Source organism: Mus musculus, chromosome 9 (assembly GCF_000001635.26).
Source record: "Mus musculus strain C57BL/6J chromosome 9, GRCm38.p6 C57BL/6J".
NCBI lineage: Eukaryota > Metazoa > Chordata > Mammalia > Rodentia > Muridae > Mus > Mus musculus.
In genome coordinates this window covers 111,560,878-111,849,235 of record NC_000075.6, presented here as the reverse complement: position 1 = coordinate 111,849,235, position 288,358 = coordinate 111,560,878, and the positions used below count along the sequence as shown (strand labels likewise).

The window sequence follows — 288,358 nt, the reverse complement described above, 5'->3', positions numbered from 1 at the left end:
TCTTGGGTGAATTTGCTTCCTTTTGTTCTAGAGCTTTTAGGTGTGTTGTCAAGCTGCTAATGTGTTCTCTCTCTAGTTTCTATTTGGAGGCACTCAGAGCTATGAGTTTTCCTCTTAGGAATGCTTTTGTTGTGTCCCATAAGTTTGGGTATGTTGTGGCTTCGTTTTCATTAAACTCCAAAAAGTCCTTAATTTCTTTCTTTATTCCTTCCTTGACCAAGTTATCATTGAGAAGAGTGTTGTTCAGTTTCCACGTGAATGTTGGCTTTCTATTAATTATTTTGTTATTGAAGATCAGCCTTAGTGCATGGTGATCTGATAGGATGCATGGGACAATTTCAATATTTTTGTATATGTTGAGGCTTGTTTTGTGACCAATTATGTGGTCGATTTTGGAGAAGGTACCATGGGGTGCTGAGAAAAAGGTATATCCTTTTGTTTTAGGATAAAATGTTCTGTAGATATCTGTTAAGTCCATTTGTTTCATCACTTCTGTTAGTTTCACTGTGTCCCTGTTTAGTTTCTGTTTCCATGATCTGTCCATTGGTGAAAGTGGTGTGTTGAAGTCTCCCACTATTATTGTGTGAGGTGCAATGTGTGCGTTGAACTTTACTAAAGTTTCTTTAATGAATGTGGCTGCTCTTTTATTTGGAGCATAGATATTCAGAAATGAGAGTTCCTCTTGGAGGATTTTACCTTTGATGAGTATGAAGTGCCCTTCCTTGTCTTTTTTGATTATTTTGGGTTGGAAGTCGATTTTGTTAGATATTAGAATGGCTACTCCAGCTTGTTTCTTCATACCATTTGCTTGGAAAATTGTTTTCCAGCCTTTCATTCTGAGGTAGTGTCTATCTTTTTCTCTGAGATGAGTTTCCTGTAAGCAGCAAAATGTTGCGTCTTGTTTGTGTAGCCAGTTTATTAGTCTATGTCTTTTTATTGGGGAGTTGAGCCCATTGATATTAAGAGATATTAAGGAAAAGTAATTGTTGCTTCCTATTATTTTTGTTGTTAAAGTTGGCATTCTGTTCTTGTGGCTGTCTTCTTTTAGGTTTGTTGAGGGATTACCTTCTTGTTTTTTCTAGGGCGTTGTTCCCGTCCTTGTATTGGTTTTTTTCTGTTATTATCCTTTGAAGGGCTGGATTCGTGGAGAGATAATGGGTGAATTTGGTTTTGTTGTGGAATACTTTGGTTTCTCCATCTATGGTAATTGAGAGTTTGGCTGGGTATAGTAGCCTGGGCTGGAATTTGTGTTCTCTTAGTGTCTGTATAACATCTGTCCAGGCTCTTCTGGCTTTCATAGTCTCTGGTGAAAAATCTGGTGTAATTCTGATAGGCTTGCCTTTATATGTTACTTGACCTTTTTCCCTTACTGCTTTTAGTATTCTATCTTTATTTAGTGCATTTGATGTTCTGATTATTATGTGTCGGGAGGAATTTCTTTTCTGTTCCAGTCTATTTGGAGTTCTGTAGCCTTCTTGTATGTTCATGGGCATCTCTTTCTTTAGATTTGGGAAGTTTTCTTCAATAATTTTGTTGAAGATGTTTGCTGGTCCTTTGAGTTGAAAATCTTTATTCTCATCCACTCCTATTATCCGTAGGTTTGGTCTTCTCATTGTGTCCTGGATTTCCTGAATGTTTTGAGTTAGGATCTTTTTGCATTTTCCATTTTCTTTGATTGTTGTGCCGATGTTCTCTATGGAATCTTTTGCACCTGAGATTCTCTCTTCCATCTCTTGTATTCTGTTGCTGATGCTGGCATCTATGGTTCCAGATTTCTTTCCTAGGGTTTCTATCTCCAGCGTTGCCTCACTTTGGGTTTTCTTTATTTTGTCTACTTCCCTTTTTAGGTCTTGGATGGTTTTGTTCAATTCCATCACCTGCTTGGTTGTGTTTTCCTGCAATTCTTTAAGGGATTTTTGTGTTTCCTCTTTAATGTCTTCTACCTGTTTAGTTATGTTTTCCTGCAATTCTTTAAGGGATTTTTGTGTTTCCTCTTTAATGTCTTCTACTTGTTTAGCAGTGTTCTCCTGTATTTCTTTAAGTGAGTTATTTAAGTCCTTCTTGATGTTCTCTACCATCATCATGAGATATGCTTTTAAATCCAGGTCTAGCTTTTCAGGTGTGTTGGGGTGCCCTGGACTGGGCGAAGTGGGAGTGCTGGTTTCTGATGATGGTGAGTGGTCCTGGTTTCTGTTAGTAAGATTCTTACGTTTACCTTTCGCCATCTGGTAATCTCTGGAGTTAGTTGTTATAGTTGTCTCTGTTTAGAGATTGTTCTTCTGGTGATTTTGTTACCCTCTATCAGCAGACCTGGGAGACTAGCTCTCTTCCCTGAGTTTCAGTGGTCAGAGCAGTCTCTGCAGGCAAGGTCTCCTCTTTCAGGGAGGTGCACAGTTATCTGGTGTTTGGAACTCCTCCTAGCCGAAGATAAAGGCCCAAAACAGGATCTTTCCCAGAAGCTGTTGCTTTGGCCTGTCACAGAAGCCGTTGTTTCAGTAGTCCACACTCTCACCTGTGTAGACTACTTTCTGTGGAGTCCCAGAACCAAGGTGGCTCTCGCGGAACGTGAGGCAGAAGCCTCTCGGGCCAGGCAGACACCTGTGCTCTGACCCGGAAGGTGGCCGGTTGTCTGGAGCCGGAAATGGTGCCGCCTCCCCATCTGATATTACATAACTGTGAAAGTGAGGCCAAATGGCCAGGTAGGCAGTGGTTCTCAGACATATGGGATCGGCATGTTTTTACACTGAGTTCACTGAAGCATCTTGTGCATGCTGTGAGCTCACTGGCCCACCTCCTGCATGCAGGGAAGCCACTAGGGCACTTCATACATGTAGGGAGGTCACTGGGGCACCTCCTGCATGCAGGGCAGTCACTAGGGAACGTCCTGCATGAAATGAGCCCTTGCTCATTCATATTCTTTTTCTAAAAGGCAGATACCTAGGTGTTCCAGTAAGACAAAGTGATCCTGGTCTCAAGTTGAGCATCAATTTGTTTCTGCTAATCCTGCTAGAGTTCTATCTCTAATTTCCCTCTTCTTAGCAGACATGTTTTCCATATGACAGAAAGCAAGGAGACAGTGTTTAATCCTCACTTTAGCAAGCCTTTGCCCAGGGATCTGAGCCACTTCACTTCAAACACTGAGGTCACAGTGTTTGTCTGAGAATGAGGGCAGAGTGGGTTGGTCAGGCCTAGAAATGACAGTGTTGCTCCGGTCACAGAAATGCTTCCATCTTGGCCTCCCCCTTAGCTCTGTCACTTTTCTAGTTCAGAAGGAAGTGAATTGATCATGAGGCCAGTGACCTAAATATTAGTTGCACATCTGTGCCTTTTCTCAAGCAATAAATTTTTTCCTGTATTATACTTATAGCACATCATCAGGTAGATTCGACCTATGGCCACAGGCCACACACAGCCACATTCAGCCAAGGACAGTGGTGAATCCAGCCCCACACAAAACCATGAAGTGAGTTAAAACACCGAGACCTTGTTTTTGTAATTTTTATAATTCAGTTTAGCAGTTTTTAAACACAAGCCATGTAAATGGCAATGTCCTGTTGCTATGTCAAAAGGCTAGACACACATGACTCCAAATGATTTGCTTTTAATTCTTTTGGTTAGAATAGGTGGCTCATAAAAACAAGAATTTTGCACATGTTACTTTTAAACAACCCCTCCACCGCTTGCTACTCTCTAAAAGAGTACTTGGACCAGTGTGGATGTCAAGTAGATACTTATTGGATGGATGGATGAAGTAATGAATGGATGGAGAGATGAGTTATTAGCTATTGGCCATGACAGAATTGCCTATGAATTGAGAAGTGCAGAGATTCAATGTACTTGCAAGGAACTAAATTTTGTCCCTAAAATGTTCTAGGAAAATTTATTTTTTATCATTTTTAAAGTCAAGGACCTTTCTCAGAATAAAATATGGGACGTGCAACTCAGCTCTGGTTAGGGACATGATAGGAAATCCTGGTGCTCTACTCAAGCAATCCCAAGACAGCTGCACCCTTGACTGCATACACAATGAGATACTGGGGGACCCCTTGACTCTATATGTAGTGAAAGAATTTTATGAAGAAGTGTAATGGTCTGAGCATGTGCCTGCCTATTCCTGAACAAACAAACTAACCTGGGTGAGTTTCAACTCTATTTATGGTCTTGGCATACAAAACACTTTTTTAGCAAGGCTAACTCACGGGATACAGATCTGTCCATTGCTACCAAAGCTAAATGTTATTAGGTCACAGTTGCTGTGAACACCACCTCTGACTTCTGAACTTGCCCATCCACTGAGCCTCTGTCCACCATCATCATGCAAGATCTAACGCTCTTGACACAAGCATAGCTCATGGAGTCATCTCCACCAGGCCAGAGTCTACCTCCTTGGGTTGTGTTCATCCTGCCCTCCTACATCTCAGGACGAATTCAGGAAGTGCGTGTGAAGTCTTTATAAATCCAGTGTTCTCTAGCTCCTTTTGCTGAATCCTGCTGGGTCATAGTTATTTTCTCCTGGACTCCCAAACCTTTAAAATCAAAAGTTTCCATTTCTTGTTCAGATCCACTTTAGCAATAAACTAAAGGGTAATTTGCCCCGAGAACACCCAGACCTAAGCACAGTTCTCCTGATGAGAGCTGTCACAGAGTGCACACATGACAAGCATCATTCTTTTCCTAGTTAAAAAAAAATGAGTTCTTTTAACACTGTGCCAGTCAGCTTTTCATCACTGTGAAAAAATGCTCAACACAAATTAAAGAGAAGAAACCCTCATTTGGCATTAAAATTTCAGATGTGTGCGTAGACTCGGGTTTTCTGGAGATCCAGCTTTCAGATGAATGTACATGTAGGGGGAACATAAATAGGTTCACACCTCACTATACCTTGAAAATCAGCTATGGACCCTGCCAACTAACAGCATCCTCAGTGCCACCGTTTTCTTCTTTGTACAAGAAAAGTACCGCATGATGCAGATTTCGTAGAGAATGCCTTTCATAATGATTTAGCGCGTGCATGTTTCTGTGTGTATGTGTGTGCCTTTATTGTTGTATCTTTTCCTGGTGATGACCTACATCACCAGAAAATTATAACAGTGCAATTCAGGGATGAACAGTTTTCCATGGGCTTGTACTAAATGTTAGCAGAGATGTGGATAGTAGTAACATAAAACTTAAGATGGGACAGAAAGTCTTGCTGTATTCTCCTTATATTAATGGGAAACGTCTTTACTAGCTATCTCAGGTAGGCTTATACACATGTGCACTTACTTCATCCTGGCATTGCTCTGCTCAGTTCTTATAGCTCCATTCCTGCCAAGACAACAACAAATTGTTTCAGACGTTAGATTGAAGGCTTGCATGTATTTTCTTGTGTATGTGTGTGTGTGCGTGCATATGTGAAAGTCTATGTGTGTGTGTGTGTGTGTGTGTGTGTGTGTGTGTGTGTGTGTGTGTGTGTGTGTGTTTGTGTGTGTGTGTGTGTGTGTGCTCACTCTGCAGGTTGATACAAGGATAGGAACAGTAGACTGAAACCGTGCTCAGAACCTGTGTACCATTGACATTATTTAAATAACTGTAACCCAGGAACAAACCCCTTCACTTCTTGGTCTTCCTATGAATGTGTAGGAATTGAGCTAATATTAGGTAGTGGAGGAAATGTTCAAAGTGGGAAGCTAGGAAATCAGGTTCGGTGTGTGTCTGGAAAGAGATTAAGATGCACAAGAGGAAAGAAAAGGAGTTACCAGTCAACCAAGGAAGGCAGAGCTTTAAAACCTTTTGTTGGGTCAGGAAAGCCAAACCTCATGTCACAAATTTGATCCCCTCCATGGTAAGGAAGTGTACCAACTCCTACAAATTGTTCTTTCACCTCTACATGCACTCATGTGTGTGCAAACACACATACACATACACACACTCTTAAAGATAGTAAATAAAGATTACTGTTTTGTTGAGATTTTACCTTTCAGAAAAGGCAACATGAATTTATGTTAATTACAGAAAGCTGACTTCATCCCATACTTTAACTCCCTGTTGTTCTTGGGACTATTGACCCATATTGACATAGACTCAATTGTCACATTATCACAGTGATTAATAGGTGTTCTTACAAAAGTCACATGTTGAAACCTAATGCCAAACATATGTGGTACAAGGGTCGTGGTAGATGCTTAATCCTTGAGAGTGGAGCCCTCAGGAATGGAATTTATGCTATTTTAAAAGATACCTCAAGATTCTTGTTCACTCTGCCAGTGAAAGTTAGCAATGTGTGCCTTCTGTGGAGCACAGAGCAAGCCCTTACCTCATCAATGAGCTAGTGCCTTATGCTTGAACCTCCAGAAGCTTCAGGATGTCTGCTGTTTAGAGATTGCCAGTCTAAAAGTATTCTGTCATAGCGGCAGAAATGGACTAAGAAACACTTTCTGTCAATCCATGACAGCAGCATGTGTTGCACTCTGAGATGCCAGATATCCAGTTCGAACCTCTCCCGTGTCCATTCTGCTCTGCTTGAAATCTTAGCTCCATCCTTTGACTCATTGGCTGTGGAAACTTCAGAAGTAAAATTCACATCCCATTATGCTTTAGTCCCTCTGTTAACAAACTGGGGAGTCACATCATGTGCCCCAAGACGCCAGGTTTAGGCACCCATCCTTTTAAAGCCAGTTCAAAGAGCCAATTTAATAGTGAAATGGCAGGGAAAAAATTATTCAATGTGGGCACATTTGGAAGAGGAACAGTGAGCTACAGGGACCTCCCAAGCTCATCTTTAAGATTCTGAAGTGAGGTTAAAAGACAGAGAGAAAGCCTGGATCATTTTATCTAAGCAGTCCTGGCCTAGATGTGATCTTGCCTGTTGCCCAGCCCTCTTTTGTCTCTCTAAGGGTGTGAATCTCCTTTCTGAAGAGAATAATTTCCATGCCTTTCCTCTCTAAGCAGCAAGTTACAAGGGAAATAAAAATCTGTTGGAATCCATTGTTTTGGTAGTCTGAGAGTTACAGTGTCTTTTTAGAATATATCCATTTCTTTTAGGGTGACTACAGGAGCCCTGGTAGTCACTCACACACACACACACACACACACACACACACACACACACACACACACACACGCACGCATGCATGCGCACATATATCACAAGCATAGTTAAAATGTTTCTCTCTGGATTTCTTAACATCTCAGTTCATCCTCCATTGATCTCTAACTGTTTTTCCTAGTGGTGTTCAAGACAAGTAGCAATTTTTATCAAGATCTTCTTTTGCTCCTTTTATTAACTATATTGCTAGAAAGTTCCATATTTCTTATGAAGTGCTGTCATCTACCTACTCATTGGGAGGATATTACTATTTCCAGGACTCCAATTTTCAGGTATGCCTAATGTCATCTAAACCCATTTTCTAGAAATATGAAGCAATTTCCCAGTGAAGCCTCTTCCATCATGTCCTTTTTCTCAAATTCTCGTAAATGTTTCTTTACATGCAGTAGTCTTACTTTATCTTTCCACTCCCACCCCTTTAGTCACCAAGAGGAGACTCCCAAGCATGCTTTTCTTGCCCCCGATTGATTGAGCTCTGGTTCTAGTTGCTTTCTGCTTCACAGAAACTTTACATTCCTCTCTACACAAACTCCATTCAGATCGGAGTAGAACACTTTCTCTATGCCTGCTAATCATTCAAGACAGAGAATCTGTGTGAATGAATCAGCAGATTCTGCTTGGCTTTTGATAGAAATCTAAACTAAAGGCTCCCCTCCTCGCTCTGAGTCTTACTTTCCAGTGTGATGGTTGGTAATTTGGAGCTAGCCTACTTACACCCAGCCTGAATCAGGGCCATTCATCCTTTTACATAATTTTGACTTGTCTGTAATTAATCACCATCATAAAGTTGTTAAATTCCATTTATTTCTAATACCATTAATCTTTGATGTGGAATAATTTGTGGTCTGCCATGATTAGCAACACGCCATAATTAGCACATTCTAGAGATCTGGAGCATAACCTTGGCGAGAACTCGGTTAGCCTTTCTCTCATTATCGGTAATTCCAGCTGGAGAATAACAGGGCTGGCTTGGCCCCGTTCTTTCTTTGTGGATCTTTTCCTGAGCAACACATTATGATTAGAAATATCTCTTAACACACTTTCCACTTTTCCCTTAGTTTTAAAATGCTTTACTAGAGGGTGTAAATCAATTTAAGTAAAACAATAGTTGAAATTACTCAAGTGTGTAAAAGATTCTGCTAAATATTTGGTATGTGCTTGTTATAACATTGTTTTCTTTGATTGAATATGCATATATGTATGAGTATGGTCTGCGTGTGTTCCCACTTGTACAAGAATGCCCAGAGAGTTCAGAAGTATCCATCAGATCCCCTGGAACTAGTTATAAGCAGTTGTGGCCCACCCAGTGTTGGTGCCAGAATTAAACTCTGCTCCAAGACAAATGTGGACAGGAAAATGAGGTCAAAGCATAAGACCTACTAGCATGAGGTTGAAGTCAAGATTCAACAGTGAGAGTTGCTGAAACAAGAGGTCTTAGAGGTGAGCAGGTAAGGACCAGTGAGATGACTCAGTGGGTAGAGGTGCTTGTACCTGAGCCTCATGACCTGATTAGACCTACATGGTAGGAGAGAACCAACTCTCACAAGTTGTCCTTGAATAAACCATGGCACACATACATAATAAGTAAATAAAGAAACATGTAATAATTAATTTTTAAGGGAGCATGGCAGCTAAAAGACTTACTTTTATATAACCTAATGGTTTAAAAGTCTGATGAGTCACTGAAGACAACCATCAGGAAAATAAAAATTGCCATTATGATAGGTGACTATGTGATATGACAGGTTTCTTGAAACTGTATGATACTATTGTCAACACTGCCTGTGGTATCTAAGTTCCACTATTAATAAATCCATATATGTGTATATATATATATATATGGTTTTTCGAGACTGGGTTTCTCTGTATAATCCTGGCTGTCCTGGAACTCACTTTATAGACTAGGCTGGCCTCGAACTCAGACATCTGCCTGCCTCTGCCTCCTGAGTGCTGGGATTAAAGGCGTGCACCACCATGCCCAGCTTAAATCGATATGTTTTTAACTTAGTATTTCATTGCTTGATAGCGATGCTTCTCATTGTCCATCAAGAACTTAAATAGAAGAGGATCACTTTCCAAACTTAAGTACATCATTTTATACACCTAAGTAGTGTTTTTATTTCACTATGTGAAGATGGACAAGGGCACGTGTGCCCAGTTACATGTGGGTATGCACCCAGCACCCGTGGAAGGCAGATCGTGATGTATGTATAGAGACTCCAGGTCCATCCACAAGTCATTATCAACCACTTGTTTTTCCCACTTTATTCATCAAAACAGGCTCTCTCAATCAAACCCAGAGCTCATCTACAAGGCTAATCTCACTAGACAGCTCACTCTGGGAATCCTCTATCTCAGTCTCTGTGGCTGTGACTACAAATGAATAACCAGCACCCCCACCTGGATTTACATAGATTCTGGGGATCTCTGGTTCTGGAGCTTTGGGGACAAACATTTTAATCAGTGAGCTATTTCCCCCAGTTCCCAACTGTACTCAGTATAAAGATTCCATGTATAAATATAGTTAAACTCCAAATCAATTTTCTGTCTAAAACCACTGGTATTCTCTGATGCTATTTTGGAGGATATTTTCATTGGTTCCCCAAAACATCATGCATAGTAGTTGGCGGTGTTATGAAAACTCTCCAGAAAGAGTGAATTACTACTTGCTGAAGTCCTCAGAGTTAGGAAGGAGGAGGATAATAATTCTTACAATACAATTGGTTAATCCTATCCAAGATTTGTTGGCTTATTGCTTTTATTGCTAGTAGGCAACTACCTACCTCTCCATCTTGTATTTTAAATCAATGATCATTAGTTTACCCCAATATGGAAATATAGCTATTTGAGCTGCACTAATCTAGGCAATCCCCCTGCTTCTGCTGCACCAGTCAGCTCTAGTGACTGTAACAATCTGGTATTTCAGCCTGATCAGGTGTGATCTCAACTCACCCGCTATGGGCATCTTTCTGCACATGGTTTTTTTTTTTTTTTTTTTTTTTTTTTTTTTTTTTTTTTTTTTTGGTTGGTTGGTTGGTTGGTTGGTTAGTTGGTTGGGTTGGGTTGGGTTGGGTTGGGTTGGGTTTTTTGTTTCTTTGGGCTTTTTTGGTGTTTTTTGTTTTGATCCTCAAAGAGATCAACCAGAGCTGCACACAACACCTGGGCTCTCCAAAGTAAAGACCATATGTTCCAAGGCTTTGGGGGCTCATCTCTCTAAGCCCCTGATATTGTATTACCTGTTTCACTGGCCAAAATAAATGACAAGAGCAACCTAGATTCCACAAAATAGGAAGTGCACTCAAGTTCTTGGTTTCCCAGTAGCCCTGCCTTTATGCTCAATTTGTACTTTATTACAATTGGCAAACACATTAGTAAAAATAGAGTGATTCCAAGTAGTTCTCCCAGGGCCACGACTTTGAGCCTCTTGGCTGCTTCTATGTTGATGCTTTTATGGTGCTGTGTGCACAGCTGAGAGGCAGAGAATCTGTTAAATTTCACATGCTATTTGCTCCCTTGGCTGGAAGCTGTTCAGGACTGTGGGAACTGCACAAGTGTATTTGATAGTCCTAACTCCATTTGATTCTGCTTTTGTTCACTGGCTTGGAAAATGTCTCCAATATTTTACTTCAAAGTAAGTAATTTGCGAAAATTATATTGGAAATATTTGGCTGAGGCTGGCATACGGGTATCCTACACATTGTTAGCTCCCTTTTCTAAATTTAAGTTCCCTTCAGTGAAAATGTATTCAGTAAGCCCACAGCAGGTAGGTTCTGTCTGCTCATCTGCACACAGTCAACACTGATCCTGATTCAACCAGGCTTTAATTTAGCAATCTGTCCAGAAGCCTGCTGCCGTCCCACTCTTACTCCACAGCAGAGCCAAAAAAGCTCTACTGAGTGTAATTTAGACACTGAAAATGACTGCACAGCAAGCATTTGCAAAGCTGCAGTGTCACCGTTTACAGAGGGGCAGAGTACTCCACGTTAAGACCAGCACTGTGTTTATAACGATCTCAGAGTCTGTGCCCATAAAATGCCAAGACAAACAGCTGCTCTCAAATCTCATTCCCACTTTCCAAAAGGACACACACCAAGGTCACCACAGGCAAGTTAGCTTCCTTCTCTATTCTGTGCATGGATAGGAAGCACACAGTGCCTGAGGTCCAAACCTTGCCTCTCCCTCCTTTCTCTGTCTCCAGCTGTGAGCTGCTGCATCCCCAGAAATAGGTCATAGGTGTGCACAGGTGCAGATCTCATCTGGCTTTGAGCTACTGGGCAAGCTCCAGGATGACAAGTGCCCATGGCCAGCAGAGCTCATTCACAGCCATGATGGTGTGCTTAAATACTTCTTGTGTGGATTCACAGAAGGTGAAAACAGTATTGTTGATCTAGGATTTGCTTATTGACATAAAAGCGTAGCTTTCTGGATGCAGCCAGAGCAGAATTTCTATTTTAAGCAGCAAAAGCTGCTTTATGGCCAACCTTGGGGAAAAAGAATCCAAACACTCTGAAAGGTGCTGAAGCTGATATTTTTCACTCCACATTCAGAATCTAACCTTCCCAATCCCCCAATGCCATGAGCAGGTCCGTGTGTAACGGTGCACGTAGTGTGTCCACGTGTGTATATGTTTGTATTCATATAACTTATAGGGAAATGTTTACTACACGAAGCATGCTCACTTTGGCCTTGTCCTTTAAGATGCCCCGTGTGGCCACCATCAGCCTGTGTGAGATGTTAGACTTCGGTAGATTGCATGACTCATGAGGAAGGAACAGAAATGTGTTCCTTGTAATTCTGGAAGCTAGACAGTGCAAAATCAGGGTACCAGCAGATTTGGCTCCTGACAAAGGCTGTTTGTTACAGATGAACATCCAATCACAAATGTGGGGAAAGAGATAAGCAAGCTGTGTGTGGTCTCTTCTATAACGGACTCTAATTTCATTCTTACAAGTTCTACTCTCATGGTCTCAGAGCCTCCCACAGGCCCTGCCCTTTGCTTTAATCTTGACAGTGGGGATTTTGGCTTTGACTCTTTGTGGGGAGGAATAGGAAATTCTCCAGCATGGCAGACACCTTCTGTATCATCGCATGTAAATATCCCCATTCCTTCTAGCTATGAGAGTGACTCATTGTTTACATGTCTGTTTCAAAAATTAGTTTCTAAGGGTGAGCACTTTCATTGTCTCCAGTTAATGACACTATTAGGAGCCTAAGCAGACTAAGGAAGCCTCATGTCCTAGATTTTCAGGCAGCCTCACTTTCATTCTGTCTTTGCTAGTGACCCAGGGCAAGGTTCCCCACGTCTGCTGTCTCAGGATTCTCCAGAAGTTGTAAAAGCAACCAACCTATCTCCTTCAGTGTTAGTTGTATCCATTTAGTGATCACAGGGAAGACTGGAATATCTGCGGTTAACGTTTTCTATATCTTGTTCCAAAATATCTACAGGATAAGGTAATTCTTCCTTTAAAATCCTCATGTCGAGTTCTGAAGGCTGTATCAAGTTATCACAAGAAATATTAATCTCATCTTTCTCCCCACATTGATTTCAATTTATTCAAGTATTTGTGTTTTGAGGAATCAAAATGACTTTCAAAGATTAATTCTTGTTAATTTTTATACCCTTGCAACTTTAGGTACACATGCAAGAAAATTCTCCTAGACTTTTGTTGAGGAGCAAAAGCCTTATGAAAATCTGCTGAGTAATCTGATGTAAGTGAACATCATTAACGGACATAAAATGTATAATCTTTCTTTGTGGAAAGAGTACGGATACCCCGTAACACCACAAAATGACCTGGAATGCAGCTGTGTGTCATTTGTATGAGATGTGATCATATGTGTACATGTGTATAAGAATGGACTACGTATATGTCTGCTCTAACCAGTCCCAGGAAAATTTACACTGGGTCTTACTGATATGACCGGTAGGTTCTGAATCCTATCTGCCAGAGATCCCACTTGCAGGATATAGTTTATCAAATCAGAATCCTAGAATAACCTGTGTGGTGCTTAGTTTGGTTGTCTACTTGACACAACCCTGGGAAGACAGTCTCAGTGAGGAGCTTTCTAGATCAGGTTGACCAGTGGGCATGTCTGGGGGAATGTCTTGACTGTCTTGATTAATGAGGGAAGAAACAGTGCCACCATCCCCTGATATAGGGCACTACACTATCAGAGTAGAGAAATCAGGCTCACACTTCCAACTTCCTGTGTGGTTTGGAACCCTGACTAGGGGTGTCAAGGAAAAAAGGACAGACACACAAACACACAGAAGTGCTTGGATTGTGTGTGGTGTGTGCACTCTGCTGAACTAGAACCTCTTACTGCTACAACCTGAAGCCTCAGCATGTCTATTGTATACAGTGCAGGGGAAGGGATGTTCTAGTCTCTGTCAGAGTTGTCTGTAGTCAGCAGTCTCAGGCTATAAACATCCTAGAAGAAGCTGAAGTTGCTAATGTCCCATGGGTTAGAAGCCTTGGCCTTTGCCATGGCTGTGCCCATATCAACAATTCACAGTTCCCCCTGGACTTCACTCTTTCAGGGCTTTCTCTGCTTCCTAAAATACTAAGTATTCATCATTTCCCCTTTGATGGTGACTATGGATGCGAAGTTTCTAGTTGTTTAAGGTTTCTGTGACCTTAACTTCCCTCCAGGGACATACTGTAATCTGGCACTGTGAGCTGAAATAAACCCTTTCTGCCCTAAGTGGCTCTTTTGTCAGAGTATTTTATCACAGCAACAGGAATGAAGCTAGAGCAAGCTGGTTCTGTATATGGCAGTATATACCAGCCATGCTTAATCCCCTAACTCAAGTATTTACCATTAGGTACTTTGAACTTTAAAACAGCATTGTCTCCAAAAATAATTTCTAAATATAGGCCAGTGGTTGTAGGCTTAGACTTTTTAAAAACCTACTTTTAATAAGAGTTCTTAAATGCTTTAACCCACCTTCTAGCGCACCACCCACCAGAGGTAGTAGGAAGGAAAGGTCATTAGGGTATAGGGGAAGTGGACCTGTTAGAAATAGTTCTTTGGAGCAAATCCAATCTGTGTTATCAGTTGGCAGTTCAGTTCAATAGTGTCAGGATACAAAACACAAATCAGGAGCAGTGGCAGTGGCATGACCCAGCAGAAACAGCCAGGCTTTGGCATAAGTCAGCAGGAATGACCAGGACCAGCCAGGACACCAGGAGAAATTCTCTGCTGTGCCTCTCTCAACGAAGTAAAGATCAGCTAAGAGAATGCTCGAGACCAAGGAAGAATTGCAAAGCTACCTATGCATGTCCACCATTCCTGTCTTAGCAAAATTCCATATGAGTCTGTATCAGCTGACATCACTGTCAACCAGCCCAAGTCCACAGAAGTGGCAAGAAACAACCAAAATACTATCAGAAGTTTTATAGTGTGTTTCTTTCTATGAAGCCACAACAAACCATGACCATCACGTAATGACAAGATGTACCAATACCATCCAGCATCATCCACTGTCTGTTGGGTCCTTCTTAACACTGTGCATCCTTTCACATGGTCGGCTTCAGAGAAATGTTTGACATAATTGACTTTCCAAAGGAACCAGAAGTTTCCACTATAAGTGATGGTGTGGGGAACCCAGCCCTCAACACACCAAGAGTGGGGCATGCACAGCTTTGAAGGGAGTCCTCCCAGGAACTGTAGCTGGAGCTAGAACAGCTCCCAGAACCCAATGGTAAGCTGTTCCTTTTAGTAAATACCTTTGAGCAGTGCTGTTAGAGCTCTGTCCAGAAGACTCTTAGAGCTTGGACAGATAGATAGACAAGGAATTGGGAAATAGCAAGGAACAAGCCCACAAGTTGAGTCCAAGAAAGACTTAGGGAGGAGGAGATCTGCTCAAGGCCACATAAAGGCTGCTCATTTACTGTTTCTTATCATCTTGGCTTGTCTATGTGAGGTGTAGTTCTGACAGGTTATAAGGATAGAGCTGCATAGCAGGTGTCCTACATGTGGGATATGGACAGCTTGGTGTCTCACATCATCTGCTTCTATGGAAACACCATATTCATGTATTATTTGCTTTCAACTCTACTGGAAGCAGTCCTTCCCATCCCTGCCCATCTCAGCCTGGGTAATCCTGGTGCCTGGTCTCCTCAACCTCTGGGTGAGGATGGAACTTGTAGCCCTGTCCATAGTAATGTAAGTCACTGTCTAGATCTCCTACCCGGAATGGAAGGCTGCGACTCTCTGAAGCTTGCTCCCTTGCAGATGCTAGGAAAGGTTACTACTGTAGGCACAAAGGAGACCTTCCTAGAGGAAAGAAGAGAGAAGGAAGGGTAAAAGAATGACAATAACGTTCCATCCCAGATCCAGGCATCTCTGGAGGCTCTGGGACCCTGCAACACTAGCTGTACAGAGTGACAATTTTACTGTTAGTCCTGTCTCTTTGCTTACGTTTTCCTGGAAGCAGAGGCTGGGGCAAGGACCAATAGACATAGGTGTCCACTGCAGGAGAGAAATGATACTGAGGGCTCTCAGATACCCCATAGGCATCACCCTGAGCACAACGCAGGAAGCATTTGTCTTCTAATTCCTACTACACAGGTCAAAGGGTGATTCAGCTCAGCAATAGCTCTCCTCACATACATATGTATATGTGTATGTATGTGTTGTGTATGTGTATGTATATGGTGACTTGTACAAGAGAGCAGGGGTGGGCGTCTTCACCTCAGGACAAGTAGACTTCCAGGTGGGAGTTGGTGCGCAGGACACTGAGCCACCTGCCACGGTGCTCCTGGGTGAAGCCATGCAAATGGAACTGGCTGGAGTAAGACATAGGGATGAAGGCTTTTGAACTTTGGCTCCTAGCCAGCATAGGGTATGGGCTTTTGGTTATTTATTTTTTTAAAGTCAAAAGTAGTAGAATGAATTCTGTTGTCAAAGGTGGAGCTCTGGAGAGCTCTTCCCTGGCCTGGTTTGTTGCTGTGTGTTAACTGCTATAAAATATGTCTCTTTTGTCTGCTGTTCCTCAGAGAAAACAGCACTCTATGCTTCTCTTGCAGGAGGGAAAAATGCTCTATCATCTGGTGTTTGGTTATGGTCTCTGCACAGTAAGAATGACTTGGAAGAAAGAAAGAAATTACAAAGAAACAAGGAGCCCAGGGTCTGTGGTTTGCCTAAAACATTTCTGCATCTATTATCATTTTTTTTCTAATTGGGAAATTCAAAGCTAGGAAATTCAAAGAATTTGTCATTCTTTTAATACAAATTAGACTACTTTATCAGCATGGAAATGTTTAAACACAATGGTGATCTAGTACTTGTGCTTGCTGCTAACTTACATTAAATTGGTTTAATAGCCATGCCTATAAACCAGCCACAATCTATCCACTTATTTAGAGCCCAGTGATAGATATCTTTGCAAACATATTTACACATATAGGCAGATATTTATGTACAGCAGATGATATATGTAGGTTTGTCTCTGATGTGTGTCAAATTCATATTAAAAATCAGTAACTGGAGAGATGGCTCACTGGGCGAGAGAGCACTTGTTTTGAAGGCATAAGGGCCTGAGTTCAAATCAGCAGAACCCATGTAAAACACTGAATGTGGCTACATGTTCCTGTAAACCCAGCATTAGGCCATAGAAAACTGTTTCTGCCCCTAATATTAAGTGCTCACTGGCCAGATTATCCAAAATGGTGAACCTTTGGTTCCGTGAGAGTCCCTGTCTCGAGCAACAAGATGGAGAGCAATCTGGGAAGCAGCAGAGGACCAGAAGGCAGCCATGCCCTGATAGAGAGCAGAGACGAAGCTGCTTTTACAAGTCCTTCTTAATGGTGGTGGCTTGAATCTGTGCACAGCCCAAACAACTCCCAGGAGGACTTGCTCTGCTAGTACACCAAGAACTGAGATGCAGAACTTAACAGCTCTGAAGTCTGACTTTCATTTCTTAACTCACACAGTCACCAAATCCATACTGTAGTCCCTACTCACAAGCTCTGAACCAGCAGGCCCTTTTCACTCAGAAGCAAGGTCACATGCAGTCGCACCTCTCTAAATGTCCATCTTCTCCTGGCCATCAGGCTGGGACTTCTCTTGGTTTTTTGGTGCTTTCTTACAAGAATTTCTCTTAAGGGCTGAAGATGTAGCTAAGCAGTGGGGCCCTTGCCTGGCATGTGTCAGGCTCCAAGTTCGATCTCCAGCATAAGAGATAAAGGAAGAAAAGAAAGAAAGAATGAAAGAAAGAACAAAAGGAAGGAAGGAAGGAAGAGAGAGAGAGAAAGGAAGGAAGGAAGGAAGGGAGAGAGAGAGAGAGAGAGAAAGAAAGAGAGAGAGAGAGAGGAGAGAGAAGGAGAGAGAAGGAGAGAGAAGGAGGAAGGGAAGAGAGGAAGGAATGAAAAAAGGAAGGAAGGAAGGAAGGAAGGAAGGAAGGAAGGAAGGAAGGAAGGAAGGAAGGAAGAAAGGAACAAAATGTTGTTTATGAGGTCCAGCAAGATGACTAAGTGGCACAAGGTGTCTATTGACAAGCCTGATGACCTGAGTTTAATCCCTAAAACCCATGTGATGGAAAGAAAGGATCACCCCCCACATTTACACTTTGACCCTTATATATGTGCCCTGGCTTGCATACTATATACCTCCCCACCCCCAACACAAACACACACAAAAATTGTTAAAGATAAAACGAAAGTGTCTTTAATATTTTTCTCAATGCATAGCTAAATTAACTTGTCCACCATTTCCATATCTCTACTCATTTCATTTTTAAAAAATCAAACAAAACTGTATTTTCTAGAGTCTGTCTTCCAATATTGAAAGAAACAAAACTGAGGTTGGCACTGATGGTCACATTAGAGAGAAAGTTTTATACTAATTAGTGAGTAAAGCTTACCAGTGTGTGCTTATAGGCCATTTAATTTTTAAAATTTTTATACATGTACTAAATTACTTTCAATATGCATTTTCAATTTGATTCTGCTCTTTAGGAAGATCGTCACACTTTAATTGAAATATGTATGTAAGTTTTAAATTCCATTTTCATTTGTCTTACTAGTAATTTGTCATCTGCCTTACCAATACACTATCTACTGGAGCTGGAGTACTGGCGAGAGAATTAACTTCTACCCACCACACCTTTTCTCCTCCCTCTGTCTACTGAGCAGCAGTCACATGGCACTCTGCTTCCTATCCTGAAGATGGCCAGATTCTGGTCATTGCCTTATCATTTGCCATTCTTTTTATTTTTGTTTTGTTTTGTTTTGGTTTTGGTTTTGTTTTTGGTTTTGTTTTTGTTTTTGTTTTTGTTTTTGTTTTTGTTTTTGTTTTTTGAGACAGGGTTTCTCTGTGTAGCCCTGGCTATCCTGGCACTCATTTTGTAGACCAGGCTGGCCTCGAACTCAGAAATCTGCCTGCCTCTGCCTCCCAAGTGCTGGGATTAAAGGTGTGCGCCACCACTGCCCAGCCTTGCCACTCTTTTTAAAGATTTTTTTCTCATCACTGTGCATCCCACAAGAGACTTGGTAGTATAATAAACAGCCACTGTTGAGAGTTTTATGTGACTGTATTTGACAGTTGCCTCAAAAGTACCCTTATAAAACTACTGAAAGGAATACCAGGAGAACCCAAGTCATGCAAAATCTACAGACAGCATTGAAATTGCAAGAAGATCACCCTTTCTGAGTATGAAGGATCTGCCTAGCTGCTTCACAGCTATAATTATCTAAGAGAGAAAGAAATCCAATCCTATATAACTTCCTTAGAGAAATAAAGGCTAAGGGGACATTTCCCAACTTGTTTTATTAGGACTGTACAGCCTTGACATTGAAATTCAAGAAAAATGTTGCAAAACAACAAACAAACAAACAAATAAAAACCAAAAAGGAAAAGGAAAAAATCCAAAATTGTCTTCAATATAGGCACACAATTCTTGGGTATATATTATTTATTTAGCGATATCTTGTATGCATAATGGGTCTGAATAAAAGGGGGCATTAAAAATAATCTAGAAGGGGAAAAGAGAAGAAAGATCACACAGACATGTGTCAAATATTACCAGTGATGTCAGTTATGGATATGAAGTTACTCCAGATTATTTAGCATGGTGCTTAGAAAGTGATTTCTTTTTTTAATATTTTTTATTATTATATATTTTCCTCAATTACATTTAGAATGCTATCCCAAAAGTCCCCCATACCCTCCCCCCCCACTCCCCTACCCACCCATTCCCATTTTTTGGCCCTGGCATTCCCCTGTACTGGGGGCATATAAAGTTTGCGTGTCCAATGGGCCTCTCTTTCCAGTGATGGCCGACTAGGCCATCTTTTGATACATATGCAGCTAGAGACAAGAGCTCCGGGGTACTGGTTAGTTCATATTGTTGTTCCACCTATAGGGTTGCAGATCTCTTTAGCTCCTTGGATACTTTCTCTAGCTCCTCCATTGGGGACCCTGTGCTCCATCCAATAGCTGACTGTGAGCATCCACTTAAGTGTTTGGTAGGCCCCGGCCTAGTCTCACAAGAGACAGCTATATCAGGGTCCTTTCAGCCAACGCTTGCTAGTGTATGCAATGGTGTCATCGTTTGGAGGCTAATTATGGGATGGATCCCTGGATATGGCAGTCTCTAGATGGTCCATCCTTTTGTCTCAGCTCCAAACTTTGTCTCTGTAACTCCTTCCATGGGTGATTGTTTCCAATTCTAAGAAGGGGTAAAGTGTCCACACTTTGGTCTTCCTTCTTCTTCAGTTTCATGTGTTTTGCAAATTGTGTTTTATATCTCGGGTATACTAAGTTTCTGGGCTAATATCCACTTATCAGTGAGTACATATCATTTGAGTTCTTTTGTGATTGGGTTACCTCACTCAGGATGATGCCCTCCAGGTCCATCCATTTGCCTAGGAATTTCATAAATTCATTCTTTTTAATAGCTGAGTAGTACTCCATTGTGTAAATGTACCACATTTTCTGTATCCATTCCTCTGTTGAAACACAGAGAGCGTGAAGCTAACATTGAAACACTGAGAAATACAACTCACTCCCGTCTGTACAACACGGAGAAAGTAAGCACAGCTCAATAGACTCCTCTGAGTCCAGCATCAAGATGCCGCTGCACACTCTGGGATCTGGAGGGACTGGGCCAATCTAGAGCAGCAGCAAGGACAGATCCAGAAGTTGTGGGATCATGGGATATATACATGGTCACTTTACAGACACACGGAGGCCGCTGTGGGGACTTTGGGGTCTGCAATCCTTCATGTTCTTTTCACAGCACCAGGCATGGGTGCACAGGCTTTACCTGCAGAAATCATGTCATATCCTCACACGGAGGAACTGAGAAATGGTTCTTATACCCTAGCAAGAGGAGGGAACAACTGTCTTGGTCAAACATGCCCAGAAGATTCTTCATGAGAAAGAAGTGTTGGTTTTTTTGTTGTTGTTTTTTTTTTTTTAATATCTCCCCTAAAGAATTAAAGAAACAGTTTAAAATGTTTTTCAGTATGAACTAAAATTATACTATCTTTTTATTACATATTTTATTTATTTACATTTCAAATGTTATCCCCTTTCCTGGTTTGTTTCCCCTCTGGAAACCCCTAGTCCATCCTCCTTCTCCCTATCCCACCCACCCACTCCCACCTCCCCACCCTGTCATTTCCCTACACTGGGGCATCAAGCCTTCAAAGGACCAAGAGCCTCTCCTCCCACTGATGTCAGACAAGGCAATCCTCTGCTACATATACAGCTAGAGCCATGGGTCTCTCCATGTGTACTCTTTGGTTGGTGGTTTAGTCCCTGGGAGCTCTGCGGAAGGGGAGGGGGTCTGATTGGTTGATCTTGTTGTTCTTCCTATGGGTTGGAAACCCCTTCAGCTCCTTCAGTCCTTTCTCTAACTCCTCCATTGAGGAGGATCCTGTGCTCAGTCCAATGGTTGGCTTTGAGCATCTGCCTCTGTATTTGTTAGGCTCGGGCAGAGCCTCTCAAGACAGCTATATCAGACCCCTGACAGCAAGCACTTCTTAGCACCTGCAGTAGTGTCTGGGTTTTGTATCTGTATGTAGGATGGATACCCAGGTGGGGCAGACTCTGGATGGCCTCTCCTTCAGTCTCTGTTCCACACATTGTCTCCATATTTCCTCTCTTGAGTATTTTGTTCCTCTTTCTACGAAGGACTGAAGCATCCACACTTTGGTCTTCCTTCTCCTTGAACTTCATGAGGTCTGTGAAATTTATCTTGGGTATTGTGAGATTTTGGACTAATATCCATTTATCAGCGAGTACATACCATGTGTGTTCTTTTGTGACTGGGTTACCTCACTCAGAATATTTTCTAATTCCATCTATTTGCCTAAGGATTTCATGAAGTCATTGTTTTAAATAGCTAAGTAGTACTCCATTGCGTAAATGTACCACATTTTCTGTATCCATTCCTCTGTTGAAGGACATCTGGGTTCTTTCCATCTCTGGCTATTATAAATAAGGCTGTTATGTACATAGTGGAGCATGTGTCCTTGTTATATTTTGGAACATTTTTTGGGTATATACCCAGGAGTGGTATAGCTAGGTCCTCAGGTAGTGCCATGTCCAATTTTCTGAAGAACCTCCAAACAGATTTCCAGAGTGTTTGTACCAGCTTGCAATCCCACCAGCAATGGAGGAGTGTTCCTCTTTATCCACATCCTCACCAGCATCTGCTGTCACTTGAGTTTTTTATCTTAGCCATTCTGACTGTGTGAGGTAGAATCTCAGGGTTGTTTTGATTTGCATTTCCCTGATGACTAAGGATGTTGAATATTTCTTTAGATGCTTCTCAGCCATTCAGTACTCCTTGGTTGAGAATTCTTTACTTAACTCTGTATCCCATTTTTTTTTATAAGGTTATTTGGTTCTCTGGAGTCTAACTTCTTGAGTTAGTTCTCAACAACACTGGAGAAGCTAGAATGATATTGTGGTAACTTTGAATAAGAATGGCTTCACAGCTCATCTCTTTGAATGCTTAGTCCCTCATTGGTGGAACTATTTAGGAAGAATTGGAGGTGTTACCTTGTAGGAGATGTGTTGCTAGGGGTGGAATTGAGGTTTCAAAAACCCATGTCATTCTTGGTTCTCCCTCTGCCTCATGCTTGTGGGTCAGGATGTAGCTCTAAGCTACTGCTCCAGAACCATGCCTGCCTGTCTGCTACCATGCTCTCTGCCATGATGGTCAGGGACTCTAACCCTCTGGAACACTGAGCCAATATTATAAGTTGTCTTGGTCATGGTATCTCTTCACATCAACACAAAAGTACCTAAGTCAATATGTAGGTTTATAGATTGAAATTGTACACTCTAGTACAAACTAAAGCTTGGCTATATACCAGTGCAGATAGTCATGTATACTTACAGATACCAGCACTCTGTGATTTCTTATGTACACATGGGTGTTTCCACACTCTGGCTGCTCAAATAACCTAGGAATAGCACCAAGCTGGGAACCAGAAGCACTCATGTACCTGAAATCCCAGTGACAAGGAGACGTGCCAGTGCTGGGAGAAACACCCACTTCTTAAATTGGAGCAGAAAATACACAGAGGAGACCAGGACATATTATAGTATCTTAGAGAATTAAGTTCTTTTAAAATAACTGCTGTTCTCTTTAAAAAACAAAAAGCAGGCATGGATGCTCAAATTCAATAGTTGTAAACAAGGCAAGAACCTATCTCAAAAATGTGTAAGTTAACTTTTAAAATCTTGTATACACAACACATTGGAAACTCATATCCCACAAGCATTAGTCAAAAGCAAAAGGTGTTTGTGACTATATTAACCCAGTCATGTGGTATATAAAGGGTCCCGGTCACTAAGGGGCCACATACAAAACTGGGGCACCCAGTGGCACTGTAACTGCCTTTGCTGATATAAGCTCACTTTATCATGTTGCAAAAATGAGATCACATAAGGATGTGCTTTTCAGAACACGTACCCATGATGCTAAGCAACATAGACCTTAAGGAACAGTACCAGCAGTCAAGAGGAGCATGTCATACAGGATGGAAAGAAGAAGCCATACTAACATAATGTTCATCTAATGATGGGTCTCAGCATAAGAAATGGGGACAAAAGACATCTGAAGACACCAAGAACAATGAACTCACTATCACAGTCACATTAAGGGGTAAGGAAACTTCTCTTTGCAACAGAGGAGAAACCACTACAGAAACCACAACCAATAAACAAGTTGCAAAGTTGCAGAGCCCAGTCTTAATGAATACACCCACAAAAACACTCATCACACCTATAACTTAGGGAGTCTGCAGAAGGAGTGAAAAGATTGTAAAGACTAGAAGATCAGAGACTTTGCAATAAGAATGTGTCTCTTAGTAGCATCAGAAGCTACACCCATAAAATATCACCAAATCACTGCCCAACCATGAGCTGAACAAGGAAGACACCAGTGGGCGTGCCAAACTAGGAGGTGAATATCCAGTGAGTCCTCAACACTGTACAAAGAACTGTAGGCAACTGAGGAAAGCTGGCGTGGCAGAGGTGGCCCTCCCAAGGGAAGAGCACACCAATTGGTTTTCTAGTGACAAATGATCAGTACTGAAGACATACATACATGCATACATACATATATACATGCATGCATACATACATAGACACATACAAATAACATTATGTAGATTGAACAGATTATATGTATACAACATACACATATATTCATGCAATATCAGTTAGTGTAAAATGAAGCCATGGGCTTTAAGAGGTGTAGGAAGGGGTATATAAGAGGGTTTGTAGGGGAAAAGAAAGAAGGGAGAAATGTAATTATATTATAATATCAAAAAATATAAATTTAAAAAGAAAAAAAGAGAGGTTAAATACTCCCTTTAACTAAGAAAAGTCAAGTAAACCAGCAAGGCTGTTTCACCATCCTGGTATACGACCCCTGGGAGAGCCACAGAACACTGCAGAAACTCAGTATCTTTGCCTCCACAAACTAAATGCCAGCCACAGGGCTCCCCATCTCTGTCCACACTTCTCAGAACTAGGGATGAGGGGCTCAGCTGAGACTCCCCTCCCCAAGTCCATAAGTACTGTCTGAGCCCATGAGTCATCAGACCTGCTCCTAATATAAAATCAGAGCTTGTCTGTCTTCATAATCCATTCAGTCTGCTCTAACAAAAACACCTTAGACTGGAAGCCTTATAACACACACACATACACACACACACACACACACACACACACACACACACACACACACACACACGAGTTTGTTTTTCAGAACTGAGTGCCAGAGTCTCCAAACTGGAGACAAATTCATGTCCCATAATAATAACTTCTCACTGGGCTCTTTAGCATAAAGCAAGCAAGATCCCAGAGCCTCCTTCAGATGACTGCTAAGTCCTTTCACAAAGACTTTGTCCACATGATCCTGTCACTTATCCCCAACCCCAGCCTGCAACTCATCACCTTGGGGATTAGGATTTAAGATGGGGATTTGGGGTGGACACATTTACTCAGATCATAGCATCAAGAAGCTATTTCCACCCCCAACACTTTCTAGTGCATTTTCACCTGTATAGGATGTGTCTGCCTCCAGTGTAGGAATAGAAATGTCTTATACATGATAGACCAAGTAGCATCCCAAAATAAAAAATGATTTTTACATTGTTGCAACAGAATAAATAACATGTTTTAAGCCCTTAGTCAGTTAGCACTTTGCTTAAATTTTCTCATCTGTAAAATAGAGTTAATAATAGTTATTTTATTCTCTTACTTCAATGACATTTATGAAGCCATTCACAGGGTGCCTAAAATTACAAGGATTTGATCAACTACTATGATAACCACATTACTCACTACATGAGCTAGCTCCCTGTGGTGGAGGGAACCTGATGATGTAGATTCTAATAGTAGCATCAGTTCTAGGATCATCAAGCTTGGTTCTGGAGACTCAGATAGGACATGTGCTCTTCTCCAAAATATCCTGCCATTGTCAGGGTCAGGAGAAGCAGCATTGTGGCTGGGACATCCTCATGCTGGTACATAGATAGTGCAGCTCATTCCAGTGAGAAGATTGGGTGAGAAGATCCAAGAATAGTTATGAAGCTGGAAGAGTGGACACAGGACAGGGTTTGCTGTGTAGTTCTTCTGCACAGCAGCTGTGATGAAGAGGAGAGAGATTCCCAGTCTTGCAGGCCTTTGGAAGAACCCATCCCCAATCAGGGGCAGCACAAAGGAATGCAGCCTCTCTCCTTTCTGCCAGAGGCTGACTGAGAGCTTCTGCCAGATGCCACTTGGCTGAGCTTCCTAGTGGAGATGTCAGGCTGGGATGGCACGTAGGGGAAAGAACATAGCAGTAGAATGTTGGGTGAAAAAATGCTCAGCTCTTTGACAAGTAAACAAGGGGGCCAGCCTATACTTCTTCAGGCATCAAGAGTGCTGGCTTGCTCTGTGGCCGGACCCCTTAAGTAAGTACCTTTTTCTTTTCTCAAAAGGCTAGCTATTTAGTATTGGCACTAAGTGGTATTTCTTCAGTCCTAGGTGTTACTTGTAGGTCTCTATCAAAGCTTCCCATGAAGCATTGTCAGCAAGGCTAGCTTTGTTTTTTTCCCCCTCTGTCCACACTCTATCCAACATATGTAGATATTAGTATGCTTGCATATGTGCATATCTGTGTGTATGTGTATGTGTTATAAACATCACCAGACAGTAAAAAAAAAGAAAATGAATAATACATATTGTCCAATAGCAGCCTCAACTTTCCATTTAGTTAATACTGCTAAAGTAGCGAAGGATGGGAATGGAGGACATGTAGATCTCTTTGAAAATCACTGTTCCCTTGGGAAAAGTGGTTATCATTAGGGTGGTGTGGGATTTGCACAGAACTCACAGGAGAGTCAAGAGTCCACACTGAAAATGTTAGTGATCTACTGACTAGTTCCTAGTGTCTCATCAGCTCTGTGGCTCCTTTCCCAGGATCATGCCCTACTGCTCCCTACACTTCTTGCATCCTTCACACCACACCAGGTAGATGAAGCTGGACCCTGTGAGCAGCCCATAGTCTGCATCTTTTGATATAGTGTGGAGGAATGTTCTAAAATAGCTATGCCTTCCTACAGATAATACCAGCTCTGTGACTTATCCGCTGGATGACATTGGAGAAGGACAATTTCCAAACTTCTCTGAGCTCTCTGATTCATTGATTGTATCCACGAAACTACTGGACAAAAGTAAGTGCCTGCCAGGCATGATGAATATGCATAACTATAATCTGAACTACCTCTGAGGCAGGGGGACCACAAGCTTAGGTCAGACTTTAAAAGGGGGTTGGGAATATGGTTCAGCAATACAGTTTTTGCCCAGCAAATGCAAGGCCCCAGGTTCAAATCAATACTGAAAACAATAGCCTTCTTACATCTAGCTGTTTTGGTGGTGTGATTGGTTAATATGTATAGAAGTTCAAAATAGTACCAGCCATAAGTGGCATATATGCCTTTACTCCATTATTGTTGTCCTGTTTTGTGACAACTTCTCTAGGTTTTACATATTCAAATCTTATCTTTCTTTGCATATGTAAAGATCCTGTCCAGTCAGTCTGCCCTGAGGGCCTTTGCAAGACTGGATATTACCTTTTACACCTTAAGACTTCCATAATATTTAGACTTCCATTTAGGACATATATGTGTATACATATACATTATCAGAGGCAAATGCACAGAACTCTTGAAATTGTTTGGAAAGTAATTTCATCTGTCACACATATTGGAAACACCCTGTGGATGAGTGTTCCATGGTAGTGGTGAGATCATGGAAAACTTCTCTGGTATGGGAACTGTGCATGGGCCAGAGCTTTGTCATCCCCTGGGACCTAGCTAGCAGATCTTTCCTCTCCTCTGAAAACCTGCTCCATCAGGATCTGCATTAACAAGGTCCCTAGGGCACCTCACACTGAAGCTCTTGGTGGGAAGTGGGGAAGCCGGCCAAGACAAGCTAGGCTCAGCTATGAGGTATGTGGAAGCAAGGTTGAGCCAGAAACTCCAAAGTAAAACAAACTTCTGATTTTAGCATCCAACAAGCTGAAACTGGGCCTGATCTCTGGAGTCAACATTTTAGTTATTCATCTATGCACTTGAGTGGCTACAGTTGCATTGCTCACCAACTCTAACCTTCTCTAGTTGTTGTAAGGTTCATTTCGGGATGATAGCGATCTGCCTTCGCTACTCTTCTGTTGTTGTGATAAGAGACCATGACCACTGCAACTTATGTAAGAGAGTAATTTGGAACTCATGGTTCCAGAGGGTTAGTGTCCATGACCATAGCAGTGGGGAGCATGGCAGCAGGCGGCAGGCATGGTACTAGGGCAGCAGCTGAGAACTCACATCTTGAGACAACTATGAAGCAGAGAGCACTAACTAAGAATGCCATGGACTTTTGAAACCATAAAGCCACTCCTAATGACACATGACCTCCAATAAGACCACACCCACCAATCATTTTTCAAACAATTCCATCAACTGGGGACCAAGCATTCAAGCACATGAGCCTATCAACAGCATTCTAGTTAAAACTACCACAAAGTCCTAACTTGATCACACCTGCAGCAAAGTGAGCCCAGGTTTCAGAATTGATGAGTGCTGAATTCTTTGAGAATGGTTGTTTAGACAGATGCATGAATATATGAATGACTGTTTTGTCTCTGGCATAAATGAAGGCAAACAATGGAGTACAAGCTGGGTAAACTGAGGAAAAAATCTCTCCCTGATGCGTCCCTCTACTCTTCCAAAGCAGAAATCCTCTTGCTTTGAAATTTCAGGAAACTTTATTTTGAGGTGCATAAAAAAGCGAAAAATTTCCTTCAGCATGTTTATGAAAACTAGCTTTAAATTTGGTGTCTGAGACTTTGCTCCAATTTTTAAAATGTTTCTAAGCTCCACTGATTCAATTAATGGTTGTAGGGTTTTTTTGTTGTTGTTGTTTTTTTTGTTTTTGTTTTTGTTTTTTTTGTTTTGTTTTGTTTTTTTGGTGAAATAATGACATTATTTGCATCCACTGATCCAAATAATGTTTGTTTATATATTTTTAGAAAGTCATGTATTAATGATCTTGCTATTGTTTCTGGTGATTTGTTTGTCTGATTAAAATGACAGAGACATGCTTGAATGAGGATGAGAAGGAAGAAGAGGAGAGGGAAGGGAGAAGGGGGAATGGGGAGAAAATGATTAATAAGAATAGAAAGCATTCAGGTGTCAGAACACAGGAACCTGAATAAACTTTAAGCTGATAGAACCCTGAGCTGATATGGAAGATGGGAAAGAAGAACACATTCTCAGATGAACACATTATTTTTTCAATAAGACACTTCTGAAGTGAGAGGCAAGATGGAACTGAAGAACAAAGAATGGAATAAACGCTTAAAAGACCTGTGTCCTCTTATCCCACCCGGAGACCCTGGAGATGTCTGTCTCATCCTGGAAGAAGCCTAGATGCTCACTTTCTCAAATCTTTTCCCCAAAGCAGTATGGACAAAACCTGAGATGGAGTCAGCCTGTAGAAGAGCAGCTCCCTAGCCATCCTGATACTAGACCCGAAGCCACACATTTTTATACAGGAGATGGGAAGGCTCCCTATGTACACAACGCTTGTAGTAGCCACTCCCCAAATAAGGGACCAGGTCTCTGATCAGTTTACAGTAGCGTGCACTGAATAACAAGAACTAGTCTCCAACAGTCGCTACCATCCAATCCCACCTCAGTCCATCTCAAAGAGCAACTCCGAGGACCAGCTTAGCATATGCTTCCAAGAATGGAGAGTTGTGAGCCATATGCAAAAGCATATGGAACAGAGACAAAATTCAAAGGAAAAGAGAAAGATGTTTCCTCTATACTACAAGTGGCTTCAATGAAAGGAAGAGTAAGCCTAAAAAGGAGTATTAGAAGCTTTAAAAGATAATAGCATAGAGAAAGGCAGACGACATATTTAAATGTGTTAAGGAATCAAACTTAAGAGATTGGCACTGGGGGAAAACATTCACAAGGGGTCTGCTGAGGATAGAGGTGAGAGCACACAGGCATGCGCTCTTAAGGAAACAGTCAGAATAAGGGCCTTAATAGGTAAATGAATAGCTTACCCACTAATTATGCTAATGACTACATTTATATATTAAAATCTTAGAATTCTTCACTATTTAAGTGTTACTTTGTTGCAGTGTCTTCTCCAAGAGGATGACTGGTGTGTCATGTGCACAAGAGAACTTAACTTTCCCTAAATACTATTTTCCATAGTGTCATGCTGATGGTGAGTAAATTATGTTAATCAGATTGAAATTCTGCCTGTTTTTTCTCACTTTGTTGTGTAAGCACATCTACTCAAGGTAAAGAGCTCTACTTAATCAACTAATGCATAGCTATGTTCTACGTGATCTGAGCTACATAAATTATAATAAATATATGTTAAATATTTTTTCATGAATAAAAGAATATGCTATTTAAAAAAATATTTTTTCATGCCAGAATTCACTATATTGTGGCTGATCATCTTTGTTTAAGATTATTGTATTTTAATTTGGGGGTATGTGGCATCTATTTTCAGGTACCAAAGGTGTTGGGTGCCTTGGAAGAAGAGGAGAAGGTATTGGGTGCCTTGGACCTACAGATATAGGTAGTAGTGAGACACCCAATATAAGTGCTGCTAACCAGACTCAGAGCCTCTGTAAGAACAGCAAGTGCTCTTACCCATTGAACCACTTCTCTATACTTCTGTTTATCTTATTTTAGAGATGAATTTTTACCTAAAAATCTCAATGATCTAATTGCTGTATATATTTTATATCACTGTTCTCTGTTTAACAGTTAGTGGCATTTTAAAAACTGTTGCAGGCAGGTTGTGGTCTCACTGCAAGTAGGAGTAATAGTCTTCCCCAGGGAGGAACATACCAAGTGAGTACACAATACAAAATGACCAGCCCTGAAACCATATGCATACAAGTAACATTGTACACTCTGAGTAGGTTTTATTTATGTATTTAGAATCAGATATATGTATGTAATCATATAATAGCAATTTAACAAAAAGAGGCTGTGAATTTGAAAGGGAACAAGGGAAAGTACCTCAGGAGGGCTTGAAGGGACAAAAGAGGAGGGATAATTGATGTAATTATATTATCATCTCAAAAACTATTTTGAAAACAATTAAACATGTAGGCAAGGGCTAGAAAGACCTGAGTTCAAATCCCAGAACCCAAGCCCCAGTTAATTCTAACTCCAGCTCCTGGAGAATCTGATGCCTCTAGTCTCCCAGAACACCTGTATTCACATGTGTGTGCATGTGCACACGTACGTGCACACACACAATTTAAATTCTTAGATAAACACTTGTTAGAGTTGTAGGCATCACCCTTATTTAATGGAAGAATTAGCAGAACTAGGGAGCACAGCCTGAAAGCTGTCCCTGCATCAGTGAGGTGGGTGTGCTGACCCTCCTTAAGGAAGTGTGTAAGCCAAGAAGTTTGAAAGCTACTGCTGATCTTCTCAAATCACTAAATTTGCATTTGAAGTAAACATCATACGTATAGATCTGTAGCATGACCTGATGGAGATTCAAGGAGCCATGGGAATGGCCGCCAGTCCATACATTACTTTCCACCTGTTTCGCTCACTCCTCCTATGGCAGTAATAGAAAGAGCTTAATTGGCCCCAGGGTTCCTTTAAATAATTATTGTGCTTGTTTGCTGTATTTCCCCCCACTGACAAAGGGAAAGCTGGGAATAATTCATCCTGAAGTTGAGTAATAGCCATGGCTGTGGGTTACAGGAACAGAACAAAGCTTGCCTGACAATTATTTAAAATGTTATTTCAATTAAATTCAAAAGATAAATGGGGAATTTTCATCAGCGTGGAGCAAGCACATTCCACCCTGAGTTTTCTCATACAGTGTCCTTGAATTTATTGTCTTCTAAGAGTCCTATTGATTACAACAGTCCTCTGATGATTAAAAACTCAAGAGTCTTTCTTGATCCAGTCTCTTCCAACAATCAAATTCACATCACAGGCAATACAGACAGTGAGCAATGGCTTAGTCTTTTCAATTTAACTCATTAAACCTCTACAATGGCTCCACACTAAAGACACACAGCCATGATGCAAATGGCTCCCGTGCCCTCTAGGACACATGAGTGTAGACACCTCAAAGAATGTTCAAGCTCCATCCACACATTCCAAAAAGGATCTTTGAGCAGAAGGTCGTACACAGGAGGATGCCCTTGGGTACCCAGTAGCCAACTCAGCATCACAGAAGAATTCCTAGATAAACACAGCACTATAGGAAAGGAGCCAAATGAAGTTTCTATGCTAAGAATGGATTCTCCCTTGGAAGGCAGAGGCAGGCAGATTACTGAGTTCGAGACCAGCCTGGTCTACAGAGTGAGCTCCAGGTCAGCCAAGGCTACACAGAGAAACCCTGTCTCGGGAAACAAAACAAAACAAACAAGCAAACAAAAAGAATGGATTCTCCCTTCCCTACCACCAGGAGGCAGCCTTCTGGGTCTCCTGTAACTCAGGTGCTGAGGAGCCTTAAAGGGGCAGCATCTGACAGATAAATTGACCTTGAGAGAAGTCTCGACCTCAGGGGGAATACCTCGCCATATTGGGTTTTGTCAGGGAAAAATAAAGTTGATCTAGGAGGTTTCTATTTCTGAAATTTTATCTATCTATCTATCTATCTATCTATCTATCTATCTATCTATCTATCTACTTATTTGTCTTAACTGTGATTTCAGTTTCTTCCAATAGAATTGAGTTCTTTATTAGTTTATTTTGGAGTTTGTGTAGCACATTAGTCGCTTTCTTTGTTGCTATAACAATAACCTGACCCCCCCCCCCAAAATCACCTTAAGGGACTGTTTTGTTGTTGTTTGTTTGTTTGTTTGTTTGTTTTTCTGGTTTTGGCTCACAGCTTGAGGGTACTGCTCATCACAGAAGGGAAGGAAGACATGGTGGCAGGAAGGTTAGGTGCTGGCCACAGTGTATGCGAAGTCCACAGGAGACAGAAATGCATACTGGTGATAAGCTTCCTTTCTTGTTTGGATTCTGCTCCACTCCTAGCCCAGGAGATGATGTCACCCACATGAAAGGTGAATCTTCCCATCTCAAGTACTCCAATCTGGGACAACTCTCGCAGGCCTCCACCGAGATTTGTCTGCAAGCTGAATCTAGACCCTGTCAAGTTAGTTGAAAATCATATAAACATCACAACTTTTGAGAAATGAAAGAACTTTGTCTGAACTGTCTGATTTAAAGTGTGCATTTGTTGGAGATCGTTCATTAGCCTTTTACAGTGTGAGCGGTCTCTATTGCTATTGATTCTTATCTGTGGCAATGGTTATTCATATGCTTTGTTTCTTTGTTTGTTTGTCCTACATAAAATGGTGAATCAATTACACTGACCTTTCAGAAAGTAAAAATTTGGTTTCATAAACATTCCTCACTGTTAGAGATTTTAATCTGACTTCTTCCATGATCTTTGCTTTGCGTCATCTCCCTTTGGAATTTCTTAAGGTAGAAACTTAGGTTGTTGACTTGAGATTCCCGTTCTGGTATAAGATTTCCTGACTTGAGCTGTGTCCACCACTTTTCTGTACATTGAGCTTCTAACCTGAAAAGTCTTGAAATGTGGGTTTGTTTGGGGTAAGACATGAATTAGTTAAGTAATGGGAGGTAATCAATTCCTAATCCAATATGGTGCTTGTTACACTTCCCCTAATAAAATGGAAAACACAGAACCCCTAGAGATCCATGCAGACATAAACACAGTTAGCTCTAGCCAAGGAGAGGGTTCTGGAAGAGACTCCTCAGAACTGTCAGAAAGTACTAACCTGGTCTGTACTCAGATCCCGCAGGCCTGGGCTTCAGATCTGTGAGACACTACATTTGCTAATTAACCATTTTAGTTTGTGCTATATTGTTCTTATAGACTGGGCAAATCAAATCACACATTCATTTTGATTTTTGCTTCACGTACAACTAAAGATGAAACCTAGGGACTTTCAGATGTTAAACATAAATGTGTCACTAGTTATACCCATGGTACCCAAATGAAAGTTGTATGTTGTAATTCCCCTTAGTCAAAGCACTGCTTCAGCCGTAGGCCATAAATTTTGCTGGTTTAGTTTTTCAATTTTGTTATGTGAAACATGTTATGCTTGTCCTTAATACTTCCTTTATGACCCTTGGGTCATTAACAATTAGCACAGAGTAGAGAACTTATTCCAACTATTTTGGGATCTTCCAGCTAATTTTCTGTTACTTATTTTTTGTTTTATTCTATTAAATAACAAAAAATTTGTAAGATTTCAACTCTTTGCAAATGTCTAAAATTTGTATTATGGTTCCAGATATGGTAACATTTGACCAAGTATTCCATCTAAATGTAAGAAGAAAGAGTATTATGCTACTGTTGGGTGAGATGCTCTGTAATTCTTGATTTGACCCATGTTGGCTAATGATGTTCTAGTTACTTCCTGACTGATGTTTTTATTGCTTTTATTTTATTTAGACAACAGAGTGAAGTCTAAAGGGTGTTTGTGAATCCCATCTGTCCATAGTCCATTTCAGTCCCATGAGCCTTTAGTTTTTAAAGCTGGTGTTAATGGAGTAATGGTGACATATCACACACATTAAGAAATGTTATGTGCTTAGTGAACTGACCCTTTTTGCTATAATGTGGCATAGTCCTACTCCCATTCATCTTCCATGCTTCAAAGCATAAATTGTCTGATATGATTACAGATTTTACAGCTTTCTATGAGTAATAGGGTCATGAAATTTTTCCTCTTCTTTTACTTTTATTATATCAACTCCATTATATTGGGTTTGTAATTAGCCACACTAATGTAATTATTAGGTTCTTAAACTCTGTATCAAATACAGTTTGGATGCCAGATGTATAGTATGGAGGTCACACATTTTATGGAGTCTAAAAGGAAAAGCCTAAGTGTTAGTTTGTCAAGAAGAATTTATATCCTATACTCAACTCTAAGCATAGAATTTAAATAAACCCATGCTGCATCCGGATGTCCTGGAAAGGAAACTATCACCCTCCACTAGATGCTTTCACTGAAAGGTGTGGCCAAAGCGGGAACCAGAAGACAAAAGCTAGCACTGGGGAAACTAGTATTTTCTAACTACAACTGCCAGCCATGGGATTTTCTATGAAGCCCAAATCCCAACCAAGACTCTTCTTCCCACCAGATCTGCTTTGTTCTCACCCCCTTCTCCTCCCAGTTTCCAGAGTTGTAACCAATAGCCTGCAACACCTTGAATGTATCAATTTCCAAGGTTATAGCTTTATCTGTGATGATTGTAGCATACAAGGGTATTTCCTCTCGATTTAATATCGCTGGTCTACAAATCACCCTATAGCAGAGTCTATTCCTTTTAAGATCTTGCTGATGAAAGAAATCTTAAGTGGGCATTTCCTGATGTTCAACTAGTAGCATTTCTTCAGCAATCCCCAAACCAGGGTGTCTTGTGGAAATGATGACATCAACATCACTCCATTTACACCCAACTTCAGAAATGAACGTGGTTCACAGAGGTCGATAAAGCTGAACTACAGAAGCTGATCCCAGAGGTAGGTGACCACAATGTGACCTGGAAAGAACTGCTTAAAAAGGACTGGGTAGTCACCAAGGATGATGAAGTATGATGGAAAAACTGTGCCTTGAACAAATGCAAAATTCTACAATCAGGTGCATATGCTCAAGGACATATCAGAGTCTCCATCTTTGTGAATAGCTAAAAAAAAAAATATGGATTCCCAACTTTTCAAGGAGCCCCTAAGGCCAAGTCAAGGATCTAGGCAAAGACAAAGACCAGAAAGATCCAGTGACTGCCCATGAGGCAGGTTATGAGCACTAGAAAGGATACTCTGAGATGAAGATGAATACATGGGAACATAGCTATGAATATTCTTAAGACAACAGTGAAGCCAAATCAAGCAAAAGAAGAACCTGGATTCCTATATTCTTTCAATGAAGTTCTCAGCCTGTGCTCCAATGAGTCCTGAACTACACAAGCTGTGTTCGGCATTCCAATTCTGAACCTTGATTATCCCACGTCAATCAGTCACCAGTGTGACTGAACAATGACTCACAACCTTGGGAAAGCTGTCTCTCTCCAGCTGAAGCATTTCCCACAGAAAGTGAACAGCTAACGACAGGCTACTTAGCACTCTTAGTCTTTGGTTGCTCAGCCTACTTTCTTCTATACCCTAAAGTATAGAAGAAGCACTTCCCACATCGGCTGGGCCTTCCCACATCAAAACATCAAGCATTAATAACAATTCATAATAATTAATAAATGCCCCCCACACTTAACTACAGACCAATCAGACTATTCCAATTAAGATTCCTTCTTCTCAGATGACTCTAGCTTGTTGACAAAAAATATAGCCAGTAACTGGCTTATTTCTTACTTTTCTATATTCACAATCTGTGCTACAATTAATGTTCTTGTACATGTCTTCTGGGGTGGACGTCTTTTTGTGCTTATGTGTAAAGAACCTGCAGAAACACTATTATTTAGCTGAAATGTGCTCTTCAACTTTACTAACTATGCCCAATTACACTTGAAAGTGGCGGTGCTAATTTATACCTCAAGGTAAAAGTGTTATTATTTCCTCAACTTATGTCACAATAGGCTAAATAATCAACCTCCAGACCTTTCTGAAAGCAGGAACCTGCGCTAATGGTGTGACAGCCAGCCATCTTTTCAGGGTAATTGAGGTTTCTGATTTAACAAACACTAATGCTGACCATACTCAGACAGTGCGTGAGCTCTTCAGTGTTCCCTTATCTAATCTTCCCAAATATTCCTCTGCTAGAGATGGCTGAATGTCAGAAATAAATTCCAAAGTCAACTCCAGAGCCGAAGTCAATCCTGCTCATTGCAAGTTTGAGGCCATGACGGTAACAACTGCAGCAGCATGAATTTAATGAGCACAAAACAGCAGCTTATATTTTGTACCCATTTAACTAGGTGATACATTATTCACTTCCTCCTTTGCAAAATGTTCTCATGGCCTAGCGCTCTTTTGAGCTCACCCTGTTGTGAGTCAATGCCGAATGATGTTTCATCTAGACGGGAGAGGTAAAGAACCGTGCCTGAGGTCCCACACTGCCATGTGATAGGGCTCCAGCTGAATGCTTGTCAATATAGGAACTAGCAGAAGGGACAGTTCAGTGCTTCAGGGTCCTTGCTGCTCTTCCAGGTGAGCCAACCAGCTGTCTGAACCCAAGATCCAGGAGATCCAATGTCTTCTTCTGACCTATATGGGTACTCAAACATGCATAGCGTACACACACACACACACACACACACACACACACACACACACAAAGACATACACATATGCACACACAAGTCAAAATTAAACAAATCTTAAAAAAATAAGTAAATACTAATGTATTGACTCCATGGAGTATCAACACTGATATTTCTATTTGTGAATTATATTAGGTTTATGCTAGATCATAAACTCAATTTTTATTGGATTTAAATTACTTCCTAAAAATTTGACTTAATAACACAGAAAAATGTCTCAATGTCATTAAGTATACCTATCATATATTATTATGCTAAATATTGCCATGTGCTCCCCCTCCAATTAAACCATATCATTATAATATTTCAGGTATATGAATGGGGGAGTGAATGTCACATGCAGGAATGTGGAATATTTCTAGGTAGAAAACATATATCAAGGTTTTTGGTTGTTATATCATGCTTACATACAGAAATATGAATAAGAGTCGAGTAAGGTGTTTTCTAGATCTCAAAGTTTCTAATAGAATAGTAGATTCATACTAGATATTTTAAGGCTATCCCTGGAAACACTGGTGGGAGATCTTCCAAGTTGGCTATGTAACATTGAGTACCTTTTGTCTAATAGTGCTACTGCTTAAAGACAAAAGGGAAAAGCCATTAGCAGAGATTCCTATAAAATATTTAGTCTCTCCAACAAGGCTATGATCTTGTCTAAGGACTGAAGGAGGTAGTTATAATCAACACTTAACAAAAAGAGGTAAAGGGTCTGATGGAGTCTCGTGTAACTGCTATGCTGCAGGAGACAGTGTGGTACACTGAAGGGAAGGCATGTGGGACTGGGCAGATGCAAGTTTGTGCTCAGAGGTATCATTAAATCCATTTTGAGGCATACCTGGTGTCTTACTGAAATGAAAATCATCAACTCGCTCTTGTAAGACTGATACTATGCTAAAGACAATGGATTCTAAAAGCTGTGTCCCACCTTTCTTTTTTTTTTTTTTTCCATTTTTTATTAGGTATTTAACTCATTTACATTTCCAATGCTATACCAAAAGTCCCCCATATCCACCCACCCCCACTCCCCTGCCCACCCACTCCCCCTTTTTGGCCCTGGTATTCCCCTGTACTGGGGCATATAAAGTTTGCAAGTCCAATGGGCCTCTCTTTCCAGTGATGGCCGACTAGGCCATCTTTTGATATATATGCAGCTAGAGTCAAGAGCTCCGGGGTACTGGTTAGCTCATAATGTTGTTCCACCTATAGGGTTGCAGATCCCTTTAGCTCCTTGGCTACTTTCTCTAGCTCCTCCATTGGGAGCCCTATGATCCATCCATTAGCTGACTGTGAGCATCCACTTCTGTGTTTGCTGGGCCCCGGCATAGTCTCACAAGAGACAGCTACATCTGCGTCCTTTCAATAAAATCTTGCTAGTGTATGCAATGGTGTCAGCGTTTGGATGCTGATTATGGGGTGGATCCCTGGCTATGGCAGTCTCTACATGGTCCATCCTTTCATCTCAGCTCCAAACTCCGTCTCTGTAACTCCTTCCATGGGTGTTTTGTTCCCAAATCTAAGGAGGGGCATAGTGTCCACACTTCAGTCTTCATTTTCCTTGAGTTTCATGTGTTTAGCAAATTATATCTTATATCTTGGGTATCCTAGGTTTGGGGCTAATATCCACTTATCAGTGAATACATATTGTGCGAGTTTCTTTGTGAATGTGTTACCTCACTCAGGATGATGCCCTCCAGGTCCATCCATTTGGCTAGGAATTTCATAAATTCATTCTTTTTAATAGCTGAGTAGTACTCCATTGTGTAGATGTACCACGTTTTCTGTATCCATTCCTCTGTTGAGGGGCATCTAGGTTCTTTCCAGCTTCTGGCTATTATAAATAAGGCTGCTATGAACATAGTGGAGCATGTGTCCTTCTTACCTGTTGGGGCATCTTCTGGATATATGCCCAGGAGAGTTATTGCTGGATCCTCCGGTAGTACTATGTCCAGTTTTCTGAGGAACCGCCAGACTGATTTCCAGAGTGGTTGTACAAGCCTGCACTCCCACCAACAATGGAGGAGTGTTCCTCTTTCTCCACATCCTCGCCAGCATCTGCTGTCACCTGAATTTTTGATCTTAGCCATTCTGACTGGTGTGAGGTGGAATCTCAGGGTTGTTTTGATTTGCATTTCCCTGATGATTAAGGATGTTGAACATTTTTTCAAGTGCTTCTCTGCCATTCGGTATTCCTCAGGTGAGAATTCTTTGTTCAGTTCTGAGCCCCATTTTTTAATGGGGTTATTTGATTTTCTGAAGTCCACCTTCTTGAGTTCTTTATATATGTTGGATATTAGTCCCCTATCTGATTTAGGATAGGTAAAGATCCTTTCCCAATCTGTTGGTGGTCTTTTTGTCTTATTGACGGTGTCTTTTGCCTTGCAGAAACTTTGGAGTTTCATTAGGTCCCATTTGTCGATTCTCGATCTTACAGCACAAGCCATTGCTGTTCTGTTCAGGAATTTTTCCCCTGTGCCCATATCTTCAAGGCTTTTCCCCACTTTCTCCTCTATAAGTTTCAGTGTCTCTGGTTTTATGTGAAGTTCCTTGATCCACTTAGATTTGACCTTAGTACAAGGAGATAAGTATGGATCGATTCGCATTCTTCTACACGATAACAACCAGTTGTGCCAGCACCAATTGTTGAAAATGCTGTCTTTCTTCCACTGGATGGTTTTAGCTCCCTTGTCGAAGATCAAGTGACCATGGGTGTGTGGGTTCATTTCTGGATCTTCAATTCTATTCCATTGGTCTACTTGTCTGTCTCTATACCAGTACCATGCAGTTTTTATCACAATTGCTCTGTAGTAAAGCTTTAGGTCTGGCATGGTGATTCCGCCAGAAGTTCTTTTATCCTTGAGAAGACTTTTTGCTATCCTAGGTTTTTTGTTATTCCAGACAAATTTGCAAATTGCTCCTTCCAATTCGTTGAAGAATTGAGTTGGAATTTTGATGGGGATTGCATTGAATCTGTAGATTGCTTTTGGCAAGATAGCCATTTTTACAATGTTGATCCTGCCAATCCATGAGCATGGGAGATCTTTCCATCTTCTGAGATCTTCTTTAATTTCTTTCTTCAGAGATTTGAAGTTTTTATCATACAGATCTTTCACCTCCTTAGTTAGAGTCACGCCAAGATATTTTATATTATTTGTGACTATTGAGAAGGGTGTTGTTTCCCTAATTTCTTTCTCAGCCTGTTTATTCTTTGTATAGAGAAAGGCCATTGACTTGTTTGAGTTTATTTTATATCCAGCTACTTCACCGAAGCTGTTTATCAGGTTTAGGAGTTCTCTGGTAGAATTTTTAGGGTCACTTATATATACTATCATATCATCTGCAAAAAGTGATATTTTGACTTCCTCTTTTCCAATTTGTATCCCCTTGATCTCCTTTTGTTGTCGAATTGCTCTGGCTAATACTTCAAGTACTATGTTGAAAAGGTAGGGAGAAAGTGGGCAGCCTTGTCTAGTCCCTGATTTTAGTGGGATTGCTTCCAGCTTCTCTCCATTTACTTTGATGTTGGCTACTGGTTTGCTGTAGATTGCTTTTATCATGTTTAGGTATGGGCCTTGAATTCCTGATCTTTCCAAAACTTTTATCATGAATGGGTGTTGGATCTTGTCAAATGCTTTTTCTGCATCTAACGAGATGATCATGTGGTTTTTGTCTTTGAGTTTGTTTATATAATGGATTACATTGATGGATTTTCGTATATTAAACCATCCCTGCATCCCTGGAATAAAACCTACTTGGTCAGGATGGATGATTGCTTTAATGTGTTCTTGGATTCGGTTAGCGAGAATTTTATTGAGGATTTTTGCATCGATATTCATAAGAGAAATTGGTCTGAAGTTCTCTATCTTTGTTGGATCTTTCTGTGGTTTAGGTATCAGAGTAATAGTGGCTTCATAAAATGAGTTGGGTAGAGTACCTTCTACTTCTATTTTGTGAAATAGTTTGTGCAGAATTGGAATTAGATCTTCTTTGAAGGTCTGATAGAACTCTGCACTAAACCCATCTGGTCCTGGGCTTTTTTTGGTTGGGAGACTATTAATAACTGCTTCTATTTCTTTAGGTGATATGGGACTGTTTAGATGGTCAACTTGATCCTGATTCAACTTTGGTACCTGGTATCTGTCCAGAAATTTGTCCATTTCGTCCAGGTTTTCCAGTTTTGTTGAGTATAGCCTTTTGTAGAAGGATCTGATGGTGTTTTGGATTTCTTCAGGATCTGTTATTATGTCTCCCTTTTCATTTCTGATTTTGTTAATTAGGATTTTGTCCCTGTGCCCTTTAGTGAGTCTAGCTAAGGGTTTATCTATCTTGTTGATTTTCTCAAAGAACCAACTCCTCGTTTGGTTAATTCTTTGAATAGTTCTTCTTGTTTCCACTTGGTTGATTTCACCCCTGAGTTTGATTATTTCCTGCCGTCTACTCCTCTTGGGTGAATTTGCTTCCTTTTTTTCTAGGGCTTTTAGATGTGTTGTCAAGCTGCTAGTATGTGCTGTCTCCCGTTTCTTCTTGGAGGCACTCAGCGCTATGAGTTTCCCTCTTAGAAATGCTTTCATTGTGTCCCATAGGTTTGGGTACGTTGTGGCTTCATTTTCATTAAACTCTAAAAAGTCTTTAATTTCTTTCTTTATTCCTTCCTTGACCAAGGTATCATTGAGAAGAGTGTTATTCAGTTTCCACGTGAATGTTGGCTTTCCATTATTTATGTTGTTATTGAAGATCAGTCTTAGGCCATGGTGGTCTGATAGGATACATGGGGCAATTTCAATATTTTTGTATCTATTGAGGCCTGTTTTGTGACCAATTATATGGTCAATTTTGGAGAAGGTCCCGTGAGGTGCTGAGAAGAAGGTATATCCTTTTGTTTTAGGATAAAATGTTCTGTAGATATCTGTCAGGTCCATTTGTTTCATAACTTCTGTTAGTTTCACTGTGTCCCTGTTTAGTTTCTGTTTCCACGATCTGTCCTTTGAAGAAAGTGGTGTGTTGAAGTCTCCCACTATTATTGTGTGAGGTGCAATGTATGCTTTGAGCTTTACTAAAGTGTCTCTAATGAATGTGGCTGCCCTTGCATTTGGAGCGTAGATATTCAGAATTGAGAGTTCCTCTTGGAGGATTTTACCTTTGATGAGTATGAAGTGTCCCTCCTTGTCTTTTTTGATAACTTTGGGTTGGAAGTCGATTTTATCCGATATTAAAATGGCTACTCCAGCTTGTTTCTTCAGTCCATTTGCTTGGAAAATTGTTTTCCAGCCTTTCACTCTGAGGTAGTGTCTGTCTTTTTCCCTGAGATGGGTTTCCTGTAAGCAGCAGAATGTTGGGTCCTGTTTGTGTAGCCAGTCTGTTAGTCTATGTCTTTTTATTGGGGAACTGAGTCCATTGATATTAAGAGATATTAAGGAAAAGTAATTGTTGCTCCCTTTTATTTTTGTTGTTAGAGTTGGCATTCTGTTCTTGTGGCTGTCTTCTTTTTGGTTTGTTGAATGATTACTTTCTTGGTTGTTCTAGGGCGTGATTTCCGTCCTTGTATTGCTTCTTTTCTGTTATTATCCTTTGAAGGGCTGGATTCGTGGAAAGATATTGTGTGAACTTGGTTTTGTCGTGGAATACTTTGGTTTCTCCATCTATGGTAATTGAGAGTTTGGCCGGGTATAGTAGCCTGGGCTGGCATTTGTGTTCTCTTAGTGTCTGTATAACATCTGTCCAGGCTCTTCTGGCTTTCATAGTCTCTGGTGAAAAGTCTGGTGTAATTCTGATAGGCCTTCCTTTATATGTTACTTGACCTTTCTCCCTTACTGCTTTTAATATTCTATCTTTATTTAGTGCATTTGTTGTTCTGATTATTATGTGTCGGGAGGAATTTCTTTTCTGGTCCAGTCTATTTGGAGTTCTGTATGCTTCTTGTATGATCATGGGCATCTCTTTTTTTATGTTTGGGAAGTTTTCTTCTATTATTTTGTTGAAGATATTAGCTGGCCCTTTAAGTTGAAAATCTTCATTCTCATCAATTCCTATTATCCGTAGGTTTGGTCTTCTCATTGTGTCCTGGATTACCTGGATGTTTTGAGTTAGGATCCTTTTGCATTTTGTATTTTCTTTGACTGTTGTGTCGATGTTCTCTATGGAATCTTCTGCACCTGAGATTCTCTCTTCCATTTCTTGTATTCTGTTGCTGATGCTCGCATCTATGGTTCCAGATCTCTTTCCTAGGGTTTCTATCTCCAGCGTTGCCTCGCTTTGGGTTTTCTTTATTGTGTCTACTTCCCCTTTTAGTTCTAGTATGGTTTTGTTCATTTCCATCACCTGTTTGGCTGTGTTTTCCTGCTTTTCTTTAAGAGCCTGTAACTCTTTAGCAGTGCTCTCCTGTAAATCTTTAAGTGACTTATGAAAGTCCTTCTTGATGTCCTCTATCATCATCATGAGAAATGTTTTTAAATCTGGGTCTAGATTTTCGGTTGTGTTGGGGTGCCCAGGACTAGGTGGGGTGGGAGTGCTGCGTTCTGATGATGGTGAGTGGTCTTGATTTCTGTTAGTAGGATTCTTACGTTTGCCTTTCGCCATCTGGTAATCTCTGAAGCTAGCTGTTTTAGTTGTCACTGTTAAGAGCTTGTTCTTCAGGTGACTCTGTTAGCCTCTATGAGCAGACCTGGAGGGTAGCACTCTCCTTAGTTTCAGTGGGCAGAGTATTCTCTGCAGGCAAGCTCTCTTCTTGCAAGGCAGGTACCCAGATATCTGGTGTTCGAACCAGACTCCTGGCAGAAGTTGTGTTCCACTCACTAGAGGTCTTAGGATCACGTGTGGAATCCTGTGTGGGCCCTTGCGGGTGTCAGGCGACTCAGCTGGCAAGGTAGCCGGGGCTCGAGTGGAGTGGAAGGGGTTTGTGCCCCAGATCAAGCCCGGGTAGCCTGCTTCCCTATGTACCGCAGTCTCAAGTTCCACGCGATTGGATTGGGGTAGGCGCTGTGTTCCACTCACCAGAGGTCTTAGGGTCCCGTGGGGAGTCCCGTGTGGGCCCTTGCGGGTGTTGGGCAAGACTCTGCTGTCAAGGTAGCCCGGGGCTCGAGTCTCGAGTCGAGCGGAAGGGACTTGTGCCCCAGATCAGGCCCGGGTAGCCTGCTTCCCTATGTACCGCAGTCTCAAGTTCCGCGCGATTGGATTGGGGCAGGCACTGTGATCCACTCACCAGAGGTCTTAGGGTCCCGTGGGGAGTCCCGTGTGGACCCTTGCGGGTGTTGGGCAAGACTCTGCTGGCAAGGTAGCCCGGGGCTCGAGTCTCGAGTCGAGTGGAAGGGACTTGTGCCCCAGATCAGGCCCGGGTAGCCTGCTTCCCTATGTACCGCAGTCTCAAGTTCCGCGCGATTGGATTGGGGCAGGCACTGTGGTCCACTCACCAGAGGTCTTAGGGTCCCGTGGGGAGTCCCGTGTGGGCCCCTGCGGGTGTTGGGCAAGACTCTGCTGGCAAGGTAGCCCGGGGCTCGAGTCGTGTCCCACCTTTCTAAAAGCTTTGTCTCACATAAGAAGTGTGACTGAGAGGTGCTTTTCCGGGTTCAGGACCTCTGCCTCGAGACTCAAGGCTATTATTTAAATGGCTGGAAAGCGCCACTTCTGCAATAGTTCCCACTCAGCAGGTGGCAGGTTGTGCTGAGAGCTGCCAACTTCCACTCAACAGGCTTCAGGCCAAAAATAGACATAACCTGCCCAGCCGGTGCTCTAGCTGCAACCTGCTGCTGTTCACTGGCCCTGGTTCTGCTGCACCTGCTCAGTGCTTTGCTTAGCAGTCAGGACAAGAACAGCTTTTGTGTCTAAGGAGTTTGTCTCTTCCTACCAGCACCCTCCCTCCAAGCTCCAGACAGGTTCATCTCATACCCTGTAGTCTGAGATACATTTGGCATACACCAGTGGGGAAGGGGAAGTGGAGTGTGTGTGTGTGTGTGTGTGTGTGTGTGTGTGTGTGTGTGTTCACTTGCACGCACATGGAGGGAAGCCAGTAGACAAGTTCAAGACATCTTTAGGAGCTACTTCTCATGCACAGTCTACCTTAAAGAAAAAGAACAGACTAGGCCTTTCATTGGTCAGGAACTAACTAATAAGGGCAGGCTGGCTGCTGGCCCACGGACCCACTTGTCTCCACTTCCCTGGGGATAAGTCACAGACACATGCCATCATGCCCAGCTGTTTTATCTGTTTAATACGGGTTGAGTTCTTATGCTCTCAATGCAAGCACTTGATGACCCGAGCCATCTCTTCAGCCCTAGAACATGCTCCAGCTTGTTGGCTAGTGACTTACTACTTACTTCCTTTTGTCTGTGAAAAATCTCTGAGAGGAGCGATTTTTGAAGAGCAGGAAGGTTTCATTTGAACTGCAGTTTGAAGGAATCCAGCCCATCTCTGTGAGAGTGTGGTGACGGTGGAGGAGCTCAGGAGGTGTCTACTTACGCCTTTTCAGTAGTCAGGAAGCAGAGACTTTTGGCTTGAAAAGGGCCAGCTATCAGCCCTAAATCCTGCCCCCACAGCAACTGGCTTATACCAACTAGGCCCCACTTCCTGAAGGTTCCATAACCACTCTAAACAATACCACAGATGAGGACTGACTTTTCAAATTGTACTGTCAGGGGTGTTTCACACTAAAACCCTAACAGTCGAAACATCAACTTTGACAACGGATCACCAAGATCCAGATCTCAAAGGAACAGGCTGGAGGCCTTTGCTAAATATCAAGCCTATTCTGAAGGTGTGGACACAAAACATTCGTGGAAAGATGCCCAGGGGTGTAAGGTAAGACTTGGTGGGTACTCTGTAAATCTGCACTGAAGTCGGTGAGAGGCAGCAAACTCTCAGCTAATGACCACCACTTCATAACCTATCCTATAGGAATTATAGCTTATACCTGGTTTCCTAGGCAATGAGACAAGAGGGACCAAAATCAGCCCTGTACTTAGCACTATCCAGGGTACTTAAACTCTGGGTAAATCTACCCCAAGGAAAGAGAGCTATATTCTCACTCCACTGATGAGACACAGTAAGAACTCAGGAACCCGTTTCCTTGATTCTCTCTGTGACTCATTAGTACCTATTGCTCTTCATGCATCGTCCGGAACTAGACCCTGGTGACAGAACATGAGAAACAAAAATTGCCTGTCCTGGTGAGTTAATGGGCCATGATCAGGAAGCGCAATAAGATGCACTAGGCCTCCTCTGAAAAATGCCTTTCCTGGTAAGTCTTATTCACCATCCCTCTCCCCCAGAGACTCCTTTTACTCCTCTATCACTAAGCAACAAAAAATAGAGATGCCGCCTACAAGCAACACCCTTTGTGGGACACAGGACAGTTCTCAACCATCCCACTTCCGATCATCACAACAATTATTATCTGTGGGATGGGTCCCGGCGCCCCATCAGTTGGTAGCAGAGGCTCTGGGGATCACCGTCAGCTCTGGATACAGAAAGGCTCATGGATGTGCTTCAGATTACACGGGAAACTAGAACAACTCTGTGTTGTGATGCTGTTCTTCTGACCCATTGTTACCTGATTGTGCTTTGTCAACTTTCTAACCCCGCTGACGGTATCAGGTAACATTCTGCCCTGTTACCATTTTTTCCAGAAATGAAAGAGTTCATCTCTATAGGGATTCAGTGTTCATACCAGCTCTCTGAAACCTCAAAGAGAAGCATCACACCAACTCTGGAACCTGTTTAACCAGCCACAGTCCTCCCCCTCCCCCTCCCCCTCCCCTCCCCTTCCCCCTCCCCCTCCCCTCCTTCCCCCACTCCTCCTCCTCCTCCTCCTTCTTCTCTCTCTCTCTCTCTCTCTCTCTCTCTCTCTCTCTCTCTCTCTCTCTCTCTCTCCAACTCTCTCTCTCTTGAGCGATAAAGAGAGTGATAGAATATAAAGTTGGATGGGTAGGGAGAAGAGGAAGAGGGTCCAGGGGAGATATGAAAGAGAAAGAATGCCAAGTTGACAACCAGGATTAGTCATCACAGTTGCTAATGATTGGTCATCTTGAACATGAATATAAATGAAAAATGTCCTCTATGAGCTCATCCACTCTTTACTGTCCTAGGACTCCTGCTCTTGCTAACTATCAGATTCATCTTCTTGAGACAGATTGAATAAGGTTTGTTTGGATTTTGCCTATACATAGATCTATGCACCAATTGCATGCCTAGTGCCCATAGAGTCCAGAAGAGAATTTCATATCCTCTGAGACTGGAGTCACAGATGGTTGTGAACTGCTACTGTGGGTCTTGGGAATGAAGAATTAAACCTGGGTCCTCAGGAAGAGATGCCTTCACCACTCATAACCACTGAGCATATCCTCAGCCCCTTACATAAGTTTTACATTCACTCTCACACTCAATACTTGAACAAGCGTCACTCACTGTCCATTGACAGAACCTGTACTAGTTTCTTTTCTGTTGTTGTTATAGAATACCCTGACAGAACAGCTTGGGAGAGAAATGGTTTATTTCAGCTTACAGTTCCTGTAAGATAGAGTTCACAGTGGGAGAGAAGATGTGGCAACAGGTGGAGCAGGGGATGTCTGATTACAATCCATCACCTTCAGGAAGCAGAGGTAGAACATCTGTACAACAGCCCCATACTTCCTCCAGTGAGGCTCCACCTCTTAACCTTACCCCAAAGCACCAACAGCTGCTGGACAGTTCTGTCTCAAAGCAAGAGAGCAAATTCTTTCCTTAGGATGCAGAGTACCTACTGTGTGGATCCAACCTCTTTTCAATCCGGGCATCTCAGTCTTTTCACAGAACTATAATCACACTGTCTGCCCCTCTGCACAAATAGATGCCTCTAAAAATAGGAACATTCACACCTTAGCTACTGCCTTGCTCTTATCTCACAATTTTCACAAAGTGCTGTTCCTAGATGTCATCTCCACAGAGGCTATTCCACTCTGTTTGGGAGTAATCATCTACACTGTTGAAAATGGTCTATATATATTGGTATGTATGTGTCTATTTCTCTCTCTCTCTCTCTCTCTCTCTCTCTCTGTGTGTGTGTGTGTGTGTGTGTGTGTGTGTGTGTGCGTGCGTGTGTGTGAAGGCCAGAGAACAACCATGGGTGTCATTTCAGGAATGCCATCCATCTTCTTTGATGCAGAGTCTCACTTGGCCTGGAGCTCACCAATCAGATTACGTAAGCAGGACAGCAAGTCCAAATGGTCCTTGTGCCTCTCCCTCCCCAGCTCTCTGATTAAAGTACACACTGCCCTGTCCAGTGTTTATTTGTGTTCTGGGCATCAAACTCAGGTCCTCATTCTTGCAAGGCAAGAGATTTCCCAACCGAGCTATCTCCACAGCCCTGGAGTGTTGATTTTAATGTGTTCTAAAAATCATCTTAGGGCCTTGTTAATTTCTGTTTTGCGTGACAGACTTCAGAACAGATCCCAGAGAGCAGACAGTTTGTCACTTCCCTCCATCTTCCCTCAAAGCCACCACGGAGAAGTCACTGGTTTCCACAGTGAGTCAAGAAATACAGTCACAGTCATTCCTCTCTGCCTCACTCCTCCCAGGAATAAAGTTCTTGCTCTCTAGGGTCCCAGAGGAAGTAGAATCTAGGCACTGCTCTGTTATTGCTGATTCTACTTTCCAGTGAAAAACCATTCAAGTCAATGGTTTCTGGGAATGCACGCAGGAGGCCCATCAACGGCTCCCAGCAATGCCTGGGAGGGCTGGCAAAAGTTAGTCTCCTTGGCAACTGGAGCAGAGGCACATGTTGACTGGGCTGGGAATGTACAGTCTTGCTAAGAGACTAACACACACGCATACTCCAGTACAGTTGATGCACGTGCTTGGTGGAAACAATGGCACTTCATTTGAACTTCCAGATTCATTCGGAACTCTACTTGTACATTACAATATATGAAATAAGTGTGTTGATTTGAGTTGCTTATTGTGAGCAAGTATATGAGGCACAAAGGAGTTGGGCTCATGAAAAAGGCATAGGGACCTGTGAGCATGCTTCAGTGGAGGACTACCTTCTGGTTCCTCCTCCAAACAGGAAAGATAGGTAATCATTATCAAAGACCAATGAGAAGCGTGAGAACCAGAAGTTTGCTGTTGAGGCCCCGATGCAGAGTTCCAAATAAGTCTCTGGAGTTATGACTGATTTTACTTTTGAATGGATTTGATGTTTACTGCCTTCTTTTCAACACTGAGACTCAAGGCAGTCAGCCTACTTGAGGCTGGAAAGATGGCTTAGCAGGTAAGAGAGCTGACTGTTCTTCCAGAGGACCAGGATGTGAGTCCTAGCATCCACATGGTGGCTCAAATCCACCTTTAACTCGGTTCCAGGAGAGCCAATGGCCTCTTCTGGTCTCCACAGGCACCAGACACAAAAGTTATGCATACATGTACATGGAAGTCAAACACCCATATGCAGAATAAAAACTGAAATAAAACTTTTTTTTAAAAAAAAAAAAAAAAGGTACCATATAAAGGTAAAACATTTATCCAACCCCAAAACATGGGTGAGATGCTAGAAAAATCGCTTGCAAAAATAGTTTTTAAATTATGGGTGAGTTCTCAAAATAATGACTCGCTAAAAGAAGTGGGAGAGATAATCCAAGATTGGAATAAGAGAGCCTCAAAAATAACGGAACTCTTAGAAATGGAAGTTTCAATAAGCCAAATTAAAAAATAACGATGGAAAACATAGCCATAGATGGTACCAAGCAGAAGGTAAACTTTCATGGCTTGAAGAGAAGCCTGGGTGGCAGAGTCGGGAGGACCTGGCTTATTAAGCCAGTCACTCTAGCAAAATCTAAAACCTTCAGCCTGTGTCAAAACATCACAACCAATCAACATACAGACCTGTGGAGCCCAGTCCCAGTAGGTACATCTACAATATAACTCCTACTCCCAAGGTGCATTGATCACGGTGAAAGAGGAGGCAGAAAGATTCGAAGAGCTAGAGGAACTTGGAGTTTGCTATGAGACTGTCTGCTCAAAAGGTCAAAAGCCACACCCATAGCGTCTCACCAACATGAAAGCCTAACCATGAGCTGAGCAAGGACAGCAGCAATAGACATGTAAAATGGGCAGAGGAGAGACCAGGCCTTATGTAGGCCTCAACCCTACACAAAGAGCGGCAGGCAACTAAGGGAAGCCGAGAGTGGGAGAGATAGTCTTCCCCAGGGAAGAGCACACCAACTGGTTATCCAGTACCAAATGGATGGCTCTGAAACACACATACACACACACACACACACACACACACACACACACACACACAGAACATCGTAGCAGGTTGTATTTAGGAACATATATGTATATACATATGTTCATGTAACAACAATGGAAAAAGAGGTCATGAATTTGAAAGAAAGTGTGGGAGGGTTAGGAGGGGAAAAAGACAAGAGGGAAATTATCTGATTGTATTATAATCTCAAAAATAAAAGGAATAATTAAAAAAGAAATTTTAAACTAAACATTTTACTGGGAAAGCAGACATGGGGTTACTTTTCTCTGAACAATCTGCCATCAAGCAGTCTCATTGGAAAATAGATTCTATTACCCCATTGTGTAGATATACACTATCTCAAAGAGCCGAATTTCTGTCTGGGGATTCCCAGGGCAGAGGCAGGAAAAATTCCCAAGCTAAGCTTATTCAGTTCTCTGCTGGCCTCTCCACTCCCTGATGAGCCTTCATGTTCCTGTAGGTGAATGATCGCTGGCATGAAGTTCTTAGGATTATTTGGTACAATTGCTAGGCTTTGGAAAGGAAAATACAGGCTTAAAAAATATGTTTTTAGTAGAACTATGCCTCAAGCAATATTTGTGTCCTGTATTTTATCGAGCTATTTAAAGAGGGCCCTTATTAAATTATCTTATGCAGTCTATTCCCAGGGGAATCCCTATTTCTAGAGTTCAGATAGAGCTACAAAGCTGTTCCTCACTACGTGTGCCTTAAGGAGAGTGACAAGAACAGAAACTTTGTGAATCTTTTAGTGCTTAGTACAAAATATTTTATACAGAGGAACATTCAATAAACATGTCTGAAGTATCTCTTCTTAATCTTCACTTACATGTTGTGGCGAAACTGCTCATCAGGATCTTTAGACCACCAAACAAAAATGTTGTAAGTGGACAGGAATGGAGTAGAAATGAAAGGAAAAGATCATAGTGAAAGTGAAATTGAGTCAAAGGATACAAACCCCTGAGCTCTGAAGGGGTCTCATACACATCAGAAACAGAAGGAAGTCATCATTTCTAGCCATGTGCTGTAAATGTCTTACCTAGTTCCTAAGTTAGGATCACTGCCAGGTATGAGTGGCAAGTCCCCCACCATCATCTTATTCCCTGCCCCCACCACACCCCCACCACACACTACAGTGACATGCTTAGGCTTGACCAAAGACAATTCTGAGTTAGGAGACATCACAAAAGGCTGGTTCCATTTTCTTAGGATGCAGGTTCACCCCTGGCATCCCCGGTCTGGAGCTGGAGTGTATATCTCAGCTGTGACATTATAGTAGGGGATCACCATCTCCCAAGAGAGGCACTTTGACTCTTTCTCTTGCTAAAGACTTGCTCTTGTCATGGGGCCTGGTGAGCCACGCTCGGCTCCCTTTCTACCTCAATAGCCAACATGAATGACATCACGTTGCTGTCTCTTTGCCTGCCTCCTCACTCTGGTTCTTAATGTTTGTCCCCACCACCTTAGGTGACACATTCTTAATAAAGAGTACATTTGCTCCACCAAGAGACACCTGGGCCTCTTTTCACCTATACACACATGCATGCTTACCGTCTAGCACACTTTTGCTCTGAATAGCAAATATGTGTTTACAACACCATGAATCTTCCTCATTCCCATCTCCCTACACCCCAAGAAGTCAGCATCCCAAGAGGCTTACACTCCCATCTCCTGGGGAGACGCCAAGTAGTGTAAGTGTAGTGTAAGTGAAGTCTCTTGTTCCCTGGATTTCCACGTGCCATCACTGCCTCAGAGCATAGCTGGCTTCCATAGTTCTTGGTGGGTTAAGGCTGAGTTGGTATCTGTGCACCTTTGCTGCCTTCTTTCCCTTCTGGGCTTTCCCAGCTTCCTTTCAGGGTCCCTCTAGAAGCACAACCTTAATGCATCACTTGTGTCCAAATCCTTCTCCGGGTTCTACTTCAAGGGATGCCACCAAGGTACCTATTCTTCTCTACTTACATTGTTGCCTGCTGTCTTCTTGGTATGGAGTTGGAGAAGTTCCCAGTCCCCTGGGGGGTGATCAGTACTAGTAAGCAATTTGATTGCATGTCAAGGCTATCTCTACTCAAAAGAGAAAAAGAATGAAAAGGCAAAAAAAAAACAAAAACAAAAAACAAAACAAAAAAACAAAAAACAAGATTAGCTTCTGAGCCACAGATTAAACCATTCTCTTCCTCTAGGAAGTGCAGAAGATTTTGAGATGCCACACCATTCTTTATGCAGGCAGGTAGCGCTTCCATGTTTAGAATTTTAAGTGTTTCCCCAAAGATTGTGAATACTAGAATTTAGTATCATCACTCTGCTATTTAACATTTATTCTCAGAAAAATTGCTTCTTGCCTGCCATTTTGCTCTTATGTATTTATAATGAGACACCTGAATGATATTAGTCCTTCCCATTGAAAGCCCTTGATATGCTGAGAAAAAAAAAATATCAGAAATAAAAAACAGGAAACAGTTCATTGTCCTGCCAGGGAACTGGCTTTCAAGGAATTCGTTGTAAAGTTTATGGTTTCCCACAGTTGTTTTCTGTGGCATCGAGCTCATGAGATAGAAGGCTAGTTAAGTATTAATCATCACTCATTAGAAACTGCAGAAAGAAATTGCAAGGCAAGACTCCATCAAAATCACCCAGGCAGACTGTAGGGAGACAGAGAGGAAAAGCCACTCAACTCAGTGAGCTCTCTCTACCTTGGCCTTCTCTTTGCTGAAACCTCCTCTCCCTGCTGGATCCCACAAGCTCTTTCAGGAACCCTTAGGAGGAGTACCTGTTTTTAAAACAGTACTGGAGCCAGGAAGATGATGGGATGCAGGAGGAGGTCTGTCGTGACCTGCCATCAACACTCATCCTACATTTATTTACATTAAAAGAAAACTAGCTTTCCCACCAAGAAGTTGTTCTCACATAGAGTTGGCATGTATCAGACAAACAGCCATTTTAGGATGTCTTTGAGAGGAAATAAGTGAGCTGGACCTGGGAGAGGAGAGTCAGGAAGGGCAAGGATGTGAACTCTCAAAGCAAGCTGCTAAGCATAGCTCCAGGAGAAAGGAAGCAGGTGCAACCGGCAGAACAAAGCATCAAATGTGTCCACCCAAGGAGCCCACGGAATTAAAGCTAAACAGAAGCAGTAACACAAAAGAGTGTACGGTGTGATTCTTTTTCTTCTGAAAAGTGCAAACAAACAGGCAAAGCCAACGTCTTCTATTCAAAGCCAATGAGTTGACTTCTTATGAAAGACGTGAGGCCTCTGTGCTACGATGCCTTGTCACGATTCGGGTCCTGGTGGTGTCAACGTGTCCTGCCAGGGAAATCTGAGCATGCTCTGCTCCTCCTTTTTTGTTTAAATATAATATTGTCATTAACTCTGAGAAGTTCCTGCAATGCGCTTTGGTAACAGTCACCTGCAGTCCTCTCTCTAACATACGTCGGAGATGTCAGCTCTACCTCTACCTTCTGCGCTCTCCCAACGTTCTGCCAGTTTAAAAGAATGACCCATTAAGTCCAATTTGTAATATGTACATATATACACACATTATATATGAATGACACATTACTAGGGTCATCCACTAGAGCATAGGCCATACCCTAAAGAAAACTGACTCTTCCCCGACGCTGAATCTATCCTGAACCCCTTCTCACTCCATGCTAACATGTTGACTGGCTGGATCCCGTGCAGGTCTTGGACATGCAGCCACACTGCTGTAAGTCCCTGGGAGCAGCTGTCCTGCTACGTACACAGGCTCTGTTTAGCCACAGTGCTTCACCCCTCCTCCATGGCGGTTCCTGAGTCTGAAGGATGGGTATAGGTGACTCCTTTGCCATGACACTAGTTCTCTGCCCTTGCTTGGATCAGTGGTGAGTATCTGGGTTAAACAGCATGTGCTGCACAGTGAGACATCTCCAATGAGCTCCGATAACTGTTCTAGTGTATGAACTCTGAGACAGGAATCCAGAGGGCGGTTTGATACTGTGTCCATTCGGCAGAATAAAAATAGCAGGTTCACACACAGTCTCTGAGCTCCCCAAACATGGGTTCTTGGCCAGGTTATCCCTATGCCACTGTGAAGAGAGCCTTAAAGCAGTGTATACCATTCATCCTCAAAGTTAAAAAAAAAAAAAATAGAAGATTGCGTGTTAACTATTGTCTAAGGTAAGTGAATTCTGTTCATCAATCGCAAAGATAAGACGTAGAGTAAATTAGTTACTTTGTATTTTTTCTTTTTCTTTTTTTACATTTGTATTTGAATTCTCTGTATCCCTTTCTCCTGAATCTAATTGCCTTTCTTCTGAAAAGCCAGTCTATCTATGGCTTGCTTCTGTCCCCTGGAAAGGTAGGTCCCACTAGTTTATGCAACTTTCCCTCATTATAGCCTGCCAGTATTGAGAACCCCACCCTTGTACCTATATCTTGAAATGCCTTTGAAGACTTCTTGATAAGCCCTGAATAATTTAATCAAAATACGGCTGTATTGTTGGTTCAGCCTGCAATAATAAGCAATACCAACTGGGTGATTAGACATGAGACATTTATTTTTCCACAATTCTAGGAGCTGAAAGTCCAAGATCACAGTGTCACTAGGGTGAGGCTATGACAGCTCTTTCCCTGGATCACAGACAGTTGCCTTCCATGTTTCCTTGTGGCTTTTCCTTCTGTGTACTGGAGGGACCTCTAGTATTCTTTAGATAAGTACACCAGTCTTCTCTGATAGAAGACTAACCTTAAAACCTTGTATAGCCCATTGTGCCCTCCCTCCAGACACAATGTCCTTGAAGTCGGCCTTCAGCGAATGCATTTGTAGAGAATGGCAGTCAGTCCTCAACAGTCCCCTCACATCCATTTAACGTTTTCTTTAGCAGCTTTTGGAGTCGCAGAGCTCATTAAGCACTGTTTCTCTCTGCTTGTGAGAAACACATTTTGGAAGCCAGTCATGTAATCTTTGTGTTAGATTATGCTCATCATAATCTTGAGGTGTATTTATAATTCTGAGTGTAACTACAATATTGTCATCAATCTCAAAGTAATTGCAGGCCAATGATTCCCCCATGAGCTGCCAAACTTCACACGAATTCTGTGTTCTGCAATGTCATTTCCACATCTGTGTGTTCCAGCTTATGGCATCTGATAGAGCTCGACTTGCTCGTTGTTCACCTTTCAATTCGGCAGAATGGGAGACTGCAGCAGGGAGATGCCTGGGACTGCCCTGACTGACCCTGGGAAGGCTTGTGCATGCTTGATAGCCAGCTTGATGTGTGCAGCTAACTGTGTGCTTCCATACCTGGGACCTCAGAAAAGCACCAAGGATCCTCATTACACAGACATATGATCCAGATTGGAGTAGACTTCAGCTCTGTGAATGATGGGAGAACACAAAATCTTTGTCATATGTCTAACAATGGCACAAAGCAGGTGCCCCAGGAATCAATTCTTTCCTTCTGCCACATAGGATTCGGGGATCAAACTCATGTCATTAGGCTTGGCAGCAAACACCTATAGTGGTTGAATAACTATCACCCCCACTGGCTCATATGCTTGCATGCTTGGCTTCCAGTTGGTGAGCTAACTTGGAAGAATTAGGAGGTATGGCCTTGTTAGAGTGTGTGTGGCCTTGCTTGTTGGAGTTAGGTGTGTCACTGGGAGTAGAACTTGTGGTTTTAAAAACCCACACCAGGTCTTTTGGGATCAGGATGTAGCTCTCAGCTGCTTCTTCAAAACCATGTCTGCCTGCCTGCCACCATGTGGCCTGCCGTGATTCTAATGAACTAACCCTGTGAAACTGTAAGCAAGCCCAGACTTAAACGCTTTCTTTCTATCAGGGTTGACTTGGTCCTGGTGTAAAGACAGCACTGGATCAGTAAGTCACAGCAACAGAACAGTGATTGACACAGCATGTTTACCCTCTGAGCCATCTCACTGACCCAGCTCTGTCTGCCTTTGGCTTGTGCAGATGTCCACGTCTGGAATCAGTATTCCCTGAGGAAGTCCAAGTCTGCTTTTATGCCTTTAGAATATATAGAATTCTAGAACATAGAAAGCTGTACAGACCCCAATAGTGGGACGGTCTATGACCACTTGGCTATGTCTTGTTTTCCTTGCCTGTAAAACACTGTCTCCTATGAGAGGAGCTGGGTCAAAGCATTTCAATGGGGTTTCTCATCATATTGTTTTTGTTTCCATCATTGTTCGTATTTTTCATAATTAATCCACAAACACTTCTTAAGTTGTTCTACACACAAAGTACATCTTACATACAACAAAACCCTTTAATTCATGTCCTGGCTCCAAATTATCAGTGTGTTTATCTGGCCTCTGTTGTAAAGATTAAGAAGATAAGATTCAGGGGAAGGAAAGAATTTGCTTAAGGTTGCAAGGCCATTATTTCTCCAAGTCTACAAATGTCTCTGTAAAAGAGCCTGGGGCTGGGAGATGGCTCAGTGGGTAAAGCTCTTGATGCACCATTGTGCAGACAGCTTGGAGCCAGGATCCATGTAAAGGCTATGTGGATGCAGCAGTCTGCTGGGCAGTAGGTTACTTCAGGTTCCTAGGGCAAACTATCAGCTAGGTAGGCTAGCTGAATGGGCATGATCTGGGCTTACCAAGAGACCTTGCTTCGGTCAATAAAGCAGAGATCATGGAAGATCATGGTAGATCATGGAAGATCATGGAAGACACCTGATGTGAACCTGTAGCCCCCATGCATACAGGCAAGTGTAGCCTCACACGTGTGAGCACATGCACATGCAAGCATGGACACACACGCATGCTCACACACACACACACACACACACACACACACACACACACACACACACAGATTGCTGATGTGAACCTGTAGCCTCCATGCATACAGGCAAGTGTAGCCTCACACGTGTGAACTCATGCACATGCAAGCATGGACACACACATGCATGCTCAAACACACACACACACAGAGAGAGAGAGAGAGAGAGAGAGAGAGAGAGAGAGAGAGAGAGAGAGAGATTGAAGCTTAAGGAGCTTTATTTTAACTGCACCACTGATCTTCAAAAAAACAAGCAAACAAACAAACAAAACTTTTCTGAAATAACTAGGTGAATGGAGAGATCAGACAGGGAGTGTTAGGATGTTTTCTGTTACCCGGTCTAACAGTGTTTGCTTCTTCAATGCAGAGGCTTCCTGCCACCGCGTCTATTTAAGATGGAACATTGGGGATCAACCCGATGAAGTATATTGTCCTCTCACACAGTCTTCCAGCCCATCAGTGAGTCTGACACGGACATTCTAGTCACCCCAAGGCACTTTTCATTTTCCCAGTCAAGGAAAGTAAAGGCCACTCTTTCTCTTCTAGCAAGGACAGTAACAGCAGGCTACTTCATCGCCTAAGGAAAAGAAGTGTGGCCACCCACCACTTTAAGAAATGAATCAATTACTTCAGAATTTGGGACAAAATAATATCAGTAACCAAAGATAAGAATCCCAGATAGCCCTGATGCATGCCTACCACTCCTGGCTTAGCATAGAGGATGCTGGACAGCTCAAATGAGGACATAACAGGAGGGGGTCTTGTCATCCAGGCAGGTGCCTGCCCAGCGCATTCTGGTTTGTAAATTAGTCCAAAGTGATTTATGCGTCATCTAGACTGAGGAAGATCTTTGTCCTTAAATTCCCCAAGATCAAAGCAGAAGAGGGTCAAAGGCAGAAGCAGGAGAATATTAAATCAGCTCCACTGAGAATTCATAAACACAAAAGAGAAAAACACGGTCATCTTTCAAAAGAAAGCTATTAATGACGGCTTCCCTGTCCTGATGAACTAGGGAGCGGGCATTAGCTAGGGGTGAGGCTGGGTCCCAGCCTTGGATAATCAGCATGTAGAAGACCTGATAATTAATTAATTAGCAACCTAACAATGAGAGGCTGCTAAGATGAAGCTACATGGTCGCAAATAAATCATATGGTACATGTTTGTACAGCTGATTCTAATGCTTCACTAACACTGGTGCCTTCAGGATGCTAATGAAAGCTCTGGGTCTTCTTCCCAGGTGTATCTGTACATTAGCACACATACATTGAGATCCAGGACCACACTAGAGTCCGGATGAAGAATGCATGTCCCATCAGGGATGGTGGATTGCACATGCCTGTGATCCCAGAACTCAGGAGGCTGAGCCAAAAGGATTGAATGTTGAGGCCACCTGGAGCTACATAAAAAAATTCTATCTCACAAGAACAACAACAACAATGAATACATGTGCATTTTGTGCTGGCAAGTTTTGTCAATAAAATTGACTATCTGAGAGAAAGGAATCTTAATTGAGAAAATGCCTCTATGAGACTGGGTTGTAGGCAAGCCTGGAGGTATTTTCTTAGTTAGTAATCGATGGGGAAGGGTTCCACTCATTGTGAATGATGCCCTCCTTGGTTGGTGATCCTGGCTTCCATAAGAAAGCAGGCTGAAGAAGCCCTGATAAACAATTGAATAAGAAGCACCCCTCCATAGCCTCTGCATCAGCTCCTGCCTCCAGGTTCCTGCCCAGCTTGAGTTCCTGATCTAACTGCTTTCAGTGTTCAATTATTGTATGGAAGAGTGAATGAAATAAGCCCTTTCCTCCCCAGGTTGCTTTCATCATGATGTTTCATCCCAGCAATAGTAGCCTTAACCAAGACATATTTAGACTCAAAAGTTGCAAGTGCTTTCCACTTATATAGTTATAGTCAAAGTAATTTGTCAAGAAAATTTTACCTGAATGATCTTATCAGGGACCTAGAGGGAGGAGCTAGGTAAGAGCTCAATTGACAAAGGGAAGAAAAATGATTTGAAATATATACTAAGCTGATGAAATATATTGAATTGCATTAATGAAAATGGTTAGTCATGAACACATTTAAAATTTGTAAAAATATGTAACTACAGAGGGAAAGAAATGAAAAGAATCAATGTACATGCATACATACATACATACTTATGTCCTGGAATGGTAGTATATACATGTAATCCCAGCACTTGGTAGGCTGAGGCAAGAGGATCATAAATTTGAGGCTAGCATGGGCAATATTATCAATATACCATCTCAAAAACTATAAGGAAAGAAGAAAGTGAAGCACATGCAGTTTACTAGTATAACACATGTATAAATCTGTGATGGATTTGTTTAAGAAATTTATCCATGAATGCACAAGAAAAATGCATCACAGGGAGATAAGGAAACACTTAACCTTACCACATTTTAAAAAATCTGAGTATAGGTCAAGGGTGTACAGTAACCGAGACAAGAAAGTACAGAAACACGAGGGTTACTCCCAACATGGAATCCAAACTTCTTGTTCCTATTCATCAGTGATAACACTTCCTCATGATAAGGACCACCTCATCACCAGGGTACCTCAGAAGCAGAGCCAGTGGTCTACCAGCAGGGAAGTGTTGGGAGGTGAAAGAAGAAAGAGACACAGCAGGGAATGGGAAGGAGAAATCAAGATGGTTTCAGACAACGTCCTGGGCTCAACCTGATGGATGTAGAAGCAAAAGAGCTTGGTTCTTCTGTTCCCACATCAACCACTCAGTCTAGTCAGGTCTTCTATTGTCTGGGTAAAGGGGACACAGGATTCTTAGCTATTCCCACTTCTCTGGGCAAAAAATGTGGCTCCTGAATCCAAGGCAATCCTCTGTAGCCAGCCAGGATTAACTCTCAGCCAGGAAACACACAGAAGCCGAGTCTGCTTGCAAAGGATAAAATAAGTCTGCAGGGACTCAAACAGGGCGCTGATCACAGTAAACAAGTAAGTTTCCTGCTCTCAACAGAGAAGTGGTGAAAGTCTGGAATCATGCTCCCCAACATGGAAGCCACCAGCCAAATGTGGCTACTGATCACAAGCAAAACGGATAAGCCATGAAGAGCTGTGCTTTCAGTGTAAAATAAATGTGCGTTCTGAAGACTACTAAGGCAACAGGAATATAAATTATTTTACCAGTAGCCTTTTATATCAAATAATCTTGAAATGAAACTTGATACATCTTATAGATTGATAAAATATTCATCAAAATTTTATTTCTTTGGACTTCAATTGTGTCTCCTAGAAATTAAATTTATATATGTGCTTCACTTTACATTTCTATCAAACATTTTTGACATAAAATATGCATGACTGGGCTAGACAGTAGTGATACTGGAGTATCCGTAGAGAAACACATCTCCTGTCCTTGTGAGGGACACAGTCAGAGGTTACAATGGATAAGCACCATGTTATCATGTATTGAGACCCTGATGGGAGAAATAATAAGTCATAATGGGTAACCTGGCACAGAGATCAATGGGCCTATGATCATCACAAGAGGAGGATGTGCATCATAGGACTCTTTGGGGAGATGAGTTTGAAGCCTCGTTTGAGTGTGGAGGCTGGGTAGTTGTGAATGTGCCCGTGGGAAGACTGGACAAGCAGGACTGTGTTTAGCATATTCCTACCCAGAGGCCATTGGACAGTACAAAGGAACATCCACGGTTTACAGGAAATTAGCCGGAGTAATGGAAAAGAACATGGAACTCCAGGCATCAAACTCGACACATGCAATTGATGTCTAGGAAACTAATCACATTTGAAAGTTGAGTAAGGACGTCTTTCTTTTTCTTTCCCTGAATAAATTCAGACTCATTCCAGACAGTTATATCTAAAGTAGTTGGAAAACCAAAGTCTGGGGGAAGGAGACAGAATTTTCGCAATTATTTTAAAATGAAAACCACTGGATGGAGTTCAGCCTGAACAAAACCACATCAGCCCAATTCTTTTTCATTTGGGGAGATTAAAGTGATGTTAATGTCTCATTCAAAACATGCAAGAATTTTAGATAAGTTTTTAGGGGAAAAAAATCACAGTAACTTTCTTAAAGGAGATAAGTAACATTTTTTTTTTACAATTTTAACTAACATTGAATAATTAGGATAAAATTTCTTAGTAGAGAAAAAGTTTCCCTGATAAATATAATTTTACCATAGCCCATTCAGATTTTAATATTAATTGATACATAATTTAACATCCTTCAACTTAATTCTTCTTAAATTGAAAACTTTTGCTTCTTTACGTTAGTTTATACTTAATATGATCCTAAATTCTGTTTTTAAAAGAATTGGTCTTATTTCTTATTTGAGGTGAAATTCAAGGAAAGAAAAAAAAAAAAAAGATTGGGTGTGGTCTAACCTGTAAGTCCAGTACTTAAGAGGCTGAGGCAGTGGGTCATGAATCTCAGGCTAGCCTAAACTTACACATGAGACCTTGTTTGTTAAAATGAGCAAGAATCAGGGAGGGGAGCAAGGCAATTTGGTTTACAAGATTTTATTTTAGCAGCTGAAAATTATCATAACCTCTAACTCTAAAGGACTGGCATGAGGTGGGGGTGAGACAAGCCCTCACTCTGTGGACTAGGTTGTACTAGGAACCCATTCTGTAGCCCAGACTAATTTCAAATTCATGGCAATGTGTGGAGAGCTGTGTCGCGAGCAATCGTGTGTGTGCCATGAGCAATAGCCATATCCAAGGAGCTAAAGAGATCTGCAACCCTGTAGGTGCAACATTATGAACTAACCAGTACCCCGGAGCTCTTGACTCTAGCTGCATATGTATCAAAAGATGGCCTAGTCGGCCATCACTGGAAAGAGAGGCCCACTGGACAGGCAAACTTTATATGCCCCAGTACAGGGGAACGCCAGGGCCAAAAAATGGGAATGGGTGGGTAGGGGATTTGGGGAGGTGAGTGTGGGAGGCTTTTGGGATAGCATTGGAAATGTAATTGAGGAAAATACGTAATAAAAAAATAAGAGAAAAAAAAATAAGATGGCGCTGGCTTCCACTGCGCCTAACCAGTAAACAAGCCTTATGCGCAAGTGCAAGAGTGAACTCACGCCTAGTCACTGCCCATCTCGCAGCGTAGTAATGGGGTGATGGGCGAGCAACGAATCAGGAGCTGTCATGCCACATCAGGTGCTGAAACGTCACGCTGTGGGCTATATAAACAGCGCCATTTTCCCGGTTCGGGGGTCTTCCCTCCTGATAAGTAAGCAATAAAAGCTTTGCTGCAGAAGATTCCAGTTGTCCTGAGTGTGTTCTTGCCAGCGGGGACAAAAGCTCGGGCAATAGCAATGCCTTTGCCCCACTCCCCAGAACTGGAATTACAAGCATGAACTATCCACTTACACCTGACTTTGAATTAATACGTTGTGGCAAATGTAAAATCAAACCCCTAAGAATAAGAAAATCCTTCAAGATTTATAATTTTTCTGAGATGAGAGAATTAAGCAGAGTTATTTTAAAGGATTTATTCTTCCTTTTATTTATATGTGTGCATGTCTTTGTGACTGTGTGTATGTACCATGTGCGTGAGGGAGTCCAGAAGAGTACAACAGGTACCTTGGATCTGGAGTTACAGGAAGTTGTAAGTCCCCAAAGATTGGTGCTGGCACCTGAACTCGAATCCCCTGGAAGAGCTCTCTTAATTCCTGAGTCATCTCTCCAGCCCCCAGAATTATTTTTACAGGAAATCACAGACTTGATGCATTTTTCAACATGGTTTTGATGATTGTGTTTGCTCATTACCGTGCAGCCTGTTTTATTCAACATGGAATAAGCTATGGCACCTGTACACACAAGACTTCCTTCCTGGCTTGCTTACTGTTCTATTACTTTGAGGGAAAAACCGTGACGGAGGCAAGTGTGATAAAAGAAAGCACTTACCTGGGGCTTGCTTACAGCTTCAGAGGATTAGTCCATCATCATGGCTGAGAGCATGGAGGTATGGGGGCAGTCATGGTGCTGGAGAGGTAGCCGAGAGCCATACCCTGATCCCAGGCAGCAGGCAGAGCGAGAACTGGACCTGGGGTAGACTTTTGAGACCTCAAAGCCCACACTGGCAGTAACTCTCCTTCAACAAGGCCACACCTCCTAATCTTCCCAAGCAGCTCACCCAGTGGAGACTAAGCATGCAAATATAAGAACCTCTGGGGCCCAGTCTCCTTCACACCTCTGCACTCCCCCTGACCTTCACTGAAGCTGCCAGGAGGAAGCCATGATCACCCTGGCAGGTGCTCACGCAGCTTTGGGGAATCCTCGGGAAGGAGAAGAGAGCTGGCACCAGAGAGCTGCTGAAAGGAAGAGAGTTTAGGTAAGCCACGAAGGAAGAAGGCTTTATGAATGCCATCTAAAGGGAGATGCCCTTGGAAAAGGGAATGTGAAAAAGGCAGGATAATGAAACAGTCTGGGACAGTCCCTCAGAGTGTGGCCTGCAGCGCTGCACAGCCCCAGCCTTAGACCGAGGAAGGGGACAGGTGACTTTGGAGGAAAACACTGCAAGAGGAGTTTGAAACGCACTCCTTGCTCCTTGAAGCGTACTATAGCATTTAAAGATGTTTACAGGTTTGAGTGTGCTTTCTTCACTTTTATTGGACAGAAAGGAGGAAGCGGCAGGGCAGCTCTCTCTGATGCAGCATTTCTGAGGAGACTCTCCTCTCCTCCTGGATTCTCCAAAGCTGCATGAGAATCCTGCATTCTCCAGGGAGGCTCATGGCTTCCTCCCTACAGCGTCTGTACCCCACTCTACATGTGTGTACGTGGGTGCATGCATGCATGTGTGTGCTTGGATGTAGGGGTGAGCATGTGCACATGTGCCTGCGGGTACACTTGCACATTTGTGCGTGCACACACTCATGTAGAAGTCAGATGTCAACACCACGCTATTTCAACCACTCTCTCCTTATTTTCTGAGGCCGAACCTGGAGCTTACGGATTCATCTCAACTGGGCAGCCAGTGAGCTCAGTGAGCTGCAGGGACCCTCCTGTCCCTGACTTCCCAGTGCTGGGATCACAGACACATGCTACCGTGCTGGGTTTTACCTGAACCCAGGTCCCCACACTTGTATATGAAGCACTTTACTGACTGAGCCATCTTTCCAGGCCCTTTCCTGACTTTTTTTTTTGTAAGCCCTCTGACTACCTGCTCTATCCCCAGCAATCAACACACTTCTTATTATATTATTATATTAGTTCCTCTGTTTTTCACTTATCATGGTGATTGATTTGTGAGCAAATTCAATGTGGACCTTTCAGACAATCTGAGTCATCCTGACAGCCGCCCTATAAACAGATTAATTTCTGCCTTTACAATTTGACGTCTCCTGTCCCAACAAACCAATGTTTTGCTAAACTAGGGGGAATTCTTCATGTTTGACAAAGTAGTACTAAATTAGTCTCTGAAGGCCTGAGAACATTATACCCACATGGAACAGAAGTAATCAAGCTTAATGTACTTCACTAAAAGTCATTTGTTCACTAAGGGAACTGTGTGCCCAGTAAACCATAGGATGGGATTATTCTGTAGCTCTTGTGTGCCTGTGCTAACTAAAGCCTGACATGTAACAAAAAACGAGAGTCCTGGCCACTAGCCCATGAGTCAGACACAACTTGAACATTTAGCAAGCTAGGTAATTCTTCACATATGTACAAAGTATTTGTTGATATTTGCTATTATTCAGACATGAACTCTCTCTCCCAGAAGCTTGGGAGTTTACCCTTTGGTCCCAACTTGTGTGCTACTTTGGAAGGTTATGCAGTTGTTAGGAGGCAGAACCTACCTGGAGGTCACGTGAGGCAAGTCTGTGGACGGATCTTATGATTGGCCCCTCCCTGTCTTTCTCTCCATGCTTCCTGTCTACCCTGAAGTGAGCATCTTCTTCTACACGTTTCCACCACCATGATCTTCTTCTCCACCATGGTCTCATAATCAAGGGAGTCAATGGTGGGTGGACATCTCTAAAGCTGTGAACCAATATAAACCCTACTTCATGTGTTCTAGCACAATGACAAGAAATGAACTCACATGGCTCTCTTTGGGAGAAGAGACCTCAGGATCCTCCTCTTCCTCCTCTCCTGTCTCCTAGATCCACACTGGTAACAATCATGCCTCTGAAATTGTTAACGTCCTGGGGGAAAGACTAAGGAACATGATTTCCAACAGAAGCCTGGACCACATTCCTTGCATCTTTATTCACTATTAAGACATTAGGCAAAAGATCATTTCTTTTGAAAGCATTCCTTTGTCTATGGTAGGACTACACACTTTACATCTAAGATGGTGAAGAGGGATGAGGTAATGGATGTCCCTGCTACTTGCAAGTCGTATAAATGTAGGTTATTACTACTTCTCATGAATCTTACCAACTAAAAGGGTCAAAGATAAGATAATTATGCTGATGTCACCAATTTGCCATGAATTAACATTGCCTGTTTGATCAAGGACTCTGTAGACCATTGCAGTTTTGAGAATGTCTCTGTGTAATACACAAGGGAAGAACCAGGGGGGTTTTCAAGGTCGAAGTATTCTCTCTTGTGTCCTAAGACCAATAGGAAATGGTTACCTACCTCATTGCTCATGGAAGAATTGAAAATTAGCTACTATTTTGGAATAGTGATGTAGCTCAGTTGGTAGAATGCTTGGCTGGCATGTGAGAGACCCTGGGTGCCTTCCCCAATACAGCATAAAACCAAGCACCTGGGAGGTAGAAACAGGAGGATCTCAACTCCAGTCAGCTTGGCTGCATAAAAAGTTCCAAGCCAGCCCAAAACAAAATCATTGTGACCTTGTTTTGATGTTATTGATTTGGAAATGGGGTCTTGTTATATGGTCCAGACTGGCCTGAAACTCATGGCAATCCTTCTGCCTCAGCCTTATAAGTGCTGGGCTTACAGGTATTTTCCATGACACACTATACTGTTTTAATGGATTTTGCCCTATAGAACTACTTTACTAGGATTCAGGATATGCAAAGGAGAGGGAAGTTCTATTTTGTTTTCCCATAGACAGTCCCATGATCAAATTTCTGAGAAGAGAGTCCTTGAGTTACCCAACAATGGCTACAGCTCAATGAACCAAATGTCTCTTGTGTGTTAGGTCTGTGTTAGGATGCTCAATCATTTCCAAATATGAGTAGTACTCTGAATCAGCCCTGTCCATCAGAAAGGAGGGTAAAAACTCTCAATGCATAGTGCCTGTTTGATAAAAACACATTGAATCCATTTGTTTGTACAATTAAATATGATAGTAATAATAAAAATATCAAAAATAAGATCCTCAAACCCACTTGACTTTTTTTTATATATTAATGAGTACTACATAGTTGGTTTCCTCCAAAACCTCAAATGTAAGCACTAGGCTGTGTGTGTGTGTGTGTGTGTGTGTGTGTGTGTGTGTGTGTGTGTGTGTGTGTATGTTTATTGGGAAGCAAAGTAGTAGTAGACACTGAGTCTATGGTGATTCCCGTACTGGCTGGTTTTGTGTCAACTTGACACAGGCTGGAGTTATCACAGAGAAAGGAGCTTCAGTTGGGGAAATGCCTCCACGAGTTCCCTTTTCTCAATTAGTGATCAATGGGGAAAGGCCGCTTCTGGGTGGGACCATCTCTGGGCTGGTAGTCTTGGGTTCTATAAGAAAGCAGGCTGAACAAGCCAGAGGAAGCAAGCCAGTAAAGAACATCCCTCCATGGTCTCTGCATCAACTCCTGCTTTCTGACCTGCTTGAATTCCAATCCTGACTTCCTTGGTGATGAACAGCAGTATGGGAGTGTAAGCTGAATAAACCCTTTCCTCCCCAACCTGCTTCTTGGTCATGATGTTTGTGCAGGAATAGAAACCCTGACTAAGACAATTCCATTGTGAGGTTTTTACTTTTACGACTTAGAAAGGCTCACACTATACACATGGCCAGTTTTTATCTCATAGAACCTAGACAAGTCATTGTAAATTACTTTTATTAAGTGCTAGCCCAGGACAGTCACTGTAGCTTACGACTGCTTGGATCCACAGATACCATCTGAGACAGGGCTCACAAGGCCACTCAGGTTTCAAGCAAACTCTTGTTGGGGCCACCTAAGCAACACTTACTAAATGGCACACAAACCAGGCCTGGGCTTTAATAGGCAGCTGTCTTCCAGAGTAATGTTGAAGCAGGATCACAGCTTCATATGAGGTTACTGGGCGGAGAAGGGGATTTTCTTATCTCAGCCTTTGGTAAGACTTTCTTTCAAATAGCTGAACAGTTTGGTTGTGAGCCATAGAAATTTGTGGCTAGCAATTATGTGCCATCTCTATGGAGCCCAAGAAACCACTTTGTATATAGTCAAGGTGACTAAGTAAGTTAGTAAATTTTCTTGTGGCTATGACAAAATATATCATGAGAAGCAATCTAAGGGAGGGGGAGGGGCTTATTTGGACTTCGAGCATTGTGGCAGGAAAGGCAAGAGGACAGGAACAGGAAGCAGCTGAACACGTTGTGTCTGTAGTTGGGAAGCAGACAAGTGGACAGGAAGTGAGTTATGCTCTGAAGCCTCAAGGCCCAGCTGTAGTAAGCCATTCCCTACATCAAGTTTCATCTGCTAACGACTTTGCAGTCTTCTATTGCAGATCCACCACCTAGAACCAAATGTTCAAACCCATGAGCTCTCAAACCACAACACGGGGTGGGGAGGGAGCTGTTTGTTTTCATTTTAATGATGTCTTGAGACTTCAGATGCTCAAATTCAGCCTTTTGTCAGTCAGGGGTAAGAAGAAGGTAGATTTTATTTGTAAAAAGTAAAAGGAGAAAATCATTCTCATTTTAATGATAACATGCCATTTTCTTGAGATATGAGAAAAATCTTAAAGAAAATTCTTGCAAAGAAAAAACTTCTGGATCTTTCAAAAGATGTATGATTGAAAGCTTAAGATCAATCCTAATATTATGTAGAAACACATGCTTTATGAAAAAGACACATCTTGTATCAGAGTAAGGGAAGGTAGGGTGATTATGCAGAGGGAAAGACCTAGTCATAAAAAGAAACTTTGAAATTTAATAATCAGTACAAATATGACAGGAGGATTAGATCTTAAAGACCAGCTAGAATGATGTAAGAGATAGACATAGCGAGGTTCACTGGTCTTAAAGAGGGCGTCAAAAGAGAAAAGAGCTGTTATAGAAACTGAGACATTTGAAAAGGAACCCAACGAAATGACTAGAAGATGGAAAAGGTTAGTTCATAATGTTGTTCCACCTATAGGATTGCAGATCCCTTTAGCACCTTGGGTACTTTCTCTAGCTCCTCCATTGGGGGCCTGTGATCCATCTAATAGCTGACTGTGAGCATCCACTTCTGTGTTTGCTAGGCCCCGGAGTAATCTCACAAGAGACAGCTATATCTGGGTCCTTTCAGCAAAATCTTGCTAGTGTATGCAATGGTGTCAGTGTTTGAAAGCTTATTATGGGATGAATCCCCAGATATGGCAGTCTCTAGATGGTCCATCCTTTCATCACAGCTCCAAACTTTGTCTCTGTAACTCCTTCCATGGGTGTTTTGTTCCCAATTCTAAGAAGGGGCAAAGTGTCTACACTTTGGTCTTCGTTCTTCTTGAGTTTCATGTGTTTCGTAAATTGTATCTTATATCTTGATATCTTGGGTATCCTAAGTTTCTGGGCTAATATCCACTTATCAGTGAGTACATATAGCTCTTGACTCTAGCTGCATATGTATCAAAAGATGGCCTAGTCGGCCATCACTGGAAAGAGAGGCCCCAGGGCCAAAAAGTGGGAGTCGGTGGGTAGGGGAGTGGGGGGGAGGGTATGGGGGACTTTTGGGATAGCATTGGAAATGTAAATGAGGAAAATACCTAATAAAAATATTTAAAAAAAAAAAGAAGATGGAAAAGGAATCACTATAAGAGACTGAAGTGTCTCTGCCAGACAGAACCAGGACACAGGTCCCAAGAAGAGATGGCGTCATAAAACTACATAGACTGACCTGAGTAAGAATGGCTGGAAAGCTTAGTGGTCTGCACAGTGGCCACAGAAAGTCTGTGATATAAATGAGTGGATCCAAAGGGCTGGTCCAAAATGAAGACCCATCATGAAATCTGCTTTAAAGTGGCATTGCCACAGGAAATAGATCAGAAGTACATCCTGTCTACAGTGCTTCCCACAGATGGACCAGGACAACAGTGAGCCCCTATTGTCACTTTCACCAAATGCAACTAAACCAGAAATAAAGCCATCTTTATTTCTAGATCCTGTTGAGTTTTGCTTTGATTTCCATGAAAACTTATTTTTTATCCTTAGAACCAATAAGAAAGGAGGTGGTGGTGTGCATACTTAATCCCAGGACTCGGGATGCAGAGGCAGAGGCGGGCAGATCTCTGAGTTCAAGGCCAGCCTGGTCTATGGAGTGAGTTCCAAGACAGCTGAGAATAGCAGAGAAACCCTATCTTGAAAAACTAAGCAGAGGAAGAGGAAGAAGAAGAAACGGAGGAAAAGGAGAAAGAGGAGGAACAGATAAAATACTTCATCATAACAAAAATAATGTTAAATTTTAGACAAATTTTTTAAGTTTACTTTTCTTTAAGAGGTAAGAAATATTAAGAGTTCTACAGCCCAAAGCCTGTAATCAGCCAGCAAATAACCCACTTATAAAGGAATCTGGATTGTGGAGAATTTATACAGATCTGCTCAGAAAAAGCAAGCTTGGCTTGATCTTTAGCAAACCAGCAAAATGAACCCATTTCTAGAAACAAAAGCACCATTACACTCAGCAAAGCTCCTCACAAGATGAAAGTCCTGAGAGGACAAGCTCAGACCTGTTTCCCTTTCAGTTGAAGTTCTTGAAGAATAGCCATCTTTGGGTGGAAGCAGAAGTTACCCAAATAATCCAGGTAAGCCGAACTCCACCCCCGTCTTCCCCTCCCTTCCTGTTGACACTTGTGCAAGGATCCGGATAAATGTCTACAGTCAATCTTATTCACAAATCAAACTTGTTCACTCGCTTAAAGGCCAGCCAGTAAGCAGTGGCTCAGTGGTTCCTGCCTCCGGGTCCTCACACTGTTGAGTATATTCAAGTTACTGCTTTCATCACTGAAATTAGGTTCTTCATTTCTTAGTCATCATTATAGATCCATATGTCTACATTTATTCATTTGTTTATTGTCCACTCTTCTCACCAAATTGTCAACTTCTTAAGTGTGAGAACTATGCATGTGTCATTCACCTGTTCACATGGACAAAATATTCTTGGCTAATATATATGATGTGTGTGTGTGTGTGTGTGTGTGTGTGTGTGTGTATCAACTGCTGAAAATGTAGAGGGCCCGATGTCCATCATTTGAATAACTAAATGAGGGGCTAACCATGACAAAGATGATGGTTTGGTTGGAAACAGCTTAAGGAGGGAGACGCTGCTTGCTGAGCTGCTTTCTCTGAGGTAAAGGCTCTAGAGGCAGCAGCACAGGAATGGATGAAAGCCCAGTACCGAATACCAGACACCCATTTGGCGAAGTTCATTGGCAGAGTTAGACCCATTGGAAATCTCCCAAAATTCCAAGAGAGACTGAGGCTTAAGCCCTGTGTCCTGCAGTCTGACCCATGTGGAACTTTAAGATTCCCCACTGGTTGATACCACAGGCCCAATCCCCGCCCCTGTCACTGTTCTCAGGCAGTATTTTGTCCTAAGTGGTGGGTGGCTGCATCAGTGAGACTGCATGCTTCTTGCTGCTTTGGCTGTTTATCAACCTCTGATGTCATAAAAATTCTCCAAGGTACAGTTACTGCCCTGATAACTCTAAGTATGAACACTCTGGGTCTTCACACTCGGACTCTGGTCCTGGCTCATGAACTGAACAGCAGGTAAGCAATTTTCTAAGCCGTGGTTTATACTTCTCCAAAATGAGATTGAAATCAGCTCAACTTCATGAGAATGCTGTAGAAATAACAGGACAATGTAGAATCCTTTACTATTTATTATCAATCTTTTATCCTTATGTTGAATGTTACAGCTTTCTTTAAAATTTTAACAGACGAGAATGAATCATCAAATGTGTATTGAGTGGCTACTGTGTGATAAACACAGACTAGACTATGGAAAAATATTAAACTATAAATTGACATTCAATATTAAAATTAAAATAATACAAATAAGTCCAATCCCTATTATTATGGCTAAATAAAACCAACAATGATATAGAATAGTGAAAACACTCAAAGTCATGTTACCCCGACTCGCACCAGAACTAGCCCATAGTAGGAATCTTGTTAGTAAGGACTTAACTATATCTTCACCTTGCTTCAATTTTACAAACCAAAAGCCACTTTCAAAACAGGAAATGTATTGACATTTCTCTGCTATACTAAAGTTTAAAGAAGTCCATAAGAATAGACTTCTTTGGTAAATTCTTATTATCTCCACGAGCAAACTTTTCTCTCTTGTATTATTTATGTGATGTTTTTAGACCGTAGACCGCCTTCTACGCTTCTCTTGCTGTTATTTAGACTTTTAAATTTGTATTCTACAGCGATCAGAATAGAGACTGAAAATACTCAAGGAACTAAAAGGAATTTTCAGCCTTCCAATACTCATTTTTGCAGCCACTTGGTTTATTGTTTTCTGCTTCCCAAAGCAGAGTATACCAGTGGACAGGAATAAAAACTGTTCGCTAGGCCATGCTTTACCCTTGAGCATGCGCAGTCTCCCCATCTTGCTGCGGTAAGTGTATCCTAGGGGGAATGACCCTTCTTGGTGCAGTCAGCATGAAAGAACAGCAAAAGAAAGGTTCTGCTCAAACCAGTGGGTGTTTACAGTCACTCCCTAGCAGCCCATTGAGAAGGTTCTGAAATCAGCAGTCCAGAGCTCCAATCCCACAATGAGTCCACGTCCACCGTCTATAACATGTACTGTGTATTCAATACTGCAAAAGCTCCGATTTCACCACTTTTAAAACAGACTTGTGCTCATTAGTTTTAACTGTCAACTTGATACAACCTTCAATCGATCACTTGGAGTCTTAATGAGGAATTATCTAGCTCAGGTTGGACTCTGGGATAACCCGTGGCGGATTATTTTGATAGGTAATTGAGGTGGGAGGACCCACGCTGACTGTGAGTGGCACCACCATTTCGTAAGCTTCTCCCTGAACTGTGTAAGAGTGACAGCAGCTGAAGGAGCAGGACCAGCAGCAAGCAAACAGCCTGCATTTGCTGCTCCCTGCCTTTGATGGTGAGTTAATGAGACAGTTCTCTCATGCTGCTCCTGAAGTGACTTCTCTGCTATGACAGACTATAATCTGGAACTCTAAACCAGATGAACCCTTTCTTCACCTCGGTTGCTTCTAGGGTACGGTGTTTTATCACAGCAACAGAAATGAACTCGAATGAGACCTGACATCTTGTTTGGAAATCTGTAAAGCTAAAATGGGGCACTACACTGTAACGTATTTATCTAACTGTGTGGATCGCATGGAGTCTCTTTTGTGCCCGGCATACCTTTAGAATAAAATTATATATATATATATATATATATATATATATATATATATATATATATATATATATATTTGGAGGGAATAATCCTTTATTGAGAAATTGGGGTTGTTTGTGGCATATAGTTTTTATGGTGTTCAGTCCTCCTGAGAGGATGGAATATATTGCTGTAGGTAAAAACCAAAAGCAGGGACCTAGAAATTATGACCAATATCTCAGCTAATGATTGTTGGTTAGCAACAAGACTTTATCAGTGCCATACATCTCTCTCTTCTTCTCCCTATCCTTTCCCCCTCTCCCCTCTCCCCCTCCCCTCCCCCCTCTCTCTGTAGTTATAGCTGCAGCAAGAGTTGAAGGTTGGTTGCAATCAAATCAAATTATTCACCATCTGCTCATGGTAAGATAAAATCCTTTCTTCTCCATAATAGATCAGCAAGGATTTAAGCACAGCAATTGTCTCAAATTTCAGCATCAAATGACTGTGTTTATACGACCAAAACTTGTGCACAGGGAACAAATAAAACAAGATTAGCCACGGAAACACAGCCATAGAAACCTTGAGAACCCTGTCTGCATCTCCTTGAAGCATTTAGTTTGCATTTTATGGAGGAGGAGAGAGAAGCAGAAATATACTTAATAAAGTAAGTTTTATTATTTTAACATTCTACCTTCAAAAGAATATTTTTAGTCCTTCTGATCTTTAACTCATTTCAGGACTTAATTACTTTCCCACTATACATACAGAGTGAAACTTCTGTATAATATTTAATCCATAATTTATATTTCAAATAAAATATACATTCCAACATCTGTTTAGAATCTCATTTCATGTATTCCTTTTACTTAGAACCAGAAAGTAATTGAAGGCAGAAGACAAAATCTGTTTTGTTTTGTTTTGTTTTGTTTTGTTTTGTTTTGTTTTGTTTTGTTTTGTTTTGTTTTTAAATCTATAGCCTATGGGAATTAAGGAGTAAATTTAACAAAAATAATTAGATATGAAATCAATGGACCAAATTTATTTCTAATGAAAAAGTACAAAATAGAATTTCATGGAAGAAATAATTGAATCTAATTCATAAAAAAATAAGAGGCATGTAATAATATAATGTTGGAAACTACAAAACATATCCAAGATCAATCACAGAACATCTCTACAGCTAGGGGTATAACAACCCATGAATATAAGTGATTTGCATCATAAAAATGTAAATTTTCCTCAAATTGTTCTAGAAATACTAAGAACTCCCAATCAAAATTCCCACTGAAGGAAGGAGTTTACAAGCCCCCACCCTCCCTGAGAATCTACTAACAGTTCACAGTTTTAAGAGGAAGGAGAGACGTTTTCTTCAGTGTTTTAGCCACTGCTAAATTCCCACAGTCCTGAGAGTAATCCCTCACCTATGCACCCTTAAGCAACCCCAGTGATATTCACTGAGTCACATACACATAAGTTACTTTTAATTAGTAAGTAGATCCTAATATTTATGTAAAAATGCAGGAGCTAAATACTTCAAGGACAGTTTGGCAGAAGAACTCCATATTAGACGACTCTCCCTGCCCTGTAGCCAGAGTTGTTAAATCTATAGTGTGGTGTCAGTGCAAAGACAGACAAAAGACAGAAAATGTTCTAAAAGTAGCAAAAAGAGGTGACTATTTATGTATTCATTTAAGAGCAATATATTTTAAAACAATGAGTAGAGGATGGAATTTAAAATTATGATGCTGCACCAGCAATATATCAATATAAAAATTATCTTGATGTCAAATCTAACTATACACACAAAAGTCAATGCCAGACGTTTCTCAACTGACTAAGACAAAATAGTAACAATTTTCAAATAAAGTAATAGCAATGTACTCATAACCTTGGGATAGACTCTTGAATAAGACAAAAAGCAACAGCTCAGTAGATGGATAACTATATCAAAACTAGGAGCTTTTGCTCACTGAACTTCTCCATTTGAAGGGTGTAATAAGGCTACCCAGTGGGCAGAGCTGTGGACATGATGTTGATCCCCAGGACCCACATGACAGAAGGAAAGAACTAAGTCCCACAAGTTCTCCTGCGGCCTTCACAAGTGCACCCTCATGCAGATGCTCACACATACACAGTGACAAAGAAATGGGAAGCTCAGGTCGTAAAGTCTAGGCTAAGATATAGTTCAATAGTGCAATGTTGGCCTAAGATGTCCCAGGCCTTGGAGTCTACCCCAGCACCACAGAAAAAGTGAACAAACAAAAGTCATGTAGAGCTAAAGGCAAAGATTAGCAAAGTCACTGGAAAATATAAGCCCCCAGAAAGTAATCATACCTATGCCTTAATTACACCAGTGGCACAAAGAAGTTTGCTCCAGTGACTCACACACCAACAGGAAGGATTAGGAAGTCACTGTGCTTGTTCATAATGAACCCTTCACAACCTCCGACCTGCTGAGTTTTCTCCTTAATAGTCTACAACATAAAGACTGACAACCCAAAATAGAAGAAGAAGAAAAAAAGACTTTGACTGACATTTCATAAATAGAATATCCCCCAAACCTACAGAAGTTGAGACACGAGTTCAGTTTCATTAGATAAACAAAAATGTAAATATAAAGAATAGTTTGATGCCCCTATGCTCTCAGTATATTTGCATTTAAAAAATTCCAGTTGCTGCTAATAGGACAGGGCAAAGCCAGGGAGGCTTGTGAATTGGTACAAGCACATTAGAAAATCATTTGTTGAAATGCTCGTGAAGACATGGGGGAAGAGGAGCCCTCATTCACTGATGTAGGAGCGTAAACTGGGGCAGTCAGTATGGAAATCAGTATAGAGGTTTCCCAAAGCACCCAAAATAGAACTGCCATATGGTTGGGCTCTACCACTCCTGAGCAGATACCCAAAAGACTGTACATCCTGCCAGACACTTAAGCATTCATCTTTCCTGCTGCTCTGTTGGCTGCAGTGAGGGAATAAAATCAGGCCGGATGCCCATCAACAGGTGAATGACACTGAAAACGTAGTGCACAACAGAATGTGAGGTGTGCAGAAGGGAAAATTAATGTGATGTAATTATAGAAAATAAACAATTAGTGGAGTTATTAGATTAAGAGCAGTAAACCAAACTTGGAGAACCAAATGCCATGTTCCTTCATATATGGATCCCAGCTCTTGACACACACACAGACACACACACACACACGTATATGTATATGTATATGTATATGTATATGTATATGTATGTGTATGTGTATGTGTATGTGTATGTGTATGTGTATGTGTATGTGTATGTGCATATGTATATGTATATACATATGTGTGCATGTGTGTGTGTATCAGAAGAGTGTGTATGTGTATTGGAGGATGGATAGACAGACAGATAATAGAAGAAAATTAGATAGGTAACAGGTTGTTGATAGGCATATAATAGAGATTGATGATATGTGACTGACAGATCAACAGACTTTTAACAAAGATAGATAGATAGATAGATAGATAGATAGATAGATAGATAGATAGATAGATAGATAGACAGGTAGATTTCATACCACCAGGAATACTCTCTTATATTCTAGATATGCCCATTTATGACTGAAATTTGAATGTTTTAAGCTTAAGAGAATATAAGAATATTTTGTCTTTGACAGTCCTGTGCTATTACAAAATAATCCATCCCTTCAACTTTCCGTCAGCCTTCCGACCAGTGACCTGAGGCCATCCATCCATGATGCTCTGCAGAGGAAAGGGAAAGGTCATTCCAGGCATCCCATTGCTTCTTAGCTCATTGCTTGGCTGCTGCAGAAGGGTGTTGATCTAAGGACTCACCCACTGAGCATAAGACCACGTCTGTGCAGTCCATGCCGAGTGATGGGAGATTCTCTTCTCTAGGTATTTGTAGGAAGAGCTTTGGAGGACAGGTCATGAAACAATGCCTAGAGTCTGCCACAAGTCCAGCTGTCAGTGTAGATCACCTACTCTGTAACAAGAGTAATGCATTCGCATCGACCCTTTGAAGAGAGTCTCTCCCTTACTCATCATCATCTTACTTGTTCATCAGCTACTCTTGGTGGACTCCCTTCGTGTCAGTGATCATCCCCATCTGAGAGCCCCCCTCAGCACCTGCCACAGGGCTGATCACCTGATTGCTTCTCCACAGATGAAAATCTCAGAACATCTTGAGAACCAGCAATAGAGAAAGTGCCTACTTTTGTCTATTCGAAAGTTTCTAAGGGATGAGATCTCTGTGCTCAGCCTTACCTGTACTCAGACACAACCCTACAACACACTGTAGCTTCTGTATTGCCTTATGGTGAGTCGTGGTGGATGCAAATACAGTAGCTGGGAGATGATGGCAGCATCCACGCCTGCATTGGGGCACATCTCTGCCCACATCCTTCTGTGTTTGATCCTTAGCTGCAATCACAGCTCGTCAAAATCTGTGAGCGAACTCATTTCCTTTCAAACCATAGCACTCATGACTCTTGCTGCACATTTTACACTGTCAGCTACACCCGTGTCTGTACCGCCACAAAATATCCAGTAGTGTTTTTGCTCCTTCTTATTGATTAAGACTCCTTGGTGGGTCAGGATTCACATGTTCTGTGCTCATGTGTGCAGGCATGTGGATGTTTGAGTGCATTCAGTCACCAAGCGAGAGCACAGTTGTAAAGAGAGGAAAAACTCCCAGAGCCTGGAAATAAGCAGCCAAGTAAAGTTCTTCCATGGAATGGATCAAAGGAAAAATTATGCAAAGCTACTTACAGAGACAAAAATGATCCCTCAGCTAAACAAAGATCAGAAAACAGTCTGAGTGAGGGGTGGGGCATATATCCCAGCCTGACTGATCACAGGAACAGCTCATGGCTAGGCTAAAATATTGGGGTGGGGTGAGAAAGTTAGGAAAACAAACATTGTCAGTATCTAGGGCAAAAGGATGCTCTAGAGACATGGTAATGCTGCAACCAGACAGCTCAGCACAAAACACCCCAGGCAGAGACTATAATATTCCCACAGTATACTAGCTAATCTTCCAACCGCGCTACTTTCTCTTAGATTCCCTTGGTTTTCTTTGATCCTTACCATCTCCCTCACTATCTGAATATTCCTTCCTCACCTCACCAGAAGAAAAGAAACACCGGAAGGAAGATAGTGTGCACAGATCTCTCTCTCTCTCTCTCTCTCTCTCTCTCTCTCTCTCTCTCTCTCTCTCTCTCTCTTTCTCTCTCTCTCTCTCTCACACACACACACACACACACACACACACACACACACATAGGCACATGCTAATTTACATGCACAGGTTCTGAGCATTCATATGTGAGCATGAGTTTGTTGATGTGTTCTTATTGGCATGCATTCACTCCCCCCCCAGTACCACCCCCCCCCAAAAAAAAAACTCAAATCAATTCTGAGGCAGAGAAAGTCTACTGAGTGAAAGAACTCTGAATGCCAAGGCAGTGACTTCTGGCCTGTAGGATGGTATCAAAGGCAGCAGAAGCTGCAGAGTGGAGAGAAATAAGAAGTGACAAGGAATTTGGGAAAGTCAAAGACAGTTCAGACAAGAGAGATCTGGTAACATGCTGACATGACAGGAAATGGTGATTAGAAGTTGAAACCTGAAAACTGATGGATAGCTCAAAGCTAGCAAGCTGGATATAGGTTATGGAGCTAAAAAGAGAAAAGTAGCAGAAGAGAAAAATCTGATTACAGGAAGATAGAGGGTAATAGAATACATTTGATATAAAAGTGGCAAAAACAGATTCACCTGGGGTTGAAGAGCATGAGGGGGAGGGAGGAGGGAGATGAGGGAGGGAGGAGGGAGATGAGGGAGGGAGGAGGGAGATGAGGGAGGGAAGAGGGCCAATCAAGACAAAGTGTGTATGAAAATGTCAGAGTGAAGCCTATTGCTCTGTAGGCTAATTAAAAAACGAAACTTTAAAATTTAAATTAAAACACACAGAAAATGTGTTGAAATCTACCAAATGCCAAAACATGACTGTTCTATGTCCTTCAGTTAAACTGATGATCATTTAGCCAACATTGTTCACCACAAACCTGGAAAGCATTCAGGGTTAGAGATGTGATTGTGAGAGACCGTTAGACACAAAGTCAAGCCCCGCCTGAGCCACTCATCCATGCATCCACTGCAGTGTTTGACTCCAAGGACAGTGACAGGAAGTGAGTCAGGAGGACTATAGATATGGCAACCAGTTCTTCAGAAATGGCCAATCACAGGCTTTAACCACTTTAACACACCCATCCTTTACTCACACTCTGCAAATCAAAGTGGATCTGAGGTCTGTGGTGGAAACCGCCCCCTACCCTTCCATGGGCCACGCTGCATTAAGAACACATAGCTTGACCCCAGAATATAATCACACCTTTACATGGAGTGTACATATGACTCAATGGTTAACTCTGTTCGTGTGTATTAAATTAATAAAGAAAACCCCACAATCCAGTGCAACATAATCTACACATTGTATTATATATTTCTCCCTGGTGACACTGAGAGAATCATGGGAAATGTAATTTAAAAAAGAAAGAGACTTTGTTATAAATGGGTCAACATGCCTATAGTTGAGAAGAACTGGGTCCAGTAGAGAAGGATGTTGGTGACGATGTCAGGGCAGGAATGTGATTCCTCTGGGCTGATTGGTAGGTAGATGAGGAACAAGAAAGATAAAGTCAGACAATTCTTGATCCTGAATGTGGAGAGGAAGGGTGGGGCAGTTATAAACTACAGACCATCTGTTGCTAATGGTAAGTACCCCTTTCCTTTTTTTTTATTTTTTATTTTATTTTATATTATTTTATTTTATTTTTGGCTTTTTCAAGACAAGGTTTCTCTGTATATCCCTGTGTCCTGGAACTCACTTTGTAGACCAGGCTAGCTCAAACTCAGAAATCCACCTGCCTCTACTTCCCAAGTACTGTGACACCCAAAATGATAACTCTGAAGGGACTTGCCTTCCTTATAAGTTTGCTTATAAGTAAAGAGTGGGTGTCAGCCCAGTTCAAAGGACCACCCTGCAGCTTGGGATTAAGAGTAGTAACTCCTACTCTTAAACACCAAGCAAGCTCAAGGAGAGGAAGGAAAGACAGATATGATGGAGATCTGCACACACAATGAGAGAGGTGAGCCATTGAAGACTTGAGACTCATTTCAGAGGAACACCATCCCAAACCAAAGGAAGGAACATCCAGAAAGAGAGGAAACAGAAATGTGCCAAGTAGAATCTCCCAGGGCTTTAACTTCTCCAGTAATAAATGGGAGTCCTCGGGTTTTGCTTTCAAAGAGTGATGAAGCATGTCCAAAGGCAGAGTACCTTTGGGATACCTGATAAAAGCTCAGGTTCTTCTGGCGAACAGACCGACGCTGACCTCCTGACTCACGTAACTCACTGGCTCAGTAGCTGCCGTGGGCTTCGTTTGCTGTAAGACTGCACAAAGGCCAGGCCAGGCAGTAACCACAACTGCTCCTAGGAGAGGATCCCTGATTGAAAGAGGGGAGCCCAAAGGTAACCCGGAGCCCTGCTTACTACAGCGTCTCTAAAAACGATTCCGTGCATCGTGGTGACTACAGAGCAGCTGTGTCCCAGGGTCCCTGGTGCTGGGTTCTGTGTACCTGCAGGATGCTCTGAAGGAACAGATTATGAAGGACAGAGATTAGGGCAGGCCTGCATCTGGAAACTAGAACAGGAAAGCAAGATCTGCCCGCCTCCCTCCAGAACGTTTGCTTTCTGACCGTCGGAATCCCTAAGTTCAACTCTTGCACCCCAAGTAAAGCCAGGACTTCCTGTGGAATCATATACAGGGGACACTGAAATATCACATGCTTGCACCTGAACCTTGAGCACCCTAACAACCCAGGATCAGCTCCCTGTTCTCAGTAAGACAACCAACAAGTATCAGCGAGAACAGAAATGGTGGTTTAGTCAATACGGTCACGTGAGGAAGAGGAAGCAGAAGGCCCTGTGCTGCTCAGCCCGTCCACTGAGCTCATCTTCCTATTGCAACAGAAAGCTTAGGTTTAACTAGAGGCCAGTGATAACTAGCAATCCTGGTCCCCGTCCTTAGCATCATGGTCTTAGATCCAGTCTCTCAGTCTCTCCTTCAAGGTAGGCTGATGAGTAATGAAGACTGTGCTTAAGTGTTGTCCAGGAGACAAGGTCTCTGCTGACTGGCCCCAGGCTAGCCTTTCCCTTCTGCCAAGGTGAGACTCCAGGAGGATTCTAATTTCTTGGAGTCCATTGATTCAATATCACAGCAGTCAAAGGGAAAGAAACAAGCATCTCTTTAGTGTATCTTTATTTCTGCAGGAAGGTTATAGGACTCAGGGTGAGTGGGATTCAAATACCCAGAGCCTATAGCTCCCTTCCCCCAGAGCCTATGTGCAGTTTTGTTCAATACCACCATTTCCTTTTCTAGAGGCATATTCTGGCTGCTTTTCCCCTGTGGTGTTTTAAATGAAAATGTCCCACCACCACCCGGGTAGGCTCATAGGGAGTGACACTATTAATAGGTGTGGCCTTGTTAGAGTAGGTGTGTTACTGGGGGTGGGCTTTGAAGTTTCAGAAGCTCAAGCCAGACCCAGTGTTATTCTCTCTTTCTGCTTTCTGCCTACCTCTCCAGCACCATGTCTGCCTGAATGCTGCCATGCTCTCCACCATGATGAAAATGGACTAACCTCTGAACTTTAAGTCAGTCCCAAAGAAATGTTTTCTTTATAAGAATTGCTGTGCTCATGGTGTCTCTGTACAGCAATAGAAACCCTAACTAAAGTATGCCCTTCACCCGCCCCCAAATAGGCACATGTTCACACAGTCCACACAGAAAATACAGAACAAGCTAAGCTGTGAATCCCGAGGACAGAATGACAAAAGGTTATTTTGGGTTTTGTTTTGTTTTTCCCTTTGAAGATGAAGGAGGTCATGGATTTATCTAAGCATCAACAAAACAACTTTTACTTATTTGAGCACCTGCCTCTTCATACAATGAGACAGGAAGTGACAGGTAGCATTCTGGTTGGCAGGCAGGGCTCAGGGACACCAGAAGGGAAGCTGGAAGCAGTGTGACCACTGTTCACCCTGATCAGCACCCTCAGTTCACACTGTAGACACAAAAGACAAGGCTGCTCAGCTCAACTTGCCTCCCAGGACTCTGCCAGAAAAGACTTCATAAGGGAACCTTGCAAATTGCTCTCTGGGGAACCAAGTTGTTTTTGTTTTTGTTGTTGGTCTTGATTTCTTTCTGGGAGTCATTGCTGAGAGGTTAATTTTTTTTATTGCTGCACATTTTCAGAAAACAAAAAAAGACACTTATTTTATGATATTATTTTCATGTTATAATTTTTGTTAAATGTCAACACCCATCCCAGAATTATTACAACCAGTGCATAATGGTTTCTGTGTTTGAGTAAATTTCTGTATTTGGTACCTGAAGCTTAATGTAATGACATTTTGTCTTAGTCCTCAAAGGATCCCTGATATTCTGTCCTTTGCTCAAATTATCTCTCAATTTGTGAGAAACTAGGAGAGACCGCCATTCTGACAGATGAACTGCATCTTTTAGAGGTAAATACACTTAGGACACACTAATTGCTAGTCACTGAAGAGCAGTTATCAAATGGTACACTAAGTGGCACAATTCCCAGATCAGTGCTATAAAACAAGTACATTTTTCAGATGAAAAACAGACTCGAGAATAAAAGAGATTGGAGTGCCTATATCTCAGCACCTAAGTACCAGAGGAAGAAAGACAGTAAGTTGTAAGCCAGCCTGGGCTAAGACTCTGTCTCAAAAACAAATTTGAAAAATGAGATTTTTTAAAAAAAGGAAGTTAAATGTCCTGTGAAGGTCACTGTCTTAGGGTTTCATTGCTGTGAAGGGACAACACGACCAAGGCAGTTCTTATAAAGGAAAACATTTAATTGGGGCTGGCTTACAGTTTCCGAGGTTTAGTCCATGACCATCATGGCAAAAGCATGGCAGTGTGCAGACAGACATGATGCTGGAGGAGCTGAGAGTCCTGCATCTTGATCAGCAGGCAGAAGAAGGAGACTGTCTTCTGCAGGCAGCCAGCAGGAGGCCCTGATTCCACACTTGAGGTTGAGGGGAGGAGCCTGAGCATAGGAGACCTCATAACCTGCCTACACAGTGATGTACTCCTTCCAACAAGGTCACACCTACTCCAATAAGGCCACACCTCTTAATAATGCCACTCCCTATAGCCAAGCATTAAAACACATGAATCTATGGGGCCAAATCTATTCAAACCACCACAGTCGCGTTGCTAAAAGGCACCTCAACCAGAATGGGGACAGAGCCGGCACCACAGAGGGTTCAACAATCTGTACTTGTAGAGTTTGGCTGGGTCACCATTGAAAACTGTCCCCTAGCACACCACCAGATACCCAAGGCTTATTGAATGAATGTATGGATGATATGCCTTATCAAGGTATAGACAGAAAAGATTTTACCTCCCACCAATAGCAGGCCTCAATAATGTCTAAGTTTTAGACACTAATTTAATTTAGTGTGTTGTGTTGTGTGTGTGTGTGTGTGTGTGTGTGTGTGTGTGTGTGTGTGTGTGTGTGTTACGTGAATCTCGTAACACACACACAGCACAGGGTGTGTGTGGAGGTCAGGGTACAACTTTTTAGAACTGGTTCTTGATTTTCATCTTCACTTGGTTCCTAGAGGAACCAAACTCAAGTTGTTAGCTTTGAGTAGCAAGTCCTTTTATCCGCTGATAACTCATCAGCTCTATGTCCTAGGAACTATTTATGAACAAAGCTGGACATAGTGGTTCATGACTGTAAATCCAGCACTTGGGAGGATAAGACAGGAGGATTCCATGATTTTAACTCTTGAGCAACATAGTGAGGTCCAGCCCAGATCAACCTGGAGTAAAACCCTGAATCAAAAACATGTTCCATTCATTTGCCTAAGAATTTCATAAATTCATTCTTTTTAATAGCTGAGTAGTACTCCATTGTATAAATGAATCTGTACACATTTTCTGTATCCATTCCTCTGTTAAGGGACATCTGGGTTCTTTCCAGTCTCTGGCTCTTATAAATAAGGCTGCTATGAACATAGTGGAGCCTGTGTCCTTATTCCAAGTTGGAGCATCTTCTAGGTATATTCCCAGGAGTGGTATTTCTGGATGTTCCGGTAGTACTATGTCCAATTTTCTGAGTAACTGCCAAACTGATTTCCAGAGTAGTTATACCAGCTTGCAATCCCACCAGCAATGGAGGAGTATTCCTCTTTCTCCACATCCTTGCCAGCATCTGCTGTTACCTGAGTTTTTGATCTTAGCCATTCTGACTGGTGCGAGGTGGAATCTCAGGGTTGTTTTGATTTGCATTTCTCTGATGACTAAGGATGTTGAACATTTCTTTAGGTGCTTCTCAGTCATTCGGTATTCCTCAGTTGAGAATTTTTTGTTTAGCTCTGTACCCAACTTTTTAATAGGGTTATTTGGTTCTCTGGAGTCTAACCTGTTGAGTTCTTTGTATATATTGGATATATATTGGATATTAGCCCTCTATCAGATGTAGGTAGAGATCTATTGATAAAGATCTTTTCCCAATCTGTTGGTTGCAGTTTTAACCTATTGACAGTGGCCTTGGCCTTACAGAAGCATTGCAAATTTATGAGGTCCCATTTGTCAATTATTGATCTTAGAACATAAGCTATTGATGTTCTGTTTAGGAAAATTTCCCCTATACCCATGTGCTCGAGGCTCTTCCCCACTTTCTTTTCTATTAGTTTCAGTGTATCTAGTTTCATGTGGAGGTCCACTTGAGCTTTGTACAAGAAGATAAGAATGGACTGATTTGCATTCTTCTACATGCTAAACACCAGTTGAACCAGCATCATTTGTTGAAAATGCTGTCTTTTTTCCACTGGGTGGTTTCAGCTCCTTTGTCAAAGATCAAGTGACCATAGGTGTGTCTAGAAAAAAAATCATCCTAGAGGTAGCCCAATCACAAAAGATCACACATGGTATGCACTCACTGATAAGTGGATACTAGCCCAGAAGCTCGGAATACCCAATATACAATTCACAGACCACATGAAGCTCAAGAAGAAGAAAGACCAAAGTGTGGATACTTCGGTCTTTCTTAGAAGGGGAATCAAAATACCCATGGGAGAAGATACAGAGACAAAGTGTGGAGCAGAGACTGAAGGAAAGACCATCCATAGACTGCCCACCTGGGAATCCATCTCATATACAGTTACTAAACCCAGACACTACTGTGTATGTCAACAAGTGCTTGCTGACAGGAGCCTGAACTAGCTGTCTCCTGAGAGGCTCTGCCAGTGCCTGACAAATACAGAAGTGGTTGCTCACATCCATCCATTGGACTGAGCACAGGGTCCCCAGTGGAGGAGCTAGAGAAAGGACCAAAGGAGCTGAAGGGGTTTGCTGTCCCATAGGGGGAACAACAATATGAACCAACCAGTACCCCCAGGAACTAAACCACCAACCAAAGAGTACACATGGAGGGACTCATGGCTCCAGCTGCATATGTAGCAGAGGATGGACTTGAGGGACATCAATAAGAGGAGAGACCCTTGGTCCTGTGAAGGCTCAATGGCCCAATATAGGGGAATGCCACAACAGGGAAGTGGGAGTGAGTGGGTTAGTGAACAGGGGGAAGGGCATGGGATGGGGGTGGGTTAAGAGAGGAAACAAGGAAAGGGGATAGCATTTGAAATGTAAATAAATAAAATATCTTTAAAAAAGAAATAATAAAAAACAAACAAAGCAAACCAAGCACACAAACAAAAACCCCATGGTACTAATGATTGCCACAATTTAAAAATATTCCAGCATAAGAGCTGTGGTGACAAAAAGCTTCCGAATGCATCTTTACAAATAGAAACACACCTTTAATACCTGCACTTGGGAGGCAGAGGCAGGAGGATCTCTATGAGTTCAAGGCCAGCCTGGTCTACAAAGCCAGTTCCGGGGCAGCTAGGGTTGTTATACAAGAAAACCTGTCTTGAAATGCAAAACAAAAATTTCCTGACAAAAAATCAGCTGGAGAGGAAAAGGGTTTCTTATCGCTCACAGTTCCAGGTTATAGTCCATTGCTATGGGAAAGTCAAAGCAAAAGGAACTTGAAGCAGGCAGGCACATCGCACCCATAGAGACTTCGAGGACTGAATGCACGCATGCGTAGTACTCAGCTCACCGCCACTGCTCTTCCGCAGTCTAGGACCCCAAACCACTTTCAGCCTAGGGCTTCCCACATTAACTAAGTTTGTCAAGACAACTTCCAACAGACCATCTCCCCGCACTGAGACTCTCCTCCTAGACGATCCCAGCTTGTGTCAAGTTGATAGTTAAAACCAGTCCTGGGCCAGAGAGCTCACTACTTGAGGATAACCGCAAGAGACTGGCTGTAGCTGGAAATCCCAGAACCAAACTAAACAGGTAACCAGAAATTCAAATGTGGGGACAGAGTTTGTTTCAAATATTTTCCATGCACAACCCACTCACTGGTCAGCTCTGTGGATATAAATTTTACATTTTGGGTGCTAACTTTCACATCAGCTCACCGGATATTTTAAAAATTCACGATTTTCCATTGCACCAGTTTCATACTGAACAGTTTAATAATATCCCCTGTCAATGTTCACTGAGCGTAAATCTCCCTTGTTTCTGCTCTGTTTTGCATCACAGGTTAAATAAATTACCAGAGGGGCGCAGACACAGAATCTAAATTACCAATCAGCATGAATTCCTCCGTGAGTCCATTTCCTCTTCACTCTCTCCCAGGTGTGGATACCTGCTACGGTATTTTGTTACCAGCCAAAAAAGGAGCGCTGCTCTCTCTCCTCCCCTCACTAGCCCCTGCTGCCTGGGGATTTCTTTTCAGAAGAATCTGCTGAGGATTCAGGACTTTGACAAAGAAACAAACTTCAGAGCCATTCAAATATGAAGCAGTTTATAAAAATAGAAGGAATGAAGCATTGGTGTGGGCGGGGCCAGAGTAAAGCATTCTGATAGGACAACCCGAGCTTCCATACCAGAGGTCACAAAAAGGGTTCTTCGAAGTCAGTGTATATGGGATCTTGGGGGCACTAAAGATCTCTAGCAAACTGTAATTCTTCTTTCTAGCATTGCCGAAGGCCTATAATTTGTGGCAGGATTAAAAGCTAAAGAAAGCTTCTCATTAAACACGGTTGTGAGTTGCATTACAAGGATGACATCATCGAGCCTTCTGAGTGAGGGAGCAGGAGGACAAAGTTATTCCAGCGCCTTAGCCTAAGAAAGCATTGCCTAATGAAGTCCCTAGTTGAGCTCTTTCTGGAAATGCGTCATCCAGCCCTAAGTGAGAGCAATTTATTTATTGCCTTTGACAAAAAGCCTTTTTAGAAAACACACATTCTCTCTGTTAGCCCTTAGGTCTTTATAGGTGGAGTCTGAAGTCTGCCTTTCCTAGCAGCGAACACAGGTCAGGCCCCAGAAGCAGAGGAGATCCTACCTCCCCTCAGCTCCCTAAGTCACAACTATCAGTCTCTCCTGCCTCAGTCTGATTTTATGAACATACAGACCCATGCGAACAAATAACAGGAATGCAAACATACCCACAGACATACCCAGACGCTGACATGTGATTGTACACAGGGGTCAGCTCCAAAGCTGTTGCTTTCATGTGTTTAGGATGGCACTAGCCAGTTTCCCTAAATCCTCCTGTAACAAGCATTGTTAGGCACATTGAGTTTTTAAGGCTAGATGGAACAAGTAGGTATGCAGATTGCCTTTGCTTTTCTTCTCTGCATGCTATTGCTTCTCACTTGGGGTTGTCCCCATGTTTGGGAAATAGGTGACCTTGAGGGCTATTTGGGAAATGAAATGTGAGGCTCCAGGTAAGCGGCAGTAAAGAGGCTGAGATTGGCAATTAAGGAACAAGGAGCTAAGCATTTGTGTTGCGGGACTTTAATGAGTTTTAAAACCGCAGATGCAGAGACCTGCTGTGGCCCTAATGGACGAAGCAACCCAGCCTCTCTCCTTGAAGACAGAGAAACACCAAAGCCTCAGGGCTATGACCAATGATGAGAGCACATGGCAGGAGCTCCCATCTCCGTGCAACATGCATGTAACTCACAGAGTATATCTCAACTTTTAAAACCACAGGAGAGATGGAGAGACCATTGATAAAGGGCTCTCTAAGCAAGCAAGGGGACTTGAGTTCATATCTCCATCTGAACCTTAATCTGAACATAGAAGCCCACATACAAAGTCAGGAGTAAAGCTTATATTTATAATCTCTGTATGGGGGCAAGGAGCAAAGACAGAGACAGACAGAGACAGAACCCAGAGCTCATTGACTAGTCAGCGAGCCTAACTGATGAGCTCTGTGCTCAATGAGAAACCCTGAATGTGTGTGTGTGTGTGTGTGTGTGTGTGTGTGTGTGTGTGTGTGTAAAATAATCAAGGCACTCGATGTCACTCTTTGACCTCCACATGTGTCCACACACATGTACACATACACAGTATGCACATATGAGCACATCCATAAGAATACCTATATATACCACACACATTTACATGGGGCCCCTTTATGACAATGAAGTTAACGATTACCTACATTTTACTGTCCTGATCCTTACAATTCACACTATGACTTTTCTCACTGTTGAGCTTGTGATATTGTACGTTAGCATTCTAATTTAGACAGGTATTCTTCAAGAAGGATATTCTTCCATGGAATTTGGAGTCCAAACTCAGTCCTTAAATATCCAAACACTGTTTAAAGTGGTGTGTTAAGAGCATGTTTGTATAGTGTAAGCATCTCATATTTGGACCATCTTTGGCCTATCTATTCCCACGACTTCTGTGTTTACCATTTGAGTGCTGCCTTCCAAGCTACCTATAAATAAAGAGTAAACGCGCACATTAGTGTTCAAAGGAGCTTGCAAGATGCATAGTGGCAGAGTCCAGGATGGTAAACAGAGTGGTGAAGGTTGTCTGGTGGTCAGAGCACAGACATGCAAACGCTGGGCCTGTGGTTGCTGGAGTCCTCGTTGAACCATGTCCAGAATGTCAGGGGCCATGGCTCTGTGGGGCAGTCTCTGTGGGGCAGCTGATGATTACTCTAAGCCAATGCCATTAAACTCTTAAACATTTTGGCTTCCTTCTATTCAATTCATGACTCTAGGTGTTTGCAGGTGGGTGTGTGCATATGAGCATGCAGGCATGGGTTCCCATAACCCCATTTGCATGGGGATACCTTAGACCAAAGTTGCATGTCTTCCTCTCTATTGCTCTGTATTCCCTTGGGACAGGGTCACTCAGTGAACCAGAAACTAACTCACTGACCTAGGCTGACTGGTCAGTGAGGTCCTAGAACTTGCTGTGTCCATGCCAAACACTGTGATTACAGCACACAGCCATACCTAGCTCTTCCCGTGGATTCCTAAAGATTCAAATCCAGACCCACATACTTGCCTAGCAAGCACTTTTAACCATTGGTCTATCTCCCCAGCCCTTCAAATTTAGTCTCTTACAGCAAAAGCCACAATCTTTCATTAATATAAAGCACTACACAGGAATGTCACTTATACTTATGCAGGCAATATTCAATATAGAACTCTTCTCTTAAATATTTGTGGTCCTTCCAATTGGTTTCTTCACAACATACAACCCCTCCTCCTTTAGATGTCAGGATACAAGAGATGGACTTGTCTCTATTTTGCTGTCCATTATGTCAAAAGAGGCGCTTGTTAAGTCAACAAAGAGTTAATAATAAATGCTAACATGCATTTTTGTGATCGGAATACTTCTTAGGACAGGAATATACACCCCTGTGGGATATTAACCCTCCCAAATTTCTCTACTGCGTCTTCTTTTCACAGCAATTGTCAAGGTGGTATAAAAACCCAAGAATAAATTACCTTACAAGTGTTTCAAAAGCTGTTAAAGGTGTCCACAACAGAGAAGTTGATAATTGAACGATAGAATTGGCCACATGTGTTGATTTCATAGAGCAAAACTCTGGCACTCAAAAAATTATATATATTTTTTCATGTGTACTTTTAAAACTACTTGTGTTATACTTGGTTTTACTCTCTTGACCCCGATTCCCAAAGGAGAACTATATTTTGAAGTAGCAAAATTTGATCCCAAAGCCCTGACACAAAACAAAATGTCCAGCTGAAGGACTGAAACCCATCAATTAAGCAGAGGCCCAGCACAAAAATAGCCTCTGAATCTCATGCGCTGTGTAGTAATGGAATATGCCTGAAAGACGGTTTTGCAAGGCGGTGAGGTGAAACACTAGAACAGGCATCTGGGGCAGCTACTGTCTGTGCAAGACAAAGACAACTTTACACAGAATCATAGAAGCTGGCTTGGACAGGGTGGGACTGGCTTGGACACCCAAGCAATTTACCTTGTTCCACCCTGAATATCAGTAACTGATTTTCACATGTATTTGATAAAAAAAAAAAAAAACTCACAATCCCACATCTCTTTGCCAAGTTAGCACTAGAGCAAACAGCTATTTCAGTTGTAGGGTTTGAGTTCAGAAATTTCAGGCCTACTGATCAAAAATTAAAGTTCTTATTTTGTCCTCCCCTTTCCCTGTCTCTCTGATGTAGACATTTGTGCATGGATGTACACATGTGTAAGGATGCATGGAGAGGCCACAGGACAAGCTCAGGTGTCATTCTTCAGGCGCCATCTACCTTTAGTTTGAGCCAGGGTCTCGTCCAGGCCCCGAACTCACTAAGTAGGCTCAGCTGACTGCCAGGAAGCTCCAGGAGTCAGCTGCCTCAGCTCAGGCATTGTGAGCATGCTCTGTCACACTCGTGTGTTTTATAGTTTTTGCTTCCTTGTTTATCATGGGTGCAGGAAATCCAAACTCTAGTTCTTGGGCTGCTAAGGCAAGGACTTTCACCAACCGGGCTGTTTCCCCAGCCCTGATCCTACGTTTTACTTCATTTGATTTTTACTATTTATGTTAGTAAAACCTTATAACAAATTTGCAACTTACTTCATATAATGTAACATATATACCCATCATAGACATTGAACAACGCAGGCGTGATATAAAAATCGTATCCCCCTTTTTGTCCCTTCTCTCAAATTCACTTTCAAAGTTCACTAGTATGGAGAGTTCCGTTTCATATTTGGAGGCAACTTACATATGTAAAACTTGCTTTTGTTAAAAATAAGGGTCATATTATTAAGGGAAGCACCTGAAATAATAATTCTAAATTTAAAAAGAAAGCAAGAAGAGATTTGATATTAGATATGAAGCCCTGGCATCATGGGTTCAAAGAACCGGAGTATCTCGAGCTGAACACTTATTTGCATATTAGCACATAGAGACATGCACATACATGTATGCACACACATGCAATGCATTGTTGACCAACATCCTTTCTTACCAGCCTTGCTGGTATACGCTGTTTTGGAGTGTGTGTATGCATGGTAGTCTGACAGGTCCATTTGGAAACTAACCCTGGTAGCAGTGGCTGCCTAGACAATCAGAGCTGCAGGAATTTCTTCCTTTACTTTTTAAACCATACATCCCACTGGGACTGACAACTACAGGCTGCAGAGAAAGGAAGTAGAATTATTTTTGGTGTCTCTCTGCTGAAGAATCAAACCTCTCCCATGGCCTTTTGGCTGGCGCCTGGAAATTTTCTCTTATAGTTGAGGCATGAGCTGAAGTTCCCCGAGGGCTGCAAGTGGAAGGCTTCTCGCTTTCAGCCCTCTGCAGCCTTTGCCATAACAGAGTCTCTCTTGCAGACTTGGTGAGGGGTGCTCTTGTAGGATGGAGAGAGTACACACTAGGAGTGGGTCACAGGAATCCAAAGGTCTGAGCAAGCAAACACTGTGGGAAGTTACCAACCTCATCCCCTTTCTGGCTGCCTCGGCTCTTCTTCCCTGGCTCAGAGCAAGGTTGTCTCAGGAACAGAGGAAGGCCCTCAGGGAAGACACAGTTCAATGCCAAGATCAAAGCAGGTCTCCTGACAAAGTATCTACTAAGGTGTGTTTTGTTTATTAGGAGAATATTGTGGGTGACAAAACATCAAAGGGAAACATTTAATGTGCCAACAGAGCTGCACCTGCCAGCTTCAAAGTGCAGACAGGCTTTTTAAAGTGCCCTCAGGGTTATTACATTACCATAAAGGCTATTGTGGTTAGCCCGACTCCTTCCTGCTTTGTTGGCTTAAATGTTCTAGCTTAGATATTTTTCCGTGATGCCCTATCATGATCTAAGCGGTAATTTAAATGTCAGCATAATGGTTTATCAAGAGACCCTTCCAGAGGTGATCTGCCTTTAGCCCTTGCTCGAAGAGATTCTGTTTTGTTTTACCCCTGTGCACTGTAGACAATGTCGTAAGGGATATGTTCATGTCAGGGAATAGCTTCCTACTCTTTAATTTCATGTAATATTTCCCCGGGTAAAAACCATGGGTTAGAGGAGGCTACATTTTTAGAACTGTTGAGATGAATTGTCTAAGTGATTTCTAACACTAACCACACTCTCAAATATTGCGAGGTTATTTTAGCCATCATCCAATGCCTTTTATAGCATGCACGGACATTAAGATGATCGATTTTTACGTGTATGGGTGTTTGGCTTGCATGCATGTCTATGTACCCCCATATGCAGTGCTTGCATGCATAATTCAGAAGACAGTGTCAGATCTCCCAGAACTGGAGATATAGACAGCTGTGAGCCACTATGTGGGCGATGGGAACTGAAAGTTTGGAAGAACAGTAAGAGCTCTTAACCACTGAGCCACTTCTTCGGCTGCAGCAAACGAACTTTTAAAGAGATGAAGCCTCTCTGACTTTAGCCTACAATGTTGCTTCTTGCTTGTTTGGATAACTATTATACATAATTTTTATACATTTTGAAATTCTAATATGTTAAATAGAGTCTACACTGGAAACGAAAGGTTGTTACAAACAGCGAGGGTGTTGCTCCTGTAGTTCTGCCCTCGAAGTAACAGTGTCTTTAAAAAGAGCACCAGACCTATGCTATCATGCAGAGAGGACAGGCTCAGCCACCCACAAGGAGCCATTCTCCGAAAGAATGACACCTGCTACCTCAGTCAGTATGATCTGGTTTTGTGTCCGTCCTGAGCTTTACCTCAGATGTTTCAATAATTAGAAATATTCGCCATGGAAAATAGGAAGAATCTGGAAAATTTGAACGAAACCAGTAATAGGCACTTACATGATTTAAATAGCAATGTCTTTTTTATCTGAACGGGATATTACCATATGAAGAGAACCATACACAAAGTTATCGAATGCCCAATCCAGCATCTCCTTGGGTATCTAACAAGTAAAAAGCCATGCTCCCCCTTATGATGGAGGTTTGCAGTGCTCAGACGTGTACACGCACACGTGGTCTCTTGGATATTCCTCCGATGTGCTTCCCAGACAAAGGGTTGACTCTCTTTGCCCAGTCATTGTCATACTTGCTCTGGACTGAAAGCGGCTGTGTAGTGTCTCCCTCTTCCCTCTTCCCTCTTCCCTCTTCCCTTGGGCTGGTTTATAGCTCAGCTCAATCACATGTCTTCTCAGCAGCCTTCTCTAAGCACCTGATCTGAGCCATTCACTGTGTCCTGCCTTCATCTAACTTGTCCCTGGGGTTTTAATACCACCATGCAAATATCCTCTCAAAAAATTACCTTAATCAGAGTGTGGTTGTCTTGGTTATGATCTGTCCTTCCTGGATCACATACAGGATCCAGAGAACAAGGGCTTTTTCTCTGAATAATTCCCAAAGCCTAGAACAAAAACTGGTACCTACCAAATACTGAGAAAGTGTCCATTAACACATAACTCAATTTTAAATCTTCCACCTTACTGCACTCAAGGAAAATAGATTTTTGTTATTTGAACTATTCAAAACTGAATACTGGCTATTATTGATCACCAACAGGTGACACGTGGTGATGCACAGGAGCGGTATGAGACACTGGTGAAACTTTGACTCTCAGAGCAAAGCGGCAATGTTCCAGCTCAGGACCATGGAGAGCTGACATCTGCAGAAAATCCTCATCAGAATGGGAAAGGACATCCCACTTGGCTTTCCTCTCTACCTAGTCTATGGGTTTCTAAATGAGCCATCCCTTGCTGTGGTAGATGAAGGAGGAACAATGGAGTTCATGAGATTTCTTTGTGGAACTTATAGGAAGATGAAGCCAAGATCCAAGGTTCATTTGATGTTGTGAACGCCTTCTCAGCTCCTTTGCTGCAAAATAGCCCCGTGCATTAATTATGCATTGACTCTTTAAAGACCTGGCTTTTTTCTTCTGCCCAACCTTTACCAGAGGAGAAACTCTCATTCAATACTTATTTTCTGCATTTGGTTCCCTTTATTTCTTAAATAGCCTACAGTTTTAGTGCTTGGAAAGTCAAGGTCAGAGATCATGAGTGCAAGGCCAGCAGGGGTTGTGTGATGAGAATCTGTATCAAAAATAAATCTCTTCAGTAAAAACAAAGAAAAATAAAACATTTGGATTGTTCTGATTATACTTACAAGATGGGGACATGTAAGATTCAAAGTTAGTGCTATTAGAAAGGTTGTTCTGGAGTTTTATAAAAATAGAATTAGTCCTGTCTCTGGAAGTGTATTATGTCCCTTTTGTCTAAATAATCCCAAGGCTAGAATCCACTGTGAATCCTGGAGAGTGAGCACTGCTCTTTTATTTTATGGTGTTTTGGTTTGAGGGGGTCTCACTAGATTGCCTTTCTCTCTGGAAATACCAGAGAGAACTTAGACCTAGCTAATCATTATTGAGAAAGCGCAGTGTGCTTCATATTAGACGCACGCATGTTAGCATCAAAGCTAATGGAGACCGAGAGAGGATGGATGAGATCACCCAGTGAGTCATCTGGCGAGCGTGAGCCTGCCCATCTAAGACTCACCGTTCTTTCTTGCCATAATGCCTACATACCACCACGCAGAGTGGCTGTGTCTCGGAATGCTCGAGCAGAGCACAGGGCCCTTCAGGGACAAATGTTACTACCTCCTCAGTCCTTTTGCTCTGTTTGCAAGGCTCTCTCTCTCTCTCTCTCTCTCTCTGTCTCTCTCTGTCTTTCTCTGTTTCTCTCTGCCTCTCTCTACCTCTCTGCCTCTGTTTCTCTCTCTGTCTCTCTGACTCTCTCTCTCTCTCTGTCTCTCTCTGTCTCTCTCTGTCTCTCTCTATCTCTCTCTGTCTCTCTCTACCTCTCTGCCTCTGTTTCTCTCTCTCTCTCTCTCTCTCTCTCTGTCTCTCTCTGTCTCTCTCTCTTATTTAGTTTTGAGATTATAAGTACATTATTTTGCCCTTTCAATTCTCCCTCTAAACCCTCCTCTATATCCCTCCTTTTTTCAAATTAAGAACCTCTTTTTCCATATTGGTTGTTACAAGCATATGAATGTACATGAATATATATACATATATTTGTAAATACATAAATGCAGCCTATCAGCCAGTATCATGTTTCTTGTATGAATTATTTTTGAGGCTTATCCTCTCACAGAATGACAAAACAGCAATGGAATCTTGTTACAGAATGGAAGATATTTGCTTGAGCACCCAGAGCTGGGGTTAATCTATGGCCTTTGATAGCCTATCTGGGATGGAGCCAGCCAGTGAGATGATTCCCAGCATGAGAAACTAGCACTAAGGTCCTGATGTTGGGCTCCTGAAAGAGACAGCTGCCATAGGGTACAGCACTGCTATTCCTGTTTTGGTAAATAAAAAGCATTCCTTTTCCCTTGAATGTTAGAAATCAATATACACGAGAATCTGAAAACAGGCAGAAAATCCCAAGACACACAGATGCTCTTCCTTCACCAATAGAAAATTTTCCTACAAAATTACAGTCATTCACTCTACAATGGCATGTTGGTTTGATTGTTCTGTAGTACTGAGACTTGAACCTAGGACCTCTTGCAGGCTAGGCAAGCGTCTTTACCCACTGAACTACCTCACTAGCCTCAGAGTCAACTTCACACAAAAAGACTTGCTCACCCAAATCCACAACCTTCTACAGTTATCAGCCTTGCTCTTCCCACCATTGTTGTGGCACTGCTGTTGTCATTGCTGTTGCTCCTGCTGCTGCTGGCGTATTGCAACAGAATCTCACACTATAGCACTGTCTAGCCTGAAACTCATTGTTGATCATTATTCTTTCCAAGATGGCATAGTAATTGTGGCAAGTCTCCTGTCTCAGTGTCCTTAATTCGAGTATTATAAATATGAGCCACCTTCTTTTATTTCGGAGGAGGAAAAAACTACACCATTTTCCAACTCTGTTCTAAAACTTTTAATGTCTTAAAGGATCTCATAACTACAGTGCTGTGATGGCTGACCTCCTTTGTAAATTTCACTGGATTTAGAGTCACCATGAAAACACCCATGGGTGTGTCTCTGAGAACGTTTCTAGAAAGGTTTAGCTGAGGATGGATGGGCCACCCCAAATATGGGGTAACCCTCACTTTAGCTGGGGCTCCAGCCTGAATTGAAAAGGAGAAAATGAGGGGAGCTCCAGCATTCACCTCTCTCTGCTGCCCTGCAGCAGGAGGAATGTGACCAGGCATCTCCTGTCCCTGCCCCTAGCATGGCAGTGGACTCTACCCACAAACACTGAGCAATGAGAAAGTTAACTAATGTGGGCATAAAATTACACCAAACCAAAATGCCCGATATGTCACCTCCTCCTGTAGAGCAGCTAGAGAGAGCAGGACCATGAAGAAAACTAGAGAGGAAGTGACAGGCACTCAGAGGCCTTAGTCCCAAGTGTCCTTAAGCACTTTATAAGATCTTTTTTTTTTTTGCCTAAAATCAACTATCATTTTCTATTTAATGCTTTTTAGTTTCTTTTGAATACAGATGTATGAAGATGACTCAAGAGGACTATTTGATGAGATTCTTTCTCCAAAATAATATGCAGGGATTAAAAAATCAAATATATTTTAAAATTCATAGCACATGCTCCAAATAAAGAAAGCACATTTTGCTAACAGAAGTCTAAGGGGAACTCTCAACTCTGGGTGAAGCTGGAATTGTTTGCCCTGGTGGTGCAACCAAGCCTGGTATTGTTTCTAAGAGGCTAGGTCTTCATTTTAAAAACAAAAACTATTACTACTAACAAAAACAGAGAACCTCACAGGGCTGGAAGGCTATGACCATCTGGAAGGCTATCTGACAGAGCTTTCTACACAAATCTGTGAGTCACTGCCACAGTGCCTGTCAGTAAAAGCTAACCGGATCAGTCCAAAGCCAGGGCCCTGGGCATGTGAGAGTCTTGGGGAAATGGACAGAAAGACAGACAACGACAAGGAATGGAAGCCTCTAGGCATGAGTGTGTGGACTATATTTGTGTGGTGTGAAAACATAAGAAATTGACAAAATGAAGCAGAACCTTGTAAGCCACAAAGGCTGGAAGAGGCACAGCTCAGAGACTACCGAGATATTGCCATGCAGTAAAATCCAGCTACGACAGGAAAGGGGTCCTGCTGAAAAGGAGATCATGGCTTCTTAATAGCGTTCTCACGCCCGGCCAGGAAGAACACAACAGACCAGAATCTTCTGCGGCAAAACTTTATTGCTTACATCTTCAGGAGCTAGGAGCGCAAACCCCCAGCCCCAAAAGCGAAAGCCACCCCTATCACGAAACCGAAACCCCTTCCCTATTTAGGAGAGTTATATTTCGCCTAGGACGCATCACTCCCTGATTGGCTGCAGCCCATGGCCGAGCTGACGTTCACGGGAAAGGCAGAGTACAAGTAGTCGTAAAATACCCTTGGCACATGCGCAGATTATTTGTTTACCACTTAGAACACAGGATGTCAGCGCCATCTTGTGACGGCGAATGTGGGGGCGGCTCCCAACAATGGCTGAAGGCAGAATGCAGGAACAAAAAAAGGGGAGGTGCCAATGTTAAAGCTGAGAAAAGGAAGGCTCATACACTGCCTGAGATGAGGGTGTATGGTGGAGAAGGCAGACGGTACAAAGGTTAGATAAAATGAGTCTGCGCACTTGTGCTTAGATATTGTGTTTGCCTACACAGACAAAGTGCAAGAGGCAGGACATGAGTTTCTAGCTGCATAATGAGTGAAGAAGGTGTATAGCATTTCTTTTGGCCAATAATAACCTGCTTTTCCTGTCCCGAGCTAGTCTCGCCGGCAAGAACACACTTGGACAACCGGATTCTTCTACAGCAAAGCTTTACTGCTTCATCAGAAGGAAGACCCCGAACCCGGAAAATGGCGCTGCTGCACGGTGTGTCAGCACCTGATTTGTTGCTCGCCCATCACCTCATTGCTATGCCCCGGGATGGGCAGTGACTTGGCACGAATTTACTCTTGCACCTGTGCACATTACTTGTTCACCAGTTAGGCACAGCGGAGGCCAGCACCATCTTGTAATGGCGATTGCTCACGGCTCTCCACATCTTCCTCCTCTTCCAGATGACCAGGGTTATGTTTCTAACACTCACTTCAGGAAGCTCAAAACCACCTATAACTCCAGCTCCAGGCAATCCACCACCCTCTTCTGGCCTCCACAGGTATTGCATTCAGTTGCACATCCCCCAGCCCCCATCCTGTCCCAGGCATACACATCTGCACAAATAACAATAATAAATAAAAGTCAATCAGTGAAGGAGGTATTATTAATTTATAAGATGTCAAAACAACTATATAATTTAAAGAGCAAGGCCGGTGAGTGATTTGTAAAAACTATGAAAATGCACACAGAAGCACAAATGTTCTACTTAGGATCAAGCAGGAGATGAATTTAAAATAAAGGCTTAGTGAGATTTTTAAAGCTTAAAATCAGTCAAACATAGTCAAGGCTTGCTTATTTTAGTATCAAATTATCTTAATGGCATGGAGAAGCAGAGGAATATCATGAGTGAAGGTCATATTCTCTACATCACATGTTTTTTTAATGCAGATATCGTAGTTTGAGCAAGAATGGCTCATATATTTGAATGCTTGGCCCCCAGTTAGTGGAACTGTTTGAGGAAGGATTAAGGGGCGTGGCCTTGTTGGAGGAAGTGTGTCATCAGGGGTGGGCTTTGAGGTTTCACAAGCCCACCACATCCCTGTGTCTCCCTGATCTGTCTTGTGCATATGGATCAAGATGGACGTTCTCAGCATCTGCTCCAGGGCCATGCCTGCATACCCACCCGCCTGCTGCCATGCTCCCTGCCATTCTCGTTACAGACTATAACCCTGTGAAACTGTAAGGCCCAAATAAACTGTTTCTCTTCTCTAAGTTGCCTTGGTCGCTTTGTCTTCACGGCAGTAGAAATGTAGCTAAGATGGCGTCCGATGGTCATCTCGACTCTCATCTTGACTGGATCTAGAGTCAACGGAGAGATGGGCTTCTGGAGTTTCCTGTGAGGCATTTCCTTGATGCAGTTATTTCAAATAAGAAGACCCACTTTAAAGGCAAATTGTCCCTCCCAGTAGCAGCCCGGATAAAAGGGAGTCTGAAAAAAAAGCTTTTGCCTTTTTGCCTCATTGATTTCTTATCTCCCTGGCAATTTTATTTATCCTGAATCTGAAGCTGATGCTGTCATGTTCCTTTGGATATCAGAACTCAGCCTGTTCCAGTAGGAACTGAAGATCAAAGACCAATTTCCAGCAGCCCTCTAAACTTTCAGGACCATGGTGAGACACAGAGGCATCCAGCATGGTAGACTGAGAAGCTAACTGGCTCTTAGCCTCTCCATCATGAAGACAGCCGTTGCTGGGCTATTCAATCAGTATTATGTAATTCAATCTAATTAAGCCCTTTTTAATACATATATACCCTATTGGTTCTTTTCATATAGATAGTTCTATTGCAGTGCTTGTATACATGTATTTGCATGCATGTGCATGCATACAAATGTATGTGTGTGTGTGTGTTTGTGTGTGTGTGTGTGTGTGTGCGCGCGCGCGCGTGAGCTCATGCGTGCATGTGAGCTCGTATATATGTCTTTTACCCAGGTGACCTCAGAAACATAGTTCTGGGACTTTAACAATAGCTATGGATTGGTTATTCCTAGAAAAGCATAGCCTGTGTTTTCAGCTGTTTTGGATCTTGAACTCCCTGCACTGCCATTTTCTTCTCAAACTTCTGCACACATGAACTTCTTAGAGTCATTTACTGGAAATTGCAAATGGAAAATCATTGCTCCTGTGGGGTAAAGGTAGAACCTAGCAGGGCTTCAGGCTAGGCATACCCCTGCCTCACTGCTCATGATCTTTAGCAAGATGGACTCAGAAATAGCTACAGGTAACACTGACTTCTTACGGAACATAAATGCAGAAAAGCAAATAGGTCAACCTAAGAACATACCTATTGCTGTGAATAATGATAAAATATTTCCACTCTGGCCTTGTCTTAGAGAAGCTTATAGTATAATGTGGGAGCACTAACCTGTTTGGCTGACACTGCGTGGTGGTAAGTGTGTCACTGTAAAATTAGCACACATGAGACCGGCCCACTCTGCCCAGGACAGACCTATAAGAATCATAGTGAAGACTGATTAATATGTTTGTTTATTTGTTTTACAATCCAACTAACATGTAGGTGTTGTTTGTTGGGGCTTGAGGGAGAATTTGGGTGGGAGTGGGGAGACATGGTTGCAGTTCTAAGATCTGTGGGAAGGTCTAAGATTTAGGTGAGTGAGTCTTGATAAATTTTCCTTGAACAAACATAACATGATTAAAGTAGTTTATTATTGTAGGAAGGGTGCTCCTGATACATGGTAAGACCCTGTCAGATTTAGAGAGCACCCCGCAGGAAGGCCATTCCTGCTGGTAATTCCTCAGGAAAGAATGCCTTTAAGTGACAGCCTCATTTATGCCGTGTTCTCTCCATCTGACAGAATGGAGCTGATGTACCTTATTGAGCATTTAGAAAGACATCACCGGTCCTTTCAAAGGGGCTGAAGGAAGCCAGACTTTCTTGGGTCTCATTTCTTACACAGTGACCTGTGCCCTGGCTGCCTAAATCAGTCTAGTGGCTATTGAACACACATCATTGAATGGGTTTTAGGCTCAACAGCAATAGTGATCAGAGGTGCTGTTTGCCTTCAAGGATCACAAATAGCTGGTGAGTCCCAGACATCAGGAACTCTCTAATCTGCAGCACATACATCTACTGAGATGACTACAGTCACAGATAGAGTGGTGTCTTCAGGTCCAGTTCTCTGCTGTTTCTGGATGCACTTGGAACAAGGTCATCTTTGTCAAGTTTGGAGTCACCTTCCCTCCAGGGGCGCTCAGACCTTCTCCTTACTTGCCTCAACTTCCAAACTCAGCTTTCCCCATGAACTTTCTCCCCTTCCTCTGAGAGTATCATAATCCAAGTCTGTTGTCATTCAATTCATGAAGGCTTGACAATGCCCTGCTATCCAAACTAAGCATCCTCCATTCCAGAAACTCAGACATGTAACTTGCCCTACTAGCTGCAGGCTGGAAACCTTACATATGACTGTTGTTCCATACTTTTCTGACTTCAGCATCTAAAGTACCAACACTTAGTTTTCATATGATCACCCAGAAGGAAAAAATGATGGTTTAACACGTATTCCCTACATTGCAAACACAACCCTGCACAGAGAAACATGATCTCTTTTTCCTTGACAGTAACCAAGAAGAGAAAGGCAACAACAAGAGTCTCACTAACTACTGAACCACACATGTTTAATTCAATACACAATGCACAACCAGCAGTGACCGCTCTTCTTATGTATCCAGCGCAGTCAAACCTATGTTACACAGATCTGGACCACAAAGACCCCTCAAGTCAATGAGAAAGATAGACAAGAGAGATGAGTATATATATTCTAACTCACAACTGACCCAAAGGCTGACTGGCAAGATGTGTATGAGATAGACAGGTCTCTTTGGTGTCAGGGAAATGTGTTTAAAGTGTGGAAGGAGAGCGCTTGCAGGAGTTGGAGAAGCAAGTGTGCCATGTGCTCATATCACTGCCTGTGTGTGACCAGGTTCTGTGGCTTCCCTCCAGTGTACTTCTGCCCTCTCTCCCTCCCTCCCTCCCTCCCTCTCTCCTACCCTCCCACCTTCCCTCCCTTCTTTCTCTCTTTCTTTGTTGCATATAAGTATTTTGCATTCATGTATACAATATACACCATATACATGCAGTGCTGAAGGGAGTCAGAAGAGGGCATTGGATTCTTTAAAACTGGAATTACAAATGGTTGTGAGCTACAGTATGGGTGCTGGAGACTGAACCCAGGCCAGGTCATCTGTAAGGGAAGTTACTGCTGATATCTCTCTCTCTCTCTCTCTCTCTCTCTCTCTCTCTCTCTCTCTCTCTCTCTCTCTCTCTCTCTCTCTCCCAACCCCCAGTCCCTGCTTCTGTTTATTATGGGTCTTGAATTTTCTCCTAAGGCTAAAATAACATTCTGATAGAACTCTGGAAATAAAACAGGAGGGTATGTCTCCAGACATCCACTTTTACTGCTCTTGGAGTGTGCTTTGGAGTTGTAACTGTTCATCGTCTGCAGCTAATGGGAGCAGGGTTTGGAAAGTGCTTTATTTCTGGTACTTTTCTAATTGGGTCAATAAACAAATACACTAGTCAGAAACTTGCTCTGCAAGCTTCTACCAAGCAATGCATCTGGAGACTGCCCTGGAGACCCTGGCTTTAATTAGTTTCAGTGGGGGGTCTAGCGGCTGCTCATGTCTTTAGAATTTACAGTGTCCCATGAATTTAGGAAATGGTGACTAACAAATGTCTCCAAAATGAAGCATCTAAAAGTATAGTCTGATTTTGTTGTTGTTCTCTGGACATTATTCCTCATCAGACAGTATCCTTCTCAGTGATCTACTTTACAAAAGAATTAATTTCTAAAATTGAGGAAATTTTGTTTTGGCTGTAGCATTATTGAGTAAAAGTAATAGCCCATGTGTGTCATGTTAGATGGGAAAATCAATAAATCATGGGCATACATAGATTCTATGCAGGGCCAATTTGACTTTTAGATAAACGTAGATATACTGTCATAAAAAGAATCCATATGTAGAGCAGTAGACTCATTACTGTCCTAGTTTTGAAGATATTCATATATGGAGGAAGGCTGAGGATGAGATTCAGTTGGTAAAGTGGAGTGATTGTCTAGTATGACTGAAGACCTGGGTTTTATCAGCAGCACCATGTAATCCCTGACATGGTGCCTCATACCTGTAAATACCACCACTCAAGAGTTGGAGACAGGAGGAGGGGGCTAGCTACATAGTGAGTACTTATAAGATATATAAGACTCCTCCCTTTCTCTCACACACACTGATAACACCGTTAATAACGTTTGTATTTCAAATACTGCAATATAAGTGAATTTTTATAAATCGGAACTCTCCTGTGTATACTAAAGGTGAATGTCTGGTATACGAGTAACTAGTGCAATTAAAGCTAAATGAAACTATGTAAATATGGGGGTAGCAATCACTTCTCGGTGTAACAGAGAGGCACGCTGACTTGGTAAGCAGGGAAACGAGACAGTGACATTCAAAAGGAGCTCCTGGGAGTGTTCCTCGTCCTACGCAAAGGGACCCTGGAGACTCTGTCCCTTCATGATGGTCAGAGAGCGAAGTTCCAGAATCCAAAGATGTTGCCACAAGTCTTCCCATCCATCAGTGCAGGAACCAGGTCCCTAATTCACCCACTTTATATGCATTAGTCCCACTGAGAACCGCTCCCAGGAGGACATCAGCCTCCTGCCTTGAACGTGACCAGGCACCCTGAAGAATATGAAATAATTTTGAAGTGCCTCGAAATTCACAAACAGAATGGCAGAAAATTTGGGGAATACATGGAGTGGCCCAGGCCTGATCCTTGGCTCACCCCTCTGGCCATGGCTCAAGACATTGATGATGATGCCGTGTTCTCTCTGCAATGCCAGCTCCATCAGATAACCTAGCCGATGTCAGCCAACTTGTGGACCTTGCAAGGTCCCTGGGGAGCGAGGCCTGGCCTGGCACAATGCCACTGTCTCCTCTTTCTATGAATCAAAAAGTCCATGCCCAGACAGATTCAAGGGATAAGCAGACACGGGCTTCCTCTCGGGTGGGAAAAGTTACATACTTGGTGAGCAGAGTTACCCATAATTGGATTTAAGAAAAAAAAGAAGAGCAATCTGTTCCTACAAACAATAATTTGGCATGGTTCTGTAATCCTCAGGGCACCCTCAAGTCTGAAGATAATCCTTACTTGTAAGGGTGGACAATTAAAAGCAGAGAAACACCTGCATCCCAGGACTGAGACTTGGATTCAGATTCAGGAAAGCCAGAATGAAGGCTCTTGGTGACGATTTCTCAGTACCCAATTCAAAGGCATCCCTTCCCCTTTGCCACTGCAATAAACAAACCAAGCATACCCAAGGGCCTTCCCAGGATCCTCTGGGCGATTAACAGCTCACCTGTGCTGGCCTTAGCCTTCCCATGTAAGGGCTTTCACTTTCTTACTCCGTGAGGATCTAACTTAAGTCTTTACACTTTCCCAGAAAGCACTTTAGAAATGGAAGTACTTCTGGTCATAAATTGCTTTTATCTGTAATGTTTACAAATTTTCAGTCATCCACTACTATTATTCTGATTCCTTTGTTTCACTTGTAGAGTTGTGTAAAAGGCTCCATTTGGAGTCTGGTCTCATGTGAAGGGGTTAACTTTCTCCCAGAGCAGCTAAAAGCAGAGGCTTTGTTGCCAAAGCCACTTAGCCAGCTCTCAGGGTTCTGGCAAATCAGGGTTTTTTTGTCTTGTAAGTGCTAATTTTTAGCTTTAATTTATTCCCATGTCAACCAGCATCAGTACCTGTGACCTGCTCACCTCGTGGGATTCTTTTTATAGCCGCTTCATTAACTGATTCCTATGTTATCCCTTGGGAGCAAGAGATGTTCCTGCTGCTGGCCATGCCCCAGTGCATGAAAGCTGCTGCCAGCAGGGGTTGCCAGCTCTCCCTCTGGGGTGGAGACAGTTCCAGAGAGTGATCTTGGAACTGACTGCTTGCCTTTCTCATCTCCTTATTCTACTGTCCTATTGAGATGTCTTTGCAAACTACATAAAACTTTCAAACATGCCTTAGTTTTGCTACAGAGGCCCGAGAGAATGGCTCACTGAATAAAGCTCTTGTTGCACAAGTAGGAAGACCTCAGCTCAATCCGTAATCCATGTGAAAAGCCAGGTGAAGTGGTGTCAGTTTGTAATCCAAGCATCGGGGAGATGGAGACACATGTGTGTAACACCTGAACATATACATGGCCTGATTTTCAATTTCTCATAGTCTTTGTGTTTAATACGCAAAGATGCAGATTTGAAAAATATTAACTTTATATACTTGTGATGGTTTGTATATGCTTGGCCCAGGGATTGGCACTATTAGAAGGTGTGACCTTATTAGAGTAGGTGTGTCACTATGGGTGTGAGCTTAAGACCCTCATCCTAGCTGCCTGGAAGTTAGTCTTCCACTAGCAACCTTCAGATGAAGATGTAGAACTCTCAGCTCTGCCTGCGCTATGCCTGCCTGGATGCTGCCATGCTCCTACCTTGACAATAATGAACTGAACCTCTGGACCTGTAAGTCAGCCCCAAATAAATGTTGTCCTTATAAGAGTCGCCTTGGTCATGGTATCTATTCACAGCAGTAAAAACCCTAACTAAGACAACACTTTTGGAACAAGATTTTATCAAAGATTACAAACAAGTGATATGTTCAGATTTGTAGTTTAGAATCAATAAAGGGGCACATTAAAATAAAGGCAGCATAAGGAGCCTTGTGAGTGTGTCAGTAACTAAGTCCACTGAGAGCAAGAAGGGTATATGTATTGAAGAGTCAAAATAAATCGAGGAACCGTTTAATGTATGACTGAAGAATAGGTATGGAAGAAGATATAGTCATTGTGATAGCTAGCTGCAATCGTCAACTTGACGTCACCTAGAACAGTGGTTCCCAACCTTCCTAAAGCTGTGACCCTTTAATACAACTCCTCATGCTGTGGTGACTCCCAGCCATTAAATTATTTCATTGTTACTTCACAAGTGTAGTTTTGCTGCTGTTATGAACTGATATTTGACAGGCAGGATATCTTATATTGCAACCTTTGTGAAAGGTTGGTTTGACCAAAGGGGTTGGAATCTACAGGTTGTGAACCACTGATCTTGAGTCACCTGGGAAGAGAGTCTCAATGTGTCCAATGTTTACATTGGGCTGGCCTGTGGGTGTGTCTATGAGGTGTTGGATTAATTAAGTTAAGTAATGTGAGAAGACTCAGCCCACTGTGAGTGGCACCATTCCCTTGGCGGGGGGGGGGGGGGGGTCTTCAAATGTATAAAATTCAAGAAATACAGCTGAGCACAACCCAGCAAGCCAGCACACAATGCATGTATGTCTTCCTTCAAGACCTTAACTGTGGGCATGATATAGATAACTGCTTCAAGCTTCTGCCACTGTGATTTCTCTGTAGTTATAGACTATAACCTGGAATTGTAAGCTAAGCTAAACCTTTTCTCTAGTAAATTGCTTTTTGTTAGAATGTTTTATCACAAGACCAGAAATAAAACTTGAACAGTCATACATCTAGAATAATACAAAAACTTGTGGGGTTTTTTTTGTATATAGTATAGATCCAAATGTGAAGCATATCTCAATATATACAGCCCTAGAAAATTCTTGTGTGTGTGCTAATAATGTTACCAGAGTCGTTAACTACATAAAACAATAGGAACAGCACCCCTGAAGAAATATGAGAGAAACCAGACACAAAAGGCACGTACAGTTTATAGAAAGGGCCAAGAGCCAGTACTAATGTGCACTGTTAAAAGTCAGGAGAGTGGTGGAGTGTGGAGGACGTGGGCTAGCATCTGGAACAGAGCCCAAAAAGGGGTTAGAGGCATAGTCTGCGCTTCTCCATCCAGGTGCTCATTGCATGGGCGTGTTCATATATTCTTTTGAAAATTTGACAACTTCTACACTTACACCACACACACTTTCCTTAAGCATATGTGTATGCATACGTGTGGGTGTGTGCAAGCCGCAGTGTGTGTATGGAGGTCAGACAAGAAGATGTGAGATCTGTTCTCTCCTTCCATTATGTGGGTTCCAGGGATCAAACTCAGATCATCAGGCTTGGTGGCAAGCGCCACCTTTACCTGCCGGGCTATCAGGCCAGCCAGCCTATAAGTATGTTGTGAATAACAGAACTGCAGGTCCTTTTACAGTTCCAGATTTCCCGTGTTAATTCATGGCTGTTATTTACCAAGTTATATAAAACCATAGACTGTCCTTCACAGCATCCTCTAGGCACAGAGAGTAGTGATTCGCTCTTGCAGAAGTAAAAACTTTCCATATAATCTTTGTAGCGAGGTGTCCTCTCATTGAATGATGGTTTTTGAGTCTTATGGATAAGATTCATTTTCTTGCATCAGCTCTGCCAGAGCATGCTGCCACACAGCTGTGGGAGATCAGAGAGAGCATGCCACTTCTGTTCTACCAACGCACATCAGTACATCACAGCTGCTGTCCAGCATGTCACCAGAGTGTGAGCTGGTGTCCAGTGTGTCACCCTGAGTGCAAGACACTATAAATGCAAAATTACATTTCCCCTGTTTTCAAATAAGGACATTAAAAAAAAGCACCTTGGAAGCTGAGGAGACGGCACAGTGGGTAAGATGGGTTGGATGGGGAGATGTTCAGTGGGTAAAAGGTTGGGGGTAGGGGATGGCTCAGATCTCTTGAAGATGAGATATTAAGTGAATGTATACACACACACACACACATACATACATACATATACATACAGCTCTTTAAAATGGGCATTTGGGGTTGAAAAAATGGCTCAATGAGTATAACGCTCGCCACGCAAGCATGACTCCAGTGCCCTAGAATCCACATAAAAGGCTGGTCATTGTATTATCCCCATGCTGGGGAGGCAGAAACAAGTGCATCCCTGGGGCTTGCTGTCCAGCCAGTCTTCCTGGATAAGATTGCTACAGATTCAGTGTGAGATTGTCACAAAAAAAATTAGGTGGAGAGTAACTAAGAAATACACATGGCATTGACTTCAGGCCGCCACACATATGTAGGTGCATGTACAACCACACAGAGACATGAGCACACACATGAACCTACACAAGAAAGAAAGACTGAAAACCACCTACATATCCCTCAAGAGCAAGAAGTATTGGCAAGTCAAGGTGTATGTGAAAAATAATGACCACATCAGCACAGATGAAATTATAGTAAGACAATTTCAGAATAATATATCCAATGTCATTCCAGGTATATAAAACAAAGACAGAAAAAAACCTGACCAATATTTAACCTAAATGTAGAAATGTATGTGTTAAAATCACAGTACAAAAGGGACAGAAATGAGATAAAATTGGGGAAAGATGGTTTCTAAATTCTAATGGTGCTCATTTAACTAACTCAGAGTTCTGAGTACCTAGATATATTCATTTTAATGGCATTACCTGTATTTTTTTTAGACAAGATGTTACATGTAGCTCTGGCTGGCCTAGAACTCTCTGTGTAGACCAGGGTGGCCTTGAACTCACAGAGATCCCCCTACCTCTGCTTCCTGGGTGCTGTGCACCAGCCTTAGAAATGTAACTGCGACAGATAGTGTAAATTAAAAGCCACTAACATTTTCAAGCTGTAAATAATTAGAAAATTAAGGAAGATAGCGAAACAAAAAAAAATTTCCAAAATACAAACAGCACCTGTCAGAAGCAGTACATGATGCATAATATAATATTATAAAATTATAAAAGCAAATTTCTGAATATTGGTGCAGAAGTGATCATGAAAATATTAACAAATATAATCTGACAGCAACTTCTTTTCATGAGAAATGAGTGACTATTTGGCAGTTAACAAAATGTGTTGTTAATTTAAAAAGTTATATACGAGTATAATTATACACGGAAGTGATGACAGATCGATCACCCAGTGGAATGAAGAATAAGGACTGAGACCTTTCAATCAAATCAATGATAAGCATTATTTCCTCAAAGAAGTAAGTGGGGGAGAGCAAACGCTGTCTGCTGACACCTGCAAGTTCATCACTACAAGTCACAGGCATGTCCCCATCAACCAGTTCTGCTCTCCCTTTTGCACTGTGGCATCCCTCCAAGCTTGCCACGAGTCTTCTCAGTTTTTGGACAGTTTGGGGGCTTTTGTTTAATTGTCAGGTGAGCTTTGCTTTAGAATAATTTAAGATCTATAGAAAAGTTGTCAAGTGTAGTCTTCATATGACCATGTCATCTGACACCCGCATGGCACGCGTATCTTGCGAAGAAGCCAGTATCAGAGGATCATTACTACTACCAGTCACATTTCAAGTTGCCCCGTGGTTGTTAGGGTCAGATTCTGGGCCCTGGCAGCTAACAAGCCAAGCTCAGCCGCCATCTTTAATAGACCAATTAAAGAGATAGAGTAACACAGAAATGCAAGAAAAGGAGATTTATTTAGTTAATGTGGCCACGTCAGAAAGAGAAACAAAGAGTTTCTGTGACCTGGCTGCCTCCAAGTCCATCTTCATGGTCCTGACATGTGCAGTCAGTCATCCAAGCTGCCACCTGTCACTGTGAGCATGAACATTTGTTAAGGGACAAATCTAAAATGAAATTCCAGCCTTCACTTGCAATTTCACTGTGATGCAAGAGGCAGCACCTGAATGAGAGACTCAACATGAACCAAGGCACCAGGCACCGGAAAGGACACTCAGCAGGAGTCACCATGGTGGCATGCTGTGCCCGTGTCTCTGAAGCTCATCACCACACCACCCTGCCCAGGCAGCCACACTGACTCTCAGCGCTCTTCTTCCAGAAGGTGCCTAAGGACTAAACCTGGCAATGGCCCTTCCTTGTAAACAGTTCTCATCTGGTCCTGTCAGTCCTGTTGAGTCAACAGTTCCTTGTCTGCAAGATAGAATGAAGAGCAACTCAGAAAAGAAAGGATTTATTTGGGGTTATAGCCCCAGAGGGGATGAATCTATGATGGTGGGAATGGCCAGCATCAGGAACCATGAAGCTGGCCCAGAAGTCAGGAAGCAGAGATGAACAGGATGTACAGTCAAGCTGTACAACCTCCCATCCCTGCCATAAATGGTGGATATCCTCCAGCAGGGTCCCACCTCCTAAGGGCTATATGGCCTGTCCAAAGATAATACCAGCTGGCTCCGGGTGTTTACCATATGTTCCTATGGGGCCATTTCATTTTCAAACCACAGTACATCTGCTAGGATGCGGGAAGCTAGGAGCTGCTGGGAAGCATCTGGTTTCTTTAATAGCTACCCACTATGTACCGTGTGCATGCAGACATCTTAGATTGAAAGCTGCTGGCTTGCTTCTCAACTGACCCCCATAACTACATAGCAGCTGTCCATAGCTATTGCTGTGCACTATCTGTCCCTTGTGCCAACCCTCTCTCCAGCTCCAGGCTCCTGCATAGGATAGGACACTCAGAGAATGTCTGACAGCATCCTGACACCACCACAGCAAGCGTCTAAAAGCTCCCATGCTAACAATCTTCAAGAATTGGAAGAAGCAAGAGAGGAAACACGGTCTTTTGAAAGCATGTTGCACTCCACTGCCGAGTGAGAAACACATTTAGTGAGAGCAAACTGCCATCACTCACAAAAAGCTACCAGGGTTCAGAGTCTAATTAGAGAAAAAGAAATCAATAGTGACTCACTTCCTTGTTAGAGGAATCGATTTTCCTGATAAGCTCGCAATATTCCTGGACTTTGTCTTCATCATTTTCTGGCAAAATGGCTCAGCTCCAGCTCTCCCCAAATCACACGGTTACATTGAGATGAGTGGTTTCCAGATGCTGGGAGTCACAAATCAATCTCCTTAAAGAAGCTGCAGCCTCCAGGCAGGCGAATAGGAACAGAAGCCAGCCTGCACTGACAGATAGCCAGAAGGTATTTTGAAAGTCAGAAATCCAGGTGTGGTTCGGGGGTCTTCTGCTTTTCATTCGAACTTTAATACTGACATGGACAGTGAACTTTGCCATTCTTTTTTCAGATAAATGAACCTACCCCCGTTGTACTTAGAAGACCTAACTATGTCTGTGTGGCTGGAGGGATGGCTCAGCTATTCAGAACACTTGCTGCTCTGGCAGAGGGCCAGGGTTGGGTTCTCAACCCCCATATGATGGCTCACAACTGTAACTCCAGTTCTAGGAGATCTGTCTTTCTCTAGCACTGCACACATGTGGTACATACACATATATGCTTGCAAATGTGCATACAGATAAAATGCATAATAAACCTTAAAAGGACTTCACATTGTATCTTACACTTTCACTGCTGAGTATCTGTTTCATGCATTTATCCACAGCCATGCACTTATCCACAGCTTCAGAGCAGCTATTCTAACTGTATAGAAGCTTGCTGAGATGTATAGATTTCCAGTCTGGTTAATTTTGATGCATAGATTTGTTGCCACTGTTGTTGTTTTTGCAAGTACTTTTATAATAAAAATTTCTAAAGATTTGTTTGATCTCTCTTAACTTTCCCTCCTCTCTCTCTCTCTCTCTCTCTCTCTCTCTCTCTCTCTCTCTCTCTCATCTCTTTCTCTATTCCTCTATATTTTGTGCCTGCATGGCCTGGAGAAAAATAATTTCACAGTTCTGAATTATTTATTCATATTTAAAAGGAGATTGGAGTGTGTTTGACATACATGCAGGCTCAGAACAATTCTATGAAATTCAGCAATTGTGTGCAGTAGATATGGGTCCAAATACAGCAATCCATTTAACCCTCACACGAGCCAGCAATGAAGATGCCAACGTTATTCTTATTTACAGACAAGTCCATGAGGACTTAGAAGGTCTTAAGTACTTTTATTTTTACCCAATCTTACTTCACACCCAGGGCTACATGAGACACAAGATCTTAATGACTACATTCTTGAACTTGTCACCTGACCTATCTTGTTCTAGTTTCTAGGACCAATCATGTCCATGCAGGTGCAGTTAAACTTGGTCAGTAATGAACAGTTGCTGAGTCAGTGAATGAGATGTTGGCAACTAAAACACCAGTCTCCCCTATTCTTCCTGCTGACATGCCTCTGCCTAACAAGAAGACCAGGACGGTAGATGTGTTCAATAAATTACAGGGTTTGGAGGTTTCTTTCCCTTAGGAAGGAATTAAGTCTGTCATGGTCACATAATAATAGTCATGATTAATATCAACAGAGAGATGGATTAGCATCATTAATGTCAGGCTGATGTGACAGCTGATATTCTCTGTCAATTTGGCTGGACTGAGAGATGCCCTGATGGCTGGGTAAAGTGTCACTTCTGCCTGTATCCTCCAGGATGTTTCAGAAGGGATCTGCATCAGTGGTTGCTAACAGGTGAAGAGATGGCCCTCACCAGTATGGAGGAGAGGTGTCTGGTCTGCTGAAACCTGGGTGGCGTAGGGAGGTGAATGAATGTTCATGTGCTCTTCTGATGCTGAAATGTCCATCTTATTCTTGCTTTAGCATCAAAGGCTCTGCTTCTCAGACGTTTGGGCTCTAGGACTTCTAACTGTTCCCAGTGCCACGAATTCTGCTTATCTGTGGATTTCTGACAGGACAGGCATGTGACACGGATGCTGCGGCCTACTGACCCATCCATCACCTGTGGCAGATCATAACACCCATCCTTTGATACAAAGACTTGATCATTCATGCTCTGGGAAGCCAGAATCTGCTTAGAATAGACACGAGAGACTATGGGTGTTGGCTTGTTTGTTTGTTTGTTTGTTTCTGGAAAGTTTAGTGGCATGGGTCATAGCAAAGTGGGGTTACCAGAAAGTCACAGGCAAGAAATATCTGGTAAACAATGTATGTGTGACCTAAGCCACCAACACTGACCTTCCCAGTACAATCTCTCTCATAACCAGCAAACAAGCATACAACAACCACAAATCTAAGCAGCAAAACAAGGGACCACTACTCTGGTCTTCTTTCTGTTTGTGTGAGTAAAAGCAGCTTAGAAGAGGAACAGCTTTACTCAGCTTACGCTTTCAGATCATAGTTCAGCTCTGAGGGAGTCAAGCAGGAACCCAATCAGGAAGCAGAAGCCATGAACAGAGTGAAAGAATTCAATGCTCAAAGTGCACCATCTGTCTGTCTGTCTGTCTATCCCTTCAAAGCTCAGATCTCTCCATTTTCTAATTTTCATGCAGCCCATGTAATTAGCAAAGTTTTTTAATATTTTTAAAATGGCTCTGGGAGAAGGGAAAAATATTTCCATGAAAATTACATGCAATTTCTATCGCTTAGTTTCTTGCAGGACAGCCACGTCTATTGATTGATACACTGTCTCTGGCCACACCTATTATTGATATGATGTCTCTGGTTGCTTTCTTTGATACAAAAGCATCACAGAATGCTTGAGTTGGAGTCTGGGAGTCTCCAGACTAAGACATCCCCTGTCTGACTCTTTAAAAGAATGTGTGGTGACCCTTTCCTCCATACGCTCATACTTGAATAAGACAATGTGTTTTAACTGATAAAAAACATAAATATTCAACAGAGCAGTCCCCCGGAGCAAACTTGCTTAGCCTTTCTGTTTCACTTTTATCAGTAGAAGGCAAATGGTTTAGTAAAACTCTGGGGGTTTTAGGCGGGAGATGCACCTAGGCTACCTTTATGAAATGAGCATCATTGGATAAAGTCACATGAGCCTCCTCGGTCTCTGTGTCCTTACCCAGTAACGCAGACCTGTGTGGATTTAGCTCTGCACCTTCCACGATGCTAGGAGGTGATAAGCGGCAATCCCCTGAACCCCAGCAAGCACCATGCATTGGAGGAGGCACTGCAAACAGGCTCAAGGTCAGCTTGCAGCCTCAGTTGCCCAGCAATGGAGAATAGGAACCAGACAAGTACACCATACACCAGCTTATAGCCCCAGTGCTTGGGGTGTTGAAGCAGGAAAGTTAGAAGGTTAAGGCTATCCTAGGGTAGAGAGTAAGTCTGAGCTGAGCATGGGAATGCATAAATATCTCAAAAATGAAAGGAAATGCAATGAAACAAGATAAAGTAAAATAAAATAATAAAGCAGGCAGCCCCAGCCTGAATCCTGCAGCTGACGTACTGGCTACCTGGGTCCGTTTGAAGGAAAGCCATGACAGGAGTCACAGCTCTGGCCAATAGAATGGCCTGTGGCAAGATGTGTGGCCAGGGTCCTCCTCTGTCTCTCATCTAGAGCTCACAAACCCAGTAACTAACTAAACAGCTGCATAAAGCTGCCTGACACATTGCTTCAGCACAGGACAGCACCCCACTGTGTCTTGTACTCTGCCTTCTCCTTCCCCATCCCCCAACTCACCAGTGACATCATGTAACTTGAAGAAGTTCAAGTAAGACTTTACAGAACAAGAGAGACTTTCTAAGACGTAAATATATTTTATCTTCTTCATAGATGTCGCTTATATTTGTTAAGCAGTATTTACTGTAGCACTTGAAATACCTACTAATTATTGTCTATAAACTATACAACCACCATCTACTAAAAACTGACAATGAATATATACTGATTGTATCAGAGTTAAGGGTATTTTTATTTGAGACTTCAATCAACTAATCAGCTATATTACACAGTAAGTCTTTCTCTTTGAAAGCAGCAAATTTGGGCCTTGGGACTACAAATTAATAATAATCACATTGGACATTAATTGGGTTTAAAAAATAACATTCAAAAATATCAGTGTTTATTTAGGTAATAATCCAATATTTCATTTTTTAGTAGCAAGCTACATTTTTCAGAGCCTTCTTTGTAAGCTATATGTTTGTGTTTCAGTGTCGTTATTAAAATTCCAGTTTTTCTTGTTTCCAGGATGGTTTACAGGCCTCATGAGTACTGAGCTACAATACGCACAATAAAATTAACTGCTATTTGTGTTGTGTTTTTAAAATGATGTATTCCTTGTATTTCAAGCATGTTTGTTTTTCACTTCTCTCTCTCTCTCTTCTCTCTCTCTCTCTCTCTCTCCCTCACTCCCTCTCTCTCTCTCTCTCTCTCTCTCTCTCTCTCTCTCTGCGCGTGTGTGTGTGTGTGTGTGTGTGTGTGTGTGTGTGCATGTCTATACACCTGAGTGTGCAGGTGCCATAGTGTGGGTAGAGGTGAAAGGACAACTTACAGGAGCCAATTCTCTCCTTCCACTATGTGGGTCCTATAAATGAAACTCAGGTCATCAGGCTCAGTGGCAGGAACATTTACCCACTGAGCCAACTTGTCAGCCCCATATTATAATCTATCACGTGGTCCAAGGGCAAGTGGTCTAGCCAATAGGAGTCTCTGCCTCCTCAGGTCATCTTGGAACTTTGGTAACTCCTAATTCTTCACTTTGTTGCCTCCTATATCAGAGAATGGATATCTGTCACATCTGTATTCTAGTCACCTGTGGTCAGGGGCAGACGTCTTCAATCCTGAGAATATGATTGAAAAGTTTGTACCTACTTATTCATCATAGCTTGTGGACAGGAATTGGTGGTGTGACCACAGCTGACAGCAGTGGTCTTTGAAGCAGAAACTTAAGGGTTCTTTGGAAAGTCAACACTATCCACTTGGATAGTGTTTTGCTGGGACGAACAGGTGACAACGTTTTGTTGAAGCAGACACAGGAGAAAGGATGTTCTGCTAAAGCAAGCACATGAAAAGCCTCGTGATGACGGATTCTTTGCTGTCCTTTGTACTGGGATGCACCATAGAGAGAAATGTATCAAAAAAAAAAAAAAAAAAAAAACTTGTGGTGGTATGCTTCACCTTCTTGCTGCTTCCTGGGACTTGGGCTGATTGGCAGAGTGACATCAGCTGTGACAGACTCACTTGCCGAGGAAAGACCCCTGGAGGGCACATGATGTTTGGAAGCAGTTTGAAAGGACAGTGACCAAGTCTGAGCTAGGCTTACTTATAGAGCTAGCTGTGCAATGCTTGTTGATCTCACATCTTCGATGATCTTTTGTTATGCTGAGAGAGACACAGCTGAGAACTTCTCCTGGCATCCCTCCTGGTCCCTCCTGCTGACTAGTGCCAGGGCTGAAGCAGGGCTGTCTCTGCTGGGTAGTGCCACTACTGCTGATCCGTGTTTGCTATCCCAACACTACTAAGCTGGACTGTTGGTGTATCCATGAAGTGTTTGCAAGTGGATTGAGCTGCCACTGATGACCTGTAGACTGAACGGCTGATTTCCTGACAACACAGATGGGAGTTGCTCCAAAGAATCATCTCTAAACAGGTCCACTTCCCCCATCTCCTTCCTTTTCCACTACATCTGGTGGGTAGTGAGCTAAAAGGGAGGTTAAAGCATTTAAGAACCATCACTAAAAGTAAGATTTGAAGAATGAACTTCCAGGTATTATTAGTAAAGGCAACCTGAGGGCAAGTTGGCACATGGCAGATAAGCATGGCCAGTTCTCTCACACAGAGAGAAAAAGAAGACCATAGATATCAGGATTGTAAAGACTGTCTTCAACAACCCATAGCAAGGCTCCTCTGATCTCTCTCCTCAAGAAGTATCCAATAAAAAAAAATAAAAATAAATAAAAATAAAAAAAAGAAGAAGAAGAAGCCTCAAGTTTGGCCTGTCACCAGAATAAAACACACACCTCATTCCAAACATCCCCGGGTGCTTCCCTGGGGAAAGTGTGACATGCCTGCTTGAGAGCCAGGGAAGCAGGATGACTTGTTGCTGGTTTCAGTCAGCAAGTTAGAACAGGTCATCTCCTGTCTCTGAAAAGAGAGGAGCTAAGGGCCGGGAGCAAGCCCACAGTGGGACACGGGCCAATACACTTCTCATGTATCTGAGTTTTCCATGGGCCTCTCTTCCTTACTCCTTTTTTTCCCCTCTTTCTCTCTTTTATGAAAAAAAGTGAACCCTGGCTATGGTCTGTATGATGGTTATGGTGTTCTTACTAAGACTCACATCAGAACATTATCTCCAAGGCAAAGGGCTAAGGGGGGGGGGTATCATCTCTGGGCATGGTGATTATTGTTTGAATACCAAATGTTCCCTATAGGTTCATGTGTTGGAAAACTTGTCCCCAGGTGGTGGCACTATTTTTGGTAGAATGGAGAACCTTAAGAATGTAGAGCCTAGGTGGAGAAGAGGGACAGTAGGATAGAGGTCCTTGACCTTTACTGTGTGGCCTCTTCCTGAGCCACCCAGATGTGAGCAGTCAGCCTCATGATCAATGTCAAGAGCCATCCCTGTAAAATGAGTTATTTTAACATAAATGTAGCCAGTGAACTAATCTGGCAGTTGTATATCTTTACCCTATCTGGTTCCCAAAAACGACACAGAGAGAGCAAGATTTATTTTAAAGTCCCACCTCAATATCTGGCCAGTCTACTGATTTATATTAATCTCTAAGCTATCCTGGCCACCTCCCAGCCAAATTTTCATGTTGCTTACTTATTATTGGTTTGGCTCTTTGAGCTTCAGGTGTGTTTCCATGGACTCTTTCCAGACCCTTTCCTGTGGCTTCAAACTCCATACTGCTCCTCTCTCTCCGTTCTTCCCCAGGCTGGCAGAAATCCCACCCGATTCTCTCTTCTGCCCAGCCATTGGATGATCAGCATTATTAACAAGGCAGAGAATAAGTGGTAAGGAATGTTCTCACAAACCTGAGACAGGAAATTCTCAACCTAAACATGACAATGCCATGTCCTGATTGAAATTAGACATGGGGGCAGAGAAACCAGCAGTTACATAACACAAGGATAGTCTTTACACACTGCACAAAAAACATTATGCCTGCGTAGTCCTCCTAACCACAATGGACATAATTGTCATCTCAAAGCTGTCAGCTAACGTAAACCCTTCCTCTCTTTTATCAGGCATATTGTCACCGATGGGAGGGTTAACTGAAGCACTGGTACAGTTGCAAGTCTTCTGCCCGCCCGTGATTCAGCTGCTCACTTTACAAAGAGGACTGTTGACTAAACAGCATTCCTGCTCACCTTCAGCTTCTTTTGTGTTCCGGTTTTTTTCTTTGATCAAGAGGAATGTTTGCCCAAATGTCCACAAGGCTTACTCCAGTGTCTCCTTCAAGTTCTAACCTGACACCTGACTTTAAATTCAAATTCCGTCCTTTAGCCTATTCTTCCTGCTTTCCTCCATCCAATGTTGGCACACATAAAAAAAAGTTTCTAGATGTTTCCTTAGGTCCTTCCTTCAGGGCACCACCTCTGGTACAGTTGGCTCTATAGACTTTGGTCTAAGTCAGGAAAGATAATGAGTCTTTGTGTCTGTACAGTTCTTCCAGGAATTCCCTACTGTCAGTATGATGAGCACAGAAGGATGTGTGTAAGAGAGATGAGTCACTGTCCTGATGACAAGCGTGACTGAGACCAGGTCAGAGGAGCAGGAACAGTCTGCGATTGAGTTGGTTTCTTTTCCACTTATTCTAAAGTTGCTAAAGTTGCTCCAGCCCAGGAAAGACAGAGAATGAAACAAGAACTCAATGGTGAATTATGCAACCTCTTCTAACCAGACTCCAGCTCCTTTGAGAAAAGTGACAGAGATATAAACTATAAGATCAAAGAGATCAAAGAGTCAGGGCAAAGCAAAATAAAGTCTGCTCCCAGGAAGTCTGAACAACAATTGTGGTCCTGAGATGTGAAGCTTTGCCTGAAGATGGATGGGAGGCAAATTTGACATGAGACTTCTTACCATTTCAGGAACAGGAGTATCAGCCACAGGCTATTGAGTCCAGAAAGTGTTTTCTAAAAAGAGAGAGAGAGAGAGAGAGAGAGAGAGAGAGAGAGAGAGAGAGAGAGAGAAGAGACTACCCAATGAAATGCAAGATTGACCAAGGAAGGCCTTCTTCATGTTTTGTTTTGTTTTGTTTTCAAAATTGAAACAGAATTGTGAAGATGCCTTTCTCAATAACACAATCTGCTAATCATTTCTTTTTCCATACCTCAGTTTGGAATAATCAGTTAAGATGGGTACACCAAATTGTATGCAACTAAATGAAAGACAAAACTGTCCTGGGTTCACAAATAAACTGAATAATTCATTGGCTAATGAAAGCAGCTACCAATGTTTCTCGAATTTCAATTTAATCTACATTATTATATTTAGTCATTTGAAAATGTTGGGATCATTCCATTCCACTTTTAGAAAAGGAAAACTAAGACTTACGGGGGTTGAGTACTTTACTCAAGATTCCATACCGAATATAAAGAAAGCTGGCTTGATTCTCGTTCTTTTGACCCCATGTTGATTTTGCTTTCAACTTTTTTATCCTTTTTGAGTTTTCGATTATTCTCCTTTATTAATAATATATATCATATGTACATGTGTATATAAATAATTTTAGTGAATGTTTGTTTAGTAGTATACACCCACAGTGTACCGGTTAGAAAAAATTCTGAAATATAAGAAAGAACGTGAAGCATCTCAAAGGATAGCCAAGAGGCTGTGTGTGGTGCCTAGAATCCTGGCACTTCAGAAGCAGAGGAGTTGGATACACACTTAAGGGTCACCCTGAGCTACACATGAGTTCCGGGCTGGCCAAGGATAAGCAGTGAGATGCTATCTCAAATAGCAAGAACAATGGCTAAAATAACAGTACTTTTGTTGTCTCAAAACAGGAGACCACAGGAGTAGGAGTCATTGCTTAGTGATGAATAACTGGTCTTCCCACCACCTAGGAAACCAATGACTTTCATTGGCCTGGTTACCACCTTCACGAGGTAGCTCCAGTAGTTTCTGTCATCAAGTTTAACTATAACCTCATGTAGAAAGAGAAAGTTCCTATCTTATTTTAAAAAGCCTTATTGGGATATAGCTCACATTCCTTTTTGCGTTTGTTCTATTTCTCATTAAAAGTAGGGTATTGTAATATCTATGGTCAAGTTGCCTATTTGTCCAGGTGTTTATGTCAATTTTGCTTTATGTATTTTTGTTCCCTGTTATTAAGTGACTATGTGTTTATAACAGATATTTCTTTCAAATTGACACTGCCACTACTGGAAAATGCCCACCTTTGTCTCAAATAACATAATTTGCTTAAAGAATATCTTGTCTGATATTAGTGTGTTTGGCTTTCTTGTAGTTGCTCTTTTGTATCTTTCAACTAAAAGTGTCTCTTCTGTGGAATACATATAGTTGCATTTAGGCATTTTATCCAGTTTCATAGTCTTTGTCTATTGGGTTGTCCATTCTTAGTGTTATCACTGATATAATTAGATTTATGTCTGAAGTTTTGGGTTCTGTTATCTGCATCTTATGATTGTTATTGTTCTTATACTTTTGCTTTATTCTTTCTTTTGTATTTTTGGATATTTTCTAGCATAGCATTTTAATTTGTTTAATAATTTTTGCTGTTTTATTAGTCATACTTAATGATTACTCTGGGATACACAATAGCATTTCAACTTACCAGAATTAGTTTCTGACTTACAGATTGCAATTAGACATAGAAATAAAAACTGGTACAATTCTATTTTCTTTCCCCCTTTTGTTGAATTATATAGTTATATTTTAAAGTGTTGCCAATCCAATAGTGTTTTATTAAAATTATAATTTTGCATAATTTTGTAAGATCTATTTTACTACGTGTGTGTGTTCATATCAATACAGATACCTGCAGAGGACAGAAGGGGACACCCGATCTCCTGGTCTGTAGTTAACTAGTAGTTATGAGTAGCCCAACCAGGTTGCTGAGAAATCAACGTATATCCTCTAGAAGAGCAGGAAACCTCATGGGCACTCCTTGCTTTTTCAGGGGGATTTGAACGTCTGTCAGGTGTCACTTGCTTTCAGCCAGAAGACTGTTAGTTTTTCTTATCAGCTAGATTTTCTAGAAATTCAGTTTGTGGATATCCATACTATTTCACCCATATTTTAATAAGTCATCACTGGTAGATACACAGTATCTATTGGTAGTATTTCCCCTGCAGTCAGGACCTTAAGCAGATTATCTCAATGTCTTCTGACTTCTGTTATCTCTGTGGGCAAGCCATACATTAACTTGTATAAAAGTTGTAAGTTTCCTTGTCAATGAATCATTGTTCTCTTGCTGATTTCTTTCTTTTCCCAACTTTTACTCTAATGTTTCTACTTATGAGTATTCCTGCAGATTTAACCTACGTGCAGTTGTTTGAGCTTTCGAGATTTGTATTCCATAGATGTGGGGAGTGCTCGCTCCTTATCTCTCAGGAAGTGTTGCTCATTTCTTTTTCTCCTGACTGGCACTCCCCTATGTGGGCATTGACACCCACTGGTGTCCCATGTTTCCTTTGGTCTCTGTTTACTTTTCTTCATTCATTTGACTGTTTTCCCCCTTTGGATTCTATGAACCTTATTGATCTCTTTTCACAGGTATTATTTCCTTCACATGTTTATTTGTACTACTAACTTCTAAGATATCTCTATTTTCTTTAGTCTACTTTTTAGCTCAATTTTTAATGTTTACCTTTTAATAAAACCCCTGCATTGTTATGGACAAATTCTGCTTAGTGAGATTATTGATATGATATATTCCTTGAAGTCTTCACTCATGGCTTATTTAAACACAATTGACTCTGAAAGAAATATGCTATATCTGAAATCCCATCTCCCTCCAAGACTGTTCTGTTACCACTTGCTTTCCTTTATGACATGTAAATCATACACCCCTATCGCTTTGTGCTTTTCATCTCTTTTTTTTTCCCCTGGAAATTAGAACTTTCAAAACATATATGATGACAACCTTGTGTGCTGAGACTCTCTTCAGGGTAACCCTGATGTTTGCTCATTTGTTTGGTAACTGGCTAGGTTACTTTAGTGAACACTCTGTCCCATCTTTCAGTGTTAGGCTTCCTAGCTTGATTGGCAGTAGGCACAGTGTTGAGTCAGACCACAGTCCTTCTGGGATGTAAATTGTTTAGGCAATCACTGTCTTCTCCTATCCTCAGTGCACATAGGGAGCACAGCACAGCCTTGTCCTCAGAGCTTCCTCTGTGTTCCTTCTCCCTGGATGACTCCTCCTCTGGTAGAATCAGAACTTATTTTCCTATTTAACGAAGGTCTTAGGAGGTCAATGTTTTGTTTTGTTTTCTCTCCCCCATACAGAATTATTGATAATTACTGCTGGTACTATATATAATTTAATTAGAATAGAATCTACTGACACTGGATGTGGCTAGAGTAAAGGCCATTGCCTTTTATGCTCAACGTCCTGGGTTTAAGCCTCAGCCCAGTCTTCTCCAAACACGGTCTCTGCCTGCCACACTCACTGTATTAATGCTAGAACTGAAAATAATGTCACTGCACAAAGTAGGATCTCACCAGATTTTGTTCCATAAATGCATGAGGAGATCAATGAACGAATAATTACTGATTCTTCTCCACTGGAAATGGAGAAAGGTGTTCCAAGGAGGAAAGGGGGTGAAAAGAGCATGTGTGGTAAGAGGACATGGCTTCCTCCCTCCCTCCCTCCCTCCCTCCCTCCCTCCCTCCCTCCCTCCCTCCCTCCCTCCCTCCCTCCCTCTCTGCCTCTCTTTCTTCCTTCCTTCCTCATCATCAAGGAGATGACTCCAACTGAACAGGCTCATCTGCCTTATGTCTTGGCTCTGAAATCTCAAAAATTCCTAACTTCAAGGTGCTGGTACAGGAAGAAAAGTGAATTTGACTGAGTTTAATTTTCATAAGCACATTCATTCTCTGGCTTAAGGAAATGCATCCAAAGACAATTGTAAAGAATTGTATTATGTCCATGGAGAGAAATCAGCTCTAGGCATTCTATACAGTTACTTCTTCCTGCTAGAATTCTTTCAAAGATTCTCTGATGGCCCTTAGGGAAAGAGACTCAGAACCTTAGTATAATGAAAAGAGTCTACAGGAACCAGCTTTATTCCTCTCCGTGTGTGTGTGTGTGTGTGTGTGTGTGTGTGTGTGTGTGTGTGTGTGTGTGTGATATGGCCCATTTCCTTACCTCCTTGGCTCTTTTTCTATTCCCGAAATGGATCCTTGGCCTCAGTACAAGTGACCCTCTACCCTGCACATCTCTCCCTTCAGACACTGCAGGGAAACATCAAGAGACCTTTAACTCTTTATAGGTCTTAACTCAGATCTCTACTCCACCAGGTGTCTTCTCACCACCTCCAACTACATATCCTTCCATGTTAGAATACAGCTAGCTACTGTGTAATTAAGAGACTTGTTAAAGGGCTTAAACATGGTGAAAGTCTGTGTCTCACTCATGTGGGAACACAAGGAAGGATGATTCTGGAGGGCAGATGGATGTAGTCTCAGAGTTCCTTAACACTTGGTTCTGAAATGCCCACAAAGGACTCCACCTCAGTCAGTTGGATCAGGCTAAGGGCATGGAGAAACACTTATGGGACCAAGTGTGATATTAAAATCTATCACATCTCCTTGAATCCCATGGACTAACTAGAAGTTGTAATGGATGGTTTGAATGAGACTGGCCCTCACAGAGTCATATTTGAATGCCTGATCTTCAGTTGGTGGGATGGTTTAAGAATGATTGGGAGGTGTGGTCATATGGAAGGAGGTGTGTCACTGCAGGTGAGCTTTGGGTTTCAGAAGCACGTGCCATTTCTAGTTGACCCTCTCTCTACCTCCAATTTGCACATCTGGATGTAAGCTCGCAACTATTTCTCCAGTAACATGCCTGACCGCCTTGCTGCCCTGCTTCCCACCATGACGGTCATGGCCTCATCCCTCTGAATGTGTAAGCCAGCCCCCAATGAAATGCTTTCCTTTATGAGTTGCCTTGGTCATGGTGTCTCTTCCCAGAAGTAGAAAAGTAAGCAAGACAGATATCAATGAAGCCATGACTGACTGCAAGCGAGATGAGAAATGCTGAATTCTATCTGAATTTCCAGGAAGAAAGGATCTTGGATTTTTGAAGTAGCAAATCTGCCTCGCTGCTTTATTATATGGTCGAGAGAACCTGACCTTTCTGTTCCATGGAGCCCAATGTGACTATCATACACGTCTTTCAAAGTTCTTAAAGGCAGATAGATATTGCTGTAGCAACTCCCACCACAGCCCCCCTGAAAAGTAGGCTCACAGTGAACACAGCAGTAGGCTATCTTGTTGGTCACAGGTGTAGGATATCAGTCATTTAAAAGAGCAGCCTGTTAGGATATCTTTGACAAGTAGGTTGGCTAGTAGATCATAGATCAGGGAGGGGGAACCTATGGACAAAGCTTGGCTGTTTCTATTCATCTTAAATCTTGTTGAGTGTTGAAATCCTCACATTCAAGGCATACCATTGAAGAGTAGAGTATTTTATGAACTATGAGAAATTAAATGGGCTGTGGACATCCATCAGAGAGAGTTTTGGGAGGGAGGGACTCACAGACAGGCCTCCACCAAGGCCTAGAAAGAAATGTTGTCACGTACATTAATGAATGACAGCCCTTAGTTCTACCCCAATTAGTCAAATGTGTGCCATGCATGGGTTCAGAGCCAAGAGCACAAAACTGCTTTCTTCTCTGAGGAGCCTGGAGACTTGCAAGGGATCCAGGATCAGTTTGTTTTGGAAATACCCCCTTGGCGATTTTCAGAAGAATAGGCAGGCAAAAGAAATAAAGAAGACAGCCTGGGAGTAGACTTCCGTAGTCCAGACAAGAGATGGCATCCTGTATTTGTTTTGTTCTCTTTCCTTTGTAGCTTTGTTAATCATTCCTTTAAGGACAAGAGAGGGCAGAAAGAGGCCTTAATGAGAAGGGTTAAGGGGTTTAATGGTCCTTTGCAGGCCGATGAGGGGCAGAGCTAAGGCACAGAAGTGGAGAGCTGCTGTGTAGATAAATGTCACTGGATTGATGTACTGTGCTTTAGGGGATCACACTTTGTCTACATTCCCTGCTCTCTTCCAAGCCCTTACAATTGAGAAATCTCAACTGGAATTAAGCACTGGGCCCCCAAGCACCTCAGACATTGAGACTATCCAGTCTTCTCCAGGAATCTGCCTTAATGTTCAGCCTCTACCTTAATCCCCTTAAGTGAGAGGTTGAAGGCGAGGGGTAGAAAAGCCCACTCCGGGGTGTTTGTATTCTGTCATTTGTCAAGCAAGAACACACTTTCTGTTAGCTCTTTGCTTCTCCCAGGCTCTGAGCTAAAAATAGACTTTCCAAAGAAAGCTCCCCTTAGGTGGTCCTCCCAAGACAATTCAACATCATCAGCACTGAACCTCCAGACAAGTTCAGAGCACTCCTGGATTTGATGTGCCCCATTGTTTTCTGGGGACCACTGCATTTTGTAGAGCAACTCTAAGAAAATGCTCACTATAAGAACCGGTTTGAAGCCAGGAATTAGGACAGGAGGCAGAGTGGGGCCAATGTAGTTCAGACTCGGTGCCCAGCTTTATAAACGGTTCTGCCCTGTGTTCTCCCAGGAGGAGGTTTAAAGTATTTGCCTATGAAAATCACACTCCTTTGAGCTTTCTAATAAGAACAGTGAATTTGTGTGGTGAGTTTTCTTTCTTTATTTATTTTTTCTTTCCTTCTTTCTTTCTTTTCTTATTTTATTACAGTCCAGCCATTGACCTCTCCTGGTCACCCCCCCACACACACTTCCTCATCCTATTCCTCCTTGCCCCTGGTCTCCCAGAGGATGCTCCCGCCACCCTGTCAGGCTGCCCCACTCCCTGGGGCCTCAAGTCTCTCAAGGATTAGCTGCTTCTTTGCCCACTGAGACCAGACCAGGCAGTCCTCTGCTGTATGTTTCTGGGGGCCTTGGGCCAGCTCTTGTGTGCTGCCTGGTCGGTGGCTCAATGTCTGAGAGATTTTGGGGATCTCAGTTCATTGAGACTGCTGGTCTTCCTATGCGATTACCCTCCTCCTCAGCTTCTTCTCCTTTCCCTAATTCAACCACAGGGGCCTTCTTCACTCCAATGGTTGGATGTAAGTATCTACGTCTGTCTCAGTCAGCTGCTTGGTGGGCCTCTCAGAGGACAGCCATGCTAAGCTCCTGTCTATAAGCACACCATAGCATCAGTAATAGTGTCAGACCTTGGAGCCTCCCCTTGAGATGGATCCCTAGTTGGGCTGGTCACTGGACCTCCTTTCCCTCAGTCTCTTCTCCATTTTTGTTCCTGTAGTTCTTTTAGACAGGATCAATACTGGGTCAGTGTTTTTGACTGTGGAATGGCAACCCTATCCCTCCATTTGATGCCCTGTCTTTCTACTGGAAATGGACTCTACATATTCCCTCTTCCCACTGTTGGACATTTCATCTAAGGTCCCTCACTCTGAGTCCTGAAGGGCTCTTACCTCCCAGGTCTTGGTACTTTCTAGAGGGTCCCCCAGTCTCCACCCCACCCCCACCCCAGGTTGCATATTTTCATTCATTCTGCTGGCCCTCGTGGGGTGAGGGGGGCTTCTCTCTTGTCTCCCTCCCTTCACACCCCCTTTTCCGCTTCCCACTCCCCTCTGGTGACATTTTCTTTCTAAAGTACTTGGGATGGAGTCAGCTGCTGAATGCCACGGGTGGGGGTCTCACTTATTGTGGCTAACACACTGACCCCTTGAGGCAGTCTTTAAATTGAATCCTTGTGTCATGCCAATGGCATTCCAGGCAATGGCAGGGAGCCTGGCCTTGACCAGGTATTGTCTCTGCCTGCTGCTATGGAGGTGGGGAAGGTGGGGGGCACAAGTGTGCTATGCCTGAGTCCCAAAAGTGACTACAGAGGTATCATTGTTGACCCTGTCCAAATGTCCTTTGTAAGGCATGGTCCTTTAAGATACATATGTATAAAATCTGTCACAGTGCAAAAAGCTTCAGAGACAGTTTTAATATTTGGTCATTTTGACAGCCCTCCTCTCCCACCTCTACTCCTGATGACATAATTTCTAATCAAGGAGAAATGAAAACTACAGAGTGAATCAGCTTAGCTTGCTCAGATATCAAACATCAGTGTGATGAAAATCAAACTGACAAATGGAGACTGGAGAGACGGCACAGTGGTCCTCTTGCAGAGGACCCAAGTTTGGTTCTAAGCATAAATATGGTGGCACATAAATCTCCAGTGTCAGGACATCTGATGCCCTCTTCTGGCTTCTGTGGGCAGCATGCATATTCAAACATGCAGGCATCCATTCCTGTAAGAATAAAGTTTTAAAAAAACCATAGTACATCATTATACTTAAAGAGCATCATCTCATTTAAAAATGATGTCACCACAGACCACAAGCTCTGTCATCTCTATATTGACCCAACAGTCAAACTAAGAAGCTACTATGTGCACTAGACACATAACAATGGCATGAGTTCTATTTCATTTCACTCTTTGTATATCAATCATGCATATAATGCCATGCACATGGTCAGAGATTCCTCCCCTCCACCAATCTTGTGCCACATTCCAAATTCTGTTGGAAAATCCTACCCTGTCAAGGGAATCCTCTGCTGACACTGATCCTGGTGACCAGTCACCCAACCTCCACCAGACCCTTTCTGCTCCAGGTCCCTCTGAAGTGGCTTTTTCCTGTCCTCTAGGGACCTTCCCCCATCCCCCTCTCTCCACTCATTCAGCCCCACCAACAAGCTCCAGTGGGTACCCCACTCCCAGCTCTTTCCCTCATCCTCCAGTGCTCCTGTGCATTCTAATCTTTTCCCTTAAGGACTCAAGGACTCCACTTCTTATCCTGCTACAAGCCCTGTGACTTGCTTCCCTCGGTGGAGGAGGTATTGATCTTGCTCCTGTGCCTTTCTCCAGCTCCTCCCTTTCCGATACCAAAAGCCTTCTGGCTTCCTTCTCTCTTGGGCCTACCCAATACGCCAAATAAAGTCATCATGTCTTACACTCTTACACCCTTCTCTTTCAGGAGGTCCATACCATTGCCTCTTCTGCCACCACACCAGACAATAGTCCCAACCTGGGTTCTGACTGTGGTCTTTTGTGGTCTCTGCATAGCACACACTCAGGACCCAAAACCCAACTCTGCTTGGAAAAAGGCAGTCTCCTCCACTGGCCCCAGATTTTAGGTTTAAAATGTTATGTGGCTTGTTTGTGTTTAGTTAGACAGGAATAAAGGGAGGAAGGGACTATAACTAAGAGAATAAATAAATAAATAAATAAATATGGCCATTTAATTACATAGTGGGTTTTGTAAAATACTAGTTAGGAATGAAAATCTGACCTAACTTGGGCTGTTAACTCTGAATGTAGTGTTTACTTACTCATTCTCAGTTTCCCAAACTTTCTTTTTCTCTCTTTGTCTCTTCCCTTCCTTCCTTCCTTCCTTCCTTGGTTTCTTCCTTTCTTTTCTTTTTCTCTTTAGTGTTTCCTTTAAGGCAGGGTCTCAATCTTCAGCCTGGCAATCTTCTTGCACCGGGGCTAGAATGACTAGTGGAGAAGGGCACAATGGCATGGGCCTCCTGGAAGGGAAGGTCGCAAGAGAGTAAGATATGATGACATTGGTATTGCAAAGGGAAGAGCTGCAGAAGGCACAACAGCAAGAACAATACCTTCTTTTTCCCTAAACTTTAATATGGGATTTACACTATGGTTTATTTAAACTCTGGTTTCAGGTAAGCCTAGAGGTGAGGGATATAAAGAAGCTAGTACACATCCAAGCAAAAAAAAAAAAAAAAAAAAAAAAAAAAGATCTGAGCATCATCAAGAGAGTGATTATAGAACAATGCATCATTTTAAAACATTATGTATGCTCTATTACCATAAAGCAATCATTCAACACGAATCTTTCCAAATTAATAAGCTTAGAAACCTAATGAATTTAATAATGAAGTTCCTCTTGAGTTCATGGGTTTTCCAAACAAAAGATATCTTTTAAATTTTCCAGTCTCCAAGGGCTATAAAGTAAAAAAATGAGAGGTCACAGACTCTCAGCATTTTGCTTTAACTTTAGAAGTTATGTCTAACCTTTGCATTCACATGATTTTACATACATTCCTGGAGCATTAGTCATGGTGTCTACAATTTTAGCTGGGTTAATATTTACTTTATTTGTATGGTGAATGAACAACATCATTCAGTCATACCCACAGAAAGTCTAAAGAAAGTCACTAGCAGTTTAATATCATTATATTGGTAAAGAATGGCACAAAGGATGCTCACAGGAAAATGTCATTAAGGTGCTACTTATGGAAATCCAAAGCCTCCAGCTAGGCAATTAGCAAAGCAGGTGGCAGTGGGCTGGGGAGCACAGCAGGAAGCCAGAATAGAATCACATTGCAGGGAGGCTATGAGTGAGGGGAAAGCTAAAGAGAACCCCATTGTGGCAGCTGACTTGGCCAAAGAGATACAGAGACCTAGGGAATGTGGGATCAGTCATGTCGGGAATTATCAAATTCCCTTTGGGTTTATGGGCATAGCTCTAACTGCTCTAAATCTATGTCTAGAATGGATGATGAAGCTCTGGCTTTCCACTGAAGCCAGAGAAAGTGACCATATGTGAAGTGACCATTTGCCTGGTGTGTTGACAGTAGGACTGTATTAGCAGGGTGAAGACAAAGATCTCATGTAAAAGTTGCCAAACTCAGACCATTCTTCTCTATATGAAAAATAGGAAACCCCTCTCTGATTTTCTGTTGGCCTCCATTGTCTGATGTCATCAGTAGATCCAAGCTTCCATAAAATACAGGGAACAGGGCTTCAATGACTCAGTATCCCCAGCACCCATATAAAGGCAGGGTGTGGCAGTATGCAACTGTAACAACCTGTGCTGGGGGTGGAGGGACACGTGGACACGGGCAGATTCCTGGTGCTCACTGGTCAGCCAGCCTAGCTGAGGAGAGGTCCAGGTTCAGTGAGAAGCTCCACTCAAAAACTAACATGAAAAGTGACAAAAGGGACACACATACAGAGAGAGAGAGAGAAAAAGAGAGAGAGAGAGAGGGAGAGAGAGAGAAAGAGAGAGAGAGAGAGTCAGAGACAGAGAAAGACAGAGAGACAGACAGAGACAGAGACAGAGACAGAAACAGAGAAATCAGGGGCTACAAAATCTATTAACAGGTAACATCAATGGTCCTTCCAAGAGAATAGACCATTTTCAAAACATGTCAAAATGAGTTTTTAAAATCTCCAGGTAAAAGAAAAGCAGAGATCACAATGGACATGTGACTATTCCAACTCAAGGTGCAACCACAGATGGACCAGAAGCCACCGGCAGTGGCAGGGATCTGGTAGCAAGTGGGCATGGTGACATGGAAAGATGACAGGGTGATGCTTGTGTTTGTGTAAACAAAAGGGACTTCTGGGATTATAGGCATGAGCTACTATGCCCAGCATTTATATGGTGCTGGGGTCTGAGCTCAGTTCCTAGTACTTGCTTGACAGCGTGTATCTCCTGAGCCACCTCCCAAGCCTGTGTTATGCCTCTATGGGGAAGGGAAACCAACCAGGAAAGGTGACATGCTGGATCCAGGAACAAACAGACATACATGGGAGGGGGGAGGGAAGAAGCAAAAATGGACGACTAGAACAAGAAAAAGGAATGGCCATAAATGGTCACTCCAACTGTGACTGAGGGAGCTAGAGAAGCTCCGTGGTGAAAAGCGCTGGCTGCTCTTCCGGGAAACCTAGATTTAATTCCCTGCACCCAAGGGGAGGTTCCTGACTATTTGTAACTCTAGTTCCAGGGTATCTGATGCCCTCTTCGTGTCTTTATAGGCACCAGACACACATGTGGTGCATGTACATACATGCAGGCAAAGTACCAATAGCATGACATAAAGATAAATAATCATTAAAAGCAGTACTGATCATATTTAATATTTTACTTATGATTGCCTTTCAAGATGACTGCGGTTGACAAGATGCACAAGTGGAAGCCCTTTAACCCACAGAGCAGTTAAGGTGCAGGGGCGCAAGTGAGAGCAGACCTGACAGCACTGCCTGCCACGCACAGTCACCCAGCAGCACTGCCTGCCACGCACAGTCACCCAGCAGCACTGCCTGCCACGCACAGTCACCCAGCAGCACTGCCTGCCACACGTGGTCAAGCACAACTCAGACAGCCACGCTACCGCTGACCCTACCAAGTCAACACAAACGGTATCTCTTACTCGGGGCATCTAATTTAATTATTCTTTAAAAAATACTTTTTAATGTGAACATTCTAGGGGACATTAAAATGACATCGAAATGAGGAGCCTCTTCTGCGATTCAGAGGTAAAAGGAAATTTGTTAGTGACTGCTCCATTCAAAGAAGATGAAGGCGCTTGATGGAAGCGATAGCAATGAGCCCTGCCGCCCACTCACAGCGTCATTGGTTGCAAGGCTGAAAGGCCAAGATATGTTTTCTCCAATAAACATTGTTTCTAGTATAAATCCTAGAGCAGACTGTGCCAGGCACCCTGACTATCGATAGCAATTGTGCATAATTCTTGTCCTCCTCTGGAGAGTATCCACTGTTAGATAAATGCTTCCTTGCAGAATGGACACTAAAGCATGGGGGTGGGGGGAACATCTTGAACCAGCTAAGACTCGTGAGAGTTAGAAAGAGCAGAGGATCATGGGATAAAAAGGCTGACGGCACCTCCAAAACTGGGATGGTTCTCTTGAAACTGAAGGAACCTGTTTCTGAGATGCACTGTGAAGTCAGACTGGGGACGTGAGTTTGGAATGGGTGTTCAAAGCCTACCTCCATTGTTTGCTGACAGATCCCCATCATCAAAAGGGAGACTTGGAGTTCAAGTCGGAGCCTGGCAAGCTAAACTCAGCACCCAGCCCTCAATATGCAACGAAACAGATAGGCGCCATGAAAGGCAGAGAACAGAGATGCATTAAATGGGACCACATGGAGAAGAGAATCAAAGAGGTTGGACGAACACCTCCCCTAAGCCCATCATCCTTGGCTCTGCCCAAGCTAACATGCAAGGTAGTCAGACCGATGGTCAAAATTGTGTGAAGTCCTTTCTCTTAGGACCACCCAGCCCTCGCCTGACACCAGGCTTTGGCCTTTTCCTTCTCTCAGCATGAGACCCCTGGGGAAATCATACTTTATTAGTGACCATTATTTCAATAATTTGATTCCCAAAAGGAAGGACACAAGTATTCTTTAGAATATCATCTTTTCTGAGGCTCTTGCATGTGAACACATCCAGAGAGACTAACAACAGAGTTACCTACCTATATCCAGACCATAACCATAGACCTCAGAGAAGAACAAATGATTGGGGTCCTAATCTCAACATTTTAAGATGCTATGTTATATATTATTATTATTATTATTATTATTATTATTATTATTATTATTATTATATGATCTTGGACGATTATTTTTCATCTCATGTACCTACCCCTCATTTCTGGCATGGAAGTCTTCTAGATCAAGAGGAGAGCCTTAAACTAGGGTTGCCCAGCTAGGCTAGTGTGGCTGTCACGGTTAATCTCAATTGTCATCTTGAGTGGGTTTAGCATCACTTAGGATGGCGTTTCTAAAGAGATTTAGCTGAGCAGGGATGATATACCCTGAATGTATATCAGGGCACCCTGTTCTGGGTTCTCATACTAACTAAAATGGGAAAGGGAATTAAGCTAACTGAGCACCAGCAGCGCTCTCTCTCTCTCTCTCTCTCTCTCTCTCTCTCTCTCTCTCTCTCTGTGTGTGTGTGTGTGTGTGTGTGTGTGTGTGTGTGTGTGTGTTCTGATTGCTGCAACAATGGAGCCAGGCACCTCAGCTCCCACGACCAGAGCTTTTAATGCACGATGGGATAGCTCCTCTCATACCATGAGCCAACATAACTTCTTCTCTACTTAATTGGGCTTTCATCAGAGCAAAGAAAACAATACAACTAGGCCCCTTCCCAGCAGCTGATTGTCCTGTTGGGTCTCCAGTCCCTTTTATCAGAGTAAACAGAAATATCTTACTGGCCTGTCCTGGACATGCTTAGGAAAGAATTTTCCCATCAGCCACTGCTAAATCCGTATCAGAGAAAACATCTATTTGCATGGACTTGGACGTGGCAGCCCAGCCAGTTTCTAAGTAACTCATATGATAACCTAAAGCCAGTCTGTCCTCTGAAGCCCCTTTCCTTGGCATTCTTAGCTGCGTGAAAACATTTAATTCAACAGTGTTGGCCGAACACTCATGTTCTCCCCAGCACAAGACTCACCTTCTACTGGTTCCTGCAGAGCAGCATCCCAGCAAACCTGAAAGTCATCAAACTGTGGGTTACTCTCCCTTCTGCCTGAACCATAAGATGCTAGCAGTGAAGCCCAGGGGAGCTTTACAGTTAATACTCAGTAGCCAGTTATTAAGCCTCCTCCATTCTATGTGTTAAATGTCCTCCTCTGAAGTAGATGGAGCTTAAAATCATGGCCCAATGGCTCGCCCGTTTAGAGGGGCTCACCATTTTTGACAAGAATTCCCATTTTCAGCTGAGATGGCACAAGACAGAGAGCTGGAGACCTGATTCCCATGGCTATTTGTGTTTCTATCTTGAGTCTCATCTTCATTTCTGATGAACTGGGCTCATCCCAGCTGGTCAGGCTCATGGTTTAAAACCTAAAATACATTTTAAAAAATGTCTGGTGAAGTGTATTGCAAATTTGAATAAACCACTGGAAGAGACTAATTGATTAGATATTAATTATGCTTAAAATAAATATTCCAAAATCCTTGTGAAATCTGTAGTCTAGGTAGCAGTCAATAAAAGTTGCTACAACACCCTTTACCAAGAGAAAGTAACTTCATAATTTGATATTTCCAAACAACCTATTCTAAGGTTCTGGTTTGTAGCCAAGAGCTTGTTATAACATTTTTTGTCGCAAACCATCTAATTCATTTCTTCCTCCTCCTCCTCCTCCTCCTCCTCCTCCTCCTCCTCCTCCTCCTCCTCCTCCTCCTCCTTCTCTTCCCTCTTCCTCCTCCTCCTCCTCCTCCTTCTTCCTCTCTCTCTCTCTCTTTCTCTCTCTCTCTCTCTCTTTATTCTTCTCTCATAGAATATGGACAACAAGTTCATAGTTCTAGAAAATAAGTACATGTTGAACAAGATCATAAAAAAGACATATTAAATAAATAATGCACGTTGGGTTTTTAGTATAATGTCAGGCACACTGAGAACCTATTAGGGGTTAAATATTTGCTCAGAATCTCGTTATGTTCTTACACCTAGAATTTAATAAGCCAGAGCTCAGGGATTAACATGCAGGACTGTGCATGTCATATGTACTACAGCCCCAGTGGGGTTTTTGTTGTTTATTCGATTTTTGTTATTTGTGTTTGTTTGGGGACAGTCTCATGTAGCCTAGGCTGGTCTCAAAAGTTGCAAGAATTATAGGCATATACCACACTTAGTTTCCCCAAAACAAATAAGCTACATTCATAGCCTGCTTGGTCTTTTATACTTATATAGATGTTTCATATACCAGTTTGTAAATGGTACTTGGTGATACACTATTGTTTTGAGATTTTTATTCCCCTAAAATTCACCCTTTCTTCATCCCATCTTCTGCCCTTGTGTCTCTGTTCTTTCTCTTTCCATGTTTTCTCTTTTCTCCTTCTATTTCTCCTTTTCTTCCCCCTCTTCTTCTCTTCTGCTAATATAAAAGCAGTAGCAGTTGGTCAGAAAGGAAGGTGAGCATGAGTCCCTAGAAGAAGGCCATGGTCAGACTTCAATGTGAGAGGAAGAACAATAGAGAAAATGTAATAGATGGAGACCTAAATATGATGGATCCTAAAAGAGCAGGGCAGGCATCCCAGAAAGATGCTTTCTTAGAGTGAGAGCAAGAGAGAGTGAAGGAGGAGAGAGAGAAACTGTAAGATCAGAGGAAGCCCAGAGGGACTCCTCAGAGTGCACAGAGAATATCAGGTGTTTAAAACTTGAGTGGGAAGTTCCCTGTCACCCAATTTAGTACAGCATATGATAAGTGACAAAGAAAAGTCACATATCATCGATTGAGAACTGCTGGATCACAGCACAAGATGTCACAGCACATGATGTCACAGTATGAAATGCTTCTCTGTCCAGAGAGATCAGAGGGGAGATACGACCTGATCTCTTTAGTCTATGGGTTCTGGGTTCTGGAAGGGTGACCAACCTCACAGGAAGCTGGCCCCTGTTCTGGCACCTCCATTCTCCTCCGTCTTTCCTACTGTTCCTTCTGGGCAACACCTTAGCAGCTGACTTTCCTGTTCACTATGATGTCATCTTCCTTCCCCACCACTCTTGGGAGAAACCTAGGGAAGGAATACTTAAATAGGTAACAGGAAGGATATGTGGGTTTAGCAATGGCCTGGGGCGGAGGAGGAATACACACAGTAAGTGGTTCAGAACTTTTTCCCACTTCTCTATCTCAAACATCAACTCTAACTGAATTAATTTTTCTGAAAGCTAAAATTCAACACTAATGGAGCACAATTAAGAAACCGCATGAGCCTTTCTTTTCAATAATGGAGATTTAATTTGTATTAAGCAACTCCAACTTATCGCTAGTCTTTATGCTGCAGCTGAAGTCACAGGCTGACACAAAAGTCACATGTACAGTAAACACCTCCCCAGAGCTACCCACTGAACCACAGTCCCGTCCACACCTTCTTTTCTAATGAGTTGTACACTAATACAACCAGGCTCCTCCCTACTCTCATTAATCTCCCCAAGGTAAAAACCTTACTCTCTGCCAAACTTTGCTAAAGGTAGCAGTTGATCCTCGCAGTCCATGAGAAAAAGCAGCTTCAAAGAGCTTGTCCAATGGCTATTTCTCAAGACACCACAGTGCTTTAGGGGTTTCAGGCTGAGTTCCATTGGAAGCTAAAACAGGAGTACAAAATTATGCGTGAGGGCTCCAAACACCAACCTCCCAGCTACAAAGACTAGGCACGTGGCAGATTTCCAATGAGAACCTTGTTTACATTTACAACATCAGCCCCTCCACTTGTTTGAACTACTTTATACCACAATAGTAATTGTGTGTGCCTGCACATGGGAGATAAAGAGCTTAGATCCCCAGAACTGGTCTGAATTTTCCACTTGTATTTTCAACCTAGCAGGGCACTGTTACAAGGTCAAAAGGTCTAAGAGCACTGGGCAGAATAGTTTTGAGCTCTCGGGCAAACTTGGCCAATCTCTGAGCCCTGGGATCCTCATCTGCCAAGAGGAAGTGATATTGTTAATGCCCATGAAAGTGCTGGATTGTCATTGGCAAGAATATTCCCAGCACTTAGTCCAGGTGATGCTCAGGGAAGCTGGTGGTGAAGGCCATCCATCACTGACTGTCCCTGCTCAATAGCTCAATCTGTCTGTAAGGATAAGAACACTGACCAGAAACCACTGGCGAGGAAGATGATTTATTGTCCAATGAGAGGGACATGAAGGACTTGCCTTGAAGCATGATGGGAAAACGCCATGACCAGAGGCTATGGTCATTAACAGCCATGGAAAATTTTAAACAATGAGTCATGTCTTTAAGGCATGGTGGCTCATGACACTACCATATTATAATTTGTAATAAATGAAGACTATGAATTTCCCTTCAGCCTGAGCTGCCTGCCTTCACTTTAGTTAAGGGTGGGTGTGGCTGTGGTCAAGTAGCTCCAAAGGGAGAAATACCCTGCTGGGCCCTTGTCCCACTGGTGAGCTGCAGAAGGCCGGTGTTTCTTTCTCTGAGATACCATAGTGGAAGTCATCCCAAGTTTCCACACGTGCCATTGAGCATCATCTCTAACAGGTCCGGTGGTAATGTTACTTCTCCTGTTTGGGAGACAGAGCAATACTAAAGCAGCATTCAGTAAAAATAACTTCAGTTTTGAAATCGTATGGGCTGGAAACTTTCTGCAGTGGGTTACACACTGAAAGCTTTAGGATCCGAGTCTGCATACCCAGAACCCAGATAAAGCCAGATATGGTAGCAAATACCCATAACAACAGCCTCTTCTTCAAGAAGATGGGAGGCAGGGACAGGAGAAGCCATGGAAGTTCAAGGCCAGCTAACCTAGCATATTCAGTGTCAAACAATCAAAGCAGAAGGTAAGGACCAACCCCCAAAGTTGTCTTTCACCTCCACACACATACTTGGACATAAGCGTGCTCTTGCTTACACAAACATACCCACCAGACACATGCATACCCAACACTTACATACAATAAAAAGAATCAGGCAAATTTTATAAATATTGTGTGTGTGTGTGCCCATGTGTGTGCATGAGAGAGAGAAAGAGAGAAGGAGGGAGGGAGGGAGAGAGAGAGAAGGAGGGAGGAAGAGAGAGAGAAAGAGAGAGAGAGAAAGAGAGGGAGAGAGAGAGAGAGAGAGAGAGAGAGAGAGAGAGAGAGAGAGAGAAAGAGAGAGAGAACTTTTTGAGGCTTGAACTTCCCTGGTTTATATTTTGATTCTATTTCTGAATTCCTGACGTGGTTCACCAAGTGAAGGCACCTGCCACCAAGTCTATCCACCTGAGTGTGATTTCTGGAGTCCACCACTATAGTGGAAGGAGGGAACTAACTACTGCAAGATGTCCCTGAACTCTACATGGCACCTTGCTTCATGAACCCATAAACCTTCCACACTAAGTAAATAAATAAATAAATAAATAAATAAATAAATAAATATAAAAGTTTTAATAGAAGGCCCCATGAAGACAAAGAAACTCCAAATGAATCAAATGTGAGGGATACGCTCAATATACACACAATATACTTGTATTAAAAACCTTAAACTAAATAAAATCTAAAATAATAATAATCCTACTTTGACATTTATATTTCCAATATCATGAGAATTAAGGATCATATGTCTAGTCAGTTCTATTGCTCACAAAGTACAGCTGTGTCTGCCTATAGTTGCCCAGAGAATGAGACTAGTTTAGCCCAGATGTGTTACCTGGAATATGACAGGTAGGTGAGTTACTGCATGGGTGGCTGGACACACACACCCACCAACACTTTCCAGGGAGGTTGCATGTACTCAGTGCACAGAGAGTATGACACTGCCTCCTGCTGACTTATGAAGCAAGACTCAGGTGTGGTGAAGAAAAGTAAGTTGGAAAGTCTTTTTCTAAAGACAGATACAAAGCAAAGTCTTAATTTCCCATCTTCTTAATGGGTACTGGCTTCAGGAACATCTTCCTTTTATTTATTACAATAAGGGATTTGGAAGGCTAAGGAACCAGGGCCTAAAGATTTAGAAGGTAGTGCTTTATAAAGGCAAGAGTCATCTTTATAAAGGAAAAAATATCATGTACAGGAAAGCTGTGGCTAGAGGATTGGGTTGGATTCTTCTCATTGATGAAGACAGGAAAATGCATTGGGTTAACTCGCCAAAGTTCTTCCAAGTCCAGTTGGAATTGAGTGGTAAAATGAACCTCAAAGCAAAAGGAGAAAGGAACGAATATAAGAAAAGAGGAGAGCCTTCTCTAGTTTTCTAGCATCAAAGATAAATGCTGGAGTCTAGGAATCACTTTCAGTATAAGGAGAAAGATGAATGGGTGTCATGCATTCCCTTAGGGATAGGCTACCTAGTCACTATCTGAAAACTTCATTTATCCTTTTAGTACGAGTAAATAATCTGGAGCAGGAAGCAAGATTCACCTAGATGGGCCAATTGAAGATAACTAGGTAAATGTATGGCTACATGGTTGATGTTTAGGAAGATAGATACAAAAGTTAAAGATAAGTAATAGAAGATATAAGACCAGAAGATGGATGATAGATAGATAGATAGATAGATAGATAGATAGATAGATAGCAGAGATAGAGAAGATAGATGACAGATAGGTAAAAGATAGACATAGATTGGGCAATACACTTGAAGTCAGGTGAGATAATACCTTGATGAGCATCCATAGTGCCCAGGAATCTTCCATCCTTCCATACTTATATTTGGATTGTTGTTTTCTATCCCTATGACGAATGGAGCTGCAGTTTTGATTGTGAGTGCACTGCATCAGTATACTGCTTTTGGTTGGATGGCCATTATTATATTTATATATGTATTATATTATAATATTTATATTATATATATATAATATATTATATATTATAATATTTATTTTGCTCAGCCAGGAGCACAGGAGATCTTTCCATCCTCTATCATCTAGAGATACTTTGATAGTGTCTTCCTCTATTTCTTTATTCGGTGTTTAAAAGTTTACATTTTACAGGTCTCTCAATTCCTTGGTTGGGTTTATTGCAAGATATTTTTAAGGTTATTATGTCTGAGATTGTTTCCTTTGTACGTTTGTATAAATGAGATTGTTTTCTCTGTATGTTTGGTCTACAGAAAGACTACTGATATTGTGTGCTAACTTCATATCCTGCCACATTGCTGAAGTTAGTCATCTGCAGGTGTTTTCTGGTTTAGTGTTTAGGATCTTTTACATGTAGAATTGTACCTGCAAATAAGTATAATTTGACATCTGCCTTTCCTATCTGTATTACCTTTATTAATACTCTTGAGTTATTGATCTAGCTAAGACATCAAGCATTATGTTGGAAAGGAGTGGCGAGTGGACAATCATCTTGTCCTCTTGATTTTAGTGGAAATGCTCTGAGTTTTCTTTTCCTCCATCTAGAAACATGTTGGCACAAAGCTTACTGTTTGCTGCCTTCATTATGGTGAGATATGCTCTATATATAGTCTCTCTGGGGCTGTCACAGTGAAAGGATCTTTGGAAAATTCACATTGATTGATCTTCAAACTCAGTAAATTCCTTCTTTCATGCTTTCCAGTCTACTTGATGGTAAATAAAGATATTGATCTATAGATTGATGATAGATCAATATCTTTATTTCAATTGAAGTTTGGGTTTTGTTGTTGTTGTTGTTGTTGTTGTTGTTTATATTTTTCTCACTTCTTGATGATTCTTTCTCTTTGAAGGCGTCATCCAACCATGCTCAGATAACATGTGCTTTTTTTTACTTGAGCCCTTAATGCAGGAAATAGTCACTTTCCCTTTATATGGTCATCCCTACCTGTCATGTCTGAATCCATTCTTAATGCTTACATTGTCTCTATACTGAATTCCATTTTCTTCCTGATTTTGTGGATGCCCTGTTATGTTGTTGTTGTTGTTGTTGTTGTTGTAAGGCTGATAAAATATGATACAAAAGGAACTGAGACAAATAAATAGACCTTTATTGTGAATTTTAAACATCACTCTGACTAGTAGTTGTGCTGTTTAATTCTGATGTATGTATATCAGATTTCAAATTATTCTGATATCTTCATTTCTGACTTGGGTATCTCCGGCCGACACCAGGTGTCTGCAGATTCCTTGAGCCTGAACTTGACAGCTCTGCCTTCTCTCACCCAGTGTTCTATGGGATGCTGCTGGCTGGTGGTAAAGTGTAAAAGGAAAGGAAACACTGTATGAGGTCAGGATGATGTCAAAGTCCTTCAATAGTGGGTTCACACTCACTAGGATATGGCATTCATAAACATTCCCACCCTATCTCCTCTAAAAAGACAGGAAGGCTTCAGGAGTTTAGGAATTTGCAATGGCCCTTCTGTCTAGATCAAATAAGACTCTGAAGGTTTCTTTTACAGCACTTGATTCTGCTCTTGCAGTTGCTTTGAACCTGTGGGAAATGCTCTCTCTCTCTCTCTCTCTCTCTCTCTCTCTCTCTCTCTCTCTCTTATCCTAACCCAATCACAGGGGCAACTTTCTACAGTTGAAACTAAATATCTGAGAGTGTTCTCAGAAATAAAACCCAGAGAAGTGTCAGGCATCTACCCTTAGGCCAGGCCCGTGGGAGTTTCTCACTCCAGAGCTTGTTCCCCTCAGCCTTCAGCAATTCATAGAAAATCCTTCTTAGTCCATGTTTCTTCCTGGAACTCCATCCAAATGACCACATCCGTGTCTCTGTATTTAGAAGAACTCTTTCCAAATCTCTGCCGTGTCCCACACCCTTGATTGAAATCTCCAGTAAATCTAAAGAAATTCTGTTGTCTTTGCCCTTGCTTAACAGTTTTATCTGTCTGTCTGTCTCTTGGCAGGACAACACTATGTAGCTTTTTTTGCACATCCATGCTGAAGCCGAAAACTCACTTTTGTAACCACTGTCTTACTGTTTTCGTTCATCAGTGTCAGGATGAGTCCATCGCAGGTGATGTAACTACCCCAAATTATATGTAAATATTGTGTAGATAAAAGGGATATGAAGAAAGGGATCGATAATTTCTTTCTTACCCACTCCAGACTCACTTCCTGAGTCGGGTGTGATTAATGCCCCAAAGTGAGGTAGTATTTTACAATTGAATTATTCATCTAAGTAGCTATTGCAACATGTAATTTTCTAAGAAGCTGGGGCAATTAGCATGAGAGTGTGGATTTCCTCACTCTCCCTGGAGATAAAAGATGTTTTTCTTCTCTTAACAGAGCCCATGGATGAAAGTGGCCACGGAATTTGCTTTGATTTTTGTTTTAGTAATGAAAAGTACACAAGGAGCAAATTTTGACATTTTTCTAGATGCTTTTATCTATTGACTAATCTTATGTATTTCTGTCGATCTTTTTTTTACTTATATTTTTATCTTGAAATATTTATAGATTTATATTAAGTTTACAAGGTATGCTACATGAATCTCATGAATGTCTTCCATTGGTAAATTCTTAATCTGTCCATGTGTACCTACACGCATTTCTGTCTGCCTCCCTATTCCTGCCTGAACCCCAACAACCAATTAATCACTTCTTCATTTCTATAATTTTAATTAATTTCACAAACATCAGATAAGTGGAATTATATAGAGTGCAATTGTTTTGGAATTGGTCTTTGTCGATCAATAAATCCATCAATAACTTACTTATGATAGTATGAACATTCCTGTTATCTACGCATATGATTGTTGAAGGTCATCCAGGCTGTTTCAAATTTGGGGTTGTCATAGCATTTGTTCTAGGTTTATTTTTTTTTTCCTGTTGGTGCGATAAAACCATGACCAACAGCAACTTAGAGGAGTGAAGATATTTGGCTTTCAGTTCTCAAGTCAAAAGCCACCACTGGGGGAAGTCAGGGCCGGATCTCAAGCAGGAACTGACGCAGAAACTGAGAAGGAATCATGCTCACTGGCTTGCCTCTAGGCTTGGGTTCACATATCTTTTTATACAGCCCAGGCTAGGGATGGTGCTTACCACAGTTACATGCACTGTCCCTTATGCATTAGCAATGAAGTAAATGCCCCATGGACATACCCGTGGGTCAACATGAACAAGGCAATTCTACTGGTGATGTTCCCTCTTTGCAAGTGTATCAAGCTGATAACCGAGCCTGGATACAAGACTACCATCACAGCATCCATGGAAAGGTTAGGGGAGGACATGAGTATCTGCTCTTCTGGGATCTGCACGATAGCAATATTGTTGGGTTGTATTGCAGTAGCAACTTGAGTTCTTAAAGGAATTTGCTATTATCCAAAGTAACTACTGTTTTATATTCTCACCAGGGAAATCTCTCCTTTTCCTCCCCAGTACTGGCTATTGTCACTATTTTTATAATACTTTATTTCCTAGCATCTCTCTGAGATTCTGATTCTAGGTGCTTTAATGGCGGGTGGTGGTATAAACTGTCTAATGTCCTTGTCTGCTCTGCATGCCCCAGTGTCCTTGACTGCTTCATGTCATCTGTCCCTAATTCTAATTGGATTTTTGTTGTTGTTTTGCACTGCTGGATTTTGAGATTTAAAAAAAAATTCAAGCATCTCATTTGTCAGATGTGTTGATTGTAATTATTTTCTTTGAAACTCCCCAGGGGAAGCTTTCACAAAACAGAAGTTCTATCTTGGATGAATTTAAGCAAACCAGCTTTTCCTTAATGGACCATAGGTATTTTTTTTAATTTCCTGGTTTTTTTGCATTTTGTTTTTTGTGTGTCAGTATTTTACCTGCTAGTATGTACATTCACCAGGCACTTGGTGTGCCTACAGAGGGCAGAATGTGTCAGATCTCCAGGAACTAAAGTTACAGGTGGTTGTGACCCCACCACGCAGCTGCTGGTACTGAAACCCAGGTTCTTTAGGAGAGCAACCGGTGCTTTTACTGCTGAGCCATCTCTCCAACCCCTGAGTTATGCGTCTGATCCTTTAGAAAGTTCCACCATGATTTTGTTGTAGCAACTTTACATCCACCTTCTTCCTATAGCACTTTTGGTAGCTCCAATATTCTACTATACAGGTCTCCTGTACGTAGTACGCTGTCTACACTTTGAAAATAAATGTGAGGTTCTTTTTCTTCTTTCACCCACCCCCAAATGTATGAAATGTGTCCTCAATATCTCATTAACACCCATTCCAAACCACATCACATGGTGTTTGTTAGGCTATTCACTTTCCCAGCAAACATGATTTAGAGAACTTCAGAAGAAAGATGGATGTGATGGGTTTTGCCTATAATCCTAGCATTTACATGGTGGGGACAAGAGGGTCACAAGTTCAAAGTGATCAAAGCAAGTTCCATGGCAGCCTGGAACATGATCTCTATCTCAAACAAACAATAAGATGCCTCCCAAAACTTTAAGGGGCAATAAGAGTTTAGTATATTTGCCCATAATTCTTACTGTATCTTTTTACCCCCTGTGTCATGTTCCTGCTATTCCCAGTCTTTATGATGCCTTTTCCTGGCCATTATTATGATCTCGTGCTGGTGACACATTCTCTTGGTCTCCACATCAGCTACTATTCACTGCTTAGGACCAAATCTCTGATGAAACAAGGAAAGAAGGTTTGCTTTGGCTTGAAGTTTGAAGAAACTCAGTCCGTCACGATGGTGAAGGCACAGCAGCAGGGTAGAGAGGCAGCTGACCACCTTGTATTTGCTGCCAGGAAGCTTCAGTAGATGATTGCCTGCGTCCAGCTCACGTTAACCCTTTTCAATTGATCTGGGATTGCTGTCAATGGGGTGGTACTGCCTATAATCGAGATTGGTCTTTCCTGCCCAGTTAAATTTTTATGGAAAACTTTCTCATACATACAGAGGTGTGTTTGTATGACAATTCTAAGTCTGGTTAAATTGGCAAAGGAAATTACCCATCCCACTTAATCACATTCAAAGGCATCTGGCAATGTCTTGACGCCCTTCGTTGTTTCTGAAGATATTTTCCGTCATGAGATTCTGGGATGCTATCCCTGTCCTTCTATCACTTGGGAGCCCACACTACTTCCTTCGAATTCTATGGTTTCTGTCAGGAAATCATCTCTTGGTTTTGTTTCTTCTGTAAGTAGAGGCTCTTTTCTTTCTTTTTCTTCCTTCCTTCTTTTTTTTCTTTCTTTCTGGATCCTTTGAGGATCTTTTCTTCTGTCTATTTTTCATAAGTTTAACTATATTTTAAGTTTGGTTTTATTACCAGATTTTGGTGGTTCATCTTTTTGAGCCTGTGAGTTTATGTCTCTGGATAGCTGTGGCGAGTTTCTAGCCATCGTCTCCTTGGACATATCCTTTTAGTTCCACTTCATCCGTCTCCTTCCTGGATCCTGGTGAGGCAAGCATTAACCTTTGTAATAGTCCTGCGGGCCCCTCAGGCTTGGTCCAATTTTCCACCTATTTTTCTGTCTGCTCTTCAGACTGCGCAATTTCAATTGTTGTAATTTCCTGCTCACAGATCCCTCATTCTGTCACTCCTTCCTGACACTGAAATGTTGGTGGAGACTCTTCTTTCAAACTTTCTGTCTCTGATTCAAATTTCCATTGGGCTCTCCTTGTGTTTCCCTGTGTGAGCCAAGACCTCCCAGTTCTAAGCTTTCTGTCTTGTGTGTTTTAGTTGTGCTCGCCATGGGAGGTTGTAGTGTCTCCATCAGCCTCCTTCAAGCTTCCCAGGCAACTCTACCACCCCTGTCAGTATACACAGCTATCAATTCTGCTTTCTGTCCCATCTGTCAGCTTCCAGTTTCTTGATCTAAAGAGTGAATTTTTTAAAATCTGAGCATTTTCATATTGCCCCATGAACATGAATTTTACTTAATTCTTCTCTGACATCCCTCCTGTTGGGAAAGGGAGTAAGTAGCATATCACTTTTACCAAGTAAAAGAAAAAATCCAGATCACCAGAGGGGGTCTTCATCACTGCAGGATGAACATGGAAGCCCACCCTCCGACAAGCTCTCTACTAATACCATGAGTAGGGTTCTCAGTGAAAGTCCTGGCTCCAATTTTTGTAAGCTCCTGATCCTCCTGCAGCCATATCCAGAGTACTGGGTTACAAGCATGTGCCATCGTGTGTCTTTCTTTTTATAGCAGTATTGAAGCAACCAATAACCCAGTAAGAAGGCACTTTGCTTTATTAGGCATCAAAAAAGCAAGTGAAGGACATGATGAAGTTAATAATGATGACTTCATCCAGTACTGAAGAAATAGAGTAAAACTATTAACTCATGCTTACATGTTCTGGTTTTCTTCCTGGGGCTATGATAAAATTCTATTTCCAAAAGAAATTTTTTGGAGGAGAAAAGGGTTTTATTTCACTGTACAATTTCAGATCACAGTCCATCATTAAAGGAAGTCAAGGCAGGAACTTGTAAGCAGCTCCCCTTGCTAGTCTACACACTGTCACATCTGAGCTCACTTCACAGCCATTGACACACAGCAGGAACCTTGGAGGATGCTAGTCACTGGGTCACAGCTTGCTTATATTTTCTTACACAGTTGCTGTGTAACATTATTCTTAGGGAGGCAACGACCAGTATCTATTCACTCAAGATAAAGAACGGACAACAGATCAAAGAAGGACACTGCCAAAATCTAACTTAATGAGTGAGTTTATTGGGGTTACTTTAAGAAGTGTGGGTGAATGGCTGCTTACAGGAGCAGAAATAGGAGCTCTGTAGCCAGGAAGGATTATATTCAGCAATGTGGATATTCATGGATTCTAAATCATCTTCACACACTTTACTTCTAATGCTGTTGTCAAAATCAAACTTGGTTTCCTAAAATAAGTTACAAAGGGAGCTATGCCAAAGCACAATATGTTTTATGCAACTTAAAAACACATCTACGCACTAATTAACTCTACGTATTTCTCAAATATGCATACCCATCTAAGACTTTTTAAAACTGTGGTAAATATCAGGAAAGGGAAGACATTTCCAGTGAGGATCAGGGTAAATTTGGGATGGTTAATTACATAAGTTAAAATAAGAAGGTCTTTTCCAAAGCTGCGGTGACAATATGGTCTCAGTGCCTTTCCACCTATTCACTACTTTGCCACCTCTCTAAGTAATAATTACCAATAATATCTAACACAACACATCACAAGAATGAATAGGCATGGATGAGCACCAATCTTAAGTGCTGCGCGCGCTCAACTGGCCAGGAAGAACGACGCTGCTACAGGATCCTTCTGCACACATTTATTCAGTCCTGTTTCTTCTTGTTTATATCTCCCTTGTTTATATCTCCCTTGTTTTTATATCTCCCCCTTGTTTTTATATCTCCCCCGAACCCTGGGCCTCTCACTCTTTTATACTCTCAGTTCCCATCCACGCACAGCAGGCCACACCCCCTCGCCAGTCACGAGGCTTCAGCTAATCAGGGCAGCAGGGGCAAATCTCCACCAAATTGGATTCACCTGTATCCTGGTACACCTGCGCAGCACTCAAGATGTTTGTGTCTTATATGAGGAAGTCAGGTGCAAGTCATATGACTTAGCTGCAGTCCCTGGCGCCTTTGGGACTGCCGCCACACCCGCTCCCCACAATTCCCCCTTTTTTCTTTTTTGGCAGAGAGAATGTCTGTAGATAGCCCCTCGCAACCATGCCCCTTACCTGTCTTTGGGAGACAAACAGCATTGGTTTGATCCCTGTCTTAGGTTGGTGACATGCCCAGGGAGTCTTATCACTGACTACCTCTCTATCATGCCAAGCCACACCTGGGGAGATTGTGTTTTGCTTGTGGCAGGTGCATCAAAAGGCCAGGATGTTGATTAATCTATGGCCAGATCTTAATTGCTGCAAGCAAGCCTCATGGGTGAAGGTAGAGGTCTGATCCCCAGTGTGCAAGCATAGGGGCCCTACACAAAACCATCCCTTAGGCTCATCACCCAGAGAGGTCTTGGCCAGCTCCCGTGTCGTTTTCCTGGGGGAAGGGAACTAGGACACTGAACCTTCATGCAATCAGACATGCCTTCCACAGGATGCCAACAGCAAGCTATCCTCTGTGCAGTGCTTAGCCTCGCACCCCACGGCATAACGCAGCATAATTTCTTTTAGAGCGGCAAACCGAATCTGAGGAGATTGTCCCGCCTCCACTGCAGCAAAAGCCTATGCTACCATGGCGAAAGTGCGGGCCGCACACTCTGCACCTAACACATGTGCCAAACACAAAACACACACACACACACACTATAACAAGCATACATCCCAGGGCTCTCATCCCCGCTCATCTTCCCTGAAGCAAGGGATAGATGGCCAGCGGGGCTATCTCTTTAAGGGGAATTCAGGGATCAAAAAGGCATAGAAAAATTTGAATGTCATGTCGAGCTGGTATTGGCGCTTCTGGAACACCGAAAGGATCTCTCATCTCGGCTCCATCCTTTGTGCTTGTGGGATCATCCACCACATCCACAGGGGCAACTGGATCAGGAGCCTCATTCTTGTAGCGTCTCACCAATCTCTCCGGCACCCAAAGAGGTTCCGTCTGGTCCTGTAGAAACACACAAACAGACCCTCTCGCCCACGTCAACACCTGATCTACTCGATCCCCAGGGGGGATGGACACAATACCTCGTGGTGATGAGACCATAACCTCAATCACCTCTGTGTCCATCTGGGGAGTCAATATGAGAGTCAAGTTTTCACTAACTTCCCCTCTGTTAGGCAATGATTTCCACGCCCTTATAGGAATCTGATTCACCTGCTCAAACACCTGCACTGGATATCCTGTCTGTTGTGCAAATCTACCTTGATCAAGCAGCATATCTCTATCCCATGCAAATTTAGCTTGATCAGTGAAAATAGGACATCCCAGCAAGGAGAATCTATCCTCTTTCCAGACCTCCGGACAGAAGGTCTGCCCATAGATGGCTGACGAGGAGGCATAGGGAGGGGGAGCAGAAGCTAATTCGCCTTCCTCCTCCGCCTCAGCTCTTTTATTTTGTCCTTTCTGTCCACCTGATAACACTGTGTCTCCTTTCTTTTTCCTTTTTCTTTTTAAGCCCTTCTCCTCTTCCGACATATTTTCTTGTTGCTCTATAAGGATTTTCTGACCTGTCTTGACTGCCTCTACACACAGTTTCAAACAGTAACAGAGTCCATATATCAGAACAAACAAGACCAAAACTATCAGACCTACCCACAAAGGGTCAATGGGAGAAAAAAGCATAACTACACAGCGAGGATCTATTGATCACTACACTGAGGTTATCATAGTTCCTTAACTTGTCCCCAAACCGGGAACCTTAACTTATCCCAAAACCGGGAACCTATCGTTACTTTGTGCCTGCTTCCTGGCAACTTTATATTCCCCTCTATTTTATCCGAGGTCCTTCCCAAACTCCTGGGTTACTTTGTGCCTACTTCCTGGCAACTTTATGCTCACCTCTATTTTATCCGAGGTGCTTCCCAAACTCCTGGGGTCGCAAGTTTCACTCACCGTGAACTTACCCTGCCGGCAACCACTGACTGCTGAAAGTTCTGAACTCGGTGGGGGAGTCGGTTCCCCGTACGGGCCACCAATTGTCGCATCTGCTCTCGACCAGCAAGAACGATGCGACCACCAGTCCTTCTAACAGCAGTTTATTCAGTCCTCATCTTTCTTCTTTCTCTTCATCAATACCGTTCCCCAGCTGAAGAGTTCTGAATCCACGCCAGATCCTTCTCAACAGTCTGTTTTACAGGAACACTTCTTTACCACCATTCCCCGTGATGCAGTTCTGAATCCTCCCTGTAGCAGGGGGTCTTCGCTTGTGCCTGAAGATGTTTCTTTTCCCGGGTTTCAGCACCACTTGTTGCGCGCGCTCAACTGGCCAGGAAGAACGACGCTGCTACAGGATCCTTCTGCACACATTTATTCAGTCCTGTTTCTTCTTGTTTATATCTCCCTTGTTTATATCTCCCTTGTTTTTATATCTCCCTTGTTTTTATATCTCCCCTGTTTTTATATCTCCCCCTTGTTTTTATATCTCCCCCGAACCCTGGGCCTCTCACTCTTTTATACTCTCAGTTCCCATCCACGCACAGCAGGCCACACCCCCTCGCCAGTCACGAGGCTTCAGCTAATCAGGGCAGCAGGGGCAAATCTCCACCAAATTGGATTCACCTGTATCCTGGTACACCTGCGCAGCACTCAAGATGTTTGTGTCTTATATGAGGAAGTCAGGTGCAAGTCATATGACTTAGCTGCAGTCCCTGGCGCCTTTGGGACTGCCGCCACACCCGCTCCCCACACTTAAGGTGTGGAATGGCTCATGCCTTCCCCTTGGGAATCTCAACATACTCTCCCTGGCTCTCTTTGATGAGCACCTCTTTGATGCATCATAGGACAAGATTCCCACAATCTTGCCTTCATATCCATGAACACTATTTGTGCCTATACTTCTCAATGTTCTTGGGACTACAAAACATGTCTGATGGACAGCACGTGTCAACAACTCTTCAATCAGCCAGTGACTTATAGGTTTCATACATTTAGATAGCTCTTCCTTATTTTACACTGTTCTTAGTATCTGGCGTTAAATACTAATTCTTTGCTCTGGGACTACACAGAAGTTAGAAGCAACAGAACCTGGTAACTTATTCTTTAAATGTATTGAAGAAATGATGAGGTAGAACAAAGATTTATTTAAAATATGGGTAATTTTCACAATTCAAACATTAACAGTTCAATTATATTTAAAGCTTTTAGCATTTAGGCAGGGTTCATTTCTGAGAAGAAAAGAAGAGGGCCAAGCACATATGGAGGTTATTCTAAGTGTTGGTCCTATAGGTCCAGTCTCTCACTCCACCTGCTTCTGACCAGCTATGATTCCTAACCACCACACCATTTTTACTAATGTTTGAGGAGAATAAAACTTTCCCATTGTTTTAGCCAACTCTGTAAGACAAAAGGCAGATGAAATATAGGTATGTTTTAAATATGGTCCTTATGGGTAAGTTTGCTTCTGCTGTGGAGAGGAGAGAGTTGGCATTTAAGACTTAAGCCCTGAGTCATCTTTTCCAGGCCAATTGTCAAGTGCTTGATGGATGGCTCATGGCTGCCAAGTGGGCAATTGAAGGAACGTAGCAGGTCATAGGAGGCAGAAAGACAAAGCAGTCACAAAGACCTATCCAGGAAACGTAACAGCAGAATTTTTGCTGGTCATTTGTTCTAAACACAGTTCTACAGATGTCCAGAGCATATTTCAAAATGAGTTCAAGGCCTTGTGAGTAAAGAGCAACACTACAACTTTGATCAATTTTGCTGAAGTGCCTTTTATTTTTTGAAGATCAGCCTTTCTGCTCACGTCTGAGGACACCCTTTATGATATATGAAATATTCATAATCCCATAAAGATTGTAAATGAGCCCAGTTACGTGTGTGAGTGAGTTCCTAGCTCTGTGCATGGAATGGTTCCTGCCTTGATGAAGGCCACGGTGCTTGGTCTTCTGGCAGACTGAAGAATCTCTTGTTTCTCTGACATCTGCTTCTCCTTCACTCTGTGACCCACATAACCCTCCAGCAATCCTTCTGACATGCTTGCTTTTTCTCAGTCTTGTACTAATTTCAATAAAGACAGCTTCTAGACCCATTGAATCTAAATTTCCTCCTGAAGATTGTGAAATCATTTTAAATTATTATCCAAACCGCACCTTTAGTTCTAAACAGCCTCTCTGTATGTCTTGATCTATTCCTCTGTCTCTCTTTCCCCCCTCCCTGTCTGCCTCTGTCTTTCTCTCTCTCTGTCTCTCTGTCTCTCTCTCTGTCTCTCTGCCTCTCTGTCTCTCTGTCTCTGTATCTCTCTGTCTCTCTGTCTCTCTCTCTGTATGTGTGTGTGTGTGTGTGTGTCCGTGTGTCTGTGTGTCCGTGTGTCCGTGTGTCCTGTCACCACCATGCAAGCATGAGGACCTGAGTTTGATCCCCAGAGTCCATGTAAAATATTGGGCATGTAGCACAAGCCTGTAATCCCAGTGATGTAGAGGCAGATCTGTGAGACTTGGTAACCACCCAGCCTAGACTACTTTAAGAGTCCCAGGACAGTGAGAGATACTTTATCAAGAAAAACAAGGGGAATAGAGTCCTGAGGAGCAACACTCAAGGTTGATCTGTCACATCCTTATACATGCACATGAAATACACAAACTTATGGACATAAAGGGGGAAAGGAATAGGAGGGAGGGGAGAGGGAGAGGGAAAAGAAGGAGGAGGAGGAGGGAGAGGAGGAGGAGGAAGAAGAGGAGGAAGAGGAGGAGGAGGGGAAGGGAGGGAAGGAGGGAGAGAGGGAGGGAGGAAGGAAAAAAGAGAGGAAGAATGGGGGAAGAAACAAAAGAGAGAGGGAGTCAGAAAGAGGGGGAAATCCTTGAAAATGTTCCAATAGGCTTAGGGAGTGGCACTATTAAGATGTGTGGCCTTATTGGAGGAAGTGTGTCATGGGGTGGGGCTTTGAGATTTTAAATGCTCAAGCCAAATCCAGTGTCACTCTCTCTTCCTGCTGCCTGCTGATCCAGATGTAGAACTCCCAGCAACCTCTCCAGCATCAGGCCTGCCTGTGTAGTGCCATGCTTCCCACCATGATGACAATAAACCTCTGAATTGTAAGCCCCAATTAAATGTATAGATTTGCTCTGGTTCTGATGTCTCTTCACAACAGTAAAAAAAAAAAAAAAAAAAAAAAAAAACTTAAGACAACTCTGAACAAGTCCTGACTATTTCCACCTGACTATCAACACTGTGTTCTGCATGACAACCTCTGCTTTCCTTATCCTTCTTTCAAGTCAAGTCCCTCATTCAGATTCCACCAGAGCCTTCCCCAGGTCTTCTCATTTGTCATAGCTGCCATCCTCAAGTGGTCTCAAGCCATTGCATGAAGAATTCTCACACAGTCTCAATGTCTTTACAACCCACTGTTCACCAGTGCAAGAGCCCTCCCTCTGCACCTAAGCAACCCTCCTGAAGAAGTCATAATGCCTGCCTGCTTCCAGCAACCTCACATACAGTGAAACCGGTGTTCTAAGTCTAATAGTACTTATCACAGGACTTAGAGAAAACAGATATCATGAATTTGTTGTTGTTCTCTAATAGTTCCTAGCAAAAAGCATAAATGGTGTTTCATAAATAAATTATTATGTATCTAGACAAGAAAACACAAACAAGCTTTAAGAAATGATGTATTCATGTATATGCATTGACACAAAGCTATGCCTAAGAAATAATATTAAAGAAAAGGAAGGTAATAATATAATTAATACCCTAAAGTCATTTTACATAAATATAAGCAAATATAAGTTTTAAACATATCCATATGGACATGTGTTTTCTAAAAGGATATTTATCAAAATAATAATAATGGTTATTAACAAATGGGAGCAAAATATTAGATCATCTTGATATAAATTTCCCTTTGAATCATGATTAAATAATGATAAAACTATTATTTGGAAAAATATTAGTAGATGTTTTACATAACAGCATAGTGAACTTGAAACTGGAGAAAAGAATCATGTAGTTGATCATTTTATCATACTCTGGAGTGACAACTACTGTGACTGCTGAACAGCAGAATAGACGGTGGCTCATTGCTCCACAGAAACTGGCTTAGACCAGGTATCCATCTATCTGAACTCAGCTTTGTTGCCCTTTCTTCGTGTTTATTAGTTGTCTGACCATCCCACACACTGTTTTGATCACACTTACTCCTTCACAGCTCTTCTCAGATCCGCTTACTTTGCTACCCACCCTGTATTCTGTTCTCTCTTCTTAACCCATCAGCTCCAATCTGTGTTGTTTATATACGCTTGGATGTGTGGCCTTTCACAGGAGTGCCTTTGGCCAACTAGAGGTGACTCTCTTTAAACAGAGCTGACTCTTTCTCTCCCAGAAACTACTAATGGCCAATAGTTCCTCCGTCAGGGGTTGGACTTTGTACAGACCTCCCCTCCCCATGCTGGGATTTTGTCTGACCTGAGTTAGCACCAGTCTTGTGCATGCTGTTACAAGCACTATGAGTTCATATGTGTAAAACCCCGCTGTGTCCTGATGGTCATCTACAGCCACTGGATCTTACAGTTTTTCTGTCCTCTCTTCCACAGTGATCTCTGAGCCTTGAAATGGGGGGTGGGTTGGGGTGATGTGATATATATGTCCTAGTGAAGGCTGAGAATTCTACCGTCTCTTGTTCATGTATTCACTGTGACTAGTTGTGAATCTCTATGTTAATCACCACCTACTGCAAATAGAAGCACCTTTGATGAGCAGAACGAGATGCACTAATCTGTAGATATAAAGATAAGCCATTTGAAGGCAGTTTAATACAAATCCATTTGTGGCAATCCTGGGCCTGCTTTTTCTTCCTCTGAAGAATGTTTTTCATTCACTTTCTATGTACCTCTCCAACGCTGACATCTTTTCATCCACCTACTCATTCATTTAATAAACACTTCCTGTCACGTGAGCATTTAAGCATCAAGGACTCATGAAAAGGAGAATTCAGAACTTGCAAGAGAACAGAGTATAAACAGCTAAATGCTAATCGCATACTAACCAATCAAAATTCAAAAGATGGATTTATTCTATTTGTAGGAAATTTCGAACAGGTACCATTTCTTTGTTCCCTACCTAGGAACCACTAAGAATTTTAGGGTGGTTCAATAGATATACTTGAAATACTCTTTTATGTATTAGGCTACAGTGAACAGTTAGTTATCCTAACACAACGTAATTATAAAAATCATACAACTAATGAAGAGGACGGTGGTGGTGATAACTGTGGTGTTGAAGTAATGGTGAAGATGATGGTGGTGATAATGATAACAGAAATGGTGGTGGTGAGGAGGAGGATGGTGATGAAAATGATTGTGTTGATGATGTTAATTGGTGATTGTAAGGTTGATGATAGTGATCATAATGATGATAGTGATGAGATAGATGGTGATGATGATGACAATGACAATAATAATATTATCCAGCCATGTTTTGACTAGATATCAAATGCTTACAAAAACTCTGCAATGAACCTATGATTTCAATTATCTTAGCCTAGATGAGGAAGTTGAGGCTCAGAGTGTAGCATGTAGTGATCCTGATACACATGCTACATCTGAAATAGGAAATGTTGCTACTTATGGTCTTAGGTGGCTGAATCTTCTCCCAAGTCCTACACTGACCACATTTGTCACAGAGGATTCCTGGACCCTCTGTGGGTCTGGAGGAATACCATGGGCCATGTGGAAGACTCAGAAATCATAGGATCCTGTGGCAAAGTTGAGACTTGGGATAATAATAGACAGCCTTTCTTCCCTGAACCTCTAAGCTTGCAGCACAAAGCGAGATAACTCAGCAGCCACAGCTAAACTGTCACCACAGCTGCTAATGCATGTCTTAAAGCCTTCTGCAAGGTCCCACTCCAGTGCTGCTAATAGCAGAAAGAGGTGTGCCCTAGTGATGTTTCTATAATGTGGAAGGAGAGAGCTTATGTGGCTCACATGTCCTAATCACAGTCCATCACTGAGGGAAGCCAGGGCAGAGACTCAGAGCAAGAATCTGAGGGCAGAAACTGAAGCAGAGACCATGAAGGAGTGCTACTCACTGGCTTGCTTCTCTGGGCTTGCTCAGCCTGCTTTCTGATATAATTCAGGTCTACCTGACCAGAGTGGCATCACCCACAATGGGTTGAGAATTTCCACATTGGTTGTTGTTCGAGAGAATTATCCCCATATACATGCTCACAGGCCAACCTGTAGGAGGAACTTCCTCAGTCAAGGTTCCCTCTTCTCAGATGACTCTAACTTGTGTCAAGTTGACAAAAATAACCCATCACAGAAGAGGGAAAGGTCTTATTCACAGCCATGCATAACACAGACATCAGGGTCTGCAAGGGCCACAAAGAACAGCTCTGTGGGTTGACTGTGTTCTCACACTCCGATTATTGCTATCCTTTAGGCATTGTCATCACTATATCAATGTCACACAATACTGGGTCCAGAAATCCTCTGTGACAAATGTGATCACTATTGGTCTTGGAAGAAGATGTAGCCATCTAAGTAGAACATTTTTCAAGTCCCATCTTAGATGGAGTTCTTTCTGTGTGTACCGGGAGCCTCGCAGAAACAAACTCGGCCCTGGCTTGGACACTTCATGCCTGCTCCTAGAGAGAGGCTATGAATCCAACTCCCCTTTGGAAGATCCCTTGCCCCCATGGAAATCTATAAGCATATCAATTTTAGCTTCAGCTGTCAACTTGACACAAGCATGGAGTCACTGGGAAAATGTAACATCAACTAAAGAATTGCCAAGATCAATTTTGCCTGTGGCCATGTTTGTAGGGCATTTTCTTAATTGGCAATCAATGTCAGAATGATCAACCCACTGCGGGCAGTGCCATCCCTAGGCAGATGAGCCTAGGTGGTGCTTGAAAGAAAGCTGAGCAAACCAGGGACTACAGGCCAGTAAACCATGCTTCTGTTTCAGTTCCTGTCTCCAGGTTTCTGCTTCAAGTTTTTGCTTTGGTTTATTTCCTTAATGATGGAGTATACCTATAAGCCAAATAAATGCTTTCCTGACCCTAGTTGCTTTTGGCCAGTGTTCTTTCATAGCAACAGAGACACAAACTAGAACAGAGTCCCATAGTCATGGATATCAGTGACCCTTCTGAGCCAATAAAGGCAAGATGCTTCATGTTGAACTTGCTTGATTTTAAATCTCACTGTTTCCCATATGTAGTCTGATCCTCTGTTCAATGGAGGAGCACGTGACCGATAACTAGGCTATTTTAGAGCTCAGGACTGTGTGGCCAGCATCCTCATAACCAACAGAGTGTCCAGCAGCTAGAGGAACTAGAGGAACAGGACACCACTTCTGCCCTTATGTAAATCCTCACCCAGTCCAAGGACAGCCCACTTTGCAATGATTGCTTAGGAAAGGGTGCCATGACATCATGGAACTCATTTAGAAGCCTGAGTGAGATAAATGGGGTAAGGATGGAGTCTGCAAAGAGCAGCAAACCCTTGTAGATATATGGTGAAGAAGACTTAAAACTTAGCTAGATAAGAAAAGACGAGAAGGGAAAGAACTCACTAGAGAAAAACATATACCTGAGGATCCAGCAATACCTCTCCTGGGCATATATCCAGAAGATGTCCCAACCAGTAAGAAGGACATGTGCTCCACTATGTTCATAGCAGCCTTATTTATAATAGCCAGAAGCTGGAAAGAACCCAGATGCCCCTCAACAGAGGAATGGATACAGAAAATGTGGTACATTTACACAATGGAGTACTACTCAGCTATTAAAAAGAATGAATTTATGAAATTCCTAGCCAAAGGGATGGACCTGGAGGGCATCATCCTGAGTGAGGTAACACAATCACAAAGGAACTCACACAATATGTACTCACTGATAAGTGGATATTAGCCCAAAACTTAGGATACCCAAGATATAAGATACAATTTGCTAAATGCATGAAACTAAAGAAGAATGAAGACCAAAGTGTGGACACCGTGCCCCTTCTTAGAATTGGGAACAAAACACCCATGGAAAGAATTACAGAGACAAAGTTTGGAGCTGTGATGAAAGGATGGACCATCTAGAGACTGCCACATCCAGGGATCCACCCCATAATCAGCTTCCAAACGCTGACACCATTGCATACACTAGCAAGATTTTGCTGAAAGGACCCTGATATAGCTGTCTCTTGTGAGACTATGCCGGGGCCTAGCAAACACAGAAGTGGATGCTCACAGTCAGCTATTGGATGGATCACAGGGCCTCCAATGGAGGAGCTAGAGAAAGTACCCAAGGAACTAAAGGGATCTGCAACCCTATAGGTGGAACAACATTATGAACTAACCAGTACCCCAGAGCTCTGGACTCTAGCTGCATATGTATCAAAAGATGGCCTAGTCGGCCATCACTGGAAAGAGAGGCCCATCGGACACACAAACTTTATATGCCCCAGTACAGGGGAACGCCAGGGCCAAAAAAATGGGAATGAGTGGGTAGGGAAGTGGGAAGGAGGGTATGGGGGACTTTTGGGATAGCATTGGAAATGTAATTGAGAAAAATACGTAATAAAAAAATATTTTTAAAAAAAGTGAAAAAAAAAGTTTGATTTTATTTGAGAAGCCATAGACAGACAACTCTTACTTGTAAGAAATAGGCTCATTCTCTCTCTCTCTCTTTCTCTCTCTCTGTATGTGTATATGTGTGTGTGTGTGTATGTGTGTGTGTATGTATGTGTGTGTATGTGTGTGTATGTATGTTTGTGGGTGTGTATGTGTGTGTATGTATGTGTGTGTATGTGTGTGTGTATGTGTGTGTATTTATGTGTGTGTATGTGTGTATATGTGTGTGTATGTGTGTGTATGTTGTGTATGTGTATGTGTGTGTATGTGTGTGTGTATGTGTATGTATGTGTGTGTGTGTGTGTGTGTGTGTGTGTGTGTGTGTGTGTATACATCAAAGGACAGCTTCAGGTGTCTTTCCTCAGGTGTCTTCCACCTTGTGATTGAGACCAATCTTCCACTTGTGACCAGTCTTTCATTGGCCTGGAACTTCTCTGCATAGGCATGACTACCTGATCAGCTAGCTCCAAGGACCCACCTGTCTCTGCCTCCCACAAGTGTGGGTCACCAATCTTGGCTTCTTAACGTGGCTTATGGGGATCAAACCCAGGCACTCATGCTTGTGAGTTGAGCACTTTGCTGTAGGATTCATCTCCTCAGGCACCAGATACCTACCATTTATGTTAGTAGGCCAAAGGTAAGGTCCAAGGAGGTAGCTTTCCTACAACCCCACACCAAGTGTGGTAGTAGAGACCTGTAGTCCTATATTCCTCAAGGCTGATGTAGAAGATTAATCCCAGAACAAAAGTAAACCCTTGTTCTTGTGGTTTTCTCTAGTGAATTCCTTCCCATTTCATCTTTCATTATTTAACTTCTGTTCTTTAACAGTGGGGCAACAGTGCAGGTAGACAGACAGTGAGTTCTATTGAAGAAGAAAATAACTACAAATCAAAGCAACAGAAAAAAGAATAGGAAGTGGAAATGGCTATGGTAGTGGAGTATGTACCCAAAAAGCATAGGAACTCTGGGTTTGAACCCCAGCACCAAGTGCTATTTCCATTAGAAGACATCATTATCAATCGCTAATCCTATTGATAACCAGAGCTGAGCATCTAAAAAGGAGAATAGCATCTTCAATTTTAAAAAAGAATGAAAAATATACCCTAAAACCTGAAGATGAATGATTTCTTATTGTTAGCCAGGGTATGCTTTCTCCCCAAGGCAGAGCTCTATAGAAGACCCGGGAAGTTTCACTCTTGTGGAAAACTCCCTTGGCCCTGTATTAGTTCTGACTTCACATTTGCACAGACTTGTGGAGTCCTGTATTGTCCCTCGTGTCAGTTGGCTAATTATGTGTGAGTGTGCTTTGATTAATCTACCTATATCTGTCTGCCTGCCTCTATCTATCTATCTATCTATCTATCTATCTATCTTCTGTCAGTCTGTCTAGTATCTATCTATCTGTCTGTCTGCCTGTCTTTTTACCTATCTCTTACTTTTCTCATCCAGGAGAACAGGCTTCATGATGTAGCTGATTCTAGAAAACAATCTCCCACAAAGCAGGCATGGGCTAAAGATCCATTTATCCGATGCTGTGTCCCTCTGTCTGTGTCTACCTAAGGCTGGTGGTTGTTGGTGCAACTTCAGCTAGTGAGAATTTTGTTTCCAGTTAACAGATGAGGATTATGTTTCATGGAGGAACACCTGGGGCCTTCCAGGCTTACTGGTGAGGTTGGTCTAAGTCACAGGGGTGAGGGGTGGGGGTGGGTAACAGGGTTTGTTTGATTTTAGGGTTGTTTTTGCTCATATCTTTTTTCTTTTGTTTTATCTTTTAAGACAGGTTGTTACTATGTAGTCCAGGTTAATCTAGAACTCATCACTTAGCCCAGGCTGATCTAGAACTCATTACTTAGCCCAGTCTGGCCTAGAACCCTCAATTATATTCTTACATGAGCCTCCTGGGTAATGTTTGTGATTTTGGAGATGAGCTGGAGGAGAGTAGATAGAAATAAGGATTTATATGTGCACATGAAAATATCACAAATGACCCAGTTACTCTACATGTTAATCCCAAATGACAAAATAAATTTAGTTTTCTAGACATAAAAATAAGGAGGGAGTCTAGTATTCATGTACGAAAGGCTTTTTATAAATGTAGAAGTATTCCCTCTGGCTACATACTCTGTTGTGTCTAAAAACTAAACCGGATCCTTCTATGCCTTGGTCCAGTGATGCTCTGTCTCCTGCCAATCTCCATGCCAAGAGATTGAGTAAAGCGGTCCAGTTCACCGGTCTAAGCAGGTTCTAAAATGCAAGCCCAGCCCTGAAGCCCAACTTCTTTCAGCCTCTAAGCCTGGCTTAGCTTTGAGGCACCCCAGTCCAAATGGCATGGATTTGAAAAGCTCTGCCATTTATAGCTGAGTGGCTTTAAGCAACCCTTTTCAAACCTAGGTTTCCTCGTCTATAAATGGAAGTGACCATGCCTAACCCATAGTGAGCCTGTGAGGCTCAGTAGGAGAAATTGGGGACCAGGTGTCCATACACCAAGTGTATTATCTGCCTGATTTAGATCAAAGCAGAACATTGGAAATTGCAGTGCCCATGGGTCAGAGGACGCCCACACTAGTTCCTGCTGTCACTGAACTATAAATTAAGCTAAGTACCACCACATCTCTCTTCATGCTCAGGGCCGCCAGGGATGAAGGGTTCGCTGAAGGTGGCCCATAGCACTTGTTTGTACTCTCTTTTCTGTTCCTTGGGGGTTTGCTGAGCGGTTTCCTTAGAACATCACTAGACCCAGCGCGGGCGCTCAGCGCGGATCTCCCACACTGTCGGAGTGGGCGCGGCCCCCTCCCGCCCTGGGTTCCCCGCACGACCACGCAGCCCCGCCCCAAGCCGCCGCCTCCCGTCCTCGGAGGGGCCAGCCCGGGCCCACCCGCCCGCTGCGGTGGGCGGCAGTCACGACTAGAGGCGCGCGATCTCCAGTGAGGTGGCTGCGGGCGCTGCGCGGGGCGGGGCGGAGGCCGGGGAGGTGGGCAGGACCTGGTCAGGCGAGGCCCCAGGGCACACGCCGCCGCCTGGCGCGATGGACATCCCGGGGACCCGGCGGCACTGAGCGATCAAGCACGAGCCTGCGGTTCCCCCAGAAGCCCAACACAGTTCCCGCGGCCGGCCACGATGATTCCTCCAAGTGGCGCCCGCGAGGACAGCGGAGACGGACTGACCGGGGAGGCAACGGGCACAGAGCAGCCGCCCTCTCCTGCGTCCACCAGCAGCCTGGAATCCAAGGTACAGCGCGCCTACACTGGGGAAACACAGAGTCCCTTTCCCTCTGACACCTTTCCTCTGGGGTCCGGGTGCCAGAAGAGATGGGACTCATCCCTAGAGAACTGGGATCCACTGGACCCGTTGCTTCTCATGCTGAGACAGCTGCGCGGACCCAAACCTTTGCAGAGCTTCTGCCTTAGGAGCCCAAGCACTTTACCCTAACCCTGGTGCCCAGATGGCTTCCTTAAGTGGGAGAAGGAGTTTGGATGATGCATGCCCTGAACATACTCGTGCCCACAGCCAGAGTGGGTATGGGTAGCTCCTGGGGGCAGAAAGACCGACACAGCCTAAGGGTACTCTTTTGCATAGCTTTAGCACCCAGCCCACAAAGTGTACCTCATCCTGGGGCTCAGGGATCCTTCACTTACCAGGGTGCCTCCCTAGCTTAAGATACCAAGAGTTTAAAGAAATATATTAAACGAACATAAGTAACTGGTCTGCAAGAAAGTTAGCATTCCCCTTGTAAAAGTTGCTACTCTGTAGAACTTAACACTTGTCTTTTTAAGAGTCACACTAACACATATACACAAACGCAACCCCGCAGCACGTCTCCTGTCACATTTATACTTCCTTTGAAGCTGGCGTGGGTGCCAGGCACATGTTTGGAAAAGTTGGAAGAGAACCAAGCAAAGCGTGGCTGCTTAACAGCACAGAGCCAAATGGCAACCGTGCCAGGAGAGTAAAATTCATAAGATGGAGTTGCTGTTAGCTTCGTAGATTCCTTTACGTGCAAGGCTCCTGGATGTGCAGAGGTCTCTATGGGTACCCGGGGCATTGCAGGGATGTCAGCGCTCCCAATACCACAAAGGGATCCATGTTTAGGGGGCCATCAGCTCAAGGAAAAGTGAGACCCTGTGGTTACACCGTACAGACTTGGACGGCATCGTAGCTCAAGAGGCGCTGGCGTAGGGCAGAATGCTGGCACTGTATGCTTTCGGTGTCAATAGTTAACCACCAGAGACGGTGGTGGTCTAAGACCTAAAGCTTTGGCCCCTCCAATTTAACTCTTGGCTATCTCATCTGGGCACTAGTGGCAACTTCTCTGACATCCAATTGAAAAGGCAGACAAGACCATTTGAGGAATAGATGAGACTGCCTAACTCTACCCTGCTAGCTCGACAGACTTGTCCCTTTGCTGTGAGAGCTAGGGAAGTGGGATCCACCACACTACATAGGCTTCTAGAGCAGGCTCCCTGCCCACATCCGAAACACCTCTTTTCTACCTGGAACCTGATGCAATTCATTCCACTATCCCTCCTAGAGAGTCAGAGCGCCAGCTGCCATTTCAGAGGGGATCTGGAGTTCTGTAGGTAGTGTAAGCGCAGAAGTGAAAGACTTTGTTCTTTTAAACTTTGCATTGGGTCTACCATCCTGCATCCTGCGGTAGGTATGCTCTGCAAAGGTCTTAGCCTTTGGGTAAAACAGCAGCCTGATTGAAACACACAGCATGGGCTTGCTATTTATAGATGTCCTCATGTAAATCATTTGGCAAAGCAAAAACCTTCTATGTAATGCCCGTAATTACCCACCAATTTATCCAGCTTACCATTCAGATCTGTAGACGTCCACTTTTCTCAGTCATCTACCTGCCTGATATGTGTCTCTGCGTCCATCAGTTTGCCACTGTGGCTTAGGCGTCCTAGCCAATGGAGATGAGTTCTACCAAGGGCCTCCTGGACCCTCTGGTACTAGACACAGAACAGCCTGCATGGGTGTGATTTTGTTTTTCTTGAAGTCGTATTTAGAGCTGGATTGAGGAGTTCATACCCTCAAAAGAGGCTGGCCTGCTGCTATGGAAGAGAGCTGGTGATGGGTAGATGGCTTGGGATAGGAGCTGGCGAGACCATCATTGTGCGTAGTGAACTGCACGGGCCTTTAAGAGGCTCTGTTCCATTAGAGAGGAACAAGCCTGCTGAGAAAATGTCAGCGGCAAAGCAGGGATGGCTATCTATTGGACTCTCCCAGGAAGTGGTAGTATTGGTTCAAAGGTGCACATCCCAATATAAGCAAGAAGATAGATGTCTAATGCATCCCAAAAATGTCAAGTAAGCTAAACAGTACTCCATATATCAAGAAAACATCACATGGACTCTATAATTGTAACCCAATTATGATAGATCAGCTAAACACACTCATTTTTTTTTTAATTCCATCCAGAAGGTGCATGGTATAGGTCCTACTGGGCACTGAAATTTTTCTGGCCTTTTTTGGACGTTTAGGGTTTTTTTTTTCTCATTATATGGATTAATTTAAGTATGCATGTGCATATGCGCTTATTACAGTGCCCATGTGGAGGTCAGAAAACAAGTTGCAGGATTCAGTTCTCCCCTCCTGCCAATGGGGAACTCAGGGATCAAACGCAGCTCATGGGGCTCGTGGCAAGTGTCGTTACCCACTGAGCCATCCTACTAGCCCATGGAGACTTTTACAATTCCTTTTAAGAGATACTTTTTAGGTGGCCATGGAGCTATAATCCTCACACTTGAGACGAAGAGGCAGGAGAGCTGCAGCATGAGACCCTGTCTCAAGAAAGAAAGAGACAGACAGACAGACACAGAGAGAGAATGTCTAGCTATAAGAATAACAAGTATTAAATATTTGACAAGTCCAGGGGCCAGGGGAACACCCATTGACTGACAAACTCAGGTAGCACTTTATTCTCTATCTTGCCTATTTTTTTGCCTAATTTTATGCTTACTTAGTGCCAAGGGCAGTCCTGAGTATCTAGTAAATGTTGCCTCTAGTCAGACACAACTCTAAACTTCACACTAGAAGCTTCTACTGTGACATCCATTTCATGGCTAACGAAGTAAGAAGGTCTGGGAAGATAGATGCCCTGGCCAAGGTCACGGCAAGAGCAGCACCAGAACCATGTGACCTTGGATCTGGTATTTTCCATCCTTACCTGTCTTGTTTGTGCAGTGCTCACATCATTCTGATGGTCTAAAGATCAGAACCTCCCTGAGAGATCTGGTGCTGGTAACACATTGTGTCTTCAATCGCGCTTCCCCCTCCTCTTCTTTCTTTCCTTTTCCCTTATCCTCTTTTTGTTTTGTCTAGGATTATAAACATACATCACTACACCTGCCTGTAGATCTTTTAATTACCTTATTTATTACTTATTTATGTGTATGCACACATTTTTGCAAGAGTGTACATAGCATGGTGCACATATTTGAAGATCTGAGGACAACTTTTGGGAGTCAGTCCTGCCCCCCCCCACCACCACATGGGTTCTGGGAATCAAACTCAGGTGGTCAGGCTTGGAAGCAAGAGCCTTCATCCGTGGAGCCACCCAGTTGTGTCTTCTGAAGGAATAGGGCTAGAGCCAGGCAGTGGTGGTGTATGTCTTTGATCCCAGCACTCTGAGTCAGAGGCAGGAGGATCTCTGAGCCTGATCTACAGAGTGAGTTCCAGGACAGCCAGGAACACATGAAAGGACTCTGCCTTGAAAAACAAAACAATAAAAGAGCAAAAGGAAGGAAGGAAGGGAGGGAGGGAGGGAGGGAGGGAGGGAGGGAGGGAGGGAGGGAGGGAGGGAGGGAGGGAGGGAGGAAAAGGGCTAGGGAGGTGGCTTTCTTAGTAAAGTGCTTGCATGGCAAACATGAAGTTCCAAGTTTGGTCCCTCAAACATCCCTTTAAGAAGCTAAGCACAGTTGTGCCTACTTATAATCACAGTGCTGGGGAGACAAAAACCACAGATCTGTAGGTCTTAGAACCAGCCAGCCTACATGCCTCCTTGGCATGTTCTAGGCCAATGAAAGACTTGGCCTCAGAAAGCAAGGTGGGTGGCTCCGGAGGATGACCTACCCCTGGGGGTGTACTCTGGCCCTCCATCTTCAGGAAACACACAGGTATCCCTGCACATATATGTGAACCTGTGCATGTACATACATACATGCACAGAAAAGAGAGAGATCAAGAGCTGGAGGTGTGTCTCGGAGTTGGAATGCTTGTCTAGCTTGCTCAAGGCCCTGAATTCAATCCATCACACCTCAAAACCAAGTAAATTAACCAAGTCACATTGTTGGGTGAAATGGTTAATGACCAACTCTCCTTTGGCTTCTTTGTCCTTGCGTTGGCTACTTCCCACGGTGAAAATAATCAAGTGCTTATTCTAGCACCACCTGGAAACTAGGATACAGCAGACCCACTGGTCTAGAGTTCTGCACAGCATCCTAAGAGGCAAGCACATATATGCAGTGTCTGAGCATATAACATATACACAACAGCACCAAACATAAAACAAGGGCATACAAAAATCTCTAAATATCCATTTTTCTCTGCAATTTTCTTGGAAAGTTGAATTACAGAGGGTTGAAATTAGTAACAGAAGAGAGCATTCATTCCAGGTGTTTTTAAAACTGTATCCTTTTATTGTATGAAACTATTTTAAGGAAATTTCCAACATACACAAAGGAAGATAGAAAGTATGAAGAACCATCACAGATCTAACTAGCTAACCGTCCCTGCTTATTAACTCATTGACAGTAACGTTTGACATTCTAACCCATCACCAACACTGCTTGCTCTCCCAGAGGATCATCTTAAATCAAATTCTGGCTCATCAGATCCTTTAACCAGAAAATCTTTCAAGTTGCATATCTAAAAAATAAGATTTGGGTAAACCTAGGATCCCATTGGCACGTACTGCAGTTTTGTTTTGTTTTTATCATTGAGGGTCACTAGAGTCTTGCAAAGACTCAAAAACTGTGAGAAATCTATGAGAAAAGAGAACCAACATTTAAAGCTATACAGGCATGTGTTATCTGGGAGAAGCATGTATACCTTATATAAGATCCACAAGAGCATATAGTTCCTCCTCTCTCTCAGCTCTAAAGAAGAGTAAGTTACTGACATGACGTCCCACAGATAGTTAAATAGTCATGGCTTGTTGACTATGCTCCTAGTTGAGAACCTAGTCTTCAGCTTTGAATCCCAGGATAATTCCCTCAGAGCCAATTCCTGTAAGCGTGTGTAGTCACAATGTTTAATGTAATTGTGATTTTTTTTCTTTTCCATTAGTTGAGCAGAAAAATCTGGAAGCCACTGATGTGTGTCTCCTCCTCTATCTTCCCACTGACTGTTCCAGAAAGACCATAGCCTAGTTTAATTGCAGATGCTGGGCACAGATCAATAGACCAAAGAAAAACTCCCCCTTGCCCCAGTAGCTGAATTCTTTCCCATTTGACTTGGTGACAACATAAAAGCTTATAAGGGTCGAATGTGAGTTTTGGGGCCATCAAAGATGTGACCAAAGGTCCTATCTAGATGATGCAAAAATATCCCAGGCTTTGAGGTCAGACAGACAAACTTCCTAGGCTCCTCCCAGTTACCACTTGTCTGACTATAAGCAAGTTGGCCCATTATCTCCAACCCTGGGTGTCACCATTCGCTTCATTTGTCAACTAAAAATAAAACTAAAGTCAACTGAGAAGAGGGAACCCTAGCTAAATAACTGCTCAGATCTGAGTGGCCTGTGGCCATGTTTGTGGGGCATTGTCTTAATCACTAATTGGTCCAGCCCATTGGTGAGTGGTGCTATCCCTAGGCAGGCTGGCCTGGCCAATACAATAAAGCTGTCTGAATCAGCCAGCAGAAACCGTACAGAAACAGTGTTCCTCCATGGTCTCTGATTCAGTTCCTTTCTTGGCTTCCTCTAATGATAGACTGTGAGCTGTAAAACAAATATTCCATTTCCTGCCCAACATTGCTTTTATTCAGTGTTTTTTATCACAGCAACCAAGAAGCAAACCAGAGTACTGGGCTCTCCATCTCTAAAGGACAGAATCCCTCCTTGGCAAGTCTGCTGCTTTATTTTGTAGTTGCTTTGTCTGTTATTACTGTTTGGGTTTTATTGTTGTCTAGATGGGTCAAACTATGTAGATCCAGGTTGGCTTAGTTCAAGATGCCTTTGAATTCACAGATATGCCTGGCCTGGACTTCAGAATGCTAGGATTAAAGGCATAGGACACCATGCTCAGCTTTCTGGTTGGCATTTTTAATGTTGTGAGGACTAAAGGAAGAGATGAAGCGCTCATGTACAATCGACACACGTATGCATAGAGTACCAGTGATCTTCTCCTTTTGAAATAGAGAATCCCTACACTAGCCAAGCCCAGTAGTCAACATCACTGAAGCTATTTCAGGTAGCACTAACACAGCTGAAATAGTTGCAATGGTTCTACTGGCTGTTTCTTTTTGGACTCTTAGTTATACTGTCAACTAGGATGAGACTCTGCCTCAGCTAGGTTAGTCACTAAGTATGCATCATCACCACCCACCTACAATTAGTATTTGAAGGCGTAGTGTAATCCATCCACCTCCCTAGTGGAGCCACAGACTGTTTCTGAGTGATCTGCTCTGAAACCTTGCAAACCACCCACTCTCAAGGAAATGCCTCTGCTCATAAGGACACAGCCTGCATTCTGAGAAAGGTTCTGTGTCCATCAATGAACAGCCACTTAATGTTTGGTTTATGGCCAGCATCCCCCAGCACAGGCATAAAGCAATGATAGGCAAGAGATTACATTTCTACTCAAAGGAAGACGATGAAGCAAAATGCATTCAAATCACCAATCTATCTATCTGTCTGTCTGTCTATCTATCTATCTATCTATCTATCTATCTATCTTTCTTTCTATCTATCAGTTTTGTTTTTTTCAAGACAGATTTTCTGTGTGCAATAGAGTCCTGGCTTTCCAGAAACTTGCTTTGTAGACCAGCCTGGCCTCAAACTCACAAGAGATCTGCCTGCCTCTGCCTCCCTAGTGCTGGGATTAAAGGTGTGAGCCACCTTCTTCAATCATCGTACGTACATAGATTCTAAGGGTTATAGAATGTCCAAAAGAACAATATCCATGCCCTTCTGTCGCCTTCTTCCCACTGCAGCCAAGAAAAAGCATTTGGATCTATTGTCTTCTTCTTCATATTTTCTGCTGAACCAAAGACCTGGCTTTGGGGAAGGCAGCCCGCCCACTTATCATTCTTCGTGTTGGTAAATAATTTAAAGCATTACTCAGAAGCAGCTAGATTTATGAGCTGACTCGATCCCTATTTATGTTATGCCCATGCATAGAAAAATAAAAGGTATTCTGTGCAGACAGCTGGAAAGCCAAAATAATTTAAAGGAGAGAAACATGCGCATCACACGTCCACCCAGAGATAAGAATTATTCAATGTTTTGGCTGTTTCTTTCAAGCACATTTCTCTTCTTGTATTTATACACACTGAAAATAAAATTGGAAAAATCTCTTCCTACGTGTGCATTTCGCCTTTTCCACTGACCATTTCTGGACACACTTCTCCATGCTCTGAAATCATCAGACATCTAATATTCCATTCAAGCCATTTCCGAGCTCTGCTACCTCGACTCTATCAGCTCCATTTGCTTTCCACATCGAGTTATTTCCCAGCTTTCACACATTTGAAAAATATTAAGACTTGCACCCTGATGCCTAAGCATTGCATATTTTTGTGATTTGATTTTATTCATTCCCCAAGAAACTCCTGGGCCCATGTACTTTATTCTCCTTATTACAGGGACCTGGAGAACTCCTCTGTCAGCCTTTCTTTTGTAACAAACTTTTCCATTCAAATTTAACATCCCAGTTAAAGGTGCAAAAACAATGATTGCTCAATGGATTTTAAAAAAAGAAAAAAGGAAAAAAACCCTTGGTTGTATCTAGCCACTATATAAATCACAAAACAGAATGTGACTCACATCCCAGGATATCCCATCTCCACTGGCTCTCTTCTAGTTACCACCTTCCAAAGGTGATCTGTTTCCTCCCTCATAACTAAGTCAATTATTTTTGTTTGTTTGGAAACTTTGACCACTGGTTCCATTAATATGGACCAGTCAATGTCGTGGCTTTTCCCCACTCCATGATGCTGGACCACTTTGGCAGCCATATTTTCATTTGCAGAGTTGTGTTTCATTATGTTGGCTGTTTACCCACTTTACTGCTGAGAGGTATTTGGGCAGTTTCTTTTGCCAGAGTTCCCTAAGCAATACGGCTCTGATCATTCTACATACCCTCTGGGATGCATATGTGCTAGTCTGTTAGGTGTATACCTATGAGCAGCCTTGGTGTTTGTTTGTTTGTTTGTTTGTTTGTTTGTTTTGAATGGATTCTGGGCATGAAACTCAAGTCCTTATGCTTTACTGACCAATTCGTCTTCCCAGCTCCTCCTAACAGAAAGTCTTCATTTCACGTGGTCCAGTTTCTTGATGCTCCTCTTTGTGTGTGTGCTCTGTGTCCTGCTTACCAAAACTTTGCCTAGCTCTGAATCATGACGGTGTTCTCTATGACTGTCCCAAGAAGTAATTCACAGCTAGATTAAAATCTAGTGGTGGTTTCCTGTTGATATGGTATAAAGTACAGACCAAAGCTGGGTAATGACTGGACTACAGCCTTTGCTGTGAGCAGTTCAGCCACGCCCATGTAAAGGCCATGTCTTTGACCAAGTGTGGCACTGCCTCAAGCTTTGGGCCTTCACTATTATGAAGTCTCTGGGTTTGGTGGCCTGAGCCCTGTGGCTTTACTCCTTCCTCATTGTTAAGTTGATTTCTGGAGGGACACTTTCGGCTCTCCACACTTTAGAAAGAACTCTAGAATCACAAATCTACCTGGTAGGATTTTGATGGAGATTGCAGAAAATTTGTAAAACCTATTCTGAGAGAATGGAACTTAGACTATGCAGTTTCCCAGTTATGTTTTCCACCCAGAGCTCCAAGTTCTCAGGCTACCATTGCCTGAGAAATAAATTAATTAATTTTCTAATTTGGGGATTCCTGGGACCAACTTATTTTAACATAAATTTCAACCTAAAGTCTACATGAAGGCAAATCTGTAATAATGACCTTCATGGGAAATATTTTTAAATCATCAGTTTTTGCCTACCTCAAGTCTAAACTAAGATTTCTTTCCTGTCATCCTGAGTTGAGAAGAAGTTTGTTTCGAGTTCATCTTCTCTTTCTTTTCTAGATTGCCCACCACAGGCCAGTCATTAAAACATAGCACTCTAGATCCAGTTTTCTTGTGACAGAATGACTCACTTTTGAAAGCAAGGAGCAAATTAGAGTCACTGGGGAAGAGGGCACCTCGGCTGATGAACTGCCTCCATCAGATTGGCCTATGGGAAAATCTGTGTGGTGTTTTCTTCATGATGGATGTGGGAGAGCCCAGCCCACTGTGCATGGTGCCACCCCTGGGCAAGTAGTCCTAGGTTATAGAAGAGAGCTGGCTGAACAAGGTACTGGAAGCAAGCAAGGAAGCAACATCCCTCCATGGCCTCTGCTTCAGTTGCCCCACAGCATCTTGCCTTGAGTTCCTGACTTAGCTTCTTTTCATAATGATTGGTGGCGTGGAAATGTAAGTCCAAACAAGAATGTATGGTAAAATACACAGAACATAGGGTTTTCCTTTTGGAGCATACAGTTGGTGCAGTCGTGTATGTTCACATGGTTGTGCGAGCGTCCTTGATCATCTGTCTCTTAGACGTTGTATCCTCAGTGAAACTCTATCCTTGGTCAACAATGGTTACCCAACATCTGCCTCCCTCTACGTTCCAGATGAATACTATAACTCTACTCACTTTAAAAAATAAATCCAAAAAAAATAAAATAAAAATAAAAATAAATCCAGCCATTGTGGGTTCTACAGATCTCATGTAACATTGATCTTTTTGTGGCTAGCATGTTTCATTGACAAGATACCATAAATGTTCTGTGTTGTGTCATGTTATGAGAATTCTCTTCTATTGAGGGCTGGATAATATTCTATCATATATATATATATATATATATATATATATATATATATATATACATATACATATATATATGTATATATATATACACACATACATATATATATACATATATATACACACACACACACACACACACATCTATACATTTTGTTTATTTACTCTTGTATTAATAAGACTGTGTAGCATTGGCCTTATGACTATTGTATGTAGTGCTGCTATGTGATGGTTCAAGCAGAATCTGCTCTGACCCTTCTATTCATCTCTGTACAACCAGAAGTGGAGTTGCTAAAGCTAATAGAAACTTCACCCTTTCCTGATTTATAAGCCATTTGCACAGACTCTTTGGGAAAAGGTCTGGTAAACTCCTTTGCTCGTTTTTTAGGTGGATTCCTGATTTTTGTGCTGGAGTTGGGGCATGGCAGCCTTTGAGATCAGCAAAAGTAATTAGGCATCGTGGTGTATGGCTGAAATCCAAGAGCAGAGGCAGGAAGTTGACTACATTCATCACCAGCCTGAGCTGAGAAAGAAAGGGGGGGGGGCAGAACAAGGAGGCAAGGAAAGAAAGGGGGGGCAGAACAAGGAGGCAAGGAAAGGAAGGGGGAAGATAGGCAAATGGGGAAGAGAGCACTGAGTCTCATTATTGCTCTAATTACATTGAAACTCCAGGGAAGATGGTTTTCATACCGTTCTGTTGCTTGTCTTTGTCCCCCCTGGGACTGATCAGTTCATGCCCTTGCCCATTTCTGATCCTGCATATCCATCTCCTGTTTATTTTTAAAATTCTCTATCCATGTCCTACAGACATTGTGCCACACTGCCATTTGTTGTTCCGTCTTTTTAACTACATTTCAGCATGGATTTGTTTTTCTTACATAGATTGTCTCAAATTTAGCTATGCTCTCCTCTGTTCATTTAGGAAAGCCTCTCTCATCCTGAGAATGGAAAAATATTAATCTATATTTCTGCATTTCTCTACGTCATTACCACAGAAAGCTTATCTTAATACTTTATTAACTATCTTGGGTTTGTATCATTGTAAGGGATGAAAAAATTCTAAATATTCCAAATGATTAGTCAGTATTTTAAAAAAACCATTTGCTGAATAATTTAATCTTTTCTCAATGATATGAAATGGTACATCCATTATGTAATAAATGGTAATATGTACTGGGTTCTCTTTCAGAATCATCTGTTCTATTCTGATGACTTTAAAATGTATTCTCTCGTTCAGCACTGCACTGTACTTTAAAATAGGCTGTGATGGGCGCTGAGGAGGTAGCTCAGTGGTTAAGAGCACTTGCTGTCCTTCCACAGGATCTGAGATCAGGTTCCAGCACCCTTGCTTGGCAGCTCACAAACATTTGTATCTACAGCTCCAGGGCATCTGACACCCTCTTCTGCCCTCCAAAGGCACCTGTACTCACTCACATGTACACAATCACACAGACACATGCACAACAATAAAAATTGAAAAGCTTAAGTAGCCATTGATAGCTGATGAGAGAAACCCCCCAGGGGAATTTCCATAATTTACCTGCACATACCTTTTTGGTTCTCGACCAAGTTATACAAAATAATAACTTCTTTTTCTTTGAAGTTCTGGGACCAGCACATAGTAGGCTTGGGACCTACACATAGGAGGAAAATGTTCTATCACTAAGCTATAGCCTCATTCCAAAAATAACACTTTGGCCAAAATATTCTTTATGGGAAAATATTTAAAATCCTTTTTAAAAATAAACTCTATGCAATCACTATTTATAGGCACCCTCTTGTGTAAAAGCTCACCAGAACTTCTTATCTTGCCCAATGACATTTTTGTATATTAAAAAAGTGATAAAGATATAAGGAGGTGGATATGTGTGCTCACATTGAAATATGTAATGTATGCATTTATTAACATTGCATATCATATGGTAACTCATGAGTGTGTAAATTTAAGATGTTTCATATATCAGTTACACTTTATTTTAAATTGAAAAAACAAAAAAATTTAAAGAATCCTAATATTTTGAAAGTAACTGAGAAATATGTCTACTAGTATCATAGTGAATTACTCACAGTAAGAAGCTCTTGATCCAGGGATATAATATATTTATTTGATTTTGAAATAGTTTTATTACTCTCAGAAATTCTTGGAAATTTAAATATATATATATATTCTCTAATGATCCTCAGATATTTCCTGGCATGTGTTGGGATTCTAGAACACGGTACCAGAAACCGAAAGGTGACTTCACAAGCATCAGAAAGGTACTTCCCAGGGCTGTGGAGCAGGTGTCCAGGGCAAAAACAGAGGCAGGACTGGCAAAGTCATTTCCTGTTCAGGCATGATGCCTTCTAAATGCCCGTGCTGGAGGGAGGGGACGGTCACTTCTGGGAACTCTTTTATGAGAATACCAGTCCTTTCCTGAGAGTTCACTCCCAGCATGGTTCTCACCCCAACGCTTTGCCTATTCCTACCATCCCATGATATCTAGGCTTTAACAAGTGAATCTGCAGAGAACATGTAACCCAAAGATAACCAAGTCACCACCCTGGAAAGGTGCCTGCGCTCCTGTGTTCATAACCAGACATGGTCACAACAGTTGGTAGATGGATAGTGAGACTGTGAGATGCATGTGCACACAGGCATGCATGCTTGTGCACACACACATAATTTATATGTGTGCATGACAAATTATTATTCAGTCTTCAAGAAGGAGATCTGTTATCATAGCATGAGTGATTCTGTAGGACATTGCGTCAAGTAGAAGAAGAAATGTTTCATGATCTCATGTTATTTTCATAAAGAGGGGAAGGGGAGAGAGAGGAAGAGACGGAACATTGAGTGAATCATCATGTGGTTGTGGGGAGAAGAAATAGGGAAATACAGGTCAGACGGTGTTGTGTAGCAGACACAATGCGAGGAATAGAGCGGGGGAGGTGATTCTGTCTGAGGGAAATCTCTTGCAGTAAGTAGATTTTCTTTGTCATACAGAAGCATGTGTGAAATTGGCTTCACCAGAGGAGAGACTTGACTGTCATATCATACAACACTATGACGTTAGTGTTGCAAACTATAATATCCACAAGGAAGTTTACCTGAGAAAATAAAGAAGGGTTGTTTAGATGCCTTTGTGGTTAATGCTCTTACTGAGGATGTGTGAGAATGGCAGTGCAGATCCCTGGAACCCACAGTAAAGCCTGGCAGCCATAGAAATGCCCCTGTAGTTCTAGGGCACAGACAAGGGATCACCAGAACAAAGCTGGCTAGCAACACTGTGAGCATAATTGTGAGCTCTCTCAGGGTCCAACTAGGAGAGCCTCCTTGGTGCATAAGGTAGAGAGGAATCAAAGAAAACAGGACATGAGTCTTGGACCTCCACCCACAAGTATACAGATATACCTGGACACATAGGTGTGCCCACATACGTGCAAACATGCACAAAACACGAGAGAGAGAGAGAGAGAGAGAGAGAGAGAGAGAGAGAGGAAGAAGGAGGTGGAGGAGGAGAAGGAAGGAGAAAGAAGGAGAAAGGAAGGAGGAGAAGGAAGGAGAAGGAGGAAGAGAGAGGAGGAGGAGGAGGAGGAGGAAGAAAAGCAATAAAAAATAGGATGCTGTGTTTCTAACTGGTCCAGAAAGAGCACTGGGCTCCAAAGTCAGACACTATGTTCAAATCCCATTATGGCTCTCGGATACCAGCTAACACTCCCTCTCTTGCCAGAGCTATGTTTCCATGTTTTCTGTAAAGTGGGCTTGTGACTCCTTCCACAGCACTGCCATCAACGTGCAGGCAATTAGTGGATGTGGAGTGCCTGGATCTGCTCAGTAGTGGATATTAGTGTGGGGATAGTTATAGCAGCTCTTTTTATGGTTTTACCTGCAGCTACAGACCTCCTTTTAAAGGGCCAGGTAAGTGCAGTCATTAGGGAAATTACAACTCCCACAACTACATGGCTATTACTGGAGGCATCAGGCTCATAGCTGACCTACTAACAGAGCCACTGGAGTTTTCAGTGGCATGTAGCTAGTACTGAGGGATGACCTTAATTCTCCTAATAGTCCTCACCACTCTGGAAAATTCTGCAGATCAATAATTTTATTTGAGGGGGAAAATAGTATTGATTACTATGCAAGTTTAACTCTCATTCCAGGGGATCCCTCTTATGCAAACTGCACACTCCAGGGTCACGTTAACAATTAAGCTGTGATAGTCTTTGTGTTAGAGAGAGATCATATGTCTGGTCACATGGACCATATGTACCTGCACACAGAAGTGTGCCTATCAGGACCAATTAAGTGGAATTAAGTCATCAAGGGATTGCTTGGGCCCTTTGTCTCCTTTATCTGATGTCTTATATTAATAGATATCCTTAAATACTAAATTCTTTTTTACATTCTTGGCACAAGTTCTACTTGGCCAAGGGGATTTTCTTTTAATAAATTTCTGTGGTATGATTGCCAGTGCATTATTATTTTTGAATCTACGTACATATGAGAGATTATTTCCTATCTGTTGCCTGGTGCTCTTGGTCACGTTTCATTTTTAAAGATATGCCAAACTTTAAAAAAAATGATTTTGGAAGATGTCCATGGATGCTTTGGGTTCTCTCTGTGGAACTGTTGATAGAGCCTAGAATTCTCCCCTTCTCCTAACGAGTGTTTGGAGGAAAACAGCTGCCAATGATGTCTAAACCTAGTACCATCTCAAAATAAAAGTTGAAAACATTTCTTATCCTGTTCTTCTTAAATCCAAATTGGCTTCAGTCAAATTTGCTAATTTTTATATTTCCAGACAATAAACTGTTTCATCTGAATCTTTGTAACATCTCTGGGTGGGTTTATAGACACCTACAGGACCCTCCCCCAAGCCCATGCCATCTTAGCTCTAGAAGAAGCCTGGTGGGCATTCACCCTTAGCACAGCCTTCGTTCAGCTCTCTGTTTTTATAGAATTGGCCCATCAGGTCTGGGTGTAGACTGGAAGCAGTCACCATCACTGCTCGTATCACTATGTTATTAAGAGAATGGGCACCTCTATCCACAGATTCCCCACCCTCCTGGTTCCAACCAGTCACTATACAGAAAATGTCTGAACTTAATGTTTTCCCCTTCTGTTTCGTCCCACCCTTTGTATCGTGCCCACCTTCTACTTCTACCTAGTCCTTGGACACCAGGTTCAGCCCACACCCTTCTCATCCTTCAGGTCCTTGTAGATTTACTGAGATAGTTCTTACCCATCCCTGCATGTTCAACCATGAGCATCCCTAACTCTACATATCCAATCTGACCAACTTTCTTCAGAGCTCTAGACCATATTTCCACTGCTCTTGAAGCTTGTATCTTAAATTCAACCCATACTTAACTAAAGTCATTATCTCCCTCTCACTCCCTGACTCAAATGTCACCTTACCTCAATTTCTGTGCGCTCATCCATAGAAATTGTTCATCTATGAGCTGGAAAGCCAAAAGCCATACAAGACAGTCGTGAGGAAGCCAAAGCAAGGGCAGGATGTTTGACAAGTGTAGGGAAAATAGAGTTCTCCCCATTCTTGGTAATTGCCTTATAGAATTGAAAATGAAGCGTACACATGTGGCCCCGGTCATAGCATCCCAAATGGCGAGTGTTTTGATCAGAGTATTCTTTTCAGATTGGGAGCAGCTATGATCATAGAACAAAGGACTAAAGTGAGATTCGAGACAGAGATTAGAGAAGGGCCTGAGGTACTCAGCAGGTCCAGAAATGCCATTGCATTCTTGCCTTCCAAAGTGACTTTGAGAAAATGAAAAGAGGCAGGCACTAAGGTGTATGTGGTCTTCACCATCACCCACATTCCCTCCCCCCCCCCCCACACACACACACACACTATGCATTTCAACCAAACAAGATGACTTTGGGACCATGGAAAGCAGCCCAGTGGTAACCTTTACACAGGGATGTAGCTGCCAGGAACTCCATGTGGCTTTGGAGAGCCCTTCCTCTCCCAGCTCCATCACCACATGGGTCTCGCATCTGCTAATGACCTGTTGTGCAGTCGGCTCCGGGGATGAGCATCTCCTCTCCACCCTCAGCAGCTTCCGAGCTTCCTCCATTTCCTGCCCAGTGTGTCCTTCACTCTCTACTCAGGTTTCCAGTCCTCCCCTGTGGGACTCCCAAAGGGTGGATCTCCTTCTCGAGATCTGGTTCTGAGGGACACAGATTCGCTTCTGCTTCCGTGTTATTGTCCCTTCTTGTAAAACTGTACTCTTTCAAGCTCTTCCATCCGACGTCATCATCACAGTCACTTGCCAACCCCACGCAGGCTCTCTTCCCACTTTGGAGAGCCAGGCTTTGAGAAATTTGAGTTCACAGCTGAGCTCTTGCTGTAATATTATCAAAATCCTCACTATTTTTCATTCCTTTAACATCCCCCTTCCTACAGTCTGGTCTTCTCCTCTCTCGTGGCAGCCTCCATTTCCCTGAACACTGGTGTTCCTTCCCTTCTGGTGCTTTTTGATCAGAGAGTGCTGCATCCCATCTGAACACAGAACTAATTAGACCATCAGTGCCCTCTCCACCTACCCTTAGCCATTCTGGTCCCCCAGACTCCACTTTCAGTCACGGCAGTGAGACTTTTGCATACATTCTCAGCCCCTGAGATCCTGTGTCCCTCTGTTCAGCATCATTCAGAAAAGCCAGTTTCCAGCTGACTCTGTTCCTACATGTCTGGGGAAAATAGAGGAGACAGGTGAGCAACAGGTGATGGGATGGGGCACATGGAGTCCGTGTGGGCAGAAGGGCCTGGGAGCTCTTTTGCATAGAACCTATGATGTCCTGAACTAAACACAAGATCCGTATTGTAAACCCTCATCCTGAAATGGTGATCCGCTCACGATACTCTTAGATACTTACTGAGTCAAGTGCAAAGCAGCCATGTGTGAATCAGGAGGCAAGCCCTCCATAGACACTGGCAAGATGCGACCTAGAGAAAAGTTTCTGGGATTCTTCTGTACCTAACTCCCACTTAGCCACTGGAAAGCCGGGATTGCAGATGTGCTCTATCGTGCCGGCTTTCCTTGGACTGTGAGGATCCAAATTCAGCTCCTTTTGTTTGCAACACAAGGACCTTATCCTCTGAGCCATCTCCCCCAGTGTCATCTTGGGGTGTTTCTGCTTAGATATCAGGGATCAGCCCTTCACTTGTACTTTCTTTTCATTGCTGAGTTTCCCATATGTGACTTGTCAGATCCTGTGTAGCTGACACATTTAGTATTTCTTTAAAACACAAGTTGACTGGGCAGAATTTTCTGGTACCTTTTTGTTTAATTAGTCCATCTTTTCTGGATAATTACTGTATTGATCAGCTCGCTATTAACCATCCTCAGTGGACCTTCTAATTAACTGTGCAGTGATCAATCTCCTGATATGAAGTTTCACTATCGTCTTACTGTGCAGATGTGAAATGCTAGTCTGGCCTCCGTCTCTTCTATTCAGGCACATATTCGATAAGATAAAATGGCCAAGATACTGTTCCCCAAAAGTTGCCTGAGTGAAAATAGAGAAAAGAAAAAACAAACAAACAAACAAAACCCACCCTCACCAAAAATCCAACTTGGAAAACTGCAGCATGCTTCAATAATATTTGACCATGAATACAAGGAAAAAGCAAAACAAAACCAACCAGAAGTCATGTCAGACCACAGCTCTGCCTACCGAATCTTCTCAAGTATTAGGGGGGCGGTATATGTGTTTGGTATATGCATACATATGCAGGTCGGTACACATGCCTGTGAATGCCTGGAAGGCCAGAGAGAGCTGTAATGTATCTTGTTCTATCAGTCTCTCTACCTTATTCTACTGAGAGTGTCTCTCATTGAACCTGGATCTGAGATGGCAGCCAGCAAGCCCCAATGATCCTCCTGTCTACACACACACACACACACACACACACACACACACACACACACACACACCAATGCTAGGGCTGTAGTTGTTGAGAGTTCTGCTTTGTGAATGGGTGCTCCAGATCTGAACTTGAGTCCTTATGCTGTACAGAAGCACTGGTACCCAGTAACACATCTCCCCAGACCCTCAGATGAGCAGACACCAGTCACTATGTGAAGCCTTCTGTCTAGATCACCTCCATGCCTGAATTGCATGAACTCGTCTGAGAAACTGTATAGGTTCATATGTTATTTGCTATTCTCCTCTCGTGGTTAGACTTACTGTGGCTTTTTCCATAGCCTGTCTGATTAAGAACTTCTGTACACAGCTGCTAATCAAACGCCAATGCTGTCAGTTGCATTAAACATGTAAAACAGGAGCCAAAGTCAAAATGACAAGCCATCTAGCTTCCTATCAGGATCCTTCCTGGTTCTTCACTTCACCTTCCTTGTAAGCGTGCACAGCCTGCTGGGACAACTGGACAGAGCTTTGTTGAGCTCCCTGAGCCTATGTATCTGCTTTCCAGACTTTCAGTGGCATCTGTAGGACAGAGGGGACCCATGGGAAGAGCAACAGCTTTGACTTTGTCTGACAGTGGTCAGGCTAAAATGTTACGTGCCAACCTATGAGTTTTTTTAATAAGGCTGGCTGTTCTAGTGACATATAAGCAAAAGTTAAAATTTAAGGGGGGGAGAAAGAGCTAAGGGGCTAGAGAGATGGTTGTGGGGGTAGAGAGATGACTCAAGGCTTAAGAGCACATGGTGCTCTTGCAGAGGATCTGGGTTTGATTCCCAGCACCTATATTAGGCAGTTCACAACCACCTAGAACTCAGTTCTAGGGAGTCAGTTCTTCACTCTGTAGGGGCTGTACCCACAGAGTAAGCACTCAGATAAGTGGGTGCACACACATAAGCACTTAAGTAAAATGAATATTTACTAATGAAGAAAGAAAGGATGAGGAGAGAGAAGTAAGCAAGTCACTAGTCAAACCACACAGGTCTGACCTGGAAGGTACCTTCCTCCGCTTGCTAGAGCAGTGATGGATATGGCACTTAAATATCCCTTGTTTTAAGAGATGGTCTCTAGGAACAGAGCATTAACCACAAGGCAGCAACATCCGTTTTCTCAGGGGTGTCTGGAGTTGATTGCAGGGCAGGAAGAAAAGCAGGTAGACACAACCATGGCCTCATAGCCACTTAGTCTCCCCTCTGCCTAATCCCCACTCCAGCTCTGGAGCAGAAAGCCTACCTCAGAGCCATCCCTGTCTTAAAGCAGTACGTACGGCTTTTAAAACTTTACTTCAGTCAAACCCCAGTCACAGAGCCCTGATGTGTGTGTGTGTGTGTGTGTGTGTGTTTGTGTGTGTTTTCATGTAGGCATTTATGCAAGTATGTATGCATAAAATCTCACTGTGTTTATATAGGCATACAATCTCATTGTGTGTATGTATGTATATATGTATGTATGCATGTATAATTCTCATTGTGTGTATGTATGAAGTATGTATGTATGTATGGGTGTATCCAATACATTGTATTGTATGCATGCAATCTTATTGTATGTGTATGCATGTATGCATTTATGATGTGTATATATATGTATATATATGCATGCAATCTCATTGTGTGTATGAATGTTTGTATGTATGCATGCATATAATCTCATTGTGTGTATATGTATGATGTACATACATATGTATTCATGCAATCTCTTTGTATACATGTGGATGTATGTATGCATGCAATTTCACTGTATGTTTATGCATGTATGTATATAAATGCATATGCATGCATACAGTCTTTTAGAGGGAAAGGTCACATAAGTTAAGAGTGACTCTAATTAGACAGAGATCAGTATGTCAGAGCTGCTGAAGACCAGGAATAAGGCCCTGGCTGAGGATTGTGTGAGATCCATAGTTCCTCCCCTCCAGGAAGACTCCTGCCTATAGTCATCTGGGGCAGGCTCTTCCCTTCTCCACAACGTATAGTTTACAGTACTATTACAAATACTTGCTTCAAAACACAGGGCAGATGGAGTTGAGGTATTTTAACCACAGAGCCGTCTACTTACTCTTCAACATGCAACCAGTTGCATAGCAGAAACCGTGACAGAGATGCTGCAGGTATAGATGCCGCCATGAACGTCACTGCCCTGGGGTGAACATCAATGCTGCATGCCTGATGTACACATGCAGGGTTCTCCAGACCCAAGCTGGTCTAAAACCATCTCCTCGATGCATAAGGGCTCTGGCTTCAGCTCTGTTGCCCACAGATGGCCAGCATTTATCCAGCTGGCACGGAGACAATTGCAGTGGCCGTGCTGGATTGGCCCAGCCTTCCATCTCCTATGCTTCTCACTGAGCTATAGACTTGATTAAAAAATATATATGGCTTCCTTCCTATCATAACCTGATAGAGAACAGCAATTAGATCAGGTTGAAGCTATAGCTAAAAGTGCTGCAAAGAGTTTGGGGACATCTAGGGAGATCTGCACCAAGTACTTTAGGAGTATGGGTACTGATGATCTAGAGAGAGAGAGAGAGAGAGAGAGAGAGAGAGAGAGAGAGAGAGAGAGAGAGAGAGAGAGCAGACTGACCTGCTCAGAGCTATGTCACAAGAAGTTGTGTCCATTTGGAGTTGAACCTCTAAAATGAACTGAATTTACCTTGGCTTGTCAAAGCTGTGCCCATCCTGCCTCTGTGGAAGTAAAGGACCAAAGGACTTGTTGCAGGGCCATAGGACAAAGGGAGCTCCTAGACATGCATCTGTTTGGCAGGGAGTTCACATTCAGTGATACCTTATAGTCCAACCACAGCATAAAGTAACTTCCCCAGAATATTCCTAAAGTTTTCTTATTCTCAGAAAGAAAGAAAAAAAAAGCTCCTACCTTTCTGAATCATTAACAAAACGGCTCTACATTGCTTCACTTACAAAACTGTACAGAAATCTACCTAAAGACCCTGATAGAGAACAGCAATTAGATCAGGTTGGAGCTATAGCTAAAAGTGCTGCAAAGAGTTTGGGGACATCTAGGGAGATCTGCACCAAGCACTTTAGGAGTATGGGTACTGATGATCCAGAGAGAGAGAGAGAGAGAGAGAGAGAGAGAGAGAGAGAGAGAGAGAGAGAGAGAGAGAGCACAAGAGCCCTGAGTAGTCTTAGAGTTCCCCAGTTGCAGCTCTCAGCATCTTGAAACATGTTTCCTCTCTGTGTCTTGTGAAGAAAAAAACAGGTATTCTTCTGGGAACTACAACAGCATGCACAGTGCCTATGTGAATTGTAGGGGATGTTATACAAGGAAATAGAAGCTCCTTGTTCAAATATCTTTATGAACCCCACAATGGCATCAACAGTGAGCATTACAGGAAACCTGGAATTCACGTGAGTGGAAAACCCTGTGTCTGGAAAAGCCTAGAGTTGTTCCCTACTGCAGAGTCAGGCAGAATAAGAGAATAAGACAGACTATGGGCACTCATTTCCCTTGGATGGAGTGTGCATGCTGACTTCTGCATATTACTTTATTTGATTCCTTTTTTTTTTCTGCACTCATCTTTTTTTTAAAATTAGGTATTTTCCTCATTTACATTTTCAATGCTATCCCAAAGGTCCCCCATACCCACCCACCCCCAATCCCCTACCCACCCACTCCCCCTTTTTGGCCCTGGCGTTCCCCTGTACTGGGGCATATAAAGTTTGCAAGTCCAATGGGCCTCTCTTTGCAGTGATGGCCGACTAGGCCATCTTTTAATACATATGCAGCTAAAGACAAGAGCTCCCGGGTACTGGTTAGTTCATATTGTTGTTCCACCTATAAGGTTGCAGTTCCCTATAGCTCCTTGGGTAATTTCTCTAGCTCCTCCATTAGGGGCCGTGTGACCCATCCAATAGCTGACTGTGATCATCCACTTCTGTGTTTGCTAGGCCCCGGCATAGTCTCACAAGAGAGAGCTATAACTGGGTCCTTTCAGCGAAATCTTTCTAGTGTATGCAATGGTGTCAGCATTTGGAAGCTGATTATGGGATGGATCTCTGCATATGGCAGTCACTAGATGGTCCATCCTTTCGTCACAGCTCCAAATTTTGTCTCTGTAACTCCTTCTATGGGTGTTTTGTTCCCATTTCTAAGAAAGGGTAAAGTGTCCACACTTTGGTCTTCATTCTTCTTGAATTTCATGCGTTTGGCAAGTTGTATCTTATATCTTGGGTATCCTAAGTTTCTGGGCTATTATCCACTTATCAGTGAGTACATATTGTGCGAGTTCCTTTGTGATTGGGTTACTTCACTCAGGATGATACCCTCCAGGTCCATCCATTTGCCTAGGAATTTCATAAATTCATTTTTTTAATAGCTGAGAAGTATTCCATTGTGTAAATGTACCACATTTTCTGTATCCATTCCTCTGTTGAGGGGCGTCTGGGTTCTTTCCAGCTTCTGGCTATTATAAACAAGGCTGCTATGAACATAGTGGAGCATGTGTTCTTCTTACCAGTTGGGACATCTTCTGGATATATGCCCAGGAGAGGTATTGCGGGATCCTCCGGTAGTACTATGTCCAATTTTCTGACGAACCGCCAGACTGATTTCCAGAGTGGTTGTACAAGCCTGCAATCCCACCAACAATGGAGGAGTGTTCCCCTTTCTCCACATCCTCGCCAACATCTGCTGTCACCTGAGTTTTTGATCTTAGCCATTCTGACTGGAGTGAAGTGGAATCTCAGTGTTGTTTTGATTTGCATTTCCCTGATGATTAAGGATGTTGAACATTTTTTCAGGTGTTTCTCTGCCATTCGGTATTCCTCAGGTGAGAATTCTTTGTTCAGCTCTGAGCCCCATTTTTTAATGGGGTTATTTGATTTTCTGGAGATGAGGGAAGTTTGGAGGCATAGAGGCTCAGTAGATTGAAGCAGCCTGCCAACATCACATGGCTGATTGGAGTCTACGCTAAAATTCATTTCTGGCTCTGGGGCCCGGTTAATTTGTTCCTTTGCTTAATCTTTCTGTGTCTGTGTTCCTGTAGCAATTTAAAGCTTATAAGGATGCTATTGACCTCTGCATCAAAATTTAATTCGCTTCAAGGCCAAAGCAGAAATATACACTCAATAAAACTATATTAATGAATAAAGGAATTAAGAAATGGTACAGATAACGATATAGTAAAGATTATTAAAAATAGTAATGGTAAAGTACAAATGTAGTATCATGGAAAATGATGAGGAAGAGGGAGAAGGAAGAGGAGGTTGAGTAAGAAGCAGGAAGGGGTGGGCAGGAGGAGGAGGGAAGTCAGGGCACCACTGTCCCTGCCTTGGTTCATCTTATCCTTACAGCACCACTCCTAAACAGTACTTGTTTCATGCTTACTTTATAGATGCAGGTAAGCTTACAGCAGACAATAGCATGCCCAAGGATGCAGGCTCAGTGTGTCTACTTAAAGAATGAGCATTTTAGCCTGGGAGGCCATCCAGACAGAACTCGAGGACCAAGTAGAGGGAACTGTAACAAAGGAGTAATGCATAGAAGGTAGCTCAACTTAAGGATAATGCGAGTGTCCAAATGTCACAATGAGCCATCCACATATCCCCATGTGTCATCCACCTACATTCCCTGGAGAAAAGTCTGTCTGTTGGCCTCCCTAACTCTGATCATTCTAGTCAGAACGTTATCTGCACAGAAAACTCACCAGGCGGCTCACAGGATCAAGTTTAAGTATGAATGAATAGCTAGTGTATGACAGCAAATGGCTAGTCCACAAACACAAACACCCATGCAGAGAAATGAGAGATGACACAGGGATCATGACATGGGCACCTAGGAAGAATGGATGTTTATTTGTTTTTAAGAAAAGGGGCAATCAGTGTCTATGAATGAATTTTCAGGAAAGCAAAACCTCACATTTTCAAGTGTGAAACCAGTCATTTTATTAAAAAAAATCCATGCAAGGTCTCAAAAGCAGAATAGACAAACCTAAAGATGGAGTCAGTAAAGTGGAAGAAAACTGTGAAGTTGACATAGAATAAAATTTAAATAATAAATATTGACACAGGTGTCCATTTTTCTCACACTGGGAAAGAATGGTTAAAGTAGAGTGAGCAGACAATAGAAAAAGAAGGAGGAGGAAGAAAAGATGGAAAAAGAGGAAGAGGGGCAGGAGGAAGAAGAGAAGGAGGAAGAGGAAGGAGAAGGAGGAGGAAGAGAAGGAGAAGAAGAAAAGAAGGAGAAGAAGAAAGGAAGAAGAAGAAGAAGAAGAAGAAGAAGAAGAAGAAGAAGGAGGAGGAGGAGGAGGAGGAGGAGGAGGAGGAGGAGGAGGAGGAGGAGGAGGAGGAGGAGGAGGAGGAGGAGGAGGAGGAGGAGAAGAAGAAGAAGAAGAAGAAGAAGAAGAAGAAGAAGAAGAAGAAGAAGAAGAAGAAGAAGAAGAAGAAATAATCTAAGAAAATGTTAAGAACAGGGAAAAGAAAATTAGATGTATGTATTCATCATAAAGGAGCCAAATAAATGCCCAGCAGTAAAAATGGACAATAACGCTAAAAGAAAACTGTATGTGAATAGAGAAATCATGGTAACGTTTGTCAACTACAAAGAGAAAAATCCTGAAATGTCTCCAGAAATGTAAAAGCCAATGACCTTGTTCTAATGAGAAGCAGCAAGGCAGCAGACAGAGTCAGTCAAAGACATCATGATTTATGAATCTGATTGAGGGTGCACTCAAGCTGGAGTCCAGGGTCAGGTCACTGGGGTAACTCTGAAAAGGACAGCCACCAAAGGGCACAGGTTTAAAACAAAGCCAAAGCCTACAGCAAGCATTCAAAATTACCAGCCTGATTCCAAAATATCTCCTTGGTCTCAGATTCAAGGAGAATGAATCTTAATAAAAGTAGAAAAAAATTTAAAAGGTGTGTCCCAAGACATGCAGAAAGGAAAAGTATTCAGCCCCTATTTTCATTTTAAAAGCAGGACATTACCGTGTGTCTTAGGGTTTGAATTCCTACATAAAACATCATGACAAAGAAGCAAGTTGGGGAGGAAAGGGCTCTGCTTACACTCCACATTGCTGTTCATCACCAAAGGAAGTCAGGACTGGAACTCACACAGGGTAGGAACTTGGAGGCAGAAGCTGATGCAGAGGCCTTGGGGGAGCACTACTTACTAGCTTGCTTCCCCTGGATTGCTCAGCTTGCTTTCTTATAGAATCCAGGACTACCAGCCCAGGGATGGCACCACCCACAATGGGCCTTTCCCCCTTGATCCCTAATTGAGAAAATGCCTTAGAACTGGGTCTCATGAAAGCATTTCCTCAAGGGAGGCTCCTTTCTCTATAACTCCAGCGTGTGTCAAGTAGACATACAAAGCCAGCCAGTACACCATGGCTCCACTGATGCTGAATTAATTGGAATTCCTTATTATCAAAAGATCCCTGGTAAAATAGCAGTGATTCACTTGTTACTGGGCAACCCCCAGACCACCTTGGTTACCTCCTGTGGTGGTTAATCACAGAACCCTGTGATGAGATGGGAATGATGCTTTCCTAGTGCCACTCAGCAATTTTCTGCAAGTCCAAGTTTGAGAAAGAGAAGCCAGTGTCTATCTTGGAAATGGAAAAGAATGCCATCATTAGTAACATGTCTGAAAGTCTATCTAAAATGGTCATTTGAACCTCCCATGACTAATAGGACAATTCCATACTATGCGATCAAACTTTAAAACCCAGACTTCATCAGTTGTCCTCACACCAGGGATGACACACCTAAGAATAGCTTCAGCAACAAATCTGGGGGTCCAATGGGAAGGAACAAGAAAACATGGAAAGACAATGAAGAATCTCTAAGGATCTGGGTGTGGTGACACACACTCTTAATCCCAGAACTGAGGAGGAAGAAGCAAATGGATCTTTGTGAATTGAAACCAGCTTGATCTATATACTGAGCTCCAAACTGGACAGAGCTGCATAATGAGGCCATGTAGTGGTTTCAATAAGAATGTCCTCCAAGAGAAGCTGGAAGCAATCCCACTAAAATCAGGGACTAGACAAGGCTGCCCACTTTCTCCCTACCTTTTCAACATAGTACTTGAAGTATTAGCCAGAGCAATTCGACAACAAAAGGAGATCAAGGGGATACAAATGGGAAAAGAGGAAGTCAAAATATCACTTTTTGCAGATGATATGATAGTATATATAGGTGACCCCAAAAATTCCACCAGAGAACTCCTAAATCTGATAAACAGCTTCGGTGAAGTAGCTGAATATAAAATAAACTCAAACAAGTCAATGGCCTTTCTCTATACAAAGAATAAACAGGCTGAGAAAGAAATTAGGGAAACAACACCCTTCTCAATAGTCACAAATAATATAAAATATCTCGGCGTGACTCTAACTAAGGAAGTGAAAGATCTGTATGATAAAAACTTCAAGTCTCTGAAGAAAGAAATTAAAGAAGATCTCAGAAGATGGAAGGATCTCCCATGCTCATGGATTGGCAGGATCAACATTGTAAAAATGGCTATCTTGCCAAAAGCAATCTACAGATTCAATGCAATCCCCATCAAAATTCCAACTCAATTCTTCAACGAGTTAGAAGGAGCAATTTGCAAATTTATCTGGAATAACAAAAAACCTAGGATAGCAAAAACTCTTCTCAAGGATAAAAGAACCTCTGGTGGAATCACCATGCCTGACCTAAAGCTTTACTACAGAGCAATTGTGATAAAAACTGCATGGTACTGGTATAGAGACAGACAAGTAGACCAATGGAATAGAATTGAAGACCCAGAAATGAACCCACACACCTATGGTCACTTGATCTTTGACAAGGGAGCTAAAACCATCCAGTGGAAGAAAGACAGCATTTTCAACAATTGGTGCTGGCACAACTGGTTGTTATCATGTAGAAGAATGTGAATCGATCCATACTTATCTCCTTGTACTAAGGTCAAATCTAAGTGGATCAAGGAACTTCACATAAAACCAGAGACACTGAAACTTATAGAGGAGAAAGTGGGGGAAAGCCTTGAAGATATGGGCACAGGGGAAAAATTCCTGAACAGAACAGCAATGGCTTGTGCTGTAAGATCGAGAATTGACAAATGGGACCTAATGAAACTCCAAAGTTTCTGCAAGGCAAAAGACACAGTCAATAAGACAAAAAGATCACCAACAGATTGGGAAAGGATCTTTACCTATCCTAAATCAGATAGGGGACTAATATCCAACATATATAACGAACTCAAGAAGGTGGACTTCAGAAAATCAAATAACCCCATTAAAAAATGGGGCTCAGAACTGAACAAAGAATTCTCACCTGAGGAATACCGAATGGCAGAGAAGCACCTGAAAAAATGTTCAACATCCTTAATCATCAGGGAAATGCAAATCAAAACAACCCTGAGATTCCACCTCACACCAGTCAGAATGGCTAAGATCAAAAATTCAGGTGACAGCAGATGCTGGCGTGGATGTGGAGAAAGAGGAACACTCCTCCATTGTTGGTGGGATTGCAGGCTTGTACAACCACTCTGGAAATCAGTCTGGCGGTTCCTCAGAAAATTGGACATAGTACTACCGGAGGATCCAGCAATACCTCTCCTGGGCATATATCCAGAAGATGCCCCAACTAGTAAGAAGGACACATGCTCCACTATGTTCATAGCAGCCTTATTTATAATAGCCAGAAGCTGGAAAGAACCCTGATGCCCCTCAACAGAGGAATGGATACAGAAAATGTGGTACATCTACACAATGGAGTACTACTCAGCTATTAAAAAGAATGAATTTATGAAATTCCTAGCCAAATGGATGGACCTGGAGGGCATCATCCTGAGTGAGATAACACATTCACAAAGGAACTCACACAATATGTACTCACTGATAAGTGGATATTAGCCCAAAACCTAGGATACCCAAGATATAAGATACAATTTCCTAAACACATGAAACTCAAGAAAAATGAAGACTGAAGTGTGGACACTATGCCCCTCCTTAGAAGTGGGAACAAAACACCCTTGGAAGGAGTTACAGAGACAAAGTTTGGAGCTGAGATGAAAGGATGGACCATGTAGAGACTGCCATATCCAGGGATCCACCCCATAATCAGCATCCAAATGCTGACACCATTGCATACACTAGCAAGATTTTATCAAAAGGACCCAGATGTAGCTGTCTCTTGTGAGACTATGCCGGGGCCTAGCAAACACAGAAGTGGATGCTCACAGTCACCTAATGGATGGATCACAGGGCTCCCAATGGAGGAGCTAGAGAAAGTACCCAAGGAGCTAAAGGGATCTGCAACCCTATAGGTGGAACAACATTATGAACTAACCAGTACCCCGGAGCTCTTGACTCTAGCTGCATATGTATCAAAAGATGGCCTAGTCGGCCATCACTGGAAAGAGAGGCCCATTGGACACGCAAAATTTATATGCCCCAGTACAGGGGAACGCCAGGGCCAAAAAGGGGGAGTGGGGGTGGATGGGTATGGGGGACTTTTGGTATAGCATTGGAAATGTAAATGAGCTAAATACCTAATAAAAAATTAAAAAAAAAAAAAGAATGTCCTCCAAAGATTCATGTTTGAATGCTTAGTCACTAAGCAGTGGAACTCTTTGATAGGATTAGAAGGATTAAGTGGCGTGGCCTTGTTGGAGGAAGTGTGTCACTGGGGGTGGGCTTTGAACTTTGCAAAAACCCACATCCAGCCCAATATCTGTCTGTCTCTGGTTTTCTCTGTTTGTGTCTGTATCTGTGTCTGTGCCTGTGCCTGTGTCTCTCTGTCTCTGTGTCTCTCTCCATCTCCCTGTGTCTGTATTTCTGTCTCTGTCTTGCTCTTTTTCTGTGTGTGTGTGTGTGTGTGTGTGTGTGTGTGTGTGTGTGTGTGTGTGTGTGTATGAGTGTGCACTGACTCGCGCACCTATGGATCAGGATGTAACTCTCAACTACTGCTTCAGTGCCATATGTCCTACTATGCTTCCAGCAATGATGTAACTGGACTAAACCTCTGAAATCTGTAAGCAAGTCCTAATTATATGCTTTTTAAAATAGGAGTTGCCTTAGTCATGGTATCTCTTCACAGCAATAGAAGAGTGACTGAAACAGACCCTGTTTCTGAGAGGAGGGTTCTAAGCCAAGGAAAAGACAGGACATTTTTTAGAATCAAAGATTTAGAAACATAATGCCACAGAGATTTACTAGGACACACTTTTCATGGGCAAGAAGTGAGGCTGAGGTGGCTCTGTGCTTAGCTTCTTACTGAGATATGTTGACATGACAACCAAGATTTCAGCCGCCTCTGAGCCTTGAGCTTCTCTTCTAAACTCCATGGTTTTGGAAAGTGTCTCCTTGCAGTCATACTATCCAGCCCAAAATGTTCTGAATAGCTAGAGGGGACCCTATAGCCCTGTCACATGCCATCTCTTCTTTTCACACATGCAAGCTTGTTTTGTCAAGGCCAACAAGATGATCCTGCTCTCCTCTTATACAACCTAATGGAGTTCTACCCAGAGGCCTATCCCTTGCCTCTCTTAGGTACTGTAACCTAATCAATAGAGATATCAACCCATGGTATTCTCAGGTCTTTCCACACTGTAGATGAAGGATTATATATTCTTGCCCCAGGGAGATTTTATTGTCTTCTTCTATCCATCTGCCTCTATTCACTATCAGTTTTCATTCTCCACCAGGAGTCTCTGTGTGCTTAGAGAGCTGGGGTCTGCTTGCCCTTCATCTGTGCATTCCTCCTCCTTTTCAACAAGATCCTTCTTCTCTCTTCCCACATCAACCTTTCTGTGTATGAAATTCTCTCAGTCTGAGCATCAAAGAAACAAATCTTGATTGCTCTAAGCCAAACCTGATGAATTCATTTTCCTTGCAAGAGATTGGTTGAAGAGGGACATTCATTACAATTCTGAACAATGAAACCTGAAAGAAATACAATGGAAAGGTTTTCTTGGGTTTAGTAAGAGCAGACATGGTGAAGAAGCTGTTACTACTAGCTATTTACCAATAGACAGTCACATCTTTCTGAACCAGACTGGGGTGAAGAAGTCAAAGATGATGACAGAAAGAACCCAAGTCCTCAGTAAGACCATTCAACTGCTAAAGGAACCATTCCTAGAATCCCCTGCATTAGGACCTTGTACACAGGAGAACAATAGCTGTTATTGAGCCAAGTGAAATCTGTGTGTCCAGTATTTGCAACTATGGGTACCTAAACAATTTCTTATGTGAATATTAATCTTTAATTGCACCTATCATGGTGCACAATGAATCCTCACAAAATACTGTGGTTCCCTTGCCTCACTGAGTTAGAGGTTCTGAGATTCAAGTTCATGTTCATACTGTTGCTCCTGATTATGGTGGTGGTGGTGATGATGATGATGATGACAAACACAACAATGTTGAAAGAAGCTGCTCCTCCCATCAAACAATGTCAATGTCACCAGCATATTGAATCCATTGCCCCTGATTTGAATTAACAGCTTTCCAAAGCTATGAAAATACTGGTTTGATGCATCTCTATAAATGTTCAGATTCTGTTTCTTCCATTTTGAAAGTTGACATTAATAGTGTACGTGACTAAGAGATAGTCATGGCTTTATATCAGATCCATAGAGAAGACCTATCCAAATGAGAATTGGGTTGATTTATTCATGCCAAGGTCATCGGGACATGTGGAATTCGTGTTTCATCCCCATTAGCACTGGATTAACAGCTGAGCATCCAGATGTAAAATTCATTGTCTGTATTGTTCTGGTTTTGCAAAAGCGTGCACTTCAGCAGTGTGGTTGATGTGAACTGAATAAATGATCCTTGATTCCTGAAAGCCAAATGGTCATGCCCATCAAAAAATAAATAAATAATAAGCCTAACAGGCTTGTAGGGGTAAGAAAAAGTCATCAGATTCTGTAAGTAGACTATGGCTTGACTGTTACCGTCCCTAAATCCACCCACCCACATCTTCAGGAAGAAATCACTAAAGCAAGCCATGCATTAAATTGCCAAGGTGAAAGACTTCAGCTCAATGGCCACATAAAGCCAGATGAGATGAACATTCGATTGGCAGTATCTGGGCAAATCCACCTGCCTTACACTTCTATTTTATATGAACAGTAACAGGAGAGCTGAAAGTGGAGTGCTCTGAAGATGCTGAGCAGAGGTTTATTTATGTCACCACGTCATGTTACTTCTGGTAGCTTAGCATGAAATCCCTTCAAGAATGGACTCTGCTCTTTTCTTTGAAGGCTTATGGAGATGAGAAGCACGGAACAGATTAACTGGGGTGGTCTATTTTTAGAGAAAATGACTTGCTGGGATATTCACCCCTCATTCAAGAGGACAGCAGGCTCTGAGCCATGGACTGCATGGCAGGAACAACCAGCTCTTAGAAGACAGAGCAATCTTTCCATTCTTGAAGAACATTAAGATGGAGCGTTATCAAGTACAGATGCAGGCAAGACGGGCAGTGGGGAAATGAGAAATCTGAACGCATTTTCTCTGTGTGTGTGCACACGTGTGTTTGCTCACTGATCTGTGCAGGTGTGCTGGTATCCATGCCGGGCATGAGCTCATCAAAGTGTGGATGTGAAGACAGATTCAGTGGGTCGCACATGTTGCCACTGCACACATCTGTGCACATAGGAAATGAAGCTAGCTGGTGCCTATTGCACTGACACTCTGTCCCAGTATCTGTGCTAAGGGCTTTATGGGATTATTACTTCGAATTAGCACAGCAGCCTACATTTTCCATTTCAAACGAAGTTAATAGAGCTGCTCAGAAGCAAAGCCAGGATCGAGACCCAGGCAGCTGGGCTGTTAGAGAAAGCCAGCTCCCTGGAGGCTTTTGCCACTTGCGATGTTGCTGCACTCCGTGATGTCTTCATTTATGTACATATTTATGTAGTTTTGCTTTGGGGGAAAATCTTACAGGTGATGACTACACTTCTTGAATGACCTGATGTATTGCTTATGTCAATGCAATTAATCAAGCATATTTGTGTTCTTGGGAACCCATTGATTTGCTTAGCAGCAAATAAAGATGGAAAACCCAAGTCTTATTAGAGTTAGTATATGGAATTCACTATTGATCTTTGTCTTTCCTTTCAAATGCATGTTGACATGAATAGCTCTCTCTGATGGCTTGCCATCTCACTCCTCAGAACTGTTCAGTGTACTGTCAGGGACCAGATGTTTAGGGAATATGGAGTCTCTTTCTGTTCCATAGGGATGTCTAATAGCCACCCTGATACCTAACATGTGGATTTTTTTTCTCTATAACTTGAATGATTAAAAGTCAGGAAGGCTGGGCAGTGGTGGCACATGCCTTTGATCCCAGCACTTGGGAGGCAGAGGTAGGCAAATTTCTGAGTTCGAGGCCAGCCTGGTTTACAGGGTGAGTTCCAAGACAGCCAGGGATACACAGAGAAACTCTGTCTCAAAAACAAACAAACAAAAAAGTCAAGACAAACCCACACAATGTGCAAGTTTAATGGTATCTGTGACAGACTTCTTTGATAGAGAAGCGATCCCTGCCCATCCCCTAAACTGGAGAGACTACTGAGCCTCTGATCCTGTGATTGCTGGAGGTTGTTTGGTTTGGTTTTGTTTTGTTTTTGGATTTAGGTGTCTTTCCTGGTGACTCCTCTTCCTGCCTTTTGCTGTTGGTTTCAGGGTGCCTGTGTGCCCCTTCAATAGTCAGAATTGAGCCTCTGTCTCTGTCTTAAGGCAAGAAGATAACTGAATTGTTTATTGCCGGGTTTAAATGTGAATGCTCAAACCTCCTCTGTTCTCAGTGATACGACAGATACAGAGATACCACATGTGGGGACAAATGACTTGCATTTTAAGGAAATACAAGCTCATTGCTGGGGACAAAAATGTACCCACAAAATGATGGGTACTTTCTGTCTATTTCTAGAAAAAGTCAAACTGTGGTTATTATGGTATCCCCTTCTCCCATCCTGGGGACTCATGACCCCAATCTCAAAAGATAATCTATGAAGACCACTTGCCTACTGTCCATCTCTCCTCATTCCAGACGTCCCTCTTCCCACCGACAGTCTTCTTCCCAAAGAAGATAACACAAACCAGAAGCTCAGATGCATCATTGCCTTCTGTCCCTTCATCAGAGCCCATCTCCAACCATCAGGACCACAGAGGGTTATAAGTCCAAAATGTGTCAAGACCATGCCACTGCGTATCATTTCCCCTGCCACAGCTTTGGTTATGTTCAACCCATGATTCTAAGCTTATAGCCAAACACAAGTCACAAACTTACTTAAAACACTGTGATATGTGTGTGTGTGTGTGTGTGTGTGTGTGTGTACATACACAATCTGTTCTTATATCTCTATTACATGGTTCCCAAGTGAGAAATTCACTTTGTGAATGATGTCATGCCACAATGTCAAAAAGTTGGCTAGAACTGGCACACATGGATGCATGGCAAAGGGACATGTATCCAGTCAGGAAGCAAAGAGAGTTGGGTGCTGGTACTCAGCTCACTCTCCTCCATCTGCAATCTGAGACCTCAGCCCAGGGCATGGTGCCACCCACAGTGGGCTCTTCCCACGTCAATTCTCAACTGACTTCACCTAGAAAATCCTTCATAGGCACATGCACAGGTGGGTTTCTGTGGCTACGTAAAAAGCTATTGAGATGACAATAACTATAAACCAGTACTGAGGTGGTGAGACAGGTGAAAATTGATAATGTGACAGGAGTTGAGATGAGAGGCTTACTCGGTGTGAGAGCATTGCATGACAGACAAGGAGCACCTGCTTCTGGCTGGGATGATGGTGATGTCTTAGCATCCTCAGTGACTGGGCAGCAGCTATCTGTTAAGCACTACCTGTGTACCAGACATGTCAGTATGGATCACTAGGACTGTACAGGGAAGACAGAAAGACCCTACCTGACCCTCAGGAAGTCCACAGTCAAGAGGAGCCTAGACAAGACACAAACAAGATCTAACTGTTACAGAGCTTAGCAGAGCCGGTGGCATTCTGAAAGAGCAATGGCATCCTCAGACAGAGTGACAGTGGGCACAGAGGGTGGAAGGCAGGCTGAAGACCCTGCTGTCTGGTCATGGCTGAAGTACAGGATGAGAGTGGATGGAGAGGCAGCTCTAGCACTGACTCCTGGCATCACCAGTTTCTTAGAGAGGACTTTGTCATTCTGACTGTCAATGACACCGTCTGTAAGTTGGCATTCTGGTCCTCCTTAGGAAGTCAGGAAGTACATTGAGAGACCATATGTATAGTGCTAGCTCTCAGTAGCTTTGCTCCACGAATGAAACCTGTCAGGTAAATAATGGTGTTCTGTGGTCTGTCTTGCTTTGTAAGCTTAAATTAGTCCTTTCCAGCAAGCCATCCTTTGTTCAGTTGATAGGACACTTTGGATGCTTTGAATTATATAAGGATATAAGGCAGAATCAATGTAAAAATACAGAGAACTTATTACTTAAACTAAGTCATGTATTCATTCCTTCAGTTGGCACCTTTTAGGGTCTACAATGTGTCAGTCATTGCCCTGGGCAAGCACATGATGGCCAATAGAAATGTAGACAGGTCACACTAGTAATTTAACATCTTCTGGTCAGTGTATTAACACTAAGTTAACAATCTTGCATACCATCCACAAAGCCTTGGGCTTAGTCCCCAGCACTGCATTAACTGGGCATGGTAGCACACATCTGGAGACTCAACACTAGGGAAACAGAGGTAGAAAAGAGTCAAGGGTCACCCTTGGCTGCATAACCAGTTTGAGGACAACTTAATGTGCATGGGACACAGTCCAAAAAAAAAAAAAAAAAAACATAAGAAAACTCAACAATCAATAAAAAAATGCTACTAGATATTTTCCACTAACTATCCCACATCTGGGACTCTATAGCCCATATCAGCTCAGGCCAGCCATGTCCTAGTGCCAAGCACCCCCAGGTGCTGAGTGAAGCCACTTTAAGCATCCCTGTACACCTGGGGAATCAGTGTGAAGAAAACACCCAAGACTCCACTCTCAAGGGCCTTGTGTCTGGTGCAAGTAACCTAACTGGTCTCCAGGGGCTTTTTAATTATGGGGTGAGGAATCGGCACCTGGCTCTCCATGTGCCCATCAAAAGCAATATGACACGACATGCTCCTTGCTTCTTGGTTTCTATTCCCTGTTAATTAAAATCCTATACACCAACCCAACATTTCACCGTCAGACATCAGCGAATCTCTTGCACAAACAGAAGTCCCAGGTCCCTAGAAGCCTAGTAAATAAACTCCATATACAAGCCTTGATGTTGGTCTCCATTTTGATTTTTCTCACTGTATGAACCAGCACCGCTAGCTGCTGGAACCAACGGTCACTGATCCCAGCTGCTTCTCACCACGGTTGTTTATCATACTGCAGCTCTCTCGGGGTCAAGCACTTGCAAGATTTGTATTTTATTCTGAAACCCACCAATGTTTTCCCTTGGAAGTGGTAATGGCTAAGTCTATTCATGAATTTGTGTGTGTGCACCAGTCGTTTCTGCCCTTTTAACTTACTAGTTTTCTTCTTTCACATTAAACTTTCAATTGAACTGAGAATTGGTCAGGAGAGAATACACTCTGCCAGTTTTGAATACTTCTTATGCCTTCACAGACTCACACTCCTGTTTGTGGTTGTGTTTTTCATTTCATTTCATTGACACACACAGGCACACACACATGCACACACACATGCTTTTTGTTCATATATTTTAAAAAATTAAACTATACATTCTGTATAGTGATACAGCTTACATACTAACTAACACCATGATAGAATAATTTGAGATTATTTTTTTTAAAGGGAGTTATTCAGGTTACAAGTCCCTCCCCCAAAACAATTTTTTAAATGACTTTCTTAGTGGGTCAATGCAATGCATCTTATTTGGTGGCTATGGGTTTCTTTATGTGTCTAAAATTGAGCTGAAAATACATCCCTTGTTCGGGGCATTTATTTAAAAAATAATTCTATTCAGATGTGAATCTATAGGATATTGGTATTGCATCTAAATTTTACAGTTATTTATAGAGCTCACTGCATAAAAATACTAGGGCCATCATTCATAAATGTGGTACACAGTCTCACCTTATATGGGCCTCATTTTTCTTTTGAGCCAATCTTCTATAACAGCCTTGAACTTGCCATCCTCCTGCCTCTGCATTTTGAGTACTGGGATGAAAGTTTGGCCCTAGCACACCCAACTTGTAAGTTTACAGTGTAGCAATCACCAGTAAGTATGCCATCCTTGGCTTCATTATTTTATTTTATTTTATTTGCTAGATTTGGTACTAATGTGGTTATCAAAGTATTTTGCTAGTATTTGAAATTTTCTTCCTTCCTGCGCTTGTCTAGTCTTTAGGGTTTCTTCTGTCTTGCGGTGGCCCTTTTAAGTTGTTAGAAATTCACTTTGTGGAAACATTACCCATTAGCATTCGCTGTGTTTATTTCCTGCTCAGCTGTCCTGCTGCTCACATCTGGCATTTTACGTGTTCCTTTCGTTTTAATTCTTTCTATGTTGACAAGATGAACTTTTTCTGACAATTTTTTTAAAACTGCATGTTCGTTTGTTTGGTGTTTGAAGCAGAACGTTAATATGCAGCTCAAACTGGCCTGGAACTCACTGTGCAGTCCTGGCTGGCCCCAAACTCATGATCCTCCTGCCTCCACCTCCTGAGGACCTAACATGAGCCAGCCAACAGGCTTGGCTTCTAATAAACTCATGACAGCTAATTGTATTCAATGTACCAATGAGTACTTTTAATATATTTTCATTTTTGGTTGCTTTGTTTTGACGCATGGTTTTACTCTGTAGCCCAGACTGCCTTGAAACTCCCAATGGTCCTTCCAGTCCCCATGGCCTGCCCTCCTAGGTCCTGGACTTACAGATGCTTTTACAGGCAAGCGCCACCAGACCCATCTTATCTTAGCAAAGACCTAAAGAGGCACTTTTTTAAAAAAATCGTAACATTCACTCATTTAGTATGTGTGTCTGTGTGTGCATGTGTGCATGCGGTGTGTGTCTATGTTTGTGTCTCTGTGTGTGAGTGTGCTTGTGTGTGTGTGTGCTCATGTGCCTGTGGGGTGTGCGTGTGTGTGCACAGTTATGGTAGATGGTGCACATGACTAGAGGAGAGCTTACATGACATGACATGACATGACATGACATGACATGACATGACATGACATGACAAGACAAGAGTCAGTTCTCTCCTTTCACCATGTGGGTCCCAGGGATATAACTCAGGTTGTTGGATTGGGCACTACCCTCTTGTATAAAGACTAGTATAAATGTTCATGCCAGCACCCTATAAAGGCTATTCACTTCTCCCCATTACAACTGTGCCATTTAATTACATTCTCTGGACTAGAATAGCACAGTCACTTCCTTTCTGTCCTATGGGGAGATATTAATGACAACCCCTTGTATTGGCTAAAGGGGGTGACACATAATGTCCCCTGAAGACAATGTGACAAACAGCCACTCAAATGCCAGCAGTAGCAATGACACCATTGTGCTACAATCACTGCTGCTGGAGAGGTGGTATGTTCAGTGGTCACTGCACAGGCAAGCATTGGGTTCCCAGCACCCATGTCAGGGGGCTCATAACCACCTCTAATTTTAGGGGATTCAAATACCTCTCTGGCCTTCACAGGTACCTGCTCTAGCACATACGAACTCATGCACACACACACACACAGAGAGAGAGAGAGAGAGAGAGAGAGAGAGAGAGAATTTAAAATAAAGTAAATCTTAAATGACAGAACTTGTAACAGAGACTTTTTTGGTGACTTCTATCACATCAGTTAGCTTCTCCTTTATTGACAATGTTCCAGGTACAAGTGTTTTGTGCCTCAGTTTCCTCTATTTTCCTAATGCTCTGGCTTTTTCTGCTTATCGGCGGTCCTTTGTCAGTATTCAGAATGCTTGTGTTAGACCTCAGCCTGGGGTGGCTTTCTGCCAAAGAAGAGTGTACAATGAGGCTAAGGACTCCTCTGGGTGTGTGGGCTGTACTGTTTCTTGTGAGCATGCACCTCATTCTTACTTGCTACTAGAACATTCTCATGAGACACTCACATAGTAGCGGGACAAAAGATGTCTCTTCATTAGATTGACCCGACACATGGTGATCTCTGCAGCTAGACCTAAGTCCTCTTTTTCTTACTCATCCCAGGAAACCTCTCACCTTACCATTGAATGATTCTTCTACCCAGCCATTCTAAAATTCCCTTCAAAGGTCCAATTATTTCTCTATACCTCCTCCAATAACATAGTCTTTAGTGATGTCCAGTTTCTTATGTCTCTATTGTATGCTCCCCCCAGCTTTACAAATATCACATGCCCTGAAGCCACCTTATTACATAGCGAGTCCTTGTCACACTGATGTGGCCAAGAAACTCTCTTTCCAGCATTATAATTTTGAGGTATTTTTAGGAGTATGGGGAACTAAGAAGGTGGGGTGTTCTTCCCATTGCTATTTGTACAGGAAGTATACTAGGAGATGAGTAGGTTGCTGTAACAAAGAATCCCGGTAGATGTAAATAATAAATAAACTAGATGTTTATTCTTTTCTCTCCCATTCTTCCTAGATGTGTTTAGTAGCACAACTCTGCTCCTTGTAGTGTTTTAAGTGCCCGTTTTCTTCCAAGACATCTCCCCTTTTACATTGCCCTGCTCTCCATGGTTGTAGAGTCTCTCCACCACACCCATATTGAGGCCCTTGAGGAGGCGTGCAGGCAGGCACAGCCTACCACCTGGTTTCAGAAGGATGCACAACACTTCAGTATATCCATAGCAGGAACTCAGGGCCATTTCTGAGTGTATCTGCAAGACACTTTGCAAAATATTACCTGGAACCCACTGAATTGAAAGATTCAGAAAAATACTTCAGCACATCAAGTGTGTTTAAATGTTCAAAGTTAGTAGTTTGGGCAGATGAAATGGTTCTGAGGGTCAGGCTCTTGGAGCTTGACAGCCTGAGTTTGATCCCTAAGACCCAAATAACACAAGGCAAGAATTGATTCCTACAAGTTGTTCGAGTACCTATGCACACACAAGAAGGCATGTAAGCACCGACACACATACAGGCATACATACAGTAAATAAATAATAAGTAAATAGAGGGTGTAATTTTAAAACATAAAAATAACATATAATGAGTAGGTATTCCCCCTTTCACTTGATAAAATCTAACTCTAGGATATTTCTTTTAAAATCATCATTGGCATATATTCATTATGTGTAGTATTGAGTTTTATAGTGACATTTTTGTCCAAGAAGATCATGCATTTTGTTCCTATTTATCTTCTGGTATGTTCGTTAAAATCTGTTCCACCTCTCCACTCACGGTGGCTCATGCCTTTTAATCCCAGAATACAGGGGACAGAGACAGGAGAGTCTCTGTGAGTTTCAGCCCAGACTTGTCTACACAGTAAGACCCCATCTCAAAACAAAAACCAAAACCAAACAAAAAACCAAAAGGACTTTGCTGTTCTTATGGCAAAGGACACTCCAGTGATTGTCTTCCTCCCTGGATTGGCTGTTCCGTTGGGTGAAGTATCATCTAAGGCTCTGCACACATTTGGGATTGGAGTTGCGGCTCAGACTCTCCAGGCAGCCATGAAAGCTGTGAGCTGTTTAATAGGAAGTCATTTGCTAAGTTCTGTGAGCTCAGCTGCAGCCATGGAGACGCTCCACTGTGAATTGAAAATGGGACAGCAAGGCTCGCACTCATTGCTTGAGATACACAGTCACCAGCATGTAAACTGGCTTCTTTCCTCAAGACCTAAGTTTCTCTTGAGTTCCTACAACTGAGGACCGCAGAGCCAGACTGAGGGAAGACCCTCAGATGTGCACTCAGAAGCTTGGGTTCAACTCCTCTCCCTGCCAGTCATTTTAGATCCAGTGAGCAACATCAGTAAAGAGATGTTCTCAAATCCAGATGAGGGCAAGCATGTATGATGGCCCGAGCCCTGTGGCAGGATCTCTGCCAAAGTCTTGTTCCTCTTACCTTGCCCTGCTAACAGGATGGGATGGGATGGGATCTCTTATTCTGCTCATCAACTTTTAAGAATGTGGGGCAGCTCTTGCCTCTTAGTTGATCATTAGGGTCTCGTTTTTTTTTTTTTTTTTAACTACAAAGTCTACTCCATCTGAAACAAAATGCAAATCTGACTTCCTGTTGTTTCCAGTGTTTCTGTCCCCAGCCTCTTTCCCCTTCATCCACAGACACCCCTCCAAGGCCTAACCCTAGGCTGAGGATTGCTGGGGGAGAATGAATTGTGACTCACCCCTGCAGGCAGCCTCTGCCCCGGCTTTTCCTCTCTTCCTCCCTCACTTGCCCCATCCCCAAGTCCTCCACTTCCAAATGTATAGGGACTTTTATCACTGAAAGTGCTTAGTGAGCCCTTTACCTGGCAGTCAATTGCATTGGGTTTTAGAGTCAGTCACGCTTGGATTCATTCTTTCGGGCAAGATTTATTGAGCACCAATAATGTCTTAGGTTCTGAGACATAAAAGGTCAGAAAACAGTGGAAATGGCCTCTCCTTTCAGAGACTTCCTTCCAGCTTAGGAGCCAAAGAACTCACAACGCAATAAATCCGTGACACATAGCCAGACATCATGTGCCTCTGATATCATACACTGAAGGCACAGTGCCATGTCTGTGACATCTCTTCTCAACTGTGTAACATTCACTGGCTTGTGAAGAGACCCCAGACAAGTTTGGGTGACAGTATCTTCTACAGGATGTCAGTTCTGTGCTCTTTAAAGATGGAAATGTCACCAATGTCAAAGAAAAACCAACGTGCTATTTCAGGCCAAATGAGAACTCAAAACTACAAGAAATATGCAATCTTAGATGAGATACTAAGGAAGGTTCTTTTTTTTTTTTTTTTTTTTTTAATGTTCTTGAGATATCACTGGTCCGGTTTTCGAAATCTGAGCATAAGTAGCAAACGTGCATTCATGTGTATGGTATTTTCATAATGAAATACTTTTCTTCTCCAGAAATATGCATCAAAGAGTTCAGAAATGTTGAAGGCTTGTTTATGTAATGTCTACCCCCTAAAAACAATAGCAATGACCATCATTATCATAATCCTTATTGATGGGCCAGAAAAAAGAATAAGGAAAGCAAACACTGGGAAATTATTAACAACTGTTCAGTCTTGCTAAAGGGGAGATCTGTACTCCTCGGTTATTCTTGCCAACGTTCCGTGAGCTTAAAATTCTTTAAAATAAACAGCTAAAATAAAATATATATAATAAAAAAAAAAAAACACTCTGAAAAGACAAGAGCAGAGCTAAGGCATAGATCTAAAGAGACTGAGAAATGAGGAAGCCTATTCAGGAGGAGCAGAGAGGCCTGGGCAGGGGCAGCAGAGGCCTGGGCAGGGGCAGCAGAGGCCTGGGCAGGGGCAGCAGAGGCCTGGGAAGGGGCAGCAGAGGCCTGGGCAGGGGCAGCAGAGGCCTGGGCAGGGGCAGCAGAGGCCTGGGCAGGGGCAGCAGAGGCCTGGGCAGGGGCAGCAGAGGCCTGGGCAGGGGCAGCAGAGGCCTGGCCAGGGGCAGCAGAGGCCTGGGCAGGGGTAGCAGAGGCCTGAGCAGGGGCAGCAGAGGCCTGGGCAGGGGCAGCAGAGGCCTGGGCAGGGGTAGCAGAGGCCTGGGCAGGGGCAGCAGAGGCCTGGGCAGGAGCAGCAGAGGCCTGGGCAGGGGCAGCAGAGGCCTGGGCAGGGATAGCAGAGGCCTGGGCAGGGGCAGCAGAGGCCTGGGCAGGGGTAGCAGAGGCCTGGGCATGGGCAGCAGAGGCCTGGGCAGGAGCAGCAGAGGCCTGGGCAGGGGCAGCAGAGGCCTGGGCAGGGATAGCAGAGCCCTGGGCAGGGGCAGCAGAGGCCTGGGCAGGAGCAGCAGAGGCCTGGGCAGGGGCAGCAGAGGCCTGGGCAGGGATAGCAGAGGCTTGGGCAGGGATAGCAGAGGCCTGGGCAGGGGCAGCAGAGGCCTGGGCAGGGCAGCAGAGGCCTGGGCAGGGCAGCAGAGGCCCAGGCAGCAGCACTCTTGGATTGGCTGACCAGAGTCAAAGGCATGATGAAAAGAACGAAGAACAAGAGTGATTGGGATAGCCAATCCTCAGGTCCAGCCAGGCCTTGCTGGACACTGAAGGGGTGTGTGGTGGGACAGTACCTAGGGTAAGGAACTGTTATCAGGCCTCCATCTTCGAAAACCACTGAGAGCCTCTTTGCAGGAAGTAGGGTGAAAACAGAATGTAATCCCTGGACATAGGCAGAGGACCCTGAAGAAGGGAAGTGGTTCAAGTGAGGTGGGTGTCAGAGGGGACCCACATGATGGCATTGGAAGTCTGCCAAGTGGATGGATTCTGCATAGATTTTTAAAGAGATCCAGATAGATGTGTTGGCCACTGGACAGGATAGAACAGAAGCAGGTAATCATGGGTAATTTCAGAACCCGAGGCCTGATGAACTGAGTGAAATGCTGGACTGGCTACTCCCAGTCCAAATGACAAGAACTCGAGGAAGGACATTGCTTTCAAGGACACAATATCAGCACAAGGTTCAGGGACCTTTTCCTGTAAGCCACCAACCACACCATAGACCACCAAGCTCCAATTCCAAGCCTTGCTCAGGTCTCAGGGCCATCCCAGAAGACACATAAGGTAGACCAGAGTGAGTCACATGTTCTTCTAGGCTGGTTTCTGTGCCAGCCGGATGCAGTCTGAGCACGGTGAGACTATGTGGGAAGCTGCTCAGAGGAGCACTCTATTTATCACAGCTGACATATGTACCCTGAAAAATGCCCCTTCCAAGTCCTTGGACCACCTCCAAGGTATATCCTAGATTGAGCCTCTCCTTCGGTCTTGCCTGTCCATCACTGGGGCTCCTCAGTCTGCGTACACTTAAACATGTGCTTCACATCCACCACCCCCTTAGACTTGGGCTGATGAGACCTTTTGGCTTTAGGCCTCGTGGTCAGGAGAAACCATTTTCTCTGTTTCCTTCTAATCCACAGGGCAGTGGTGCTATAAAATAGCTTGCCAAGATGTGGTACAGAGGCAGGGCAGGGCAGGCAACACACCACAGGTACAGAGTTATGTGGTTTGGAGAGAAGACAGGAGGTTGGCCAAAGTTCCTGGCAAAGAATGGAGTTAAAGTTGGCAGAAAGGAAGACTTGGGGTCCTGTAAGCAAGGACACTGTTTAGATAACTCTGTGATCGCCTTCCCAGTAAATCTGGGAAATCTAAGTTAAACAAAGTACCAATCCCCTGGCAAAAACTCTTCGATAGGTAAGGATAAAGGGATAAAGGAGAGTCCTGACCACTTAGTATAAGGTGAGAGTGGACAGAATTTGCCCTGGTAGTGTAGTGCTCAGGACATGGTTGCCTGGTGACATGGGATACTGAACTTTACGGTAAAATTATAGAAATCTCCAGAAGCCATGGTAATAGACATGCCTAAGACAGCCTCCGTGTTTTCCATTCTTGTTACCTAGTAGGCTGTACTCTGGGCGAGTGTGTGGTAGACAGCACCAGGACCAGAACAGGAGCCACCTTGGTGCAGCTCTCTCTGATAGATAGGCATCACTCTAGGAACACAGTGCTGTCCCTTGGCAAGCTTTTATTGAGGACTGTTAGTTTGTTACAGCTGCTGTAATAAAAATTCCACAGACTGGATAGCATAAATAATAGAGTTAGTTTTTTTTCTTCATCCTAGGGGCTGGGGAATCCAAATCCACATATTATGTTCTGAGGCTTCCCTCCCCTGGCTTTGCAGAGAGCTCCTTCTCTGTGTCCTCACCTGGTCATTTCTTCCTGTGTCTGTGTGCATTATTTTTAGTGTGTGCATGTGTGGGTGAGTGCATGTGCATGCATGCATGCATGTGTGCATGGGGGGGTTGCATGAGGGTGGATATGAGCCATTCATGTGCATAGAGGTCAGGGGTCAATGTTGGATACCTTCCTCTGTTCCTCTGTCACTCACTCCCTTATATTTGGAGACAGGGTCTCTCATTAAACCTAGGACTCACCAATTCAGCATAAAGCTAGCCATTGAGCTCCACTGGCCTGCCTATCTCTGTTCTCCAAGTGCTGGCATTACAAGTGTGTGAGTCTGCACCCAGCTCTTATGTGGAGATGGGAACTTGGACACCAGTGCCTGTACAGCAAAAATTTCCCCACTTGCCATCTTCCCATCCCCCGAAATGTCCTCTTCTGGTGAGAGCACCAGTCAGATTGGGTTACAGCATATTGTAATGGTCTTGTTTTGACTTTAATTACCTCTGTAAAAGCCAGATCTCCAAACATAGACACATTCGGAGGTACAGGGTGGAGTGTTAAGCCCTCAGTGTATGACTTAGGGAAGACAATTCAGACTGTGATCAGTCCCTACTATTTACAAAGCAGTGCTTAATAAACAAAGCTTAGCTTTGAACATGGTGTACATGTTTATTCTGTAGTCCTCTGGTTATTTAATCAGTGGCTTCTGTGAATCAAATTCTTGAATAGCTCATGGTCTAAACCTCTTGTATGCTTTTGAGAAGGCTTTTTCTGTGAGGCACACAGTCAACATCTATCAAGAGTCAAGCTCTTCTCTTTTCTCTTGAAGAGAAATGATTGGTCCCAAAATTGAGCCCTCCTCAGTTTCCCTTAGCAACAACAGCATGTGAAGCAGAAGAGACTAAATATGACCAAATATAGTGGGGCTTAGTGGCCACAGTATCTCACAGCTTAGCTTGACTGGCCTTGATAGGCCATGTGGCTCAACAGCCATAATTGCCATCCATCCTCTGTGCCTTTTAGACCGAACAGACCCTGGTTAGACTCCAAGGATGATAAGAGTCATGGAAACATTCATTCTACACCAGATGACTTCGGGCAAGCCTTCCTTTGGGCTAATAATGAACCCTCATGAGTATACCTCAAAGACCAATGTAAACATTGCTAATGATTTTCTGAGTTTAAAAAGGGGGGGGGCAATTTTAGAGTACACACTCCATCTGGAAATAGATTAAGCCCAATTTCTTTGCTCCAATCACTACTAAGTTTGCCTCCTTTTACCCTTCCCAGCCCAGCTCCCTCATGGCTCTATTTACTTACGCATGAGCAACTGGCATCTAATGCTATAAATCCCTCTCCTCTCAGGACCCAGTGGAACCTCAGACTATTTCCTTATACTGAGACTAGTCCCTGAACTTATATCCTCCCTCACTGCTAGTGGCTTCTCACCTCATTTTTTCTCAGCACACAGACTCTCTTTCCAAGGAGGAGTCTCTAAATGTATCGTGCATGACCCTGATGATATCATACTTAGGAGACAATAATATGACTCTGCTGACATCATACTCAGGACAATGTATTACTATGCTGATATCATACCCAGGAGTCACTGCAGAAAAAAACAAAGATGTGGAGAGCTAACACATCTTTGGAGATTTCTGGTGTGGTGCTATTACTGTGTCCATGTGTCTAAGACAGAGACAGTGACTAGAAACAAAGTTAGAGGAATGGGTCCATCCAGAGGGAGAGGATACTGTGGCTCTTGTATCCCATAACAAAGACAGAAGTTCAAGGTTATCCTCGCTTCATAGTAAGTTTAAGACCAACCTAGGCTTTAATATGAGATCCTGTTTCAAAAGTAAAGCTTAATTCATTTTGGGGGGGTTGGAAAGAATGTTTCTGACTCTTCGTGCTCTCCCAGCGCCTCCTTTCTCTGACAATTTTGACTAGGCAGCAGTCATAGTCTGCTTACTACTTTGTGACATCAAGGTGTGGTCTTCTGTCACCTCCAAGTGTTCCCAGTGTTCCTGCTTGTCTGTACAAATACACCCTACACGCTGAAGAATGGACTTTGGTCTTTTTTTTTCTTCACAATGCTCTGCAGTGTCAGGGCTGTGAGACAATTTGGAAGCATGAAGTTAATCTTTTCCATTCCTACTGGGCCTCAAGCCACGAGGCTTTAGGGACTTCCTTCAACCATGCAGCTATTGGGAATAGAATATGGAGTTGGTCCTGTTTAATACATGTTGCTTTATAGGCTCTTCATTAATACAAGGGGGGGAAATTTTTGACCTTTAAATCACTGTCTAAACTCTTGTGAATCTTACCCAGAATGAATTGTGCTTGCAATGAAAGAAATCAGACATGGATCAGGGAGATGGCTCAGTCAATAAAGTGCTTGCCTTATAAGCATAAGGGCCTGAATTCTAGTCCTCAGCACCCACCTAAAAAGGCAGGCACAGTGCTGCATGTTTGTAATTCCAGCAAGGAGGAAGCCGAGGAAGGGAGATCCCAAGAGCTAGCCAGGTAGCCAGCCAATCAGGGAGCTTTTGCATCCAGTCAAAGAGCCTGGCTCAAAAACTGAAATGGCAAATAATTGAGGAAAGCACCCAAGGCCTGGCTTTTATGTGCACACAAATATATGTGTTTGTGTGCATGAACATGCATGCACACAAAACACACACACACACACACACACACACACCACACACACACACACACACACACACACACACCACACACACACACACACACACACACACACACACACACACAAGAAATCCAATGCAAGAATTAAAATCTCAGCATGAAATGGCACGTTCATCATAGGCCCTGTACTTTCCCAAAGTCAGAGCACACTGTGTCTGCCCACGAGCCTTGGGTGTGTCTGGGAAAGACTCTGACAAACCACAGCCTCAGCTAAACTAGAAATAGAGTCCGTTAGCTGTCCACATGGTTGATGGAGGGTGAAGGGGAGTGTGTCTCAGAGGGAATGCACGTGGGCAAGGGTTGATCATCTGTCTATGCTTGCCAAGTAACTTATTCCCTTCATGCTTAGATCATCAATTAATTTAATCATATCTTTACAGGCAAAAAAAAAAAAAAAAAAAAAAAAAAACGACTATTTCAACAAGAAGATGTAAACTATTTTAGAGGACATAAAATGTCAGGAGGAAAAACATGTTCCTTTTCCAAATCAAAGATGTAGATCACGTAGGAAAATTCAGAATGAGATATTTGCTTGTCAACGGTTCTCTGATGACCTCATCTGAATCCTGATATGAAGCCGGTGTGGTACTGATGCTGTTTTAGATAGCTGGGAGGGTGTTTGTAAAGGTAACTGATGGTTTAGCATCAACAAGCAGGAAAATAAGCTCTGAGTGCCCACAGGAATTGTATGCCTCGCAGGCTGCTGCCTGTGCGGGCCGACTGGTTTCCCGCAGAGTTCAGACTTGGGAAGACCAAGCACATGCTGGTTTCTTAGCTTCATCTCAACTGCAAACTCACCAATGGGTGAATCAACATGTCTGCATTAAGGTCGTCTTCAGGCTAAATTCTCCATGTGCTCTCAGGATGCCCAATATCTGTGCTTCCTAATGAGCTGTCATCTAAGTGGCACCAACATGGCAGCTGTGTAGACCACTGCTAAAATCCCAGCTGGTACCAAGGTGACAAATCATAAAAAGCTGAGAGATTTTTCTAAGAGGAGTTTGAAAATGGGTTACTTTCTCACCAAAGTTCATTTGGTTTTGCGGGGCTTTGAAGTCAGAGACTTATATCTGGAGCGTCATTCTGTAGCTTACTGGAGTTTGCCATGTGTCTTAGTGAGAGTTTCCATTGCTGTGAAGAGACACCATAGCCAAGACAACTCTTATAAAGGACAACATTTAATTGGAGCTGGCTTACTCGTTCTAAGGTTTAGTCTATTTTCATCAAGGCAGGATCATGGCAGCATTCAGGTAGACATGGTGCTGAAGGAGCTGAGATTTCTACATCTTGTTCTGAAGATAAACAGGAGAAGACTTACGTCCAGGCAGCTAGGAGTTGGGTCTCATACCCACCTCTCAAAACCTTCCTCCAATAAGTCCATACCTTCTAATAATGCCACTCCCTGGGTCAAACGTGTTCAAACCACCACACGCCATGTCTCTGGTTTCTCATCTGTAAAATAGGTAGTGATCTGGAACAGATGATCTGTGCCTTCCTAGCATCCTGCTCACCACTGTACATGGCTCCACAGTGCATCAGCCTCTTCCATCTGTAAGTTAGTCTCTCATCCAGTTCTTGACACCTCTTCCCTCTCCCTCCTGGTTTCTCTCGTATTCTGAACAATCAAAAGATCTGTATCCTGGTCTAGAGGAGGCTCAGACAGTAACATGCTTGCAAGTGTCCAGAAACCATGCTAAAAATAAATAAATGCCAGTCATGATCATAGATGACTGGCAATTCCAGTACTGTGGAAAGGAGACAGGTGGATCCTAGAAGATACTGCCTAAGCATCTTATACTACTTCCTGTCTCAAAAAATTAGGTCGATGACACATGAAGAACAACATATATGGTGTTCTCTGGCCTTCATATGTACCTGCACACACATAAACCACACCCCCACAGACAGCACACACATGAAAGATTTGTATCCAATAAGCACCAACCCTACTGGCTTGCTTGTATCCTTCTGCTAGCTGCCCAAGTCTTGTACATTACACCCACCCCTTCTCAAGGGCAAAGCTCAACAGCCAGACCTGTTAGGCAACATCAGATTAAAAGCAGCTTGAAAGTAACTACCATTTAAACAAAATTCCCCACAAACAAATGCTAAGATGTTACAGCCTCCTCCGGCTATGATCTTTACTAATCTGCATCAAGGCAAACTCAGAGAAACTGTCTTTGGCCTCCCACCGCCATCTACGTCCTCCTCTCTGGACATTCTTTCTCAAAACCTTGTTATCACGCACTCAGAACTTCACAAATTCTGTTGTTCTGCTAAGATCTCTCAAAGACTACCTTTTGCAGAGCCTTAAACCTCATGTGACTCTAATTGGGGTTGGAATATTTGACTCCATTGGCTTTTCATCCTTCTCCCAATCATTCTGTGCCTTTAGCTTCCACAATACCCCTTTCTCTAGGTCCCCTTCGTTGGCAGCTTCTCAAACATGAGTATTCTCATGTACATTTGCACTATCATCTTCTTCTCATCTACATTTGCACTGTCCTGGGCTCTGTCCTTGGGCAGTGTCTCTCGCGGGTCTGCTCATGACATATATAATGATTTCCTTTGGTCTCGTGGCCCTGCTTTCTGTCCATATCTCACGCCTCCCCACTCACTCTCCACCTCAGACCTTCCTCCTGGATGCCAACATCATGTATCTACTTACCAACATTTTCAGTCCCCCTGAATTTTAAATGAGCATCTCAGACCTCTGGTCTCCATGACAACATGTCTTCTCTGATGCTCTTCTAGTAAAAGGGCATGCCTCTGTTCACTCAGTTGCACCCATCAGAAATCTTAGAGTAATTCATTCACATCCTCTTAGCCTTCAACAAACTCTTGGGTTCACTTTCCCAATGCATCTGGAATCCAGGTATGTCTTACCATGCCTGTCAGAATCATTTCTCTGCCGGCTACTTTTTACAGGCATCTCCCAGCAGGTCTCCTTACCTCAATCTTGCCTCCTAACCTTCTGTTTCTCGAACACTCCCTAGAGCAGCCCATCCAATAAATGTCTGCCATCATCACCTCCTGGCTCTGAACCATTGCCCTTAGGATAAATTCCATAGCCCTTACCACAACCAGCAAGGAAGCCCCAACCTGAGCTGACTTGGGATTCCTACCCTTGCTGTATCCTCATTGGTTGCTGCGGGAAGGTTGGTTTCTCACCAGGACCATTGCTGCTAGATTTCTGATTACCCACAATGCTCTTCTGCTGGTTGCCCAGCTCCCAGCAATGTCTTGAGACTAGTTATTGCCACTCACCACAATGCTCCCCTATAACATCACCCACCCACCCATCCACCCACCCACCACTTTCTTCACATCTCTGCTCAAATGTCACCTGTCAAATAAACCTGCTTGTGACCTTCGAAAGCCTATATCTCTTGCTATTTCCCTTTGTAGCATATATGTTCACCCAAGTATGTTGCTTTTTATTCTTTATTTTCCTCTGACTATTAGACGTCAGACCTTAGGGAGATCATTCTCACTGTTGAACATTTTTCACTGCTCGGTCACCAAAACTGAGCACTATTAATGGCTCCTAGTAGCATGCAAATGGATATTCATTAGCGAGTTGTTCAGTGAGTGATGAATGACGCCCTCCCTGCAAGGTTTTCTAAGATGAGAGACTGAGGATATAGCTCGGTGGTAGACTGCTGTGAACAAGACCCAGCATTTGACTACAATCACCAAGTGAGTACATATATGGATAAAGTTTCCTGAAATGTTAAGCACTGAGGTATGGGTCATGTCCCGCACATAAGAAGATATTTCCAAATATTTGTGGAAGCAAACTGTATGGTTGGGTGGTTACGAGCCCTTGCTGCTCTTCCAGAGGACCTGAATTTGATTGTCAGCACCTGAGTTAGGCTGCTCATAATTACCTATGACTCCATCTCCAGGGGACACTACACCTTCTTTATCCTCTGGGGTTACCTGCACTCAGGTAGTGTAGACACACACAACACATGAAAATATCTTTTAATTCTTTTATTTTAAAAAGAATATTACTTTAAATAGAACTTACCTCAATGGTTATGCATAGGAGTTGATCATTTTTGACCTATGTGCCTATCAAATTCTGCTTGTGTTTCCTCATTGTGTATCTTTCTCTCTGGTCGTGGCTCCTTTAAGCTTGTACGGAGAAAAAGGTTGTTTTTAGAACTTCTCATTAGTTCTTTGTGAATTTCACATGATGCAACCAAATCCTACTCAACCCCCCTTATACCTACCCTCCACCCTTGCAACCTCCCCCACAAACAAAGAAAAAAATAACCTCATTGTGGAAACTGTAGTGTGTCACAGTGTGTCCCGTAATCTACCCTTTTGTCCACACGTTTTTGCTTGTTAATGCTTATTGTAAGGACTCGTTGGTCTGGTTGGAAGCCTCTGGCTTCTGCCACTCAATAAATACTGGCATCTCACTGAGACTCTTCTCAGATATCCTGTTGTTGCCCTGGATCACAAAGCTCCTGTAGCAGTTCCTTGATAGGGTAGATATTGGGATAGGTCAATTCAAAGCCCTGGGTCTGAGCCTGAGGGGTATCTGAGCTGGTCATCCTGTCAGCTCTCTGGCTCTCACACCTTTGAGGTCAGCTCACCAGCAACCCCTGCAAGCAGGGCCAGCTCTACCCTTCAAGGTCCAGGACATGCTTTCCTGAGTGTAGCAGAAGGTGAAGGGTATGACCAGTTCTCCCACTCTCAAGGCCACTAGGCCAGCTGTAGGAGGCAAGGGGCAGGTGTGGGGAAATGCACATCTTCCTTGCAGACAAGTTGAGGGCCCAGCTCTCTCATGGCCACACCCTTGAGCTGGCTTACCTGTGCCCCCAGCAATCAAGTTCAGCTATACTGTGTTACCTAAGTGAGGTACAGGGTCTGCTCTCTGGCTCTGACGACCTCTGGCTCTCCTGCCTGCTATAGGTAACAAGGAGTATGGGGGGCGGAGTGCATGGCATCTCTCCCTCATCCATATCACTGAATGGTAGACAAATGTCGAGGCTAGCTCTCCCATGCTCATACCCTCAGGCCTCCTCCACTCAGGTCTTTTCACACACAAACACACACACACACTAACACACAAACACACACACACACACACACACACACACACACACACCAGGGTCAATCAGCTCTACTGTGCTCCCCAGACAAGGTGCAGGGCCCTGCTCTCCTGAGTCCTGCAGGTAGTGAAGGGCAGGGCTCTCTCTCCTGCTCTTATGACCCCAGTGCCAGGTCTCCTACCTGGGGCAGGTGGTGAGGGGGGAGGGGGGCATGAGGGGATCTCTCCCTCATCCAGGTAGGCGTGTCTTTCAAGCAGTCCATTTCAATAAGAAATGTCCCATTGCCTTCCAACAAAATCTCTGGCTCTAGAAGCAGGCAGACCCCCTTGCCTGACACGGTGTCCACCCACACACACCAGGGCAAGGAAGGAAAGCACCAACTTCTGTGTAAACTTCTGGAGATCACAGTCTTTCTCCATTCTCACTGACCATTAGAGGTTCCATGTTCCTGAGACCTGGTGTAACTTCCACTCTTAACCAACACCTGGAGACTCACTGACCAAGAAAGGAATGAGCCTGAGGTCAGCAGAAGGCAGGCTAACGTTGAACCTGCTTTTCATGAGCTGTTTGACCTGGTTACTTGATCTCCTTCATTTCTCAGAGGCTCCAATAACACCGTCCTGGCCTATGCTCCTGTGTTGGTTATACACTGTCCTGTAAGCACAGCACAGCAGATGGGCAACTTAATAGCATCAACTACCGTCATATTTCTGGTGGGGAGCAGGGTGCATAATCTGCATGGAACTTGGCTGGGAAGTTGTGGTCTCCACTAGAGTCCCCTTTTGTCTTGCAGGAGGTGGTATGGCTCAGGTCAGTGAACTCCCTGGGTGAAGGAGACTTGTTTTGCACAGTCTCTCAGGTTATCATACATTTGGTCTTGAAAGCATTTGGCAGGCTTCCAAAGGAGCCACGGGGGTCCTGCCTTCAAACTGGCTTAGAGCTCTTCTCCTCCACACCAACACAGTCTTCTCTCTCATTAGTTCTCTTTGTTCCCTATTGGCATTGGTCATACACTTGTCATACACACATACATGCATACATACATACATGCATACATACATACATATATACATACATACACACGTGATTCTTATGCTTCTGTATAAAAATCTAAAAATCCCAAGTAAAGGAAAACATGATATTTCTCTTTCTGAAACTGGGTTAATTTACTTAACTACTAAATTACTATCTCCAGTTACATCATTTTCTTTCAAATAACATAACTTTCATTTTTATGACAAAAAAGATTATATATATATATATACACATAATCACATTCCTCATCTGTTCCTCTGTTGCCAGACATCTAGAATAGATAATGAACATGTAACTTAGTTTTGAGGATGTGTTGAACCAATAACATACGTGTATGAAATGTCCTTATATGATAGTACAATGTTCAATGAATATATAGTTAATTTTTTAGAATATAATTGCACTTGTGTATGTACATGTGCACCACAGCACACAGCTGGTGGTCACAGTACAACTTGTGTGAGTCAGTTCTCCCATCCCGTGGGTCCCAGGCATGGACCTCAGGTCTCTGGGCTTCATAACAAGTGTCTTTTATTTGCTAATTCCCACTCATCAGCCTGACATTAAAGTGAAATAAAAGTTCAAATGCCTGGTGGCTCACATCTGAACTCTCAGCAGCGGGCTGAGGGAAGAGGATATCTTGCAAGTCTGAGGACGATCTGGGCTGTGTCGTAAGTTCGAAGCCAGCTTAGGCTATGATATAAGATCTCGTCTCATCTGTATCCCTAAAACCAGACAAATCCTCCAGCCAGCAAGTTCACAGAGTGGAAAATAGACTCTATTCAGCCAGTGGTTAAGAGCACTCGCTGCTGTTCCAGATGACCTGAGTTCAGTCTATTGCAAAAGCACGCTGAAAATTGGCAAGACCATTGGGAGGTGAGAAGAACACACTTTTTGTGCTATGCCTGAACCTCAGCTCTGTGACCGCAGTGGCTTCCTTGTCCTCTGAGGTCAAGATAGAGGTGGGGAGGGAGGTGACAGGCTTGACACTGCCCCACCAGCTCTTCTTCACTGTCTTCAGGGAGCCTGGCCCCACTGTGTGGAGACTCCAGTCAGCACAGGGTACCTTCATGCATAGCCTACAGCAAGAATGGCTCCAGATGAATACTTAACCAAAGGAGCCCACCTCAAAGCTGATGGACCCCTGAAAGCCATGCAGCTAGTTCATTGTTTACTCCTTCTATCTGGGTGGCAGAAAGGCGGGTGCTAAGGGCTGATAATGAAATGCTTGAGAGATTTTTTCAAGAGCCACGATAGCTGGCAAGACTGAGCAAAGCCAAGGTTGGTGCAGACTGTGATCAGTGCCAAGGGCCCAGGAGTCTGAGCAGCAGGAGCTGGACCCTTTGTGATTTTAGTGCAGGGACCGAGCCTAGCGTTTTACCCAGCCAGGCAGGCACTCTACCACTGAGCTGGATCTTCAGCCTTGTTTTCTCACTATTTAATTTTCAAGACGTGGACTTGCCAAAGCTGACCCAAACTCACTCTGCAGGCCATGTGATCTGAGAGTTGCAGCCTCCTGAGTAGCTAGGGGTCTAGGCCTGCAGTGCCACATTCAGCCAAAGCTGCTCTTTATGCCTAAGAAGAAGGGAAGTCCTCAGAGGATTTTAAGCGCAAAGCTCCTGCGCTCACATCTGTGCGTCCAGAAGTTTCCTCCTGCATGGTCAGATTAGCAATGCAGACTGGACTCAAGTCCTGTGAGCACCCTTCCAAATCCATGTGGTGGCTCACCATAAGTCCCATAGGCAAGAGAGAAATGATCTAGTTTACTGAGGCTGAAAAGCAGGGCAAGGACACCTGAAGGGCCAGGAGAGCTAAGCAAGGCTTTTGAAATACTAAGTCTTAAACACACACCACATACATAAACATGTATCACATACATACCTCACAGTCCCTCATACCACATACACCCAGGTATGTGCATATATATTCATACATACATACCACATATATAACACACATACTTGTACAAATACACATGTACATACACTATTCACATGCATATACTACACACACACATACCACGTGGGCATACAGGCATGTCTTAAACACTGTACATGCTTCTTTCCACATGTTTCAGGTACAAGCAGACTAGCAAGCTTCTGGTTTGTGTCCTGGAGACCATTTAGCCAGATTAATGTCAAGTCAGAGGGAGACATTGTTTGTATACTTTACTGTCCTTAGAGACAAATAACTACTGACTGGCCGTACAAGAGAGAAGACAGTATAACACACAGCCTTGGTATCCAGGAGTTCATACCTCACTTCCAACTATGAAAACTCAAGACAAAAGGTCAAAATCCCAGGGTCCTGAGACTTGTGTCCTGGGACTTCAGGCAGCACATTGGTGGGGCCTAAGAAAGCAAGGCTGGGAAGGAAGATGGTGGAATGGGTCATGTGGAGCCTCTCCCTGCTCACTAGCTTATGGGATACAGGATGAACTACTGAGTCCCATTTCAGGTATCCACCAGCCTTGGACTGCCCGCCCTGGGGCCTGGCAGAACTTCCCAGGTATACATGGGGTCTAGGGCAGAGCTGGCTGCATCCCCCACAGGAGTCACAGGACCCATCATAAGAGAGGCTGTCCTGTCATTGCCTTGCAGCTCCAGAAACTAAAACGGTCACTTTCTTTCAAGACCAAGAGCTTGCGGAGCAAAAGTGCTGACAACTTCTTCCCAAGAACCAACAGTGATGTGAAACCGCAAGCAGACCTGCTGGCCAAGGCCAGCCCAGGCCCCAGCCCAATAGCCATCCCTGGAAGCCCAGCGTCCATGCCCACCAAGGCTGGCCTGCACCCCGGCAGCAACAGCAAGCTCCACGCCTTTCAGGAGCATGTCTTTAAGAAGCCCACCTTCTGTGATGTCTGCAACCACATGATCGTGGGTAAGACCCCTACCCCCACCCCTACAGGTACAATGTCCTTGGGAAAAGGAATGAGAGCTGGAGGCCCAGGTTCAGGGGACCCATAGACCAGCTCTGAGCTTCAGAGAGTTAAATGTAAGAAGGTCAATGTGGGGAGTGGCCATGATGGAGGGGCCTTACCCAAAGCAAAGGCAAACAGGGCTAGGTGGAGGGAGAATTAGTTTGGAATATGGTTGGAACCAAGACAGCAGCTGGCATCGTCCACCAGAAGCCTGGTTCCCTTCATACCCTTTCTGTATGTGGCCCACGTATACCTGCCTGAGCCTGTTATTCCAGGTAGGCACCAGAGACCTGAGATGTTTGTACCTGTCATCACTGAAACTGGATGCCTCAGTGATGGCTATGAGGCCAGGAAGGCAGAATGTTCTCTGGTTCCCTCATCCTTGTCAAGGTCCAGTTAAGGGGTGTGTCAATGTAAAAGAGACTAAGAGACAGTTTCTTCTAACGTCAAATATTAGTGACCATGGTCCCAGGAATACAGATTTAGGCTACCCCGATACTATGAGTCAATGGTTCATGAAAGCTATAAATCAAGGGATTTTTTTTTCAAATATATGGGTGTGGTCAGCATGTCACAGAAAAGCAGGGAGTTTCAGGTATCAACCTCAGATGTGATCTGATCTGTGACATCTTCAGCCTTTGGGATGGAGGAAGTTTAAGGTCAACATATATTCTGAGAGGTCTTTACCTCCAAGTCTTACAAGGCTGGTAGGTCAAACACAGGTGGGTTATTAATGACTGGGAAACTAAAGATAGCCCAAGACCAATTGCCTCTGGACCTACAGTAGTTTAGCTCTCTGAGATGATGGAAGTTTTAATCAATCCGCCTCAGAGGGTGTTATGAAGTACATCAGCACAGCCTTTGTCCTGGGACCTTCTGTTCCCAAGTGGGCGGTTCTCAGTGGGAAGGAAGCAGCGTCAGATCTATTGCTGCTATAGCCATGAGGCCTGCCTACGTTTTCAGATAAGGCTTGCAGCCTCATGAGTTGCCTTTCTGCTCCCAACTATGCCTGCTCTTCGTCTAAACAAACCACATTTAGAAAACGACGTCTGTGTTAGTCAGATTTCCATCATAATGCTGCATAAAGGACGGCCACAAAACCACCACACTGAAACAAGCCATCTTTCAAATCTCACTGGCGCGTATTAGGACCAGACCGAGACAAACTGACCGAGACAATAGCTACATCTTTTCTTGTCCTTGTCCCTCACTCTTTCCTGAAGCCAGAGACCCAGACTTGTCATGCCATTCTCCCAGCAAAGACAAGAGGCAGAATGCAAAGTGCCTTGGCTTCTTGAGCAGGAGGTGGCCCACTGTGAATTCCTTCCGTTGGGTACATTGAATGTGACAATCAGGAAGGTAGAGAAATACCATTTGATTTTTCCAGCCACCCAGAAAGGGGGGTGGATAAAGAGGTGGAGAACGGGGTCAGCAGTCTAAGCCGATGCTTACTTAGGTCCTCTTCGGGTTTTTCAACCACTTTGCCCAGTAGATGCAGCTCCTTCTCAGAGCTCCCACCCACTCCATCTCCATTGAGTGTGGCACCTGGTTGCCTGCGTGGGAGCCAGAGGGGGTCCCGTCATGCTCCATGCTCAAAGTACTTAGGCAGCCTGCCTCCTGCTTGGTTTTCTTGAATGCCTCCTTTCTGAATCCCATGCATGCATCCCTCTTGGCCCTTTTCAAGGTAGTGCTATTCATAACCCTGAAAGAGGCGCTGATGAGGATCTATTTTAGGTTGCATTGTGATGCGTGTGAAAGGACAAGGAGCCTGTGCTTTTCAGAATGAGTCATGGAAATGAGTTCACCTCTGAGGAATGTTACAGCCATTACCTTAGTGGGGTTCTCAGGACACCTCAAGCATACAACTTTGTAAGACTCAGTACTAAAGAAGGTTGTGTTGTGATTTTATCTGAATTAAATTGATATTGTGGCTGCCTTTTTAAAAGTGTATGTCTATGCCTGAGGTGTGTGTGGGGGGGGGGGGATGTTAATGTGCGCATGTGTGTGTATATGCTCACAGAGGCCAGAGTTGGAATGGCAGGTAGCTGTGAGCCTCCTGATGGAACAGGTCCTGGGAATGGAATTAAGTCTTCTAAAAGAGCAGCAAGTACTTTTAACTGCTGAGCCATCTTTCCAGTTCCACATAACTACCTTTAAAAACAAAACAAAACAAAACAAAACAAAACAAAAACAAAAACAAAAACAAAAACAAAAACAAAAGCTTTTGAAGACAGAGTTTTCATGTATGGCAGGCTAGCCTAAGTATCTCCAATTAGGGTAATCTTTTTTTTTTTTTTTTGGTTTAACATGTTTAATAATCATGTGTACACACAATAAATGATGGAAGGGAAGGATGTTCTTAATAGAATGACAAATGTAGCATAGGCTATGGGTTTTCAATTCATTAGCTTTTACTGTCTATTTTATTACACAATCTAAACTCAAGAACAAGGAAGTCTAATGCATTTATCACCACATACAATTACTGCTAAGATTTTTTAATTTATTATTTTTAATTAGGTATTTTCTTCATTTACATTTCAAATGCTACCCCAAAAGTCCCCCAGACCCTCCCCCCCCACTCCCCTACCCACCCAATTCCACTTCTTGGCCCTGGTGTTCCCCTGCACTGCGGCACATAAAGTTTGCAAGACCAAGGGGCCTCTCTTCCCATCGATGGCCGACTAGGCCATCTTCTGATACATATGCAGCTAGGGACACTAATTAGGGTAATTTTTAACTTCTAATCACACTGCCTTTCCTCCATCAGAAAGCTGGGATTGCATTTGTGTGCCACCGTAGCTGGTTTTATAAGGTGCTGAGATCACCCAGCTCTTTAAGAATGCTGAAGGTGGTGTGTGTGTGTGTGTGTGTGTGTGTGTGTGTGTGTGTGTGTGTGTGCCTGTGCGTGTAGAGACCAGAGGTCAAAGGTCAGGTACCATCCCTATGGTTCTCCTTATTTGTTGAGGCAGGGGCTCTCATTGAAGCTGGGGCTCACCCTTTCTGCTAGACTAGCCAGCCAGGACTTCCAGGAATCTGCCTACCTTATCCCAACCCGACTCCAGCACTGGGGTTCTAAATATGTTCCACCACTGTTTCTGGCTTCTCTATGGCTTGAGGCATTAAACTCAAACCATCTTGCTTGCTGAGCAATCGCTTTCCCCCTTAACCAGTTGTCCTCAATCAGTTGTGACTTCTTGCTGGCTTATACAACCCTCTCAAAGAGTTCACGTAAAACCACTGGAAATTTCAGATATTTACATTATAATTCATAACAGTAGAAAATTACAGCTTTGAAGAGGCACTGAAAATAATTTTATGGTTGGGGGGGTCACCACACCATGAAGGGTCACAGTATTGGGAGGTTAAAGACCACTGGTCTAAGCCATCTCCCATCCCGACTGCTCTTCTATCTTTAAAAACAAAAAAGGGAAAAAGAAGAGTCAAGTTGATCTGATCTTGTAAAGTATTTAACAAAGCAAACTGTGTCTTCTTTGAGGAGAACATGGAAAGGATAGAAAGATGCAAGATGGAACAGAAGTGATACAAGAGGCATCTACCACCACCCCACCACCGCCCTCACTTCCACCATCATCATCATCGCCACCACTCAAGATTCTGAAACAAAAGTGCACTCACAGCTGGTTGATGCCTGTCCTTAAAATTGTAAAGGTCATACGTCCACCATGAGTATATTGACCAGTAAAGATAGGCTCAAAGCTGACCATCTGTTTCAAGTTCCTTTGATGCCCGAGGCCCTCCCTACTGAGCTGGCTTTCTCTCCCTGTGGATTGAGCAGATCTAAGCCTCGCCCTCCAGCCAGTCTAACCATGTCTCTAAGGCTTGTCTATTGGGGTGATAGTGGGGGTGCTGGGGATATTTTTAATAGTTTAATATAATATTTTAATTTATTCTTTGAATTTTTATATGTGAATACAATATATTTCAATCATATTCAGCCCCCTCCCCTTCTCCAACTCTTTCCAGATCTCCAACTCCCCCTCCCACCTTTATGTTCTTTAAAGCCAAACAAACAAACAAACAAAAACCTTGCTGTGAGCCCCATTCCTATCCCTACATCTTCTGCAGGACCTGTGCATGGAACCACAGAAGCTGCTAGTTAGTGGATGCAATAGTATTTTGGTGTCCAGAAGACACTTTCTCCCTGGTCCTCTCCAATCCCTGGCTCTACATTCCTTTCCTCGATGTTTCCTGAGACTTGGGTGTAAAGAGTGTGATTTCTTCTCGCCTCTTTCAGCCATCCCCTCCTGCAAGAATTGGTCACCTATTCAAGCTATGATAGACAACCCAACCTTGCATACAAATGTGAGCGAAGCAAGCAGTTCTGTGTGCCTTTGAGCTCCAGAGATGAATGGCCCTTCCTCTGGGGCAACAGGACTCAAGATTAGGTCTTAGATGGAGAGAATTCTGAACTGATTGAAGTCCTAGGTGAGAGCAACTTCACATTGTCCTCCAAGTAGATCTTCTTGTGAAATCCTTAAGGCTTTACAAGGAGAGTAGGGATCAGGGACCATCTTCCTGTGTGTCATCTAACTACTATATGCCAACTACTACAGCATTCTGCCTTGATATTGAATTGAGTATTGGCAGTGAGACACTCAAGAGAGCATTGAGCCTGTGTGACAGTATGCAATAGGTCAATATGTGCTCTTAGGTGGTATGCATGTGTGTGTGTGTGTCTATGTGTGTGTGTGTGTGTGTGTGTGTGTGTGTGTGTGTGTGTGTGTCTGTGTGTGTGTGTGTGTGTGTCTGTGTGTGTCTGTGTCTGTGCATGCATGTGGATATGCGCACATTCACACATACTTTGTGTGTATGTACAAAGTGTGTATGTGGAGACTGAAGTCAAGGCGGCATATATTCACTCTCCATCTTATTCTTTGAGATAGAGCCTGGCATTAAACCTGGAACTTGGCTGGCCAGCATAGCACAGGCATCCTCCCATGTCTTCCTCTCTGGTGCTGAGATTATACCACCATATCCAACTTTGTCACTAAAGTGAAGCACATGTTCTTTTTTATTATTATTATTGAGGAGGTTTCTTTTAAATTCTAGTTAACCTTAAGTGTTACATTGATGAAATTTCACAAGGGAAAACTCTAGAATAATGAAAGGAATAAGAGAAATTTGTGGACTCAAAGTTTAAACTTCAGATTCTCCTATCTTCCCATTTTTTATTACATGCTTTTACATTTTTAGCAATTATATAATGAAGAAAATGATGAGTATTGGCTCCCTTTTACATTGAAACCAAACACTCTTGACAATTAAATAGAGTTCTGAAGCACGTGTCCCTAATATGACTAACCTCAGGCACGGGTCCACTCCATCAATTAAGGAAAACTTCCCCTACAGGTCCCAAGTTTTCATTTTTTCACGAGACACCATGTTTCTAAGACCATTTTAAGTTAATTTTAATGACTTTAGCTGTAGTCTGCTTGGAAGATATAGCATATTAAGAGGATTCAGATTTAATTAACAGATTGTTGGAAAAAAATGTTGAATTTCCTTGCGTAAAATTTTAAGTCTCCTTGAAAGAATCAATGGCTTTCATAACTGTCCAAGTTCTCTACAAGGGAAAATAACAACAGTGTTGTCTTATGGAGGGATTATCACGAGGGTGCTCAGTTGTAGGCGTGCCCTTGGGAGGAAAACCAAAGAAACAGAAAAGACAAGAGAAGGCATTGAATGAGATTGTGGTCTCATTCATACAGTATGTCAGACTGGACCAAGTAAAGAGACCCTTTAGAAGCAAGAGATTTCCTTTATACTTGCCATATCAGCCAGTCACTGGCCGTGGCTGTCATGGGAGAAAGGTGGAATGGGGAATCCAGCAGAAAGGATCCTAATTGGTTAAGACTAATTATCTTGCAGAAAAGGAAGAAATGTGGGAATATATGGCACATTAGCAACCAGTAATCACTGTACCAGTGTGATAAATGGGCTATGAGCAAGACACCAACAGGATGTCCATCATCATTCCTCAATGAAAGGGCAACATCCTCAGCTGGGAAATCAGTGCTGTGAGATGCTGATGCTGTACGGGCAGCATCTTTGGATGGGAGTGCATTTAACGTGCAGAGAGACCCTGGTGTCACTGGCCCCATCGCCATTATAGTGAATCATTTGACATGAGGAAACACTACCATACATTCAAGATAGACCTTTCTGCTGTGCTCTTGTCTGACCATTATTTTAACTGTTTCCTGACCTGTTCTGAATGCATCCTGCTGTTCTAGCTATTAACCAAATCTTTAGTAGAAAAGACATACATACACAAACACAAAACATGCGATCTAAAAAGAAAGGGTAGTGCATATGCAAAGAGTTAGTTGGGTGAGAATGGTCAGAGACTTGCAGGACTATCTAAAGTCAAATGTAAAGTCTGCGTGTCCTCAGGGCTGACAGAACCTCAGGGGCACCTGTGGTTCTTTAAGTGAACTTTATGGCTGTACAACTTGTACACAAGAAAATATAAACATCTCAAGAGCTTTCCTGGACATATGTCAAATAGAAGCCGCCTTAAGCAGTAGTATGTTTCCTGAATGCCATCGCTTTGAAAGGGTAAACTCCTTGGCCCACAAGCATAAGAGAAATGGGGCCAGAGGCAGGAGGAGTACCGATCTGTGGCCATTTTCCCCTGTATTCATTCTCTCTCTCTCTCTCTCTCTCTCTCTCTCTCTCTCTCTCTCTCTCTCTCTCTCTCTCTCGGCATTCTGGCATTTGTCATCTGCAATATCCTTCCTCCCTTCTCTGGCCCTCCATCTAGCTAATCCTAAATCTACTGAGACCTAATTAAGAGGTGTCTGCCAGTTCCATAACAAACACTTGTTATCTCTGAAATTTCAAGTCGTTTCTCACAGCCCCGACTTTGCTAAATTCCTCAAAGACGAGATCAGCTTTGATAACATGCAGTACCTAGTTCTGAGTGTCCGATCCCGCAGGATTATTCATCTCTGGTAACCACAGCTTAGCCACTTCATCATCATTACAGGACATAGATACACCGCCACACTCTGCCCATCAGACAGATTTTCTCCCGTTATTTTCCCATTTGATCCCTTCTGAGAATTACATACTTCTGGGCAGAGAACATTAAATGAGAGAAGGTAGACATAGGGCTGGAGAGTTCACCCGTCATTGAATGCTTTCCTTGCAAGCATTAGGACCTAATTTCAGTCCCTAGCTCCCACGTAGAGAGGACAGATGTGGTGACACATGCTTTTAGTCTGTCCTGCAGAGGTGGAGGAAGAAGGATCCTTGAGGCTCATTGGTCAGACAGCCCAGCTTCCTTGGGCAAGCTCCAAACCAGTATGAGATTCTGACTCAGAAAAACAAGAGTGAAGGTACCTAAAGCATTAACCCCCACAGCTGACCTCTGACCCTGACCGCCACACACATACTCAGTGGGGGGGGGGGGCAGGGTGAAGAGAGGGGTGGGTACATTATGACAGTCACCGTAATGAGATGGTAACTATCACTAAGGACTCTCCCTTCTAACGCCCCTGCTTTCCTGATGCTTCTTGGTCACTAGTGAATACAGTTTAACATGTCTCTCTCTCTAGCACACATGACTTAGAGGACCTTTCAATTCCTCCAAAGCTAAATATATTGAAAAGTTATTAAGACTTAAATCCCAGGCTCAATGCCCTTACTGTCATTCTCAAACAGAAGTGTGCATGGCCAGTACTCTATACCTTTCAGATAAAAGAAGAAAGCACAAAATAATTTGAAAGCTGCATCTCCTGTTATTTTCCTGATCTTTTGACTGCTGCCAACAAAAATGGATTTAAAGTACCTCTCTGAAAATTGCTTAAATAAAGAGGATTAAGCCAGAGACTGGGGAAGTAATGGCTTGGTTGATAAAGTGTATGTCACATGCGCACGAGGACCTGTGTCCTGATTCCCACTACTTATATAAAAAAGCTTGGCACAGCTGCACATGCCTGTAACCACAGCACTGGGGATTCTCAGACAGGATGCTCCTCAGAGCTTGTTGGCTAGATGATCTCCAGGTTCAGTGAGAGACCTGTTCCAAAAAGTAAAATGCAAAGAAATAGAGGATAACACCAGAATCAATCTATGAGACATACACACACAACATGCACACATGTACACACATGTACACATGTACATGCATGCACATGCACATATACATACAGACAAATGCATGCATAGGCATGCATGTACACACTCATGTACACATGCACACACAAGCATTCATGCACATGTGTACACACAAGCACACACATGCTTACACACATGTACACACATGCACACACATAAACACACCACATCACAATTGTTCCAGCAGAAAGAGATACAGATTAGACAGCAAAGAATATGGTTTTCAATGTCTGAGACATGGAAATACTGGCAACAGACAGTGTTTGTGGGATCCTGAAGGCCTGCCTGTCATCATTTCAGAGGGGCACAATCCTTGGCCGACTGCCTAAAGAAAAAACAGGGAAGGTCAGGAGGAACTACCCATTACAGTGTCTTCCTGCTCTGCCACAGATAATTTGTTTCCCATGGAAAATTCTAGGTACTATATTCTGACCAGTCTAAAGTCTATTGAGAACTAATTAAAAACCTATCTTCCAGTTCTTAGGGATAACTTTTTCTCTGAGCTTCCATGCCAGCCTAGACTTTGATAAATTCCTTGAATACATTTTCAGCTCTAAGGTGTGTACCTATCATTACAGAAACTGTAGGGCAAACACCTGGCACACAGCATTTGAAAATCGTTGTGGGTGGGGCTGGTGCTGTACCTCAGTTGGGAGAATGTCCACCTGTATGCATAGAGCCCTGGGCTGGATTCCTGGCCTCATATAAAATGAGAATGATAACAGACACCAGTAATGCCAGCACTTGGGTGGGAGGCAGAATCAGGGTGATCAGAGATCCAGGTCATTCTCAGCTGTGCATGGAGTTCAAGACCAGCCAGAACTACTAGAAACTCTGCCTTAGAACAGTTGTAAGTGAATAGGGGAAAGGGTTTCCAAACTTACAAAAGACAACCATTTTTTAGTGCAAGAATATGGGACTATCCCTGGGCTAATAGACCCCAAATAACCCTGGGGTCTGAGAATTGGCACAGACAAATGACACAGGGGCCTGGCTTTCTCATGGTCCATATTTTCTCTTGACAGCTCTTCTGTGATATGTGTTGATAGAAATTTGCACATTGTACAGAAGTTCCTGAGAGCCCTTGCTGTGATCTGAATTCACACCTGAGACAGATGCCACACTGTCCTATCCAGTTGATAGTGATGGGCGCCCTGGCACATCATGTCCACTCACTAATGTGTGCTTGCTGGGCTTAACTTCCAAATTTTTGACATGGTAGTTGCATGGTTCTTCTTTGATAATTCCACACATCTGTGTAATCGTTCTTATTACCCTTACTCTCTACCTTACCGGAGGTCCCTCCCACTCCTGTCAGTTCCCCTCCCTCCTCCAGACCTTTTTTCATGCCCACGTCCTTTTGTTTTCCTTTGTGACCCACTGAGTATCACCAGAGCCATCTGGGTGCCCGTGGGAATGGAACCCATTGGAGCCTGATGGTCTTCCAGACTCTGCTATGTTCTCTTTCTAAAGCAGACATGCTAGGAATTTTATGTGCATTTTTTTTGACTGAACCAACTTTTTAAAAATTCCATCTGTTTTCAAATATTTGGCCTTCCTGGACTGCTCAGATGGCTCATCAAGCCTCATACCCTGACTTTGCACTCCAAGAGTCACGTGGTACAAGGAGAGAGAGAACCAACTCCAGCAAGCATTTCTCTGACCTCTACACACACACACACACACACACACACACATACACACACATGCATGCACACACAAACACACACTAAACAGATAAATCAATAGCATGTGAAATTAAATAATTAATTAATTGAAGGTAATCAAATAATCTGGTTCTTCTGCCTCCCATCCCCCACCACCATGTGTATTCACACATATGTGCATGTTTTTTATGCTACTTAAGAGGTTTTTCCGGCCAGGCAGTGGTGGTGCACTCCTTTAATCCCAGCACTTGGGAGGCAGAGGCTGGCAGATTTCTGAGTTCGAGGCCAGCCTGGTCTACAGAGTGAGTTCTAGGAAACCCAAAACTACACAGAGAAACCCTGTCTCAAAAACACAAACAAACAAACAAACAAAAAACCCAGAAAAAGAAAAAGAGTTCTTTCCATGTAATGAACTCCTGTGTTTCAAAAATATGGATGTTCTTCTACTAATTGCCATAATCATTCCTTATTCTACATTTCTCAAGTAAAACTACATTTAGCATTTTGATTTAAAGTAAGTGCATTATTTTTACAGGTGTATTTACCAAACTCTCAATCCCAATCAAAACCTAATAACAGTGTTTTCCAGATTTTACCGGTTTTATTTTAATGTCATTTTGTGGTGATGGGACTTGAACCCAGGACCTCCTGCACGCTGGACAAGAGTCCACTTCTACCACTAAGCTAGGGCTGCAGATCCAGACTTTATTGTTACTGCAATGTTGTACTTTCCCTGCCTCTTGCTGAGAATGAGCTTAAGGTGTGATATGTTTTATAACAGCTACATTTTCATACATCGGAAGCATTTCTCATTTTAAATGATTTCTCAATTCACCACCCATCCAACTAGATTATCCTTAAGAATTTGTTTCTCAGTGGTTTGGGCTACATTTTTGGAATAATGTTTCAAAAGGGAAGCTGGAGATGATGTACATGTGAGAGTGGCCATGGTGAGCCCCACGTGCCATGCTAAGAAATGCCTGAATGGCATGTGTATTGTTTTACTTAATGCCTGTCTCTTGTGTTCTTTCTACTCTTTCTCTGTCTGTCTTTTTTCCTGGCACTACTAGCATGGTCTCTCCCTGAAGGTTAGTCTAAAAAAATCCAAAATATTTGGAAGCTGCTACCTGTATAAATAAGTCAGTCCTATCCTCCTTCGCCTCTAATAAACATTTTGATCATAAGTTTTTATTTGGTTGGTTGGTTGGTTGGTTGGTTGGTTTTGCTTCCACAAGTATTGCTCAAGGATGCTTAAAACTTTTGCTTTTAGTCCTCTTATTGCAATATCTGGCTTCCCAATGTTTCATTGTCAACCACAAGCATATGCTCTTTGTGGTTGGTTTTCGACCTGTCGAATGACCTACCAAGCATGCCTTGACCTACGGCATGGTAGAAAGGGACAAAGGAGATCATCTCTGCAGCTTGTTCACAATGAATCAGCAAATGACCCATGTGACAACATATATCTTAGATAGTGGACGTTGGTGCGTTCTGCTCTCTATGGTGTCCTCAACTACAGTTAAGCTTGTTGCTTGTCCCGTCTGAACTGGTGGAGTGACTGGAAGGAGAGATGAGCAAACACTCAACCAATGAGGAATAGTAACATTATGATTAAGTTGTTGTTTCAGTGGCACACAGAGCAGTGGCCGTAATCATGGTGCAGAACTGCGGGTCATCGCAGTATCCATGAGCTGGGGACTCCCACTCCGATGTCTAGGGACAATCAGTGCAAAAGTCCCATAAATTCTAGCAGGAAGATCATCTTAGTTAGAGTTGTTACTGCTGTGAAGAGACACCATGTCCACAGCAACTCTTAGAAAGAGAAACATTTCCTTGGGGCTGGCTTACAGTTCAGAGGTTGAGTCGTGGCTGGAAGTATGATGGCATGTAGGCAGACTTGGTGCTGGAGAAGAAGCTGAGAGTTCTACATCCGAATCTGCAGGCAGCTTGAAGGGAATGAATCACACTAGGCCTGACTTTAGCTTCTGAGACCTCAAAGCCCACCCCCAGTGACACACTTCCTCCCACAATGCCATACATACCTAATCCAACACAGCCACATCTCCTAATAATGCCACTTTCTATGGGCCTATGGGAGCCATTTTTATTCAAACTTCCATAAAGATGGAGAGGGGGAAAAATAGAAGTAACCTAAAAACCAGGAGAGAAAAGTGCCACACCTGTGAAGACAAACCTGCAAAGCCTTCTCCTGTGAGAGATTCCAGGCATCAGACAGGGAGACTTCAACAGGACCTAGCTGGCCTCACAAGACCAACAACTCCACTCTGCAGGTGATCAGGCCTGGATGCTCTAAAGCCACACCACTGGAGGAAGATATCTGAGCCCCATTTTGGTATCCGTTGGGGGAAGTAAGAAATCCACAAGAGCTGTCAAGAATCTATTGCCTAGATGACATTAGTCATACTTCTCTATGTTTCCTAAGTCTGTTTCTACTACCTGCATGTGAGCTGATATTCTCTGCCACAGCCTTCAGTCTTGTCCTTAAACATCTCGTGACAATTAAGAATCAGGAAGGCAGTCTAAGGAGGTGGCATGGTTGATAGAGGCTCCCTTTGAAAGTATGAGGACATGAGTCTGATCCCTGTAACTCAAGTAAAAGAGCCAGCTGTGGTGGTAGGCACTCATAATCCCAGGGTCAGGAAGGCCTGGGACTCATGGCCAACCTAGCCAATGGGCAAACTCCAGAGCCTCTCAAAAACCGAGGAGAGAGGAACACACACACACACACACACAGAGAGAGAGAGAGAGAGAGAGAGAGAGAGAGAGAGAGAGAGGAGGGCGAGGATATGGGGTATAAAGTGTCAAGTTATAAGACAAGAGATTTCACAGACTCACACAGCTCCTCTTGGGAAAATAAAAACTTCCCAAGTTGCCAAACACTATTATCTTATCCATGTAAGAAAAATGTGGGCCTCCCTTCCCGCAGAATGTTTTACAAGTAGTTAATGGGCTAGAGTTTTAAGTGGTCAAATTTGGGAGGAAAGCCTAAAACAGAATCAGGCTTCAATGCATAAATAACCATCCAGAAAGTGTATTTTCATTTAAGACAAGCTTTGGTTAAACTAAGTATGACGTACTCAAACTGCAGCATGTATACCCTGAATGCACCCTCTTTTCTACATTCTCATTTCTTTTTATTCTAGCCAGAATGCCTGGGGCATGAAAAAAGAGGCAGTGTCACTCTGAGTGAATCTGGGGAAGAAGGGGCAGGGAGAGACAGCAAGCACAGTATGGTGGCACCAAAAGGGTTTACCAGCTTCTCGTCCTGTGTGGCAGAGCCTTTGCACCTGGCCTCTGCTTCCTGCCAGAGGTTCAGATAAAACAAGGATGAGTGTCCAGAGGCTGCCGGCTTCTGACTTAAGACTCATTCCAGGTCTGAGGCTGATGGTCTACAGGAATAGGACATCACCTCCAGTCAGCCACACTGGGGAAGCTTGTTGGAGAAAGTGCCCTGCACAACCAACCATTCAGTTGCTGAGGCAGGCTTTGCTCTACTGACCTACTTTAGGATGGTCCCCAAAGTTATGCAGCAGCAATAGACATGACATCATAAGTGACAGAATTGGGTCAGTAGTGTAAAATAGAGCAGGCAAGTCTGCATATCTGGGGCTCAAAGCCTCGGTCAGGGGTGGGGAGAAGAGAAGGCCATAGCAGATCCTATTGAAGTATTTTCCCTATCACCAATCAACACCACCCATCTGCCCATCCATAGAAACAAAGCACAGGTCATGCCTGGGGAGAAAATGACACAGCTACGGCTCCCTTGCATGCACTGTCTCAACAGCATGACAGTTCCCATACTCAAGATGGCACAGAGTCACATGTACATGGACACACATACACATACATACATCCACCTCTAGTCAGGAAAATCTATGTGTGTCTGTCTGTCTGTCTGTCTGTCTGTCTGTCTGTGTCTGTGTGTCTGTGTATGTGTGCGTTGCTATGCATAGGTACACAAGCATGTACATGTTCGTATACATGCATTTACATGTGTGTGTGTGAAGGCACATGCACGAAGTTCTGAAGACACTTGCTGAAGTCAGCTTTCCTGTTCTACTGTGTGCGATCTGGGTATACAACTGTTTAAACTAGCTCAGCCGGCACCTTTGCCTGCAGAGCCATCCCTCTGGCCCTCCCACTTGGTGTTTTGAAATAAGGTCTCTTATTGAGATCTAGAGCACCACTAATTAGGCTAGGCTGACTGATAGGTAAAGCCTGGCGGGGGCGGGGGGGTCCTCCTATCCCTACTCCCTAGAACGGGTGTTACGGTGGCAGCTGCCTGCCCTGCTGTCCTTTGCTTGCACTTCGTAGACTGAGTTCTTTCCCAGCCCCGTGAACTGTGTCACCAGATTCCTGCATTATATAACTCCTCTCTGCTTGTGCTGTGTGTCCTGGCCTGCTCTGTGTGCCATTGACTGGTCTCTCAGAAGCAATCTAACATCATATCATTGCTTTCCTCGAGGAAAAGTATTGCTCTACCTTGTTATCTAAAGGCTTAGCCTCAAACCCCTGAGTTTGACTTGCTTGTGCTAAAACCTCCAATAACTAACAAAGGTAGAGTAAGGCTCCGCCCCATCAACTGATGGAAATGGGAACCTCGCCCACAACTGATGCTCACGGTCTCAACACTGGTAAGTACAGAGAGAGGGGTACAAAGTGTGGGCAGGGGGGAGGAGCCCAGGACAGATGGGTGGAGGAACTGGACACAAGTCGTTCCCTTACTCTCAACCCTAGCATCTTTAAAACGAGATTGGAAACAAGTACAGCCCTTCGAAAACTGACTAACAGAAAACACTGCCAGAGAAAGCAGTTAGAGGGTTAAAAACTCTAACCTTTCTTAAATCTCTACACCGAGAGACATACATCTGTTCCCCCAGCCACACAGGAGGGCCCAGGCAGGAAGAGCCTGGGCAGCTTGGTAATTCATTGTCTCATAACAAAGATTTTAAAGGAGGACGAGATGTAGCTTAATGGCAGAACATTTGCCTGGTGAGTGCGGAGCTCTGGGTTCCATCTCCAGCACTGTAAAAACAAAAATGAAAAATAGACCATAGCTTCATGTGCAAAAAAGAAGGTTGATATTGATCATATACCAATTTCTCCAAAAGCACCTTGGAGGGAAAGGTCTGACCATCTTACTATTTGGCAACCTAGATAAATAGAATTGCTCCAGTCTTGAGCTCCAAGAACAAGTCTGAAAGAGAGAAAGGACATTAGGATCAGGCTTTCAGAAAGGGGGGACAGAAAACAGCAGCAGAGGGTGTCAATACTAGGGTCGAGCCATTGGGCTCAGATGTTCCCTGAATGACCATGAGAAAGTGGTCACTCAGAGGACAACTCTTCCCAGAAACCTTCAGCCAAATACACATCCCAGAAGAAAAGCCTACCAGCTATGTATCACATAGTGATCTGATGGCCCCAGGGGCAAAGGCTGTGAACTCCAAACCCAGGAGGCCCTGCGCCAACCCAACTCTCATTGCTATTTTTAAAGCAGAGTATGGGTGAGGGGTGGAGGAAATGAGAGAGTTTTTCCACTAGTCGTCAGGAACCGAAATAGGAAAGATCAACAGAGGCATTTATAAACAATGAATACCATTAATTTTTTTTAAAGCTGGAGACGATGTTCTATAGGGAAGAGTGGGTAACATAGTCAGGGAGCGATGGCTCAGGGTCTTAGCTTTACCACTTGGTTCATGGCATTTCAAATTCTCTTCTGGTTGAGGATCTGGGGAGATGGCTCAGTGGTTAAAGTGTTGGCTGTGCATGTGGTAAGTGAGGGTGGGAATTGGGATTCCCCAGAACCCACAGGATACAGTAGATACGGCACCCCACCTCTAATTCCATCACTTGGAAGGCAGAGAGACAAGGGATACTCAGAGCAAGCTGGCTAGGGAGACCAGCCTTATTGGTGAGCTCTGGCTTCAATGGAGAGGCCAAGCCTCAATAAATAAGGTAGAGAGCCATTGAAGAACACTCCTACCATCAGCCTTGGGTCCCCACATGTCTATTTCCTGGAAAATGTGGCACTAACTTGGGAGTTGAGCTGAGGGAAGAGGAGATGTGAAGGTGATTTTTAATAGCTTTACCTGGGCCCAATGACTAGATTCAGCAGTGATAGCAAGCCCGTTCCCTTTCTTCCCTCTTAACAGAAACCTGTTGATTGATGATGCATAGGGTATAGAGCAATCCAACACATAATGCTCTCACTGCCCAGTTCAAGGTCTTTCTAGTACTTAATGCAGGGAGAAGAGTGAGAAGTCCTAGTCCTTTCGAGAAGGCTGAAAGGCAGGTCACAGAAAGCCTGTACTGATCTGGGTCTGCTTGACGTTAGTGTGGTGTGATGGGAAGACTATCAAAAGGAGAGCGTTCCACTTGGGGGCTAAGAACCGAAACCCTCATGCCTCCACACCAGCACTCCCCCCCCACCCCCACTGGGCCATCTACCCAGACTGGGCCATTCTTCCCTAAGATGCCAAATCCTTTTCCCAACAGCGGCCAACAATGGGGATACTGAAACCCAAACTGCCACGGAAGTGCCTCATGTTTCAACATGACCCTACTTTTCTAATTCCTCAAAAACAGTAATACGTACCCTGTTTGGTTTCTTACTACAAGGGAAAACATGCTCATTGTGGACGATGAGGAGATATAAATAAGCAAAAACAAAACCAAAAAGGTTTAAAAGTCTCCCTCCACACAGAAATATTAACATTTTGCTTGGTGCCCATCTCAATCTTTTAATGCACATGTGCATGGCTATTTTAAATGAGCTTTCTAAAGACTGGGACTTTTTGCTATGAAGGTGATACTTTTAGATTATATTGTGGCATCCCGTCAGCCATTATTTATTTTAAAATTCTCCCACTGGCCAAAAATCTAGTTTGTTTATGACTGCACCCAGCTTTAATTAACTACTATCCAATTTTGTGGTATTTTGTTGTTTTACATATCTCAAGGTTATTAGAAGAATGGGATAAGCTTTTGTTAATTCTTTGCCAGTATGGTTAAGTTCTTAAGACCCAGTCCTGAAATTGAAATTGCTTTAAGCTTTTATACATTTTGTCCGGAATTTACCTGACAACAGTGGTGTTACTTCCCTCTCTCAGCTGCAGTGTTTGAAAATAATAGTCATGCCATATGCAACCAATAGCGGGCTTGGGTTTTCTTCTCAGTTTTTGTTTGTGTAGTAGAGGGGAACGGTAGAGAACTTTATCTTCCTTTTCTTAACTCTTTGGTTACTAAGTCTGCCATTTATTAAATACTTAGCTTTGAAATCCATTTCTTTTGTTGGTTGTCAGTTCATGGCTTTAGCTCTTTTTCCATTTTTCCCCTTAACTTGTAAGAACAGTTCATAAGTCCTATGTATTATCATTGATTTCACAGGCAGTAGTTTCCAAGGTCTCTCTCTACATTGTGTGTGTGTGTGTGTGTGTGTGTGTGTGTGTGTGTGTGTGTGTTTGTGTTTGTGTGTGTGTGTGTTAGTGTGTGTTATTGTTTTGAGGCCAGAGCTCATGTAACAAAGATTACGTTTGAACTTTCTATGTAACCAAAGGTGAACTTGAACTCTTGATCATTTCTCCCAGTGATAACAATGTCCTGGTTTAATCACTACTGTGGTTTGTTATAATAGATTATTTTTCAAAGAATGTTTTACAGTTCTTGGGCACAAACTCTTCAAGATTTGTCTTGTTTATTTCAATCAATTTTTATTTAATATACAAAGTAATGAGTTTCACGGTGACATTTGTATATATGTATATATATATCATTATACTCTGACGTTCATCCATTCACCACACCTTGTTGTTCTCTTCCTCTCCTCACATAGTCCTCCCTCTGCTCCTGTGTCATACATATTCCATCACTCCATTCTGTTGTTCCCCTGTCCACTCTTTAGATTCCTTCCTCACTCTTCTAGTCTACTTTCATTTGTAGGTAGGTAGGTAGGTAGATGATAGATAGATAGATAGATAGATAGATAGATAGATAGATAGATAGATAGATAGATGGATGGATGGATGGATGGATGGATAGATAGATAGATAGATAGATAGATAGATAGATAGATAGATAGATAGATAGATAATAGATACACATACATGCATACAAACATATATATATACATATGTACATACATGATAGATACATAGATGGTAGATGCACACATGCATGCACATGTAGATACATAAATATATAGACAGATGATAGATAGATAGATAGATAGATAGATAGATAGATAGATAGATAGATAGATAGGTGATTCTGTGCATGAGAGAAAACCTACAGTATTGACTGAGTTCCTAGTCTGGCTTCTTTTGCTTCTGTAGTGATCTCCAGTCCTATCCATTTTCCTGATGTTCCCACCAGAAGGTTAGACTGTTCTCTGCTAGAGACCAAGATCTGCTGACTCCTGATGCAGGTATTTGGGAAATACTGAGAGTTGCCTGCTTTCCTCTTGGCAAATACATCTGTACTCAACGGACCCCAAACCATGATTGGCAGAAAGCACATTCGATACCACCAAGGGTTCTCATGCTAGTTAGAAGGTTGGAGCTCTCAGTGGAAGTTCCCTGTGGGGGGGATTCTTCCCAGGGTAAGGAGAGGAAACTCTTTCTGCCACTGTCCCTCCTAAGGACTCCAGAAGAGCCCAAGATGCAGGGTTCTCTCCAGGGTAGCTTCTGTCTTCCCCACTTTCATATCACCAGCCTGACAAGGGAATACCTTGCCATCCCAGCTGTCATTCAGCATATTTGAGGTGTTTCTGCCATGCTGTTTCCTGACCTGATCTAAGCATTAGGTTCCACATGGAGTTGCCCATTTTCTGTCCTGCCAGTGAATACCTGCTTGTTTATCTTGAATTAATTTGTGGTTCGATTTGTTTTGTTTTCTCTTCAGTAGCTTTTGTCCTCTTTGACCAGCTTGGGTGTGGCCCTTTGATGCCGCTACTTGGAAGACTCTCCAGAAGGCCAAACTTATGACATCCATAGAATCCTCATGTGTAATTTGGCCACAACTCTTAAGAACGGTTAGCAAGATGATTCGCCACAAGTAGTCAGAGGGTTTTCAACAGAGAACTTCTCCTACAAATATTAAATAAAATATTTTATGTAGAAACAAATATTATCTAGATAAAAATATTCATATGCTTGATAAGTGTGGCTCACTTCACTCTGCCGTGAATTCTATAAACAATCCATTTCACTGATGCTTTATGACATATTCATGTGAAGATGCACTTAAGGCTAGCTTTTTAGAAGAGGGCCTTCTTTTTTAAAGATTTGTTTTATGTCTGAGAGTGCTTTGCCTGTACTAATGCATACCATGTGCATGCCTAGTGCCCACAGAGGCCAGAAGGGCTCTTTGTATTCCCTGGAAGTGGCATTACAACCAGTTGTGAGCCATCACTTGGGTGCTGGGAACTGAAGTGGATCCTCTGCAGGAGCAGAAAGCACTCTGAACAGCTGAGCCACCTCTCCAACCCACTGAGACTAACACAGGACAGAATGACGCATGCAGACATGTGCTAAATCGTGGTTATGTCCGTCCTTGGGTTTGATGTAGCTAGCTCAGATTTAAGGAACCTGAAATGGTGATCCCAGAGTCAGTCACTGCTCAGGAGGGGAAGCTCTCATTCATGGTTGGTCTTTGCTAATTTGTGGGTTCTTCTTTTTCCTACCCTTTATCTCTCCAGTTTCACCCTATCACACTAGATAGGAAAAAAAGAAGGATAGAGGGGAGAGAGATCTCTGAATGTAATTCTTTTCTTCTTGTCTCTTCTTTGACCACAGCTACTACCAAACTGTAACCAACCTCCCTAAATGAGCAACAGCCACTAACCCTGCCTCTTGGGTCCCTCAAATTTATAGGCCTTCTGAAGAGTTCCCAAAATTCCAAACATTGCACATTGGCAGAAAAATCTCTGCAGCTGGCAAAACCACACCTCTGCTGGAGCACGAGGCAAATCAGAGTCAGCTGCTGTGGCCAGTCCAAAGCATCCCCCTCATCCCTACACCTACACCTAAAGCTACCCCTTTTCCCTTCATATGAGTTTGCCTTCATGGGTTCCCTCATCATCCGGGAGGTGGTACAGGAGCTCCTGAGCAAAGAGTTGAGTGGGGCAAAGGTGCTGGCTGCTGTTGACTGGGATTAAAATGAAAGCACATTCTTATAATATTTCTATGTTTTTAAAAGAAACCAAAATTCCGGAATTCTCAAAAATGTCACTCCACTAACTCAGAACTGAGCATTTTGTGAAAGGTCTCAGAGCACAGGACTGCTGTGGGAACCTTGTAATAGTGTAAGGCCAACTCTTTCCACCCTGCCATGCTCTCTTCATAAATTACACGTGTATATACATGCACACATACCCAGATATGAGCATCCAAATATAGCTTATGTGTAGAAGCCATAATACGCTGTTAAACAAAATCCTATTTTTGTACTTCATAGTCTTACAACTCTAGTATTATAAGAATCAACTGAGATCTTTGGAGATGGCTCAGCGAGGAAGAATGGGGTCCTGCATTCAAATCGCCAGTACCTGGAAAGACAACCAGGCAGAGCTGCAAAGGCCAACAACCTCAGAGCTAGATGGTGGAGACAGGAAAATCCCAGCACTGACTGGACAGCCAGGCTAGCCAAAAGAGCAAGCCTCAGCCCAGTGATAGCTCTGTCTCAAGGTATAAGGGAGAAAGAGACAGAGAAGGGGAGTTTGCCATTCTCCTGCCTCCCATATATATGCAAGGGGCACTATCCTTCATTGTTTTTGAAAATAAAATAACGAATCCCTGAGTAGACACATGGCATACCTGGGATTCGTGCAGACATAACAGATAATGCTCTCGAAGCCTTGACTGACAGGAGGTGGAGGATTCCTACCCCCAACCCCCCAGGACTGCTGAGATGACAGCAGCAGCCTTGGGCCATATCCCTGAGTGCACCAGATCTCCACTGATCTTCGAAGCTAAGCAGGGTCGGGCCTGGTTAGAACTTGGACGGGAGACTGCAGAAGGTCTAGAAAGCTCCCCAGCCAGTGCGTCACATATCCAACATTTGCTCATTCTTTCCAGTGGAGCTACCAGCTACGGCCCGTCCCTGCCTCCTTAGTTAAAATAACAGTTTACATACAAAACACAGGGCTCATTTATTAATCAAATGAAGTAACCTGCAAGGAATTATTCCTCCCAGTACACGAAAGCCTAATTCTTTGTTAATTCTTTTTTTTTTTTTTAATGGCATCAAGATAAGAATTCAAGTTTCTGACTTCTGGTGTAGTATGTACCCATGTGTGTTTGTGTGCTCACTGACAAAATTTAATCATTTTTCTTTCCAATTCACCTTTGTCCATCTACCAAGAGACAAAATTATTCTCCCTGGCTTCATCTGGCTTGGTTGGCCTCGTGTAACTTTAGGATCTTAGAACTGATCTTCATATCATTATTTCAAATACAACTGACATGTGAAGATAATAGAAATGCATCCTGTATTCTGTATGTGTAGTTTGGTAATTATTACAAATGCAACTATACTTAGAATTATACATTCTAAGTAATGTACTTTATTTTACTAAGTGAGTAAAAACCAGTTACCCCAGTGATAGCAATTCCAGTTACCCATAATCACCAGTGATCTGAAATATTTTAATGGAAAATTCCATAAGTAAACAAGACACGGGTTAAGTTATACACCCTTCTGACTTAGAGTCCACACTAAGTTCACGAGTGAAGCATCTCCTCCCCTGCTGCACTGATGCTGTGTAAGTTACCTGCCTAGTTGTCACATGGTAGCCATCCCCATCATCAGCCCAATTGCATCACAGTGCCCATGTTGCTCATCCCATTAGACCTCATCATAAAGGCTTTAGAGCAACTCCCATCACAGGAAGAGGGAGAGACAGAGACAGAGACAAACAGAGAGAGACAAGAAACAGAGAGAGGGAGAGAGATTTTGTAGTCACATAAATTTCACTATGGTATAATGTTATAATTCTTTTTTATTATTAGTTATGGCTGTGGCTTTTACTATTCACAACAATTCATAAATTAACTCTATCATAGGAATTAGTAGGAACAAAAATAGTATATTTAGAATTCTGTACTACCATGGTTTTAGCCATAAAGTGGGAATCTCATAACCCTGACACATGAGGATAAGCTGGTGTATTTATAGATATTCGTGTATATATATATATATATATATATATATATATATATATATATATGGTTATACATTTTTGAAGTATTTTTCCCAAGCCAGCTGGCTATTGTGGCACACATCTGTAACTCGGGCACAGAGGAGGCAGATGAAGAAGGACTGTGATAGCCTGGATTACATAGCAAGTTTGGAGTCTTGTCTCAAAAGAAAATTTGTCATTGTAGACAAATTTATAAAATTAACATTTAACCATTGTTTTTTGCTAATTCAAATACTATACTATGCCCACATTTCTTTCACAAGTGGTTTTTTCCCCATTCTCCAACTTATTTCTGTAGTTAAGGGTCCTTGATTTTTAACCCTTGTTTTATCTTTAATTTTGACATTATATTGAGTCTTCCTAATAGTTAAGCAATGCCTTAATGTCAAAATCCTTTCAAAATTGATGCAGACAAACTAAGCACACACCTGTAACCTCAAAATTCAGGACAGAAAGTCAGAAGAATGATAGAGCTCGATCAAGACCAGCCTGAGCTATAGAGCCAGACTTGGTCTCAAAACTCTCACACAAGCACACACACACACACACACACACACACACACACACACACACACACTAACAAGAGCTGGGATATAGCTTAGTGGTAAAGCCTTTGTCAATCATATGCAAAGCCATAAATTTAATCCCCAGCACTACCAACATAAAAAACACAGGATGGCCAAATGTAAAATATATATATCTAATACATTTCATTAATGGCATGTCATATTAATCCATCACATGAACAAAAATATCTATTCAGCTAGGAAAAAAATCTTTGTGTATATTTGTGTATGTGGGGAGTGTGGTGTGTATGTATATGTGTGTGTGCTCATATGTGCATTGTGTGCACATGTGTGCATGTATGTGCGTATGTGTTCATGTGCTAGAGTGCTCCTGTGGAGATCAGAGGACCACAGAAGCAGGAATTGGTTCCCTCCTTCTACTGTGTGACTCCTGGATATTGACTCAGCCATCGGACTGAACAGCAAGCTCCTTTGCCCATGGAGGCATCTTGCCCTTCCTCTCATCACCTTTTGACACAATACATGAAAAAAGATGGAGGCAGATGGTCTTAAAAGTGCAACAGTGGAAACCAGCTCATGGCAAACTCACTCTGAGAGGCACCAAGAGCCGCCCTTGTTGGGTTGTGACCTTCACAGCCAGAGTCCTCAGTGACAAGCTCTGCTATTTGTACTGATTAATGAGGCCTTTGGTGACTTTCTGCTGTAGATAAGGATTCATCTCTCCGGCCACCAGAACTACACTTGCCTGTCTTCCTTCTGCCCTTTCTGGAACAGCTTTATCGAAACAGTTAAATCATAGTTTTGTGTAGATTTTGAAGGTCAGTTTAGGCCCTGTGACTCACCACTGATATTTGCTAATCCAAATGTTTTACTATGATTGCATTTCTCTCCTTTCACATATTTTATGTTCCCTTAAATTAAAAATTGTCCTTTCAAGCCAGGTGTGGTGGGACACACCTTTAATGCCAGCACTCGGGAGGCAGAGGCAGGTGGATTTCTGAGTTCGAGGCCAGCCTGGTCTACAGAGTGAGTTCTAGGAGAGCCAGGGCTACACAGAGAAACCCTGTCTTTAAAAACCAAAAAAAAAAAAAAAGTCCTTTCCACTCCCTTAACTTTCTATATCTCTAATTTATAAATCCTCCCACAGTCTTTCAAGTGCTTTTATCTTTTATAAAGTTCTAAGTCAATAAACTTCTTTGCTCCTTCGTTTTATCCTTCAGGTTACCCCAGGTTACCCCCTGACTTCATCTCGCAGCTCCAGCCTGGGCTACTGCACAGTTACATGGGAGACCCCACTTCTCTCCCATGTCTGCTCTACACCATATCTCGTGATTTTTCATTTCTTGCCTTATTCTCTCATTTTTCTAAGGCATATTCTACAGTAGTTATTTTTAAGAATGAGCACATGGAAAGAATTTTGAAGAAAGATCTAAATTTTAAAGGGTATTTGTATTCTGCCATTACTTATGTTTGTTATTTAGCTGGATATAAAAATCTAGGTTGGAAAGAAAACCCTAAAAAATCTAGGTTGGAAATAATTTTCTGCCAGAACTTTGCAATTTGAATGTTTTTAAAGGTTCTACGGCCTTGCAGTTTCTAAACTGTCATTGTGGAATTCTGTGGCCATGTCTTTTTTAAATTGTTTACCATGTTCTTCTGTTTGTTTGGTTTTTGGTTTTTCGAGACAGGGTTTCTCTGTGTAGCCCTAGCTGTCCTGGAACTCACTCTGTAGACCAGGCTGGCCTCAAACTCAGAAATCTGCCTGCCTCTGCCTTCCAAGTGCTGAGATTAAAGGCATGTGCCACCACTTCCTGGCTTGTTTACCCTGTTTTTATTAACTTTTTATCTTCCAAATAAATATTAAACTCACGTCTACACTTCCTATTGGTGATTTTTAGTTCCTAAAGTATAATTTTACTGGGACTTTGATATGATTAAGTGTGTTGTCCCAATCCAATACTGCTTACTTGAAATCCAGTGACATCCTTGTTTCTAAGTATTTAAACCTATGCAATCTTTTAAGATTTTTACATTCATTTATGTTTGTTTATTTGTTTTGTGTATTAGAGGCATGCACCCCTGATTGTATGTAGAGATCAGAGGACAACTGCAAAACTCAGTTCTCTCCTTTTGAGTTCCAGGGATCAAACTTTTCATGCTGGACAGCAAGCACCTTTGCATACTGAGCTATGTTAGCAGCCCCTGGGAAGTCCTTCTGTACACACAGCCCTGACTTAGAACACTTCAATTTGGGAATTTTCAATTTTATGATGAGAAATTTGTATAGTCAGTAACATCTGTACTCCGGATTTTGATCATATCCCAGGCTAATTATCAATATAACTGTAAAGCATTCTCTCATGAAGGTGGGCAGCAGTGAGCCGCAAAGCCTACACATCTGCATGCTACTGGGGGAGCAAGCAGTTCTGTATAGCATATTGTTCTAAGCTACAGTGTTTAGTGGGGTGAGAACTTCAAGTGCACTCCGTGTATTTGTGTGTTTGTGCACAACTGCATGCCTTTGAATATCCAGATGCATGGGTGTATACCCACACCTATGGAGACCAGAGGGTGGTCCCTCAGACACAGCCCACCTTCTTGTTTGAGACAGGATTGCTCACCGGCCTGAAGTCTACCAGTTAGGCTAGTGGGCGACCAGAGAACCCCACAGATCCTCGTGTCTCCTCACCAGCACTGAAATCGCAAACACACACCATCACACCTAACTTTCTTTTTCTACGAGGCTTCTGGAGGTTGAACACAGGTCCTCCTGCTTACAAGGCAAGCCCTTGACCATCTTAGCTCTGCCTCCAGCCCCTTCCAGCGCCTTCTGATTCACAGTATTTTCGATTTATGCTTGTAACTTTGCCATAGGTCAAAGGCCATCTCTTTTATGACACCGTTCTGTTAGCCACCTGTGGGGAGAGCATTCTCCTTTGAGGGTGAAGGCAGTTAAAGGAATATAAATATCAGTTGCATTTTTCAATTTGAAGAGCCAGTGTGGACATATTAAAATTCAAAGCTGGGTTTTTCTTGCTAGTCAAGCATGAGGGGCACATACAACAAGGCATTAGTAATGGAAGGCAGGTGTAGCAGATCAAGGTCCGACCAGACCTTCTCCAAATCTTTCTGGGCTAAACCAGGACGACTGCAGTGATCCAAATCACCTCTTCCCTGTTCTCTGAAGGTCAGAGTAGGAGCTTTCCCCTTTCAATCACACTTGTCACTGCACAGTGGAAACGGGGACACCTAACACTGAGTAATCACTGGTGGTCTGACTCATACCACAAGGCAAAGTATGAAAGCAAGTCGGAAAACTGAAGTCAGCGGAAGGAAATGCATAGAGGAAGGAAGAGATGCTATCATTTATAATGACACCATTTCAGAGGACCGCTCTCAGTGGAACAGCTCCCCTTTGAAGATCTGCCTCATGCTCCTGTATAGGCACAAATAGCAGGCTCGGAATTGAAATGAAAGGCATTGCCTCCAAGACCAGGCTATGACAAAATAGCATGCTTTACCTGAATGATTATTCTTGGAAACAAGGGGGGTGCGTATAAATAATTAACACGGTGTGTGTGCCTGAGAGAGAAAGACAGAGAGACAGAGAGAGAGAGAGAGATTGAGAGAGAGACAGAGACAGAGAGACAGACAGAGACAGAGAGAGACAGAGAGACAGACAGAGACAGAGAGACAGACAGAGACAGAGAGAGACAGAGACAGAGACAGACAGAGAGACAGACAGAGAGAGAGAGAGAGAAGCTTTCTGTCTTCCTGTGTAATGTCATCAGGTTCTCGGTTAAATGGTACTTTCTTAGGGGACTTTCCAGGTGACATCTTCCAGAGGATTTTTAGTTCTTTGCCTACTGTAGAGCTTAACAGTTGCCTTTCCCAGATGAGCTGTGGATCCTAGCATGTCTCTGTTGTATCAGCTGATTAATCCCAAATCCACCTCCACATACATTAAGCAGTCCTGAAAAAAAAAAATGGGAGGAGATATTAGAGCCAAGCTTAGAAAGAATGAAACAAGGTAGGGTCTTCATTGCCTTGGGACAGGTCATCCTTTATACCCTCTTAACTTCTTAATTTTAAAATTAAACGATGCAGCTAGAACTTCACATCCTTGTCTAGCTCTTAAATACTTCTTCTACAGTGTTGAAGAATCTGCTCCCACGAAGGACCTCAAATCGGCTACCGTGGCTTCATCAAATGCTGTGACTAGTTTATTTAATGTGTCCTGTACAGGGAAAGGCTCACAGCAGCAAACTACACACACTATCCTTGTTCTCACTGAGCCCCCATCCAGAGGGAGAGGAAGACCAAAGCAAGTTTCCACGTAAATACCTGTGACTAGTTATGATAAGTGTTATAAAAGATGATCATGGGTGCTACCTGAAGGAACTTTAGGAGGTCTGGGTTGTAGCTCAGTGACTGAGTAGGTGCCTAGCATATGAGGAACCCCAGGCTTCATCTCCAGCATGAAGAGGGGAGATAAGAGGAGAGGGTGGAGAATTGAAGAGGTAGAGAAAGAGAAATAAGAGGAGAACAAAATGGAAGCAAAGAGAGGAAAGAGGAAGAGAGGGAGATGGGAGGAAGCAGATGAGAGAGAGGACAGTGGAGGAGGGAAAGGGACAGAAAGAGGAAGAGAGGGGTGATAGGGAGATTGAAGGAATGGGGGAAGAGAAGGAAAATATTTAGACAGGGGAAGGGAAATGTTTGGTATAAATGACAGAGACAACGCATGAAGGGGCCACTAGCCAAGTATCCACAGAACAGCATCCCAGATATATAAAGCAGTGTGTGGAAGGACTTAGAGGGACTAAGGGGGCCTATGCATCCAGAGATCTGAAAGAAAGCCCTGTGGCTAATACCTCCTGAGCATGAAGGATATCAGGCTTCCCTCAGTTCACACCACACTTCCCCATGGTGGTGAGACGGGCAAGATGTCGAGACCAGCGTGACTCAGTAAGGATCACGAGAGAAAAGATGGATGACCTACAAGAACAACAAAGATTATGGGTTTTGCTAACTCCAGTTAGGACAAAGAGAGCAAAGGTAGCTCATATTTGCTAATATTGTGAACATAAAGGGGATAGCAAAAGGAGAATGCCTTACAGAAAACGTGGGTTGGGGGAAAACATACATTATTTTAAATCCTTGGAATTTTCAAGTTTCATGAAAAAAATTCTCGGAGAAGAAATAACTTGTATCACTTTCTTTCAGTGATTTCAACAAACCTCAGGACCGGGCAAGCTGTATCTAACCAAAGTTTGCTGTGTGCCTGACAGGAACACATGCTAAGCACGGACTGCGCTGCGGAGCCTGTAAGATGAGCATCCACCACAAGTGTGCAGATGGCCTGGCGCCCCAGCGGTGCATGGGCAAGTTGGTAAGGGCTGCTGCCAGATGGAGCCCTGGAACTCTCTGCCCAGAGTCCCTGTTCCAGGGAAGCCACAGGAGTGATATAATCCCCATCTCAGGAGTTCTGAAGCATGCTCACAAGCACTGGCCAGCCACTCAGCTTCACTCGCACAGTAGTGGAGCAGAAGTGTGCCAATCTCTGTAACAAAACCCGCACTGGTAAGGAGTCCTGTCCTCAGAAGAGTGTCAGGCGTGTCACCATGGGACCTTCTCAGCTGTAGCACTTACGTTCTCCCCTCCTGGGTCAATTCAAGTTTTCAAAGCGAAAATTAGGCATTACAGGAGTCCCCATCATCTGATGCAAACTAGGGTGCTTTGTTCCAGCTGGGTTACCGCTTATTTAATTGGCTGTCAATGGAGTGAGTGTGGAAAGAAGGCTGAAGCTACCCCACCTCCACCGGAATGTACAGAAGTCTGCCTCCTTGTGACAGTCTGGGCACATTCTGCTCAGACCATCTCAGGAGTGTGTTCTCAGTGCACCCTAGAATACATTTGAAGGCCACTGAACCCAAGTGACTAAAGTGTTGCACCAAGAATGTCTACCATAGAGACTGTTAAGCTCAGCCCAGGAAAAGAATTCTGTTGACTATTCTGACACTAAAGAAAAGTTCAGGATACGTTCAGTACAATATCTTAACACCAAATGTAATGTCACCAAAGACAGACCTTCAGGGTAGGGAGCCACTTCTATGCCCAAACCCCATCTCTGGCAATGCCCAGACAAAGATGGGCAGCACTTGCAAGATGTGTGAGGATTTATGGATGCTCACAGGATCCAGGTTACCAAGTTACCTTCCAGCCCTGGAGCATAGCAAGTCTAGCTTAGAAAGTACATCCAGTGACTCTAGCTTGCAATGTCCCCTTCTCTTAAATTCCTGTCACATCTTTTCCCTTCTGTCTTTCCAAGAGTAGTTCCCACAAGACAAAGAAAAAGCCCACAGGTAATAAGTCAGAAACACAATAGAACGTGCGCACACACACACACACACACACACACACACACACACACGCTAAGTGGATGTTTCTGGGTGACATTCTGAAAATATTCAAGGGCCTTGGGCATGCTCTGACATCTACCTTCTCCTGTGTAGGCTCTTGATAACTTGAAGTGTCCAAGGTAAACTGTGGTGAAAAATTGTTAGATATGTCCTGGGGGTGAGGGTTTCTGCATATAGGATAAGTACAAGAGGCAGGGAGCTTGCCTTCTAGATGGAACATTACTTTGTTTCCCTCAATCCATTTCTCTCTCCCTTCCCCCTCTCAGTGGTAAATTATAAAATTAATAGGCTATGTGAGTACATTAAAGGGAGACAACTGGCTTTACTCTTAGGACTCTTGCTTGTTTTTCTCCATCTCTCTCTGACATTGAGACCTTCTCTCTTCCATTCTCTCCCCAGCCAAAGGGATTTCGGCGTTACTACAGCTCCCCCTTGCTCATTCACGAACAGTTTGGATGCATTAAAGAAGTTATGCCCATTGGTGAGTTGGGACAGTAATAGGCGGTGGGATTTTAACAACAAAGTCAATGATGACCCTCACCATATACAGATGGACTACAAAGCCTGGATAGCCTGAGATGTCTGTGTAGTGGCTGTTTTAGCTCTACTCATTTTGCTGGACAGGAAACATTTTTTTCATCATCTCCCTGACGGAGTTTGGAAACTGCAGTCTCAAAAGTAGACATCACACTTCCCAGACTTTCAGCAATAGGATAATACACTTGCCCTACCATCAGCAGCATCAGAGCAACATGGGGTATGGTGCCAGGCAGCTCCGGGGCAGAGACAGCTCCCCATTTACCAACTGTGTCATTGAACCCCCTGCTGTATACTGTAAGACAGGGCCAGTAGTCAGCATTTTTTACAATTGTGTGTGTATGCTCGTGTGTGTGTGTGTGTGTGTGTGTGTGTGTGTGTGTGTGTGTGTAGAAACTCAGCATTGTTTTTAATACACACACATACACACATGCACACACATACACACACACACACACACACACACACACACACACACACGTTGTTTAATGAAGACCTGAAAGTGCCCTCTACAGATATGGTGTAGATATTTTCTTTCATGTTCTCTTTTTAATTGGCTTGTATTTGTTGTTTTAGTTGAATTTATGTGCATGTAAACCTCTAGGCCTATGGTCTTTTTAGCTGGTTAGATTTTTAAACTCAAAATGATAAACTAAAGACGGCTTCTCATTAGAAACGTAATGTTTCGGGAGGGGGTCATTTCCTGTTCTTTTGAGAACACTTTCGTCCCACTTCAAAATCTTTCCCTCTTTGGTGATCGGAGCTTCTCGCTGTAGGAAACAAACTGGTCCCTGGGAAGCATCTTCAAAGTATAGTGGGAATAATAATGAAAGCGAAAAACCAACTACTCGGGAAGACTTCCAGAAAAGAGTTCTAGTTGGTATCAAGTTCCCCAAGTATCAAGTTCCCCAAGAATCAAGTTCCCCAAGTATCAAGTTCCCCAAGAGAGCAAGAGCGGTTGACGTGAGCCCTTGCCCATTAGAAAAGCGTGGACACGAAGCCCCCTGGCCTGGTTCTCAAGGTGGAGATCTGGCTTCCCAGGCCCGGTGGGCTGAGGCGCGTCTTCTCTTCTTTTGCAGCGTGTGGCAATAAAGTGGACCCCGTGTATGAGGCCCTCCGGTTCGGCACGTCCCTGGCCCAGAGAACGAAGAAGGGCGGCTCAGGCAGTGGTTCTGACTCACCGCCCAGAACCTCGGTAATTGACCTCATTTTCAGTTCTCTGAAGGGTCTGGGTGGGGCCGAATGAGATGGCTAGGCTGGCTAAGTGCTAGCTAACAGGGCAATCATGAAGACCCAAGTTTGATCCCCCAAAATCCACATAAAAGCCAGGGCAGCTCGCATATCTGTAACTACATCATTAGGGGAGGGAGACAGCAGGTCCCTCAAACTCATTAGCTCCCCACCCCCCCCCCAAAAAGCCTTTCAATGCCCCACAGTTTCTGAAAGGCTTTAATTTCATGTGCATCAGTGTTTTGCCTGAGTGTGTGTCTGTATGAGAGTGTCAGATCCCCTGGAACTGGAGTTGCAGACCGTTGTGAGCTGCTGTGTGGCTTCTGGGGTTTGAACCCAGATCCCCTGGGAAAACAGTCAATGCTCTCAACTGCTGAGCCATCTCTCCAGCTCCAGGAAGCCATCTTTAAACTCCTTCAGGCCTTCCACTGATTTCCAAGAGAAAAGAATCAGCGTCATTTTTCATTGTCTACATCAATAAATTCTCAAGAAGAAAAAAATGGCAAGTTAAAAAAATAATGAAAATAACTTCTATGGCTTCCTCAATTTATGCATAACACTGAGGCCAGCTAGGTCTGTCTTCTACTCAGTGATGATGAGTACTAGTGGGTAGTTTGCTGGCACTATAGGGGACAACAAAGAGGAAGGGGATGGGGCTCCCCACCCTAATGAGAACATAGTAGCTGTGTCAGGGATACTTTAATGGTCATTTCACGTAAACACTGGAAGATTCCATAGTAAAATGAAAGTGTTTGGCTCCAGGGAACCCAGTCCCGAGGCACTTAGAATATTTCTTGTGACACTGTGCATGTGTGATAATGTATATAAATGTTCATATGGGGATATGCACATGTGTGTGCATGGGTGTTGAGGCCAAAGGTCAAGGTAAGGCATCTTCCTCTATCATTGTCTATCATTCTCTCCCTGGCTAAGCTCAGGGGATCTGCTTGTCTCAGTGGCCCCCAGCTCTGGGCTTTAAGCACTTAGGCCCCTGCACCTGGCCTTTATTAAGTGCTGGGGATTCGAACTCGGGCTCTCATGCTTACACAACAACCACTTACCCAACTGAGCCTTCTCCCAGTCTCTTATAACGTATCCACTTGAAAACACCTAAGCCCTGATGACCTTCTGAAGAGGATGTCATTCTCGTTTGAAGTTCAAAAGGTGAGGTCAGCTCATCTACTGGAAGAACCCTAGAAATGGTGTGAAATGTGATTTAAATAGAAACCATGCCAGCATGTGTGAGGATGTATGGACGGTTGTGTATGCCCCTTAACCTGTGAATCAATGACGAACCATAACGGCTGAAAGGTCACAAATGCCATACAAATTCCTCTTTAGACCCAGTACTGACATTAAAGTTCTTCTCGGTTGGTCCATGATACAATGTGGCTCACTGGCTTACTCTATGTTATCTTCTCTCTCCTCCAAGACTTCAGAGCTTGTAGACGTCCCTGAAGAGGCCGATGGGCCAGGAGATGGATCTGACATGAGGACACGGAGCAACAGTGGTGAGTGGGAGACGGTTCTGCCGAAACTAGAGCATGTGTGTAGTCGGGGTCTGCAAGGGGCTGTGTCCATTTCTCTCAGGATCCTCTCACCCTCAGATAGCTCTGGGATATGACATGGTCAAGAGTCCTGGCCATAAGAATGCTTAGTTGTTGTTCACACCCTTTTATGAATGAGTGTGTGCTCCTCTGACTCAGATTAGCTCTGAGAACCTGATCCCTTAGACCTGACTTTGCACCACATCTACTGCACAGTACATGAGTCAGGTGAGCAAAGATGCCAGTCAAAGGAGAGGGGACCACAATTCATATCCTAGTCCTTCCAAGAGACCATTAAGATGCAAAATGCACTGTAGGGGATAGGAAATAGCCCAGGACCTAAAATCAACGTCCAGAATCCACAGTAAAAAATAATTAATAACAATAATAATAATAATAAAAAGTGGGCTGTACTTGAGGAATGACAGCCACACAGAACTGGAGAGAGTCATAGCACCATCCTAGTCTAGAACCCGGTGCCTACCAGCTGGATCTAGCCAGCAGCCCCAGAGTTCAACATCTCGAAGACCAAGCCACAGATTTAACTAAATTTTCACATTCCTTTGGAAAGTCTATCTGAACACTCATGGTGAGTCTGACCTCTTTTGGCACCTATCTGTGGACTCTCTTCTCCAGCAGACCCAAGGGCCTCTGCATTGCACATCTGGGCCTCAGCAAGCCTTGCTCTGGGCTTCACGTTGAGACCATGTGACCTAGATGTGCTGAATAGCTGCTCTCTACCTCATGTCTGAAAAGAAAATATTAGCATCACCAGAAGTCCCAATAGGCTAGTCCTGGCCAAACCCATCACCAATAAGCTGATTAGATGGATGCATGGTGTCAAAAAGCAGAGTGAAAAAGTGAGAAAAGGAACAGACACAGGAGTCCAGGGTACAGACATGAGGTTTAAAGAGAGGGCAAGGTGGACTAGAGAGAGTCCTCAGCAGTTAAGAACACTTGCTGCTCTTGAAGAAGACCAGAGTTCAGTTCCCAGCACCAGTCAGGCAGCTCACAACTGCCTGTAGCTCCAGGACCTCCAATGTCCTCTTCTCTTCTCCAAAAGTGCCCAAGGGTTCTCCAAAAGTATACGTGTACACATACATACATGCACTCCATAAATAAAAATAAAATAAATCTCTTAATAAAGGGCAAGAGGTATGCCTTATTAAAGACTCTTCTTGTTCAAGCTACAAAGCTGCCCAGCACGGACCTGCTGTTATCTCAGCTTCATCTGCAGTGGTCCAGCATGGTGTTAAGTTGTTAATCTGATGTTTGCAAGGCTACAGCCTCATCTCCATAGATGATTATCCTCCTCTGAGAGGCTTTGCACTTCTTGGAGTTCAGAGTGACTTAGGAGGGAGGGTAAGGACCACTGCTTCCCTCTGAGCCTTAAGCCAACTGCAGATGCAAAACAAAGGCAAAGACGCCAGACTCTTACCTTGCCTGTGGGTCTAAGTGGGGAGTCAATGTTTAATAGCAAAAGCAGCTTTTAAGTGCAGTTTCAATATCTATGATTCCAAAAGGCTGCCATGGTCTTTGAATAAGATGATGTAATATCACCCCCACACAGCAAGCCAAGCTTCATCTCCAGCATCAGGCTTCTGTGCTATCTCCAGATACCTACAGCCTACAAAGCCCAGTCTTTGGAATATGGAACTGATATTGGCTGATATCAGGGTTCCTGGGGTACCTTAAGATGGATTACAGATCTGTATGTTTCCAAACAAAAAACTAAGCAGAGACATAGAGTTACAATGGAACCAGAGACCATTTGTTACAAGAAAGGATGAGGAAGCTAGCCAGGACAGAGTGCAAGCTTGGAGCTCAGTAGTCCCCAGTACACAAAGAGCTGAAGCTTTTCCAACTCCTTACACAGCATGGTTATCTTGCTCGAGCACTGGTACCTGGTGCTACCTACCATTCCATTCTTCAGACACATCAGCATCTTAACTCTCCACTCAAGAGCATGGAGATTTTGTTCAAGGCAGAACAGATTTGAGACAGTTTGCCTGCACCAGTGGCCAGTTCTGTTTAGCCTTGACCAGGGTTTTCTCGGCCTTCTTTGTGAACTGTTTACATTATTTTTTAGTATGCAAACTTTCTATGGTTTTGGACAAGGCCTTCTGGACCTCATGCTCTGCCCTAGACTCGGGCTTCCGAGCAGGCGCCATGAAATTAACAAACACACAGGTTCTCTTCAGTCTGTTCAGCCAGCCACCCATCCACTCGGACTCTTCCCACACCTGTCTCTGCTCAGGAAAAATCCCCATCCAGTTGATTAGGACAAAGTTTTCAGTGTTATTCTGTCTCTCTTTTCTTCTCACACTCCTGACCCATCATAAAATTTCCCTGTAGTTCATCAGAACAGCTAACACATGTTCCACCATTCTCTGTCTCAGCCAAACAGGTCTGATTCCATCAGTGCTTAACTTAGTCTGTTAAATTCATCCACTTGATAGTTAGGACTTCCCATTAACACAGAGAGCTCTTCTCTCACCAAGTTGTATTAACAGAGTTGCATGTTGCAAACATCTGGACTTGGGAATTGTCATTGTGAAGACCGATTTCTAGTAACAAATTCATCATATGTTCCTCAAGGCAGAGAGACAGAGACTCCCACTCCCAGGCTACCCACCCATGGACCAACAGGCCCCATATCATTTGGGACCTTGTTAGAAATGCAGAATTTCAGGCCACCTAGACTGCTGAGCCTGAATGTATGTAATATCTGTGGTATTTGGGAAATAGGAATAGAGAGCATTTAATAGCTCTCACTCTCAACATACACATACACACATATACATATAGCACATTCTGAAGAGATGAAGAAGAACTCATGCTCAAAGCATAAAGTTGACTATTGTCCATCTATTCCATGTTAAGGAGAAATTCCATAGCCATATTAAAATGAATCTGTGGAACTGGACATGGTAGCACACACCAGAAATCCTAGTGCTCAGGAGTCAAAGACAGGAGGATTACAAGTTCAAGGCCAGCCCAAACTACATAAGGAGCCCATCTCAATTTTTCCCTTTAAAGGAAGGAATAAGGAAAAGAGAAGAGAAGTAATAAGAGAAACTCATAGAAAGAGAGATTCCCTTAAGATTTAGTGAGCTATAAACTTCCAACAGGCTTTGGATATTTATAAGTCCTTTGATCAGCAATAGCTTTTTCACAATGACTTAGCAGCCAAAGGGATTAATTAGGTAGCTGTTTGTCCCACACTCTTTCGATTGATCTCAATCCCTCATCCATCCAGTCTCTGAGACAACAGGGAGAAAGCATACTCATGAGCTTCAGCTTCCTTAGAGTCCTCTTGATCATGGCAAGGTGTGGCCTTTCAGAAATTCTGTCATAGTGCTCACAACCAGTTCTGAGTGAAAGCACACACAGTTCACATACATGTTATATCTCCCAGTCAAATGTCATGCCAGATTTCTTGAGGAATGTCTCTCTAGTCACCTTAGAAGAGGATTCAGTTCATACTAATGTCACCAATGCTCTTCGAAGTAGTCTTGGGCAGGTCTGAATTCTAGTTTCCGGTTTCAGTTCTCCTGGGTCAGGAGAGGTGTTGCCCTCTGCCTTAGGCTTCACTGCTAACAGCTTCACTGTGGCAAAGCAAGAAGGAAATGGAGAAGCAATAACCAGCTGCCTGTTTCTGCCCAAAATGCCAGAACAGTGTTCCCAGGAGCCTTGGACAGCTGCATTTCATTATGATCATACTGATCATGGTTTCCTGGAAGAAGAGAGGGGTACCAAACATGAGCAATACACATTCTTAGAACTTTTCTTCCAAAATGACTAAGCCAGTCACATCCACTCAGAGATGTCACAAAGCCCAGTGCTGCCTCAGTTTGAACTTGGTGAAGAACTTTTGCCCAAAATTAAGCAAACTTAGGTTTTGAACATATACTTTTGTATTTAGTATATATTGTTCCTAGATTGCAAATGTTAAGTGTCACCAATTGGGGAAGGAAAAAGAAGAGTTGGATGGGGAAGAGGAGAGAAGACAGGACTGAACAAGAGAGGGGAAGATAGGAAAGAAGAGGGCATTAGAAAAAGGGAGGGAGGGAGGGAGGGAGGGAGAGAAGAAGAGAGGGAGAGAGAGAGAGACCTATCTTTGGATAGATAGATAGATAGATAGATAGATAGATAGATAGATAGATAGACAGACAGACAGAGAGAGCTTTACTTCTTGGATTTATACTCTGAATTCATGTTCTCTGTATGAGCATGGCAAAATAATATTTTTTGTTTTAAAATTTCAAATGAGATCAGGTCATAATTTGTGCATCAGAGGCAAAGGTAACTGCTGTCTACAGATTTTAAATGGAGAATTCAAACACTCCCTACAATAAACTTTCAGCAAACACAATTTAACAATCAAAATTCACCACACAAGAAAATGTGCTACTATCAGGGAGAGGTAGCAGGATGAAATAATTTTAGGATCTAAGCCTTAGAGTAATATACATCAAAACCAAACAGAATTATATAGTCATTTGTGTTTAATATGCTAAATATAAACCAGAAAATGCAACAAAAGAACAAGAGATTATAAAATACAAAAAAGATCTGAAGAAAACTACAGAGAGCTTCTAGAATATTGTAAAGTAGAAATGGAATTGTCACATTAAACCAGGAATTAGACACAGTGGAAGAGAGAAGTGACAACTGGAACAGAGCCAAAAATAGTGACTACCCAGGGCAACACAGCCCTGGGTTCTGACAGTAAAGGTGTTAACGGAAAGTGAGTACTTTCAAAGGGCATCCGTCCATGACACTCTTGGAGTGCACACACAGAGATGGGAGTGGAGAACATTCAAGAACATTCTGAGAACTTACAGAACTGATTGAAGACACCATTCCTAGGCATCTCTGTGACACAGCCAGACTTCAAAGGCAGCCAAGTATTGATGCAGACTGAAAAGGCAGATTATACACAGAGGAATGATGACTATATGAAGAGCTTCTTACAGATTATAGCCAAAGCTAAAGAACAGGAAAATGGCATCTTCAGTAAGGAGGGAGGGAGGGAGGGAGAGAGGGAGGGAGGGAGGGAGGGAGGGAGGGAGGGAGGCAGGGAGGGAGGGATGGAGGGAGGGAGAAAGTCACTCTGAGATGAAAAGCAGAGAGGGTGGCAGCCCTGTGAGATGGACCCATGAGTAGAAGCAGTTATTGTTGAAGCCTGTCAACATCAGTTGAAAGTGACAGGTGCACAGTTACTAGCAAACACTGGCTACTTATTTTTAAAAAGCAATGGTGCTTTTAAAATCTGTTAATAAAATATCTGAAGTGCTGATCTATAAATAGACATCGGGCATTCAGAGATCCTCATGCTGTTTGAAGGAAGTGTAAAAATATTTCAGTTTAGATCTTACTAAAATGTGCTTCACTAAAGATCAAACACAACTATATAAGAGATAATATAAAAAAGAGCAAATTTTCCAAACTACAAAAGCTAACAGAAATAGAATGCTAAAAGTGAGAAAGATGAGCCAATCAACTGAAGAAAACGCAATCTTTAGGAATGATACCCCAGGTTATCCTCTAGACTCCATATATACACGTGCACATACACGCACATGCTCACACACATATACATGAGTATGCATATACACATGCCAATCAAAAGTCAGGAAACAAAATGATTCTTCCATCCATAAAAGGCATGAAGAGGGTAACAATAAAGATAAAAACAGACATTATTAAATTGCAAAGACGGGGCAATAAATCCTGGATGTGTGTTAATGAGAATAAAATTTATAAGCTCTAACAAATTTTAAGATAGAAGAGAGTGGGGACTCAAGATACCATATGCAAGGAGAAAAGACTGCCATGACCAAATTCTCACCGGAAAGCTAGACAACCTTTTCTAAGCAAGCTGATACCAAACGTGTCGCATCAGAGTATCTGCAGCCCAACTGTAGCAGGATGGAAGCAGAAAGTGGGAGCTGCTTCTAATCCTTCTAGAAACCAAATCAATATTTAAATTCTTTTATATGGCAAAAATACCAAGGCTGGACAACTTCATAGGTAAATTCTACCAAACATTTAAGGAATAGAAAATTTCCACATTACATAAACTCTCTCTGGGAAACGAAAGTACTGCGAGGAAGACAGGCAGCCACATTCTCTAGCGTGGTTTACGAGGTTATTATAACACTGGTTTCAGAACCAAACAAGGCCAGAGAAGGGAAAACCGCTGGCCGCTCTCTCTTGAATATGGATGCAGAAGTCTGAAGTAAGAGTCTCATGAGCAGCGATGTCCCTTTAAAGGGACACTGCGTGATGACTACATTGGAATTAGCCTAAGAACTCAAATCTGGGCTCACACCAGATAATTCAGTAGTGTAAGCTGGTGTAGTCTCATGCATAAGTAGGACAAAGCCATTGGTTCAGGAAGCAAAGAGGTGGCATGGGTGTCACAGGTCCACAAAGTGATAGGGACAGAAAGTGAAAAGCGAACCAAGGCGTCCCTCAGGATGCAGCCAAAGGAAGAGCCACTCTGCTTCTCAACAGCTAACAGCAGAGCTTCCAGAATGATGGACATGGATTTTAAACATCTGTCATGAGATAAATACCAAATGATTTTCCACACAAAAAGAAAACAAACTTTAAAGCAGCAAAAGTAACAGTTGTGCAGTATACAGTCATGTAGCATACATGGTTGTGCAGGCACACACAGTTGTATAGTATACAGTTGTATAGTATATGTGGTTGTGTGGTATATATGGTTGTACAGTATACACAGTTGTACAGTATACAGTTGTGCAATATACAGTCATGTAGAATATATAGATGTACAGTACACACCGTTGTACAGCATACAATTATGTATTATACAGTTGTGTGTTATACATGGTTGTTGGTATAGTGGGCTGATCACTATATAGTTATATAGTATATCCAATTGTGTAGTACACACAGTTACATGGTATACACAGTCACATAGTATATACAGTCACATGGTATATACAGTTGTGTGGTATACACAGTTGTGTGGTATACATAGTTGCATGGTATACACAGTTGAGTGGTATATAGATAGTTGCCTTACTTTCTGCTTTTTAATGAAAATCACAGTTTCAAAAACAGTTTGGGGCAGAGGGCAACTGTCTTGTAGAGGATCTGAGTTCAGTTTCCAGCACCCAGCCCATGTGGAGTGGCTCACAACCACCTGCAACTCCAAGTCCAGGGGATCTGATACTTTCTTCTGGCACACACATACACACGCACACACATACTCACATGCCAATTAAATAATTACAAATACATTTTTTGAAAGAAGCAATGGCTTGGGGAAATAGATTTTAAAACTTCCACAGCTTCTGGTTACATTCTTCTTTTCATTGCATATCTAAAAACAAACTTAAAGTCACTTCAAATAATTTTCTCAATAGCTCACAGGAATAACACATATTTTGAACTAGAAGATCAGATAGATATTCAATAACAGAATAAAATACTATGACATTTAAAAACTGTGCAATCAGTCTAAATTGGATACTGTAGACTATGGATGGATGAAGCACATCTGTAAACTCTGGAATTATAAACTGAATACACAGGAGAATTAAGTCTCCCCAGTATTTCTTCGGGGGCTCTTGCTTTGAATGTTTTGTTTTGTTTTTTAACATAGAAGTTCCTCAGTCTGTTTTAATAGCAATAGAGATTTGGTGAGATAGTTCAATGGGTGGAGGACATGTGTGGTGTGTAACGTGCACATGCATGCACACACAGGGTGATTTTTACAAAACTATGAGAATGAATGAACAAAAGAGAATGATTACACCAATGAGCCAAGTTATACAGATTCCTGTGGGATGTACCATCCTGTACTGACCTCCTCTTGGTATTATAAAGAAAAAAAAGAATAAACATGTTATTCTAAACTGCCAAGCCATCCCAGTGGCTTTAATTTACAGACCCAAACCTTACTTTTGGACCCATCAGCCTCAATTTACTACCCTAAGGAAGATGCATCTAGTGAGAATGGCAGGTTGGTTGTGGTCATGGACCAGATCTGGCAAGTCAAGCTCACTGAGTTTCTGTGAGGACCTCTAGGCAAGTATGCACCTGGGCAGTGAGAACTGCCCATCTTAAGAGGCTTCCTTGTCAAAGGCAATGCCTTTAAGGTGATACCTTCAACACAAATGGAAGAGAATTACACATTCCAAAAATAAGCTCAAAGAAAATCAGGGCAATAGCCTTGGTATGTTGGGTATATGTAGTCAGGGAGTATGTTCTGAAGTTTAAATTGAATGCCTTAATCTTCAAGACAGAATAATGACAGCATTAAAAAGCTAGCATTGTAGTATTGAATCTAAAATTCTGGTGTTTATGAAAGGCAAATGTTCAAAGGCAACAAAATTATGATTCTCAAGTGGTTCCACAGAGTGAACACACCTCTGCTTCTGATGGAACACTGCTAGAAAAGACTTGAGTTCCAAACACACAGTTGGCCAGTGATGCTGGGGATGCATCTCTGAGTATACACAGACTGTGGGATGCTGTCTAGGGCTAGCAGGATGCTGCATGAGGATGAGGGACCTGAAAGAATGAAGGTAGGAAGGTAAGGAGGCCAATGATAAGCTCTGGCTCAGGGGAGAATCAAAACAGCCCTTTCATCCATGTCCCCAAACATGGCTACGAGCTACACAAAACTCCTGTGCTATCCTTCTTCCCTCAGTGTTTACATATCCAGAAAACGGTATGGATGACTTCAGAGATCAAATGAAGACCACAAACCACCAGGTATGTAGACATCCCAGAGCAGGAGAGAGTTCCTAGATCAAGTTGTCAGCCATCATCAAAGTGGATCCCAAAATCCCTTTGGGAGCTGGTAGAATCGTTTAGTGCCAAATTATCTTTTAGAATCATTTGAAGAAAAATGTAACATGCCTGATGATAAGTGCAGTGACGCATAATGTGATGTCACATAATAAGTAACACAGAATAGAAGCACAGTATATAAAAGGTGGAAAGGATAGACATTGTATTAATGACATGCACATTTTTTTGTCGTGTGTTACCACGAGACATATTCTGTGTTAATCACCAAATCATATTATGATGGCACTGTGTGCTCTACAAGAATGTATTATTGCATTAGATATGTCCATTCACATATACACATATGACTACCATAGATTCAGGCAATATTGTCCAAGGTTCCTGAGCTTTAAACTGTAGTGGAATGAGGGGCCTGTGAGTTGGCTCAGTGGGGAAAGGTGCTTGCTGCCAAGTCTGCTGACCTAAGTTCAGTCCCCGGAACACACATGGTAAAAGGAGAGAACCAATTCTCCAAGTTAAGTTGTCCTCTGGCCGCCACATGTAAATTTTGGAGTATACATGCTATACACACACATTAATTAATAATTAATTAGTTAGTTAGTTAATAGAAGAGTTCAAGGTTCAAAACCTACAGTTTAATTGTGTACAAGTCTTATGTTTTATATCCATACATAGAATATATTTCTTATATTATACAATGTACTCAAAAGTATTGTGTAATTGTATGTATGGAATATATCAGTTTAGCTTATATATTATAAAATATAAATGTATATACTTAGCTTGTGTATTGTAAGATATAAATGTATCTATAGCATTACAATTTTGAGTTAGTGATAACAGCTAATATTTATATGATATTATAAGACTTCTTTGTAATCTAATAAATTGAGGACTATAGTAAAGCCTACCTCACAGGGTTGTGGTGAACTCTAGTTATATTAATGCAAGTAATAAAGTACTGGGCAGGCTGCAGTAAGCTATCAAAGCTGGCAGATTTTATTATCACATTTGCAAGATTTCAAAGTCAGTAGACAGTGGTACTGTGACATAAACTACCACGCCAGTACCAAAAATCTATGCCTTTTCCTCACCAGAAATGAATCGATTGCTGTGAGTGTACACGGGGCTCTTTGATATACTATAGAGCAACTTTCAGCTGACTGATAAAAAGTCAGTTTTAAGGGTCCAGAGAGATGGCTCAGTGGTTGAGAGCACTTCTCGCCTGTTCTAAATAGGATTACGATTACTATTTCTGATATAAAACTTCAGAGTTTACTCAGCCTGCTTTCTTACAGAACCTAGAACACTTGCCCAGGGTCAGGGCCTCCCGTGTCAAATACCAATTAAGAAAATACGCCACATGTTTGCCAATACCCTGATCTTATGGAGGTATTTTCTGAACCAAGGCTCCCTCTTCCCCAGTGACTCTAGCATGTGTCAAGTTGACATAAAACTCGCCAGCACCGTGGGTTACTTTTCCTTTTTTTTTAATTTTTTTATTAGATATTTTCTTCATTTACATTTCAAATGCTATCCCAAAAGTCCCCTAAAACCTCTCCCCGCCCTGTTCCCCTACCCACTCACTCCCACTGCCCTGGTGTTCCCCTGTACTGGGGCATATAAAGTTTCCAAGACCAAGGGGCCTCTCTTCCCAATGATGGCAGACTAGGCCATCCTCTGCTACATATGCAGCTAGAGACACGAGCTCTGGGGGTACTGGTTAGTTCATATTGTTGTTCCACCTATAAGGTTGCAAACCCTTCAGCTCAGCCCAGAAACCTAGAATACCCAAGATACAATTTGCAAAACACAAGAAAATCAAGAAGAAGGAAGACCAACATGTGGATACTTCATTCCTCCCTAGAATAGGGAACAAAATACCCATGGAAGGAGTTACAATGACAAAGCTTGGAGCTGAGACGAAAGGATGGACCATCCAGAGACTACCCCACCCAGGGATCCATCCCATAATCAGCCACCAAATGCAGACACTATTGCATATGCCAGCAAGATTTTGCTCACAGGACCCTGATATAGCTGTCTCTTGTGAGGCTATGCCAGTGCCTGGCAAATACAGAAGTGGATGCTCACAGTCATCTATAGGATGGGACACAGGGGCCCCAGTGGAGGGTTCCATTTCATCTTGACACAAAAATGCATCACTATTGAGCCTAAGCCACTACCTTTCCTTTCTCATTTACCCCCAAGACCTCCCATTAAAAGCACAAATAACTTTAAATGTTTCACAGTCTTTACAAATTCAAACACATTAAAAAGTTCACTGCCTTTAAAATAGTCAGTGTCTTTAAAATATCCAAACTCTCTTTTGAACATTTAAAAATCTCTTCAGAGGACTCCTGTAGAAATTAAAATTAAGCTAAATACTTCCTCACTTCAAGAGGGAAAAACCATATCATGTTCACAATCTGAATAGAGCAAAAGAAAACTCCAACCATGTAAATAACTCAGTGTCCGATATCAGAGGTTTATTGATACTCTTTCGTGATCCTCCATGGAGTTGGGTGATTTCTCCAGCCCTTCCAGCTGCAACACACACACACACCTTGTCTCCTCAGCTCAGGCTGGCTTCACTGCATGCCTGCTTCTGTCAATCATCCCATGATACTGTCATCCCCCAAATGCTGGAATCTCTTGTGAAACTGGGCTGTCCTTTCACCAATAGCCTCTCCTGGGTTCTCTTCAGAGACTCCAGCCCTACCATAATGCCAAGCCTCTGCTGCTCTCCATGAGCCATTCATACCTTCAAAACCACTACCACCTGGGGGAATCTTCCACTACGGAGTTCAGTTGCCAGCACAAGGTTAAACCTCTGAGCCACAGCCTCTGTGTGCTGACTCTGAGGAAACACATCCCAGAAGATGTCACTTCAGTGATGCTGGTCTCTTCTTAATCACCACTAGTTTCTTCACTCCAGCTAACCAGCATCAATTGTCCCAGTAAAACAAAGGTTTTACTTCAGTGCCCCTGGTGTTTGACTAATTCCACCTGATTCTTCAGTCCCAGCTAACCAGAACCACAGATTCTTAACTCAAAATAGCAAATGGCCCTGTAGAGTCATTAAAAGATTCTCTCACACTTCCCCCTGAAGGTTCACAAGCCAGGCCTCCATTCTCTGCATGGTTCTCAACAGTCTTAACTTCCAAATTCCCACAAAAATGCTCATCAGGCTTAGAACACTCAGTGGCTTTTCCAGCCCAAAGTTCCAGCCCTTCCACAATCTTCGCAAAAGCACATGGTTGGGTCTGTCACAGCAGTACCTCACTATCCTGAAACCAATGTCTGTCCTAGTTAAGGTTACTATTGCTGTGATGAAACACCATGACCAAAACAACTTGGGGAGGAAAGGATTTATTTGGCTTACACTTCCGCATCACTGTTCATCATGGAAGGAAGTTGGGACAGGAACTAAAACAGGGCAGGAATCCAGAGGCAGGAGCTAGCACAGAGGCCATGAAGGAGTGCTGCCTAGTGGCTTGCGCCTCATAACTTGCTCAGCCTCCTTTGCTATAGAACCCAAGACCAGGGGTGGTACCACACACACAATGAGATGGACCCTCTCCCATCTCTCCCATCAATCACTAATTAGGAAAATCTCCTACAGGCTTGCCTACAGCCTGATCTTAAAGAGGCATTTTCTCAGTTGAGGCTCTTCCTTTTCCAATGACTCTAGTTTGTGTCAAGCTGGCATAAAAATTGCCAGCATATGACCCTTTTAGAAGAGCCAGGTTCCGTAGCCAGCAGCCTCATCAAGTGGTTCACGACCTTCTGTAACTCCAGCTCCACAAAATCTGATTCCTATTCTGTCCTCCACGGGAACTACATGTATAGTGGCACATTTGTGCATAGGCATAGGCATGCACACAAACATACAAAAGGATTTTGGGAAGCAAAGTCTATTTATACCTGTTCCCATGTCTCTCTTACTTTTAGAGGAAGTGTTCTTATTTGAGGCAGAGGAGAGGACTGCTCAGTGGTTAAAGCGCTTGCTACACAATCCTGAGGACCAGAGTTCAGATCCACATGGCCCACATTAAAGGCAGAAGGGCTCAGAGGCCCACTTGTAATTGCAGCCTCAGGGGATAGAAACTGGGAATCTGCAGAGCAAGCTGGCTAGCAAAAGTAGGTCCATCTGCAAGCCCTCAAGGGAGATTGAGAGATGCTGCCTCATGGAAGAGGGGAGGTGAATGACTGGGAGGAGTCCTAACGTAAGCCTTGGGCCTTCACATGCACATACAAACGCACATGCATCTGCAAGTATGTAAGCCCCATATATGCATAATACACGCACATACCTGAAAATGGAAAAAAATAGGGAGAAAATATCCCCATTTCTGACATTTTTCATGAAGAACTATGTCAAAGAAAAGATCACCTGAAGAAAATAACTATTTCTGAGATGTCCTGACCATTTCAGATAGATTGTAATGGAGTCCAACCCCAGAATTAAAAGTAAGCTAAGGAGCTGGGTGTGGTGGCACACGCCTCTAATCCCAACACTCCAGAGCAGGGTCAGGTGGCTCTCTCTCGAGGCCAGCCTGGTCTACAGAGCTAGTTCTAGGCCAGCCGGGGCTGCAAAGAGGAAACCCTTTCTCAAATATAATTTAATGTGCCGTAATATAATTTTAAAAGCAAGCTAAGAGAGAAGCCTCAGTCACAGCAGCTGGGTGACTCCTGAGAGCTGCACACAGGCACTGCATGGCAGTCACAGATTCACATCCATTTCCAGTCTCTCCTCGCTCATTTCTCTTTATCTTCTCTGGCAGGGACCTCTTTCCAAAGACCCATTACAGATGAACACCTACGTTGCCTTGTACAGATTTATACCACAGGAGAATGAAGACTTGGAAATGAGGTAAAAATGTGTGTATGTGTACGTGTGTGTGCGTGTACGTGTGTGTGTGTGTGTGTGTGCCATAGTGTGCATGAAGATCAGAGGACAGTCCTTGGAAGTTAGTTCTCTCCTTTCATCCTTTTACTCTGGGGCTTACATATACTTATACTTACATATACACACATACATATACTCATACACATATACATATTGCTCTCTCACACACACATTACTACTACTACTAACAACAACAATAATCTCTAAGGAATCATTAGAACGATGACTTAAAAATGCCTTTACACATTCACCAGTCTGCAGGACTAACATGTGAGCTACCTGCTGAGTCCTCTTCCAAGTGTCTTATAGAACAGATCTTTGGGGAAGCCAAAGAGTGTATGTATCTAGTCTGAAGATGAAGCTGATGCTGGTCTGGGACCTTTGTAAAGCACGTCTTTAGCACAGCCCATGGAATGTGAGGATGTCCACGAAGGTTAAGCATTAAATGTACTTGGCATTCACTGTCTAATAGATAATCAAAAGGTTTAGTTAATCCTCAAATTAGCATTGATGGAAGAATCGAGCTTCGATTATTAGGGTCAGTCTCCTGCCTCCCACCTCAGGTCAGCTTTGCTTGAGTCTGTCTTTAAGTGACACTTGATTTTCTTAGAGCACTATTCAGAGTTTGCATCATGGCATCTTTCTTTTCTTTTCTTTTCCTTTCTTTTCTTTCTTTCTATTTATTTTTTTTATCTTTGGTTCGGATAATGACAGCTGGATACTGTTTATAGGTGTGGATTGGAGTCTAAAGGAATCCTATAGGGTGCATAGAGGCAGAGAGAGTTTATCGCAGAAAAAAAAATCCACCACTTTCAAGGAGGTGGTGACTCAGAGCTGGGATGGGGACCATTCCATGGACCCTGTACCTGCCAGACTGGCACCTCATATGGGTCCTTTGTGCAGTGCATATGTTTGTCTTTTCAGTTCCTCTGTGTAAGCTCTGTTTGGAGCATGTCACATGTCAACCTTGGCACAAAGATATTCCAGTCTGGTTTCTTTGTGGCAAGCTTTGCTTCAGTCTCCACCCTCCACTCCCGCCACACAACGCTTCTGAGTTTTCTCCTTCACTGGGCAAACTTTCCAGGATGAACTCATTGTCTGGGGTGTAAGCCTTGTCTGATTCATCCTAGAATGCCCAGGCAGGAGATGGCATGAACTCACTGTCTGGGGTGTAAGCCTTGTCTGATTCATCCTAGAATGCCCAGGCAGGAGATGGCATGAACTCATTGTCTGGGGTGTAAGCCTTGTCTGATTCGTCCTAGAATGCCCAGGCAGGAGATGGCATGAACTCATTGTCTGGGGTGTAAGCATTGACTGATTCGTCCTAGAATGCCCAGGCAGGAGATGGCATGAACTCATTGTCTGGGGTGTAAGCATTGACTGATTCGTCCTAGGATGCCCAGGCAGGAGATGGCATGAACTCATTGTCTTGGGTGTAAGCATTGACTGATTCGTCCTAGAATGCCCAGGCAGGAGATGGCATGAACTCATTGTCTGGGGTGTAAGCCTTGTCTGATTCGTCCTAGAATGCCCAGGCAGGAGATGGCATGAACTCATTGTCTGGGGTGTAAGCATTGACTGATTCGTCCTAGAATGCCCAGGCAGGAGATGGCATGAACTCATTGTCTGGGGTGTAAGCATTGACTGATTCGTCCTAGAATGCCCAGGCAGGAGATGGCATGAACTCATTGTCTGGGGTGTAAGCCTTGTCTGATTCGTCCTAGAATGCCCAGGCAGGAGATGGCATGAACTCATTGTCTGGGGTGTAAGCATTGACTGATTCGTCCTAGGATGCCCAGGCAGGAGATGGCATGAACTCATTGTCTGGGGTGTAAGCATTGACTGATTCGTCCTAGGATGCCCAGGCAGGAGATGGCATGAACTCATTGTCTGGGGTGTAAGCATTGACTGATTCGTCCTAGAATGCCCAGGCAGGAGATGGCATTTTCAGGTGGACTCTGTTTCATCAGAGACAGTCCCAATCTCTAAGTTGTCATCTCTCTGGCCTTGTGACTACCGTGGGACCTTCAGAGGATGGCCCACGGTTGACTAAATAGGAATGGAACTGAGAGTGGCAAGAGTGAACCATACTGAGCTCCTTGAGATGGCCATTTGGCTGTGTGGGATTTGCAGTGAGGTACTAGAGATGGGCTCAAGTGGTAACCTGCTTGTGTTGCAAGCACAAGGACCTGAGTTCAATTCCCAAGAGCCTGCTTGGAGGAAGAAGAAAAGGGGAGAGAGGGAGGGAGGGAGAGAGGAAGGGAGGGAGGGAGGGAGGGAGGGAGGGAGGGAGGGAGGGAGGGAGGGAGGGAGGGAGGGAGGGAGGAGAGAAAGAGGAGGGAGGAAGAGGAAGAAGGAAAGGAGGAGGAGGAAAAGAAGGAGGAGGAGACATGGTGGCACAAGCTTGTAACCCAGAGCTAGGGAGGCAGAGATGGATGGATCTCTGAAACTCCTTGGCCAGCAGCACCTTAGTCTACTCATAAAGTTCCAGGCCCGTGTGAGATAGCTCCTCAAAAACCAAGGTGAATGAGTCCTCAGGAACAATGCTTAAAACTGTCCTCTGTCTCCACATATACCCATACACACACACACACACACACACACACACACACACGAAGAGATACACCAGAAGTAAATTAAAGATGAACTATCTCCATTAGAACAGTATTCTGAATTCTGTGGATTTTTGAACAGCAGTTGCAGAGCAATACTGAATGTTACCAGGGACACCGACGGGTGTCTGGCTCTATGCAGGCTGTCGTAACTCTGTGTGTTTATTTTTTGTTGGTTGCAGGCCATTAAAAGCCAAGATGTCTGGTCACGACTCCAACATTTACAACCTGCTTGCAGGCAAGCAGAGCCATTCATTCCCAGAAGTGAAATGCCTATATTTTGTAGGCTGGGAGACCAAAGTGATAAATCAGACATACGTCTGTCTATCTATTTATTTATTTATTTATTTATTTATTTATTTATAACTAAGGCATTGCAGGTTCCCTTTTTAAAAGCCAGCAACTTGACCAGCATACTCAAAGCAATACAGAAAGCACTGGGTATTTTTCCTTGAATGAGTTGGGACTTTGTGAATTATCTTTTCCTCCTCAAACCATAAGGGGGAAAAATCATTTTGATTAGATACTATTCTTATCTGCTGCATAATTACCCAGGGGAACATGCTGCGTACCTTCTTGGGAAAGAAGGCAAGGAGTAGCAGATAAGGAATGTTGGAAATAAGAATTTGGGAACAAAAAGAAAGGGGGGGCTCAGATATCAAAGCCAGCCACCAAAAGTCAGAGCAGATGAGTCATGACTTCAGTAGATTCCTTACGGATCTGCCTTGGAACAAGGAAAGCCTTACTACCACAGGTCAGTGGTGCAAATGTCTTCATAGTCCTTCATATTAACTCACACCCTGCTGATACCAGCTATCAGCGGATCAGGGCATCTCCCTGCTGCTCCCCCCTCCCCACCCCTCCCACCCCAAGCCCATTCCCCATAAAGAATGAAGTCAGATTTCCCTGGCCTCTGACCAGCATGAGGGGCTCTCCTGAGCCTCATGTTCAGAATGAGCTCAATATTCATTCCCTACTCCCTCATCAAAAACCTAGTAAACTCACCCTGTGGGATCTGTACCAGATTGGCAGGGGGCTACCTGGTCTAAGTGTTTCCAACTTTGTGTCCACTACTGTTCCCTACAGCTGACTGTGGGTGAAACATGGATGGGTGAAGGCCACAGTGCAGTTTTCATAGCTACATCTAAACCAGTGAGTCAGGTGCAAGGGTTCCCTACCTGCTTCTCATCCAACAAGAGAGCACAAAGATTAACAATGGACTTTAGCTCCCTAATATTGAAAATAGGGACAATCAAGTCTGGGCTTCTAGGAGGTGGTTACGAGAGAGGACAATCAATATTCAGTACATGATAAACATGTTACTATTTCAGTTCCAATGTACTTTGGGTTTTTTCTTGTTCTGCTTTGTTGTTGTGAGACAATGTGTCACTTGTAGCCCAGGCTGGCCATGTGTCACTTGTAGCCCAGGCTGGCCATGTGTCACTCCATAGCCCAGGTTGGCCTCAAACTTGGGATCTTCCTGCCTTGGCCAGTGGGTGCTGGGGTTATAGCCATGTGCCACTGTGTCCAACTCCAATGAGCTTTGAAAGTAGGTTCTTTCCTTTCAGAATAGAGGGATAGAAGGAGAGAAGGAGGGAGAGAGAGAGGAAGGCAGACATATCAGGAGAGTGTGAACTCACTGAATGTTTTAGAATGCAAAGCTTGGTACCACTTGGCCATGGCTCAAGTCTTAGGTAAGTCACTCATGCAGTGACATGACCCCACATGTCTAGAGAGCTACACAAGCTGTCTGAGTCTCTAACCATGAGCATGAAGAAAGTTCCTCCTAGTCCCCAGGCTGGCTTCAAAGACACAGAGTCCTCCCTTGTCTTGTGATCTCAAACTTTATTTGTGGAGACTCAAGACTTGTGCCACCCCATTCTGGCTGGTTTCTGTTTAATTTACAGTCCTTTCCCCTTCAGCAAAAGGACCACAGCACCACAGACAGGTGTCCTTTGCTTCCTGTAGTCTGTGTCATTCTGCACCCCCTGCCTGCCCCATCACACACATGCATTTGCACATTCATACACACAGACCTCTACCTCTTGAATTTCTTCATCCTCTCAGTCATATCTCAGTGTTCCTTGGTTGTGATGTTTACTCCTCTAGTGACTCTATTTGGACTTTTTATTTCAGAGAACATACCTCAACTTGTATTCATACAATTCTAGAATCACTGAGTTATCTCTGCCTCCCCCTGTAAACTCTCTTGGGAAACTCTACCTTCAGCACTCACAATGTAACTACCCCCAGCATCTCTACTGCTATGAGGATGAGAAAGGCTTGAAGTCATCACTTCTTATTCTTATCCAGGCACCGTTTGTTTTTAATCAGTAGAAATAACCTATATGGTTTTGCCAGGTTGATCTTTCATCAAAAGATATAAACTTTGGGAACTCGGACACAAAGGATGGAGAGGAAGAGTGAAGGGTTCAAATACATATTCAGTGGCTGTGTCATGTCCATTTCAAAGACTCTGTGTCAACTTCTCACATCTAAGCCATTTTTCATTTTTATTAATTCTCTTCAAACAGATTTATGTGATAATGGCCATTTTGGGGGGTGGGGGATAGGGAGAAGAGATGGCAGGTTTTGGATGAAGAAAGCCTTAGGAACCAAGATAGAGAAAGGAGGAATTGCTTTTTCAATATTATTAAATTCTAGGAAAGGTATAAATTAATGACTGTGTATGACAGAATGCCTAAACAGAGAGAGGGAGTTTCAGAGAAAAACACATCTCTTCAACACCAGATAAGGATTTAGAATTGTGAATCACCAGGCTCTTGGAAGCTTCAAGTCTCTGACATTCTGTGGGTGAGTCTGAATGAAAGCAAGCAATCATATGTCTAGTTAGCTAATGTCTGAATGAGAGCAAGCAAGCATGTGTCTGGTTAACTAGTGTCTAAATGAGAGCAAGCAAGCATGTGTCTGGTTAACTAGTGTCTAAATGAGAGCAAATAACTAATATTTGCAAGGACCCCAGGAGATGGGTAGCCTAAATTCATCTCTCTTGAATTTGACATTGACTTTAACCTACATATGGCTTTTTCTAGGATGTTTTCTCAGGGAGTTGTCTCTTGTTTGAGCTTAAGGGGTCACGGTGCTGGGAGGGAAGAGCAGACATAATTTACAGTCTAGTGTGAGGTGCTGGATGGGGAGAGCTGGTGCTAGAACACACCCCAGAGGGACACTGAAACAGTCTTGGGACTTCAAGGAAGGTTCTACAGGAGTCAGCATCAGCATCCGACTTGCAGAAGTCTGCCTGTGAGATTGGGGGCTAAAGGTTAAAGAGGTAAAATCTTAATCTCTAGATTTAGAGAAATTGAGCAAGAAGCATGAAGTTGGGGGGCAAATGCCAATCCCAGAGAAAATCTTGAAAATTCAGGGCAGAGGCACATAAAGCCAGTTATTGGTTCTTGCTTGTGATTCTTTGTCTTCTGGGAAACTGGGTAGGAAAACCAGCATTAAGAATATGGGTAGAAAGTAGAGGCTGGGACCAGAGAGGCTGACCATTCCAGCCTGGCTCCCACCTGTACTTTGCACCCTATGTTGATGTTGGTCAGTGTCCTCTCTGAAGACCCTTTGAATTTAAGGAGTTAAGCTTTCATTTTTTTTTAAAGTGTGTGTGTGGATACATGTATGTGAACATCATGTGTGTGCACGAGTGTGAGTGTGTGTGTGTGTACATATGCACATATGCTCATGTGCATGTGGAGGGCAGAGAATAGCTTTGGGTATCATTTCTCAGGAATTGCCTGCCTTTGTGTTTATTTTTATTTCTTGAAATAAGCTCTTGCCTGAAACTCACCAAAAAGACTGGGCTGGCAAGCCCTAAGTATCTACATGTCTCTGCTATGCCAGCCCTGGGATTATGGGCATGCACCGCCATACTCAGCTGAACAGCTTTGTTTTCCTTGCTTTTGTTTGTTTTTATTTTTGTTTAATGTGATCTCTGGGAACGAGCTAAGTTCCTCACCAACCAAGCTCTCTCCCCAGTCTTAGTTTTATTTTTCATTGACACATCATTGCATGCATTTGTAAGCTACTACACGCTAGCTTAATAAATATTTATAGTGTATGTTGATTGAATTGGGCTAATTGTCACACCTGGCACCTTAAAGATTTATCATTTCTGTGTTGGGAACATTGGGAATGATCTTTAATGACTATTTTTAGACATAAAAGTATCATCATGTAACTGTCACTGACCATAGTCACCCTACCATGCTGCAGAACTCTCCTTCCTGTCCCTGCACACCTGTACCCATCATCTATCCATCCTCCACTCGTTTTTGGAAAATGAGCTTAGACAATGTAGTTATGTATCCCAACTTCATCATGCACAGTACACTCTGAGAAGTCTCTCGGGACTAGGTTTGACCCTGGAGCCCAGGAAGCCCGTGGTCTGCCGACTAAGCTCATGAAGCCTTGCTCCTGGTACAGAAATTTTACAGGTCAAGCTGTGACTCTCATCTATCTAAATGATTCTCTGACCCATTAACAAATGGGAGAACTGGTAAGACGTCACACATGCTTCTGAGGGAACCCAGTCCATCACGTGTAGAGACAATGAGGACTGCTGATGGGAACTGGCAAATCAAGGAACAGAATTCATGAGGTATTCTTGACTAGATTCTGCTAGGCACAACCCTCTTTAATTTCTATGGACAGTGATAATTGCATTGTTATAAATTTTCTGCAGCTTTTTTATTTATTTATTTATTTTATTAGGTATTTTCCTCATTTACATTTTCAATGCTATCCCAAAGGTCCCCCATACCCACCCCCCCAATCCCCTACCCACCCACTCCCCCTTTTTGGCCCTGGCGTTCCCCTGTACTGGGGCATATAAAGTTTGCAAGTCCAATGGGCCTCTCTTTCCAGTGATGGCCGACTAGGCCATCTTTTGATACATATGCAGCTAAAGACAAGAGCTCTCGGGTACTGGTTAGTTCATATTGTTGTTCCACCTATAGGGTTGCAGTTCCCTATAGCTCCTTGGGTAATTTCTCTAGCTCCTCCATTAGGGGCCGTGTGACCCATCCAATAGCTGACTGTGATCATCCACTTCTGTGTTTGCTAGGCCCCGGCATAGTCTCACAAGAGAGAGCTATAACTGGGTCCTTTCAGCGAAATCTTGCTAGTGTATGCTTTTATGAAAAAAAAAAAGAAAGCCATTGAAAGGAAGACATAGGATACATGGGACAATTTCAATATTTTTGAATCTGTTGAGGCCTTATGTACTCACTGATAAGTGGACACTAGCCCAAAACCTAGGATACCCACGATATAAGATACAATTTCCTAAACACATGAAACTCAAGAAAAATGAAGACTGAAGTGTGGACACTATGCCCCTCCTTAGAAGTGGGAACAAAACACCCATGGAAGGAGTTACAGAAACAAAGTTTGGAGCTGAGATGAAAGGATGGACCATGTAGAGACTGCCATATCCAGGGATCCACCCCATAATCAGCATCCAAACGCTGACACCATTGCATATACTAGCAAGATTTTATCGAAAGGACCCAGATGTAGCTGTCTCTTGTGAGACTATGCCGGGGCCTAGCAAACACAGAAGTGGATGCTCACAGTCAGCTAATGGATGGATCACAGGGCTCCCAATGGAGGAGCTAGAGAAAGTACCCAAGGAGCTAAAGGGATCTTCAACCCTATAGGTGGAACAACATTATGAACTAACCAGTACCCCTGAGCTCTTGACTCTAGCTGCATATGTATCAAAAGATGGCCTAGTCGGCCATCACTGCAAAGAGAGGCCCATTGGACACGCAGACTTTGTGTGCCCCGGTACAGGGGAACGCCAGGGCCAAAGGGGGGGAGTGGGTGGGTAGGGGAGTGGGGGTGGGTGGGTAAGGGGGACTTTTGGTATAGCATTGGAAATGTAAATGAGCTAAATACCTAATAAAAAATGGAAAAAAAAATGTGAAAAAAAAAAAAAAAAAGAAAGGAAGACATAACCTGATTATTCTGTCCATTCCCAAATTTTCCACGATCCCCCCTCCCATCCCTAGTGTTCTCCAGAAAAGCTGTGAGGTTGCCCAAGACAACATCATTTTAGAGGAGAAAACTGGTTGGAACAGTAAAGCCATTGACTATAAACCATAAAATTCTTGTGGAGAATGTTATTAAAGTTGAGATTCCTGGGTACACCATAGACCTATACCCTGAATCAAATTCTGCCTGGAATTCTATGTGGTTAGATATTCACCTGGATTCTGATTGTCTTCTAGATTTGAAAGCAGTTGTGACTGTCAGTAGGCAATGACAGACTCAAAACCAAAATACAGGGCTACAGAGACAGTCCAGGCTGTAACACACTTGCTTCATAAGCATGGTGACATGAGGTCAGTGCCCAAAATCTGTGTAAAATCAAAAACAGGGCATGTAGCATGCAGTTGTAATGCCGGCACTGAGGAAGTAGAGATAGTGACTCAGTGATCTCCACGTCACTCCAGTGAGAGACCGGGGCCTAGCAAACACAGAAGTGGATGATCACAGTCAGCTATTGGATGGGTCACACGGCCCCTAATGGAGGAGCTAGAGAAATTACCCAAGGTCAAAAACCAAAGGTAGACAGTTTCTGAGGAACAACATTCCATGTGATCCTCTGACTTAGAGACACACACAGACAGAGAGAGAGAGACAGAGAGAGAGACAGAGACAGACAGAGACAGAGACAGAGAGACAGACAGAGACAGAGAGAGACAGAAAGAGAGAGACAGACAGAGACAGAGACAGACAGATAGAGACAGAGAGAGAGAGACACAGAGAGAGAGAGACAGAGAGAGAAAGAGAGAGAGAACTCCAGTTTCCCGATTCTGTTTTAACCTGTGGAGAGAGCTGCGTTCACCTTTGACCCACCCTGAAGTTCACCTTGCCCATTGTATACAACCCTCTGTAAAAGAAGAAAGGAGGAATGCTCGAGACAAATGAGACAGGAGAAGACTCCCCTGGTGTCTCATTTCCATTCTCTAAGTACATTACTGCTTGGCAAATGCATCAACTTAATTAAAACTAAATGTAATTCTAATGCACCAATTTGATTTAAAAATAATCTTCACAGTCGCCAGGACATCAAAATCCAATTAAGGCTATTTGAGGAAAGTCTCTGGTGCATATTATTTTGTGATGCTGCACGATGTCAAGAAGCCCAGACCTTCCCGAATGTCACTAATGTGTTTAGCTGCCTCCCTCGCACTCAAACGCCTCTCTCAATTAGGTTCTAGAGAGCGTGATCCACGACAGTTCAGGAACATCTCCCCAGTTCCTTCCAAATGGCTCTTTAGCTGAATGTTCCGGCTGGAATATGGACCTGGGAGAAAATGCAAACAGCCTCAAGGCTCTCGGGTTTAAGATGGAAATCAAACTGCAGAGTCAAGGAGTTCCTGATGTGCCAGGGCTGTAAACAATTCTGGACCAGATTAACGCAAACTGAGAAATTAGTCTGATTAAAAAAAAGAAAAAGCTCAACAGTAAATCTCAGATGAGCAGAGTAATTTGGCTACTTCCCTTTGCTTCTCCCATTGGCTGGCTCTTTCAAGGACATCTGTGGTGTTGATAGACTCAATGTAGACTTCTCTTCAGCTAATGAATAGGCTAGGGTATGGAATATTAAAACTGTCCAAAATGCCTGCAGAGTGATATGGGCAACTCTCCTGCATTTTGATAAGCCATGAATAGTGTTAAAGGCACTCGATATCCTGCAGCTAGCCATGGAGCCAAAGCCCGATGTAAGTAGTCTAGTCTCTCTGTCCCTGCTGACATGTGCACAGACATGGCTGGTGGTGCCCATTTCATGCAGTGGGCATTGTTCCTCCTACAGAACATCTGCTGTTTTCAGCCCTACAAAAATACTACGGTAATGAGGCACATAGAGTCAACTGCCAAGCTTAGCTCTGATATTTGTGGTCAGAAGGATAAAGGGAAAGGAGACTGGGTCTACACAAACAAAGGCAGAAGCCTTCCTGAGTTCTGAATTATCCTAAAGACTAGAGTCTGAGGCTACCCAAGGAAGCAAACATCTCATTACCAATTGTCCCTGACAAAAACTAATGAGGGCAGTGTAGCAGTACACAGTGGTAGGCCTCTGTAATCCCAGATTACAAGAGATTGCAAGTTCAAGGCCAGCCTAGGAATCATAGAAAGACCCACATCTTTATGCGGTGGGCATGGGAGACAGAGACAGAGCATACCACATCCACTAGATCTTGTCTCTAAGTAAAAAATGACAGGCCTGGGAGCAAATTAGCAATTTCATAGAACCAAAGACTTCCATGTGTTTTAACTCAATCCACAGAATAACTTTTCAAAATAACAATATTCCATAATCTATTTATTATCGTGTGTGACATATAAACTTACAGCATATCATTGTGACAGCTCAGGATCAGAGCTGTAAGTGCTGGGGTTTTCACCTGGATCTAACTCCACACTTGATCTACTCCACGTGGGACTTGTTCCTCATTCACGGAAGACGCTCACTCACTGTCTGTCGGTGGTTTCCTGTTTATAGACTTCTGCTTTTGAGATTACCGGCATCCTGAGGGCAGGAATAATGGCTTCAGAACAATGGTGGCCATCATTTATTGTGAACTTGCCTAAATGTTTTATATAAATATCAATGCCAACTTAGTGTTTAAAGGTAAAAACCATAAAAGCCAGTGCCCCTCCCCTGTGCCTTCAATGGTCCACCCTTTCATGTGGGATACTAAGGTCTGAGGAGGTTTCTTTAAGCCCCAGTCTCTTCTTATCCCACTTGTAGAAAATAATGTATTTGTCTGGAAGGAAAATGGAGATGCCATCAGAGGGTGCTGTGTTAGCCTCAGCGGAGTTAACTACGGAGTTAAAACGGAGGCCTTGAGAAATCTTGCCATATCTGTGCTTCTAGTGCATATTCAAGACCTGAATGTCATAGGCTCTCAGAAAATATGAGCTCAGCATCCTAGAATCTTCTTTGGCTATTCAGGCAGAGGTCAAGACATGAAGATCATTTTTCTGACTTCCAAATACAAGACAAAGATAGCCCAGTCCTCCTGCTCTCCCGACAATGGATACCCATCCTCAGAAGAAGTGTCTTCATTGGGGAATGAGAGTGTCTTCACTTCTAAGAACCTTTATCCACCCAGGGCACAGGAGAAATGGGCTGTGGGACCTTAGACCAGACTCCCCCTAGGAACTCTCATCCATGAAACATGAAGCCGTCTTCAATAACAGTTTCCAGAAGATTCCACATAGTCAGGTTGTACCATCCCTAGCTCTGTACACAACACACTTTTGCCCACAGGGGTCTCCTGAGATAAACAAGCATTGGGCTTGCATTCTCTTCAGACTGATGGCAAAGGCTCTCTGAGTAGAGTTGGTTGGTACGGTGCTTTGGTTCTTTGATGGCGTAACGCAGCACACTGAGAACACCATGTCCAAGTTGAGAAGGTTTGAGAAGACAATGGACGATTGTGAACCAAGGGCTGCCAAGCAAGGATCTCAGGGTTTGTACTCAGGACAACAGCAAGCACATGCACCCCAAGGCAAGGATTTCCTGGGCTCCCTGAAACTGGCCAGGTTTCAGAGCTTAGGTACCACCCATCCTTTGCTGGTACTTGACCCTGGGGTAAGTGATCAGAGTTGTGGGGAGGGAAGAAGCTGGAGTGTGGAGTTAATCTGGTGCTTAATACAGAGAACTGAGCAAACTCTAGCTGGAGCCCCAAATCTGGGCCAACACATTTTTTTAAATTAAAAAACAAGCACAACAACAACAACAAATAGCACAGGCAGCTTAGGCCACCTGTCACTGAGAATCCAGAGTCAGAGATTAAACCTTTAAATCATGCTTTACCCAGAGAACAGGTAACCTGAAAAGGCATTGGATGGAAATCCTAGATAGCTGTCTTCCACTCCGTCTCAGCCAGACACAAGGGAGTGGACTCAGAGGCTGCCCTCCCTCCAAAGCTTAATCTCGCCCCTCCAGCCAGGTGCTCAACCTTGTCTGTAACACTGAAGATGTGGGTGTTTTTCTCCTTGCATCTTCTCCTAGCTCCACATAGTGGGAGTTACTCAATGCACCGAGGTGGCTGAGCCCCACATCCTTCCAGGTGGCCTTTTAGCATCTCAAAGCTTAACTCAGAAAGGCTAAGCACTGGTGTGTGGGCTGGGCTGCTTAAACAGTGAATATGCAGATTCCCTTAACATGAAGTGTAGGGGTGCTCTGAGAGTTTGGATTCTAAACGTGCCCCTATCTGTCCCTGTCACTACAGGGCCCCTAACATTGCATGTCCATCCCGGCTGAGCTCCTGGATCCCAGTATAGGAAGAAGTTGGAGTTCAGGTTCCAAGGGAAAGGACGCTCTCATTGTGCGACAGTGTCAGGCACGAGGACAGAGTGATCCGACCAGCTTTGGGCTCACATGGAGAAAGTTGCTGTCTTGGTTTTGAGTGCAAGAGACACTTATCACTAGCTGTTTCTTCCAGAAGGGTGGGCAGTTTGACTAACCTCTGTAGGAATCCACTCCTCCACACCCTATTTATTTCTGTCATCCTCTAAAATGTGTGGTTGTTTATATTGTTATTAAATGGTTTGTTCTTTGTTTTTTTATTTATAACTCATCTTTTGCATCAGAATAGAAGTTCTAAGCAAGGATTTTATTTTGCAATGTGCACCTGGTGTCTAGTAAAATAGCTCTTTCAGAACCTACCTGCTGTGGATATTTGTTTAATGAGGAATTGAATTTAAAAAAAAAAAAAAAAAAGCAAAGAATAAACGGATCAATGTAGCTCTTGTCACCAAGCACTTTTCTGGTCCTGGTCAAGGTCTTTTGCTGGAAAAGCTAGACTCCTCCCCACGCTGTCAGGGGTATGCCTGGTATTTTACATTAAATTATTGCTGATATTTTGGTGTGTGCCCTGTTGTAGTTTAGTTAGCACAGGGTAGGCACTCTGGGACGGCCCAGTCCTGAGCACCTTGAAGAGTGGGTCCCTAGCTAGTCTCTGACTCCACGGTTGGAGGTGAGCATTTTCGTTAGGAGAGTCGCCTCCGTTCCCCTGCTTGCATCTCCTATCAAACCATCAGCAGAGGCTTTGCGTTTGATGCTGGTGTGCGGTTTCTCAGGTTACGGGGTTAAATAAAATCTGCTGGAGCTTAGCAGATTTCTCTACAATGACTTTCATCCGTGATGCTTAATTAAATCCCTCACCTGGGAAAAAGCGATTTTCTTCAGCCACCTCTCTTTCAGTGGCATCAGCAGGCAGCTGCGACTGTCGAGATGGCAAAAATGTCACCCGCGTTTACTGCTTCGGGGCTGCTGTAACAGAGTGGGTAGAGAGTGTGACTTTTGCCCTACATTCTTAATCTTTCAGTGATCCATCCCCTTCACATGAGATTCTAAATCCTGAAGTATCCACACAAAATTATAAAAATATTAATACATTTTGTGAAGGAAAGCACAGCTGTTCCAACAGAGGCAGAGGCCATAGGTCAACGGACTTCAGAAGAAGAAAAGGGCTGGGGAGATGGCTCAGTGTCTAAGGTGCTTAAAGTGAAGGGTGAGGACCTGAGTTCAAATCCCCCGGAACCCATGTAAAACCCAGACATGGTAGAGCATGTCTGTCACCCCAGTACCCTTAGGGCAAGATGGGAGGTGGAAATAAGAAGATATCTATGGGCGTTCCTGGAGGCCAGCAAGCCTTGGATATGCAGTACACCAGTAAACAACAAAACAGCCTGCATCCAATAAGGTGGAAGGGAGGACTGATACGCAAGATTCCCCTCTGATTCCCAAGTACTCGATGTGGTACCCACACTTACATCATGCACTAACACATCAGACACAAGAAATAAAAGAGGATAAGGAAGAGGAGGAGGGAAACGAGGAAGAAGAGGGTCAGGGAAAGGAAGAAGTGCACTGGAGAACTCAACCAGCATACAGACTCCCTACCCATTGCTTTGCCATAGCCCCTTGGGGCTCCATGAGAGCTCTTCACACACCTGAGCCTTCCAAAGGTAGCAATCCATGACTGGAGTCTTCCTTCTGAGCTGCCCTTGAATAAACCTGACAGGTTCCACTGATCACTGTCTCCATAGTTTTCTGTGGAACCGCAGGGAGCATGGCGTGGTGCCTACATGGGAAGCCTGGACCAAAATAACTGAGACTTGGCAGTGACCGCAGAAGAGATTGAGGCAGGAGAACAAAGTGAACACAGGAATCTAATCTGCTCTGCTCCGTTCTGCTCTGCTCTGTCCGGCTCCCAAGGATCTCAAAAATGAGGGTTTTTAAAAGAGTGCTTCTGATACTGCACAAAATAAAACAGTGGAGGCCGTAGACATAAGCAGTCAGTCAGAATAGAGATGGGTGATACCCACTGTCTACCAACTTTGTAAGGCTAATAACATAGGAATTCAAATGATGTGAATTCATCTAGTAAGAGAACAGCTAGACTTCATAAGAATGTTGGGAGGGGAACAGGAAAGAACAGGAATCTTGGGAGATTCCCAGATAACCAAAGGCCCAAAAATGACAGGCCATTGTGGCACAACCTGGGCATCCCCACACCAGGAGGCTGAAGCCAGCAGACCACAGCAAGTTCAAGACAAGCTTGGGCTACAAAATAAGTCCCAGGCCAGCCTGGGCAACAATGTGATAATAGGTCTTAATTTTTTTTTAAATTTGTACTCATAAAAAAATGAAAATAAACCCCTGGGTATAGGAGTCAATTCAAACACTGGGCAAAATCCCCGACTCTGGGTTTTCAGTAACATTGACTGCTCTAAGTTCCTCCCTCCCTGTGTGTGCTCTCCTTCCCATAGCTTGAGATATTGCAGTACCTCTCACAAATGTGGGGCCTTCTGTCCCTTGAGTCTGGAGTAGCCTTAGAAATTGCATTGGGCTCTAAAGAGGCAAACATGCAAAGAGAGCCTTCCCTCATCCTTATTTACTTACTGAGTTTGAGACCAGCCTGATCAACATACATGAAACCTTGCCTCACCCATACTCTGCTTTTCTTCTCTTTTCTTTTGTAAATTTCACCTGCATTGGCATTTGTCAGCATGTACGTCTGTGTGAGGGTGGCAGATCCTCTGGACCGGAAGCTACAGACAGTTGTAAGATGCCATGTGGGTGTTGGGAATTGAATCTGTGTCCTCTGGTTGAGCAGCCAAGTGCTCTTAACCACTGAGACATCGCCCCAGTCTTGCCTGTGTGCTTTTTAATCCAATCAAACCATCCCAAATAAAGATAATAATAAGGAGAATGACTGGCTTTAATAATTACTAAACAATATAAAAGCAAAATATAGCCTGTATCTACATATCAAATGCATGAGGAAATTGGATAGGAAATACAGAAGATGGGAGGAAGATATACTTTGGGGCAAAATATACCCTGATACTTATTGAATACTAAGCCTGGCCATTTTTGCAATGTGAATATTTACTTTCCGTTTCCTTGGAAGGGAAGAGCCAGTGGAAACATGCTTCCTTTACTTCTATTTATTTTAGGATAATTTGCGTGAATGAAAAACTACCTCACGCTAAAGAGTATTTTCTCTTCCTCATCTGACTTCTGCCCCCCTAACTCATGCATCCTTCATTTTTAGGCCAGGAGACATGATCACTCTCCTAGAAGACTCCAATGAAGACTGGTGGAAAGTAAGTGTTTCAGACTTTAAAAAGAAATAAGAATCCTTTGGTGATGACAGTTACAATAAATGTTGCATTTGCCACTGAACGCCTCCTCTTCCATTTCAGGGAAAGATTCAGGACAGGGTTGGTTTCTTTCCAGCCAACTTTGTTCAGAGAGTAGAAGAGCATGAGAAGATTTATAGGTGTGTTCGAACCTTCATTGGCTGCAAGGACCAGGGGCAGATAACACTGAAAGAGAACCAGGTAAGTAAAGATCACACACACACACACACACACACACACACACACACACACACACACCACAAACAGGGACAAAAGAAGTGTGCCTCTTGAGAAAAGATGATTATAAGCCCAAGGTACAAGGGTAGTTAGAATCCTACATGCAAAACTGACATGCCAGGAACCTTCTGCTTTTATTATTATAATGGAACACCATAACTAAAAGTAAGTTGGTGGGGAGAGTGTTTATTTTAGCTTGGAGTTTCAGACCATGAAAGTCCAGAATGGCTGGGAAGGCTCAGGCATGGCAACAGGCAATGAAAACCTCACAACAGGAAGAGGAAGCTGTCCAATCGCATTTCATTCCAACAAGAGAGACAGGAAGTGGGAATAACCGATAAAGCCTCAAAGCCCGCCCCTAGTGACTCACTCTCTCCAGCAAGGCTCCACCTACTAAAGGTCCTGTATCCTCTCCAAACAGTGCCACCTGCTGGGGACCAGATGTTCAGATACCTGAGCCTGTAGGAAACCTTCCTCATTCAAACCACTACACTCACTCACCCAATGGTATCTGTCAGAGCACTTGCATCTGTAGTCACTGAAGTTAGCAGCTACTCCAGTTTTTACTCTGGGCCGGCCCCCACCAATACGTCATCACCTAAAGAGAAACATGGCATTGTGTGGTGCTGTGTTCCAGGGTTTGGTGTGTTGGCTCCAATCACATGAAGCCCACTCAGATTTCCTTCTCAAGACCCAAGCCTCTATGGGTCTCCTAAAGGACATAATAACATAAGACAGAGACAAAATACAGAGGAAAAAATCAACTCAGGCAGAGACTCTGGACATTTCCCTGTACCTAATCGACACATTCCTGATACCTTCTGCTCTGTTGATTGTCCTGAGCCCTCTGCCTCTATAATGTGCTTAGTCACTTCCTTCTGGACTCCTTACCCAGCCCCTGGAATATAGACAGAAACAAACAGGACAGCACAGCTCAGTTCTGCCCTGCTCCTCTCTGGATGTCTCCCTCCAGCACAGAGAGGGTGTCCTTCTGTCCCTCCAGCACAGCAAGGGTGTCCTTCTGTCCTTCTGTCCTACTTATTTCTTCTCACTGTGCATGCACCGTCTTCAGTGCTGGGCAAAACATGATCGTATCTCCAAGACCGATCTGGATGTGTTAGAGGAGGATGCTGGGAGCCAGAAGTTAGAATTTTCCTTTCTTTCACAATGAAGTCTCACAGATGATTGATTGCCAATATCCAGTTTGGGAAGTCAGAAGTTTGCCTCTTTCTGCATTCTTGGTAACAATATAGTAACTCCAGCATTTCTCAAGGCAATCAATGGATATCTCTAGTTGAGTATGAAATATGAGAAGGCTCAGTCTTCAAGAAATTAAATAATGAAATATGAATTCATAATGTAATACTTGTCTGTCCAACACAGTTGCTCCAAATGTACCTTAGATGGCATTATTTATTATTTTATTGTATGTGTGTGGAGATTGTGCCAGTGTAGATGTCTGAGCACTACATGCATGCCTGATGCTGTAGAGGCCAGGTGGGACACTGAATCCCCTGTGATCTAGAGTTGCTAGTCAACATGTGGGTGCTGAGAATTGAACCTGAGTCCTCTGGAAGAGCAGCCAGTGCTGTTGTCATCTCTCTAGCCATCCTCTCCCATTTTGGGTGGATTACCTTCAAAGACAGTTCTGAAGTCTCACACACACACACACACACACACACACACACACACACACACACAATCAGTCATTACTTTATAATTATAACTGATTTATTGTTCTAAAATAATGTTTTACTCAATTTAATCAACAGTTTTCTTTCCTATATGTGACTCCAAATGACTTTTTCAACTTGACAGATGTCTCCTCACTCTGGACATCTAGTTCACCCCTTGTAATTCCAGCACCCAGGAAACACAGGCAAGAAAATTTCAAGTTCAAAGTCTGTATGTAGTGAGTTAAAAGCTAGGCTGAACTGCATAGCAACCAAGAACCTGTCTCAAAATAGCAAAGGCTTAGGATAGAACTCAGTGATAAAACACAAGGCCCAGAGCTTGCTTTCCAGTGTTTAAAAGAAAGAAGCCCCACACAAAAATAATGATTCTTTTTTTTTCCTTGTAGCTAGTCAATAGAATGTCAAAAAGAAAAAAAAAAAAGAAAGGAAAGGAAAAGAAACATCTAAATAAAAGTACAATGTGAAGAAATGGCTTTTACAAAAAAAAATTGTCTATTACTTTTAAAATCAAGCAAATAAAAATGATTGAAGGTAACATACCAGTAAATCAAAACATAGTTTTCCATATATTTTAACAACAGCAGCAGACGAAGCTGGTGAAATTGGTTTTCTATAAATGCTAGTATGCATCGGCTCCCGAATTTTCATAGTTGCTTCAGACTTGTGTATAAACAGCCACAGAAATTACTGAGCCCCGTGCATGCTATAATGCCATGTTCTGCAATGGACTCATGAAAATAGTATATGCACAGGGAGAAAGCTGGGTGAGCTGCAGCAATGCCCACAGTAATCTCATAATGGTGAGAATTAGGAACAATCCATGATGACAGTGGTCAGTCAACAGTAAGGCTCTCTTGAGGGAAGGAGTTTGGAGAGTGAGGTGATAATGTTCTAGACAGGACAGAGAAATCAGACCCAGACCTCAGCCATTGCTGTGCCCGGGTGAGGATGTTTCTCTAAGAAAAGTCTCTAAAAGATGAAAGAGCAGAGACGCAGACAGAGAGGGTCGTCAGTCATTTTCAGCCCTGTGACTACAGCGATGGAGATCAGGTGTGAGACAGGTACCAAAAATATCACATTATTGCAGGCCACGCCGCCTTGCCCTCAGCACTGTCACCACCACCACCACCACACCACCACCACCATATGTTACCCTGAAGCTCAGATGGCCCATGGCAAAACAAAAGGCCAGGAAGAAAGACAGCAAATCTGGCCTAGGAGACAAGATTGTCTCATTGCCTACTAAGGGAAGAGGACTGGAGGAAGGATGAGCAGTGGCAAGTCCCTGGATCATGAACTGAGTCAAACTTTCCACCCTTGAAGAAGCAAGACAGACAGAGGAAAGACCTGTGAGGTCTTCTTCAGTGGGTGTAAAACTGTAATAGAAATAACTGGGAGAGGATGGCTCATTGGGTAAAGGACTTACTGTGTGATCACAAGGACAGGAGTTCAGATCCTTAGCACCCTCCCAGAAGCCAAATGGAGATGGGACCCCCGGGGGAGGGTAGCCAATCACCATGTTGCAGGTTCAGAAAGAAGCCCCATCTTGGTGAGTCACGAGAAGATGCTTGACATGGGGTTTTTATAATGTTTAGATACCTACGCTTCCTTTACCCACGTCCATGGATTGTGTGAATTAATCATGCAGTATTTCTATTTTACAAAATAGAGTCCCACAGAGGTTCTATGTGCCTTGTTCCAGGGGCCCATGTAAGCGCCGGGCAAGAGTATAAGCATGGGCCTCTGCACCCAAGGCAGCACCTCTTCCTGAACTCATTCTGTCTCTTCCAACCATTGGATGGTATGTCACCATACTTTAGCCACATCTCTAGCATGCACACCCGACACAGCCAACACATACCTCCCCCACCTTGACCTGGTGTGGTGATACAGACTCAGATGAGGGAAGAAAGGGAATAGCGATGATATCAGGTTTGGTTTTCAAGCAACAAGAAAACCTCTGAGCTGCACTGAGGTGGCGCTCTGGCACCTCAGTGCTTGGGAGGTAGAGGCAGGAGGATTGGGAGTTCTAAGTCAGCCTCGGCTACATGGAATCAAGCAACAGCCTTAATTTAAGAATGTTATTGTAGGAGATTGGCATCTTTAACCCCAGCATTCAGGAAGCAAAGACAGGCTCTGTGGGTTCGAGACCAGACTGATCTACATAGTGAGTTTGAGGCCAGTCAAGGCTACATACTTAGCGAGACCCCCCAATTCCTCCCAAAAAAAGAAAATGTTATTATTAAAAACAAGATTCAAATTTGACCTCTACTTTAATTTCCTACATTATTAGTTTATGTGACAACTTTCAAAACCTCTTAAGAAAACATAAAAGAGCCGGGCGTGGGGGCGCACACCTTTAATCCCAGCACTCGGGAGGCAGAGGCAGGCAGATTTCTGAGTTCCAGGCCAGCCTAGTCTACAAAGTGAGTTCCAGGACAGCCAGGGCTATACAGAGAAACCCTGTCTCGAAAACAAAAGGAAGAAAAAGAAGAAGAAGAAGAAGAAGAAGAAGAAGAAGAAGAAGAAGAAGAAGAAGAAGAAGAAGAAGAAGAAGAAGAAGAAGAAGAGGAAGAGGAGGAGGAGGAGGAGGAGGAGGAGGAGGAGGAGGAGGAGGAGGAGGAGGAAGACAGACAGAGAAAGAAAGAAAGAAAGAAAGAAAGAAAGAAAGAAAGAAAGAAAGAAAGAAAGAAAGAAAGAAAGGAAGGAAGGAAGGAAGGAAGGAAGGAAGAAAGGAAGGAAGGAAGGAAGAAAGGAAGAAAACGTAACAGAGTAGAAAGGTCACTGGTCACCGATGCCAAGGTCATGTAGAAATAGATCTGTGCCATGTGTGGTTTGGATAGTCACCTCTAAATGTCATCAGAAGAGTCAGTATACTAGTACCTCCCTGGTGCTGACCTGAGGGTTCAGCAGGACCACTTGTGTGGAGACAGCGTGGTGCCTGAACAGCGTGGGTGTTTAACAAAAGTCATCTCCCACCCTCATATCTCAGAGCAGGTCTCAATGAGGACTTCATCTGCAGTGCCAAATACCAGTGTAAGGCATCCCATGGGCACGAGATAATATTGAGGGTGATATGTATAACTCTGAAAATATAAAGAGACAAGTGGCCATTAACAGAGAAGTCGGAGAAAATTGATTCTGAAAATGAATGCCGTGTTTTTTTTTATAACATCACATTTCTGTCTCTAAGGCTAATTTTTCATAATTATTATATTGTTTATCCACAGAGCTCTTGTTTCCAGATGGAATTGGGTTATCTATTATGAACACATAGGAGTCTGACTTGACAGGATGAATTTTCTTCATTTTTTAAACTTGAAAAGAATCCTACTTAATCAGTTTTAAATTCCTTTAAAACATTCTTATAATGTCATCCATGGGTCTGTCATAGCTGTAGAAAGGCTTTCGTGGATTCCTTGTGTTCTTGCAAAAAAAAAAAAAAGGATTATTTTTAGACTATAAAACAGATATTTGTTTATTATAGTGATATTTAGAAAATAGTATCTTAAAGATGGAAGAGAATAGCAACCACAGCAATTCAACCATCAAGTTATTAGCATTAAAAAAACTTTGACATATTTCATGCCAAGTTTTCCTTTGAATTCAGAGTTTAATATCATATTTTATTTAGTCTATCTATTTCTGTTTAGTTTCCTCAAAATGCAATTTTTAACCATTCTGCATACAGCAGAGTGGCAAACAGTGAGGAAGTGGAATCCTCAACTCCTCAGCCACCAGGAGCAACAACTTCAATGTGCGATGCGTTTTGAACTGAATTCACTCCTGGAGAAATAGGAAAGAAAGAAGAGTCTTTTGGCCTCCTTAACCTTGACCTTGAAACTCTTTAAACAAACAAGCAAACAAAAATCTGTCAAGTTCCCCTGCCATCAGCCCCAAGAACCACAATGCCATGGTGTCTTAGTCAGGGTTTCTATTCCTGCACAAACATCATGACCAAGAAACAAGTTGTGGAGGAAAGGGTTTATTCGGCTTACACTTCCATACTGCTGTTCATCACCAAGGAAGTCAGGACTGGAACTCAAGCAGGAGCTGATGCAGAGGCCATGGAGGGATGTTCTTTACTGGCTTGCCTCACCTGGCTTGCTCAGCCTGCTCTCTTATAGAACCCAAGACTACCAGCCCAGAGATGGTCCCACCCACAAGGGGCCTTTCCCCCTTGATCACTAATTGAGAAAATGCCTTATAGTTGGATCTCATGGAGGCATTTCCTCAACTGAAGCTCCTTTCTCTGTGATAACTCCAGCTGTGTCAAGTTGACACAAAACTAGCCAGTACAATTGACCCCTTGTCACCTTGACACACAAACACATCACTAGTAAGCCTCAACCCTTAATTTCTTATTCATCCCCAAGATCTAAACAACTTTAAAAGTCCCACAGTCTTTACATATTAAAAGTCAATCCCTTTAAAATGTCCAATATCTTCTAAAATCCAAAGTCTTTTTACAATTAAAAAATCTCTTAACTGTGGGCTTCACTAAAATAGTTTCTTCCTTCAAGAGGGAAAATATCAGAGCACAGTCACAATCAAAAGCAAAAGTCAATCTCTAACCATCCAATGTCTGGGATCCAACTCACAATCTTCTGGGCTCCTCCAAGGGCTTGGGTCACTTCTCCAGCCATGCCCTTTGTAGCACAAACGTCGTCCTCTAGGCTCCAGATGCCTGTACTCCACTGCTGCTGCTGCTCTTGGTGGTCATCTCATGGTACTGGCATCTCCAAAACACTGCATGACCCCTTCAGTCCTGGGCCGTCAATTGCAACTGAGGCTGCACCTTCACCAATGCCTTCCATGGCCTCTCACAGTGCCAAGCCTCAGCTGCTCTGCGTGACCCCTTCATGCCTTCAAAACCAGTACCACCTGGGTGACCCTTACACATTACCAAGTCCCACTGCAGCAGGAGTACAACCTTGGCTATCTCTGGAACACAGCCTCTTTGTGCTTTCAGAAAACACTTTCCAGAAGATGTCACCTCAATGATGCTGGTCTCTTCTTAATCACCGATAATTTCTTAGCTCCAGCTAACCAGCATCAATAGTCCCAGTAATGCAAAGTTTTTGCTTTGGTAGTTCTGGTATCTTGTTAATCACAGCTGATTCTTCAGCCCCAGCTAACCAGAACTACAGAATCTTCACAATCAAAACAGCAATGGCCCTGAAAAGAGTCTTTAATTTTCCCTCTGAAATTTCACAAACCAGACCTCCATCTTCTGCAGTGTTCTCAACATTATCTTCCAAGCTCCTACACAACATCTGACAGAGCTCTTAACAACGGATGGGTCTTCAAGCCCAAAGTTCCAAAGTCCTTCCACAGTCCTCCCCAAAACATGGTCAGGTTGTCACAGGAATACCCCACTCCTGGTACCAATTTGTCTTAGTCAGGGTTTCTATTCCTGCACAAATATCATGACCAAGAAGCAAGTTGGGGAGGAAAGGGTTTATTTGGCTTACACTTCCATGTTGCTGTTCATCACCAAAGGAAGTCAGGACTGGAACTCAAGCAGGAGCTGATGCAGAGGCCATGGAGGGATGTTCTTTACTGGCTTGCCTCACCTGGCTTGCTCAGCCTGCTCTCTTATAGAACCCAAGACTACCAGCCCAGAGATGGTCCCACCCACAAGGGGCCTTTCCCCCTTGATCACTAATTGAGAAAATGCCTTACAGTTGGATCTCATGGAGGCATTTCCTCAACTGAAGCTCCTTTCTCTGTGATAACTCCAGCTGTGTCAAGTTGACACAAAACTAGCCAGTACACATGGATCGTTGTCACTTGATGGCACTGAGTTAGGAAACTAATTGGACACAACCTCCAAGGTTCTCTTCTAGTGCACAGTGGGGGTCTGCTGTGTGGTGGTTTGACCCCATGGGCAGGGATGGAAATCCCTTCACCTTTCTCGTCGAAGTTCTTCAGAATGTTGGCTGCCTCTCACTACAGCTCACCTAACAGATTCCTTTCTGACAATGGAAGCTGTGTTCTTCAGAGTGTGCCTCTTTGTAGAGCAAGAGAAATTCTCCCCAAGGTCCCTTGGCAGATACTCTGCCTTGTTGCCTGGGCCCGGGCCGCATTAGAGGAAGACATGATTACTACAGACTGAGTCCACCCTGAAACCCTGAGTAAAGTAGTCTAAGGCCAGCCCAGCACAACTGGGTTTGAAACCCAAGGGAGAGTCGCAGATGCATGGCCTGAAATGATGGTGATGAGGGCTGGACAGAGGGTTCAGTGGTTAGGAGCACGCTCTGCTCTTTGCAGAAGACTTGAGTTCCATTCCAGCACCCACATCAGGCAGCGTACATAACGTTCCATTCCTATAACTCCACATCTGGGGGAATCTGATGCCTCTGGCATCCATGGGCACCTGTCATTCATGTGCACAGAGACACACGAATACATCCAGTTGAAAGAAACTAATATGGGGTGGGAGAGATGCCTCCCTGGTTAAGAGCACTTGCTCTTACAGAGGATCTGGGTTTGATTCCTAATACCCACACACCCATTTCTGATGGTCTTAAACTCCAGTTCCAGGGCATCTGACACCCTCTTCTGACCTCTGTGGGCCTCAGAAACACAATAGGTACAACGCGGGCAGAAAATACACATAAAATAAAAGTAAATCGTAATAAAAATAAAATAATAAATCTTGTTTAAAGATGAGGAGGAGGATTTCTCTGACAAAAGGGTAAGCAATAAAGAGTTGACTTTAGCTCCAAAGCAGGAACCTCCAGAAGGGTCTGTGCTCTGGAAAAGAGAGTTGCAAAGAAATTAAGTCCTAAAATAGCCTCACCCCATTTTAAAGAAGGGTCAAGCTGAAGGTCAAGTCAGAGCTGGGCTGGATGGCTGACTGCAGGCATCATTTTATTTAGGGTCAAGGTGTCCCTCCTCAGAATGCTGTGCACTGTCTCCACCACAAAGACTGGCACTGTGTACTCAGGCCAGGTCTGCCCAACAGTAACTGTGCTGGCCTGGTCAAGAAGAAATTGTATACGGTCCTTGAGAAGACTCCAGCTAGAAAGGGACAGGGGTATGGGGAGAACAGAAGGGAAGAAACGAAAGAGGAAGTAGGAGGGGATTGAATTAAGGAAGCACCGTTGCCAGTCAAGCTGATAACTTCAGTTGTCATCTTAAAACCCTTTAGCTTCCACCATCCCTTCATCCATGGGCGTAGAGAGCATTGCGCCTAACTCTTCTGATTCACTTACACCCCTAGGAACCTCTCTTTTATCAGGCCTCATCCCCTCTGTGCCCTTCGCTGGCCTGTGAACAGTGAGTGGCAAGGGCACCCGACCAGATTTTCACCGCCTCCTTTGAAGTCTCATACAGGCGCCTGCTCTGGAATATGAGAGGTGCTTATGCTTATTTGCCTGGAGCTAATAACAAAACTGTCCCTTGGCTTTCTGGTGTTGTCCTCGGCATGCTATACTGGAAACTGGCATGCCCCGTGCCAGTCCTGCGACATGATTTTGTCATTCTGCCCTTACACTGCGTCTCCAGGGAGTCACAGTATTTAGTGCCATTTTCTTAATCCTCGCTCATAAAGCTGGAACCCAGAAAATATTCTGCATCTGGGACTGTTTCCAAACCCAGGTTTGCATGTAATGTTTTATTGAGCGTTTCCTCACATTGCCGCGGCCGCCCCCGCCCCCGCCCCCCACTTCCTACTCCCTGAGCTGTTTCCCCTTTCCCAGCTGAGTGGCACTGCGTTCTCAGGCAGTAGCAACTTCTGCTGCAGGTCCCCACTTGCTCCTGCTGAACTGAATCGTTTCCTTTCTCCCCCCTGGCCCTCAGATATGCGTGACCTCTGAGGAAGAACAGGACGGCTTCATCAGAGTCCTCAGTGGGAAGAAGAGAGGCCTCGTCCCACTGGATGTACTGGTAGACGTGTGACTGTAGCAGTCCCTTCCCAAGCAGGAGGCCAGCGCTGCTGATCTCTCTGTGTCCACCCAGAGGAGCAGCTGCACGGATGGGTGCCCAGAAAACAGGGAGACTTGAAGAGCTGAGACTGTGCTAGGAATCTGGAAGCAGGCCCACTGCACAGCACATCAAGGCGTCCTGAGAGCAGCATCCCAGCGCTGAGGGGAGCCGGGGGCAGTAAGTGGGCTGTAGCTAAGGCTGCCCAGGACTCAGCTCCCTTCCTGCCCACCTGTGCAAGGCTGGAGTCTGCTCCAGGTCATGGTGTGGTCCTAGTGAGAAGTTTGGAGCTGCCGAGTAGCCAAGTTTCTCTGATTCTGGATAACTGTTCCCAGGGCTGGCCAATCAGCCTCAGCATGATTCCTGCAGAGAATCAAGAAGGTCAACCTTCCGGCTCCCAACACCCCAGGGTTCACTCCAGCTCCTGCTCAGTTTGTGTCTCAGTTTGGCTGGCAGGATTGTTCTTTCTTTCTCTTCAGCAGCACATCCTAGGCAGGGCCGAACCAGCATGGTACCAAGTGCAAAGATCCGACTTACCTACAGATCGAGAACGAGGGCGTCCTTGCTATTCCAGTGGCTCCGAAGTGGCAGGGCAAGGTCCAAGGCACAGAGTCCAGCAGCAGCAAGGAGAAGCGGGAGTGGGGACAAGGAAGGAGCCCTTATGTATTGGGATCGGACAGCCCTTTCAGTTGGGGTGGGTTTTTTTCCCAAAGCAGGTGAGGCTGGGAATGGGAAGTAGGGAAGAGTCTCCATTTTCATTCCATCCCCTCTTTATCAGGAGCACCACTTCTTCCTGTGGAGGATGATCCAGGGACAGGGGAGCACCACTGAGAAAAACATCTTAGAATAAATGTAGCCAACTTAGAATCCATTCTTCTCTAGGGCAACGTTTTCAGCTCCAGCAGCTGTGAAGTGGAACGGACCGGGTCATGCTTCATCTCTGTGCAAACAGAGGAAGCTGGGGCTTAGCTCACACCACCTGGGGATATTGCTCTCTACCTGTACCGATGTTTACAAGAACATACCACACTGCGATGCCTTCCTCCCAAGCCCCGTCCCAGCATTCAGACCTGCTTCCTAGCAGTCACTGACATGTTTAAATGTGACTTTGGGATTATTGTTGCTTCAATTTATTTTGCCACTGAGCAATAAAATCATTAGAACCATCGGGGTTGGACTCGGCTCTACTTCGTTTTCTTTTATGATTTGTTTTGTTTATTCGAAAAAGGATCTCTAGCCTAGGCTAGCCTCAAACTCGCTGCAGAGCTAAGGATGACCTTGAACTTGGATTCTCCTGCCCCCACTTGCACAGGGTTGAAGTTACAGAAGTGCACTCACCACACCCCTTGCACGCAGTAGTTTTATGCATGCTAGGCAGGAACTCTACCGACTGAACTACCTCCCCAGACCCCAATAGCCAGTATTTTGTTTTGTTTCCATTTTGAAGACTTACATGGCTACATCCGGTATATGTCAGCCTCATCCCTAAACCAAAGAATCATTTTTCTCTTTAATATTTTTGTTACTGCTCAGAATGCAGTCAGGAGCTGAACAGTGGCAGTCCAGATGCCTTACTCCCATTCTGTAGCCAGCATCCAGTTTTATCCTCATCCAACAAGCACTTGTAAAACCAGGGTCCCAGGCACAAGACCTTTGGGAGCACAGGTGGATCGCATGACTGCCTTTTGTAAAACTAAACACCCAGGGCGGACATTTCTGCCTCCAAT

The 288,358-nt window shown here is 43.1% G+C and overlaps 1 protein-coding gene and 2 long non-coding RNA genes across 5 annotated transcripts; 1 reads left to right on the top strand and 2 right to left on the bottom strand.

Annotated features, from left to right (window-relative positions):
• Window positions 1–158,647: 158,647 nt before the first annotated feature.
• Window positions 158,648–287,799, top strand: Stac (src homology three (SH3) and cysteine rich domain). 3 transcript variants are annotated; one of them, XM_006512016.4, is made up of 11 exons: window positions 158,648–159,238; window positions 214,184–214,430; window positions 242,315–242,415; window positions 243,845–243,926; window positions 245,062–245,177; window positions 246,645–246,723; window positions 255,452–255,516; window positions 260,343–260,431; window positions 276,684–276,735; window positions 276,835–276,972; window positions 286,509–287,799. In XM_006512016.4, the coding sequence occupies exons 1-11, from the start codon at window positions 159,128–159,130 to the stop codon at window positions 286,605–286,607; spliced, it is 1,179 nt and encodes a 392-aa protein (XP_006512079.1). In that variant the 5' UTR covers window positions 158,648–159,127; the 3' UTR covers window positions 286,608–287,799. The 3 variants fall into 3 exon arrangements, with proteins under 3 accessions (XP_006512079.1, NP_058549.1, NP_001311475.1); NM_016853.3 differs by having other exon boundaries at window positions 158,888–159,238; window positions 214,151–214,430; NM_001324546.1 differs by lacking the exon at window positions 214,184–214,430 and having other exon boundaries at window positions 158,888–159,238.
• Gm36034 lies at window positions 249,608–252,886 on the bottom strand. The gene is made up of 3 exons (XR_379897.3): window positions 252,614–252,886; window positions 251,605–251,682; window positions 249,608–250,495 (listed from the first exon to the last, which is right to left on the bottom strand). It is a non-coding gene; the product is annotated as a predicted gene, 36034 (long non-coding RNA).
• Window positions 271,422–275,326, bottom strand: Gm36088. Its single transcript, XR_379898.3, has 3 exons — window positions 275,077–275,326; window positions 274,286–274,393; window positions 271,422–271,639 (listed from the first exon to the last, which is right to left on the bottom strand). It is a non-coding gene; the product is annotated as a predicted gene, 36088 (long non-coding RNA).
• Window positions 287,800–288,358: the final 559 nt, after the last annotated feature.

Bases quoted from the DNA above. Each gene is read 5' to 3' on its own strand.
- Stac (NM_016853.3), top strand. From the start codon at position 159,128: ATGATTCCTCCAAGTGGCGCCCGCGAGGACAGCGGAGACGGACTGACC. The intron at 214,431-242,314 runs GTAAGACCCCTA...TGTGCCTGACAG, and splicing joins CTGCAACCACATGATCGTGG to GAACACATGCTAAGCACGGA. The intron at 245,178-246,644 runs GTAATTGACCTC...CTCTCCTCCAAG, and splicing joins ACTCACCGCCCAGAACCTCG to ACTTCAGAGCTTGTAGACGT.